The sequence below is a fragment of the Copidosoma floridanum genome, unplaced genomic scaffold, assembly GCF_036245765.1.
Source record: "Copidosoma floridanum isolate Cflo_tuat_1 unplaced genomic scaffold, Cflo_Japanese_pri ptg000008l, whole genome shotgun sequence".
Classification (NCBI taxonomy): Eukaryota; Metazoa; Arthropoda; class Insecta; order Hymenoptera; family Encyrtidae; genus Copidosoma; species Copidosoma floridanum.
Genome location: NW_028321885.1, coordinates 12,273,130 through 12,561,487, shown reverse-complemented (window position 1 = coordinate 12,561,487; position 288,358 = coordinate 12,273,130). Strand labels below are relative to the sequence as shown.

The 288,358-nt window shown below is 32.8% G+C and overlaps 1 protein-coding gene across 2 annotated transcripts; it reads right to left on the bottom strand.

The window, feature by feature from the left end:
- Positions 1–62,060: 62,060 nt before the first annotated feature.
- Positions 62,061–286,624, bottom strand: Rpn13 (regulatory particle non-ATPase 13). Of its 2 annotated transcripts, XM_089589198.1 has the most exons (5): positions 286,183–286,622; positions 199,260–199,376; positions 136,983–137,325; positions 136,776–136,900; positions 62,061–62,884 (listed from the first exon to the last, which is right to left on the bottom strand). In XM_089589198.1, the coding sequence occupies exons 1-5, from the start codon at positions 286,381–286,383 to the stop codon at positions 62,456–62,458; spliced, it is 1,215 nt and encodes a 404-aa protein (XP_089445324.1). In that variant the 5' UTR covers positions 286,384–286,622; the 3' UTR covers positions 62,061–62,455. The 2 variants fall into 2 exon arrangements, with proteins under 2 accessions (XP_089445324.1, XP_089445325.1); XM_089589199.1 differs by lacking the exon at positions 199,260–199,376 and having other exon boundaries at positions 286,183–286,624.
- Positions 286,625–288,358: the final 1,734 nt, after the last annotated feature.

Sequence of the window (288,358 nt, the reverse complement as noted above, 5' to 3'; positions counted from 1 at the left end):
TTATGGAATATCGCAGTTTTTGTGGAATGATCCAACTATGAAAAAATTCACTATTACTAAAAAATTACATAAGTGTTTTTCTTTTATCATAATAAGATTAAACTATAAAAAAAATATTTTTATATTAAAATCACTAAAGAGAACAGAGATCTGACTGATTGTACACATACTCACACAGACAGATGAACGATTTTGTCGAGTAATCTAATTCGATTCTTAATTTCAGAAAACATATCTATAACATGGTATCTTGGAACCCAATTTTCACACTAATAAAGCTTTAATTATCGGACAACAATACCTGTTTGTACATAATACAGCATCTTACCTTGGTGTTATTATTTTTTAGACTTAATATATTTGCAAATAGATATTTATATAAAAAAAGTAAGCTATTAATATCGCGTACAGTGTTGCTATCCAAACCAAAGGTGAATACTTATTTTAAATATCTTTTAATTATAATCAGTGATGTATTGTTTAATAATGTTCTGAAAAAAGAAGCTTTTATAGGATGTATACGGTTCATATACATATACTTGAAATTTGAGACGAGTATGATCAAAATAAAACTGTACAGTATAGACTTCCTACTACATAGTTTAAAAAAAATTTTATTAAAAGTTCATACACTATAAGATAAGAGATATAGGGATAACTTTATGAAGTCTTATACTAACGTCCAATTTTTTTAGATACAGAAGTACGCAGCATATGCCTTATAAGAAGGGTTACCCACGCTTTCATGGACTGTGGGGACTTTGCTTGTTGTAAGGACGACGCAATGAAATGATTCAATGCCCACCCACAATCCGCTAAAAAGTGTCCAATTTGTGAAGCTTTTGTACATCAGGAACCAAAAAGAATATATATGAATTAATTAAGAACATTAAGTGTACAAATTTTTATACTTTTCTTTTATGATGAATAAATTGAAAAATATCAATGATTTCTTATTGTATTAATTTTAATTTTATCATTTGTAAAATATTCTATATACAAAACTATATTCGACATACTATATTAAACTTGACTGGTTCTGAAAGCATAGGGTGATACTTCCACAGTTTATATTATTGCATAACTAATTGTAACTTGAATTTATGCATGTATTAGTGTCATGTCTTACAAAGCATGTAAAACTTTTTTTTATAGTTTATCAATAATATTAACAAAAAAAATCTCACAGCTTTTAGAACTTTACACTTACATGTGTATTAAAATAAAACTGACATAAATTGATTTATGATCTTACTATTAGTAATATAAATGCAATAAAAATTATTTTTTTGTGCGTATAAACTCTATTTATTTGCCTCCTAGGCAGTGTGAAAAAAATGAAAATATATATTTGAGTAAGTAAATATACAAGTATATATAAAGTCGGTGCTAGGTGGTCGAGCGTCATCATAAACAATAATATAAGTGAAAATATCGGAAACGACGTCTGCATACGCTCACCATGTTATTAATATATATGTCACCAAAAAGTAATTTCCACTAACATATATACATATATGTATTAATTTATTTTTCAAGCTTATGTCTTACCCTAGTTTGCTAATAAAATAAATCTTAAAATAAAATAATATTTGTGTGTAAGTATGTGTCAGGGTTCATGATGGTTAGTAGGGTGTCAGTAAAGTTCCACAAAAATAATAGGAGCTGGTAAAAAAATCGTGTGGGAATGCTATGGTGGAAAAATACTAAGCCATGAGTGCCCGTACATGGAGTCTTCAACTTGTCAGACTCGCCATAAGCCTGTGTGAGTGCGAGAGAGAAGCAAGAGTCTAAGTTCTCTCTTTTGCACTTACACGAGTTTATAGTGAGTCTGATATTGAGACTCCATGTACAGGCACCCTTAGCCAAAATAAGGAAAGAAAAAAACATAATTTCACCATATTTTGTGAGGGATATCTGTGGGGATTTTTTCTAGAATGCCCAACACACAAACAACTATATAGTTTATAAGTATATATATATATATATATATATATATACATATACATATATATATATATATATATATATATATATATATATATATATATTAGTCGGGCTCCGCCCCCCCGCGCGCTCCGAGCGCCACCCCCCCTTTTCTTGTGATATAAATGTAATTTTTTCAAAATAAGGTTTGTATTGATATTTTTTAAAGCCTTAAAAAATAATAAAACTAATTGTTAGTATAAAAATAACATGTTAAAGTATATTTTACAGAATTTGGAAGACTATAGCATTTTTTCAAAATACTCGAGAATAAATTTTCTTCGCTGGGGAATGATTACTGGTCTGCTTTTAATATCAATAACAACTATTTCTATGGGATTAGTAGAACACAATTTTCAAAACGATGTAGTTTTAAAGAAGCATGTAACGTTATGCTGCCTTTTCAACTACGAAAATTTTTTGCATGGTTTATTATGTCTGAAAATTTTTTTGGTAATGCTATTTGGAACAAATACAAAAAATTTTTCATTAAAGATTGTAAAGCTCTTTTACATTCAAACGGAATTTTTAATTTTTAAAAAAAAGTCTTGTACAGATTTTAGTTTACCAAAACCGATAAAAAAAAATATTGATACTGACAATGATGATAGAATATTTTGTAAACATAAATTCCATGAAAGGTTTTCACAACTCAGTCATGGTCAACGTCAAATTTTCCAAGAAATAATAAAATTTAAAAAAAAAATTTTTTTCATCGATAGTCCTGGTAGATCTGGAAAAATTTTTCTATACAAAACATTAATTTATTATTTCATATCAATTAAAAAAAAAATTCTTACAATGGCTTGGACAGGTATTGCTACTATTCTGCTTCCAAAGGGAAGCCACTTACATAACTTTCAGACTTCCTTTAGGCTTAAGCACTATAGAAAGTGCATTCTTCCAGTTTGAGCCAGATAAACAAAAATTACGTAATGTAGATGTGATTATTTGGGATAAAGCTTCTATGATACAGAAAGAAGCGTAAGAAATCGTTGATAGGACTTTAAAAGATTTGTCTAGTAGTAGTAAACCTTTTGGAAATAAAATAATAATTTTAGGTGAAGACTTTCGTCCAATTCTCCCAGTAGTAAAAAACGGAAGCAAAATTACTACTGTTCAAGAAACCATAAAATTTTCCAATTTTTGGCCTTTATTTAATATTTTCTATTTACAAAATAATAAACGTTCAATTGATACGAAATTTTCTTCATTGCTACTGGATATAGGAAAGGCAAAATTAAAACTTTTATAATTCCTCAGACATTGAAAACAAATGATGTATGTTCTAAAATTTTTAATAATGATAAATCTTTTATAAGTAAAGCTATATTAACATCTCACAATGAATACACTCATTTTTTGAACAAAAAAATTTTAAATAAAATGGTAGGAACATTAGTAACGTACTATAGTATTGATAAAGCAACTCACAAAGAAGTAGATAAAGCAGTCAATAATATTTATATTAATTTTCTACAGAATATTTAAATAGTATTGAAGAAAGTCTTCCTCCACAGGAATTGAATTTGAAAGTTAACGCTATTGTTATGTTAATATGAAACTAAAACATATCTGAAGGAATTTGCAATGGTACAAAATTACGAATTACAAAATTATTTAAATACAACATCGAAGCTGAAATAATCACAGGTAAAAAAAAAGGAAATAAAGTCTTTATTCCAAGCATAACACTACAAATAAACAATTCTTCTTCGCTACCATTTATATTGTACAGAAAACAATTTCCATTTACCTTAGCTTTTCTTATGACTATCAATAAATTTCAAGGTCAAAGTTCTAATGCCTTAGGAGTATACCTTCGAAAACCATTATTCTCTCATGGGCCATTATGTGTTGCATTGTCTAGATGTAGAAACTCAAAAAAAATTTTCATCCAAATTGATTGAGAAAACAAATTTAAAATTAAAAATACTGTTTGGAATGAAATTTTAGAGTAACAAAAAAACTATTCTATAGTTCATTACTATTTTTATACTCTCTTACAAATTTTATCTTTCATCAAAACAGCAAATTTCAGTACCGTCTAGTACCCAGATTTATGTAATCATAAACAATCCGTTTTTTGTAATATGTTTTTAGATACACCATCATGGATGCACAATTTTATCAGTGTGTTAAATGTCACTCAAAATTTTCAAATCAAGAGTGTCTATCATCGCACGAAAAAATTCACAAAAAAAAATTTTTGTATGTGATCTCTGTGTAGCATAATAATAATAGACAAGAAAAACTATTTGCGTCACACAAAGGAATGCCAAAACATTGAAAAAAATTTTAAGTCTATTAAATGCCAAAAAAGTTTCAAGAGAAATTATCACTTACAGAGATATTTGAAAAGTCATGAAAAAAACGTTTAAAAAAATATTCGTCAAAATTGTGGGAAAGGTTATGTAAGAGCAGAGCACCTGAAAAAACATTCTAGAGTCTGTAATCAAAATAAACATCGTAAGTAAGATAATTGTAACAAAATTTCTTATTATGGTCAAATAAAATTATATGTGAAAATTAGACCACTTGTAACAGTTAATATATAAGGCTTTACGAATATATTTACATTATATATGGGGAAGCTGGGAGGAAGCTGGAGGGCGGGAGCTAGCAAAAAAGTAGGTTTACTCAAAAAATGCAAGAAAATGAAAGAATGACCGTCTTATTTGGGGGGGAGCGGGGGGGGGGAGCAGAACCTCGCCTATACCCTTACGACTATATAAAATAGGAAGATATATATATATATATATGTAAAATCGTTACTTAAAGTAGCGTTCTGACATTAAATTGACATTTTACATTATGATAAAGTACGGTTACCAACGCTTAGCAACAATTATTTGGAAAATGTAATTCTTGTAAAAACGTTTAAAAATTTATCATGGCGTATGTTTTACATACAGACATCTTGCTTGTATGATTCAACATCACATAGTTCAACATGTTGCAGGTATGGCTAGTTCTACACAACGAAAAATTTAAAACATCCATCACAAAATTATTTTGCATGCACAATTCAACGTCATGCAAAATTTCACTAAAAAAAAATTATTCTACACAATCATGGTTACGCGTAATATTTTCTACATAGACGAATAATTATTCAACATAATTTTATTCGACGCAAATGTATTTTGCATAATATAATAAGCCTGACAGAAGTTTAACACAAGTACTTAAAACATGCAGTACAAATATTATGAAGAAAAAGATTATGTTTAATAATATGATGAATGATGAATAAGTGTATGTAGAAATGTGAAAAGCGGGGTATAAAAGATGAAACACATGTTGAATAAGTATCATTAAATGAAGTACTATGTATGAAAAAAACGTGCTGAAAGAGTATATGTTGAATTGAATGATAACATTCAACATTTTTGTAAATTTACTAAGATATTTAAAAAAATAATGTTGAATTGTTTATATGTGTAATCAAAATATGTAGAAAACAATTTGGATCAAAATGAAGATATCCAAGTAGCATGTAGAACAGCTGATAAGTTAAATATACGATTGTTTGGCTGACTTCCTAAATCGCTGGGTTCTCCATAAGTAAAAATTTTTTCTTACCTATTATTCATGTCCATATGTAGATACTTTTGATATATCTATTGTTCTACATCGCACTTTTAATTGTGTAGAATCATCAAATATTCAATAACGGAATGTTTAAATCGCTCGTGTAGAATATGCATGCTCGTGTAGGATTTGCGGATGTAGGATTTACTCCCTCTCGAATTTCTTCTCCCACTAACTATGTGAAGAATGTCCTTAAGTCAAAAATTAAATTTAGGCACGAGTGAAAAAACTGTCAAATAATAAAATACAATAAAAATCAATTATTGTATTTGTACAGTACAAAAAATTTTTTTTTTATTTTTTTATTTTTAAAAAAAATACTAAATATTGTATAAGCAATTATTTATTTGTTGTAAAAGTAACCAATTAATTGTATAAGAATAAATGTTTATCAATCAAAAGAAAATCCGCACTGCTAAAATAAACTAATTCATAAGTTTTCGAAAAAAACATGTAGCTAAAAAAAGTTAGTTTATTACATGTGTATAATATATATATATATATATATATATATATATATATATATATATATATATATATATACTAGTAAGGTTCCGCCCCCCTGCACGCTCCGCGCGCCAACCGCCCCTTTTATTGTGTTATAAGTGTAATTTTTTCAAAATAAGGTTTGTATTAATATTTTTTAAGGCCTTAAAAAATGATAAAATTAATTGTTAGTATAAAAATAATATGTTGAAGTATATTTTACAGAATTCGGAAGACTATGGCATTTTTCGAAAATACTCGGGAATAAATTTTCTACGCTGGAGTATGATTACTGGTCTGTTTTTAAAGAAATATGAAGAACAAGCTGGTAATTTCAAATAAAAGTGGTAAAGTTTATTTAGACAGAGAGATGTACCCTTGAATTTTTGTTGGTGAGCTTTATTATTTCTTCTTGTGGCTCCCTTTTTTAAATGAGCTGTCTATCCTGTGTGTGTCAATAAATATTTCTAAGCTCTTATAACTATATACGCCCCCTGCGCGCTCTGCGCACCAACCCCCGTAATTGCAAGTGAGATTTATGAAGTATGGAAAAATACCCGAATTATATCAATTGTTACTTAGAATTTATATATGTAATAAATGTATATTAATCATAATTAATTACACGAATTTTTATTCATCACTTTTTATTTTCCCTCACTAATATCAGCTATTACTATAGGATTAGTAGAACACGATTTTCAAAACAATATAATTTTTAAAGAAGCATGTAACGTTATGCTGCCTTTTCAACTACGAAAATTTTTCGCATGGTTTGTTATGTCTAAAAATTATTTTGGTAAAATTATTTGGAACAAATTCAAAAAATTTTTCATTAAAAATTGTAAAGATAATCAAAATAAAGCTCTTTTTCATTCAAACGAAATTTTTAATTCTAAAAATATGTCTTGTAAAGATTTCAGTTTACCAGAACCAACAAAAACGATGAAAAAAAATATTGATACTGACAATGATGAAAGAATATTTTGTAAACATAAATTCCATGAAATGTTTTTACAACTCAATCATAATAAATGTCGAATTTTTCAAGAAATAATAAAATTAAAAAAAAAATTTTTTATATCGATGGTCCTGGTGGATCTGGAAAAACTTTTCTATACAAAAGACTAATTTATTATTTCATATCAATTGAAAAACAATTCTTACAATGGCTTGGACAGGTATTGCTTCTATTCTGCTTCCAAAGAGAATGACCACTTACAGAACTTTCAGACTTCCTTTGGAATTAAGCACTATAGAAAGTGCATTCTTCCAGTTTGAGCCAGATAAACAAAAATAACGTAATGTAAAAGTAATTATTTTGGATAAAGCTTCTATGGTACCAAAAAAAGCGTTAGAAATTGCTGATAGAACTTAAAAAGATTTATCTAGTAGTAATAAACCTTTTGGAAATAAAATAATAATTTCAGGTGGAGACTTTCGTCAAATTCTCCCAGTAGTAAAAAACGGAAGCAAAATCACTATTGTTCAAGAAACCATAAAATTTTCCAATTTTTGGCCTTTATTTAATATTTTCTATTTACAAAATAATATACGTTCAATTGATAAAAAATCATCTTCATTGCTACTGGATATAGGAGAAGGCAAAATTAAAACTTTTATAATTCCTCAGACATTGAAAACAAATGATATGTGTTCTTAAATTTTTAATAATGATGATTCTTTTATGAGTAAAGCTATATTTACATCTCACAATAAATACACTCACTTTTTGAACAAAAAAATTTAAAATAATATGGTAGGAATATTAGTAACGAACTATAGTATTGATAAAGCAAATTACAAAGGAGTAGATAAATTACACAATAATATTTATACTAATTTCTCTACAGAATATTTAAATAGCAGTAAAGAAAGTCTTTTTTTACACGAATTACATTTGAAAATCAACGCTATTGTTATGTTAATACGAAACTTAATCATATCTGAAGGACTTTGCAATGGTACAAGATTATGAATTCCAAAATTATTTACATACAACATTGAAGCTCGAATGATCTCAGGTAAAAAAAAAGGAAATAAAGTCTTTAGTCTAAGTATAAAACTTAATACAAACAATTCTTCTTTACTACCATTTATACTGTACAGAAAACGATTTCCTATTATCTTAACTCTTCCTATGGCTATCAATAATTCTTAAGGTTAGAGTTTAAATGCCTAAGGGTTGTACTTTAGAAAGCCATTATTTTTTAATGGGCAATAATATGTTGCACTGTCTAGATGTTGAACCCAAAAAAAAATTTTTATTCCAATTGAATCAGAAAACAAATTTGAAATTAAAAATATTGTTTGGAATGAAATTTTAGAGTAACAAAAAAACTATTCTATAGTTCATTACTATTTTTATACTCTCTTACAAATTTTATCTTTCATCAAAACAGCAAATTTCAGTACCGTCTAGTACCCAGATTTATGTAATCCTAAACAATCCGTTTTTTGTTACATGTTTCCAGATACACCATCATGGATGCAAAATTTTATTACTGTGATAAATGTAACTCAAAATTTTGAATTTAAGAGTGTCTATCATCGCACGAAAAAATTCACAAAAATAATTTTTTGTATGTGATCTGTGTATCATTATAATATTTAACAAGAAAAACTATTTGCGTCACACAACGGAATGCCAAAACATTGAAAAAATTTTTAAGAGTATTAAATGCGAAAATAGTTTAAAAAGAAATCATCACTTACAGAGACATCCGAAAAGTCATGAAAAAAACGTTTAAAAAAACTATTTGTCAAAATTGTGGAAAAGGTTATGTAGGGTTAACTTAATTTTTTATTTTTATTATAAAATTATTTCAACAAGCTCTAACACCTCATAAAAATTTTGGTGCTCTCTTGAGATCCTAAACAACAATTTAAAATTTACTGAGTCAATATTTAGTATCAAACTGTCTTACAATCATGGTAACAAAATAAAGTTAATTTACGGGTGTACGGTTGATGGTGCGTTTACCCCTAAAAGCAGTGCACCTAAAAAGACATTTTAGAGTATGTCATTAAAATAAACATCGTAAGTAAGATAATTGTAACAAAATTTGTTGTTATGGTCAATTAAAATTATATGTGAAAATTAGACCACTTGTAACGGTTAATTTACACGGCTTTACTAATTTATTTACATTATATATGGGGAAAATGGGGGGAGCTGGGGGGAGCTGAGGGGGAGCGGGGGGAGGTGGGGGAGCGGGGGGGAGCTATCAAAAAAGTAGGATTACTTGAAAAATGCAAGAAAATGAAAGAGTAACTACCTTATTTGGGCGGGAGCGGGGGGGAGGTGGGGGAGCGGGGGGAAGAAAAACCTCGCTCTAACTCTTACGACCATATAATATAGGAAGATATATATATTTATATTACATATAATGTGTTATTTAGCTAGGAATTCAGATGAATAAGCCAATTGAGTTTCTCTGTAAACGAGTTTTATTTTATTTATAAATATAAGTATTTTATACAATGAGTTTTATTAGAACTAAATTTTTTATTTAAAAAACCTGTAAAAGAGAAACGACATTTAAGCCTATTATTTCCACTGATCTTTCCTATTAACAGAATTTATACTTTTTATGTGTATACGACGAGAGTTAGTTTCAAACTAAACTTTCTACATGATTCATTTCAAATCTCAGCTTACTGCTATTACAAGATACTTACACTGTCACACATGTGGTTCACAAACTAATATCTTACGTATAACATCTAAAGGTAATATATTATCTTTACATCTCCCCCCCCCCACAGTGTAAGTTTTGAGATGTGAAAAAAATTGGATTCCGATTTTTCATGTTGTCATGATTGTTTGCTGTTATGTAATGCGATTTTCCTATTTTCTTGTAGTTCTTGTTGTGATGTTTCATTTCATGTATTAATTCCTTAGGTAAAACTTTAATTTTTTTACCTTCTAAAAAATATATTGGTGTGAAGCCGGTGACTGTATGTTCTGTTTCGTTGTATCTTTTTGTACAGTCGTATGCTATAGTTGTCTATGCTAATCTTCCTTGTCTTTCATTAATTTTACATCTCATTTTATTTACTAGAGTTTGGTTAAATCGTTCGTTCAACCCGTTAGAAAAAGGGGTATTTGTTGCTGTAAAAATCATTTGAATATTTTCACTTTGTAAGAATTCCTTGAAATCTGTAGAATTTATTGCTGGATACTGATCTGATAGGATTATTTTTATTTTGTTATTTTTTGTAACTTGTTTCACTAATTCTATAAAATCAATTGCACTTTGTGGTTTTGATGTTCGTATGTATGCGTATCTAGTGAAGTGATCCACTAGTAGATGTAAATATTTTTTTGTCGAACGGGAACCTCCGAAACCGCGGATAGTATCTATCGACACAATTTCATAAGGTTTTGTGGCAGGTCCTAATTGGGACATCAGTCCTAGTTTACTTGAGCCTCTTGATTTATTTTTTATACATATCTCACATGATTTACAAATACATTGTATATTTTTTATTAAGTTTTCACTTACATAGAACGGTGTGATTTTGTTTATCATTTGCTTTATTCCTATGTGACAATAGTAATCATGTACCATCTTTGTAAATTCTTTACTAAAATTTTCCGATAATATATTTTTTCCTTCTTTTTTACTTTTGTGTAGTATACGTTATATTTTAGAATTAATTTGTCTTTTTTGTTTTTTATTTCCATATTTTTTTCTTGATTCAACATAATATCTTTCCATTTTATTAAATTAACAGTTTTTAATTGTTCGAAATTGTTCATATGCTTGTAAAACTGGATTTCTACTCAGACTGTCAGCTTCTAAATTTTGTTTTTCTGGCGAATATTTGATTTCAAAATTATATTGTGATAAATAGTTTGTCAATTCTCCTAATTCTTCATCTGTTCTTGATTTTATGTTCATACCCTCTAAGGGTTAGTGGTTTGAGAAAACTATGAAAGTTCTGCCAATAAGCCAGTATTGCCAGTATCTGATTGCCTCTTTTATTGCTAGACATTCTATATATATAGCTTTTTTCTTTTTTTGGCAATCGTTAAGCTTTTCTGAAAAATATGCCACTGGTTTTTTTCTTTATTAGGTTGTACTTGTTTTAAAACAGGCTCCTATATCTTGTATACTTGCATCTGTATAAATATGTATTGGTAATTTTCGATCGTATATCTCCAATATGGGTTTTGTACATAGCAATTCTTTCATTTTATCAAATGATTTTTGACAATTTTCTGTCCAAATAAATTTTTGTCCTTTTCTTAGTAAATTATGTAGTGGATCAAGTAATATTGCTGTATTTGGTATATATTTTCTATAAAAGTTAACTTTTCCTAAGAATTTTCTGATATTTTTCTGTGTTGTGGGGTTTGGAAAGTTTTTTATTGCTATCAAATTATTTTTTAACGGACTGACTAAATTATTTTTTATTATATGACCTAGGTATTTTACTGAGTCTGATGCAAAAATACACTTAAAGAATTTTAATCGGAAACCTTCTTGTTTAATTGCTTCTAATAATTGCGTTAAATGCACAAGATGTTCTGTGTAAGTCGTCGAAAATATTAGAATATCATCTATATAATTTGCTACACTATGACTCAAGTTATGTTTTCTTATTATATTACTCAATATCCTTTGAAAGATTGCTGGTGAAGTTTTCAAACCAAAGTGCAAACAAGTCCATTGAAAATGCCCTTCTTGTGTTACAAATGCTGTTTTATATCTATCTACCACTCTTAGAGGAATCGACCAGAACGCTGAACTTATGTCTAGCGTAGAAAAGAATCGGCAGTTTCTTGTTTTTATCATGATATCCTCAATTAATGAAAACGGTTGCGATTGTGGTATAACTATTTTATTCAGGTCTCTAAAATCCACGCACAATCTTGTTTTTTTATTTTCCTCTCTTTTATAGGCCAGAGTCACTGGAGCTGCAAATGGACTATAAGATTCTTCTATTAAATTTTTATTCAATAAAATTGCTATTTGTTGATCTATTTCTCTCTTATCTTCTAATGTACATCTGTATGGTCGCTTATTACAATATTTATCTACTATAATATCTATAAGAGCCTCATAATCTTTCACCGTACCCACATCATATTTATCTTTTGCGAAAAGGGATTTGTATTTTTCAATTCATTCATCAATTTTTTTTTTGCGTACAATCTAGAGTATTAAGTAGAATTTGAGATTTATTTGTATTTATATTTTCGTTAAAATTCACTTTGTTATCGTGTTCTAAATTATTTTATTTTTCGTTAATTTATTATTATTTTCATTATTATTTAATTTTTGATGTATTTCTAAATTTTCATTGTGGATTAATTTAAACTCTCTTATCATGTTTAATCCAATCAAGAAATCATATTTAAATTCCTTATTGTCAACTACAAATACATCAACTAATTTTTCTATGTTGAAAACTTTGCATGTTACAGTAATCATTCCATATGTATTTGACACACCATTAATTGTCATCAAACTTGCTTTTTTATTTTTTTTATTGGGTCCATTATTTTGATTTTTTAATCTGATTAATTTTGCATATATCAAGGACACATTTGATCCTGAATCATAGATCCCAACTACTTCAATTGAGTTGTTAAACACTAAGTTGACTTTAATTAATGGTGGCACTACTAGTTTTTTTGATCTGTATCACTTAATTCTACTTCCAATTCAGAATTGTTTATTAAATTTATTTTGTTCTTATTATAATTTTTACCCTCAGCTCCCCCTGTCTTAAACCAACACATAGACTCAGAGTGAAATCGAGTACCTTTTTTCAAATTTTCGCATATTTTGCACGGTAAAGCTTTCTCGGATTTTTCTTTTCTAAATGGATTTCCTATTTTCTCTATAGGTTTATTTTTTATCAAATATTCGCTCTTTTTTATTTCTTGATAAAGGTCTTCGACTTCTTTCAAGTTTTCTCTATCAATTCGATTTAAAACAAAAGTGGGTAAGCCTATCGCTATAAGATCAATGAGTGTTTTCGTATAAAAATTTCTTATATCCAATAAAAGTTTCTCTTTTCGTAAAGCATAGTCTAGTAACGTACCTTCACGATATTTAAACGAATGTGCGTATGTTATTTGATTCCATCCTTTTTTTACAAAAGTCTCACAGAATTTCTCTCTCCATTGTGCCCAGTCCGCTTGTAAGGTCAACTTTATCAGCATTGAACTATACCAATTTAAACAGGCTTTATCTAAAAATAATCTGAGGATTTCTATTCTCTTTTCATCATCTTTTACATCAAAACGTTCACACTCTTTTTCAAACATCTTAATCCATTGTTGTGCATGAGCATTTTTACTAGTGAATTTTTCCAATATAAATTTTTGTGAAATGTTCTCCAAGTTCTCAGATATTTGTTTATTTACATTTATAGCTTGGAGCAGTTGACCTAATCTACTTGAGTCATATTCACTATTATTAATCCGTTGTGTATCTGTAATATCTTCTAGAAAGTTATCAGCGAATTGCATATTGCCTGCTTCATTAAAATATGCATTCTTTAATTCTTCCGTTAATTTTATCCACACTTTTCTTGATTGATTCCTTTTCTTCAATGTATTTTTTATTTGTTTAAAATTTGTCGTATTTGTGATATGTTGGTGCAAACTCACTGGTTGTAAATGATCTGGCATCTTGAAGAGTCTCTGGTCTTCTGTTGTGATAGAGTTTATAGCATATATAATTGTTTTCCGTCATCTGCGCCTTTCATGATAATTCGAATTGTAATTTCTCCATTGTAGTCAAAAATTTTATTTTATAATGTGTTATTTAGCTAGGAATTCAGATGAATAAGCCAATTGAGTTTCTCTGTAAAAGAGTTTTATTTTATTTATAAATATAAGTATATTATACAATGAGTTTTATTAGATTTAGATTGCTTATTTAACAAACCTGTAAAAGAGAAACGACATTCCAGCCTATTATTTCCACTGATCTTCCCTATTTACAGAATTTATACTTTTCATGTGTATACGACGAGAGTTAGTTTCAAACTAAACTTTCGAAATGATTCATTTCAAATCTCAGCTTATTGCTGTTACAAGATACTTACACTGTCACACATGTGTTTCACAAACTAATATCTTACATATAACATCTAAAGGTAATACATTATCTTTACATACATATATGTAGTTTAGATTGTTTTTTATTTAAAAAACGATTGTCTTCATAATTTGTTTACTTTAGCAGCTCTCTTCCTCTGACAGATTAACTCTATTTTTGTCCCTCGCTTTTATTAAATTCATACATATATTGACTGGAAAAATGCTTTAAGTTTGGTTATGTATACCCGGTTATTTAGGACACCTAAAGAAAAACTGTACGCCGCGTTACTTTGCCTCAGTAAGTCCGCTATAGGATACCTATAGAGGTCCTCACACACTAAGGAGAGATCCTCAATAGATTTCTGTTCGGGTTATCTCTTTTTCAACATCAGACTTGACAGTCTCGATTTAGTCTTCAATTCAAAGATTTTCATTTGATTTTTTATTTGAGTTATTTGATCCTGGTTCAAGGCATTTACGCTGTTTGGTGTCCTTGAGACAGGAAACAAGATCCTTCTCTATTACTGTTGCTATTCTCTTACGTGCTCAATATGTTTTATATAACAATGACATATATTTAAATCATATGTTGTTAAAACTAATAAGACACTTCTTTAACCTTATTTGATTGGCCTTTCGTGTCCATTTTCCGTGACCTTACAATATCGTCCATTGCATCCAGCAGTATATTTTCATCATCTACATAATAGAAATATTAGTTAGAGCAATTATTTGTCTATTGATTGTTGCAGATACATGGGTGGTTCTACTGTAACTTGGTCAGATTGTGTCCAGTACTCATACTTACGTGCCATCATGAAATCCAAAACTTTAAAAACGTCAAATTGTTTTAAATGTTGTCGACTTTACTTGACATATTTTATTATACCAATATATTGATCCCTTCATTGAGAGAATCGATCATGTAGAATCAAATTTTCCATTCCGACCCATTTTCGCAACTCAATTTCACTCATGGAAACTTTAACCGGTAAACAATAAGGCTTGTATGCCAGTTGGGCGTGTAAGCATTATATACTCTTGCTATTGGTGATTACATTTGTACCATAGTGACACCAAAAATTGACAAAGATGAGTAAGTTCTCCTTACGTACATTTTGACGGCATACTTGTACCATAATCGCGGTTTAAAAAAAAATCAGTTGAATCTAGTAACTTTTTGGATTGAAAATGCTAGCTAATGGTCACTTTTCAAAGTATAGGACTAAAATGAACAAATTCTTACGACAGCAGTACCTGAGGTTGTTACCTCTCGAATAGCCAAGCTCTTTTTTTTGCATCTTTCGCGCGTACAAACATATCATTCCATTCCGACCCTCATGCAATAACCACTCGGTGTGCGTGTGCAGGTACGCAAATTACAGTTTGTTATTGCATTTGAGGCTAGTAAATAAATTATGGGTGGACAAGTCATTGTAATACGTCTATGAGTCGTACGAGCACTACCAACTTTGAAAATTCCAGTCCAAACTTTTCCATTCCAACCCAACCTCACCTCAAAGTTCCATTTTTTTTTTTCGTTTTAGAGCAATCAATCCCAGCTCAACTTTTTTCATCACTGTTTGGCTAAAAGACGAGACTTATGTCTTGGGGTTTTGTCCAATTAGCTCTTTTTCGCTACATAAACGCAAAAACTGTGGTGGTGCTTCCAACGTTGGTAACCTAGTGGTGCACTCCATGAGGTGGTTTTATCTGGGCTCAAATATAAGCAAAAACATAGTCGTAATTATTAAAACAAAAATCTTTGAATTTTAAGCCCCGAATGAAAAGTTGTAGTGATTTTATGGAAAATACTAAGGTTTAGCCAAAATCACATTATTAGCGATATTTACGCTCTAATTAAAACACCTGTAACCCTGTAACTTCTGAATGGAGGCACAAAATCGAACAAAATTTTTTTTAATCCTTAGCTACACGTGCTAGAAAGTGATACAATTTTTTGAAAATCAATGATAACTGACTTTTATAAAATTTCGTATAATTTTTGACCAGAAAATTTTATAATTGCATCGCTTTAGGTGTTACTTATGTTGTGTACAGTAGAAATACCATGAAAAAAAAATTTTTTACTCAACTTCTTTTAAAAAAATTTTTCAAGTCGATCTGAGCAAGTTACGGCAGAATCACTCACATACATGTACACTGAACATTTTTTCGGACATTAATACGTGTTATTTATGGCCTACTTATTCTAGATGAAGTACCTTTCTAATGAATAGAGCAAGCTAATAAAGTTAAGGTTAGAGATTGTTAAGATAAGATGTAACTAAATAATATGCAAATGTATTTCAATGATAATAAAAAATTGTTTATACATATATTTGTAGATTAAAAAAATACAAGAATTTTTCATAGTTCTAACAAGGACCAATAATGAATTTTTTTTTTAATTATCATATAAATCTTTTTTTGGATAAAAGCGAATATTTTTAGAGTAATAATTTCCCTTGACTTTTGGTCGAAATGCCTCAACGTGCTTTTTCACAAGAGGTTTTTGGCTATTTTTATCCTCGGCTCTCGTATTTTGGTTGGCTAAAGTACGGACCCATTTTTTTTTAATGTTGTCTTAATCGTCACAGAATAACTGAAGCTGTACGCAAATATTCATTAGCTTATAAGACGGCACTAATTTCTTTGTACTGAGCTGCAAGATGTACTTTAATATTTTAAATCTCAAACCTTATACCTTTTTTTTCTTCTTTGTCTACACACAGTCATCGTTTCTCGCATCAATATCATTATCAGTTTCAAATTCTCTATCAGTATTAGCAGTATTAGGTCCATCAACGATATCCCAACTAAGAAGCATTTTAGAAATTTTCTTCTTATATCTATTGAGAGCATCTGTAAAACATTCCATGTCTTGTTCAATGCTACTTTCCACCAGAGAGCACAGAAATAATTTAATCTGATGACCTTTGCTAAGTACGCAAAATTTTTTTCTACGTAGACTTTTTGTGCCTTATGAGTACCACACATTAATGCCTGTGTTGAATATCCTATACTAAGAGTATAACGTGATGGCATCATACACTACTAAATGTTAATCACAGTACATTCTATGGTAGATTTCTAATACGCGGCTGTATTAACTTGATGAACGTAAATTCGGTGAGCACTTTTTGCTACAGCGTAAGAGTGCTGCTGGAATTTTCTCATATACCCTAGAACAATCACCCTAGAACCAGCGAATTTCATGCACTTTCTTTGACTAATGATCGTTATTTTGGCACACATCCATAGGTTAGGTAGAAAAATTGCATGGGGGCCATACAATCCCATAACTGAAATTTGACGTCATAGAAGACACAACAGCCACTTCTTCTGGTAAAAACTGTCGAGAAGCGTTGAGAAAGCATCAAATCTTCATAACACAATTCGTAATCCATTTGTTATTTTGTAGCTTAAAACGTCGTATTAACTATAATATAAACGTATATCCGCCACGTTTGATGCTGCGTAATAAACTAAGCAGCACTCTGCGCTGAGATTTGTTTATATACCTCCTCCGTGATAGTGTGTTTATATTTAATAAAAATTAATCATTGGTTCTAAATATTTTAATCTCATGCTAATTTTAGGGAAAGGTTAAATATAGTATAACAATAATATAAACTGAATACATTTATTTAAGATCTTAATTAAAAACAAGTGGGCAGTCATGGGACTGCCGACAGAAGTGAAAACTTAAACTATCAGTTAAATTCTTACTTGAGTTTTGAAATGAATTAGTAGCTATCCAAATTATATACCATTTTTAAAATTAGTGATCTAAAATTATGGCACTTATATAATTATGTGGGTCGAGATAATACATATGATAACATGCATATCTCTTCATTATACACTGAAATAAAAATTACTAAGCTTAAATCGTAATCTGGTGTCATTCCGCCGTCTAGGGACTTTTAACGTTGGCCAACCTAATTTTTACCATTCGGGACAGTAATTTTTATTGTACAAACAGTAAAAATCACTATAATTACAATAAAAATTATTGTTCCAATAGTAAAAAGTCTCTAGACGACTAGAACAGTAATTTTTATTATATATTTTTCTCTGTGTACATATTTTGAATATAACATGCAATTTGTAAATAACTGAATTGATTTTCCAATAGAAACCCTAAATACTTACGTTAAGGAAAGTGGTATTTCAATTTTTTTTTTTTTTTATAGATAATTGAGTTTTCTGAGAAGGCTGTTAAATAATTTGTAGAATAATTGTTAATCACTACTTATTAATTTTTTTTAAGAAGAGAGTAAGGTAATTAAACTTGCAATTAAGTATTTAATTATACCTTCATAAGTTAAAATAATTTTAGTATAATGTAAGATTACATAGCACAATTTATTTAAAAATTGTTAACAGTAGTCTTGTCGACACATTCGTCAGTGTTACACAAAAATTCAAATACGCACTATGCGCAGTGCGCAGCGACTTCCGTTTAACAAGGAGAGAGTACTTAGCTTTTGTCGGCGTGGCGAAGTGCGGCGGGGTATGGTAGTATGGATATGCATACAGCCATACCCCGCTGCACTCTGCCACGCCACCAAGCTATACTCTCTCCTTCTCTACCACCGGCCAATACAAAGTGGGCCCCCATCTCCTTCCGCCCCCCTCACCACCATTTCATTCTCTCGCGCTCATACTCGTTCTCTGCAGGGATCGCCTTGCTGTTAAGTGAGAGGGATCTGACGCAAAACCAAGAGTTTTTCCCCATCCAAAATCGTCCAACGCGCCTAAAGAAGTTTTTACTTTAAAAGAATACAGTTCTATTAAGTTTTGATCATACATCATCTTCAGAATCAGCAACATCTCCCCACTCCATAGCAAAATAGAATTTTTTATTTGTTTGACATTGTGGGTGGCATATATGGATCTATACGCACCGTCATGATGAGAACATGTAGCTGCTAATGTTGGAAGTTCAAGCTCTGGATAATCAACCATGTCATTAACGTAAAAATTAAACCTTTTGAACCACTTTTTCTATAATTCTCCAACTGCAAAAATCTTCTTAGTATCTTTGAGATTTTCTCGTAGTACATTCCCAACTTTTTTATAGTTAATATTATCAGATCTCCAATCCAGTTCATGATAGTAATGCTTAAGCCATAAATTTTTACGTTTACACTTTTGACTTGACTGACGCAAAGGAAGGTGGATTAAAAAGAAGCACATGTGGTTTAACGCTCTCACTCAACGCAAGAATTGCTGATTCTTTTGACACATAATCATTGACAGGCCTTTTTAAAACCTTGCATGCCTACTACGTACTTTATCATAGCATAGAATAGACCGAGTTAAATGACTAATGCTGCTTTATTTTTTATGAGCAAGTTTGGATAAGTTTTCTCACGTCCCTACTCACGGGATAATACTCGACTCTGTGTTCATGTAGAATCGGACAATAAGCAGCTGTTCCTTGCCAAAAATTATCTCTTGATTAGAATCCCAAACGCACATCAACTGGGGCACTTTTTAAAGCTGCATTTTGTTTTGAACAGTCAAGAATGATAAGTGGCATATATGTAATAAAATTGTTTTTATTAATTATAGGCTCTCTTTCTTTTCCATCATAGACATTTTAAAAATTAGTATACATGTTGTAAAGTAAAGAAAATTATCTATGATTGATATTGAGATTGAGATTGCCATAGAGGTAGTTCTGAGAGTTACGAAAAAACTTGAACATTACTTATATTACAAAGATCAAAGTGACTAGCATAAGCAGCTTTCTGATCTTTACGATTTGTTTGAAAGCCTAATACAACAAAGTGCAGCTTTTCCTCTTGATTTGATGTTTTGACGGTCCAAACATTTTTCATAATTGTTTGAAAAAAAGGATATTAGTTACAATTCCTAATTGCAAAAGCTCATGGAAATTGGTTTATTTTTTGCAATGACATTAAGCAGACGGATTTTGAGTTTGTCTGACACCATTACGTAAGGCATGAGCCATTCTATTTAAGTCAATGTATTTAAAGTCTTCATAAACATTACTAGCAACTGTTTGTACGACTGCATTTAAGTTATTTCTAGATCTCGTGAGGATTGATTCATGCTTTGCTTTTTTTACAACTTTATGATAGTTCTCAGAAAAGCCAAATATTTTGCTTAAAGGTGTAGAAACATGAAAAAAACCTTTATCATTCACCAATTTGTTTTTTTCTATAATAGCTAGCCATCCTGCGTTTTCTACCATTGAACTTTGACTTGGGTAGTGTGTTGTCCCATCTTTTATTAAAGTTGTTATACCAACCCTTGTCTAATTCAATGGCAAATTTCTTCAAGCATATGAGGAATAGCATTATTAACTCAGTTCGCGGTTTGCTAGTTTTATTTCACTTTTATTGCGCTGCTCACAGCAAAAGACGTAGAGTTTTTACCAATACTTGAATCTTTAGCTTCAAAGCGTAGCCAAGCTTATTCCAAAATAATTTTATCTAGTACGTTTCTAGCCGTAATGTCGTTGGGGTTTTGGGAATGCGCTATATCGTGTTGTGTACAAGCTTCATTTAATAGGTTCATGCCCGGATCTCTACGGGAAAATCTCCTAGCTTATTTAGTTCTCGAATCACAATACTGATATCCTAGTATGTTTAGTTCTACTGGCAGTTTGCTTATGACTGTATTTATAACACCACGACCTTTTCGTCGATAAATGATCCTAATTTCACGAGTGTAAAACGTTAACTAAGCTCGTAAATATCAGTAGGACGCTATTTGTCTTGAAAAAAGAAAATATGATAAAATGTTTAAAAACATGCTAATTAACTACCAAGCGGTAAACAAAGATACATTTTATAAGGAAAAATAAGTCTTTTAACAAATTGAAAAAGCGAGATAAGCTGTTAAACGTAAGCATCGATTGTTAAATTTAGGAAAAGAAAAGTTTGAAAAATAAATTAGTGAGACTTTTAAGCCTATTACTAATCCAGTTTATAAAATCATCCATAAAACAAATGAGAAAGAAAATGTACCGCAAAGCTTTCAATTTCAATCTGAAGAGCCTTTCAAGCCTATTAAACAAAAAAAAAAACAAAAAACAAAAAAATCGACACATCAATGTTCCAGTCAGCTGACAGTAACAGTAATAATAAAGATACGTTTTCTTTTAATGATGCTATCAAAGACTGTAATACTTATGTTGAAAACAGTAAGCATGACGATGATTTAGCGCATGATATTAATAAAACTTCATCTATGAATTCTTATTCAAAATAACTTGATAAAAATAAACCAGAGTTGATCGAATTTATGAAATAAAAAGAAATAAATGGACGATGTACAATCGGTGTGTATGTATGGTGTGGAGTATGTATAACCATACCTTAATTTACAATTGCTCAACTAAACACGCAAATGAATTATATTAACAGGGACAACCATAACGAGCTAGTTAATCGACTAAGATTGCTAATGGCAGAAAGATAGGCAGGTAATTATAGTCATACTCACGAAATAAATTCAGTCGTTGACGAGCTTCGTAAAGCTAATATTAGATATTATTTATTAAACTTGCTTATTAAATTTGACTTTAGTATTAAAATGAGCATTGATGTATTCGGACGTGGATCAGCTAAGTTTGAAGGTGGTAGTCGAGGTCCTCCTGGAATTCGATATGAGCTCACCTCAGATGATTGATTTGACTTAGAAAATAAAAGATTGTGCAATGTTGCATTAGCTGTTCAACCTAATGATGCTATAAATCTTACTACTTAACATAAAGAAAAATTTTTAGTAAATAAAGTCATTTAAGATAAACAAGAAAAAATTAATCTACTAGTCAGCAATTTGAGCGATATATTCTCAGAAACAATGTTGAATTTTTAGCGTAAAATAAATACAATTAAGGAGGTTATGACCCAGATATCTCATAAAACTCCAGAAGACAGTTAGGAAGACGGAGCCAGTAGTGAAAGATGAGCTTCATAAACCTGCAAGATGCAACTACCTCCACCGAAAGTTTGATGTTCGGGGCTTGGATGAACATGGCAAGCGGATCTTGTGGAGATGATACCTAATGCTCATGAGAATAAGAGTTGCAGATACTTGCTCACAGTCATAGATGTATTTTCCAAGTATGCATGGGCCGTGCCCGTAAAAAATAAAACTGGTACAGATGTTACTGCAGCTATGAAAACTGCATTAACGAATAAAGAGTTCAAACAAATTTGCAAACTGATTTTGTTGCACAGAGTTTCATAAAGCAAAGTTTCAAGGTCTCATTAAAAATTATAAAATTAACTTATACTCCTCATACAGTAATCTTAAGGCACCTACATGTGAACGATTTGATCGTACCCTAAAGCATGCTGTGTGGAAAAAATTACTGTAAGAGATAATTATAAGTGGCTCAATATTTTACAACAGCTGATAACTTCTTACAATAATCGAAAACACCGAACGATTGGTGTGAAGCCAAAACATAATTTAGTAGTTGATAAAAAAAAATGTTTTACAATAATTTAGATATTCAAAAAAGAAACTAAATTAAAATTAAAAGTTGCTGATAAAATACGTGTAAGTAATACTAAACAAATCTTTGAAAAAGGTAATACGCCTAACTAGACGACAGAAATTTTAATTGTAACCTGCATAGCACCAACAAAGCCATTCACTTACCATTTCCATTTGGAGAATTATAATTCTTCAAATAGTAAGTAAGTGGCTTGTTTGATAATTATCAGCAGCAGCGAATCACTGGTGGCTTTTACGAGCAATAACTGCAGAAAATTAAGTATCCTAATACTTATCTTGTAGAGAAAAGTTTAAGCCGACAAAAAATAAAATTTTTGTTAAATGGTTGGGTTTTGACAATATCTACAACAGTTGGATTTTACAAGATCAATTGTACTTAAAAAAAAAAAAAAATTAATTGTAGAGAAGTTGATACATGGTTCTTTTTGTGTTATTTGTACAAAAACTACTTAACCTATACACTTGAACATTGAATATGACAACCATTATAAGTTATAAGGAGCTTTAATTCCTGTATGAAATCTAACAAATTATTACATAGTACTTTTTTATCAACAATATTCTTTGACACTCCACTAGGTAAACATATTCGAAACTCGTCATTGAGTTCCACAACTGCCTTCATTCGGTATTTAGTGTTAATTTTCGTTAATGTGGTAACCGTATAGCTGTGGTTTACCGTCATCTCGGTGATTTTCTTGCATGAAACGACGCGTTCAGAAGCGGTTTTATTTAAAGCTGCCAGTTTAGACATCTGTAACAAAGAATCACAAAATTTTTTATTAGTCTTAATGTTCATAAAAAAAAAAAATTGTTTACAAAATGAGTATGTATAAAACAAATTTACATTGACCTCAAAATTGTGTTTGACCCTTCTTCTTAAGGAGATTTTTACAAAATTCTTCGTCTCTTTACTCATTTTCTTGTGAGGTTGTTGTTGGTCGAAATACCTTGCTTCAAATACTTAACGGTCGATGACTTAATGTCGCTGTCTGGCAACTTTGATCGAACTGGCCTGCAGTTGTTGGTTTTTAATTAAATATTTTAAAGTGTCTGTATTAGTATACGACAGTTTACAATCATTTTTGAGTTCAGAAATCACATAATTATAATGAAAGCGGTGAACAAGCGTTTTAGACAAGTCCAATACACTAAGCCCAATACATATGGGCTTTCCCATCATTACTTACAATCGTTGTTATTGAATTACTACCAAATTTTCATCAAAAATATCACAGCTATAGAAGTTGGGCTTAGCAATACATGCGCCTACACCGTTACGCCCACCTCAGTGGTCTAAAAGCTTAACATTCATTCGTTTTCTATCATTCTCTGTTGTCTTTCCAAAAATAGCGTTGTTAAAAAGTTTGAAAAGAATTTTTTAAAACTCATTTCGAGCTTTTTTTTCTTTTATTACTATTTAGGTCTCTGTACTCCTCGAGCCATTTACTTTGCTGAAACGTTACAGCCCGATGAATTCTTGTTGCTATTAATCCATGATTTTCAATTGCTTGAGAGTTTCATAATGAAGTACATATTAATGCCTATTGCGTAATGTAGTCATTAATTTTTCTTATTTCGAATTGGGAGCTGAAATATATTCAGAAAAAAACGGTGATACGTAACTATGAAGCACCTCTGAATTTTTCAACTTTACTTCTAAACTATATTCATACTCACTTTTAGTGTCGATTTTACAAGAAACGTAAGATTGTTTGTCAACGTTTTCGACCTACTTGAATCCACCATAAGGAAGTTATAAGTCACAGCCCAACGATATTAATTGTTTAGATTTAAATAGATTATGTATTTTTCAACATCATTTTTTTGCAACCATCCATATAGTTATTATTGGATTCAGTATATCTGTTAAAGTACTGACTTATTACCCTCTCAAACCTTTTTCAATGAACAAAAACATGTCAATGTCAGTAATAAGTTCTATTAAAATCTGATAAAAAACTTATACATTTATTTTTTAATGCTCTAGTGAAACTGCTTGTGTATATATTTAATCTTACTTTGGTTTTTTTCAACATAATATTCCAAGTAAAGCCTGGTGTTGTAAGATAGTAAGCAACATTTATTATGTACACCTCTAGACAATTAGTTCTGAAGTTTTCAAAAATTTCTGCTAATGGAAGCACGTCTGACTTGAGGTATCAATCTACTTATTCGAGATTTGCTATATTAAATTTTTTCTTATTCCTTAAATACATGTATAATCCTTAGTACTTATATGCACTTCATATAATTTGCTGTAAAAAATTTAGTTTAATGATAGCACGGTTTCTTAGAATTTTTAAGTGACATTACATGATCATATGCAAATACACCCTATTTTTACGCAATTTAATTTGATCTGTGGTGTATGCATTGTCTCAACTAAAAGAAGTTTCTTAAATATTATGCTGTTCTTATAAGGATACCAACTTACTGAGCGATGAAGATAAAAATCGACTAGAGTCAGTAAAACGTAAGTTGATTCTCGTTCTCTCAATATATTTTGTAAAAGAAATATGTTATGCTTTTTTCTAAGGTATTTCTTTTACTTTTTCAGGAAAGCAAGTAATAAGTTCTTGTAAAAATAAATTCGCATTGTAGTTTAGGTTGTGAAAAACTATGCATATTGATCGTGAGGCTTGGTATTCGATATTACATGTATAATGTGCAGAGCCTCAATATCTAAAATTGTTTTGAAAAAAAAAGAATGTTTATTAGGAGAGTCTTATACGAAATATTGACTCTTAAGTAAAATAAGAATGATTATAAATTTCATCATCATTTTTGATATACTTCTTAAGTATATGACATTTGTCAGCGTTGAGAAAATCAAAATTCTCTTCTTCAAATAATCTTATTGGCACTGAATTGTTATACATAGTTTGCAATTTTACTTTGAAATCTTGCATTTCTTCAACAAACCATGTAACAGGATTTTCGCAGCTTTCAGTTTTTTTCTATAGAAAATTTATCGTGATTTAGTATAGTTAAAACTACACTTTACGTAGTATCCAACACTCAATGCTTCTTGATGTTGTATTGCTCACTCACTATTGCGTATAGGTTTTAACAAACACTCAAAGTCTGCATATACTTCAAATGGCATTTGATTTTTTTTCTTTTAAATTTGAAATCTAAATATATTATTCACGTATCGGCAAGCTAACTTAAAATTTGTTAACTTTTACGATCTTTACTGTGTGTATAATAAGTTTTTTACATTAACAAATAGTTAGAGAGCTTCTTACAATCTAAGATAAACCGTTAACCCTTACATAATGGTTATAGTATTCATGATTATCCGTACGACTAACCCTGCTATGTAAGCTGTTCTTTGACTCAGCATCATCTTTGTAGTCTGCCTTTTATTCGTATACCTCTTCTATAATTCTATCATAAGCACGGTTAAAATCATAATTTGTCTGCTTACTTTCTTCTATATTATCTTTTTCTGCATTATCTTCTTTTATCTCTCTCATCATTTTAGCATAATTAAAATTATTATAAACTTCATTGTTACATTTTATTCTTTTTTTATTTACTCTTCTCTTATAATCCATGTCTATACACTAATTTTTTGTGAGTAAAAAATTCACATGGATAACTTTTGTTTCAGCTGTAAAGTAAAGGGAAATAGTTTTAAAAGTATTCTTTCTCTTTTTTACAAAATACACATTAACCAATTTATCATTTTGTTTTTGAATCCTGCTACTTGCTTCGGTTGAATTACGAATGTTGTCCCAGGAAAATCGTAATAATTTTAATATTTTTTATAATTCGAGACTCAATACGCATTTTTACATGCAGGATGTAGTGCCAACAAAATAGTCCATTTAAAACATTGGTGATCGAAATTCTCAACATAAACGCAAGCTTTTTTGTTAAATAATAGAACTGGGTAGTTCTGTGTTAGAATTACCATTTACAGCTTGATATTTATTTTTATTCACTACTCAGTTTAAAATAAAGCGCAGAGTCTACGCAGAGTCTTGTTCTTGGGATTGATCAATGTCGGTAGCAATGGGTTTCTGAACATTACTTTTGAACCATTTAAGCAAGTCAGTTGTAAGAAAAAAACATTCTGGTTTAGTAGTAAAATACTTAACTCTAGTAGTCTCCGTATCATTTTTAACTCAGACAAATTCTGCTTCTCAAAATATAATAATTTTTAAAGCACGCTGCTGATTTAGAATTTCTGGAACTTTTAAAACAAATTTTTTTTTAGTGGAGTTTAGAAATTGTACTACATTTAAGTGCTTGCAATAATAAAAGTACTTATACGATTCGAAACGCACTATCAATTTTGTTTTTACACTACAGCATCATCGTCATTATGACTTAATGCAGTATTAATATATCCTTGAATTCACAATTTTAAAAAAAATGTTTCTAAAAAAGTTGTCACGAGATACTGAATACTTACAATTTTTACAAAAAAATCACACAAATTATAAGAAAGTCGCTCCATGATGCAGACACTGATTGTTAACGTCCTCTAATGATTCCTTCAGTGTTTTGACATATGTTTTACGCTATTTGGTTTCGTAGATAAAAGTGCAACTTAGTTGCGATGCAATAAAAAATTATAATACATGTATCGCGTATGAGAAGAGGTTGTAAGTAAACATTAATGTTAGTTGGCTCATAGTTGTATTAGCTTGAAGATGGCTAAATACGTGATTAATATTTAAGGCTTTGATACCATATTTAACGAGTTCATTTAAAAAAAAGAAGCAATTCTATCTTTAGAGACAGAAGACTCTATATAGGTAGTATTTCTTTTCGAGCTCCTATCCCCTCCGCCGCTGGAATCAGCTGAAGCCTTGAAATGGACATAAAAATCAATGGTTAGAACGTGATTACCATGGTCTCGTTTGGGACTCTAGAGAAGTGCCGTATAAAAATTTAATCGTTAGTTTCAGTTTATTATATAAGAAGATGATGTAATTTATGTTATAGGACTTGAAAAACCGAAATGCCGTCGTCAAGTGCTCTTCAATAGGTATAAGATTTATAAAATTCAATGTATACTAAATAAAAGATAATAAATAAAAAACCAAAGAACTATTTTTTCCCTCTTAGGTTCACTTATAACTTTGAAAAATGTTTGTCCCTAAAACAATTTAACATGATTCGTGTGACATGTACACATTATACGTTTAAATCAGCTTGATATAAATTTGATGTATAAAAATAAAAAAAAATAATAATAATAAAAAAACTCATTCGCAGAAGCGGCAGCCAGACTTAGTTCAGGCCTGGCAAAATTTGTTGGGAGAACCGATTCTTATGAAATTGAATAAATGCTTATCAATAAAATGATCAAAAAAATTATTTATATGTGTTGATTTTTTATTTCCATCGTCTTATATCGCTTTGCTCATCTTCTTTAGGCAAGATACTGATGTCTGAGCACGATGAGCTGCTCCCAGGAACGCGTGTGCAGGCACGATTGTTACCTTAAGTATGAATTGCTCTGGTTATCCAAGTTTAATCTGGCTACTAGAACGCTACCGCGCGACGTCGTAGATGACGTCTTTTGTAACGTCATGAACTATTTCTTTTACGATGTCATATTGACGCCAATTCGAAGTAAAAAATGACGTCTTCCACGACGTTGCAAATGACGTCGTAACTTCGAGTAGGGCTCTAAATGCCAGAACGTCGTCACTGTGGCGTGATTGTATTGGTTATCTCTAGTTTCTCCCTCTCTCTCTCTCTCTCTCTCTCTTTCTGAAAAACTAGTGTGCACGCGCATGTGTTGTGTTTACATACGTGCGTGCATGCATGGAGAACTGTTGTACCATCCATCCTTTCAATTACGAGTCCCAGCACACCGGACAGCATGTGTCCTGTGGTCTCGATGTTTGCCGAGGGCGACTCGATCTGGCTATTGTTTGCACGCATGTTTATTACATATACAGTGTACTGAAACAACTGAGTCACGTTGTATGCACACGCTTGTTTGTTTTCTTTTTTTTCTTGGAAGCTGACAGGGATACTTAAGTATCGACGTGCAATGGAGGCAAATCCGAAACATATGGCCATATGTAAAACATTTAAGTATTTGACTTAAAATTTAACACTCATGGTATTAGAGATCGCTAAACACAAAAATCTTACGACAAAAACCTCTTCTGAGGTACCTGGTGCCCAGAGTAGACTAATTCTACTCATTTTCTTAGAGTTTGATGGAAATTCGTAACAAAGACAGTCGAGACTCGTTACTTGCGAATTTTGTAGGTCACTACTCATGAACATCGTGATAGTAACTGCCTCTAAGGCACCTCAAGTATAGGGTGGACAGTATCAGATAAAATTGTGAAGCCAGAATGAAAATAAAAATAAAATTTTTCGTGATACAATTTTTTTTATTTTGAAACTTGTATGTTAAAAATTTACAGAATATTAAGAAACACGATTCAAAAAGAAAATTTTTTTCATAATCTGAATTAGTGACTGACGTCTTTAACTTATCGGTACTGTTATCTTCTACCTGCTCTAAAATACTTTCCAATAAAGTTACGGTTGAAGCTTTCAGTAACTCTACAACATTGTTGGACAAAGATTTAAATGGTTTCTATGGTATAGGTCGACTAGAAGAAACAAGTAGATCACTTACTTCTAATCTATTTCTTGGGACCTCCAGAAAAAGTGAAACTTTCAACTCGGTAAAATAAAAAATGAGAAAACTAGAGCTCGAATTATGTACTAGTACATCTAATTTCAATAGGTTTGTAAGAATCAGATACTAAAATTTTAAAAATATTAATATTATTACGTATTCGAGCATGCACGAGCATAGAACATATATATACTTTTTTTTAAAAACATTTTACAGCCATTTTTTGAGAACTATGCCTTACAGGCTCTGCAATGCTGTGTTACTATGCATTTACATGCTATCGTCATTGGCATAGTAAAAAACCGCCTCAGATTTAATGGTGACATCAATTACTCACACAGCAAAGGGGACCTTATTTTACATGGCTTCCGAACCATTTGGCCACAGTTGGTAGTATGCACTTAAGAAATAAGTTTCTCAGAGGTGCGAGCCAAGTGAGTGAAGGCCGAGTCTCGAACTCGTGAGCATGTGTTACCAAGCCCCCGAGCTACAAGAACTACAGCCTTTACTACTGTGCAACCGTGGCTGCTCATATATATACTTTAACATACGTTATTTATATTCAACGTGATTCGCGCATTTTAAGTACTTCCATGTTGACTATGATATATGAATTAATATACATCTGAACTGTTGGTCATGTAAAGCAAAAAAAAAAAAGTGTTCACCATACTGCGCTGAAAAAAGGTACTTTCGTCCTCTTACATGGGATAAAAATCCCTTCCAACAGTGCAGCATTGGTAAAAAATCGTATGTACTCTATATAATTACGTAAAGAAGTTTCAGATCTCACGGTAATTGTCATCCTTGGCTGCACTTCAAGCGACTGTATACGTTAAATCTGAGACTTATTTTATTTTCGCTTCCTATAGACATGTAATGTACTATTTGTGAATTTGATATAACATCAAGTATGTGCACTTAATGTACTTTGTATATGTAGGAATGATTAAAAATATTATGCCTATAGTTATCAAGTGCCACAAGTATACAATCAATTCTTCTTGGGATCTTTGTATCACATAAATTAAAATTTTTTCAAATTTTGGATAGCGTAAAAGTAAAATAATCCACTCTATCTGATTGAAAAAAAGAAAAACAATAAACATAGCCATTTTCCACTGAAAATTTGTAATTCATCGATCAATTTTTTTGTACAATCATTTATAACTCAATTTTAAAATTTACCCGCACTTTACTAGTTTCTACTAATTTCAAAATTAATAATAAGAATTCAGGTTTTGGTTCCATGACAATGAGTCTCATAATACATAATAGAGAATAAAAAATAAATCAATTTATAGGTAGGATAGGTAGGACGTAGCATTCCCTTTGGGATACAACTTTTATCATTTTTAAAATTATTACGATTGTTTGTAGAAATTCCTGTAACACAAATTTTTGCACCTCAATACTTATTTTCTATACAGGGGATTATTTTTGGCCTATCGGGCTTCTTTTTCGAGTTACGACTGTTTGTCTAATTTTAAGACGTTATGATGTAACAAAAATATTTGACGATTTTGTAAGCGTCTGTACTTATTTTCCAAATATTTCGTGTTAAATAAAAATTTTTTTGGACTCGCTCTTTTTAAGATACAGTTGAAAAACGAGATCATTGAGGCTTTGTTTGTGCATAGTCCAACCCCTCTCTATTTGCGCATGTCGATCATGTAGTTCCTTTTTAGTAAGCTCGTCAAAATTTTTGTTTTTAGCTAATTTTGCTTCCTTTTCGAGATACAACGCTTTTTTTTGTTTTCGAAGGTTAGGTTATCATATTAAACATATTTTATATTTTAAGTACGTGTATTCACGTACATGTTAACATACAAAAGAATAGATAGGAACTATAAACGATTTTAATAATGTTTTTTTGAAAATTTTAAAGAGATCAAAAGCGGCGTTTTGTGTCAAGCATTATTTATTTGATAGTACTTTACCTGTAACAGACGACCAGCTTTGCCTCTATTACAGCCACGTTACCATGTTTACCATGCAGCAGTAGGTATTTGCTTTGTACAGCAATTTAAAATAGCACCACCTTCAAGGGAAAATGTGTCAATACTAACTAACGATAATCCACAGCTTATTATAGACAGTAATCTATTACAATAGTTCATTTCAACAATAATGTTTTTTTAACAACTAAAATAAGTTTCTTCCTGCCTTTTTTGCCTTTGCCTTTTTTAAATGCCTTCATTAAATAGTTTATCAAAAAAAAAGTAAATTTCTCAAATAAAATGCATATAATAGATAAGTGCATAATAAATATGACTTTTTGATGTACTATTATTTAAGATTTTTTCAGAAAATTTATTGATAGTCAAGGAAAACTTCAATACGCACTCGCAAAATACAAACATGTGAGAAGAAAAAAAAGTTTTTTTATTAATGCACCATTAAAAAGTTATTGTTAAACTCAGAAATATACACAACACCAAAACAAATTATGTCAGTTGTTATAGATATATTATTGTTGAAATAAACGCTTGTAACAGATCATCATTGTCCATAAGAGGCTGTGTACTCTTGTTAGTTAGCGTCAACATATTTTCTCCTAAAGGTAGAGCTATTTCAAATTGCTACACAAAACGAATACTACACGAAGCTAAATTATAACAAAAGATGGTAAACAGGACAGTAAAACTATTAAAAATGTCGAGCAAGTGGAAGCTACTAAAAATTTAAACATGTCAAAACCCATAGTCTTGCTTCGAAATCTCAATGAATGACCGTAAGCTACTAAATCCTGATGAAGTAAGTGTGGAAAATTCACCCCTACATGACAGTTATAAGACTCTTAAAAGGCAGAACATATCAACAAAGCTATCTTATGAATGAAAATGTATGATTAGAACATGCTTCTTCCACTTATTTTAAAGAGCTTTAGAAGAAATTTTCCAGTAACAAAGATATGAAGGATGTTACATTTGAAGACAGTGTATCTAATTGTGACGTATTTTCAGTGATAAAATTAAAAAAACTCCCAGCTATGCAATAAGAATGAGAGCTACTGCTCCTCTTCAAATTATTCATTCGGATACCATGGGCCCTATAAGCCCGATTTCACATTCCAAACGTTACAGGTATGTGTCTATATCTATGGACGATTACTCCAAAATGGCCAGGTCATATCCAATGACAGCTAAAAGCAGTACGGAAACTTGCTTAGAAAATTTTGTCTGAAGCTCCAAAAACAACTTAAGCTATTATGCCAAGGTTTGCTACCTCTGGTCTGACCACAAGGCACTAAGTTTATAGGTGGATACACTCGAGAAGTTTTAAATGGACTGGGAGCTGAACTGCAGCTAGCAAGTTCTAATACACTAGAGCACAACGGGACGGCTAAATGGTTCAACCAAATGATTGTAAAGAAAATGAGAATTTACATGTTTAAATGCGGTCTCCCAGATAATGTGTGACTTGACTCTCAGCGCAGCAGTTTATGACTAGAACTAAACACCTCATAGGTTAAGTGAAATGAAAATCTCGTTGGTAAAGTTCGCACTGCATAAAAATGTCAACAATGAGCAGCTCAAACGCTGGGATGCTTAGGCTACATAAAAACACAAAGGTGTACGGGTCCAAAACTTGGTTCGTTGGCTCAACGAATTGTTCTGGTGGAATACACTGTTACAACATTTATCGTGATGAAATGTAAAGATAGCAAATTTTATAAAAGCAAAGATGTAAGATTCAGCGAACAACTGGAGTACAAAAATATATATCTGAAAAACGATATATTACGTCGAGAATCAGTCACAAAAAAATTATGAACGACAACTGACTCCTGAAGTTCGACAAAGAGGCAGGAGAGAGTTAAAAAACGGAAGAGACTGTTATACGTAAAAGAGGACAACCGAAAAAAATACCTAATATAGGAAAGACAGTAAGAATTTTTCCAACAAAACGACAGAAGTTGATATGTGACACTAACTTTGCAGGACTGTAGGTATCATATAATTCTAATAATTATATCACCTTTGGACAAGAAAATTTAGACAAATAATACTGCGGTAGCATTTTAGTATACCAATCAACTAATGATTCAAAAAATCGCCATCTGAAATTAACGAGCGGGTTGCGCGTAACGATTTTTTTAAAACGAAAAAAAAAATCGCGATGAAACTAGTCGAAACTTGATGGAAAATTCTTTTTTTTTTTTTTTCCGTAGATAATACAAAAAATATTGTCATCCAAATGTAGTTCTTTAATTATTTATAGATATGCGCTAAGTGACACTTCTTAAAATAATAGGGCTATGTAGTGTTTGCACCAATTGCTCTAATGATGAAAAAGTAATTTTTTAACGAGGATATTTCAATAAGGACGCAGCAAACCGCTCTCAAATTTTTTACACATTTCTCGGTGATTATATTAGTTTTTCTGACAATTTCATACCTTTTTAGATACTTTTAATTTAGGAAACAACTATCTTAATATTTTTTCAAGAAACAAGACTGGATTAAGGAAAATATCGTATGTCAGATGCCTCATGTAATACATGGAGTATTATTATTATTAAATTCATGCCTATTATACATATTATAAGGTATTTATTTTCCCAGGCTCATTCATTTTTATTAAAGTAGCAGATCGTGATTTAACTTGCCTGTTTCGTTCGTGTTTTTTGACTTTTCACGTGTCTCTTCGGAGACACTTGACAATCACTTGTAAGTGAGAGTGTAAAGTTAAAAAATGGATAAAAAATATGTGAAGCATTTAAAAGATTAGTATAAAGCGTGTGCAGTGATATGTTGCACACGTGTTTTAGTGGAAAATTTATTGAGATGCAAAAGGAATAAAAAGCTCTATGTGAGAGGAAGTTCAGCACGTGTTTAGTAGAAAAAAGTGTAAATGCGATGTTCGAATATAGGTAAATAGAAAATATTCAAGGAAAAGAAAGAACTGAACAGGTTGACAACGAAAAAATCATAAAAAAGATAAACAGAGCAAATTTTGATTTAAATAAGGAAGACGAAGACTACGTGAGAAGGAGTTTTTTAAAAATTTAAAAAAACGTGCTGAGTATATTAAAAGTAATCGAAAGCGAAAAAGAAGAAGACAAGATGGCGGACGATATTAAATTTATGTTACCAACTTTTGATGGTAGTAATTATAGTTTGTATAAAAAGAGAATATCAATGTATTCAAGGATGGGAAAATGTGAAGATCTAATTAATCAAGAAATAAGAAATCAAAACGAAAGAAAATAAGCTTGAAAAAAAAAGGATTTAAAAGCGATAAATTACATATGTAGTGCATTAACTGTAGATCAATGTGAATCGATACATGAGGAAACAAACTCGTATAAGATTATTGAAAAATTAAACAAATTATACAAAAGAGAATCAACAGCATTACAGGTATGTGTGAGAAATAAATGAGATAAATAAGATAAAATAAAATTGAGTGATTTAAAAAAATCTAGTAACTTTAAAGTGAATTTAAAAAGACAATAATTAAAGTAAAAAGTGCTAGAGAAACGATTATTGAAAAGAAAAAGGTTAATTATTTACTAAGAACATTACCTCCCGCATTGGAACATATTAATGATTTAATAGACATTTTAAAAGAAGAGGAACAAACCGTTGAATATGTTAAAAATAAAATTAAAATGTACGAGATAAATGATAAAACATACAAAAATAAATATAATAGTGAAAATTCAAGTGTATCAAAAGTGGAAAAAAAATAAATAAAAACTGTTATAAGTGTGGTAAACCAGGAAATTTTCAAGATTATAGTTATAATAACCACTATAACCAACGACTAAACACATCAAGAGGATCGTGGGATGGTATTTCAAATATAAACAGAGGAAGAAGTAATCAACAGCAAGGAAGCGGACGAAGTCAGTTCGGCAACCAGCAGCAACAAAACTTTCACAACAATAACAGAGGCCATAGTAAAGCATAGTGTGGTTGTGGTGGATATCAACAGTGGCAGAATCTACATTAGCAACAACAATATTATCAAGATAACAGTGCCAATCATGGTAGAAGCGATAGCAAAAATCAAAGTGCTAACAAAGACTTATTTTGTACGATTTTAGATAACAATGTAAGTATTAATAAGAATGAAAATCTTGCCAATTGCGAAGCGAATAACTGTAGTAATGAAATTGAATGGATTTTGGATAGTAGTTGTACTAATCATATTGTTGATAACTTATAGTATTTTTCTGAATATATAAATCTAAAAAATCCAGTCGATGTTAAAATAGGCGATGGAAAACTTTGTAAGCTACTAAAATAGGAAATATAAATCTGTTATTCAAACTAAATGATAAGATTAAAGAAGTCAATATAAAAAACGTTAAGTATGTTGAAAAAATGGATAAAAATCTAATGAGTGTTGGCAAAATAACAAATTATGATAAAATTATTATGGAAAATAATACTCCAAAAATATTTAATAAAAAGAAGAAATTGCTTACAACAGCATACAAAATGAGTGATATACACAATATTTCCAGCATAGTACATAAAAAACTGGCATACGATATAACATGTAATATAAGTCAAAAAGAAAAATATCATGGAATGTTAGGGCATGTTAATTTTAATTACTTAAATATTATGTAAAAAGATGTTAGTTCAAGGTCTGCCTTATAATTTAGAGAATGATTATTTGAAATGTGGCACTTGTATTTAAAGTAAAAAGCATAGTATTAAATTTCATAACGATAGACGTAGAGCACATGATGTCTTAGAAATCTTACATGTGGATTTGAATGGGCCTCATAGAGATAGTTATAATGGAGATAAATATTTATTAATTATTGTTGACGATTACAGTGAAATTGCTGAAGTAAATATAATGAAGTTTCAAAATGAAACTTATGATTATTTAGTAGATTATATAAATAAACTAGAAAACTTGACAGGGACAAGAGCAAAAAAAATGAGATGTGATAATGGGAAAGAAATCCTAAGCAAAAGTATTTATGAATTTGTAAGGCATAAATGTATTCAATAGATCTATGCCCTTCATGTGTGCATGAGTTAAATGGAACTGCAGAAAGATACAATCGATCAGTAATGGATACATCAAAGTGTCTGTTATTTGACTCATAATTAGATAAAAAATTTTGGCCAGAAGTAGTAAAAACGGCAGTTTACTTAAAAAACAGAACCTTAGCAAATACTTTTGAAAGGAGAACTTCATATGAAATTATGATGGGAGTTAAGCCAAACTTAAATAATATAAAATTGTATGGAAGTAAAATGTTCGTATTAGTGCCAGAGGTTAACCGAAATAATAAATGGGATAAAAAGGCAGAAGTAGGAATATTAGTAGAATATGAAAGTGTTGGTTATAGAGTACTCATTAATAATAAAATTATAATTGCTGGACATGTTAATATTCTAGAGGATCTTAAATTTGTAGGTTTTAATGAGACAAAAGTACCGTAGAAATTATCATAATCAAGGAAAAGATCGGAATTTTTAAAATCTGTCAAGAAACTTCAATTATCATCAGAATAATTTTGGACAATATAGTAACGAAAATCTTAACAATTATTACACTCAAATAAATGCTAATTTTAACTCTAGAAATAATCAAGGATACTGAGGCATATAGGTCAGAATTATAATAGATGCCCCCAAAATAACAATTATAATTGTCATAACCAACGAAGTTTCAATCCTAATTATCAGAATCAGAATTTTAAAAACAAGTACCAACCAGGAGATGACCGTTCAACGCATCATTTAAACATCGTCAAGGACAAGTATGTTTTCCGAGAACGATCAAAGTGACACTGAAGAATCGTCAGAGGAAGATGCACAACAACCAGTATATGACCCTACCCTAGACGAAGTGAATAACAGCAAGAATTGACTGAATCGGAAGCAGACTTAAATACAGATACTGACTTAGACTCAGACGTGACAAATACTGAAATCTCCATTGCACCCGTCAGTGAGGGTTCAAACGACGATGTCTTTGACGACCAATCTTAAACTACGATCAGTAATACTGATAAGGTTACCAATTAAGAACTATAAAAGTCAACAAAGAAATTTAACCAAAGTCTTGAAGAATATTCAGACAAGTCTAATAACGATGATGAAACCGAACAAGCTGATACGGATTTTTTGTCAGTAACTAGATTTTCTGATGGAGACAAGCCGGATCCTGAAATTCAGGACATATTAATCGAAATAGACATCTATGATCCCGATAATTTGGATGATTCTGTATTAAATATAAAAATTGCAGATCCATCAAGGCGTACAGCACGAATGACTTTGAACCCCTATTTAATGAAGATGAAATTTTAAGAAAAAATATTATGAGTGAAAATTGCAACGAGTACTATTATTGCCAAAAACAGGCGGTCTAAAGCACCGAATTTGGAACGAATGACAAAAAAAACCCCAAATAACTTAAATAAGAACAACAAACAAATAAATTTCAATGCCGAAAAATCCATAAATCAAAGTATTGAACCTGATTTCGTGCTACTATCGGATTTATACCCTTTCTTATCAATCAATCGATGAAAACAACAGTACGGAAAGATGTATGTGAATCTTAGTGATAGTAGCAGTAGTACTGACAATTATAAGAACGTAAATAGAGCCAAGCTAATAAACAACGTTATTACCACCAGTTATCGTCTTACGTACAAAAGGGACAATATAGTTCATTTTATTGGTAAAGATTGTCAACCAGTCCCATCTGTCTCAAGACTGTTGAGATTGATAGGTGCACTGGACTTTAGTTATTTGAAATTGAAGAAACTAAAAGTTGGCTAAATATTAATAACACCTTATAGAGGACATAATATACTGTCAATCGCTATTAATAAGACATCTACCGATTTAGTAACTTTAGAAAGTCTTAAAAAAGCTTCTAATACGGTAAAGTTGATTGTCCAAAAATTCAAGAACGTAATGAAATAATACAAACCCTACATGACAGCCCTGTTGGAAGACATAAGGGAATAAACCAAACTTATCGGAAAATAAGAGAACGATTTTATTGGCCTGAAATAAGAAATTATATTTTAAATTATGTTCGTTAATGCAGCAAATGTCAAGAGAAAAAATGAACAAACAAAAACAAGAGAACCCTTGGTGCTTACAGATATACCTATTGAAGCTTTTGATAAAGTAATTCCATTGATGCCGTCAGTAAATTAAGAATAACACAACATGGTAATTGCCAGTTGCTAACCATACAGTGTAATTTGACTAAGTACATCATATTAGTTCCTGTACCAGACCTAAGATCAAGCACGCTTGCCGATGCACGCGTACGAAATCTAATATTAGTTTACGGTGAGCCTAGAGCAATTCTATCAGACAGATATTTTACATTTATGTCTGATTTATTGAAACAAATCATGAGAACCCTAAAGACCAATCATCTAACTACATCAGCATATCATCCTCAAGCGAAAGAATCACTAAATCGAAGTTATGCTGCCCTAGCTGACTTTATAAGAACTTACGGTGAAACTTATGTTGACTGGAACAGTTTAGCCAAATTTGCAGCCTTTACGTATAACACGAGTGTACATGCAGCAACAAATTCTACTTCCTATAAATTAGTATTTGGGAGACTAGCCAGGTTGCCCTTGAAAATACCTAAAGATACAAAGTTACGAACCTATCCATTGTACTCACAAGATCTTATTAAGCGACTTCAAGAAATGCAAATTGCGGCAGAAAATCAACAAATTAAAATGAAGATGCAAGCAAAGACAAGATACGATAAAAAATTAAAGCCTCTAAAGGTTAAGCCTGGGGATAACGTTTGGGTAAAGGAAGAAGTACGTTCCCATAAACTTGATCGCTATTATAACGAACCCCTAAAGGTTAAAACAGTTTTAGAAGGAAATAATGTGTTACTTGAAAAAACCAATGATGAAATGATACGAAAACATACAGATAAATTGAAACTAGTTCCCCAACAAAAGTATACTTGTAAGAAGTTTACATATCTTCTAGAAAAGAAAGAACACAACGGTGCAGATTATATTAGCCATCTTAATGACAATAGTGCTTGAAGGTTGTGCAGACTTAAATAGTGCTTGAAGGTCGCATAGATGACTATGCTAGTCATGGCAACTATAGCATAGAACCATTTAAAACAAACCCTGGAATATACTATGAACGAATTGGTATTACAAAAATTAAAAGAACTAATTGGAAGATAGTAATATGGCTTGATATAAATAAATTTAAATTGGAACACACACCTACTCAAGGATTAAATGAAACCTTTCGATATTGTATTGTACAGTTTCGTTATCCTATTTGCACTTATTACATGAAAATGGACATCTTGAATATAAAGATAAAGCGATTGGCAAATCTTTAAGCAACATTAATGAACATAATAAATACTGTGGGAACTTATGCAGGAGATAACATTCTACCATTCAGCATACGAACAAAAAGACTGACACCTTTTGGAATTATTGGAAGCATTGCTAAAGGACTTCTCGGCTTAGCCACAGAACACGATATCAAAGTTATGAACACTAACATCAACAATTTGCATACCGATCAAAAGGAATATATTAAATTGTATGAAAAAAATAGCCATAGTTTCGCGGCTGCATTCAAAGGACTATATAACACTACGAAACGCCATGCACATATTCTAAAACAAGTTGCTGATATATTGAATTCAGGACAAGATTCTACTCTTGACAGATATCTGATACATTTATCAGCTTACCTTAGAAGAACTGAGGCTACCTTGAATAACATTGTTCGTTCCCATGAGGATCTGATCAACATCTTGCATAATCTACACATAATCTTGCACAAAGACTTGGAGAAGTGCTCGCATGTATTTAAAAGAGTGGACAGTATTAAAAAGCCGTTTGAACTGCCATACACAAGTCCACACCGAGTCATCAAGCGTACACAAAACAGGCCATATGTAATCGAAATTAATGGAGCGGAGAAGGTAGTGTCGGTCGACCAGCTAAAGCCTGCATATATGGAACCCACGGAGCCTGGCCATGCGAACCCGACTACCCAACAGCAGCTTCCAGCAACAGAATCACCTCAACAAAACCAACATCAACAACATGCACAACAACAGCCTTCAGCTTCGGATCCACCACCAGAAGCCACCAGTCCGGAGTCTTCAGTGCACATAAAAGACGCACATAAACATGTTACATTCCTAGATAACTGGAGGGGGAGTGTTTGGAGGACTTTGACTAGTTCAGTCAAGCTCTTTCTCTCTCGCACGCGCTGGCGTATGGCAAGCGATGCCGCGCTTGATCACCATGGTACTGCGACCGTCCTGCTTGCTTTTAGGCGCTCTCTTACCACCACAGCTAAGGCGAGGGAAAAAGCCGGAAAAGGAGTCGAAAAGAAAAGGGACCAAGGTCTGTCTGCGCGCGGGACGCCGCCAAGCCCGACGGCCTGTACGTACTCTCTGGCCAAGAGTGCGTGCTCAAGAAAAGCCATGTATAATTATTAACATTAATACAAGTAACATTTACATTAAGTTTCTCTTTATTAAGTTATGTACAATCAGCTCAACTTTGTAGCATTGAAGTAATATTAAACATTGTGCGTGCACACCCTTATTACTCGAATCCTCGCCCACGTGCTTGCGTGAAACTTTCAAATTATTGAGTCTCAACCCAAGACTCCCAAAGATAGTCCAACTATTTGTTCGTTTGTTTATCGGAGAAAGGAAAAACAAAAAAATGCAGAGAGAGAGAGTATTAAGCTTCGTAAAATATAAATGTCCACATACCTTTTCTTCCTTTTTTATTTAATTTATATGATTCTCAAAGGACTATATAACACTACGAAACGCCATGCACATATTCTAAAACAAGTTGCTGATATATTGAATTCAGGACAAGATTCTACTCTTGACAGATATCTGATACATTTATCAGCTTACCTTAGAAGAACTGAGGCTACCTTAAATAACATTGTTCGTTCCCATGAGGATCTGATCAACATCTTGCATAATCTACAAAAAGGTCAAGCACATCCAAAGCTATTTTTTCCGAATATTTTTAGAACTGTAGCCCAGGATGTAAAGAACCATCTAGAATTTATAGTACCAATAGAAAATCTTTATGCTGGTGAAGTAAGCACTCTAAGCAAATTAGATGTTGTGCATCAAGAAAATAGAACCATGGTAATATTACATTTGCCACTTGTAGATCGAGCCCCTTACAATTTTTATAGACTACATCCAGTCATGATACCTCAACCTGGACAAAATGGATCTGCCTATATAAAACCATCATACCCTTACTTAGCAGTAGCAGCAGACCATAATTCGTATTAACGATTAAACGAAGTTACATTTAATTAATGTGATAAAACAGTATGCGGTTATATATGCTTGGCTATGGAACCGTTGAAAACCCCCTATTCTATGAACAATTGTGAAATTCTTATGTTATTATAACCTGAAATAGAAGTGTTTAAAGACTGTGAATTTATGTTTACACCGAAAACCAAAAGCCAATGGATTTACTTACCGGCTGATAGTTCATGGTAATCCTCGACACCTAATAAAACACAATTAACCACTACGGTGGAAAGTGGTATTTAAAGTCATCATGAAACCGGATGAGTACACCCGATTGCTAATGACTTTTGGCCCCCTAAGCCATTTGAACTATTATCCACTAGATGTCATGCTCGATCACGGGATACAGCTCTACTTAAGCTTCGCTACATACTGTAACGAAGAATTAACTAAAAGAGCATTTGAAGGACTTAAGATGTATGGGGTGAGATATTCCCTCAGAGAATGTCAAAAAAAACCGCGAAAAAATTGTACATTCACCGTGTGGGAATTCAATAAATAAAAGTGATCTGGAGGTGCAATATCTTTTGTGCAAAACACAAATGAACTTACAAAGAAATTGTCCGTCATGCCAGAAAGATATCAATCTAGTGAAATATGATTGGCACTACAAGCTATGCCTTGAGACGGGTGTTTCGGTACCATTCCATTTTTCCATTCTCCTGAATCCTCGGGCTTTTGTCGTTTATTATAAATCTATTGAGGGCATCAAGATCTACCGATAATATAAATATTAATTTGTTATTAATCATGGATTCTGTTTTCATTCATGTTAATTATTATAATTTATATATATATATATATATATATATATATATACAGCATGATATGTAACGGTGGCATTTCCCGAGAACCGCGTGTAGAGCGATTTTTTCTGACGCGAACCCCGTTAGAATTAATTTTTTAGGGCAAATAGCTTTTAAATGGGAGCCGATTTAAAATACGTTCCAAACTACCCCTAAATAGGGTTGGAAAGCTATAGCGTGCCCGCATGAACTCGCGACGTTGCCACATTGTTATTGGAGCTTAGTCGGTAAGCAGTGAGAACTATATCTATGTGTGCACGCAAGAGCATCAACTACTGCTGGTAACTTGAAGGTTGGATATAATAATTTTTACCTTAAGGTAAATATTGTCTGCTCCTTATGTTGTCAGTTGTTTATCCACGCGCTTACTGTCTTTCTCACTTTCATGTTGGACAAAAACATCTTTAAATTTTTATACTTAAGTAATGTTACCTCGAATAAAAGTAAAATACCATATCAGTAGGGATTTTTTCACTCTACATGATAGTATTATTGCAAAAAAAGTCGACCTCTCGGTCAAAAATATTCTTGTTAGATATGTCTTGCTTACGTTCCCGGGTATGTCATCTGTACACGATTTAGAACGAGTCCATTCATAAATTGCAATAATCAAGTACCCGGGAAGTGCCTGGAAAGTACCCGCCAAGTACCCGGAAAGTACCCGAGCAAGTGCCCGGGAAGTACCCGCCAAGTGCCCGGGAAGTACCCGCCAAGTACCCGGGAAGTGCGTAGGAAGTACCTGCCAAGTGCCCTGGAAGTCCCCGCCAAGTACAATACAGTCGGGTACTTCCCAGGTACTTGCCGGGCACTTCCCTGGGTACCTCCTCGGGTACTTTCCGGGCACTTGGCGGGTACTTTCCAGGCACTTCCCGGGTACTTGATTATTGCAATTTATGAATGGACTCGTTCTAAATCGTGTACAGATGACATACCCGGGAACGTAAGCAAGACATATCTAACAAGAATATTTTTGACCGAGAGGTCGACTTTTTTTGCAATAATACTATCATGTAGAGTGAAAAAATCCCTACTGATATGGTATTTTACTTTTATTCGAGGTAACATTACTTAAGTATAAAAATTTAAAGATGTTTTTGTCCAACATGAAAGTGAGAAAGACAGTAAGCGCGTGGATAAACAACTGACAACATAAGGAGCAGACAATATTTACCTTAAGGTAAAAATTATTATATCCAACCTTCAAGTTACCAGCAGTAGTTGATGCTCTTGCGTGCACACATAGATATAGTTCTCACTGCTTACCGACTAAGCTCCAATAACAATGTGGCAACGTCGCGAGTTCATGCGGGCACGCTATAGCTTTCCAACCCTATTTAGGGGTAGTTTGGAACGTATTTTAAATCGGCTCCCATTTAAAAGCTATTTGCCCTAAAAAATTAATTCTAACGGGGTTCGCGTCAGAAAAAATCGCTCTACACGCGGTTCTCGGGAAATGCCACCGTTACATATCATGCTGTATATATATATATATATATATATATATATATATAAATTATAATAATTAACATGAATGAAAACAGAATCCATGATTAATAACAAATTAATATTTATATTATCGGTAGATCTTGATGCCCTCAATAGATTTATAATAAACGACAAAAGCCCGAGGATTCAGGAGAATGGAAAAATGGAATGGTACCGAAACACCCGTCTCAAGGCATAGCTTGTAGTGCCAATCATATTTCACTAGATTGATATCTTTCTGGCATGACGGACAATTTCTTTGTAAGTTCATTTGTGTTTTGCACAAAAGATATTGCACCTCCAGATCACTTTTATTTATTGAATTCCCACACGGTGAATGTACAATTTTTTCGCGGTTTTTTTTGACATTCTCTGAGGGAATATCTCACCCCATACATCTTAAGTCCTTCAAATGCTCTTTTAGTTAATTCTTCGTTACAGTATGTAGCGAAGCTTAAGTAGAGCTGTATCCCGTGATCGAGCATGACATCTAGTGGATAATAGTTCAAATGGCTTAGGGGGCCAAAAGTCATTAGCAATCGGGTGTACTCATCCGGTTTCATGATGACTTTAAATACCACTTTCCACCGTAGTGGTTAATTGTGTTTTATTAGGTGTCGAGGATTACCATGAACTATCAGCCGGTAAGTAAATCCATTGGCTTTTGGTTTTCGGTGTAAACATAAATTCACAGTCTTTAAACACTTCTATTTCAGGTTATAATAACATAAGAATTTCACAATTGTTCATAGAATAGGGGGTTTTCAACGGTTCCATAGCCAAGCATATATAACCGCATACTGTTTTATCACATTAATTAAATGTAACTTCGTTTAATCGTTAATACGAATTATGGTCTGCTGCTACTGCTAAGTAAGGGTATGATGGTTTTATATAGGCAGATCCATTTTGTCCAGGTTGAGGTATCATGACTGGATGTAGTCTATAAAAATTGTAAGGGGCTCGATCTACAAGTGGCAAATGTAATATTACCATGGTTCTATTTTCTTGATGCACAACATCTAATTTGCTTAGAGTGCTTACTTCACCAGCATAAAGATTTTCTATTGGTACTATAAATTCTAGATGGTTCTTTACATCCTGGGCTACAGTTCTAAAAATATTCGGAAAAAATAGCTTTGGATGTGCTTGACCTTTTTGTAGATTATGCAAGATGTTGATCAGATCCTCATGGGAACGAACAATGTTATTTAAGGTAGCCTCAGTTCTTCTAAGGTAAGCTGATAAATGTATCAGATATCTGTCAAGAGTAGAATCTTGTCCTGAATTCAATATATCAGCAACTTGTTTTAGAATATGTGCATGGCGTTTCGTAGTGTTATATAGTCCTTTGAGAATCATATAAATTAAATAAAAAAGGAAGAAAAGGTATGTGGACATTTATATTTTACGAAGCTTAATACTCTCTCTCTCTGCATTTTTTTGTTTTTCCTTTCTCCGATAAACAAACGAACAAATAGTTGGACTATCTTTGGGAGTCTTGGGTTGAGACTCAATAATTTGAAAGTTTCACGCAAGCACGTGGGCGAGGATTCGAGTAATAAGGGTGTGCACGCACAATGTTTAATATTACTTCAATGCTACAAAGTTAAGCTGATTGTACATAACTTAATAAAGAGAAACTTAATGTAAATGTTACTTGTATTAATGTTAATAATTATACATGGCTTTTCTTGAGCACGCACTCTTGGCCAGAGAGTACGTACAGGCCGTCGGGCTTGGCGGCGTCCCGCGCGCAGACAGACCTTGGTCCCTTTTCTTTTCGACTCCTTTTCCGGCTTTTTCCCTCGCCTTAGCTGTGGTGGTAAGAGAGCGCCTAAAAGCAAGCAGGACGGTCGCAGTACCATGGTGATCAAGCGCGGCATCGCTTGCCATACGCCAGCGCGTGCGAGAGAGAAAGAGCTTGACTGAACTAGTCAAAGTCCTCCAAACACTCCCCCTCCAGTTATCTAGGAATGTAACATGTTTATGTGCGTCTTTTATGTGCACTGAAGACTCCGGACTGGTGGCTTCTGGTGGTGGATCCGAAGCTGAAGGCTGTTGTTGTGCATGTTGTTGATGTTGGTTTTGTTGAGGTGATTCTGTTGCTGGAAGCTGCTGTTGGGTAGTCGGGTTCGCATGGCCAGGCTCCGTGGGTTCCATATATGCAGGCTTTAGCTGGTCGACCGACACTACCTTCCATTAATTTCGATTACATATGGCCTGTTTTGTGTACGCTTGATGACTCGGTGTGGACCTGTGTATGGCAGTTCAAACGGCTTTTTAATACTGTCCACTCTTTTAAATACATGCGAGCACTTCTCCAAGTCTTTGTGCACGAAAGGGTGCACTCTTAAGTGTCTTGACGCTGGTACAGGACGGATAGCCCTGAAAAGTCTGCGAAGGCTAGAGACGAGGCTGAACTTGTCCGCCTGGATTGATTCAGACACGAAAAACTAACCTGGTATGCGCAGAGTGGTACCGTAAAGTATTTCTGCTGGTGAGGCCTCAAGGTCCTCCTTGAAAGCCGTTCTTAATGCCAGCATGACTGTGGGAAGGCAATCCAACCAGAACTGTGGGCAGCACCTGAGGGCAGCCTTTAAGGTGCGATGGAGCCTCTCCACCATGCCGTTCGACTGTGGGTGGTACGAGGTCATGCGTATGAGTTGTGCGCCTATGGCTTTGGCGAGTCCAACGAAGAGCTCTGACTCAAATTGCGCTCCCCGGTCGGACGTGATGTAGAGTGGAGTGCCGTACAAACTGACCCAGTTGTCCAGAAATGCCTTTGCCACTGTAGTTGCTTGCACGTTTGGCAGAGGGACTGCCACGGGCTATCTCGTGAATCTGTCGATGACTGTTAAACAGTACTGCATTCCTGCGACGAGAGGCAGTTTGATTAAATCTACATGGACATGCTGGAACCGATTATCAGGCTCTGTAAATCGTCCGAGTGCTGCTCGATTGTGACGGCCAACTTTGGAGCGTTGGCAGGCTTCGCAGGAGCGAGCCCAAGCGATGACGTTCTTGCGTAGGCCAGGCCAGACAAACTTGCGTGCCAGAGTCCTTGCCGTCGCTCTGCCACCTGGGTGTGCGAGGCCGTGGACAACATCGAAAGCCTGTCGGCATAAAGGGGCTGGAAGGTCCGGCCGAACGACGCTATCCTTAACGTCACAGAAAATATCTTGTCCATCCATCCTGAGCTGTATCAGCTGCAGCACTGAATTTTTGAGCGTTTCCAACTTTGCGTCGGCGGCCTGGGCCTCGGCAATGGTGGTTGCGTCCAGGGAGCTCGGCATAGAAATTGTTGCCGCCTCTTCTTTCTTGCTGCTTGTTGTGTCCGGGCTGGCTGGAAGTGCGGTGGCGCACATTCTGGAGAGAACATCGGCGACGACATTGTCCCTACCCCAGGCGTGACGCAGAGTGGCGTTGAATCTGAGTATATACTCTAGATGTCGAGCCTGCCGAGGTGATGCCTTGTCGGAGCGCTGCTGTGGGGCATGGATCAACGGTCGGTGATCTGTGTAGATGGTGAAGGGGTGGCCCTCCAAGATTCTCTCGAAGTACTTGACAGCCTCGTAGATTGCCAACAGTTCCCTGTCATACGTGCTGTATCGGCGTTGTGTGTCCATCAACTTCTGAGAGAAAAATCCCAGAGGACGCCAGACGCATTCCGCTGTTGCTGCTCCAGTGCTGCCCCAACTGCAGTATCCGACGCGTCCGTTCTGAGCGTCAGCGGCGCTTTTGGGCGATAAAACGTTGTACACGCGGCATTTGCTATGCTGTCCTTGCATTTTTGAAAGGCCGCATCAGCTTCCTGTATCCAAGATAGCTTGGCCTTCTTAGGAAGACCTTTGAGAAAGTCGTGGAGCGGCACTTGTAACTCGGCAGCATGTGGCGTACAACGCCTGTATTAATTGATGGCGCCGAGGAAACAGCGCAACTCGGATGTCGTGTCCGGCTTGGAAAAAGCTTCAACGGCTTCTACTTTTACAGCCGGCGGCTGGAAACCTTCCCTGGAGACTTCATAGCCGAGGTAGACGACCTGCGGTCGCTATTTGGAGCATTTTTTTGGATTCACATGTAGATTAGCTACCCGCAGAATTTCCATCAGCTGTCGCAAGTGGTCCAGGTGTTGCTTGTGGTCCTTGGATACAATAAGAATATCGTCGATGTACCCTTTTGCGAAGGGCAGCTTGCGCAAAACGTGGTCCATCGTTCTCTGCATAGATTGTGCGGCATTTCTGAGGCCCAGAGAAGTACATAAAAATTCGAACAAGCCAAATGGTGTGGTCACTGCTTTTTTCTCAAAATCCTCTGTAGCTATTGGAATTTGATAAAATGCTTTGCGCAAATCGATCGTGAAAAAAATTTTGCCTTCACTTTCTTGCAGCAAATCTTCAATTACTGGCAGCGGGTACCGATCCGGAATGGTGATATTGTTCAGACGGCGATAGTTGCCGGTAACGCGCCACGTGCCATCCTTCTTGGGCACCATGTGAAGCGGGCTGGCCCACTGGTCTGAAGACGGCTGAACTATGCCCTTATCCAGCAGCTCGGAAAATGTCTTTTTAGCCGCGGCCAGTCTATCGCCGATCAACCTGTGGGGGCGCTCGAAGACGGGTAGCCCGGTGGTAGAGATGGTGTGTTTGACTGGCAAACCGGGTACTTGTATTGGGCTGGTGTTGGGGCTGAAAACGTCGGCGAATTCCTTAAACAGAGCGGCATACTCACGTGCCAACACGCTGTCGTTGGTTGGTAGAATGGGCGCTATGGTCGACATGGAGTGCAGCTGTGCCGGTGCGAATGTTCCATGAGTCGTCAGTCCAGTTGTTGGATCTATGAGACCACGGCTCTTTAAGTCCACCAAGAGGCCGTACTTTAAAAGAAAGTCCACGCCTAGAATGGCATGCTGAACATCTGCAATGATGGTGACGCAGATGTAGTCTCGCCTCATGCCAAGGTTCAGCGACAGCTGTTTGCGGCCGAAGATGCTGATGGGCGTTGTGTTGGCTGCATGCAAAACAAAACTCTGCTGTTGGAGGCTCTCCTTGACTGAGTGTAGTGGCAGGAGTGAAACAACAGAGTCGGTGTCCACGAGAAAGGTTATGTTGCTTCGCCTATCGCGGATGTGCAGACGTTTGTCTAGATGAGGCCCTGCCTCCGACACCTGCGGTGGAGGGGGGCCTATTGGTTTCCCTGCTGTCCCGAGTCGTCCGAGTACGTCAAGACTGCTCGCAGTTACGCGCCTTGGCTTCAAACTTCCTGTGATACCAACACCATCCCTGGTTTGGAGCGGCTGACCAGCTGCGTCTGGAGTTCTTGGGCTGTGATTGTGCACGCGAGCGGCTACGCCCCTGACGTCCGGCTTGTTGGATGTTGCTTGGGCGGACTCTAAGGGCCAGCTGAGACAAGGCGGCCTCCACCGCTCTTAGGCGCTCGACAAGCCCACTCTCGGAGGGCGGTCTGCTCACTGCCATGACGCCTCCGATGCTGTTGGCCACGATTTCACCGCTTTCATAGTTTGCCGCTGAAAGAAACTCGTCCGTGTTATTTGTCCTGAAAATCTTTAACAGGTTTTAAGCATTTAACGGGAGCAGTGATTTCCATTTGACCAGCAGGGCGTCGTCCTGCATGCGAGAGCCGGCAAGGGACTTCATTTTGCGCGTGAGCTGTGACGGCCAGCTCTAAGTTTGTAAGAAGGTTGTGTAGCTTTGTTTTGTCGGAGTCTGTGGTCCGTTTCAGGATTTGCTCCTTCAACGACTTGTATCTATCCGCATCCAGTGGGTGCTCTAGCAGGTCAGCCACCTCGCTCACTGTCTGGTTCTCCAACACGCCAAGCACCTGGTAGAACTTTTGGGCATCGTCTGTTACGCCGTTGGCAGCGAAAATGCCTTCTATTTGAATAAACTAGATGTGTGGCTGGTCGCGCCAGAATGGCAGCATGCTGAGCTTGTTGCTCATCTTGGCTTCATTTTGTGGGTCTGCTGGATCGGAAATTATCGGATTACCTTGTATATGCGGGGGGGGGGCGCGGTATTTTCGGCCTCTTCCCCCTCGTGCGTGTTGTTCTCTAGCACCTTCTGCGGCGTGCCGAAGTTGTACGGGACAGCCTGAGTTCCAAAGCCGTGGAGGGGCCCTCCGGGCGCCGGAGGAAGCGGTAGCAGGTCGAAACCGGCAAGGTCTTCTTCATCCCGATAATTGTCGGGGTGCCGCACTGTGATGTTAGTTGGCAGTGGAGGCACTCGGGACGTATGGCGGACCTGAGAAGGCAATGCCACCATGAGTGCGTTGTCCGACTCGACCGGAGGGGACTGCTCACTTCCAGGCTGAGTTGACCCGCGGCTGCGTGAACGCCCTAACCCTAGACTTCGGGTTTCCACTGGCATGTGCCGGCTCCAACTCACACACGGAAAAGAGAGCATTTCATTTGAGGTTATATCACTCACCACGCTACGCACTGTCTCACTCTCAAGGGAAATTCGCGCTCGAAGAGGATAAAGTCACATCCACACGAGAAAAAGTCACTGTCCGGGTCTGTATGGTGCATCACTAATCACGACGGGGTCACCACCTTGGGAGTCTTGGGTTAAGACTCAATAATTTGAAAGTTTCACGCGAGCACGTGGGCGAGGATTCGAGTAATAAGGGTGTGTACGCATAAGTATGTTTAATATCACTTTAATGCTACAACGTTGAGCAAATTGTACATAACTTAATAAAGAGAAACTTAATGTAAATGTGACTTGGATTAATGTTAATAATAATACATGGCTTTTCTTGAGTACGCACTCTTGGCCAGAGTACGTACAGGCGGTCGGGCTTGGCGGCGTCCCGCGCGCAGACAGACCTTGGTCCCTTTTCTTCTCGACTTCTTTTTCGGCTTTTTCCCTCGCCTCAGCTGTGGTGGTAAGAGAGCGCCTAAAAGCAAGCAGGACGGTCGCGGTACCATGGTGATCAAGCGCGGCATCGCTTGCCATACGCCAGCGCGTGCGAGAGAGAAAGAGCTTGACTGAACTAGTCAAAGTCCTCCCTCGGCACCGGCGCTTGCTTGCGACAATGGCATGTCGTCGGCGGGCTGGGCTGAAACGCTACATATCTACTGTCCCACAGCCTGTGAAGGAGCGTGAGACTGTAATCCACAATCTTTGGATTCAAACCAAACGCAAAATTAAATAATATTAATTATCATTTAACAATACATATTTTTAAGGGGAGGTGGAGAGGGAGCTGAAGAGGAGCTGAGGATGAGCAGGGGGGCTTGCTTGAAGAGAACTGGATTATAAAACACGTGTAAACAAGCAAATATTTATGTTAATTGAGAAGGAGCCGAGGGGAAAGCGGGTGGAGCTGGGACTCACTTTTGTCACTACATCTGTATTATGCGTATATACATTTTTTTTTATATTCTCTCCATCAGGAGTATGTATATGTGTGTATATACATGATATAGATTTATGGCTTTTAATGATATTAAGACGTACTAAGTGGCCTAGGGACAACTTCTATTCACTGATCAGGCTTTTCTATTACAAACCAGATAGTTATTCGCGCTCGTCGCAACAAGGCGGGCAACATTTTTACTTAAGAGTAAAAATTCAGGCTGGCTTCTCTGTATAGCCAGTCCTGTAGCGTGAAAAGGGCTAGCTATACTCTCTGTACGTGAGTTCCCTTCCTTTGTACATATACTTTGTATCATTTCGCCACTCGATGGCCCCGCACAAAAGCTGTCTTATAGCTCTCTTGCCTTTCGAACGTCGAAGCGATCTGACGCTTCCACGAATCAGTCCCTCCTTCGTCAAAATTTCATTGGCAACGTCTTTTAGTCCCCAGCTGATTGTCGTTAAGTATAATTATCAACAATTAGCAATTCTTTTGGTATCAAGTCCAACAATCAAGGAACATTTGATTTTATCTTACTCTCCTCTGAAGAGCGATTTTCCCAATCGTCACGCTTGCGTCGTCTAAGACATCGCTGTTATATTATTTTGAATTCTCCTTGAATAATACTTTCTCACGCATTTTCCAAGACAAATATCTTTGTATATGACATGCGGAGTTTCTTTGGTTAGTAAAACTTTCTCTTGAAAAGAAATTCTTCATTGACAGGCGAGTCCTTTATTTTTTGTCACTGCATGCGAAATTATTTATTGTCTTGGCGTCAATAATCCTTCGACGCGAGGTTGCAAGAACTTACACATCGCAATTTAATTCGACCATCAAGGACGAAAATTTTCACCTGGACTTTTCAATTCAAGGCTTTCGAGTTCAAGTCACGAGAAAAGCCCAGTACATATGAACATTTTTAAACCAACTTCTGTTCCTAAGATGAAATTTCCAATAGATATAATTAATGGATACATTCCGTATCCATGCTTGGTGTATCATATATATGATGGATCCAGTGCACAAATCAACACAGATATTTAAGCAATATTATCTCATCTTTCATAACAAAATATAATGGTTCATATAGTACACTGTAATACGAAATATTGATATGCAATAAACGTTACTTTTCAAAGTTTACAATTACTAGTAAGCGCCCCGGCTTGTGTGGGGATCGCATTTGTGTTATCATATTAATCATAAATAATTTAAGTGACCAGTCGTGTGTTAATATGAAATGTGAAACGTTTTTAGTTAAAAATTTTACTTCTATTCCTGACACTTCTCAGAACAAAAATATTCTTATTTAAAACGTATTTTTTCGGAATCTGTACAGTTTATTTGGTCAAGTAATAAGCTGTAAGAAATAAAATAAAAATATGATTATGCTTAAAAGTACTGTGCATTCCTTTTGCCATTAAATAATCGTTGGCCTTAAAGGGCCGTTGATTTACAGTTTTTCCCGTATAATCTACGAAAAGGACTATTTTTGAAAGCTGTTAAAGACTTAAAACTCCCAAAAAGTATACATTACAAAAAAAATTATTTTCTCTTCTCTCACAACATTATTATCAGAGCAACAACGTCCTGGAGCTTCATCTCTACATTTTTTTATCACCACAAAAATACAAATACATATTTTACCTATTTAAAAATCTGGAAGATTTAAGAGACTACTATGAGGGTACTGATTAAAAAGGTGATCTCTTACGCAACGGATTCTTCATTATTCAATTTTGACGCTCCTGTTTCAATATCAACAAATGTTGTGTGTCAGTTTTTTGACTTGTTAAACTGTATTCATTAGATGCAGAAAACTTTATTCTTTGAATTCGCCCACTTGCGACTTTTGGTATGGTTAAGACTTTTGTGAGCCATAAAGGTTGTTTTTTGTCAACTTCGATAAGTTTTAACATAATTTTTGGCAAGGTAGTTCGACGTCCGATGGCGATAAAAAGGACAAGTGAGTTTCTTAAGTAAACTATTCTGTCAGAAGTTTCCAGCAATTGTGACTGCCTGGATACCTCAGGGTGATCTTCTCTGGTCTTCTGTTGAAGCCCCAGACTGATCGGAAGAAGAATTACAAAGTCCGAAGCTTTGAAGCTAGTTGTAGAGATCTTTTCCAACGGCTCCTGGTATAACTTCGAAGACGTTAGTGTCTAAAGCACCTTCTCTTTTGGCAGACTCAGTTGTTTTGGTGACTAAGGTGAAGAAATTGGTTCCAGATGCTTGCTAACAATAACAGGAGACTGTCCCGTTGGCTCAAGTTTTTTTTTCCTTTCATAGCTATTAGGTTCTTCCAGCGAAGATCTTGAAGAGGATCGGTGATTCCTGGTTGAATGCTTACAGTCAAGAGGGTAATATAGGGTTGTCGGTAACCGGGGTTCCCGGCATTGCGACGAACAACTCCACTCGTGATGACTGCCAGTGAATGACTGACTTGGTTTAATAGTGGCCGTCTTCAGTTGACAGTCTTTTAGTCGACGAATCGTTTTCGGAAATGGTAGCAAAAATGTATTTGTTGGCAAGGTAGTTTAAACTTAGGTGACTCTTAAAAAAACCGATGAATTTGATGGTGAAGTAGGGAACTTAAGTACTTATAATAGCCCTGAAAACGGCCAGTGGTGAAACTTCCAGCTACTCCTTATTATTATTCTTGATGATGAAGAGCTGGCTACAGGTAGCTCGACTCTTACCCTTGAAGTCTCTGTGTACGGAGACTGTGTTGGAGGGAGGTACACAGCTGACCAAAGAATATCTCATCTTCAGGTCGTTTCCTGGATAACCAATTGCTCATCGTTAGTCGGGTAAGAGGGCCTAAGGAATACCTTCTCTGTGGGTATGCCGTTGGGACGACTACTGAGAAGGAAGCCGTTGTGGCTGCCCATGCTCCTCAGGGCTGTCTTTCATGGCTTGCATTTGTAGTAAAAAATTCTGACGGGACTAGGCCAGATGGTGGAACGGCCACATAATTCTGAAGTGTTGGAGCAGGTTGTGCTCTAGCTAGATACGTCTCCTGGTATTCCACCAGAGGCGATATTGGTTAGAATTTTTTTTATTCGTGGCACTCACCAATGTAGGAGGTTCAGGATGGAAGTACACCTGGGTCTCTTGCCCATTAGAGAAGTGTGTTGTTGGTAACCGGGATATCCAGCTGCATGACTTACATCAACCTTCTGGATGCAGCTCGATGTACTGCCGGTAGTCAACTGAGAAAGTTTCCGGGACGCTCCGTCATATTATAACCACACTTATTCAATTATGTTGCAGGAAGCTTCGATTTCATGTCAAAGCCACCTAGCGGATCCTACTGAACTAACGTGAAAAGCTGGCGCATTTTTCAAAACTTTGAGCTTAATTATTTCTACTGTTATTAACTTTTTCAAGATAAAAACTATACTCAAACCATCTAGGAAGTGTCAAGAATCAATATGCAAAATTTCAGCAAGATCGGTTGAGTAGTTTTCGTGGTTAGCGATTACAACGGTTTTAGCGACTTTGCTGCATATATTAGAACGATATGACTTATGATTTGAGACTAAAAATAAGTTATTTTCTTTAAATTGCCCATTTTTTTTTGTTCGAGACAGAGTATAGGGGAGTTTGCCTCTCCGTCATTTTTAGGATTATCTGGCTTTTTGTCATACTATAAAAAGGTGCTTTATCACAAAAATAAAAAAATATTTACTATAAAAAAATTTCTATTAATTTAACGTTATATGTGAATCTTTCAACTAAAACGGGAAAATTTTAAGGGTTGAAAAGGACATTTACTTGAAATGGGTTTTCAATTGTTAAACTATTTTTTTCGTATTGTCCGTGACCATAATGATCTAAAATTTTTTGGGCCCTGCTCAATCTGCACGAAAAAAGTTTTTACGACTTTTTATTTATTTTCAATAAATAGGTAAGTTACCAGCTCTTATAAAATTTTATTGTTATCAAAATAACGGCGCTCTCCGTGAAAATTTGACTTTATCCTTACACGGAGAAATTCAGTCACAGCTAAAGACGGTGCAGTGCTGCTGGTGAAAACAGCGTGCGTGGTGGGAGCGCAAAACAACGTGCGCAAACAGCAAAAAAAACGGTGCAAACGCGCACGTGATTTTGAGTTACAGATGCACGCTCTTTTTCCGTGCAAGCCACTGAAACTTAGACTGAGCAGCTCCGGTATAGTTCGACACTTATTTATTAATGCTTTTTTATTATAAATGCAAATTTATCTATGCAACTAATACGCATACATGCATGTAAGTTACATAGTTAGGCATTAATAAAAAAGTGTCAAACTATACCGGAGCCACTCAGTCGAAATTCCAGTGGCTTGCACGGGAAAAGAGCGTGCATCTGCAGCTTGAAATCATGTGCGCGCTCGTACCGTTTTTTTGCTGTCTGCGCACGTTGTTTTGCGCTCCCACCACGCACGCTGTCTTCGCTAGCAGCACTGCACCACCTTTAGCTGTGACCGAATTTCTCCGTGTACATCAATATCATTGACTCACCGTTAACATTTGTACAAGTCACTATCCGAGTTGATAATCGAACATTAAACAAAGATACAATGCTTTGATAAATTTGTTAAATAATTGATATTGTGACGCACTAAACGAAAATAAAGCTTCACCACTACACTTGTATTAATATAAAACAGCTATGTTTCAATATATATGATGTTATAATATTGAGTTCCTACAATTTAGAATATTTCTCTAAACTTATTATCTTTCTTCTGTTTGTTATCAATAAAGTTAGTCATTAACTATAATAATGAATCTTAACAATAAGTAATTTTTTATTTAGTCATTTATTGTCTTGTTAATTTGAATCAAGTGTAGACTTCTGTGTCATTAGGTTGATTAAATGGGCTTGGAGTTACTGGTCATGCTTCACCTTTGAACTTATCTTTTAATTATCATTTTTAACATTAAAATTTTTTTAATATGACTATCTCTTGCCCCGTGGGTTACTTAACTAAAGTTTACTTGGTTATGTGGTTAAAGATGCTTGAGATTAATATTCAAAATTTTTTCTATTATTATGAACGATAAATAACCTTTTAGTAAATTGCTCGTCATCCCCTGAAATGTAAGGTTAAAGTCAGTTGGGTTACAGTGGTGAGCTTCAAGGGTGTGAGCAGCATAACAAAGAACAGTAGCTAATTAGCTGTGACGACCCATAAGATTAACACAGAATTTCACACGTTGTTTGTTACAAAGTATACGTATAAATATACACGTCTTGTAGATTTAGCAACAAATGGCGGCAGTTCTGCTGCTCACTCTCTTGAAGCTTACTACCTTACAGAAATTTGAGAAATATTTCTGTGACTTAACTGAACTGTGTAGTGACCCTAATCTTTTTTTATTAGGCCCTGGTTTTACCAACTAATCAGCGCGTTCTTGGCTCTCAGCGAATCACATCAGCGAGGCAGACCCAATGCTCCCCCATGCATATTGTCTGTTGTTATTTTTGTGCAAGAATTAAGAGGTTTCTACAAATCCTAACTTATCGTAAAATATGTGGGTTGAAAAAACTGCGTTGGACCTAAACAGTAAGAAAATAACCTAATAAAATCTTAGTAAACTATTCGTTGTCCCCTGGGATATTAGGTTAAAGTCAATTGAGTTATAGACAGGGTCGGGTAAGTGACATACAATAGAGGTTTTTGACACACATGTCAGACATGGTCGGAAACGTAAGAAGCGTGTCATATGTGTCATAAATGGCATCAACTATACACTGAAAAAAGTTTTGAGGAGCTGCCTCTCTGAAGTTTAGGAACAGTGCCCCCATTACCGTTGAGCAGCGACTACCCGAAATTCGAGTAGCTGGCACTCGATGCAACTGAGTAGCAGGTACACTTTCTCATCGAGTGACATTCTGAGCTTTGGAGTACTATTGCGGCTCGTAGATTAAATATAAATGATTTTCCGCTTACAAAACATCTGTCACCTATGAATAGTACCAGAAATAAAATTTTACTTATATGCGTGAGTAAGAGAGTGCTGAGGCCAGGAGTCGACAGAAGTGACCAAAATTTTTGTAGGTACAAAAATTGAAAATTAAAATACGTATCAATTAAAGCTATTAAAATTTTTGACAGCTTTGGCTTGTGCGATTATTTTGTTATGATGTAAAATTAGAAAAGTGCCCGTTAAAAGGTATTACCAAAAACAAAAGTGTGTTTAAATCGTGAGACATTTGGTATTTCATTAAAACTCTTGCTCATAGATTTAAAATTAAAGTTATTAGGGCATAAATGTATACGACGTCCACACATGATAATGTATATGCGAGGACATGGCAGAAAAGCTCATTTTTTAACCTAGTAGGAGCTTTTAGGTGCGAAATTGAGATTGGGGCAGGGTAAGGAAGTAACATATGGACTGTATTTTTTTAATTATCTCATTGAGGAGTGAATGTATTAGCTTGAAAGCTTTTTTCAAGATAGTTTAATATTTTTAACATAATTTTACTTAATTTGAATATTGAATTTTAGTTTCTTGGAGTAAAATTAGCTCTGGACACGAAATTTGCCACTTACGGTACGACAGAAATCATGTACGATGCTACAGTAGGTTAGTTCGTTAAGGCTGGTCGGATCTGTTCACACATTATAGTTCAAAGTATATCCAAAGTATGTTCTTCAAGACATTTCATAGAAATCTTCTAGAAAATCTTTAAAAATGTAAATTTATTGGATGTCATAAATGTTATAATAGGGAAAAATGAGGTAACCTACCAGTAGACAGATAGTGTATATCGTATTATACGTATACAAATACGTATTTTTCTATTTATTTAAATATCTAGAAGATTTAAGTGCTTACTGTTAGGGTTATAATGGAAAGCTGATATTTAACGTAATAAATTCTTTATCTGTCGATTTTAACACTGCTGTTTTAAACTTAATAAATATTCTGCGTCAGTTTCTTGACGCCTTAAGTTGTATACATTTAAAGCATTTGAAAATATTTTTCCAATTTGCCCTCTCGTAACATATTGGCATAATTAAAACTTTTGTGAGCCCTAGAGGCTGTTTTTTGTCAACTTTATTGAGTTGTAATATATTTGCTGGCAAGGTAGTTCGACTTCTGATAGCCCTAAGAAGGACCGGTGAGCTAAGCTCTGGACTGAAGTTTCTAGCAAACGTGACTACCTAAATACCTCCGGGTGATCTTGTCTGGCCTGCTGTTGTAGCACTAGCCTGATACGGAGGAAAACTACAAAGTCTTGGTTGTAGAGCTCTTTGTCAATGTCTCCTGGTGTTACTCCGGAAATGTTGGTGTCCAAAGCACCTTTTTTTGCAGAGCTAAGTCATTTTGGTGATCTAAGGTAGGGAGATTGGTTCGTAATGCTTGCCTGTGAAAGACTGTCCCGTTTGCTCAACTTTATTTTTCCTTTATAGCTCCACTGTTAGGTTCAACCAGCGCAGACTTTGGAGGGGATTGGTGATTCCTGGTTGAATACTTCGTAGAGAGGGTAATGTAGGGTCGTTGGTCGCCGGGATTGCTAGCTTTGCAACCAACAACTCCGCTCGTGACGTCTGACAGTGAATAACTGTCTTGGTTTAATAGTGGCCGACTTTATACAGTCTTTAAGTCGATAAATCGTTGCCAGAAATGGTAGTAAAAATGTATTTGTTGGTAAGGTAGTTCAACGTTAAATGGCCTTGGAAAGAACCGACGAGATAGATGGTTAATTAGGGAACGTAAATATGTATGATGGCCCTGAAAAGGGCCGGTGGTGGTAGTTCCAGTCATTATTTATAATTGATATTATTCTCTATGATGGAGAGCCAGCTCACCCACTGTGGGTAGCTTGATTTCTACCCTCAGAGTCTATGCGTACAGAGACCTTGCTGCAGGGAGGTACACGGCTGGCTGAAGAATATCTTGTCTTCGGGTCGTGTTCCGAATAACCAACCGTTTACTGTTTGTCGGGAAAGTGGGGCTGGAGAATACCTCTTTTGTGGGTATATATCTCCTAATATGTCTTACCGCTTATCTGTTAAGGAGGAATAAATGTAATAATAATTGTTGACCATGCACATAACTACTTATAAAAATAAAAGACAGATCAATCAGTAGTACTTTACACTGTAGAATGCCTTGTTTCTTGTGTGGTATTAGCTTTTTCATTTCCTTTTCTTTCCTTTAAAGCCAGTTAAAATTCAGTTATGTCACTTAATAGCAGTTGAGGAGAAAAATGATCTCTATTAACTGTAATGGTTAACTTTATGCCTGGCTTTACTTCGAGCAAATACAACGCTTATAGTTTTTCAACTTGTTTTCATGGAATCCGTGGTTTCAATATATTTTTGGCTTATTATGATATAGTAACAGGCAATTGACTAACATCTTCTCTATAGACCTTACTTGGATTCTACTATTCATTTGTTACTTTTCATGTAACTTTAATCTCTTAAGCACTCTTACTATAAATGAATCATGAAGCTGTTTTTTTTACTTTCATTCTCTTTTATTTGTTATATTTTCTAAATTTCAGTTTTGTCTCATTCACTAGTAAAGTAGTTTGATTAGAAGTTCTCTTAATGAGCCAAGTAGAGTCATTGGAGCCTGTGATCATATTTTGAAATAATAATAATTAATCCACCAAAAAGTTTTTGTAGATACTAACGAAATAAATTAAAAATAATACATCAGTTACACATTCATGGTTGACTCCTGTGCTGTAGGGAAACTTAAAGGAAAAAAATATATTGTAGAAAATGAAACATTTAGTGCAGTTACTAGAGTTTAAAGACTTTCCTCCCCAAGTGTAGTATTCGCGCAAAAATCGTATATTTATGGCTTTCATAACAAAATATTTTTTGGTAATAGATAAGTATATTAACCAAAACAACAATCAGCTGTGTAAATCGAGGAGAACGAGCAAAAAGCAGTTGTCTGAGTTACTTGTATACTATATTAGTATGTGGTGCCGTCTCGGGCAAGATAATGATGATACTTAAGTTGACTTCAAGTTCTGATGCATTTACTGGTAGAGCAGTTTGATTAGACATTATTTAAATGAGCCTAGTGCAGTCATTGGAAGTTACGATAATCAAATCTTGAAATAAAAAATATTAATCAACAAGAAAATTTTTGTAATTAACAAAGAAGTAAATTAAAAATAATACATTAACTACATTTTAATTATTTAATTCTATGCAAAGTTAAAAAAAAGTAGCCTTGGATTTAAGAAAACTGTTCACAATGTTTTTTAATCATCACACCTTTATTTTCACTAGTGCAAGTCACAATAAAATATGCTGTACGAAAAGCCCGAAAAGTGGGCGGTCTTCACGTATCACGTATAATATTTTCCAGAAAAAGTAGGCAGTCTTTGCGTATTATGTACTGTTTCGCATACGCTTTATCAGGCGTATACACAAACGTATGCATTTTGCTCAATTTATTGAAAGATTAGGATTCTTAAATATGATTACTTAGCTATAGTGAAAAAAGTTTTATTTTATTGTTTATCGTTTTTACGAAACGTTCAAACCTTGTCCACCGACTATGTAAGGATTGAATTTGATTAATCGTATGGTTATAAAAGTAATATCTAATTTTGTATAGTAAAGTATGACATTTAATTACCATCTATACTACGTAAAATCAATAGTTTCAACACAACAACAAGCCCCGAAGTTAGGTTATCCTTTTGACATTATTTAAGGTTTTGCTCAATTAAGAAAATGCTTTATCCGAATAGACTATTCATTGGGAGGTTTTTGAATAACAACAATGCGAAACTCAGTTTCATCACCCGATTTTTTTTACCTTCTTATGCGTACATTTATGCATTGTACCAACTTTTTGACAGCTGAAAACTGGTTCATTATTGTTTAAATATGCAATGAATTAAAAATAAAGAAGGATTTTTTCTTCATCTTTTAATTCTATGATTTTGACCCCAGATTTAATAGCCAGCAATTCTCTAATGGATCAAACTTCAGGTACTTAAAATAAAATATCTACCAAAGGAGCACCGTTCGATGTTAATCGATTTGTTGTTTATAAAAATCGAAATAACTGTAAAATAACGAGGTTTTCAAATGAATTATTAATTGAAGACATAATAACTCTAGAACCTCATCAGTTCCACTGAATATTAGTTTTGCAGCAAAGATTAAGTGGTTTGTTTTGCATTCCAAATATTTATACGTTTCGCAACAATGTAATTATTCTTTAAAAAGACACTTTTTTGATAATTGCAATACTTTTTTTTACACGTCGCAACAACATATGCTTTGGCTTATTCTATTCCTAAAGATTCCTACTTTCAATCGCTAATCTACGGCATATCGATTTGAGACACATGGGAACCACAAAAAATATTACAAAAAAACGCTTAGTTGCAAAATGAAGTTTTTAAACAATTTTAACGATATTAATTCGGGACTTTTTATCGGATGGGTGCAATTTAGAGCGTCAGGAATGTTTGAAAAAAAAGTTATTTTAGCTTCTACAGGTTGTACAGTAAACTTTTTGAAGCCAAGCTCCTTATGAAGGGCCCTTGCTAGACGAAAGTAGGGGAAAGCATCATTTTTGAAATAGTACAAATATTCATAATGTGAAAAAAAAGCTTTTTGCGTGTGCAAATAGCGTTGATATTTATAACTCCAAACAAAAAAGACAACATTTTCATTATGTGTTTACCACTACTTTTTCAACAGCCCTATTATTTTACGTAAGCATGTATTTAATTCCATACACTTACCAGAAAATTTTATGTCTAAAACACGTACGTAATAAAAAATTGACAATGTGAAATAAATAGTACTAGAGTGTGAGGTACTTAAAAATTTATTACATTATCAACACTTTTAAAAATAGTCAAAAAAATGTGATATTTGGGATGTATGCTAAAGAGAAAATTTGTTAGGCATTGCAATTTTTGGTTTTTAAGAGGTGACCTATCCGCAATGATTAAACTTAAAAATTCAATATATATTTTTAGACAATTAATTGACACAAAGTCACTTGACGTATGAATTTTCAAAGAACATATAATAGGATCCAATAGATAGCAAGAATATTAAACTTATCATTAAAAAATGTGAATCAAAAATTTAATGACTGTAGTATTATAGTGTAAAAAAATATTTTTACTTATGAAAATAAGTTAGTTTAAATATTGAGAAATCCAGAAATATTATTATTTGCAAAAAGTATACATTTAAATTCAATCAAGATTCATTCCTTCATCATCATCAGTTTTTTTATCTTCATTAGTATCTCTAGATGATTCATTTGGTTTTACATCTTTGTCCGTGACAACTTTATGTAGGTTAGTATTATTTCTCTCAATATTCAATACAGATGGCTGATTTTTCACTTCTTCTTCTAGTGAACAAACAAATTCTTCAATGTTACCTTTGTTCGCAGCCTCTACACTTGCTGTTCCCAGGCCAAACTGTTTAATGACTGGGGCTACGAGACCAGACTGAAAAGCTGCCCAAAACATCGATAATGCTTGAGAAAACTGAGGCGATGATAAAGTTATAGAAAGGTTGTCTCCACCAGGTAAAAAAGGATTCATGGAAGCTTCCAGATTATCAGTTGCAGAAATTGCTGCTGGAATTACTGCACTAAGCTCGTTTGCAACTACTCGCTAAAAAATTTTATTAGATTAGAGAAAATAGATATTATATATTATTATGTAATTACTAATATGCTTTTTTATAACTTAAAATAACAAATTATATAATGATAAACTGAACTATTCTTTAGAAATGTTGTTGTATAAAAATATAGTTTGACAAGTACATGTGATTGGGTCAAACAATTTATCTTTATAAGTAATTACATTTGAAGGGACTTGAAAATTGTTCCAGCACTGCATAGCCGTAATTAAAAAGTGTAAGGTTTGGTGTACAAGGTAAGGGTAAAATCAGAGGTATAATGAACTAATGAAGGGACTTGGTATAGAAGGTCACGAGTCAGTTAGGTAGTGAAAAATAAGATAAGAGATTACCAGATAGGGCTACGATAAACACTCTCTTGACTTTATAGGGATGTCTATATTGCAGCTGCAAAAGTAGATTTACAGAATCAGATATCAACAGGTACCATTCTGTACTTTAAATTACGAAGAAAGATCGAAACTTTTGGCATAAAATTAATTTCGGAATGTAGTGGGAATTCCTTGTTTAGAAAAATAACCCACATGTATCATTCCATATAGCACAGTTGTAATAAGAATTTTCGCCACTTACCACCCAGAGATCCGTCACTCCAACCATCACAGTTTTATCTCAGTTTACCCCAAAATCACGCGTAAACTCTTTAGCATTCTGTGATTTTTAATTCAGTAAAATTTGAGCCTGCCTCTCCCTACGTAATAAACCCCCTCACCCCTGCTTTCCTGTCCATTATTAAGGCACTGTACTATTTTGTGCTCAGTCTTTGATCCACGGACTTTCATTTCATGACCAAATATATTTTATAAATTTTAAGAATTAAAAACTTAATTAATTCATCGTTTTTATTTGTATTACAACGTTTTTACGTTCACGTAAGTGTTACAATTTCACAAAATTCTTACCGCATGCACTAAAAATCTGAGTCGTAAGACAAATTTTTATACATCTTGTCAAATGCGACAGTTTTTAAAATAATTTCTAAACAAAGTAGTAGTAATAATAACAATAATAATAATAATAATTATTATTATTATTATAATAGTAATAAAAAAGTTAACACCCCCCAGCTGGTGTAGTCAGCCTTGGGGCACGTCCTCCAGGTGGCGAATAGAGGGAAGCTTTCCGCGGGTGTGTGGTTCCGAGACACTGCAGCAGTCAGAGCTTGTGCCCACGGGTGGTTAAAACGAAATAAAATAGTTTCCGTGGACCAAAATGTCGAGGAGAACATCTCGTAAAATAATCTAGGCATCCAGATCGAAAGCGAGGAGACAACCTCTGATAAAAAACACTCACAGGAGGGCTTCATATCCTTGCCCAGCCATGGACGAGACAGGCTGCTAAGCACTGAAAGCGGAGCGAGTGACGTCTGTGCTGCCAGCTTTTTTAGCAGTAACAATAAGATGAATCTGAAATGTACCAGTAACTTAAAATCAGAACTTACTATGGAACAGATAGAGGAGGATATTATAAACGATAATAAACATTAAGTTTATGACATGGGATTTCACACTAAAATAACGTAAAAAACAATCTAATTTTTCCTTACATTGTGGGGAGGTTTTAGAGATAATTGTTGTAAGCCCTACCTAAACCGCTATATAATATAGTTAGATATGTATCTTTCTATATTCTACATTCATTCAGGCGGTGATGTCCACACCCTCCCCTCACTGAATATTTTACCCCTTCTCAACCCCTCTCCAAAACAAGGAAAAATTGTTTTATTAAATGAAGAAATTAACCCAATAAACTTTTGATTTAGCCCCTCAATAACATCATTCAACTCCTTCTCTACCCCCTATCAGCCCTCCTGAAAACAAGGCAAAATAGTTCTTATTTAAATGTAAGATAATCGCAATAAAATTTTAAAATACTTCCTTAGCCCCCTCGCCACCCCTTAGATAGTTTTTACAACTGCTCCTCCTCTCTCTCATTATTTTTCCACGCTTTTCTTGATCCCTGCAGCCCTCTTAAAAATAAGGTAAAATTGTTCTTATTTTGATGTAAAATTAACCGAATAAAGTTCTTGATTACCCCCCCTCAGCACCCCCTTAATTTGTTTTCGCGCCGGCTCCCCCCCTTTCATACTCTCTTTACGTTTTCTTGGCCCCCTCAGCTCCCTCTTCATTCCTTTAGTTTTTTTTTGCGCCTGCCTTCTCCCCTCATTATTTTTTCACGCTTTACTAGCCTACCCCTTTAGCCCCTTCTTATACGTAATCAAAGTTTTCTTTATTTCTGCGCAAGATTTATTTAATCCAATCGTCATCAATGGTTCGTCATAATATTAATGTACTTTGGTGTGTTATTATCTATTTTTTCCACACCACCGATAGCACAAATAGAAAGACGCGTTGCTCTTTTTTTTTGTTATTACGTTTATGTGTGTATGACGTAAGAGTAATTATAATATTTCATATAATGATAAAATAATAAAACAGTGAAGATTATCGGCAACACGTCATTTTGTTAAACCATAAAAATGTGCTCTAATGGAAAATGACATTCATAATATAATATATAAATCAAAAATACTCCATGAACAATATTGTTATGTAAAACAACGTAGCAATTTGTTAGAATTTTGCCGGTAGAATATGATGAAATTCATAAAAAATAATTTTTGTAAGCGGCACGCTTTTGAAAAATTGCATTACATAATGTTACGTGTCTTTTTATTTTCTCATACATATGATAATAATAATAATGTATTTATAAAAAATAAAAAATATACATCATATACATGCATGTATATATTACCATAGGGCACTATTCTGTAGTTACGTACAAAATCAATCAGCCGTATAAACCACAAAGACACAGAGCTGCAGAGAATTGAAACAAACAATGACTAAGTCAATTTATGTATGACTAGCGGCCCTCCATCTCGGCTTCGCCCGAGACTCACTAAATGGAGCACCATAGTGTGTTGACATGTAATGTGAAACGTTAGCAGTTCAAAAGTCTACATCTATTTCTGACACTCTTTAGAGTAAAAATTTTCCTTTTAAAAACATATTTGTTCGGAATCCGTACAGTTTATTTAGATAAATATGCCATAAAATAATCATTGAGCCTACAGGGCCGTTAATTTGCAGTTTCTCCCATGTAATCTACAAAAAGGGCTATTTTTTAAAGCTGTAAGGATTTAATACTCATAAAAAGTATATAATCAATAAAATTTTTTTCTCTCATCTCACAACTTTATTACCACATTAACAAAGTCCTAGAGCTTAATCTCTACATTTTTTATCGACACAAAAAAAAAACAACATATTCTACCTAATTAAAAATCTGGAAGATTCAAGAGATTACTATAAGGGTTATAGTAAAAAGCTAATCTCTCACTTAATTCTTTTTCTCTTTTCTCGATTTCGATGCTCCTTAAATCTCGATAAATGTTCAGCGTCATTTTCTTGACGCCTAAAACTGTATTAGTTCAATGCATTTAAAGTTTTCCTTCCCATTGACTTTTTTTGGCATAGTTAAGACATTTGTGAGCCCTACAGGCTATTTTTTTCAATTTTATTATGTTGTAATATATTTGTTGGCAAGGTAGTTTCACGTCCTAGGATCCTGAGAATGGCCGGTGAGATTTTTAAGTAAACTATTTCTTAACTAAAGTTTCGAGCAAACGTGATTGCCTCTATACCTCACGGCGAAAACCATCTCAAAATCATGAAGAATCAGTAAGCAAAATTTCAGCGAAATCGGTTCAGTAGTTTTCGCGGTTGGAAATGATATTACGATTATTTTTTCAGAAAATACAGATAAATGTATCTTCAAAATATAACTGCCGAATTTGTTGCTATCGTCCTATCAAAGAATACAATATATATCCGATATTTGATAAAATGGAATGCATGACTTTGTAATTACTCGAAGTCAGAGGAGGAAAGAAAACTAACATGTTAAATGACTGATACCCGGAATGAATTTACTTTTCTTGATTATATTTGTGTAACCCCTACTTAATCGTTTTCAAATCAACATGGTCTGACGTAATTAAAAATAATAAGATGTAAGTAGTGAGCTTAAAAATTGTTTTATGATACCTATAACTACCGTAACATAGAGCATGAGTTACAATACATATATATTTTAGTAAATTTTACTGTGAGATTGTCAGAAAAAAATCGGAATAGAACTGAGACTCTCTTAGTCTATAGCCGGAGAAGGACAGTGAGAGCTAAGGTATGAGCCCAACTTCTCACTATAAACCATCAACTGAGACTGCTACGAGGTGCCGACATTCTCTGGCTTGCATCCTTGCTTCGCTCTTTTGAGTCACCTATCCCATAGTGGTCACGTGATATTACATAAACATTAAAAGTAATTTTGCATATGTATGGCAATGATACAATTATAGTTTTTATGTAACGCTTTAATAGAATACAAACAAAAAAATTTATTACATAAGTATAATTAATATAAGTTTTTGGTTTGAGCGATAACTATTTTCACTGTTAAGTATATAAGTACAAGTATGAAAATAACTTTAAGGTAAAACAGAAAATTCCGTTATAAGTAAATATTTATTATCTTCATAAAAACCCTTATTTAATTTTCATCTCTTGACACAGTGATAACTTTTTGACTTAACCGTGAAACTAACAGGAAATATTCTATTTTTAACATTTGAGCTACCATCTTATAGCTGCCTATGCGGCTCGCTATGACCTAGGGAAGTGGCGCTAGTGCTATAAAGCTGATCCCAATATGATTTTACATCAATTTTTGGTGCTCAGTAAGTAAAAAATTCTGCCCACGTAGCAGGCGGTAAGTGTCAGTTACAGTGCACTAGTGACTTACAAAAGACATAATAGGGCTTCCATAGACCTTTTCTGTTAAGTCATTACGATGTAAGAATTCTAAAAGATAAAGTTAAAATATGGAAAATTTTGCAAAGCATAAAGTAAAATGAATCTCATATAAGAGTTAAAAATAGTACTCTGCGTACAACGAAAGAGATAAAAACGATGTCAAAATATATTATACAGTGTCTTCATTGATCATAGAGTATAAATTACTAAAGAATATGTTAGTGTAAGATGTATATTTGGCGCTCGTAACTGAATTTTCGCGCATGCGCAATAGCAAGAAGACGAGACGCCGTGACGCTGCACTCCAGTGTCTAATACCTGTAGTTTTCTCATTCTCGCACGGTCAGTCTGTCGATACGCACTTCCTGCTTTTGTATTTCCTTCTTTGATTTGATCTTGCTTTATTTCAGTTCAGCTCATAATTGTATATTTGATTGTAAAGACTAAAGATAGCCTATACTCAAGGTAGTGAGAATAAACGTGTTCGTATTTTGCAATAAAAGCGATAGTGTTTTACATTTTATTGCCCGATCACATACCCATACATCCATACTGCTAACAAGTTATGAGCCTTAAAATAGTGTAGTGTAGTTGTGCATTTAAGACCTCTCTAGTCGCCATTTTTTTTCTCTGTGATCGAGCTCATCTCGAGTTTACTCGCATTATTTTTGCCCTCCACGTTTTCTTGCCCCTTTTTCTTTCAGGTTTTTTACAGGCCATCGACGAGGCGGCGTTGAGGTTGACATCAGCCACCAGTGAGACCGAGCAGATCGGGGAGGTGACAGCTGGCAGGATAAGAAAGATTGTGAGAAATTCACAGAAGAAAGAAAGTAAGTAACTGATAATGATACTTACAGTGTCTTTATCGGTCATTATGTTGACATAATGTGTTTTGTTTTACGTTGTTTCACAACCAAAATTGTATAAGAGTGGTGATAATAGATGTTACACATATGATAAATATGATAGTAGATAGGATTTGTGAAGCGTTTTACAAAGCTAGTACTTGGTAATTCTCAAAGATCAAGAGTCGGCACGTGCTTTTTCGCGTGAGGCAGGCTTGCATTGGGGTACGAGGATTTTTATTTAGCTGCTACAGCTATAGAGACCGCTGAGGGGAACGCCTGAAAGCGGGGAAAGAGACTTTCGTTTCAGCCATGACTTGGGTTCAGTCATACCCGGCGTATGTATTCCTTTAAGCAGGCTGATGACGTGCACAGAGCAGCCATCTTAGATAGACTTATTTATTATTTCAAGTCCACGTACAGTGCGGCCTCGATCCTCTCCATGGATTTTCACGCTCAGACTAGAGGTAAATGACGACTTAAACTAAAATTCAGAAATTTTTGATTTCTAATTTTAGTATAATGCGCGTCAGCACATCGCTATAACAGGCAGAATATGTTTTTGATTTGAACTCACTGAATACGCTATCGGAAGTATATAAAAGAATGGAGGGGAACATAGAAAAATTTAAAGAAGTGATGGTGACAAGTAGTGAAAACTTAGCACTGTTTTCGTCTAACGATAAAGTGTCATATTTAAAAAACATTATTATTCTGCACTGGTTATGCATACGAATGTGCTCGATCACGTTAGAATTGTGCTGCTATTGTGTATGACTTTAGACATGTTGCGTTTGCATGCTTAAGTCATCTGCTGTATCTCATCCCATGGATAGTGTGCATGCATTGCGTTTGTGTGTGCGTGCTTGCTCATGTTTCCCGGTGACTTAGTATGTGTTCGACTGGTTACTGAGAAATAATATGTATAACTTGATCTGAGTTATTATAGGAGATACGAGTGATGATAACTATGCGGAAGATCAGTATAATTCAATGGAAAAACGTGGAGGTATAGTTTACACTATTCCCAAACGCAGCTGCTTGCTCATTCCAGTTAAAGGTTTTTTAGATAGATTAAAGATAAAAGATTTGAATAGTCACGTCACTTATTAGTCACATGCAAACAAAAATTCAAGATAGACATAAACAAAGGAAACCTTTAACAAGAGAGCAAATAAAAAATTTGGGAGATAGAAAAATAAATTTGATTAATACCTAATCTAAAGACAAGAATAAAGATTTAAGCAATAGAAAAATAAATTTGATTGACACTTTATCTAAAGACAAGAATAAAGATTGCAAAAATAGAGAAATAAATTTGATTGATACCTCATCTGAAGACAAAAATTAAGATTTGAGAGATAGAAAAATAAATTTAATTCAGACCTTATCAAGATAGCAAATTAATGATATTAAAATGGAAAGGAAGTTTTGATGATACCTTAACTAAAAATAGCAAAGATTTGAAAGTAGAAAGATAGACTTGATTGATACAAAATTATTTTAACAAGAAAGCAAATCAGAGCTTTGAAAAATAGAAAGATAAATTAAATTGATACAAGCTTATTTTAACAACATACCCCATTAAATATTTTTACAAAGAGAAAGTGAGATTTGATTTTGATTAACAAACCTCAAAAATTGAAAGCAATTTAAATAAAAAGTGTGATAAATGCATGAACTACAGATAGCATATTAAGGGATCTGAAAGATAGAAAAGATAGTGTAAAAAAACAGATAGATAATTTGCATAAAAAAATGGCAGGCAAAAATAACGATCTTAAGATGAAACTGACTAAAAAAGCCTTCAAGAAAGCTATTTAGGAGATTCAAAAGTTAATTGAAGATAAAGAGCAGACTTTAAATTTAATACTAGGTAAATTATCCATAGTTTATTAAAACAGATTGCACTTCATTACGTATCCCACGATAATAGTGCAAAAATTAATCATCTGAAAAAAGTGACATACAAATGAAGACGTAACAGATACACAACAAAATTCACACTGTTAGATTTAATCCCGCAAAGCAAAGTGATACTAAATTTTGCTAATTCTTCGATAGACTAACATGGATTTTGAATGGATTTTGATGGATTTCGAACTTGTTAGTAAAACTTAGAGTTTTTTTTTTTTTTTTTTTTTAAGATGAGAAAAGAGATGACTTTTACCATAAGATTGTCAATATAGTACCAGATGTGAAAATTGCAGATTCTAATAGACAGTTTGAAAGCGAGAATGGCTTATCCTATAAATATTTACGTCAAGGATAAAGAAGGTGAAAGTTATATAGAATTGTTTAGATCTAATGCATGGAGTAGTATGTTTATTGTTGAACCCGAAACTTTTTCCTCTACACCCACGGAGAAAATTAAAATTCATGAATGAAAATTAATTCAATGCGCTAATAAAAGTTTCTCTGTGAACTTGAGAGCGGAGGGAGAAAGGTGGGTTTTGGGTAGTTATAAAAAAAAAAATGATAAATAGATCCTAGATAGAGTGATATACGCCAATATGCTTGCTGAAAACTTGCTGTCACTCCGTTAGCTTGTTAATAGAGGCATGTGTGTCTATTAAGACAACCCTAAGATAGATATATTTGACCCACGCTCTAATGAGACGTTAATTTCCGATGCCTATAGAGTCTTTATTGGGTAGTGGAACTAGTGCAAGATGGTCAGAGTACAAGCAACAACAAGAAATGTAGAGAAATTATAGATTGCTTAATGATAGAAAGTGCCCCTGTGGCAATGGCTGAGAAGGTTCAGCAAGTCAGTACCAATTATAGTAAGAGCTGACTCATAATCCCAAACAATAGATCTGAAAACGATTGTTTAGATACTGCTTAGCAAAATAAGTTTGAGAAAACCATTAAATAAAAAAAAATTAATAATAGTGAAGAACTAATGATTGGTGAGATTTCAGAGGCTCAAAGTCCCTTTATATAAAGGTAAAAATATATAAATAAATAACGATGCTATGCTCTGACACGCAAGATTCGGGCAGTCATCGGAGAAATATCTTGAGGCATTGCAAAATAAGTTTTTGGACAATAAAGATTTTAATAAGCCTGTGTTCGATAACTTCATTGCATTATACAAGGTATGTCACATTGCTAAAATTTAAAGATTGCCCTTTAACACTAGAAAAAAGAGGGCATCGAAACTACTTGAAATAGTTTGCGCCGACACAATGGGACCAATTAGTCCGACAACTCATCTTAACAGATACAAATTTATGATAGTATACACAGATGACTACTTAATGTTGATGATGGCATACTCTGTGAAAGTGAAAAGTTAATCAAGAAGTTGTATGGACAAATTTGCGACCAGCGCACGAAATCTACTGGGCTTTGATGCAAAGATATGCTATTAAAGAACTGACCAAGGCACAGAGTTTGCAGGAGGTCGAACAGTGGAAATTCTCCAGAGATTGGGAGCTGAGTCTCAACTGGCTTGTCCAAAAAATTTCAACACAATGATGTTTCAGAACGAACAAATCGCACATTGCAGGACAAAGTGTGAACCTACATATATGACTCCGGGTTTAGGGAAAACATGTTGGATCTAACCTTGGGTGCTGCATATCATTGCACACCACACCTGTCCAATAAGATAACAGCTCCCTTAAGAAATTTTACCCCCAATCTAAAGATAAAAATAAATCAAATAAGTTTGGTTGTGTGGCCTTTATTAAGATACAAGGGAACACTGGAACCAAATACAGCCCACAAGGTATACAAGTAGTACTGGTTGGCTATACTACTACCAGCTACATTTTTCTAAGACCAGAGGATGAAAAAATTTATGAGATTTCGGGTGTAAGATTTCATGAAAGACTTGTATTTAGAAATATCTGGAGAAGTGACAAAATAGCAAACTGAAATAATCATAAGATAGACATTAAACAAGATAAACGGTTCATCAATTTTTGTAAAGATAGTCTTGAAGTATTATTAGAAACGGACGGAGAATATGGAATCAAGAGAAAATGAGGACAACCAAGGAAGAATAAAGAGCTTGTTCAAGAAAACTTCAGAGCAATTGACGAAGAATTAGAATCGATAAAATCAAGTATGGAAAATTGTAGATAGACCAACTATGAATGTTGAAGGAAACAAGCCGAACATCATAGATTCCAGACGAGTTCTGAAGTAGAAGATAGACGAAGATGGAAACCACAAAGTTTAAAGCGAGGTTGGTAATTCGTGGATTTAAAGATAGGAATAAGTACGACTTGCAAGAGACTTATGCTCCTGTATCTAGGTTGGCTCTTGTGAGATCGGTAACATCAGCTTTTAATAAATTTAATCTAGAAACTTGTCAACTGGATGTCAAGACAGCATTCATGAATTTTTCAATCAAGGAAGAAATTTATATGGAGTTTCCTGAAGGTCTGATAGATAAAGATGAACTTAAGAACAATAAAGTATGTAATTTAGAAAAAGCCCTTTACAGACTCAATATCAGCTTGAAGAAATAGAACAAGTGTTTTCGTGTGGCTGCACTGAAACTAGTATTACGAACGCACACCAGTGAACCTTGCCTTTACGCATAGAGAGAAAAAGTTAACCTTTTAATCTTGATTCCATATGTAGATAATATTATGATAGTAAGCAATTGTGCAAGCAAAATAAATGAAATTAAGACTGGTCTGCAATCTGAGTTTGAGATGTCAGACCTTGGCGAAGTTGGCACTCTTCTAGGAATCAAGGTGGAAAGGAATAGAAAACATAATACAATTTCACTTACACCAACACATACATCGACAAAGTTCTGGAAAGGTTCGGATTTAACGACTCAAAACCACAAAGGACACCAATGGTGACAAATCAAGTCCTGAATTGGCAAAGAAAAGACAGAGAAGAATCGGAAGAAACTGGAGAACTGAACAAAACTTAAACTGAAGAAAATGTACCTTACAGAGAAGCAGTTGGAAGCCTGCTGTATCTGGCTAACACAGTCAGACCAGACATCTTGTACTCTGTGAATGTATTAAGCAGACACCAAATCTGCCCAACTGAAGATGACTGGAGAATGGTCAAACGAGTCTTTCGATATCTGCAACACACCAGAACTCTGGGATTAACCTACAGAGGCCAGAAAAATAGATTGGAAGCTTTTCTAGATGCGAGTTTGGCAGACTGTAAAGGCTCAATTACGACAGATGAATACGTCATAAGATTGTATGACGATGCAGTTGCTTGGAAGATGAGAAAATAGAATTACGTTGCAATCTCAACCTTCGAGATGTGTGCTGCAAGTCAGGAGCTGATGGGATTGGAACACTCAATAAGCTTAATACTGTCATATACTCTGTTGCCTGCGGATCTTTGATGTGACAACAAAGTCACCGGAGTAAGTGCTAAGATACATGGCGGCAAAAAACTGAGACACATGACCGAGATCAAAGCTCACTACGTTAAGGAATGTGTAGCCAGAGGAAAAATAATCGTTAAATGGATTCCATCCATTGAACAACTAGCAGATATTTTGCAGAACCCCTGCCGTTTAAACTGCATGAAAGACTAACAAAAGAAATTTTGAATGTTAATCATTGTAAACTGCATGATAGTTAAGTTTGAACTTGAGCTAGTGCAATTAATAAATTGATAATAGATCGATAATGATAATAGACATGCCGATTAATGTATCACTCTGTGTATGTTTCAGTTCATCGCAACCAACCCCAATGAGTGATCAAGAAGCCGACGTGTTCCACATCTTCATCTGATTACTTATTTTTATAAATATATATAATTACTCAGTGTTAATAATCAAACATGTCTTTCCTTTTTCATTTTATATTGTTTTGTTGAATTTAGATACGAACGGGAGGGAGTGTAAGATGTATATTTGGCGCTTGTAACTGAATTTTTGCGCATGCGCAATAGCAAGAAGACGGAACGCCGTGACGCTGCACTTCAGCGTCTAATACCTATAGTTTTCTCATTCTCGCACGGTCAGTCTGTCGATACGCACTTCCTGCATTCGTATTTTCTTATTTGATTTAATCTTGCTTTATTTCAGTTCAGCTTACGATTGTATATTTGATTGTAAAGACTAAAGATAGCCTATACTCAAGGTAGTGAGAATAAACGTGTTCGTATTTTGCAATGAAAGCGATAGTGTTCTACATTTTATTGCCCGATCTCATACCCATACGTCCATACTGCTAACAGTCAGCTAACAGTTAAAAAATTGTCTAGAATGGAATTAAAATTAAATCAAAATGTAAGTCAAGCAGCATTTAAAAAAAATTTAATTATCAGGAATCATAGGCTGGCGCTGAATAATATAATAATACATAAATAGTTACAAGAACCAGAATATATGTAATATTATTAGATTTTCAAACAGAGTTTAATAGGGCGCACGGCAAAATTTCATAAGAGAAAAAAAAATCAGGATCAATAAAACTATTTGAGAACAAAATACTAGAAAAAAATGCTATAGGAGCCTAAACTTATTTAATACTTATCGAAAAGCCTTATAACCGTAGAAAAAGAGAAATAACTGAGACACAGTTTTAAAGAGAGTAAAGCTCGTTGACCTAAAGTTTTTTATGATATAGTAGTAGTATTAGATACAAGTCAAGGGCTTTTATATATGTTCAATAATTCAGAAACAGAAGTAATAACAACAAGCTAGAGGTGAATACTAAACAAAAAAGAGACATTCTAGGCTACGAGTTCTCTTTCTTGGAGTATAACCTCGGTTAATTAGTGGTGGTAACAATCGGCTAAGAATATTATCTGTACCGAGGAAACTCTGAGATTAGGAACCAACACACAAACAATGTTAGTGTTTATATGTCGGATGGCGGGTTTGTTGCCCTGTGTAAAAGAGCGAAGTTGCTCAGATTGCCGATTATATAAAATATTTAAAATAATTATTATCAAGTTTCAAAATTTATCTGTTGAATAATTGACTAATTCCTGCACGATATACAACAATTGTTTTTAATTGTTGCTTTATTTATTTTTATCGTTCCCTGAATATTCGCTTAAGTTAATGTCTTTATCTTTTTTAATTCATTTCTGCCTTTTTTTGGGTACAGACAGTATTCTTAGTTTATTTAAAACAATTTCATAAATATCTTAACAGCTATTATTCTAGTTTTTATTCTTAAACTCTAAAAAGGAAACTCGCAATCATACGTGGAGGGTAAGGTTTATTTAAATAAGTACAATCAATTTCTTTTTATTTTTAACTATCTTATATTTATTTAATCATATAACTCTAAGGAAATCGTATCTTCAATTTCTACATGTATTAAGTAATCGCGATTCTTTAAGTTAATAATGCAAAAAGACAATATATAATATACTCGAGAATTTAGAATTTACTTAAAATTTATCCGCATTTATTACACAGAAATTCTTACATAAGTGACAATTCAAATTTTCATGTTCTCTCTAGAATATCTCCACTTAAACACATTGGGTTAGACTAGAACGAATTTTGAGTACAACCACGGAAGATTAATGCTAGGTAACCACCTACCCTACCAAGTCACGTACGGTTAGGTCGTTCTCAGGACCCTTGGGTGTCTTGAGCACTGCTCAAGTCGTCGACCCAGAAACTTCACCTCAGAACGTGTTCGCTAACCCTAGTGCCTTGACTACTTGGGGATGCGTCGTATCCACGCTTAAAGCGGTCGAGCACCGAAAGTCCAAGTAGGAACCGGTTAGTGGAAGGGTTACCTATAGGTAGTGTGCAAACTTACTTTTCAGCTCTTGGCCTTCGTACTTGATCTCCTTCTTTCACTTTGTGCTCGTCGCGGTAATGTACTGGTGCACGAGAGAGCTCCAGGTCTGGGTGACCGCGGATCTTCGCGTCCCAGGTTCGCTAGAAAAGGACTCCTTTACATTGCGCGCCAGCGCCTTTTATGCCTGCGTTGTTTCCTTTTTAGTAGCAGGTTTTCCTTTCTTTAGGTGAAAGCGCTCTAGCGTTTTCTTAACGCACTAGATGCACATTCCCCGCATGTGGCGTTCAAATTTGAATTTTCGTGTTTCAAAGAGGAATTTTTTATAAAATGAAATATACGTATATATATATAAAAAAATGTGTACCCTTGAATTGTTTATTGGACGGATTCTTTATAACAAGAAAGTATAATAAATTGAAGAATATAAATGTAAATGTAAAGCGTATATTATAAATTCTAGGTGATAGAAGTGCCCCCTTGCAAGGCTTTTGAAAAAAAGGTAGGCTGAAAAAAATGAAAAACCAAGCTGGTTCAACGGAAAAATCATTTAGTAGTTAATATAAAAATATGGAAAAAATAGAAGCAGCAATAAAGCCAGTAAAGACTTGATAGTGAACAGTCACGCTGGTACCCTAGCTCTCACTGTCCTTCTTTTGTGACTTTGACAGACCAAAGTAAACCTGATTGTAAATAATAATACTAACTTTGAATATTCTATAGAAAGGACTAATAATAATCTTTGCTGTTTCTATTCATTCTGTATCTAAATATTATACACTACGTGACCATCTGGCTACGTTTTCTTAACCATATTTTTTATATTAACTACTGAATGATTTTTCCGTTAAACCAGCTTGGTTTTTCATTTTTTTCAGCCTACCTTTTTTTCAAAAGCCTTGCAAGGGGGCACTTCTATCACCTAGAATTTATAATATACGCTTTACATTTACATTTATATTCTTCTATTTATTATATTTTCTTGTTATAAAGAATCCGTCCAATAAACAATTCAAGGGTACACATTTTTTTATATATATATACGTATATTTCATTTTATAAAAAATTCCTCTTTGAAACACGAAAATTCAAATTTGAACGCCACATGCGGGGAATGTGCGTCTAGTGCGTTAAGAAAACGCTAGAGCGCGTTCACCTAAAGAAAGGAAAACCTGCTACTAAAAAGGAAACAACGCAGGCATAAAAGGCGCTGGCGCGCAATGTAAAGGAGTCCTTTTCTAGCGAACCTGGGACGCGAAGATCCGCGGTCACCCAGACCTGGAGCTCTCTCGTGCACCAGTACATTACCGCGACGAGCACAAAGTGAAAGAAGGAGATCAAGTACGAAGGCCAAGAGCTGAAAAGTAAGTTTGCACACTACCTATAGGTAACCCTTCCACTAACCGGTTCCTACTTGGACTTTCGGTGCTCGACCGCTTTAAGCGTGGATACGACGCATCCCCAAGTAGTCAAGGCACTAGGGTTAGCGAACACGTTCTGAGGTGAAGTTTCTGGGTCGACGACTTGAGCAGTGCTCAAGACACCCAAGGGTCCTGAGAACGACCTAACCGTACGTGACTTGGTAGGGTAGGTGGTTACCTAGCATTAATCTTCCGTGGTTGTACTCAAAATTCGTTCTAGTCTAACCCAATGTGTTTAAGTGGAGATATTCTAGAGAGAACATGAAAATTTGAATTGTCACTTATGTAAGAATTTCTGTGTAATAAATGCGGATAAATTTTAAGTAAATTCTAAATTCTCGAGTATATTATATATTGTCTTTTTGCATTATTAACTTAAAGAATCGCGATTACTTAATACATGTAGAAATTGAAGATACGATTTCCTTAGAGTTATATGATTAAATAAATATAAGATAGTTAAAAATAAAAAGAAATTGATTGTACTTATTTAAATAAACCTTACCCTCCACGTATGATTGCGAGTTTCCTTTTTAGAGTTTAAGAATAAAAACTAGAATAATAGCTGTTAAGATATTTATGAAATTGTTTTAAATAAACTAAGAATACTGTCTGTACCCAAAAAAAGGCAGAAATGAATTAAAAAAGATAAAGACATTAACTTAAGCGAATATTCAGGGAACGATAAAAATAAATAAAGCAACAATTAAAAACAATTGTTGTATATCGTGCAGGAATTAGTCAATTATTCAACAGATAAATTTTGAAACTTGATAATAATTATTTTAAATATTTTATATAATCGGCAATCTGAGCAACTTCGCTCTTTTACACAGGGCAACAAACCCGCCATCCGACATATAAACACTAACATTGTTTGTGTGTTGGTTCCTAATCTCAGAGTTTCCTCGGTACAGATAATATTCTTAGCCGATTGTTACCACCACTAATTAACCGAGGTTATACTCCAAGAAAGAGAACTCGTAGCCTAGAATGTCTCTTTTTTGTTTAGTATTCACCTCTAGCTTGTTGTTATTACTTCTGTTTCTGAATTATTGAACATATATAAAAGCCCTTGACTTGTATCTAATACTACTACTATATCATAAAAAACTTTAGGTCAACGAGCTTTACTCTCTTTAAAACTGTGTCTCAGTTATTTCTCTTTTTCTACGGTTATAAGGCTTTTCGATAAGTATTAAATAAGTTTAGGCTCCTATAGCATTTTTTTCTAGTATTTTGTTCTCAAATAGTTTTATTGATCCTGATTTTTTTTTCTCTTATGAAATTTTGCCGTGCGCCCTATTAAACTCTGTTTGAAAATCTAATAATATTACATATATTCTGGTTCTTGTAACTATTTATGTATTATTATATTATTCAGCGCCAGCCTATGATTCCTGATAATTAAATTTTTTTTAAATGCTGCTTGACTTACATTTTGATTTAATTTTAATTCCATTCTAGACAATTTTTTAACTGTTAGCTGACTGTTAGCAGTATGGACGTATGGGTATGAGATCGGGCAATAAAATGTAGAACACTATCGCTTTCATTGCAAAATACGAACACGTTTATTCTCACTACCTTGAGTATAGGCTATCTTTAGTCTTTACAATCAAATATACAATCGTAAGCTGAACTGAAATAAAGCAAGATTAAATCAAATAAGAAAATACGAATGCAGGAAGTGCGTATCGACAGACTGACCGTGCGAGAATGAGAAAACTATAGGTATTAGACGCTGAAGTGCAGCGTCACGGCGTTCCGTCTTCTTGCTATTGCGCATGCGCAAAAATTCAGTTACAAGCGCCAAATATACATCTTACACTCCCTCCCGTTCGTATCTAAATTCAACAAAACAATATAAAATGAAAAAGGAAAGACATGTTTGATTATTAACACTGAGTAATTATATATATTTATAAAAATAAGTAATCAGATGAAGATGTGGAACACGTCGGCTTCTTGATCACTCATTGGGGTTGGTTGCGATGAACTGAAACATACACAGAGTGATACATTAATCGGCATGTCTATTATCATTATCGATCTATTATCAATTTATTAATTGCACTAGCTCAAGTTCAAACTTAACTATCATGCAGTTTACAATGATTAACATTCAAAATTTCTTTTGTTAGTCTTTCATGCAGTTTAAACGGCAGGGGTTCTGCAAAATATCTGCTAGTTGTTCAATGGATGGAATCCATTTAACGATTATTTTTCCTCTGGCTACACATTCCTTAACGTAGTGAGCTTTGATCTCGGTCATGTGTCTCAGTTTTTTGCCGCCATGTATCTTAGCACTTACTCCGGTGACTTTGTTGTCACATCAAAGATCCGCAGGCAACAGAGTATATGACAGTATTAAGCTTATTGAGTGTTCCAATCCCATCAGCTCCTGACTTGCAGCACACATCTCGAAGGTTGAGATTGCAACGTAATTCTATTTTCTCATCTTCCAAGCAACTGCATCGTCATACAATCTTATGACGTATTCATCTGTCGTAATTGAGCCTTTACAGTCTGCCAAACTCGCATCTAGAAAAGCTTCCAATCTATTTTTCTGGCCTCTGTAGGTTAATCCCAGAGTTCTGGTGTGTTGCAGATATCGAAAGACTCGTTTGACCATTCTCCAGTCATCTTCAGTTGGGCAGATTTGGTGTCTGCTTAATACATTCACAGAGTACAAGATGTCTGGTCTGACTGTGTTAGCCAGATACAGCAGGCTTCCAACTGCTTCTCTGTAAGGTACATTTTCTTCAGTTTAAGTTTTGTTCAGTTCTCCAGTTTCTTCCGATTCTTCTCTGTCTTTTCTTTGCCAATTCAGGACTTGATTTGTCACCATTGGTGTCCTTTGTGGTTTTGAGTCGTTAAATCCGAACCTTTCCAGAACTTTGTCGATGTATGTGTTGGTGTAAGTGAAATTGTATTATGTTTTCTATTCCTTTCCACCTTGATTCCTAGAAGAGTGCCAACTTCGCCAAGGTCTGACATCTCAAACTCAGATTGCAGACCAGTCTTAATTTCATTTATTTTGCTTGCACAATTGCTTACTATCATAATATTATCTACATATGGAATCAAGATTAAAAGGTTAACTTTTTCTCTCTATGCGTAAAGGCAAGGTTCACTGGTGTGCGTTCGTAATACTAGTTTCAGTGCAGCCACACGAAAACACTTGTTCTATTTCTTCAAGCTGATATTGAGTCTGTAAAGGGCTTTTTCTAAATTACATACTTTATTGTTCTTAAGTTCATCTTTATCTATCAGACCTTCAGGAAACTCCATATAAATTTCTTCCTTGATTGAAAAATTCATGAATGCTGTCTTGACATCCAGTTGACAAGTTTCTAGATTAAATTTATTAAAAGCTGATGTTACCGATCTCACAAGAGCCAACCTAGATACAGGAGCATAAGTCTCTTGCAAGTCGTACTTATTCCTATCTTTAAATCCACGAATTACCAACCTCGCTTTAAACTTTGTGGTTTCCATCTTCGTCTATCTTCTACTTCAGAACTCGTCTGGAATCTATGATGTTCGGCTTGTTTCCTTCAACATTCATAGTTGGTCTATCTACAATTTTCCATACTTGATTTTATCGATTCTAATTCTTCGTCAATTGCTCTGAAGTTTTCTTGAACAAGCTCTTTATTCTTCCTTGGTTGTCCTCATTTTCTCTTGATTCCATATTCTCCGTCCGTTTCTAATAATACTTCAAGACTATCTTTACAAAAATTGATGAACCGTTTATCTTGTTTAATGTCTATCTTATGATTATTTCAGTTTGCTATTTTGTCACTTCTCCAGATATTTCTAAATACAAGTCTTTCATGAAATCTTACACCCGAAATCTCATAAATTTTTTCATCCTCTGGTCTTAGAAAAATGTAGCTGGTAGTAGTATAGCCAACCAGTACTACTTGTATACCTTGTGGGCTGTATTTGGTTCCAGTGTTCCCTTGTATCTTAATAAAGGCCACACAACCAAACTTATTTGATTTATTTTTATCTTTAGATTGGGGGTAAAATTTCTTAAGGGAGCTGTTATCTTATTGGACAGGTGTGGTGTGCAATGATATGCAGCACCCAAGGTTAGATCCAACATGTTTTCCCTAAACCCGGAGTCATATATGTAGGTTCACACTTTGTCCTGCAATGTGCGATTTGTTCGTTCTGAAACATCATTGTGTTGAAATTTTTTGGACAAGCCAGTTGAGACTCAGCTCCCAATCTCTGGAGAATTTCCACTGTTCGACCTCCTGCAAACTCTGTGCCTTGGTCAGTTCTTTAATAGCATATCTTTGCATCAAAGCCCAGTAGATTTCGTGCGCTGGTCGCAAATTTGTCCATACAACTTCTTGATTAACTTTTCACTTTCACAGAGTATGCCATCATCAACATTAAGTAGTCATCTGTGTATACTATCATAAATTTGTATCTGTTAAGATGAGTTGTCGGACTAATTGGTCCCATTGTGTCGGCGCAAACTATTTCAAGTAGTTTCGATGCCCTCTTTTTTCTAGTGTTAAAGGGCAATCTTTAAATTTTAGCAATGTGACATACCTTGTATAATGCAATGAAGTTATCGAACACAGGCTTATTAAAATCTTTATTGTCCAAAAACTTATTTTGCAATGCCTCAAGATATTTCTCCGATGACTGCCCGAATCTTGCGTGTCAGAGCATAGCATCGTTATTTATTTATATATTTTTACCTTTATGTAAAGGGACTTTGAGCCTCTGAAATCTCACCAATCATTAGTTCTTCACTATTATTAATTTTTTTTTATTTAATGGTTTTCTCAAACTTATTTTGCTAAGCAGTATCTAAACAATCGTTTTCAGATCTATTGTTTGGGATTATGAGTCAGCTCTTACTATAATTGGTACTGACTTGCTGAACCTTCTCAGCCATTGCCACAGGGGCACTTTCTATCATTAAGCAATCTATAATTTCTCTACATTTCTTGTTGTTGCTTGTACTCTGACCATCTTGCACTAGTTCCACTACCCAATAAAGACTCTATAGGCATCGGAAATTAACGTCTCATTAGAGCGTGGGTCAAATATATCTATCTTAGGGTTGTCTTAATAGACACACATGCCTCTATTAACAAGCTAACGGAGTGACAGCAAGTTTTCAGCAAGCATATTGGCGTATATCACTCTATCTAGGATCTATTTATCATTTTTTTTTTTATAACTACCCAAAACCCACCTTTCTCCCTCCGCTCTCAAGTTCACAGAGAAACTTTTATTAGCGCATTGAATTAATTTTCATTCATGAATTTTAATTTTCTCCGTGGGTGTAGAGGAAAAAGTTTCGGGTTCAACAATAAACATACTACTCCATGCATTAGATCTAAACAATTCTATATAACTTTCACCTTCTTTATCCTTGACGTAAATATTTATAGGATAAGCCATTCTCGCTTTCAAACTGTCTATTAGAATCTGCAATTTTCACATCTGGTACTATATTGACAATCTTATGGTAAAAGTCATCTCTTTTCTCATCTTAAAAAAAAAAAAAAAAAAAAACTCTAAGTTTTACTAACAAGTTCGAAATCCATCAAAATCCATTCAAAATCCATGTTAGTCTATCGAAGAATTAGCAAAATTTAGTATCACTTTGCTTTGCGGGATTAAATCTAACAGTGTGAATTTTGTTGTGTATCTGTTACGTCTTCATTTGTATGTCACTTTTTTCAGATGATTAATTTTTGCACTATTATCGTGGGATACGTAATGAAGTGCAATCTGTTTTAATAAACTATGGATAATTTACCTAGTATTAAATTTAAAGTCTGCTCTTTATCTTCAATTAACTTTTGAATCTCCTAAATAGCTTTCTTGTAGGCTTTTTTAGTCAGTTTCATCTCAAGATCGTTATTTTTGCCTGCCATTTTTTTATGCAAATTATCTATCTGTTTTTTTACACTATCTTTTCTATTTTTTAGATCCCTTAATATTCAAGCCATTCATATTAGAATATGGATTATATTACATATTGTATTTTTGGAGGGAGGGAAATATTCCATTTAATTAGTTCAGAATACGCATCTTATAAACTACTTTATATTCTATTGAAGTATATATATATGTACGTGAGGATAGATAGTTTATACATGTGTGGGTGAGTATACTGTATATTATTATGTGATATTGTATAATATATTTTAGGAACGTTAAATTAATTAAGTATTTAATATATTTTTTTATAAGAAGACTGAAAATTTGATGAAAAACTCGGTACACTCACCAGGGATCGAACTTTTTTTTTTTTTTTAGAAAATTTTTTATTTGCTATTGAATGTACATATTGTTGATACATGTATGGCACAAAGAAAAATACAAAATAAAAGCCAGTCGTTATGCGTTACAAATTCGGTTGGATACATGACTTGTGTACAGGTGATTTTGCATTAAAACAGTAGTTTTACATGTTTAGGTTATAAGCAGTTACAAAAGGTGTAGACGTAGACAATTCCGTCGAGTGTCAGCTATAACAGATTTTATTTGTGGAAAAAATTGAGCAAAACCCAAAAGCATTACTAAAAAATGAGAGTTATATAAAAAAAGAAATTTAAATTCAATTTTTTTTTTTTTTTTTTTTTTTTTTTTTTACATTTATTTACAAGTATACAAGAGGAATTCAGCTTTGTGGATGAATAATATAAGTGTTAATCAAAAGATCAAACCGTTATGAGTATGTTTTGAATAGAATGCAAAATTACATTAATGTGCGCGTAAATTTTAGAATTATTTTTCTAAAAATTATATATGTGGAGTAGTAAATACTACAAGTTTGCCCGAGATAAGAATCGACAGATCGATGGCATGTACGGTGGCGGACTAATAGTTAGTTAGTTTGATTAATTAATCTGATTTTCCTCCTTCGTACTTGATCAATGAAAACTGCATCCTCAGCGAGCCATCAGTATTTTTCGTTGAGTCTGTGGAAGTCCTTAGAATCGACTTCAGGGATGGTTCGGGAGTATTTAAGTTGGTAAGTATTAGGGTTTTTAGGATCAAACAGTAGGAAGCGGTTAGATTGATGTCTGGAAATATGATATATTATTGGTATATTGTTACAATCTTGGAGGTAGCCTTTTTTATCAAAGTATGTAAAAGCATGGGGTGGTAAATATCCAGATAATGCTTCATAAGAGAAGTCAGAGTTACTATTAGTTGCGAAAAGTTGGCAGTATTTGTTGTTTATGTTTTTTAAGTTAGCGAAATAATCCCGATTAATTTTTAAAAGGTAATTATCTATCCTAGGGATTTTAGCGATATCGTAAATGGTTTTCGAACTGATAAATTGATCTGAGTCCTGTTTTCTGAAAAGATGGAGGCAGACGCATAAGCAGTGACGTTCAAATTTTCGTAACTTTTCCATGGTGGAAGCGCTAATATTCCACGAAATTGGGGAGGCATAGGTGATAATTGGGCGTATAAGAAGAAGATAACAGATAACTTTAGCTCGCTTAGACAGCGATTTGTTGAAGAATAGCCTGGAGTGGGCTTTGAAAGCTGTTTTTGCTTTGTCAAGTTGTGACAATACGTGGGGGGAGAGTTTTAGAAGATAGTCAAGATGTACACCGAGATATTTCACCGATTTTTTCTTAGAGATTTTGAATTTTTGATTGTTATTATTTATTGTAATTTTGAATTCGTGAATCTCATTTCTGATTTTTTTGCCAAGAAATCTTAGTGGCTTGTGGAAAAGACCGAGTTCGGTCTTGGGCGGCATTATCATTAGATTCCATTGAAAGTACCAGTTTTTGGTATTATTGACTAGTGATTCCATCTTCGATCGGACTACGGAAGGATATTTGTCCGCTACCAGAATTATGTAGTCATCTGCGAAGCATGCAGAATACGTGTTGTTGTCAGTGTTGAGGCTGAACAACATTGGAAGAGAGTATGTGAAGATGTTGAACAATTCAGGTGAATTTACCATACCTTGCATTAGCCCTTCTTCAATAGAGAAAGATAATTGCGAAGATATAGAGCCATTCCATGTGACGAACTGTCTATTTTGTGTCATGTTCCATATCAAATGAATGAAGTCAGATGGGAATTTGAGCTTCTGTAGTATGTAGAGCAAGCCGGTTATCCAGACGGTGTCGAATGCTTTTTCCAGATCAATCAGACAGGCGCCTACCGTTTCACTGGCTAGGAGATGTTTGTTTATTTCACTGGTCACCTTGTGGATTGCATGAGGAGTAGAAAGGCTGTGGCGGAAGCCAAATTGATTGTCGTGAATGACATTGAAGGTATTAGAGTAATGTTTGAGAGAGAAGTTGATAACTATTTCGAACACCTTGCTTATAGCTGGGGTTAGACTGATTGGTCGTCGGCTCGAAATATTTCCTGACGGTTTACCTTTTTTAAGGAGAGGTAGAACTTTGGCCTTTTTCCAGTACTCAGGATAGTATCTGTTGTTAAGGCTATTGTTAAATAGAATAGTTAATGCCTTAATGACGTTAAGTGGTAGATGCTTAAGGACGATTGGTGGAATGTTATCTAACCCAGATGACGCTTTATTTGGCAGGGTGTGGAGAATGGCAGCTATTTCGGCCGTATTGCAAAAGAACAATGAATTGTTAATAATTCAAGGATTGTAAGCTGAGTTTGAGTCATCAAAAATGGTAATGGAGGAGGAGTTAGCCTCGTATTGTTGAAACTCTGCAAGCATGTGGTTAACTATAAGTATGCGCCAATAACACTTAAGGTGTCCTGAGGAGAGTGGATAAAGTATTTTCCATCAATTTTTGGGATTTCATCCTCGCTCAGATACCAACGCTCTAGGAGATTGGCTCTTTCAGGTTCTAGTAAAATATTATCAACCTGAGGAGGTCCTTTGGGTCTGAAGTAACGATTAATTTTAGGGAAGAAGAAATGAGATTTAGTGTGATCGATGTTTTTTATGAGTGAATCCCAATATTTATTATAGATAGTCTGATATTCGCTTTTTAATGCAGCGTTGATTTTGTAAATAAGGTATTTAAGATTTGTGATGGTAGTGGTACTTTGCGAAGAGAACGATTTGTATTCCTTATTTAAAGTGGTGATGAGATATTATTTCAATTTATGTAGTTTCTGAATCTTAGCTGTAACGTAATTTAGATTATTGTCAGTTGGTTTATATTTAGGAACGGTAGATTCAATAGTATCAGTGAACAATGTGTTTAAATTTGTAATGTGGTAATCAATTTCACTATTCGTTAGGTTAACATCATGGGGAATATTAAGATTGTAGTTTTTTTTTAATCTTTTCAGAAACACAGACCATTTGATTTTTTTAAACATACAACGAAAATTTTTAACCGGATCTTGTAATTTAATTTTGTGAACTAAGTCTAAGTTAATGTAGATCCCTCTGTGGTTACTATTATAGTCTACGGTAATAATTTTGTTTGCTAGTAGGTTGGATATATTGAGTCCACCGTCAATAATGAAGTAGTCAAGGTATGAACCGGAACTGGGAAAAGTAGGATTAGATGGTGGAACAATTTTTGCTCTGAAACGTAATCCCTCTGAGGTCTCCCACTTTCTCAGGAGAGAGCCTTTTAGATTGGTGGAGTGATCACCCCAGTAGGAATTACGGACATTTAAATCTCCAGCCATAATATAATAGTTATTATTACGATGCAGTTTGAAAGAGTTAAGAATCTCTGAAAATTCTTTCGTGAATATTTTCTTGTGTTCGTTATTTGCATGAAGCGCTATAATGAATAAATTAAAGTTATTACCAAACGGAATTTTCAGGATGGTATACTTGAGGATCAAGTTATTTGACGAATACGGGTATGTGATAGTTTCGAACGGTATGATATTTTTAATGCAAATGACGGTACCGCCACCTTTGATGCTGTTCGGTCTGTCGGTTCTTATTATATTGTAATTCTCGTACTGGATTTTGTGTTTTTCATTCAATTTAGTTTCACTGACAAGCACTACATTATAATTATTATTATTAATACAGTTGAAAAGATCGAATCTTTTTCTGTTCAAAACAATTGAGTTTACATTGATTGCGAAAATTTTTAACGAAGTAATATCATTTGTTACGTTAGAAATATTTGTGGCTTGATTTATGAAATTATAAGACGCCATTTTTGTAATTGTAGGTTAGCTGTAGCTTATTATATAGGTATTCGATTCACTGAGAATTCTGGTCTATGGATAATTGAATTTGGCTTAGCTTGTTAATAATTGACTTGTCAATTTGTTGTTCAACGCGAGATATAAGAAATTCCATATTAAAACTATTTACATTCTGACTAGAGCGCATAGGATCACTTGAGTTCTGAGGATTGAATGAAAAAGAGTTGACTGGATTTCCAGCATCGTTCCATGCAATTTTTGTAATGTTTAATTCAGGAAAATTACTAGGGTTATGTAAATAACGTGGAACCTCGTTGCTGCCGTATTTTTTAGTCACTCAATGAAGAAAAGGTTCAATTTCATTTAATCGCGCAGATTGTGCATCTCGGTTCGCAGTGTGTTGGTTTGTCTTTATATTTTTTACAAATTTAAAAAATGGGCAACCTCTGTATGAGGCTGGGTGTCCGGTGTTTTTACAATTAACGCAATAAAGTAAGTTTTTATCGGTAGCATCTTTTGGGACTAGGCAATTGCCTGGCTCATGATTTTTTCCACACTTGACACACCCAAGCCAGAGTTCGCAATTAGCACTGGAGTGTCCTCTGCGCTGACAATTGGTGCATTGGAAAAGCACCTTCTTTTTGAGAGGCTCCCAACGAACTCTCTGATAAGCTAGAAGTTTTATTTTAGTAAGGTATTGCGGGAGACTGTCATTGGACAACTGGATTAGAAAAAATTCCGTTGTATTTGTATTTTTGTTAAAAGCGATTTTCGACACTTTTAGAATTTTTATTTGCGAAATATTTAAATCATGTATTTCGTTTTCGATATCAGTGGTAGTGAATTCTATTTTGTTTTCTTTTAAAATATTGACGATTTTTTTGAAAATATCGATTTTTGTAGTAAATATTGTGCAATCATTTTGCTCAGTTTGCTTAAGTGAGAATAAATTTTTATCAAAATTTGCCTGTTTCAGCAGGCTTACAAGACTTTTAATATTATAATTACTTACAAAAATCGGCGAGGGGCGACCTTTTAGGTGATCAGCATTTGTTGTTTCTGTGTTGGGCTGCGCATCTTGAACGTTGAATGACGAGGCGGCTGATGCGGATGTGCTTTCTTGGAACTCAGTGTTATGACACTGAGATGTAGAGCGACGCTGCTGTTGGCTGCGGGGAGGGAGCTGTTTGTTTACCTTTGTAAGCTGCGTAATGGCTGCCGTTGCTGTATGAGTTGAGTAGCGTTTCCCTTGTGCAGGCAAAGATTTATGCAACTATTTGAGCGACGGGGGCTGTTCGTAATCTTCATCGTCCGTATCTTTGTCTAGCAAATCCAAAAAATGGTTGGATGTTTGTATGCTGAATGATTGTTGTGTGTTATTTTTTGGGGGAGAGCGAGTGAACTTTCTCGGCTCTTGCCAATCTGTATTAGGGGGGAACCCGACACTTTCCGCTTTCCGCTTTGTTGGCGTGTTAAGCAGTTCAGTAGAAGAGACTTCCAATATTCTTTTTCTTGCTCCTGTTGTATTGGGAGCGATGGTGTATGGTGTATGGGGCCGAATATTAAAATCTTTGCAAGCTTCTTTAAACAGCTTTTCTAGAGACTTTGAGTTCGGCATTTTTTTCAGCGGCTGCTGAAAGTTGAACGTGAGTCGGCCATCTTGAGAGCAGGGCGAGGATGATCTTTGCGACTGCGTGGCGTCGGTATCGAATTCCTGGTTGTTGCGGGCAGTGTTTATAGCTGCCGCATTATTCGCCGAATTCTGTAAAACAGCCGAAGCTGCGTTTTCTTGTTCGGAAGACATGGTCCCGTAGCTGGCAAACACTCAGAGAGACGCGAGTATTAGGCACATAGTTTGCCTGGAATGAAGCACATACACTTGCACTGAAACACTAGTGGTACTGCGTACACACACACTTGCGGAAACTGTTATGGATCAACCTTATTTTTCGATTGAACGAAAGAGAAAGTGATGGGGCGGCCTAGCTCTTCCAGTATTATGGAAGGTTCTCGAACCAGCAGAGTGCTGTGGTGATGCACTCTGGGTTATGATATCAGCAACGTAAGCGCTCCGCTATACGTCCGCTCGCTACGAGCGCTCGGCTGCTACTACCAGGGATCGAACGCGTGTCTCCAGTGTGATACGCTCATACGTAGACCGCTGACCTAAAACCTGTTATGCACAGCTCAAAAAAAATAAGTAATACAATAGCTATGCAAGTACGAGCGACAAAAGAAATCATATCATCCTTTAAATTAAATAAATTTTTTACTTGACTTTAATATGTTTCACTCAAATGAACGAAATTATCCTAATCAGTGCTGTTTACATGATAAAATAAGTATTTATTAATTTTTGATAAATATTTATTTTCCCGCAAACGTGAGGTCCCTGAAATACCAAACATTTATTGGATTCAAATAAATATTATTCTCTTTCTAGAGCGTTTCTTACTTGAAACAAAAAAATCGTTTTTTTGAACGTATTCTTATAAACGATTAACATGTTTCGAAGAAATCATATAATCCTTTGAATTGAAATAAATTTTTTACTTGACTTCAATATGTTTCACTCAAATGAACAAAATTATCTTAATAAGTGCCATTTACATGATGAAATAAATATTTATTAATTTTTGATAAATATTTATTTTCCCGCAAACGTGAGGTCCCTGAAATACCAAACATTCATTGGATTCAAATGAATATTATTCTCTTTCTATAGCGTTTCTTACTTGAAACAAAAAAATCGTTTTTTTTAACATATTCTAATAAACGATTTACATGTTTCGAAGAAATCGTATCATCCTTTGAATTGAAATAAATTTTTTATTTGACTTTAATATGTTTCACTCAAATGAACAAAATTATCTTAATGAGTGCCGTTTACATGATGAAATAAATGTTTATTAATTTTTGATAAATATTTATTTTCCCGCAAATCTGAGGTCCCTGAAATACCAAACATTTATTGGATTCAAATAAATATTATTCTCTTTCTGAAGCGTTTCTTACTTGAAACAAAAAAATCGTTTTTTTGAACATATTCTAATAAACGATTTACATGTTTCGAAGAAATCGTATCATCCTTTGAATTGAAATAAATTTTTTACTTGACTTTAACATGTTTCACTCAAATGAACAAAATTATCTTAATAAGTGCCGTTGACATGATGAAATAAATATTTATTAATTTTTGATAAATATTTAGTAATTTTTACAAATATTTATTTTCCCGCAAATATTTGATCCCCTTAAAATATTTAGAATTTATTGAATTTAAATAAATATTACTTTCATTCTAGAACGTCTCTTACTCAAAAAGAAAAAATAGTTTTGAACGTATTCTTATAAATAATTTATTTGTCGCGAATAAATCGTGTATGTCTTGTATATTGATAAATATTTTTCATTTTTAATTCAATTCTTTTTTGATTAAAATATATCTGTGACTTAATATATAATTTTACTGGTTTAAGTAAATATTTGATTGAATTAGCAAACGATTTAGTTAATCCAAATAATCAAACTCAAATAAATTCATGTATTTGAATTGAGGAAACTATTTTTTCAGTGTACGATCTCGAATATCGGTTGTGTGTTGGTTCCTCATCTTAGAGTTTCCACGGTAAAGAAAAACAAAACTCTGAGCCGATTTTAATAACACTGTTTAATCAGAGTTAGACTCAAAGAAAGGGAGATCGTAGTATATTGTGTTTATCTATTTTACCAATTTTAACTTTAATTTAAAACAGACGAAAAATAGACCTAAGTCTTCGTGGTTTGAAAGAGCTTTATAAATTAACTTATAAACGACTTATCTTAATGACAAGCTTTCACGGTTTGTATTAATGATAAAATTAATGTAGTTTAAATTGATGTATTTATCGATATTAGTAACTTACGTACAAAATAATATAATACATACACATAAAAATTTTACACAAAGTTTATAATAAATGCTAATAAAAAAAAGCTTAGCGCACCAAAAACTTTATGATTACAAATAAATTAAAATACAATTGATATAAATTGGTTTCTGATCGTACTTAATTTTATAAATGGAATGGGTACTACTTATTCGAATGTATAGAGTCTATCTATTTGCCTCTTGGGCAGTGTAGAAAAATAGATGAACAAAAATTTATTTTAGAAAAAAAGCATGTTCTTATTATTTAATATTTTATTCCAAATAAAGATTTTTTATAGTACAAAAATATATATGACATATTATTTTTATGATATATTGAATTATATTTTCATTGGAAGACTTTGAGTAAAAAATCAATGAATGAATAATCTTTTAACTACCAATATAAATGGTTTTATATGGTAGAACGTTGCTTGAAATGCCCTTACAGTTAACTATATAATATAACAGTCAACTTTATTATTTATTATATAATAATGATGAGGCTTTACGCAACGACCCCCTATAAATCAATTATGACCTTAAATTTCTTCTTGACGACGAGATAAATCATGGTTATAAGACTATTTTGTCTTAAAGTAACTTAATAAAAAAGCAGATTAAAAATAATTGATTAATCCATACACGACATGTACACGACTGTATAAACATCAAGGTCAAAGAAAGACGGTATGATCCCTGTCAGGTTCCCCAAAAGTAGTGTAGACGGTGGTCAGGGGGTGGTGTCCCGACCAGAAAGCTTAAGAGGGCTTTATGTTGGGTCTACATTGGTTACCCAGTTACCTATGTAGGTCCAACCACGGAAAATACATAGAGGCAGATGGTGCAGTGTAATGGGAAATTAGGTGAGGCCAATATTAGCATTCCAATTATCCTATAAAGGACAGGGTGAGAAAATAGAAAGATTTAAAAATAAAATTTAAAAATTAATGTAGGTGACGCATACAAGTCTAATTCATAATGACATTCATTAGCGCAATTTATTTGCAAATTACTCTTATTATTAAATACTCTCACTTCTTTTATTATTCCACGCTTCAAAATACACTTACAAACTCTTTTCAAGTATAACAACAATAAAAGCTATTCTTTGTCACCCGTCGTAATTTATTAAAATAATGAAACTTGAGTAAACCTTCGTATTAAATTCTTTATGTAAGTAATTACTGCTTTACTTTTTAACACACATATACAAGCTGCAATATACACAGTTATACCGCTGTCCACAGAGATATATATATATATATATATATGTTTATATTTATATATATGTATTCCTATGTTATATAGTCGTAAGAGTTAGAGCAAGGTTTTGCTCCCCCCCGCTACCCCTCAGCTCCGCCCAAATAAGGTAGTTATTCTTTCATTTTCTTGCATTATTCAAGTAATCCTACTTTATTTCTAGCTCCCCCCCGCTCCCCCCCCCGCCCCACTCGACCCACCCTCCCAGCTTCCCGAAATATAATGTAGATATATTCGTAAAGCCTTCAATATTAACTGTTACAAGTGGTCTAATTTTCACGCATGATTTTATTTGACCATAACAAAAAATTTTGTTACAATTATCTTACTTACGATGTTTATTTTAATTACATACTCTAAAATGACTTTTTAGGTGCTCTGCTCTTACATAACCTTTTCCATAATTTTGACGAATATTTTTTTGAACGTATTTTTCATGACTTTTCAAATGTCTCTGTAGGTGATAATTTCTTTTTAAACTTTTTTCGCATTGAATACACTTAAAATTTTTTTCAATGTTTTGGAATTCCTTTGTGTGACGCAAATAGTTTTTCTTGTCTAATATTATAATGCTACACAGATCACATACAGAAATTTTTTTTTTGTGAATTTTTTCGTGCGATGATGGACACTCTTGATTTAAAAATTTTAAGTTACATTTGTCACACTGATAAAATTTTGCATCCATGATGGTGTATCTGAAAGCATATTACAAAGAACGGATTGTTTATGATTACATAAATCTGGGTACAAGACGGCACTGAAATTTGCTTTTTTGATGAAAGATAAAATTTGCAAGAAAGTATATGAATAGTAATGAACTATAGAATAGTTTTTTGGTTACTCCAAAATTTCATTCCAAACAATATTTTTAATTTTAAATTTGTTTTTTGATTCAATTGGGATAAAAATTTTTTTTTGGTTTTAACATCTAGAGAGTAAAACATATAATTGCCCATTAGAAAATAATGGTTTTCTAAAGTACAACCCTAAGGCATCAAAACTTTGACCTTAAGATTTATTGATAGCCATAGAAAGAGTTAAGATAAATGGAAATCGATTTCTGTACAATAAAGATGGTAGTGAAGTAGAATTGTTTATAATGAGTGTTATTCTTAGACTAAAGACTTTATTTCCTTTTTTTTTACCTGAGATTATTCCGGCTTTGATGTTGTATTTAAATAATTTTGTAATTCGTAATCTTGTACCATTGCAAAGTCCTTTAGATATGTTTAAGTTTCGTATTAACATAACAATAGCGTTGATGTTTAAATCTAATTCGTGTGAAAAAAGACCTTTTTTACTACTATTTAAATGTTCTGTAGAGAAATTAGCATAAATATTATCGTCTAATTCATTTACTCCTTTGTGAGTTGCTTTATCGATACTGTAGTACGTTACTAATGTTACTACCATATTATTTAAAATTTTTTGGTTCAAAAAGTAATTGTATTAATGTTAATATAGCTTTACTTATAAAAGAATCATCATCATTATTAAAAATTGGAGAACATATATCATTTGTTTTCCATGTCTGAGGAATTATAAAAGTTTTAATTTGGCCTTTTCCTATATCTAGTAGCAATAAAAAAAAATTTTTATCAATGAAACGTATATTATTTTTGAAATAAAAAATATTAAATAAAAGACAAAAATTGGAAAATTTTCTGATTTCTAAAACGATAGTTATTATGCTTCCATTTTTTACTACTGGGAGAATTTGACGAAAGTCTTCACCTAAAATTATTATTTTATTTCCAAAAGGTTTATCACTACTAGATAAATCTTTGAAAGTCCTATCAACGATTTCTGACGCTTTTTTGGTACCACAGAAGCTTCATCCCAAATAATTACTTTTACATTACATAATTTTTGTTCATCTGGCTCAAACTGGAAGAATGCACTTTCTATAGTACTTAAGTCTAAAGGAAGTCTGAAAGTTCTGTAAGTTGTCATTCCCTTTGAAAGAATAATAGAAGCATTACTTGTCCAAGCCATCGTAAGTTTTTTTTTTAATTGATATGAAATAATAAATTAATTTTTTGTATAGAAAAGTTTCTTCAGATCCACCAGGACCATCGATGAAAAAATTTTTTCTTTTTAATTTTATTATTTCTTGCAAAATTCGACGTCGATCATGACTAAGTTGTGGAAAAATTATATGGAATTTATGTTTACAAAATATTCTTTCATCATTGTCAGTATCAATATTTTTTTTCATCGTTTCTGTTGGTTCTGATCAACTGAAATCTTTACAAGACATATTTTAAAAATTAAAACTTTAGTTTATGTGTAAAAGAGCTTTATTTTGATTATCTTAACAATTTTCAATGAGAAATTTTTTGTATTTCCAAATACTATTACCAAAAAAATTTTTAGACATAGTAAACCACGCGATAAATTTTCGTAGATGAAAAGGCAGCATAACGTTACACGCTTCTTCAAAAAATATATCGTTTTGAAAATCGTGTTCTACTAATTCCATAGAAATAGCTGTTATTAGTCAGGGAAAATAAAAAGTAATTGTTAAAAATTTATGTAATTAATTATGATCAATATACATTTGTTACATATATAAATTTTAAGTAACAATTAATATAATTTGGGTTTTTTTCTATACTTTTTAAATCTTATTTTCAACTACCGGGGTATGTGCGCAGAGCGCGCAGCGGGCATATATAGTTATAAAATCTTCGGAATATCTATTGACACATACAGGATAGACAGCTTATTTAAAAAAGGGAGCCACTAGAAGAAATAATAAAGCTCACCAACAAAAAGTCAAGGGCACATCTCTCTGTCTATATAAACTTTACCAGTTTTATTAGAAATTAGCAGCTTGTTCTTTATATTCCCTCAAAAACAGACCAGTAATCATTTCCCAGCGTAGAAAATTTATTCCTGAGTATTTACGAAAAATGCCATAGTCTTCCGAATTCTGTAAAATATACTTTAACATATTATTTTCATACCAACAATTAATTTTATTATCTTTTAAGGCTTGAAAAAATATCAATCTAAACCTTATTTAGAAAAAATTACACTTATAACTCAATAAAAGGAGGGGTTGGCGCGCGGAGCGCGCAGGGGGGCGGAGCCGCACTAGTATATATATATATATATATATATATATATATATATATATATATATATATACTAGTCTGGCTTCGCTCCCCTGCGCGCTCTGCGGGCTAACCCCCTTCTGTTGTAACTTAAAAGGAGAGTCCTTCAATTTTATCTGTTAGTGGAAAAAAATTGGTGCCCAGAATTTTGTAAGGAAGAAGAATTTTTAATTTATATCGTTCAGCATTTGTCGTATATTTATCAGTAAATTTCCACACTACCCAGAAGGTGCTATTGTGGTAAGTTTAGAGTTTTTTTTTGAATTCTCCGATATGTTTGGAAAAAAAAGGTATACATAAGCTTTGCTAGTTTTGACAACTTTTATTTCATTCGAATATGATTTAAAAAAAAAACAGTATTTCAACTTTCATGTTAAATGTTAATACTACCGTAAAATAATAAGTAATTTCATCAATGGAAAATATTATCATACCTTACAATATTTTTTGATTGTATAAAAAACACTTATAACGCAATAAAGCTTTTGATAAATTAGATCATCTAAACAATAACTGTTGGTTTTTTTTGTAATAGTCAGAAAAAATAATTTTTTTTCTAAAATAGCCATATAAATTTTCATGAATACTTGAAATTCTTAAAAAACTCATCGAATCTTTGACAAACATTGTGAAAGAAAATCCAATAGCAAAAAAAATACTAACATTTAAACCAAATCACGAATGTAGAAAAACTACCAAATTTTAAAATAATTTTTTAAGAAAAACCGGCAAGCAAAAACATACATACAATAAACCATTGACAGCAGAAAGCGGTGCTATCATAGTTTCTGACACTGGACTACCACAAAGTCTTGGCCTTTGTTTATACCCAAAAGAGTTACTTGATAATTATCCTAAAGGAACATTTTTAAATAAACTGTATAATTTTATCGTTCCCGTAATATTCTCATTATTTTTTTCCATAGGAAATTCAGGATGGAGTACCGGTTATTTTAAAAATGAATTTAATAAGAGCGAAAAACTATCTATGTTACAACATTATTTCTACAGACTGTCTTACAGACCAAATGAAAAAAATTATAATCTATTATTATACAGAGGACGGCTCACACAACAATTTTTCATTCATTCTTATATTATGATTGAATATAACCGTTTAAGTTATTTAAGATATAATCAAATAATTTAAGAATAGAATGATATCCAGGTTTAGTAGATGCAATTGTTAATAGTGCATTCAACATTTCTAAAAATTTTGAGACAAAGAAAAAATTGGAAATCTTTTTATACTTCCATCTATATACATTGGAAGTCCAAGATATATGCAGAAATATTATTAAGATGCAATGTCTATAATGAGAAAATGTGGCAGACCAGATATATTTATAACAGTAGCATGCAATCCTAAATGGCAAGAATTAAAGCTAATTTTATCGAAATTTCCTAAAAATAGAACACCAAATGATGTTTCAAACTTAACTGTTAGACTGTTCCACTTGAAATTAATGACAGTTTTGGATGACATCATTAAGAATAATATATTCGGTTAAGTATAAGCATACGACTATACCATAGAATTTCCAAAACGTGGTCTACCTCATGCACATATTTTGAATCCTGATGAAAAAACTGTTACACCTGAACAAATTCATGCAATTATTTCAGCTGAAATTGTTTCTGGTAATACGAAGCTCACAAAGTTGGTGATTAAACACATGCTTCATGGACCTCATACAGAACAAAGTCCTTGTATAATTGATAAAAAATTTCTCCCAATCTTTTACAAACGTAGCTTTATTTCGAACAAATAGTTATCCTGAATATAGAAGAAGAAATAATACTTCCAAACATTTTCATGAAATTTGGAGAAAAGATGAAATTTTAGTAGATAATTCAATGGTCGTATTGTGTAATAAATTTTAAATGAAAAAATATAAATGTCATATAAACGTCAAATTTTGTGCATCCATTCAAAGCATAAAATATATTTGACTATATACATAAAGGTAGTAACAGGGCATACATCGAAATTCAAAAATTAAAAGACCAAGAAAAAGAAATATTTGATAAAATTAATAGTTACGTTAATGCTAGATATGAAGGTCCAATGGAAGCAGCTTGGAGATTACAAAAATTCCCAATTTGCGGTACAAGTCATACAGTTGTAAGTTTAGCTGTTCTTAAAAACAAACAAAAACTGGTATTTAAAGAAAATGATATTAAAACTGTTATAGATAACTACGAGACACAGTTAACATCTTGGTTCAAATTAAATAAACGTAATGACTTTGCAAAATCCATAAAGTATGTGAACATTCAAGAATACTATACGTTTATAAATAAATTAAAAATTTGGCAAAGAAGGAAACATATAATGAATAATATTGCAATCGGTTGATTTAATATTGTATCTCCGAAAAATCGTGAAAGATTTTTTTTTAAATTGTATTAATTAAAGTAACTGGTTCAACATCGTTCCAAGATGTAAGAACATGTAGGGGAATTACTTATGAAACTGTAAAAGATACTGCAATTGCAATGGGTTTAATAGACAATGATGAAAAAATCGATGATATTTTTAGAGAAGCAATTAGTGTTAAGTTTCCATTTCAATTCAGACAATTTTTTGCTGGATTTTTAATTTCAGAAAACGTTTAAGGTGATGAATTATGAAATACATAAAAAGAATTTTTTGGGTTTGCCTAATAATAAAGATAATTTAGCTCTTTTACATATATACCGAACTTTAGAATCAGAAGATAAATCATGTAAATGCTCTTATTTACATACACCAAAAAAAAAATGGAGAGTAAAAAAGAAGATATAGATAATGAAATACGTTTCAGTAAATAAATCTTTAACTCGATGTATAAGAGTTTGAATAATGACAAAAAAAATGTATTTCATAATATTTACAAACAAAAAAATAACATTTTCTTTATAGATGGTCCCGGAGGGTCAGGGAAAACTTATTTATATAAAACGTTAATTTATTTTTTTATTTCTCAAAATAAAAGAATCATGTCGATGGCACGGACTGGCATAGCATCAATTTGGCTTACAAAAGGGGTAACCAGTCATAAAACTTTTAGACTTTCTTTAGATCTTAATAATATAGAGAGTGCATTTTTAGAATTCGAGTCAGATAAGAAAAAGGTTAAAACAAGTTGATTTAATTATTTGGGATGAGGCTTTAATAATTCCAAAAAAAAACATTGGAAATAGTAGACAGAAGGTTAAGAGATTTATGTAATACTGAAAAATGTATTGGAAATAAATTAATTATTTAAGGAGGTGATTTTCGTCAGATTCTCTCAGTGATAAGAAAAAACGGTAATAGAAAAATTGTACTTAAAAAAACTATTAAATCTTTATTCTTATGAAACTCATTCCAAATTTTAAAATAAGAAATCAATATTCGATTAAATGAAAAAGTAGACTTATTATGTACTGTCGATCTTCACTTTATTCGTCAAAAAAATCGTTTTATAACGACAGTGCATAATAAGTCTTCTTTTTCATTTAATCTGGTATGGATCTTCATCAAGTGACGACCGATAATATAGGTCCCCATCGCTCAAAAATTAAATTAAAATTTATGTAACTATTAAAATTATTTTATCGGTCTTTTTTTTCTCTCGAGGGTTGGCACGCGGAGCACGCAGAAGAGCAAAGCCCCACTAACATACATACATACATAAGCTGACTTATGAGAACTTTACGTACGTTTAGATTATATACTAATAACATTGAAAAGTTATGAGGACAGTCCGAATAAGTAAGATTTTGTCCTCGTAATAACCTTTTTTTACATAATAATGTCCGCATAAATCATCATTTATAAAGATGTATATGTATAAATATCTTCCTATATTATATAGTCGTAAGAGTTAGAGCAAGATTTTGCTCCCCCACGCTCCCCCCGGCCTCCCCAAACCCCCCCAGCTCCCCACCAAATACGGTAGTTATTCTTACATTTTCTTGCATTTTTCGAGTAATCCTACTTTTTTGCTAGCTCCCGCCCGCTCCCCCCTCCCTTCCCACAGCTTCCCCATATATAATGTGAATATTTTCGTAAAGCCTTATATATTAACTCTTACAAGTGGTCTCATTTGCACATATAATTTTATTTGACAATAACAAAAAATTTTGTTACAATTATCTTACTTACGATATTTATTTTAATTACATACTCTTAAATGTCTTTTTAAGTGCTCTGCTCTTACATAACCTTTTCCACAATTTTGACGAATATTTTTTTTAACATTTTTTTTCATGACTTTTCAAATGTCTCTATAAGTAATGATTTCTTTTGAAACTTTTTTCGCATTTAATACACTTAAAATTTTTTTCAATGTTTCGGCATTCCTTAGTAGGACGCAAATAGTTTTTCTTGTCTAATATTATAATGCTACACAGATCACATACAAAAAATTTTTTTTTGTGAATTTTTTCGTGCGATGTTAAACACTTGATTTAAAAATTTTAAGTTACATTTGTCACACTGATAAAATTTTCCATGTATTTGAAAACATATTACAAAAAACGGATTGTTTATGATAACATAAATCTGGATACTAGACAGTACTGAAATTTGCTTTTTTAATGAAAGATAAAATTTGCAAGAAAATATAAAAATAGTATAAACTATGAAATAGTATTTTTGCTACTCTAACATTCCATTCTAAACAATATTTTTAATTTTAAATTTGTTTAAATTAGTTGTTTTCTGATTCAATTGGGATAAAAATTTTTTTTTGGTTTTAACATCTAGATAGTAAAACATATAATTGCCCATTAGAAAATAATGGTTTTCTAAAGTATAACCCTAAGGCATCAAAACTTTGACCTTAAGATTTATAAATAGCCATAGAAAGAGTTAAGATACATGGAAATCGTTTTCTGTACAATAAAAATGGTAGTGAAGTAGAATTGTTTGTAATGAGTGTTATTCTTAGACTAAAGACTTTATTTCCTTTTTTTTTTTACCTCAGATTATTCCAGCTTCGATGTTGTATTTAAATAATTTTGTAATTCGTAATCTTGTACCATTGCAAAGTCTTTCAGATATGTTCAAGTTTCGTATTAACATAACAATAGCGTTGATGTTTAAATCTAATTCGTCTAAAAAAAGACCTTCTTTACTACTATTTGAATATTCTGTAGATAAATAAGCATAAATATTATCGTCTAATTTACCTACTCCTTTGTGAGTTGCTTTATCAATACTGTAGTACAATACTAATGTTACTACCATATTATTTCAAATTTTTTTGGATCAAAAAGTGATTGTATTCATTAAGAGCTGTTAATATAGCTTAACTTATAAAAAAATCATCATCATTCTTAAAAAATTTAAGAACATATATCATTTGTTTACCATGCCTGAGGAATTATAAAAGTTTTAATTTTGCCTTTTTCTATATCTAGTAGCAATGAAGAAAATTTTTTATCAATTAAACGTATATTATTTTTCAAATAAAAAATATTAAATAAAGGCCGAAAATTAGAAAATTATCTGATTTCTCGATCGATCGTAATTTTGCTTCCGTTGTTTACTACTGGGAGAATTTGACGAAAGTCTTAACCCAAAATTATTATTTTATTTCCAAAAGGTTTATCACTACTAGATAAATCTTTGAAAGTCCTATCAACGATTTCTGACGCTTTTTTGGTACCACAGAAGCTTCATCCCAAATAATTACTTTTACATTGCATAATTTTTGTTCATCTGGCTCAAACTGGAAGAATGCACTTTCTATAGTACTTAAGTCTAAAGGAAGTCTGAAAGTTCTGTAAGTTGTCATTCCCTTTGGAAGAATAATAGAAGCATTACTTGTCCAAGCCATCGTAAGTTTTTTTTTTAATTGATATGAAATAATAAATTAATTTTTTGTATAGAAAAGTTTCTTTAGATCCACCAGGACCATCGATGAAAAAATTTTTTTTCTTTAATTTTATTATTTCTTGCAAAATTCGACGTCGATCATGACTAAGTTGTGGAAAAATTTTATGGAATTTATGTTTACAAAATATTCTTTTATCATTGTCAGTATCAATATTTTTTTTTATTGTTTTTGTTAGTTCTGATTAACTGAAATCTTTACAAAACATATTTTAAAAATTAAAAATTTGGTTTATATGTAAAAGAGCTTTATTTTGATCATCTTAACAATTTTCAATGAAAAATTTTTTGTATTTCCAAATACTATTACCAAAAAAATTTTTAGACATAGTAAACCACGCGAAAAATTTTCGTAGATGAAAAGGCAGCATAACGTTACACGCTTCTTTAAAAAATATATCGTTTTGAAAATCGTGTTCTACTAATCCCATATAAATAGCTGTTATTAGTCAGGGAAAATAAAAAGTAATTGTTAAAAATTCATGTAATTAATTATGATCAATATACATTTGTTACATATATAAATTTTAAGTAACAATTAATATAATTCGGGTTTTTTTCTATACTTTGTAAATCTAATTTGCAACTACGGGGGTATGTGCGCAGAGCGCACAGGGGGAGTATATAGTTATAAAAGCATAGAAATATCTATTGACAAATACAGGATAGACAGCTTATTTAAAAAAGGGAGCCACTAGAAGAAATAATAAAGCTCGCTAACAAAAAGTCAAGAGCACATCTCTCTGTCTATATAAACTTTACCACTTTTATTAGAAATTAGCAGCTTGTTCTTCAGATTTCCTTAAAAGCAGAACATTAATCATTCCTCAGCGTAGAAAATTTATTCCCGAGTATTTACGAAAAATGCCATAGTCTTCCGAATTCTGTAAAATATACTTCAACATATTATTTCTATACTAACAATCAATTTTATTATTTTTTAAGGCCTTAAAAAATATTAATCAAAACCTTATTTTGAAAAAATTACACTTTTAATTCAATAAAAGGGGGGGTTGGCGCGCGGAGCGCGCAGGGGGGCGGAGCCCCACTAGTATATGTATTGACGTTAGATGATTTATGCAGCTACTGTTAAAAAAAATCATCAGAATTATTACGAGAACAAAATCAGTGGAAAGTGCATGTGTCACCTATCACATATGTAATAGTAGAACTTTTTTCCTTTTGCACGCTTCGCGTGTCATCTCCAAAATACTCATAAAAAAATTGTGTGAGTTAAAGTAACTACTTTATTTTAAGTCTTGAGTTATGAGTCATATGATTTTATACTTTAAAAGTTACATGTATTGTACATGAATATTGGGTATTATAATACATTATTTCAAGCATTAAATTCATGGTAAAAGACAAAATGATATTGCTTCAATATCAATGTGATTATCCGCATACTAGATGTATTTTATATCGGAACAAAACAAATAAAAATAAAAATGCTATACACAAAAAATAAAACTCATACGAACAAGCTATTTTCACGAAATAAATAATGAATATAAATGTTGTTAAAGAAAATTGTAGAAAAATAAAAGACAAAAATTTAATTGTTGTAAACGTGGTAGAATATTTTTACTTGCTCCAAGTCTGTATGGTCATAAATTAATGCAGTTATTGCTAAACGGTGATGATTTTACATACTTAATTCGATATAACAAGAATGTTTTTTCTTTTGCATAATTAACTGCAAAAAAACTATGAATAATTTGAAAAATCAAGGTCAAGTTTGTCCCATGGCACTTGAATCTTTTCTGAACAATTTCGATGATTATTCCTAAAGTTAATTATATAAATGTTGCTGCCTTCACTTCTGTAGAAAAACGTTTAAAACTGAACCCAATGTTATTGAAGCAACATATTAAAATACAACCACAAATAATGAAATTAACTCTATCTGCAGAAAAACGCAAACACTTAAATCAAATTGTAAATATATGATTTCTTTAAAACTATAAAATTTACTTTTTAAGAAAATATAATAATAATAGTAATCAGTACAATAAACCTATAACAGTAAAATATGGAGCTATAATCGTTCTAAAATCAGAAAATAGTAGAGATTATGGCTTACAAAACGTATCTAAATGATTTATTAAATAATAAACTAAGTCACACACATTTAAATAAATTATCACAGGATGTCAATCGAATGGTTTTTTTTTCACTTTTCTATCAGGAGACGTAGAATGGAGCACTTGCTATAGGCAAGAAGATATATAGATCTATAGATAGAAGCTCAAAATCTTAAGTTCTTTAAATAATATTTGTATATAACTTCTTATCGACTGAGCTGTAAAATATTTAGTCCCATACTTAGTGTTGTAAGATTAACGTCACAACTTTTTGCATGCATACATTACGATATAAAGCAAAAAGATAAACTTTTTCCATAATAATCGAAAAACATTAAGAATTAACCGTTTCTAAGGTCTAATAGATCAGATAATGCGTAGTACATCCAGGAACCTAAAAATTTTTTAAATACTTATGTAGGTAACACTTTCATTTAACCATCAACATTCATCGGTGGTGCTAGGTATATGAAAATCAATCAAGTATAAAAACTGGTGCTTCGGAAAAATGCTTGCCAATCTGCAAAAACTGGTCGTAAGATGTATACGCAGGTATTTATGTGTTAAGGAAGACTTACTCTACAAACTTACTGCTAAGTCGTTTGAAAAATCATCCAATAAAGCCCTTAACAAAGCATCTGAAACGTCGTTAATTTTGCGTCCGTGGCAGCTCGACGAGCGAGCGTCAGGGAAGGGCAATGTGGTGGGAGGACAGCAGAAAACTGCTGTGCTCTCTTGTCGCCGCTCTCTCTCCTGCAATGTCGCAGGAAAGCGAACGCTCGTTCAAGTTGTTGGTGTTGCATATAATAAGCTAAAACGTGCTTTTGCTTAACAAAAATTTATAATTTCCTGGTTGCTGAAATAACAAGTAATTATATATTACAATACGCATACGAATCGTACATGTGTTTACGTTAATTGTATGCGTTGAAAAACGTATTTTGTAGTGCTCGGTAATAAATATTAATTATTTTATTTCGTGGCTATTATTAGAGATAGATATTGAATAAATGTAGAGTTAGAGATGTAAAATCAGTTTTGATCCTCTATTACACACGTGTAATGAACATAGACCTTGTAACATGTAAAAAATTAATATAAGTTATATACACATTTGCTTGAACATTAATTGTCACACACCATACGTTCTTCCTCGTCTGCTCTATCTTCTTCTTCTTCTTCTTCTTCATTATCTGCACTGTTGACTGTGTCTGCAATCTTATTTGGATTTTCAAATTCATCGTTTCCATCTATTATAGATTATACAATGACTTCTAAGCCATAGCTGTCACATTTGTTATCGTCAAACATGCAAGGCTTATCGTCAAGATTATAACATCACAAAACGGAAGCAGCACTATTTTCTCAGGGGCTGCGATTACGTACTTTATTAATTGTTTATATATATCTCTAGTAATAGTTGTGAAATAAAAGAATCAATTTTTTTGATACTTACCAAGCACTACAAGATACGTTTTTAAACGCATAGAATTAACGTAAACACATGTACAATTCGTATACGTATTGTAATATGTAATTACTTGTTATTTCAGCAACCAGCAAATTAAAATAAATAAATTATACATTTTTGTCAAGCGAAAGCACGATTTATTATAAGATTATTATATGCATCACCAACAACTTGAATGAGCGTTCGCTTTTCTGCGACTACGCAGGAGAGAGAGCGGCAACGAGAGAGCACAGCAGTTTTCTGCTGTCCCCCCACCACATTGCCCTTCCCTGACGCTCGCTCGTCGAGCTGCCACGGACGCAAAATTAACGACGTTTCAGATGCTTCGTTGAGGGCTTTATTGGATGATTTTTCAAACGACTTAGAAGTAAGTTGGTAGAGTAAGTCTTCCTTAACACATAAATACCTGCGTATTCATCTTACAACCAGTTTTTGCAGATTGGCAAGCACTTTTCCGAAGCACCTGTTTTTATACCTTATCGATTTTCTCGAAAAGTTTTCATAATTTGTTTGTTTAAAAAAAACCACAGATAAAGGACACAAGAACCAACAAGCTTTGGAGGAAACATCTAGGATGAATGGAAGCCGAGGAATTAATTATTGAAAAATCGCGATTTTTCGCTGTTTTTAATTTTTCACGTAAAAAGTTGTTCGATTTTGATTGTTAGAAAATCATTTATTTCCGTCTTGTCAAGTTCTACATGACAATATATTTTGTTTTTGGTTTAAACATTTTTTAAAGCCCTTTTAGTGCAAAAAAAATGGTTTTTGGCACCTTTCCGATCGAATTTCAACAGGTTCCTCAACACACCGATTTTTTTCAAATTATTTTTCCTGAAATCTTACTATTTTTCTTTTATTTATTAAGGTGAGAAACCTCTCTGAAATAAAATAAAAAAAAAATAAAAAAAACCCCGGGCCCTGTACTAAATGGCACTAATGCAAAAATTTAAAAAACCTAATTTGTTAATTATAGTTACATATAACCCAAATTGGAAAGAAATGATGAAAGGTTTGAAAAATTTTTCTAAAGGTACCACTCCTAATAATATACCGAATATTTTTGTCCCATAGTGTCATATACAACCAAAATTCATATTGGATGATATGATCAAGCAAAATATTTTCGGAAAAGTTATTTCGTACATTTATACAATTAAATTTTCAAAAAAGAGGCCTACTAGGCTCACATTAGTGTCAAATTGCATCCTCACGATAAATTATTTACTACGACAGACATTGACAGCTATATTTCGGCAGAGATATTACTTGATTTATTCATGAACATTGATTCAAGAGTATCCATCACAAATTATACTTTGGTACTAAATATGTCATAATTTACAAAAATATTAAAAAAGTTATCAACACCAATATAAATTTCTAAAGCTGACACACATGTATTATGTTAATGAAGTGATGACATAAATGATAATTTTATGGTGTATTATTTGGTATTTTTATCAAGTAGTCATAAATTATGATTAATAATTTGATTTTGACAAGTACTACGAAGGATATCAAGGGAAAGCTGGGAAGGAACAAGGGGTCATTATTTTTATGAGATATTTATTATTGGGTCGATTTAAAAAAGAAATGTCCAGTTCTTTTCCTTATTTTGAAGGGGGGGGGGCTCAAGGAAAAATTTAAAATTTAGGGAGAAGGCATGGTAGGGAGATTGATGACTGCATCCAGTCTTACAACTATAAAATAAATATAAGGAGGCTGTGAGGGGTCGGGCCAAAAAAATTTTGTACTATAAAATAATGAAGAAAAAAATTAATTTACTGTTATTTCTAAGGGGTGCCTGATTGTGTTGAATGCTTGAGATTAAGAACTGTATTATAAAAGGAGATATATTAACGAAAATGATCGTGTGATATACTGCCACCATACCTCCTAGAATAGTAGGCTTAAATATAATAGAATAACAGATAGCTGGAAGATTTAAGTGATATTACTGTTAGGGTTACAATGAAATGCTGATCTGATACGCCGATTTTCACACTATTGTTCCAATCTCGATGAATGTTCTGCGGCAGTTTATCAACGCCTAAATAATTGTATACGTTTAAAGCGTTTAAAGTATTCGTTTATATTAGCTTTTTGCAACTCATGATATTGTGAATAACTTTTGTAAGGCCGATAATAGCTGTTTTTTGCCACGTGATTGTTGAAATGTATTTGTTAGTATTGTTGATAAAGCAAATCAACTTTAGATGGGTCTAAAAAGAACCAGTGAATAAAACTTTTTCAACTGAAGTTTTCAGCAAATGTGATAGCCTGAAAAGGTCTAGTGGTCATTTTTCAGTCATTCCTTATTATTTTTTATGACGTAAAGCCGGTTAACTAGCATAGCTCTTACCCTCAGAGTCTTTGCATTCACAGCTCATGCTGGAAGGAGATACGCTGCTGGCTGAAAAATATCTCGCCTTTGGGTTTCGGGTTCTTTCCCACATAACCAACCACTCACCGTTGTTGGTAAGGTAAGAGGGCATGGAGAATACCTCCTCAATTGGTATGCTATTGATACGAATCACGGAGGGAAAAGCTAATAAATTTTCAACCAATGTGGCTACCCAAACTCATCAGGAATGTTTTTCCTGGCTTGCAGTTGTAGCAAATTCTGCTCTAGTAGAATCAGATCCACTGGATAAGTGGACACAAAACCTTAAATTGTTAGAGAAGATTGTGCTCTGGCTAGACGTCTTCTGGTAGTACGCCAGAGAAGTTAACGTTCAGAACGTCATTTATTCGTGGCACTCGTTAATTATGGTGGTTCAGGATGGAATGTCACGTAAGTCACTTACCTATTGGAGGAAAATCTCGTCGGTAGCCGGAATACCCAGCTGCACGACTCACAAGTCTATTCTATATGCACTGATAGTGAACAACTATGCGTATTTGGCAACTTGCTCGGGGATATTGTAACTAGACCCACTTATTTCTATTAAAGGCAGCTTTTTATCTTACTTCTACGCCACCTAGCAAAGTATACTTAACGAAAATAAGAAGCTATTGTATGTTTCCAAGGTTTGGAGCTTATTTGATGCTATTGTTATTAGTTTTTTGAAAATAAAAACTCTACGAAAAACGTTTAGAACGTTTCATGAATCAGTATGCAAAATTTCAGCAAAATCTATAGAATAGTTTTTGCGGTTAGCGATTACAACGGTTTTCGGGACTTTGATTTATATATTAGCGAGATAAGTACCAAGCGGTTCAGTGACCTCCGAGCGCAACTTGCTCGTTATGATGTACAAAAAATACCTCAAATTGCGAAATCGTTGGCAATGTTAGTAATCTTTTTAAAAGAATTGTCAAACCCTCTGGTTAATTATGATGAAAAATAGAAGCTGCGTAGTCCAGCAAGAGGCTGAATAAGTGCGTTGTATGTTTTCAGTGAATGGTATCAAGTTGATTACAATAATAACAATTTGCAATAAAATTGTTAAGAACGGAAAACAACTGGAACATTGTAATAGTCGCAGCAAAATCGAGAAAAAATTTATTTTTGCAGCGATATAGTGAAATAGAGCATGTTGTTAAGAATGGACCAACGAACTCTAAAAATTTTGATCAAGGAGTCTGAAAACCTAGAGCTATTGTATAGCATAGTCAAAGAATAATGATAATAATAATTAAAAATGTAATAATAATCAGAACTATGTAGAATCATAATAACAGTAAGAGTGATTATAATAATATAAATACAACATCAGAGTTCTCCACAAGTATAGAAGTCTTTAATGAAATAAGTCGACTAACAGTCTCAAATTTTAGATTAACCTTCTAGAGCACATTCAAGTACTTTACAAATAACCACAGTCAAGGCATATAAAAGGATATTTTGTGCACAACTCATAAACAACATACAAATTATTCAACATGTTACGAACAACTTATAAACAACATACAAATCATCTCATTTATATATGAAGAAAGTTTTAAAAACCATTGTTATCGCCAACCGCGAAAACTGGTTGACCGATTTTAATAAAATTTTGCATACTGATCCTCGACACTTCTTAGATGGTTATCGTATAGTTTTTATCTTGAAAAAATTAATAAGCATAGCAATAAGTAAGCTCAAACAATTGCAAACATACGCTAGCTCTACACTTTACTTCAGTAGAATTCGCATGGTGATGTTGAAATGCAGTCGAAGTAAGTGGGTCTCCTGATAAGATTTCTGAGCAAATTGTAGATTACCATAGTCGTTTATCAGCAGCATTTCCAGAACAGAGTTGTTAGTTGTGCAGTTGGGTATCCTGGCTACCGACGACACTCTGCTCCAATGAACAAGTGATACAAGTTTAATTCAATCCTGTACTGCCCAAAATTACTGAGTTCTACGGAAAAATAGGTGTTCTAAACACCAACGTCTTTGGCGTAATACCAGGAGATATCCAGCCATGGGACAATCTGCACGAACACTTCAAGGATCGGTGGCTTTTCTCCTAATTGACCTGGTGCTACTAGAGCATCTTTTGCTACAACAGTAAACCAGGAAAAATAACCCTAAAACATAGAGGCAGCTACATCGGCTAAAAATTTTATCAGCCTCCTCCTCAATGGTTTGTCTAAACAGCGTTCCCACAGAGAAGGTATTCTCTAGGTCCACTTCTCATCTACAATATATATATATATCTTCCTATATTATACAGTCGTAAGAGTTAGAGCAAGGTTTTGCTCCACTCCCAACTCCCCCCCAAATAAGGTAGTTATTCTTACATTTTTCGAGTAATCCTACTTTTTTGATGGCTCCCCCCCACCGCCCCCTCCGCTCCCCCGCAGCTCCATCCCAGCTCCCCCCCATTTTCCCCATATTTAATGTTAATATATTAGTAAAGCCAGTTCATTTTCTTGCATTTTTCGAGCAATCCTACTTTTTCGGTAGCTCACCCCCGCTCCCCCCAACCACCCTCCTGCCCCCTGCTCCCTCCCGACTTCCCCCCAGCTTCCCCATATATAATGTAAATATATTCGTGAAGCCTTGTATATTAACCGTTACAAGTGGTCAAATTTTCACATATAATTTTATTTGACCATTACAACAAATTTTGTTACAATTATCTTACTTACGATGTTTATTTGGATTACATACTCTAAAATGTATTTTTAGGTGCTCTGCTTTTAGGGGTAAACGCACCATCTACCGTACACCCGTAAATTCACTTTATTTTGTTACCATGATTGTAAGACAGTTTGATACTAAATATTGACTCAGTAAATTTTAGATTGTTGTTTAGGATCTCAAGAGAGCACCAAAATTTTTTTGAGGTGTTAGAGCTTGTTAAAATAATTTTATAATAAGAATAAAAAATTAAGTTAACCCTACATAACCTTTTCCAAAATTTTGACAAATATTTTTTTGAACGTTTTTTTCATGACTTTTCAAATGTCTCTGTAAGTGATAATTTCTTTTAAAACGTTTCCCACATTTATATACACTTCGAATTTTTCTCAATGTTTTGGCATTCCGTTGTGTGACGTAAATAGTTTTCCTTCTCTAATGTTATAATGCTACGTATGTCACATACGAAAAAATTTTTTTTTGTGAATTTTTTCGTGCAATAATAGACACTCTTGATTTAAAAATTTTGAGTTACATTTATCACACTGATAAAATTTTGCATCCATGATGAAGTATCTGAAAACATGTAACAAAAAACGGATTGTTTATGATTATATAAATCTGGGTACTAGACGGTACTGAAATTTGCTTTTTTAATGAAAGATAAAATTTGCAAGAGAGTATAAAAATAGTAATGAACTATAGTATAGTTTTTTTGTTACTCTTAAATTTTATTCCAAACAATATTTTTAATTTTGAATTTGTTTTCTGATTCAATTGGAATAAAAATTTTTTTTGGTTCCAACATCTAGACAGTGCAACATATAATTGCTTATTAGAAAATAATGGTTTTCTAAAGTACAACCCTAAAGCATTAAAACTTTGACCTTAAAATTTATTGATAGCCATAGGAAAAGTTAAGATAAATGGAAATCGTTTTCTGTACAATATAAATAGTAGTGAAGAAGAATTGTTTGTATTGAGTGTTATACTTAGACTGAAGACTTTATTTTCTTTTTTTCTACCTGAGATTATTCCAGCTTCGATGTTGTATGTAAATAATTTTGAAATTCATAATCTTGTACCATTGCAAAGTCTTTCAGATATGTTCAAGTTTCGTATTAACATAACAATAGATTTGATTTTTAAATCTAATTCGTGTGAAAAAAGACTTTCTTTACTACTATTTAAATTTTCTGTAGAGAAATTAGTATAAACATTATCGTCTACTTTATCTACTCCTTTGTGATTTGCTTTATCAATACTGTAGTACGTTACTAATATTCCTACCATATTATTTTCAATTTTATTGTTTAAAAAGTGAAAGTATTTATTGTGAGATGTTAATATAGCTATACTTATAAAAGAATCTTCATTATTATTAAAAATTTAAGAACATATATCATTTGTTTTCAATGTCTGAGGAATTATACAAGTTTTAATTTTGCCTTCTCCTATATCTAGTAGCAATGAAGACAATTCTTTATCAATTGAACGTATAGCATTTTTAAATAGAAAATATTAAATAAAGGCCAAAAATTAGAAAATTTTATGGTTTCTGTCAAAATAGTAATTTTGCTTCCGTTTTTTACTACTAGGAGAATTTGACGAAAGTCTCCCCCTAAAATTATTATATTATTTCCAAAAGGTTTATTACCACTAGATAAATCTTTTTAAGTCCTATTAGCGATTTCCAACGACTTTTTCGGTACCATAGAAGCTTTACCCTAAATAATTACTTTTACATTACGTAATTTTTGTTTATCTGGCTCAAACTAGAAGAATGCACTTTCTATAGTGCTTAATTCCAAAGAAAGTCTGAAAGTTCTGTAAGTGGTAATTTCCATTGGAAGCAGAATATAAGCAATACTTGTCCAAGCCATTTTAAGAATTTTTTTTTAATTAATATGAAATAATAAATTAATCTTTTGTATAGAAAAGTTTTTCCAGATCCACCAGGACCATCGATAAAAAAAATTTTTTTTTTTAATTTTAATATTTCTTGAAAAATTCGACATTGATCATGATTGAGTTGTAAAAACATTTCATGGAATTTATTTTTACAAAATATTCTTTTATCATTGTCAGTATCAATATTTTTTTTATCGTTTTTGTTGGTTCTGGTAAACTGAAATCTTTACAAGACATATTTTTAGAATTAAAACTTTCGTTTCAATGTAAAATAGCTTTATTTTGATCATTTTTACAATTTTCAATAAAGAAATTTTTGTATTTATTCCAAATAATATTACAAAAAAATTTTCAGACATAATAAACTATGTGAAAAATTTTCGTAGTTGAAAAGGCAGCATAACGTTACAAGCTTCTTCAAAAATTATATTGTTTTGAAAATCGTGTTCTACTAATCCCATAGAAATAGCTGTTATTAGTAAGGGAACATAAAAAGTGTTGGTTAAAAATTTATGTTATTAATTATGATCAATATACATTTATTACATATATAAATTTTAAGTAACAATTAATATAATTCGGATATTTTTTCATACTTCATAAATCTAATTTGCAATTACGGGGGTTGGTGCGCAGAGGGCGCAGGGAGCATATATAGTTATAAGAGTTTAGAAATATTTATCGACACATACAGGATAGACAGCTTATTTAAAAAAGGGAGCCACTAGAAGAAATAATAAAGCTCACCAACAAAAATTCAAGGGCACATCTCTCTGTCTAGGTAAACTTTACCACTTTATTCGAAATTAGCAGCTTGTTCTTTATATTTCTCTAAAAACAGACCAGTAATCATACACCAGCGTAGAAAATTTATTCTTGAGTATTTTCGAAAAATGCCATAGTCTTCCAAATTCTGTAAAATATACTTCAACGTATTATTTTTATACTAACAATTAATTTTATCATTTTTTAAGGCCTTAAAAAATATTAATACAAACCTTATTTAAAAAAAATTACACTTATAATACAATGAAAGGGGGGGTTGGCGCGCGGAGCGCGCAGGGGGGCGGAGCCCCACAATTTTATATATATATATATTTATTTATATATATAAAACAATCTACATATAGCTAGCTCTGCATTTTTGAAAATAGTAATAAAGAATGACTAGAAGTATCACCACTGGCCTACTTTAAGGTCACTACAAGTCTTTATGTTACCAAAATCATTATTAATCTCATTGGTTCTTTTCAGAGTCATCTAACGTTAAACTACCTTGCCAACACATATATATTTTTACAACATTCACTGGTAGACGTCACGAGAGAAGTTGTTCGTCACAAGGCTGGCAATCGCGATTACCAACTATTACCTTTTTGACTTCAAAAATTTAAGCAGGAATCGCCAATCCTCTTTAACGACTGCGCTGGGCGTACGTAAAAGTGAAGCTTGAAAAGAGAAATAAGCTTGTGCAAACGAGAGAGTCTTTAACATTTAAGTATCACGATATAATCTGCCTACTTTAGATGACTAAAATGACTAAGCTCTACGGAAAAATAAGGATCTTTGAAAACCAACTTCTTCAACGTAACACTGAGAGACGTTGGGAAGGAGCACTACAACTAGCACCATTGCTTCAGAGCATTATTGTTTTTCTCTTAAATAGTATGATGCTATAGCAGCAGGACAAAAAAGACCACCTTGTGGGATCCAGACAGTCACGTTTGCTGGAAATTTCAGTCAAGAAGAAGTTAGCTTACCAGTCCTTTTTAAGGTCATCAAACGTCGAACTACCTTGCCAACAAATATAGTACAACTGAAAAAAGTTGACAAAAAACAGCTTTTAGGGTTGACAGAAGTTTCAACAATACCTATAATCATAAGAGGGCGAATTGGAAAAATAGTTTTAAACGCATACAATTTTAGGCGTGAAGAAACTGACACAGAACATTTATCGAGATTGAAACAGCAGCTTCAAAATCGACGAATAAAGAATCTTCTGAGTAAGAGATCAGCTTTCTATTGTAACTAGGGCATTAATTACTTTTATCTTTCAGCTGTTTGAAATAATGAAATACTATGTATATGTATTTATAGTGGCGAGACATGCAGCTATAGAACTTTGTTGCTCTGGTAGTAAAGTTTTGAGATTTAAAAAAAAAAGTTTCTCATTCTATGTTTTCCGTCAGTTTTATATTAGTTTTAACAAATAGCCTTTTTTATTTATTAAAACGTGAGAAACTACAAATAAACGGCCTTTTGTATAGTGAACAACTATTTTATGGTGTAAGGATCACACGGTACTTTTCAGCATCACTGTATTTTTTTAATTTTTTCATGGCTTATTATTCAACCAAAACTACATGGATTCAAAAAAAAATTCCTTTAACTAGAATGACGTGGTACCTTACACACTCAGGTGCTTTACTTAGTGAATCTTGGGCGAAGCCGAGGCGGGGAGCCGCTAGTACAACAATATGCCTTGCGTGACTTGCACCCTACAAAAAAGAATATTAATGCTGGAATTGTGTTAAATTATATCGTTGATTTTATGCTGATTTAATATTGTACCTATTGTTGCTGAATCAGGATTAGTTCAATTTAGAACCAATGTTAAATCAACGATGTATAATTTGTTTCAGCGTTAATCAAGCATTGAAAATTTTTAAAGGGTATAATAACTCATCATACAACAACCACGCCTTACGTATTCCGCATGAAGACTCTTTGCACAACCTAAATGCGTAACGCGCGTAATGACTTATGGCACAGCAACTCGCCTTGCGTATTCCAAATGACTCATACTTACACATACGGAATGGCTATTAAGAGAGTCAACTTCACACGCACGCACATTATCAGTTGTGAAGAACAATGGCTACATAATCCATAGCTCCTCATAGAAGCAAAAGTCAATAGAAAGGTACAAAAACCAAAGCAAGAAGTTCATTAGGATTCTGGTCTCAAAGCGTGGCGGAGTTTGTGACGCTTAGTCTGGCGTTCCAACACGAAATCAATTCAAAAATTCAGTCATTATCTTCACAGCTTCTGGGCAAGGAACGAAGAGACTCCTTCAATGACTCTTTGGTACGGTTTTTTCTCAACAAAGGCTTTAAGGGATTGGAAAGGCTCCCTAGAGCTACTGAAGAATTTCAACGAACTTTCCGGATATTAAAGCTTTCTTCACGCAAATGTGATGAGAGCGAAGAATAAAAAATAATAAGAATAAAATCAAAGAATAAGAAAACAACAGAAATAAGGAGAATAACAACATATTGATGTACGCTAAATTTTCAAAAACATCAGTTGGAGCTGTCAGTGAAGTGTTTTTAAAACAGTGTAGTACATCTATACGTCATTCTGCTTATTGTCACTGTCAACTTACTCATTCTCATCATTTCCTTATTCCTAGCTTTTATTCCCGTTATTTACTTACTTTTAACTCTGTGGAGCCTCACCAGAAAATGGTATTACAATTTACAACAATGAAGCGCTATTTACAACAAAGGGCTGTATGATCGACAACCAGGTCATAAAAATGTATGCATACATATTATGCATTGTTATGATCTGGCTGTCGATAATAAATCGTGCAGATCTAGATGGTGCACTCTATCTAGTGGGGCCAGTCCGTTGGCTGGTAAGCTTCTAAAGGGCCAAATAATGTATGAAGCAAGGAGACTATAAGGGTTTTGAATAAATTTAAAAATTATGATATACCTAAGAATAAAAAATGCAATAAGTTGTTATTCTGTCTTACCCATCACGCATGAGCAAAAAAACTTGCGGAAACAAGGTTAATAAGAATATTTGCTTTTTACTTTTTTAACTTTTCATTAAAATTAACCTACAGATTTTCAACACTTTTTATGTTATTATTTTTTTTTTACCAAACAACCTTTAACTTCCGAGATTTCATTAGAAAGGCTATTATTTTAACTGTATAATTACATTCTTTGTTGTTTATGACGCAGAATAAACTGAAAAAAGCTACAACTTTCGGCACAAAAATCAACGTACACCAAAAGACTATGTCTTTTGGGGCACATTGTTAGGTCTTCTTAGCAGACTAGACGACGAAGAAAAATTGAATATCGAAACGTTTACTATTAGGATCAATGTTCAGGTGTTACGTAATATTTTTTTTTTTTTAAACAGAATTATTTTTTTTTATCGATACGAGGTAGTAATCTGGGAAGAAAGTATAACATGAAACATAATACCAATACTTACTTTTTACATCAACACGCGATAGTACTTTTTTTTGTCATGTATATGAAATCAACAGGTCACATACTTAACTCCCAAATCTCATCAAGCTAGAGTTTTGTAGCTTAATTGTAGTAAATTTCTAGTAGAAAAATTTATTATTCAGGGATTACCGATCGCTAGAAGTCATGTAATCTGTTAGCCTGATCTCAAATTCGCAAATCATATGCACTTTTTCGTTGATCGCAGGATCAAAAATATTCAAAGTGATAGCTTATTTTGTAGCTCTTTTGTTGTGAGTAAGTAGTTTAAAAAGTAATTTTCTTGGTCAGACTAATCTCGAAAAAATCGATGGTCCGGCCGACCTGAGTGCGAGCGATTACTAAAAATCTTTATTTCCTGCCAATTTGAAGCTTAAATCTGCAAGGTGTATCGTACGTTTTATATACAGGTCCATGGGCACGTACATAGGCTTCAGAAAAAATTAAAATAAGTAGTTAACTTTTTAGCTAATTCAGAGTCTCTAAGTAGAGAAAAAAGTAGTTTTGTAAAACATACGGTTTTTCAGAAATTCTATAAATTGGTTGACAAGAGTGCAAGCAACCACTTATATCTTAATTGTCTTTTGATTTAGAGCCAAATCCTGTACAATATACCGTGGGAAACATTATTTATACAGACATGTGCTACTAGGTTTGAATATTTTAACTCATACCATTTATACTTGTTACACACAATTAAAAATTTTTTGCAAACATCTTCCTATTTATTGTGTCAGTACATTTAAGAAATACAGTTTAGGAACAAAATAAGGTACTATTGTTTATACAAAATCATGAAAAGTAAACAAACAATGAATTCTAACTTTGTACACACTGCATATTGGAAAAATTCCTATATTCACTGTATTTTAAATGGTTTTTAGTAAGAATTCAAGCTTTAAACTAAAGTACTGTGAGACTTTTACTTTTGGTTTGGTTTTTTTTTTTTTTTTTCGTTATCAGCATATTAATTTATTCAAACATCCAACGTTTACTCTTAATATACAACAGAACTTGGTTGTTGTTAACGTGTACTATTTACTAATTACACAAAAAGTGTTGCTGTATCATGTAGGCAAAACTTTCCCTTAAGTCGTAAGAGATGTTTGACTTTACCGAGGGTGAATAGAAAAGGGTACAAGAGCTCATATTAGAGGCTTTGTAGAAGTTATCTGTACGAGCCAGTTGTAAAATGGTTCATTATCTCAATTACGAAAAATGCTAATGTATTCAACTGTACAGTACCCATTGGCATGTATAATATGTGCTTCGAAAAAGTTATAGAACGTTATTGAAGGCATGTCGTTTTTTTTTATAGTCTAAGTCAAATAAAACAATTTCAATTTTTTTTTTTTTTTTTCTTCTTGATGAGGAAAAAACTAAAAGTGAATTAAGTAGTTAATACGGTCTTTTGAAAAAAGTGTGTGATGACTCTGAAAAATTTAAGTTCCAATTTCTTATAGTATGGAATTATAGCACAAAGTCTTATTAAATATTTAGCCAAATTTCAGATCTCAGTTTGGAGTAGATCATCGTTTGCATTTGGCAAGAACGTTAAATGAGAGTTTATTTGTAACGAACATTTTTTTCAGATAAGGTAACTAGTTAACTTAATTGCATACCAATACTTTTGTAGTGCGATTGTATTTTACCTGTCATTTTATTATATATTTTTTTTTTTTTTTTTATATCGGGTTACCGCGACAGCCTATTGGCCCAGTCGCCGGGGCCACCCACTCACCACCTATGTGTGGGGGTGTATTGCCACACCCATTTACCCCAAATCTTCTCTTTAACTGATACGTTACAAATCATACCATGGGCACAGTGGAAGTATCTCCGGTGTAACACACCTTGTCAGTTAAGCTGACACTCTCTGCACCGGGGGGAAGTGCATCGGGTCTACTCGCCACTGTGTAGCCTGGGTCCGAAGCATCGGATCCAGGCTAATTAGCATCCCCGGAGAAGCCCCATGTTTCAGGGGCCACTCCTCGCCGGTAAGGCCGGCGATCCCTGCCTGGCATCGGGCCCACTAATCCCTACCTATTAGGCCCTAACACTGTTTCGCATTCACCCAGGCCCAAAGACCTGTGGAGCAAGGAAAAAACCCTGGAATTACTCTGAAGAAAAATTCCACGGAAAAACCCGCCCCGAAACAGTTAGGGTTACATAGGAACTTTTTCCGAGGAAAACAGTTTTTGAAAAAATCTGCACTCACCGGGAATCGAACCAACGACCCCTTGAACAGCGTTGTATCAGTAGCAAGCACGCTTACCACTGAACGAACGCCGTTCCTTTACCTGTCATTTTATATCCATGCTTACTATTTTCTTCATTATTGTCAATAAACACAAGCTTTTAATCTGACGATAGAAATAAATTTTCTAACCAATCTTGACTCAATCTACATAGGAAAAAGAATTGATAATTATAGCGATTGAGGAGTAATATTATTAGCTCTAATATAGTAATTGTACAAGTAAGAACGGCTATATAAAAGGACTTCCACGTGCTTTTAGTATCAACTTTAATTTCGTACAATAAATCTATGAATTGGTGCAAAAAATTAAATTTTCTATGGTGTTCAGTTTTATTAGGCTCGCTGAGTACTAAAGAAATATTTCTGCTGTCAAAATAGCAAACCAACGAGATACCACACTGATAAACCATGCAGTTGTGAGTTTTTTTTTTTGGGGGGGGAAGAAACTAAAAGTAAATAAAGTAGATAATACGGTCTTTTGAAAAAAACGTGTGATGACTTTCTGAAAATATAAGTTACAATTTCATATAGTATATAATTATAGGACAAATTCTTATAAAATATTCGGGCCAAATTTCAGTCTTGCTGTACACGCGTCTGAAGAAGGTACTGTGATACCGAAACGGCCACAACGTTTTTATTTATGAATAAAGTAAAGATCGACTTATTTATTAACAGTCCTTTTTATTTATTAAACTTGACAAGTTACTGTATAAACGGAAATTGGATGCTGCTAGGGAGAAAAACATAAGGATGGAAGTACGTGTGAGTCGAGTATATTTGGAAGAACCTGTTTCGACCATTATCAATGACGATCAACTGCAGTATTTAAGTAAATTTTTACAGAGAGTACCATGCCAGTGTGTTAAAATAATTTTTACGGCGCGCTGCGTAGCGATTGCGATTTGCATGTGAAACTGTCAGGTGTCAAGAATTGCTATAATAAAATCTGCTTCTTACGTGCGTACGGACTTTAACCAGGAAACTTAAAAATTTTAAATTTGTTTGCGGAATTCTGCAAGGCATTTTCACGTTTCTCAGAGTAAAAGTTTCTTATTTTCTGAAAGACATGGATCAGGATTGCATGCTTGTCATGGATAAAATGAGTAATTAAGTCTTAGCTTATTTCTAAGGATTTTCTTTACTTAATTCTCCTGTTCGGGCGGTTGTATAAACGAAAATAGGCCGCGATGCGAGGCAGTAAGGTACGTAAAGGAGGTGCAATCCCATGCCAGCCACTCTCGCGAGACCGTGCAAAGGTGCTGGTGAGCAGATAAACTCGCTTGCTCCTTCGCACGAACACAAGCAGCCTGAGTGGTTCAAGAGGGCTGCTCGTGAGGATGGGTGCGTGGGTAGACATTTAAAAGGTAGGTTTACGTTAAAATTTTTTTACTTTTTATTGGTTGCAAATACTTGTGGCAACCCGAATCAACCGATAATTTTGACGGCGGAAACTAGGATGAATTGGAAGAGTGCCACCAATTGAGAGCAGCAATACATGGAACTTGACCAAGATGAGTTAAGCAGAGGATCTCGACCAAAGAAGAGTCGAGGATGGTAGGACTGATTGATCGAGACTGGTCAGTGTAGGAGTTTTCGGGCCTTGTGTACGGGTTCGCATGGGTCGATTCGGGGGTGCCATTCTTTCGTACACGCATAGTTGGGGTATTGGGAAGAGATCCTGAGTGCGAATCGGGAAAGCGATCATTGAATGAGAAATCTTGGTTTCTAGGTCACGCCCTTGCATAATTCGGGGCCGCCACTCAGGTTTGAGAGCGTGATGGTTTGCAATTTAAAAAAATCCTTTTCCCAATCCAACACACTAGAGAGAGGGGAGACAATATTCCTCCTTCTCTCGCCTCTTCTCACATCTGGCGTTTCTTAAAACTGATGTTGTTACTCAAGTAGCTTTAATTATTAAAAGAGCGAGCGCTGAACACAGTAATAGTTAGCAGTAGCAGTTATAAAAAAAAATAAAAATAATAGCAAATATTGTAGTAATAATTCCAGCAGTGGCAATAGTATTAATAATCGCAAAGTGATGATACAAATAATAATGATTATAACAACATTAAACGTAACAGTAATAGTAATTTAAGTATAAATGTTGCCAATAATTATTATATTGTTTTATTTACATTTTTAGCAGTGGCAATATTATTAAGAGTGGGAAGGAAAGAGGAAAAGGGGCTGTTTGGTTGTACACGGTAGTGGTGGCATGGGGTTGCTTGTTACAGTGCGGGAGTAAGGAGGGTCCAATAGCGAACAAAGTGTGTGGCTTCATTTTACTTGAGTAAAAACAACATTTGTTGTTTGTCACCTCTTGGAATTTTCCACAAGTTGGCGTGTTTATAGCGTCTGAGTTTTCACGGAAAATTTTATTTGGAGTAATAAACGAGCGCTGCATGCAGTTGTGTTTTCTTTAAAACGGTTTTTTCTCGAAGGTGATAAGAAGCGTTGAATGCCTCCCCCTTTCGATACTGTTTATGCAGATGGATAGGAGTAGTAGAGAGCGAGGACAAAGCATAAGAGTGGATGTGTCTGGTTATTTAAAATTTTTAAGAATTCGGCTGCAGACGTTACAATGCATTGACTCAGATATTTATAGGACACGCTTCCATTCTGGAACACGATCGGGAAGAACTTGCATCACACGCTGTTGTATTTATGTTAGCAGGGCTAGCTTTACGATAGAAACAAGCTGTCACACTTTATTTAACTGGTGATTCAGTAAAGGATGAAAGTTTAAAACGAATTTGCTAAGAAATTATGGTCAAAGCTGAAAGTGTGGGCTCACGAATTCATGTAATAACATCTGATATGAGTTGTAGTAATCAATATAACTGGCAAGCATTTTGTGTAAACGTTTTTCGTTAAAGCACAGTAGTCAATTATATTTCTCATCCTGTTGTAAGAGAGATAAAACTAATTTGAAACGCTGATGCTCCAGATAATTTTAAAAATATTAAAGCTGAATTTGTAAACCACCATATTTTTGGATTCCCGAGAGTTTTAAGCATAAATATTGTAAACAAAACAAGCTAAAATTAGCACTTAAAATGCAAGAAGAATTTTTAGACGGTATAAATCATTTTTTTAAATGCGAGTAAATGCTTCTATTCAATCTTTGTTAGATGATGTCAGTATTGCCCTGGAAATTTTTACAAACAGCAACCCTAGCGATGAAAAACTTAAAACTGCATGGTTTATCAGTGTGGTATCTCGTTGGTTTGCTATTTTGACTAGCAGAAATATTTCTTTAGTACTCAGCGAGCCTAATAAAACTGAACACCATAAAATAGTTAATTTTTTGCACCAATTCATAGATTTCTTGTACGAAATTAAAGTTGATACTAAAAGCACGCGAAACTCCTTTTATATATCCGTTTTTACTTGTACAAATACTTTATTTGAGCTAACAATATTACTCCTTAATCGCTATAATTATCAATAATTCTTTTTCCTATGTAGATTGAGTCAAGATTAGTTAGAAAATATAATGGCAGGTAAAATATAATCGCACTATAAAAGTATTGGTGTGCAATTAAGTTTACTAGTAACATTATCTAAAAAAAAATGTTAGTTACAGATAAATTCTCAATTTAACTAAACTGAAAATTATTACCATAAATCATAGACTTATAGACAATAATGAAGCGAGTGCGTTACCAGGAGCAGGAGAGTCGTTATTCAAGTCACAATGTTGATTGGGTCAATCTGCATAAAAGTGTTCAACTTTTGTTTATAGATATTGAAGTTCAACTTTTTTAACATATTTGTTAATTGTTTCTTCCTTTTCTGACTCTAATATGACGTTATTACTGCTATGTGTCTCCTAATTTTAGAAATTCCGTTACAAAATCAATCTAATTTTTTTTCCAGGGCTCTTTAAGCACAAAGACTGTCATGCCAACTTTCAAGTTTTGTGGTTGTGACTGAGTGTCACAACGTGATTTTGTCATTTATTTTGATATATTAAGTTTATCACGAGCCTTTTTTTGAATTGTACATAAACAGCAGAAAAAGTCACTAGCATATGAGCTGTAGGTTTCTAGTTGGACTTCATCAGGAAATAGATTTGGAGAAAGTGCCTGTCTACGAAAGATGTGGTCGAAAGGGATAAAGCCTGTTGCAGAATAAATTAAAATGGTAGGTTCATGTATTGTGGAAGGACTTATTTTATTTTTAATTTATGTTTAGCATTAATTTTTAAGTAATAATTCAACGTAGCGTGACTTTTTAATAAACCATTCGACTGTGAATGGTACGTACTAATGAGAGCTAACCAATATCCGAAAATTTTTGGTACTTTAGTTATTACTTAGTTTATAAAACTTTTTGATCTATTACTGAGAATAATTCTGTATTAGTATATTAGGAACAGGTACTGCAATAAAAACTTTAATAGCCAGCACTGCATTGTTCAGATGTGCTTATTTCAATATGTAGTTAGAGGAAAAGGGCCTACTGTATGTATTACGAATTTGTAAGATGTCTCTGATAATGTGTCTGTTATTACCATAGGTTCTCTAATTTTTGTAAGGACTAATTTTTGTTTTTTGCAAATTTTAGATTTTTGTATGAATTTAGCAATGTCACACCACATTTCTATCTAATATTATTTTTCCCTTATTTATTTTCTACTGCAATGTAACACGGGGCAAACGCGGCTTTTGTGTTTTTGGCTTGGAGCTTAAACTTTTTGGCCCTGCACGTAACTTTTCTAAAGCAATGTGCACATATTCTACAAATTGTCGCAATTTCAAATACATTTCACTGAATTATCAACATGTAAAAATGGACTTAGTTTAATAAAGTTAAACAATTGAACACTTGTATTAATTGGCCTCAGTCCTTGGAGATATCCCATTCCAAACTGAATAAATAAAAAAAGTCTTCAAAGGAAAAAATTATACTGATACTTACAATTCATATCATCAGAGATAAGTAAAATACAAAAGGATGTATGCGATTAGTTATTAGACTTTGATGGAACCTGACCATTCAGATCGATTGATAATAACAAAAGTTTAGATATAGGACGCATATATATGAAAAGCACTCAACAATAGGAGTTAAACTCCACCGTGAAAGAGGCTCATTAGGCTGTCTTAGAAAGACCATCTGACTAACACGAAGATTAACATCAGGAAGTCGTTACTTTGTGCAATGCTGTAGCAGTTGCAAATAATCAAGCAATCACTAACCCTCAAAATGCTTAAAGATTACACTACATCTAACTCCAGCGATTTAACTTATTTGGCTTAATTTCTAAGATCGAGCATTGTGGCAAATCTTACAAAGGTCGTCCTGTGAGAAAGGGTTATTGAATTGTTGGGATATAACCATATATCATGCATGAAAATTTTCTCTTTTACCACAAGAGACAAACATAATCCATTAGGTCAAATAATTGAGCTACATGTAACATTAATTATTTTAATGCACATCCAGCATCTTTATTCCACCACAATTACTTAATAGGACTGTAAGTTACACTATAATTATTATTATCAATGTCGAAAACAAGAGATCAATCTTTGCAGACCCATTTATGCCATTTTCAACCCAGCCCCCGCTAGCAAATTAACAACCTGATTTCAAACTTTTAAAGCACTAGCGAAGTCATTAGTACAAAGAAGCAAATCGGAATGGTTGAAAGGAATCTTTAAATATCAATTATTACGAGTAGCTTTATCACAAACAGAGTCAAAAACGGTGACCTTCTAGGGCCAGAAATGTTCCGTCATTGTCCGATGAGTGACTATCCACCTTCTCCGGATGAGATCTACGCTAGATACTGTTCATTATCGGTCGTTAAATATCGTTTGGGTGGTAAACTTTCAATTCTCCAAAACTTACGCGGGGTTAATTATAATTCATTACATACCGTGGAGTGCTAAATATTTAGAAATCTGAGCCTATGTGCATCTGAATTTTGGCGATTTTACCCAATATCATCAGCAAAGTTGAAATGTGCAAACTTATCCAACTTAATTCTTGGATATGCAGGATAAGCAGTAATCTTTGAGAGAGCAAGCCCCTAAATTCAAGAAACATCATTATTTGAATTAATCAATAGTTTCACATTTGCTACACCTGAAGCCTTACCAGGTAATATGTCACCCAACACCATCATTAAGGCTGACACCTTGACCAAAGGACATCACAGAGCAGCAGCAACCATTTCTGGAATAAATAACTAAATTAAATATAAATCAAGCAATGCTTGAAATTTAATTTTCCAAATTTAATAAGATACACAAACCCGAGCGATAGCCAACATAACGGGTGCTGGAAAAACAGGAAAGAGCCCAGACAGATACGCCTGAACAAACTCACGGTCTGCCAAATAAGCCTTTAAAGACTTCTACCATTATGTAGAATGAAGAACGACAAAAAATATGACCATTGACTCTTTGAGGGTAGTCATAAATTTTTACGTTTACTTTACTACCATTTATTTCACCAACCCTTTTTAGTGCCATTGAAAGTCGAACCATCTCGCTAACAAATATATTTTTGCAACTACTTTTGGAATGTAGCATTGCATATGTTTTAAATGAAATTCTAACAACGATTCGTCTACCAACATACAATATAAAGCTAACTATTTTTAAACTAAGTTCATCCTTCACTGATACACGTGAGCAGATTTGCTCGAAGCTGGGAACCCTAGCCGCTATTGGCCACCAATAGACATTCCTTTAAACATCAAAACGCATTTTAATTATATACTTAAATTACTCCACTTGTCATTTAATTTTCGTAATAATTCATAATGAATTTCATACTTAGAATCTCTATAACTCAACTGCTTGTCTTTTATACTTAATCTTAGAGCACTCACATGTTTTACTACTTATAAGTACTGTGAAACTGTTTTACCACTAAATATTATTTCAACTTGCCCTATTACTCATTAGACTGACACACTTATGACTTCTTTTAATTTTTCTACGAAGTAATGTGGTTTCTTTACCAGCATTTCTAGGATACCCCGACCACTCGACCTATCTTTGTCGTCTGTTTCTGCTTCTTATCTATTAGCTCTGGTGACGTAAAATCACTTTATTTGTAGCTCCACTTTCAGCAGTGACCTTTCACAAAGATTTTATTGTATTCTATTTTTATGTTTTGCACCTTTCTTCCGTTATGTCTTAGCACGATAGACTGCCTCTCTTTAAATTTCTCTCTTCTGCCAAATCGTGTCGTATTCTGTTAATAATCCTCTTTTCAGTCCACTTTTTTTTCATCACCTCTTTTTTTTTAGCTTTGGTAGCAGCTTTACAACTACCACATTGCCATATCCGTTTTTCTTTGGACCAACCCCCTTCAATGAAACGACTTCTACGTAAACTGCAAAACTGTTCTTTAGATACCCTTCATCCTTTTTTTTTACCTTTTTTGACTAAATTGCTAACCTTTAATGGCATCATTGTTTTTTCTTTTTCCTTTTTCTTATTTTTTGGGCCATTTTTTCGAATTGGTCTTTTAAATCTTTATACTCTTACTTACATGTTATCTAATATTATAGAAGCTATTGCTTTGAAATTCTTTTCATGCTTCTTTCGATCTTTAGATAGTCCAATCAGTTCTTCTTTCAGCTTGTTCATTTGTTTATCAACTTTTTACCTCTTGTTAAAGCTTTATAAGACTTACTTATTATGAGTGTTACTATAAACTCTTTTTCGTGACTTCTTAGTTTTTTATTTATGCCTTGATTTTTAAGAGTCAGTAACCTCAGTTTTATGTTTTTGCTATTGAATTGGAGGTACTAAACTAAAAGGATTATTTATTATTGGATTCATTTTATTTAAATTACTCGACTATTACTTTTTTATTACAAAACATTTTTGAACTGTATTATCAAAGTAACTTCTTGACTGTAAAATAATTTTTTCACTTAGCCTAAAGGCTGTTATCTAGAAGAGCTTGATAAGAGTAATCTCTAGTTAGCTTGGCCGTCATTTTTAATATAATTATAGATAAATATGAACTACTTTAATTTGAGCTTATTAGCCCAACATATGATTTTTCCCTTCTCACTTTGTACTCTCAATGAATCTTGCCAAGTTTGGGCCTAACATATTTTTTAAGTGTCAAGAATCTTCGTAAGCACCTTACATTTTAGATGAAATAGCTCGGTATTCATTAAATATTGTTGTGTCGTTATAACAATACATTAACATAATCGATAAGAAAGGAAACTTCAATTCTCTCGGACTGCCTTTAAGAATGCCAAAAAGGCAAAGGTATCAAAAGAAGATTTTAAACCGAAGAACATCAAAACATTTACTTTTAGATTTTACAGAAAGGATAGACGACGCGAATGGAAATTTTAATCATAACAGTTAAACAATTGTTAGACTCGTAAAATAATAATATTTTTAATACCGAAGGTCACCACAACAATACAAATACAAACAGTAATTCAAATGATGGTACGGTACAAGTAAAGCCTGCAAGCCTGACACAGAAATCACCAGTTTAGGCCAAAATAATTAGTTTTTATCTTATATTATAACAAAAAAATATATGTGTTCTCACTTATACAACATTGTTAACTAATATTGTAGAATAAAAGAGATTTCATAAAAAAAGGTCACGATTGTAGATAAAAGCTTCGAATACGAAACGTCAGGCTTCATTTCTCAATGTGTAATGATACGAGCATGAGTGTTAAAGGCAACCATTCAGACATAAAAGTGACAAGCTCGTCGTTTTCTAATGCTAGTACATGATGTACAATTAAATTAATTGCTTTATTTAATAAAAAGGTATCTGGTATTAACAACTTGCTGCAAATATTTCATTTTTTACTTTAAACATTTAGATCAACGGTTTTCTATATATATCTTCCTATATTACATGGTCGTAAGAGTGAGAGCAAGGTTTTGCTCCCCCACACCTCCCGCCCAGCTCCCCCTCATCTACCCCCAAATAAGTTAGTTATTCTTTTATTTTCTTGCATTTTTCGAGTAATCCTGCTTTTTTGCTAGCTCCCCCCGCTCCCCCCCCCGCTCAACCATGTATAATGTAAATATATTCGTAAAGCCTTATATATCAACTGTTACAAGTGGTCTGATTTTCACATATAATTTTATTTGACCATAACAAAAATTTTTGTTACAATTATCTTACTTACGATGTTTGTTTTTATAACATACTCTAAAATGTCTTTTTAGGTGCTCTGCTCTTACACAACCTTTCTCACAATTTTGACAAATATTTTTTGAACGTTTTTTTGATGACTTTTAAAATGTCTCTGTAAGTGATGATTTCTTTTTAAACTTTTTTCGCAATTAATACTTTTAAAATTTTTTTCAATGTTTTGGCATTCCTTTGTCTGACGCAAATAGTTTTTCTTGTTTAATATTATAATGCCACACAAATCACATACAAAAAATTTTTTTTTGTGAATTTTTTCGTGCGATGATAGACACTCTTAATTTGAAAAGTTTGAGTTACATATATCTCACTGATAAAATTTTGCATCCATGATGGTGTATCTAAAAACAAATTCCAAAAAACGAATTGTTTATGATTACATAAATCTGGGTACTAGACGGTACTGAAATTTACTTTTTTGATGAGAGATAAAATTTGCAAGAGAGTATAAAAATAGTAATGAACTATAGTATAGTTTTTTTGTTACTTTAAAATTTTATTCCAAGCAATATTTTTAATTTCAAATTTGTTTTCTGATTCAATTGGTATAAAAATTTTTTTTTGGTTTTATTATTTAGACAGTGCAACATATAATTGCCCATTAGAAAATAATGGTTTTCTAAAGTATAACCCTAAGGCATCAAAACATTGACCTTAAGATTTATTAATAGCCAAAGGAAGAGTTAAGATAAATGGAAATCGTTTTCTGTACAATATAAATGGTAGTCAAAACGAATTGTTTGTGTTAAGTGTTATACTTAGACTGAAGACTTAATTTCCTTTTTTTTTACCTGAGATTATTCCAGCTTCGATGTTGTATTTAAATAATTTTGTAATTCGTAATCTTGTACCATTGCAGAGTCCTTTAGATATGTTTAAGTTTTGTATTAACATAACAATAGCGTTGATTTTTAAATCTTATTCATGTGAAAAAAGACCATCTTAACTACTATTTAATTATTCTGTAGAGAAATTAGTATAAATATTATCGTCTTATTTATCTACTCCTTCGTGAGTTGCTTTATTAATACTATAGTACAAAACTATTGTTCCTACCATATTATTAAAAATTTTTTTGTTTAAAAAGTGAGTGTATTCATTGTGAGATGTTAATATACCTCAACTTATAAAAGAATTAACATTATTATTGAAAATTAAAAAACATATATCATTTGTTGTCTATGTCTGAGGAATTATAAAAGTTTTAATTTTGCCTTCTCCTATATCCAGTAGCAATGAAGAAAATTTTTTATCAATTGAACGTATATTATTTTTTAGATAAAAAATATTAAATAAAGGCAAAAATTGAAAAATTTCATGGTTTCTTAAACAGTAGTAATTTTGCTTCCGTTTTTAACTACCGATAGAATTTAACGCAATCTCCACCGAAAATAATTATTTTATTTCCAAAAGGTTTATCACTACTAGATAAATCTTTTAAAGTCCTATTGTTCGAAATCGAACTCAGTAAGTTAGTGGACTTTATATTTTTCTATATCGCACGCCGGATTTGAGGGAGCGTGAAAAAGGATGTAATAAAAGGACACTATGATAAATGCACAACACACTTTAAACACTTTAGCCATTTATTATAAAAAACAATCTCTCTATTTAATTCTACTTTAACAAGTCATAATACTTGCTTACATGCAAAATAAAAAAAGGCAGAACTGAATTTTGAGTCAAACTGAGAAATTACGTGTCAACCTTAATTGTGAATTGTTTTCGTTACAATAATATAACATAAAACGATACACGTGAAAATTATAACATGAGCGCAAAGTGACTTAAAGAAAAGGGCGTTTAAGGCTGACTAATGATAACCGCAGCAGCAGCAAGCTGCTGGACAAAGGTAAGTATAAACAGAGTCTATTGGTATATTAATAGACGCGCGCACGCTTACGATTGGCCCTTATAGGTAAGAGAATATCCTAAAGCGCGAGATTTCAAATCTCATAAACTAAATCTTCTATTTACATCAGTGTAATTTTACTGATGTTGCACACCTATCATCGATTTGTAACGCTTTTTTCGGTATCATAGAAGTTTCATCCCAAATAATTACTTCTACGTTACGTAATTTTTGTTTATCTGGCTTAAACTAAAAGAATGCACTTTCTATAGTGCTTAAGTCTGAAGGAAATCTGAAAATTCTGTAAGTAGTCATTCTCTTTACAAGCAGAATACAAGCAATACCTGTCGAAGCCATTGTAAGAACTTTCCATTCAATTGATATGACATAATGAATTAATGTTTTGTATAGAAAAGTTTTTTCAGATTCACCAGGACCATCGATAAAAAAAAATTTTTTTTTTCAATTTTATTATTTTTTGAAAAATTCGACGTTGATCATGATTGAGTTGTGAAAATATTTCATGGAGTTTATGTTTACAAAATATTCTTTCATCATTGTCTGAATCAATATTTTTTTTCATCGTTTCTGTTAGTTCTAGTAAAGCGAAATCATTACAAGACATATTCTCAGAATTAAAAATTTTGTTTAAATGTAAAAGAGCTTTATTTTAATTATCTTAACAATCTTTAATGAAAAAATCCTTGTATTTGTTCCAAATAATATTACCAAAAAAATTTTCAGACATAATAAATCATGTGAAAAATTTTCGTAGTTAAAAAGGCAGCATAACGATGTATGCTTCTTCAAAAATTATATCGTTTTGGAAATCATGTTCTACTTACCCCATAAAAATAGCTGTTATTAGTCGGGGAAAATAAAAAGTGATTGTTAAAAATTCATGTTATTAATTATGATCAGTATACATTTGTTACTTTTATAAATTTTAAGTAACAATTGATATAATTCGGATTTTTTTCTATACTTTGTAAATCTTAATTGCAACTACGGGGATTAGTGCGTAGAGCACACAGGGGGCATACATAGTTATAAGAGCTTAGAAATATCTATTGACACATACAGGATTGACAGCTTATTTGAAAAAGGGAGCCACTAGAAGAAATAATAAAGCTCACAAACAAAAAGTCAAGGGCACATCTCTGTCTATATAAACTTAACCACTTTTATTTGAAATAAGCAGCTTGTTCTTTATATTTCGTTAAAAGCAGACCAGTAATAATTTCCCAGCGTAGAAAATTTATTATTAAGTATTTACTAGATAAAATTAATTGTTAGTATAAATAATATATTGAAGTATATTTTACAGAATTTGGAAGGCTATGGCATTTTACGAAAATTCTCGGAAATAAATTTTTTATGGTGGGGAATGATTACTGATCTGCTTTTCAGACAATATAAAGAACAAGCTGCTAATTTCGAATAAAAGTGGTAAAGTTTACCTAGACAGAGAGATGTGCCCTTGAATTTTTGTTGGTGAGCTTTATTATTTCTTCTAGTGGCTCCCTTTTTTAAATGAGCTGTCTATCCTGTATGTGTCGATAAATATTTCTAAACTCTTATAACTATATATGCCCCCTGCGCCCTCTGCGCACCAACCCCCGTAATTGCAAATTAGATTTATGAAGTATAGAAAAAAACCCGAATTATATTAATTGTTACTCAAAATTTATAAGTGTAAAAAATGTATATTGATCATAGTTCATTACATGAATTTTTAACAATCACTTTATATTTCTCCTGACTAAAAACAGCTATTTCTTTGGGATTAGTAGAACACGATTTTTAAAACGATATAATTTTTGAAGAAGCATGTAAAGTTATGCTGCCTTTTCAACTACGAAATTTTTTTGCATAGTTTATTATGTCTGAAAATTTTTTTGGTAATACTATTCAGAAAAAATACAAAAAAATTTTTTTTAAAGATTGTAGAGATGATCAATATAAAGCTCTTTTACAATCGAACGAAGTATTTAATATGTCTTGTAAAGATTTCAGTTTACCAGAACCAACAGAAACGACAAAAAAATAATCGATCCTGACAATGATAAAAGGATAATTTTTATGAAATGTTTTCACAACGTAGTCATGGTCAACATGTAATTTTTTAAAAAATAATAAAATTTGGGAGACATATTTTATTTTTTTGGTGGTCCTAGTGGATCTGGAAAAACATTTCTATACAAAACATTAATTTATTATTTTATATCAATTGAAAAAAAATTCTTAAAATGGCTTGGACAGGTATTGCTTCTATTCTGCTTCCAAAGGGAATGACCAGTTACAGAACTTTCAGACTTCCTTTAGACTTAAGCACTATTTGTGAACTAAGAAAGTGCATTCTTTCAGTTTAAGCCAGATAAACAAAAATTACGTAATGTAGAAGTTATTATTCGGGATGAAGCTTCTATGATACCGAAAAAAGCGTTACAAATCGTTGATAGGACTCTAAAAGATTCATCTAGTAGTGATAAACCTTTTGGAAATAAAATAATAATTTTCGGTGGAGATTGCGTTAAATTCTCCCGGTTGTAAAAAATGGAAGCAAAATTGCTTTTGTTTAAGATACCATAAAATTTTCTAATTTTTGGCCTTTGTTTAATATTTTTTATTTAAAAAATAATGTACGTCTGATTGATCAAAAAATTTTTTCATTGCTACTGGATATAGGAGAAGGCGAAGTTGAATCTTTTAGAATTACTTAGACATGGAAAACAAATGACATGTGTTCTAAAATTTTCAACAATAATGATGATCTTTTCATAAGTAAAGCTATATTAACATCTTACAATGATTACATATAGTTTGAACGAAAAAATTTTGAATAATATGGTAGAAAAATTTGTACTGTATAAAAATATTGATAGATTAACTCACAAAGGAGTAAATAAATCAGACGATAGTTTTTATATTCATTTTCATACAGAATATTCAAAGAGAATTAAAAAAGATCTTTCTCCATACAAATTGGATTTAAAAAGTAACGCTATTGTTATGTTAGTATCAAACTTAATCGTATCTGAAGGACTTTGCAATGGTACAAGATTACGAATCACAAAATTATTCAAATATAATATCGAAGCTGAAATAATCACAGGTGAAAGAAAAGGAAATAAAGTCTTTATTCCAGAAATGACACTAAATACAAGCAATTCTTCTTCACTACCATTTATGTTGTACAAAAAACAATTTTCATTTACCTTAGCTTTTTCTATGACTATCGATAAATCTCAAGGTCAGTTTCTGTGCTTTAGGACTTTACCTTCGAAAGCCTTTATTTTCTTATACGCAATTATATGTTGCATTGTCTAGATGTAGAAACCCAAAAAAAGTTTTCATCTAAATTGAATTAGTAAACAAATTTAAAATTTAAAATATTATTTAGAATGAAACTTTAGAGTAACAGAAATACTATTTTATAATTTATTACTATTTTTATAGTCTCTTGCAAATTTTTTCTTTCATCGAAAAAGCAAATTTCAGTAGCTTCTAGTACCCAGATTTATGTAATCACTTACAGAGACATTTGAAAAGTCCTGAAAAAAATGTTAAAAAAAATATTTGTCAAAATTGTGGAAAAGGTTGTGTAAGAGCAGAGCACCTAAAAAGAAAGACATTTTAGAGTATGTAATTAAAATAAATGTCGTAAGTAAGATAATTGTAACAAAATTTTTTGTTATGGTCCAATGAAATTATATGTGAAAATTAGACCACTTGCAACAGGTAATATATAAGGCTTCACGAATATATTTACATTATATATGGGGAAGCTGGGGGGGAGTCGGGAGGGAGCAGGGGGCAGGAGGGAGGTTGGGGGAGCGGGGGTGAGCTACCGAAAAAGTAGGATTGCTCGAAAAATGCAAGAAAATGAAAGAATAACTACCTTATTTGGGGGGAGCTAAGGGGGGCGGGGGGAGGTGGGTGGGAGCAAAACCGCGCTTTAACTTTTACGACTACATTACATAGGAAGATAGATATTGTGACGTGGCGAATCAAAGGTGTGTATAAGCACGTCACAGAGCCCTTATCATCGCGAATAAACGGCAAGCGTCTCAAAGATAGCTCTCTCTTTCCCTCGTGTATGTGGCTTACTAAGTATACCACGCGAAATTTTGATACAAGGGCCCGGAGGCCGTAATAATACAAACAATCTAAGAGCTCGGCTTGACTCTCCCTCCCATGGTCCTACAAAAGCACCTTAGTAATGTGTATATGAGAAATATCATGGAAGTAGGCTGTAGGTCCGTGAGCGATAGCTGTCAGTGTATTGGGAGATAGCTTGGTAGCGGTGGTCGACCGGTGAGGCAGTGTCGGGTGGTGTGTGTGGCAGACCGTAGAGAGTACGTTGCGCCTGCGCGGCGAGACAAGGATGGACATTTGGGCTTGCTGCGAGACTGGTACTAGTGCTGCACGACGTGGCAACGTTAGAATCTCGCCTGCCGAGCCACCAAGTAGCCACAACACTGCAAGCTAGTGCCAACACACAACCTCGACGACGTTAACCAGGTCGCCCAAGCTCTCCGCTGCCCGTGACGTACGCAGCAACCCCGGGAACAAGACAATTAGTCGGGCCGAATTATTGAACTGGTAGGTGACACCAGGTTACTTAGTGCTGTGCATGCAGTGAGTGAAAGTGGTCCTCCCATAACTACCCATCCCTAAATGTTTAAATAGAGTCAACCCGAAGCACCCCTACGGAAGTTATTAACGTATAGCAACACATAGATTAGTAAGCCACATCATAGGGAGCGTCCTCGTGATGTGCCACTAGAATCTTATATTTCAGTAATTAGGTGGATTTTAATAAACACACAGTTGACAACTAGACGCAAAGTGTTATTTTTAATTGGAAATGCGCCGTGCTGATTGTAGTGGCAGCAGACTTGTGCCGTTGCATAGGTCATAAAAAGCTAGTCCACGATACTTGCTATATTGCACTACATGCTGCTGCAGTCAGCACTGTACACTGCCAGCTGAATCCCGGTCCCTTCCCCTAGTAGAATCTAAATATAATATTATACTTAGTGTTGCTATAAATAACTAAAAAGATTAAGGTAAAAACCCACACACATACGCTAGTCGTAATCCCCGGCTAGCGTATCACAATATATATAAAAAATAAAAAATAGTAACGAGAACACTTCGAAAAAGAATAAGGAAGTATTGTCATTTCAAAGGTACTATTGTAAATTTCGTACACATATTAGGAGTCCAAATAAGTTTTACAACAATATTTAGACAATATGTAACTATTGTTAAGCTTTACAGTCTTAGTAGTTAGCGTGCTAGCTTCTGAATTGAAGACAGTCAAGGGGTTATTGGTTCGAACCCCGTCGAGAAATATTGAACAGCAGATTTTTGGTGATATCTGAACTTCTAGGGGTTTTCTTTTTTGAGCAAAGCCAACACCTGGCTAGCTCAAAGTCATCATCGGTTTAAAAAAAGTTGGTACAGCGAGTTTCATGGTTTATTAGAGGAGATCCTTTTATTAAAACTTGCTAATAGCTAGAGTTTGCTTGAGACGATCGCTGTGCCTAGTACATAAGCCCAGTAAAATTAATGATCGAATCATCTAAAACGAACTTTGCAAGGGACCCATATGACAAAATCGCATACTTTAGGAAAAGAAAAAATATAATGAGGGGAGAAAAAAAACAAGTACGGTAAAGTTAGGGATATGGAACACGTAAAAACTTTGCAAATAAATGTGCATGGGATCCTTATACTATACTGTCAATCTTGTAGCATGTTGTAAAATTAGTCGAAGCGATAACCAGTTATCGTAGGTATATGAAAAAATGGTGTTAACTACTTTGAGTCAAAAATCAGAAACACAATCTTACAATTTTTTAAATAATGAATGCAGACTGATCGATCGCCTTGAGACGTTATATTATGCTGTACTGTATTAGACGCGTCTTATCTCATTCAAGTTTTATATTTATCTCACTCTTACACACTTCCTTTTTTTTCTTATTCCTCTCTTTGATTCTGTGTGTCTAAGGATGGCTCTTAGTGAAAAATTTTGGACTTCTTCCAAAAGAATACCATGGAGGTCCTAGAGAATATCATACAAAAAAATTTACCAATCGTTTTAAAAAATTAGACAACTAGTTTTCGGTAACCGGGGTTCTATAATAATCCTACCCAAAAAAGACAGAAGAAAAGTCTTAATATTTTTCACTAATATTTCAACCCACGATTTCTTTAATTTCTTAAACTAGAGGGGTAGTATACCAACCACGGTACCATAAAAGATCTTAATTTTATCTCTGTATATACTACAAATAAAAAAAAAGATGTTTAGTGAGGCTATGAACATTAATTTAATATATTTCACAAAAAACTAATTGCCTGATAAAAAATTAACATGTTTGGACAAAATGCAATACTAAATTAAAACTTTTTAGCCATTTAAAACTAGATTTTTTCTGTGAAAAACACTATCAGTTTACTTTTACATAACATAAATTTTAAGATAACTAATATTTTACCAATCACTAAGAATCCTAATATTTTTAAATAAATTCCTAATTCTTTGAAGAATGCTTTTGGAAATTTTCTGTACCCAGTATTACAAGAAAATATTTTACTACGAAAAAAAAAAAAAAATTCATTACAAGCAAAAAATTTGACACATCAGCTATAAGATGAAATACGAAAGTTATTTATTAAAAAGACGTATTACTTGTTGAGGTGAATCTGAACATGATGTCGTTGAAAACTCTGATAAATAGTTTTGCAAATCACTAAGATGAATCGGATTATCATTCGGCATAACTATTGATAGATCTTGTGAAGGTTCAGAAGCACCTTTAAATTAAAAAAAATTCAAATGAAGTATAATTACTAATATGATTTTTATAAAGTATTAATTCTTTACCAAACTAGTTACCAATTAATTTGGATGTTTCAGTAACAACGGTAGGTGGGCTGGGTGTTAAAGATGAAGTTGATCGTACTACTGTATTTGTGGTTGGATTTGAGCTAGTTACATTAGGTACCCGGTTGGTAGCAAAAGGTCGATTCATACTTCCTAATAAATTTCCAAGACCTCCAATTTGTCCTACTCCACCAAATAGTTGCATTAACTGTTGTTGAGACATATTGTTCAATAAATTTTGTAAATTTCCTTCCGGGTTTCCTCCATTACTTCTTTGTAAGCCGGGTGAGGGGGGATTATTGAGAACTTCATTAATTTTTCTGCAATACTCTTCATCTTTGTCTGTCTTTATATCCTACAATCAAAATAATACATTTATGAGCTTTTTCTACATTTACTTTGCACGAATAAATAAAAAATGGTAAAATGGTTAAAAAAAAAAAGCTTAAACTATAAATTAAAATTCTTACAAAGTTTGTAAAATCTTCGGACGCTGCTGAAAAAGTAATCTTGGAAGGTAAGAACGAATTTTAATTCAGGTATTAACAGTAAAAGCTTACAACAACTATGAACAGTTAATCATTTTCAAAATCTGGCTTGGTAAAGGTAAAAGTGACTCACTATCCTATTTATCATGGCTTGGACAGTTAGTGTTGTACATAGGGTAGGATGTCATCGGGCTCCTTATTGAATGAACGCTATTTTACGATAAATTTTTTAATAAATATACTTATTTTAAAAAACTGCATACGAATTAAAAAATAACTAAAAAGACAAAAAATTATAATTGTTAAAATAAGTTGATTTTCTCAAGCATCCAGTATAAAAGGTACGATCCCGGCACGAGTGCACCTCTTGAACCACTTTAAGCAGTAAGGAGAAAGTTTAACATTTCATACTTTTTTTTTAATTTTCTCATTAGAAGTGATTAACCATGTGTTTTTAAAAAATCAATCAATTCTCTATAAATAAATACAAAAGTTTTAGAATACTTTTAAATTCCTAAGGTTTATTATTATTTACTTTCGAAGATTACAGTGATTTTATGACAACTCTTATAAAACTACACATTTAAGTAGCAAAGTATTCAGGAGCAATAATGTAATTTGTTTGGCGGAGTTTTGTAAAACTAGGTTATAATACTTTTAATTGGGATTAAGATATATCTTAATATAACTTATTTTTGTACTGAAACATTTTTTTTAATTACTGCTTATTTACTTATTATTATATCTTTTAAGTTAGGAGTTATCAACTGTATGAATTTCGTCTATAAAGATTAAGAGTAAATAAGTATGAGCAAAATTTTCGTTTTTTTTTTAGATTCTGTAATCTATAAGTTATGTTCTGAATTTTACAAAGATAAAAAGAATATATTTCTTGGATCCCAGCTATAAAAATTAAATTTTTGTAATTTGTCTTTAGCAGTATTTCAATTACTATGTGTGCGATTCCCTTGGGGTGCAAACAATGGATGTAATTATAATGCTTACATTATTTATTCAATAATAAATGATGAAACCGTTATCTAAGCTATAGTTTAATTGTTTATTAGTTTATTAACTCATTGTAGTTAGACTCTTCAAACTACTTACACAATATAAAAAACTATAAATACTGCTACAACTTACTCAGCTTTACCGACTAATTGTATAAGACTTTATTTAACATACTAAAAACACGATGTAATTGAACAAATACTTAGGGTCGTACAATATTTTGCTATTATTGCAGTCTATCGCCAAATATGGTCTGTATTATTTAGTGTCTAAGAGTTCGTTTGTTACACCACGTACCGATGAGAGAATAATATTTGATGTTAAAAACTGTAATGACGATAAAAAAGCTTTACTTAAATAAATTTTACAAAACCTACTTAATTAGGTCTTACATTGCAAATTACAGATTTAGGCTCAATAAACATACTAAATAATGTGACAGCACACTGAAGTTTAAAATTTACAGAAAAGGAAAGTGAAGGAAAAAAATTTTTTTTTTAATAAAAACTAACTAGCATTAGGTATAGTTATTATTTGGATATTATTGAAGCCTATTAAAAAATTTGATTGATAACAAATAGCCAGAGACATTATTGTTGATTTACAGAATTGGATACAAAATTATCAAAGTCGTAAATTTTTTTTTTTTTTTTGTAATACTCTTGAGAATTTCGATAATTTCGTTGAAGTAAATATATCTTTACCTTAAATCTTTATCAGCTAAGAAATCCATGACGACGTGTTTTTGCGACTCATTTGTGGTGAGATTATATACAGCACATAAGTCAGCTTTGGCAGTTTTACATAATATTTTGTTGTAGTGATAGTAAATAGCACACCTGTATGCCATTCTACATTTGACAAGAATCTCAAGTGTCAGAGTTATCTAAAGCGCAAGATGTTTGTAACGTGTCGTAATAGAGTAGCCTACTAATCTTACACGTACTTTTAAGAGTATGAGTTCCAAGCCTAACTAAGCTAGAAATAGTTTAACAGCAATATCTTCCATGTTCCTACAGTATTTATGGTCTGTATTATCTAATGTCTTGTAGTTCGTTTGTTACACAGTCGAGAAAATAATATTTGATATTGGAAACTGTAATGACGATTCAAAAAAGTTGTTACGAAATACATTTAAAAAAGACTACTGAATTACATAAAAACAATAAAAAGATATTGCTTTTTGGAGTTCTTAATTTTGACATCACTTACTGTTTGGGAGTGAAAACCCAATGATTGTGGACTGTATGAATTTGATTAACCGGTTGCGAGGGAAAAAAGTGGGAGCCAATTGCTTGGGTTTATTTAAAGATTAATACTCACACTTTTTTATAAATAACAAGAAAATAAAGTATATTAACAGCAGAAATTACAACATTTGATGAGAAAAATTGAAAAACTGTGGTAAATAATAAAATTACGTTTTATGTGCGCTAGTTTAAGGATATTGAACGAAGTTAAAGAACAGTTACTTTAGTAATATAATTTAACTGAAAATGATGTTGGTTGAGTCACGCGAGTGAATTACACAAGACATTTTCTCTTTCTATTTAAAATTATATATTCGAAAAAATGTCTACTTGGTAGGTGTACACAGTGACCACACTATGGTTCACTGGACGAGCGATCGGTGCGGACTGACAGGCGAGCAGTCGTGAGCAGTCAAAGTAACTTAAACGTGGAGCGCTATGATTGGTGGTCACGCAGGACCATCGTACACACGCTATTGGTTACAAAATACTAAAGTTAATTGCTAGCGCGCGAGTAAATAAATTCTATATAATTAATGTTTGTAATACTAATTTTATGTTAAACACTTACGGAACAACATATAGTAACGAGCCAGGTGAAGTAATAGGTTATGCACTTCATATTTTTACTGTTAAGGTTAAGGAGAATACATGGATGGTAATGATAATAAATCATCGCCCACTTGTAAAAAAAAAAACAAATAACATGTTCCAACAAAAAATTCATAAAAGAGGGTTATCAAAAAGTCAAGAAGTAAAAAAATTTATTTTTATAAATTAAATGTTTAACAGCCATATTTCTAACATTCCAAAAAAAATTTATGATGGATATTTTCCTGTATTCAAAAAACGTTTCCAAAATCAATTTAAACTTTAAAAGTTTATGATACTTTTAGCTGAAAAATTCCAAAAACAGCAGAGTTGAAAAGAAAAAAATATTTCTGGCAAACTTAAGTTAGTACGAACGTTTTACAGATAATTCGAGACTTATCTAGAAAAAGTGTACTCATCTTCAACTTACGGAAAATTTGAAAAGTTTTATCTTTAAAAAAAAATTTTAAATGCCCTCTATTTGTCTTTTTTATTTTTAAAATAAATAAAGGTAGGTATATGACTCTAATGCTTGTAGGTAAACTAGGAATTTAATACGATTAATAGGTATACAAGCGAATATTGATACATCTCAATCATTGTATTAAGAGGCGCATATGTATAGATGGCAGCACTTTTAATACAAGCACTCTATATCCTCCATACATGCCCTTTTCTCAATATCCAATATACTTTAGATTCATAATACTAGATAAATTATATAATAAATTCATAAACTAAATAATTTCTTTTTCGAGATATTTTCTTAATAAACAAGAATGAGAAAAATACCCCTTCCAGGAGCGGATCAAACACACAACCTCCAGTTTACTAGACAGTTGCTCTACCACTTGATATACCGAGGAACCGTACATTTACTCACACTGTAAGTTCCTTGGTAGCTTAAGTGGTAAAGCAACTGTCTAATTTTTTATTTATACTGTTCGCAAAACTAGGTTTACATCAATTTTGATACTAGTCTTTAATTATCAAAAGCAAATATGAAACAAAACTACTTGTGTAACTACAATCTTACAACTGGGCAGCCATGCAACAGCTCCATTGGAAAATACATTTTATCCATCTACATTCCTTGTTTATCTATTCTAAGATATGGTGCGTTTTTTTGACTGCATATTTGCTTGAAGCCGCTGTTACTCTGCACTCCTGTACCTGTAAACAGGAAAAAAGAAAAGGGGGGAGGGGGGTATCGAAGCCGCGGATGTTACACGTCCCGTCCATCCCCTTGGTGTCCCTCGTCCTCTGGATTTTTGCAGCTGTAATAAAGAAGGGGGGGTCTGCACGGGATTTGTCTCTTTCTAAGGAGAGAGATAATAAAGGGGACACAATAACTTTTAGGTTTAAGGAAATCGTTTAATTAAACTTTTCGCTCTGTGGTACAAATTAACTCTTCGACGGCGCTACACCGGTTCTACCTCGCTGCGCGAACCGCGAGCGCACGTTCGGGGTCATGAGACCAGGAGGGGCCGCTGTCTTAACGCGTTCCTGGCCACGTCACACACACACACACACACACACACACTCACGCACACCCTCACCCGCACCCTCTCGCCGTCTCTCAGTCCTGTCCCTTCCCTGCCCTGCTGTCCACACAATCTTACTTTCTTCTACTCCCAGTGGTTCTTTCCTACTCATGCTGTTGGGTTTTATTCGCAATCACTCTCTTTCTCTCGTGCTCTCTCTGTCACCCGGTAACCTTACCCTTGCCCCCTTCTGTCCCTAGTCGCGATCCTCTCTCACTCTCTCACTTTCTCTCGCGCTCTCTCACCTTCCGTACCCTGGACGGAAACGCGCGAACCCCTTCAGCGGCACTCCCGAGCATGCACCCGCGATGGTTTCGTGCCCTGGTACGCGCGCTCTCTCTCTCTCTCGCTCCTTCACACGTGCTCACCCTCTCTCTCTCTCGCTCCTTCACACACGCTCACCCTCTCTCTCTCTCGCTCTTGTTCACCCTATTGACTACTTCTGGACCACGTCCAAGCGTTCTACCAGCGCTCGCGAGCCCTAGCACAACGCATGAAAACGGGGGAGAAAAGACAAGCTACCTCTCAGTTCCTCGAACTCATGCCGGTAGCGTGTTGGCGTCTCACTGGTGCTTGAGCTGCCTGGTGGTCTTCGGGCTATGGCTAGTCCTTCGAGTCTCTTTCTTTTCCTCTCGTCCAGATCCTTGCTTTCTCTCTCTCTCTCTCTCTCTCTTTCTCTCCCAGTAAGGCCGGTGTCCTGGGGCGAGGGCACAGCAGCGACGTCTCTATCCCGATCTCTCTCCTTTTCTTCTCGTGACTTCTGATTCGCACATCGAAAGGAAGAATGGCGACGTACATGATCTTCTTCTCTTCCCTAAAACGATTCAGTCACACACTTTCTCTCTCTCGCTCAAGAACACAAAAAGACCTGCGCTAGCACTCTCCACTCACGATGGCTCCTTACTCGAGACTGCATCAACCCGTCCCGCTGCAGCCGCAGCGCATACCTCTCGACCCTCTTTCTCTCTCTCTCTCTCTCTCTCATACCCGAGAGACACCGCCACGGCCCGAACAATGTTGCACGTACTCGTTTCTCACTATTGTTGCTGTGCCCCGCGTCGCGTCGTCCTTTTTTCCTTTTTCCGGGAGCCAAAACAAAAAAATTATTTCGGGAAGGTAAGCCTTTGCCAGTGTGACGTCATATGCGTTGCGTCAGCAAGAGCAGCACGAGCCTGGAGGCCAGATTTATCTCGTTACACCGCTCCCACGTGTAGATGCGATCAAAGTACAGCTAGTTTGATATCTTCAAAAACGTTTACTAAACAGCTGGACGCTAGGCTTGCAACGAAATATGAAATAATGCTAACGTTCAGCGACAAATAAGTCACCAATTTCAATGCACATATATTTGTTTTACACTGCTCCTACGTGGCAGTACGAACAGTGTAGCGGTTGTAAATTACAACGCCAGTTTGAAAGACTTACCGGTACGGTAACGTCTCTCTTTTCAGTTTTCAAAGCCGATCTCACACCCTTGAAGAAGAATGAAGTTTTTCTTCGCTCCCTCACTACGGTTGAAGCCACTCACCCTAAGAAAATTCATCAACAATTGCTAGATTGGGTAATCTGACTAGATATATCTAAAAGAAGGTTATAAATTAAATTAGACTAAAAAAACGAAGTGGATTACGACGGAATCGATAAATCAAACTACTATTACAAACATAGAAAAAAGGACGAAGGACTTTATGGTAATAAAAAGCTGGAAGGAAATGTCAAACAACAGTTGGCAACAATGAGATGTGGGAGCGTAGGGAGGGTTAACAACAAAGGGTCCTTAATCAGGAAGTGTAGCATTTGTTGTAGAAAACAAGAGACACTAGAACATATTTTCGTACGATCGAAACAAGAAAAAAAATAAGAAGCTAGCGAGAAAGGTTAAAAACTAAGGGCTCAGAAATTAAAAAGAAATACTTAGGCCAAGTCTCAGGCTATTAAGAGGAAATCTGAATAAGAAGATGTGTAAATACTGCATGGAATTGAAAAACCGTCAAAATCAAAAACAAAAGAATGGAAAAAATTTGAATGAAAAAAAAGAAGGCATGAAGGTAGTGTAAGTCAAAATAAAAAAATTCATAATTTTGCGAGTATGTAAGTAGTTTTAATTAATTAAATGCGAGCTTCACAGAGACCCGGATTAAAGAAAAGACCTGGGAGAAGCTTAAAGGGAATAAATTAATGTGAAATTGCTGTGCTGCCAAAAGAGAAAGCGTAGAAGGTAGAGCAGTAGGAGGTATTATTACAAGTCTGAAAAGAATGAAAAATGTGAAGAGTGCGACTTTTGATAGTTTTTTTATTAAAATTAATTACAATGAAAAAAGTTAAAATATTCTTCGATATACAGTAAAATTAAAAATACGGGCGTAGAGCAGAAAATTTTCTATGAATTTGGTCTCTTTTGATCGTTTGGGCAAGCACAAAATTTTGAGGAAAAAAATTGTAAAGAAGATTTTATACTCAACTTGTGAGAGAAAGTGAGACACAGACAGCGACTGAGTCTCCTGCACACAGCAGTGTCCCCCACTATTACATCAACATTAGTAGCAAAGGAGAGAGAAAACCAAAAATATGGAAGTGTGGTTGCTGCATACACGGCAATATGGCTTCTCTAACACGGTGATGCACTCACTCACTTTATGAACTAAAATATTGTTCTGAGCTTGTTGCACTCCTGTACAGATTTTTTAGATGACTGACTTTAACGTTTTGAAAGTACCAACAAAATATTTATAGTTAAAATATTTGTTGTTCTTTAAAGTCCCAACGAAACTTTAATAATGATACCTTTTTTTTCTTTACAGATGCATTTTTTGTACGTTTTCGATGATTTGATATCTATTAAGCATAAGATTGCTTTTTAATGGATTTTTAATGAAAGTCCAATTTTCTTATCATTTACTGTTAATATTGACTTCATATTATTGTAAAAATTGTTTATAAGATAAGGTTCAAACAGATACAATTTTATTTAATGACAAAAGCTTATTAAATAACGAAGAAACAAGCCATTCATATAGGTTCAATAATCATTAGTTGGGATACTAATGTAGGTTTTCAAAAAATGCAAAGAAAATTGAGAGTCGCAATCAATTTTTTTTTCTTGCGCCTTTTAACCAAAATTAGTTGTAACGTAACCAACATTTTTAATTATTTTGAATAGATTTGAAGTTTTTTAGTTTACGTAAATTTTGCGAAGAAAAATGTTTTAAACAGTTTTTTTACCAAAATGTAAGTTGATTTTCTTATGATAATAGTGAAAATGCTTCGTATTGTATAATTATGGTGTTAGGGATTATCTTTTATTCAAAATTTTTTTTGAGTAAAAATGTTATAAGATAATTATTTAGTGCAATGCTCTTAAATGTTGTGGGAATCTTTTTTCACAACAGTTTCATTAGCTCATTTTCTTCAACTATGTTGCAGACTCGCAAGGATCGTACATATTAACTTTACCGATGAGTTGATACAATTAGGAACACGGTCGACTGATCTTCTTCAAAGTTGCTTGAGGAATTTATGATTTAAGAAAAACTGAGGTAAACAAATAGTAGATATTTTGTAGAAATTAGGTATAAGTGCCACTTACCATCCAGTTCAGTTGGAAGAATATTTAGTAGTACTGCATCCGCAAAAAAAATTAATTTCAGAAGACACTTTTGTTCAGTTAGTATTTGATAATACGGATCACACCGTCACTGTCCTTGATAGTCACGAAAATTTTCATTGCTTATGAGATACAGCTGCCTATACACCTGACTTATCAATGCACTTTAAAGATGGATCAAAGAAATAGAACAAAAGGTTCAAGACTAAAACTATTTTAATAAAAAATCAAATTCCAATCACGCCATTAGAAAATTACAAATCAGAAATATCAAGTTATTTTTGTTTTCGAGCTGTAGGGAGTATAAAATTCGGAAAATTTTCGGTAGTAAAATCATCCTACGATGCTCATATTTGGAGTCAGACATTTAAAATTCCAAGTGTATCCAGGTGAAAAGGACTTATAGAATAATAATGATTTAATATGAATTACCAAAAGTCTCGTAGTATATGCCAACCTTCCATAAATCCACCTGCATCTCATTTGAAAAGTATAAATACAGCGCTTCATTTCACAGTGGAAGAATGTAAAACATTGAACCTTGCAACTTGCTACGTTACTTTTGATCAATCACTTTACATAAAGCCATTGTACAGTAATTAAAAAACAAGACTACAAATTAAAAAATGTTTAAGTACATTAGGGCTCATACCATTTACTTATGACTTTTTTTGGATCTATTGGTATTACGATGAATGGTTCTAGGTTAAGTGAATTATGGTCTGCCATACATGCTACTCGGTCTGTTCAACAACTAATGTCCAGATATGCTTTTTCCGTGCACTTAGGGTCCACATTTTAACTATTACAGCAATTGGTATTCATTTATGTAAAATTTTACCACAGCTGATGGTTATAAATAATATTTCTTTGCCCTGTTTGAAGCAATCTGGAATTAAAATCCCGCCTGAGATTTCACCGCACCTCGTGAACCTAATTCAATAATGGAAGACTCGCGCCCTACGACAGAAAAATGCAATGCTGACCCCATTGTACGTAAGCTAACTACAGCTTTGCCTAAGAAATATTGGTTTTGGAACAATCTGGTCCAACAGCAAAATTATGTATTTAATATTTTAAATGCGTAATAACGTTTTTAAAATTCCTCGTTGTAGAGCGTTAAGGCAACTTTTATATACATTCACAAAGTGTACAAGAAATATTGTCACTGTTTCACGCCACAGGACACTTTGCATACGCATCAAAATATATTTGCAAGATATAAAGAAACTCAAAGAAAAAATGCTGGATCATAAATTTCACGTTTACACACAAGGTGGCTACTTTACTATTAAGAGATCGGACAAGCACTGATCAGAAGTAGAAACTGATATGATAATAAAAGCGACACTCAATAAATTTTTTGGTAGTGATCCTAAGCATCGAAGAGGTGTAACGACAAGTGTCGTAAAGTGCTACTTATCAGCTATGTCATTTGCATTTTTAATCATGTACTCGGAAAGTATGGCCGAATAAAATCAACAATGAACGAATAACATGTAGATTTAAATACCAGAGAAAAAACATGTGATTCCGCTCACAGAAGTAAATTATTTCAGTGGCTTAATGACCATGCGCTATTCACACCATGTGATGATTTATAATTTCTCAGCATTGGTTTCATTGGCGATAGCAGTATAAATTGTCATCTGAAGGTTGAAAGAGGCGTACAAAGTATTAAAAAAATAATCAGTAACAAAATTACGAAGTTGTGATTATCACGTACATATAATGTAAAACCGTTGTCCGCCATGATATATTCATATCATCTAAATGATGAATAAACTATTAATGTAAATTAGAAATTAATACGACAAATGGTATACAAGCGAATTTCAAATTTATCGACAAGCATAAGAGTCAATTAACTACTTTATCAGGCTTTGGTGAAAGGCAGCTCTGAAAGTTGAGAATGAGAAACTTATTTAAACTTACGGTGCGAGTGAATGCACGGCTCCACGATAGCTCAAGTGGTAGAGCAACTGTCTAGTAAACAGGAGGTTGTGTGTTCGATCCGCACCCGGGGAGGATCTTTTTCTCATTCTTATTTATTTCTTAGGAAAATTTTCTTAAAGAAGATTTAATGTGGTTTGATATGAGTCTTAAATATATTTGATATTGAGAAAAAAGGCATGTATGGAGGATATAGAGTGCTTGTCTTGAAAGTGCCGCAATCTATGCATATGCACCTCTTAATACAATGATTTAGATGTATCAACATTTGCCTGTATACCATTGGTCCTATGAATTTCTAATTTACCGACAAGCATTAGAGTCACATAACTATTAATGTAAATACTAATTCTGTGTTTCAAAGGATATCAGCTGTTTTCAATACTCAGTAGGACATTTGATTAACATTTTCATATATAATGTCACCTTTTTCATTTAGTTTATTCAACGGAAAGGGATTAATGCGAAAAACGACGCAAACTAATTTGTATGAAGTAATGTCATCAACAGTATGGTCACCATCACTTTTAAAAAAGTTCATATATGTGGTGGATGAATGATGGCTTTTACAATAAGTTTTTTGGTCTTACAGGGTAGATTACATCAAATTTTTCAATCGTCTTTTAAATATGTCTACAAAAATTGTAGTGCTGAATGTGTAGCAGTATTTAACGGTTATAGTCCAGTAAACAACGGCACAAAATCATAGGAAAGATTTGCACACATTTTTGGTATATTACTGTTTCACATATTAACTTTGTAATACATACATTATTGTAATTTAGATATCGGCAAAAAGAAAAACTTACGGGTCACGGGATCCATGAAAAAATTGAAGTTTTAATGACGTTTTTTATAAATAGTTTATAAATTGTATAATTTTATGGTGATTGTTTAGTAACTTAGTTTTACTTAAAAAATACAAAATTTATAAATGCTTATTTATCATTACATTTTGTTATTGACACTAAAGATATATTTTGGCTTTTAACAGTAGTAATTTTGGGCTTGTGGTGCAAAAAATATGAAATATAAATCAATCATTCTACTTTATTTGAAAAACAAGTAAAGACGGCATCAAAGATTGTTCCGTATTAAGTGGTCGACTGCAATGGGTTATTAATCATTTTGAAGTTATATTTTTCTAACAAAAATTGAATTAATGGTACAGCAGCTTCGAAAAAAAAAGTTATCATTAAAATCTCTGCTTACCCCCATCGAAATCTCATTATAATCTTTTTTCGAGTATTGCAGAACCCTAGTCAGTATGCATTAATAGTTGTTCGTGATTAAATTCAATTATTTTGTGAGCAGAAAAACTAGGTGACATATAAATAGCTACAGCAATGATCTCTTTATCTCTTTGAAAGACAGAGAGATGGAGAAATGGAGAGAGAGAGAAGGGTAATGAGAGATCGTGCGTGCGCCACTGCATGCATGTATTACACGTTATACTTTGCTACTCGCTGTCAAGAGAGCATGCGGTGGTGGGAAATGAACAGAAACAAAGATGGCAAGAAAAAATGTGACACTTTGTCCTAATTTTTTTTAGCGAGGGCCCTACGTAAAAAACTTCGCTTCAAAAATCATACCAAACGTTGAAATTATGGAATCATCATTACTTTTTATGAGTCAACAAAAGTCTCTATTAAATTTGACAAACTAATGACAGTTTGTACAGCTATTATCAAAATTTTTTAGAAATAACGGTGTAACAGTTAAAATCACAACAGAAGATGCAGATTTATTAATAGTTAATAGAGCATATGAATAAGCAAGCCATTTAGATCAGCGGATCGCCGTAGTAGGCAATGACGTCGATTTGTTGATTTTGCTAATACCTTTCAATAGTTATGCACTTTTTCAAAGTTGTTGCTGGAGCAAAAGAAAATGTTGTATACTTTGTCAGAGATAATATTCATAATAATCTTATTATTTCTTGTTTATGCATTTTGTGGATCAGACATGACGAGTTTATTTTTTCATAAGGGAATAAATCATTTTAATATTTGGAAAGTATTTAGTTTCAATTAATGACAGCAAGATTTTTTACAAGTCGTTAAAAGACTGTATTTCAGAAAAATTGATGGAGCAGCAATGTGACGAAGACGAAATGTTAAAACAAAAATTACTAAATGATTTGTATACAGCAGCAGAAAAAGTAATTTTTTATCTATGCAACTTACAACAAGAAGTTGACTTAAGATTTACAATACTTTGCAAATTCGGAAGAGATTGTTAAAATAAAAAATACGTTGGCCATAATTCCTCCAATAAAGGATGCTTTACTAGAACATGTAAAACAAGTATACTTTAAAATACAAACATGAGTGGGCAAATTTTCAACGCTGTGCCTATTCGCATTTTATGTCCATGTATACGCATGCGCTTTGCTCGTTTCGCTCGCTCGGAAAAGAAAAATAAACTTGGACCCTATAAGTACCGGACAGTAGAATTGCCCACTGCGGATGCGTATTCTCTATATTCCAGTAATTACGTGGATATATGGTGCGAATAGACACTACGAATTTTTAATTGCTACAGATTGGGGCTAAAAAAACAAAATTAATACTGTTTATCATAATAATGATGAAGCAACCTGCACCTGAAAAATTGTTACGCTCGGTGTAATATTTTGCATTAAATTTTTTCAAATTCTATGAGCATCGGTACATTTAATGTTGTTGTATAACAGTATAGATAATTACGGTATGGAACGTTATTATGATAAAAAATTTACAGCTTTTAAACTTTACAACAATTTTATAGTGTATTAGCCAGTACAATTATGGAAAAATTATTAGTACTTTAACATTTATTGAAACGTTCATCAATTTTCTTAACCAAAAATTTACAAATAATTCGCAAGGGTAAGTATCTTCTTTTTTGCTACAGGATATTGAAAAACATTGAATCTAGCTAGTTTTAAAATCACTATCGTGCATCCAGCCAATGACGAAAAAAATACTGTTGGTTTAATAAATATGTACACATTTAACTAAATCATGCTGAAATATACAGTTTCTATGGTTGAAACAAAATAAACGTTCTTAAATATATAATAACTTGTTGTACTGTGGCGTTTTTGTATTTCTATAAGATTAAGCATATAGTATTAAAGCCTCCAAAATACACCAAGTGTTTTTTTTCACTGATGCCAGTCCATTAAGATTATATTATTAACAAAACTGATACGAATGTCTTGTTTTTTAATTACTTTATAGGCTTTTATCATTAAAAAAAAAATGTATCCGTTACAACCTTATTTTATGTAAAATTTTTACAATAATATGAAGTTAATATTAACATTAAATAATAAAAAAAATGTACTTTCATAAAAAAAAGAAAAAAAAGATAAAAAAGAAAAAAAAGATAATTTACATAGTAAATGTTAGGTTAGGACTTTAAAAACGTTTGAGTCAGTCGTCTAAAAAATTTTTAAAGGCATGCAACAAGCTTAAAATACAAGTTCAGTTGATTCAGTCAGTGCATCACCGTGGTAGTTGTGTTACCGTGTGTGCAGCAGCCATGCACACAAACACTCACATATCACTGGTTTTCTCTATCTCTCGCAACTAATGTCAGTGAAATACTGCGGGACACCACTGCAGGCACAGGACTCGGTCGCTGTCTCTGTCTCACTTACTCTTGTGAGTTAAGTACAAAACTTTCTTTACAATTTCATCAGATTCACAATTCAAAATTTTTAAAACTATTTTTATTATTATCAGCAGGCCAGATTAGAAAAATATCATAAATACTTTCTTCTAACTCAAAAATTTCTCGGTTAGTTAAGCAGCAAAAACTTAAATAATATGATAATAAATATAGAAGGTAGTATTTCAATAAATGGCCTCGACAAAAAAAAAGTTTACTTCAAATGGCAGCTTAAGAGAGAAAGGGAGCTTCACGCATGTTGATGAAACGCGGGAGTCTGTTATCGACTACATTATAGCAAATCAGGAAGCTTTCGACAGAATTAGAGCCATAAAATTAGGAGAGAGCTTAGACTTTGAACACATGCCGTTGGAAACAGGAATAAGGGCTGATTTAAGAGATGGTGTTTGAGAGCAGAAGGAAATAAGTGAAAAAGTATCAAAATACAAAGTGGTAAAGTCTTGGACTAAAAAAGCAAAACAAGACTTTGTAGGAAAATGCAAAGGCTGGAAAGACAAAGAAAGGAACATGGAGGAAAGGTACAACGATTTAAAAGAAAAAATTAAAGCAGAGACAATAAAGATCAGGATTAAAAAGTATACACGCAAGATTAGTTACAGACTTTGGAAGGATAAAACGCGCGTATGCAAGAAAAAAGAGACTAAGAGAGGAGTCAAAAGTTGGAAGAAGAAGATCACTAGATATGAATATTTTGCAGCAAGGAGTAATTACAAGAAATGGTCAAAATTAGAAAAAAAAAAAAAAAAAAAAAAAAAAACACTACGTAGAAAAAGTAACGTAAATTTAGAACATAAAAACCGAATTGGAGGTATGGAAGTTTATCAATGAGTTCAGAAAAAAAGTAAGTGGACAAAAGTATCACAATGAGAGATTGGGAGAAGCATTTTAGGAGTTAATTGGATGCAGTGCAAGAGAAAACAGTAGCCCAACTTAACACACAGAAGATTTTTTAAATTCAGAAACCAGAAGAAATAACAAAGGAAGAGCTAATCAAGCAGTTAATTTACCTGAAGCTTAGAAAAGCTACAAGGTAGGATCGTAAAGGAAAAAAAGTGTAGGTAATCATGCCGATGGAGTTGGGCTTAGCGTTGTGGAGTTCATTCAGCCGAATTTGGAAGGGTAAAGGCATTCCAGAGAGCTGGAATAAAGATATGATACACAACTACAGAGGGATTGCGCTAATGGACACAGCGTACAAAATTCATGCAAGTATTCTGAACGAGATGTCGCGTCGGTTAAAGAACTCAGCAGAAAACTAGGAGAAAATCTGTTTAGTTTTAGGAGTAGCAGGAGTGCAATGGATACAGTATTTATTTTGAACCATATAATTGACGTAAGGCTGGACAGAAAAGGAGGCTTACTACTTTGCAGACCCAAAAGATGTATTTGCGAGAGTAGATAGAGAAATATTGAACATGGGTCTGACGAAAGCCGGAGCAAGTACCAACTGAAGTGAAAATATCATTGAAACGTACAAAGAAAAAAGGGACAGGATCCCAATAGAGAAAAAGAGATCTTAGCCATTCTAGACTACGGAAGAACTCTAGTAGAGTTGCCCGCTGAGTTTAACTCTTTTAAATGTTATACTAAGAAAGCAGAAAGACTTTTTGTACGAAAATATAAAAGTTTAAGCAAAGATAAGATGAGAAAAGATCTGGTAGATAAAATATTCAGACGGTATTGTTTTAACAGGAAAACATAAAGAAGATATGAAAAATCTACTGATGAGTTTACTAAAATTTTTGGAAAAAAAAGGATGTTCTTGAGTACTGAAAAAACAAAAATCCTGATGTTTGAAAAAAGCAGAAAAGAATCTTAGAAGAAGAGGTAGCATTGGGGCAGCAAGCAGATTTAAGAGGTACAAGAAATTAAATACTTAGGATTCACACTGCAAAAAAAAGAAAAGCAGAAACGCACATTAGGGATAGGAGAATAAAAGCAACCATAGCGATAAAGAGTACTTGGAGCATTAGTAAGAGGTTATCCAAACACCACTACAAAAAAAGTCTTAAGTAAAGTACTAGGAGGGATTTAAGGTATGAATGGAAGGTAGAGTGGCATCGGAAAAAACTCAGGTGAAAGAATGCATGCAGGAGGAAACTAGAACATCTGCAGTGGGTCAGATGGAGTATTAGGAGATTAGAAAAAACGATGTCATAGACGTGTCTGGAAAAAAAGACATGGAAGTGGATTGCAAGAGTAACAAAAATATGCTAGAAAAGACTTTGGAAAGGTTGAGGTCGAGGAAGAGAGACCATGGGTTACTGAAAATTAGAAAATCAAGAAAGAATATTGGTAGCGAAATACAGATACAGGAACATGACAAGAAGCAGAAAAAACTGGAGAGAGGACGATAAAAGATCTGTAATCTATGCAATACTGAGCAGGAAACTTTGAAACACGTTATTACAGATTTTATGTATACAGGTACAGGAAACTCGTTATGTAACATTATGTGAGAAGAAGAAAAAGGCATAAAAAGGCTCAATGAAATAAAAAGTAATAGAATAGAATTGATCCAACTGAGATAAACTTTTCATAGACAGCGAGACAAAGGAGACTAGATAGAAAAACAAAGAGACGGAGCCAGCAAGAAGAGAAAATACTAAGGAGGAGCTTTAGGTAAGTAACTATACTAAAGATCGAAGATTCGAGAGCCGATCGACAATTAAATGAAGCACAATACAGTTAAAAAGAATATAGAAGCCAAATCACATGTGCATTAGATCAGGTAACAAAGAAGTTTTAAAAGCTTACCAGAAACCTGAAATAAGCTAACAGGAAAACAAAAGAAAAAAGACATGGAAAGAGGAAGGTACAAGGATAAATGGCTGAAAGAAGTATGACAAAAGAAAACGGAGAATAAAAAAGGTATATATATTACATGAGCAAATCATTGACCTTAGTAATGCGTGATGCTCAAGAATGTAAGCTTATAGCTATGGAAAAAGAGGTAAAAAAGTGAAAGAGGGCAACAAGAAGGAATCCGTCATAGGAAAGCAGGCCGAAAGTCTGGAGAGAATAAAGGACAAATGCACTGGTATGGTGAGAGAAAAGAAAAATAATGCGAAGAGCAGAATACTAAAAACTAATGGCAGGACAGAAGAGCATGAAAAAGCATTTAAAACATGGATATTAAAATGAAGAAATGGTACGATGATGGCACAAAAGTCTCATCGGTATTTAAATAGGCAATATACGAGAGTATAGTACATAATAGTTATCCTAAATAAAGGTGCAGTTAAGTGCAAAATGAATCTGGCGTGAAAGTGCATAAGATCTCAAGTATGTAAATGTTAGAAGTATTGATCAAATAAGTAGGTTAGTTAAGATTTTTATGTGGTAAATTAAATTTTAAGTTTTTTTTATGAATGTAGAACACTGCTTATTAAAATTAAAATTTAAAACTGTTTTATTGTGCTTATTCCTTATTACTTTCTTTGACTTTGCTGATTAAAATATTAACTAGTACTTTCATCTTAGTAGTCTATATAATAAAGAAGCCATGATGCTAGTAACATGTAGGAAGACCAAAAAGATTTGAGAGCTTTTTAATCAGTAAGTATACGAACAAAACAAATTATAAGTTATAATTGTGTTTACATAAATAAGAATTTTAATTAATGATTAAAATATAGAATTAAGTACAATACACACAGCGTTTGTGAAGCTCAACTTTTAGCTATAGCAAGTACAGCAAAATTATTTCAATGAATAATGAACAATATTAATAGTTCATTAAAAAACCAAAATCAACAAAGACGCAATAAAGTAAGAAACATTCTTTTTATTTAGGACGTTGACAAGGTCATACAATTAGTGGAGACTGATCTTTAGGATGAAAAATTTCACCCCATTCAATACTTTCTATCACTGAAAAATTATAACTCCCTTTCTATAAAAATGTTTTCAGAGTTTTTGAACCTTCACAACGGAAAATATTAGTAAACATATGAGAAAAATGGTATTAGTCAAAACAAACCTGAATAAATGAGACTTTAACCTTGTAACTTATTAATAGTTGTATGGAAGGCTGTTACTAAAGAAGATTCTTTTTCGTACAATACAAAAGGTAAAGAGAATGAAATACCGACATTAAAAGTTATTCCTCAAATGAAAACTTTGTTGTTAATCTTTTTTCTAATTATTATTTCAGCCTCAATGTTATACTTAGTTAAGAGTGTTATTTTAAGTCATATATCATCACATAATTTGTCTAAAATATTTACATTCCCTATCAATATAACAAAGGTATTTATTTTAAGCTTGAAATACTTAAGTAGAATACTTTACCAAATCGAACTTGGATATTCAGTTGAAAAATTGATATACATGAACAAACATAAGATGATAGGTCCAACATCTTTGGAAATCTAATCTACGCAAAATAAAACCGAAGCTGAGTAATTAGGATGATTTTCTTTCATGGAAAATCGCAACTATGTTCGCATGTATTATTTTTGTCTTATATTTTGGTGACTTTTTAATGGCGTGGACAACGTTGTTCCGTTAGTTCTTTGTGGAGAACAAAACAAAACTTTTTGTCTCACCAAAAAATTAACTTTTCTTGCTTGTTTGTCATGATGGGTCTTAATCTTGCTAGATGTTACAACAACGGTAGTTTTTATCAAGTAATGAATTTCTGCCATCTTCTTCCTCAGCTTTTGTACATAATTCTCCGGTGACAAAGCTTCAACACGATTATCCGGAGAAAGTACTCTCATCAGATCCAGTGAAAGTCAAAGATCATGACCAGTGCACATCTCAGCTGCAGAGAACCTGGTCGTCGTATGTTTGGAAGATCTGTAAGCTAACAAAAATATTGAGATCCAAGAATCGCAATCTTTTTGATTTGCGCTTACGAATTCGGATAAATAATTAAGAATCGTCAAACTTTACCTATCTTCTTTTTGGAACGACTAATTGTGAAGTCTTGGTCTTAAAGTTTGGTAAAATCCATTCGACGTATGACACTCTATCCTTAATAACGACAGAATCCCATTGATTTTACTATACTTTTTTGAATTCATCTATTGATTCAATTTGCTGACAATCTGGTTAAGTGTTAGTTCTCTTATTGTCAATAATTATTTTTACTGCCTCGTATTCCAGGTGATGTTTTTGCCAGTCTGATACTGATTGTTCAACAAAAACGATTTGACCAATTGTTTTATCCTCTGCTTAAAACTTTTCTTTAAGCTGACAGCAGTACTTGCAGGATTTTTCTTCACACAGTCATCTGGATGATCCATTAGCATTTTCGTTAATTCTTTCTCTCCTATAAAAAATCATGAACTTGTACTGGCATGATAATTCAACCCATCTAGCTATCTGGCCATCTAACTACTTGAATGATAACAACCAAGTCAAGGCAGAATAATATATTCTGATGACAAATTCCTCTCCATATAAGTAACACCAAAAATATTTTACTGACTTAACAATCGCTAATAACTCCTTACGAGTCACACAATACTTTTTTCCAACGGACTGTACACTTAACTATAATGAGATATAACTCTTAACCAACAACCTTTTCCTCACCTTCTTGATTGTCAGACGAAACTTCAACAATAACATAATCTGATGCGTCGGTATCTAAGGAAAATGTACAATCTATCCTAGAAAAAACCAAAATATAAGAAGATTTAAGAACGCTCTTTAATGTTTTAAATGCTTCCTAACTTTTTGAAGACTATTGAAACCGCTCGATTTGTAATGTCGAACCATGGAAAGCTCTAGCAATACTTAAAAAGTCTTAGATGAATCGTCTATAATACGAAAAAAATCCTAAAAACTGATGTACGTTTCTTTTTTTTCTTGGAATCGGCCATTCCAAAACATCTTCTCTCGATCTGTCTTCTTTTCTTCTTTTAATACAATGTGACTAAGAAGTTAAATTTCTCTTTTAAAAAAAATTATACTTGTTTTGTTTATTCGAAAATCAGCTTTTTGAAATCAAAGAAACACCATCTCTATATCAACTAACGTTTCGTCGAATGAGTCTGCTATTACTAATCTGGTATTTAAATAAACTAAGCAGATTTCATACAACAATCCTTTAAGTACTTTTTCTATAAGTCACTCGAAATCCACTGGTGCATTACATAGTCCAAATGGCATGACTTTGAATTGCCACAACCCTTGTCTTACACAAAAAGGTGTGACTTCTTTATCTCCAATCTTGATTCTCACTTGCTAGTACGTTCACTTTACGGAAGTCAACACAGAATCTTTTAGAGACATCTTTTTTTTCTTGAGGACGACTGGAGAACACCAGAAATTTAATGATTTTTCAATAACTTCTTGTTTCTCTATTTCTGGTATTAGAGTTTTCTTTAATACCAGAGTCCTTCTTGTTTGTAAATAGGGACTCTTTATAGTGGCGGTTTAATTGGTCTTGTTCTCTTCTCTAAGTGTATCTCATGCTCGACCAAATCACATTTTTCCACAAGATTGTCATTTTCACAAATATCTGTATATTTAATTGGCAAATCCACTAACTTCAAGTCCTGGTGATAATCAAATTCTGCAGAATTTTCCTTGAAAATACCTTGTAAATTAACTAGAGGAATGTCCTGTAGCGTCATGATCCGTCGAACACGGGTATAATCTGATATTTTCTCGAGTTGAGGACAACTGTACTTTACATGGCTATTTTCCGTAACTCTAGCACTAAACATTGGCGACATTCGAGGACTTCCTTTTCTGACTTATTCCTGGATTCAAATTCGACTGCTCTGTATGATTGCAACAACATTTGTCCCTTGGAGTCTCCTACTTTCTTCAAAAATCGCCTTAACCTCAACTGCCCGTTAAAGAGCAACTCTTAAATATTCAATCCTCTGTAATGAAGCACTTTCCTATCAAAATTATCAGAAATCCCAATAATGAACTCTGAAGAAGCTATTTTATTTTGAATAAAGAACGGACACTTAAGACGAACTACTGAAACTAGCTTTTGTAAAACAACTGCTAAACTTGAAAAATCTTCATCGAACTTCTGTTTCCTATTTTGTAATTGAGAATAACACATCACTGCCAAATGTTTTTCCACAAAACAAACCTTAAGTTTGAGAGTCGAACCCAACAGTCCCTCTGACTCTGAAAAATTATCAAGGGCAGATCTCGCCTATCTACGTAAATAAGGAATTAAAGCAACCATTTTTCTGCTATAATTCCAACCATTGAACTCAGCGATCAGACTTAACTGGCTTTAGCAATCTCTAAACGAATAACTACTACATAATTGTCCACCTGCACATTAAAATGTCGGAATGAACTTGTCACTAAACGTGCCTGAAAAATGCATGTTGAGTCGGTAGAGGTTGTGTTGACTGGGATGTCTGTAGTGGTTGTTACAATTGTTATGGTTGGGGCAAAAGATTTTTAGCAACACTTATCTAGTTTATACCACAGAGGAAGTTAAATTTGGCTAAAAGTGTATCCCGCTCGGTCTATAGACTCACAACCATCTCGCGAGCATCTGAAAGATTTGACCTTCATCACTGAAGTGTCCTCTTATGAAACTCCTGTTGCTTGCGTAGAGTGTCGTTCATTTTCTGCCGTACGTCATCGAACTGAATCTGCAAATCATCACGACTCTTCTACAGCTCAACCAGTTCACTTTTGAATTTCATTATCATTTCATACTGAGTTCTCACTACTCACCTTGTATTTTCCAGCTGATTGTTTAATTCCAAACACCACTGCTTAAATTCTTCCAGCTGTCGCTTCATTGCGAAACCAAACTTTATTAGCAGAAGTGAGCAGACGTAATTAGCTTGAGGTTATAATCTCGACTAAGCTACTATTTTCTTTTGTCAACAATAATACCTAGCAACGTATAGCAACATTTTTTATCGCGAGGCAACTCATACATTCCGCGTCTTTATAACTGCATACTTAACAATACTACAAGTTTTCGCGGACGAAAATTGGCAATGGTTTGGGAGTAGTCATGAAAATTCAGGCTAAGTCGCACCCTGACCAGCGCGCCGTTTCGCTGCCAAGCTTGAGACACAAGACACAATGTTTTTATAAAAGGTGAAAATATTTTTAAAAAAATGCAGAAAAAAATGTAAAAGAATTAGTGAAGCAAAGAATTGAAGTGAAAGCCAGGGTAGAGAAAGCGAGAGAGATAAAAGCCCAAGCAGAACAAAGTGAGAGAAAGTTAGTTGTGAAATTAGGGATAGAGAAGTAAAAGAAAATGTTATGAAGAATAACAAGAATTTAGAAAAAGGAGTTTATATAAAAAGTGATCTGACAGAGACGGAAAGATAAATTTAGAAAATAACTTTTAGTCAATCAAAAGAGCAGAAAAGTAAAGGAAAAAACACTCAAATTGGATACATGAAGGTGTTGTAAGAGGGCATGTGGCTCAGATATGATGAATGGAAGGGAAAGTTCATTGAAGAGAGAAAAATGATTTGAGAAGGAGTTTCACGGGAGTTTTCAATGTAGACAATGAAATGTGGAAATATTTGATTCAGTTTGATGTGATAATGTTAATAGAAATGTGGATAGACAAGGACAAGTGGCCAGAGATAGAAAGTCATTTGTCAAAGAGTTGTGAGTGGAAATATATAACGGCAATAAGAGACCGTAAAAATGGTAGAGCGAAGGGAGAAATTATAATAGGAATTCATAAAAAACTTAAGAGTAGGAATTTTTAAGCTTGCACCGAAAATATAGTAAGTCAAGAGATTAAAGAAGTAGATCAGTAGTGGAGTATAATACGAGCATACAATCAAAATGTTATAAGAACGATGAAAAGTATAAAAGAAAGAATAAAAACGAAGGAAAGGAGGAAGGTACCAATAATTGGTGATTGGAACCCAAGAACCGAAAGATAAGGAGGTTAAATTAATGAAATGGAGTGAGGAAGCAAAGAAGTCATGCAAAGAAAGGCAAAAGATGATAAAATAAATGAGAAAGGAAGAAGGCTAATAAACAAAATATTAAAAGAAGGATGGTGCATAGTGAATGGACAAAAAGGAGAAGAAGGAAGGTTAACATGTATTTGTAGCAGATACGAACCGGTTATAGATTATGCGATAGCAAACTAAGACACTAAACATAATAAAGGAATTAAAGATAGGACAGAAAACAGTATCAGATTAGATATATGTTTTTAGAGGTATATCTAGAAATGAAGTAAAGATATAAGCAACAGAAAAGCAGGAGAAGAGGATCAGATCAAGAAGAGAGTGGTCACAGGAGTTGACAAAGTAGTACAAAGTAAGATGCGAGGATTAGGTAGGAACAGAAGAGAGAGTAGAAAGAAGGTGGAAAGAAATAAAAGAAGTGATAGAAACTGCAGGACCTATGATTGACAAACAGGTCAAAGCATGGCAACTGGGAGAAAGAATATGGTACGACCAAGAATAGAAAGAGGAGAAAAAGGAGTTAGGTCGGACAATGAAACAATAAAGAAAAAAAAAGGGAAGTTATCATATTGACAAAAAAAAAAGAAAAGAAACTGGTGTGAGGCAAAAAGTAAAAGGTTTGAGAAGGTAGAAGAGGAAAAGATAAGAAACGGGGCTTCGGAAGGTAAGGTATAGAAGTATATAAACAGATTCAGAGAACAACAGAAGGTAGAAATTAGTAGGGTAGAAAATAGAAGAGCGCAGAAAGTATTTTGTGGAAAATTTAGATGGAAAAAATAAAAATGGAGTCACACTAGAAGACATATGAAAGGAAGAAACAAGTCAGAATGCAGAAGAGCAGGAAGAATTGAGCAGTGAAGAATTTAACAGACAGATTGTTTGTAAGGTTAAAAACAAGGAAGGCTCTAAGAAATGACAAGATAAAGAATAAAGTATGGAAGTACATGCCGTACAAAGTGTACACAGCTTTTTGGGAACTGTTGAAGATAGTTTGAACAAAAGGAAAAATACTGGAGTAGTGGAGACAAGGAGTGATATGTGTGATTCATAAGCAAGGTGACAAAGAGAAGCTGGAAAACTAAAGGGAAGTGGCATTAACATGTGCGGCATGTAAAATTTACTTGAAGAAAAATTAGCAGGAAGTTAGTTTAAATTTAGAGAAAGGAGAGCAGCCATCAAAGCAGTTTACACACTAAAACATATAGTAAATGAGAAGTTTAGCAAAGCAATAGGAGAGGTACGTACATATTTTATAAACTTAAATAAAGCATTTAATCCAGAAGATAGAAAAGTGTTCAGAAAAAGGTTAATAGAGATGGAGGGAAACGAAAAATTAGGAGATAGGATTATGGATATTTACAAGGAAACCAGAAATATAGTAAAGTTGACAAAGAAATATCAGGTGACTTCTGGACAGAGAGAGGGGTGAGACAAGGATGACCATTAAGCCCCACGTTGTTAAATATATAACTGGCAGATCTGGAGGAGTTGAGGAAATGACAAGTTGGAGAATACAGTGCAAAGTGAGTACTGCTAATAAATAGAGCTTGTCATACGCGGATGACATAATTTTTATAGCCAATAGAGAAGAAGAAATAAAAAAATGTTTAAAAGGTAAAAAAAGTACCTAAAAAAAAAAAAATGATATAAAGTGATACAAAACAAAAATTCTCGTATTTAAAAAAAAGAAGGAAAAATGTAGAACATAAATGCAAGCCAGTAAGGAATTAGGAGAAGAAAAGAAAAGAAGGTATTAAAGATGAATATTGCAGAAAAATAGGAGAAATGATACGGATATAACGGAAAGGAAGAGGAGAGCAGTGAATGCTATGTATACTTTAAAAAAGGGGGAAATTATTTACGGCATTAAAAAAGAATATATAATTATTCACAGCAGAACTATGGAGTAGAGAAGAAGATGAGAAGCTAGAAAGTGTTCGAAGAAGATATATGATGTGTATATTAGTGTTTGATAGAAATAGACCAAGTTTTGTGGCGGAAGAAGAATGTAGAATAGAATAGGAAAAAATAAAAGAACTGAGAAGAGCGTTAAAATTTAAAGAAAAAATTATTGACTGAGATGTAAAAGTAGTTAGGTAATGCATAAGAGAGGAAGACAAAAATAAAGAAAAAGACAGAATAGAAAAAAAATCAAGGAAGAGAGCAGATATTTTTCTGGAAAAGAATGTAAAAGAAACAAGATACATTAAAGGAAAGCATTCAAGAAAGTAAGAGAAAAGATTTTAAGGAACAATGAGCAAAAAGGAAGAGAAAAGTGAATCTAAAAGATAAAAATAAAAGATACAACAAGGTAAATGATTATATAAAAGCAGAGAAAGAGCCAGACTAAATGAAGATAGGTTTACCACAGAAAAAAAGAAAGTTAATAGCAAGGTTTGGATGAAGAGAAAAATGTGAAGGGTATTGTAAAGAAGAGCAAAACGAAAAGTGTAGAGCGTGCAAGGAAGAAGAGGAGAATTATGGGCATGTATTGCAAATATGCGGAGAAACGAGAAGCGAGATAGAAATTTAAAAAATATTAGGTTCTGAGCCATAAGAGATAAAAATATTGAGAAGAGTAAAAAAAAAGGAGAAAAGGACTAGAAAAGAAAGTAATTATTAGGATAAATATTATTAGGTACAAAAAGAAAAAAATTAAAGATGAACACTGAAAAAAAATTATATTAATACAGAAAGAAAAACGAAGCAATGAGTAAAGACAGAGAGACAAGAAGAAATAATAGGAGTGAATAAGAAAGGTCAGGAAAGAAGAAGAAAGACTCAGAAGGAAAGAAAGTAAAAGTAAAAGGACAATTTAAAGGCAATTGAAAATATGATGAAATAATGTAATTTAATAAGATAAAATAAGTTCAAAGTTGTAGAGTTTAAGAATTATCTGTGAAGTTTGTATATTTTGTTTATATTTTATTTTGGTTTGTTTTTAGAATAAATTGTTAATTTATAAATTTTGAAGTAATTCAAGTATTTCAAGTAATTGCGATAGTAAAATCATAAAATAAGTTTGTATAGAGTAATGTACGAAATGTAACGGAAGCCCTCCAAACTCGTAAGGAGTACAGTATAAAATAAACACATAAATGAAAATAAATGTAAGATTCGCATTATTGTCTTATATGGTCTATCAATATCCTTCAGTATAAGAAAGCGCGAATAGTGATTAACAGCTAGATACGTAAAATTTTTTCTTTCAATATAAGTATCAGTCAAAGAATACTTAATAAGGCTCAATGATATGAGTTGTCACAAATATTCTCATACAAATAGATATTCTTAGCTAAGCTGATCTTACTTTCTTTCATATCACTTCGGTCACAATTATTAACAATGTGGCATTCCATGTCATATACTTAATACTTCTTCCTTTGAAATATCCAGCTTTGTTTTAAAATTATATAAAGCAATTGTTTATCAATTTTTTTATTTGCTACTGCGATCGCGCAATATATAATTTACTTCTTTTGAAAAGAGCTGCCACCGCAAGACTCGAACTATGCGTGCAATCTCTAAATGATATCATGTAGCACGTAACTTACAACATCAGTTTGCACTACTACACCCAAGAATGTGAACAATAATCAGAAATTTATTAATGTGTATACCAATATCGTACACGATTTCGATAGAAACTTGTACCTAGCTTGAAATTCGAAAGATCAGAAATTTGAACCATCAATCACTGTATGATTATTGCACTGCGATTGTGCTTGTGTCGATTAAGAGTAATGAGGTTAAGTTCTGATTGTTAGATCAGATGCCCAGCCAGACGTGTCCTCCTTCAATGCCAGAGTATAAAGACTCCATGCACATAGCAATATTCACCTTTTCCTTCTCATAAAGTACTCTTAAGTACCTATAAAAGCTAGAGAGTGAGTTCAGTAGCATTTTTTAACAGAATGAAAGACTGAATTGAGTGATAAGGCTGCAAGTTAAAAGAGTGCGTTTATAGCGAATGTGAGACTCAGTTCAGAAACTAAGCTGTGTGAGAAAATCTCGAGCAAATGAGGCCACTGTAGAATCACTAAGAAAATAGGTCAAAAAGATACAAAAAAGGAAGGACCATCGACTTCTTAGTAGAAGGAAATAAGACCTTCGAGCCGACAACTTGTTCCTGACGAACAAAAATGAAATTTGCTTGTTAGTAGAACGAATCTACGACTTCCACCCTTGACGTCAAAGTTAAGAGGTAACAGCAACATAATCATAACCAAAATCTATTTTGTAAATAATTATTATTAGAAAATACTTTTACTTAAAATATCTAGTTTTCTTACTTTGTGTTCCAACTATTTTATTTGCACTATTGCTTACAGGTACAGTAAGCTTTAATCTCGGTTTCACCACCACTTCCTCGTTCAGTTTTTAAACCTACTACATAAAGATCTTGCGTTATTCTCAACTTTTTTTGTGGCAATGATTACTGACTCTAGACGCAAGATCAAGTTTTCCTCAAATAAATAACCATATTTTGTGGCACATAATAATTTGGTCCGTACAACCTTCAGTTTACAAAATGATAGAAACATATTTCAGGCAATTGAAAGCGATATATGGAGCCAGATTTGAAAGACAGACATATTGAGCCAGACATTACGTCATACTTAAAGCCATATTTTCAACCAAACATGAACCTTGAGCGAGATACAAATCCAGACATTCTGCGAGATATTTGAATAGACATGAGGCAAGACAATTAGCCATACATTCTGCTGGACATTTAGGTAGACTCTCAGTCATACTTTTAACCACATATAAGGCCAGACTTTTATCCAGACCCTAGCAGCTCCCCTATCTCGGCTCTGCCTGATACTCACTGAATGGAGCACCACAGTGCGTCAACACGTAATGTAAAACTTTTTCAGTTGAAATGTTTACATCTTATCTTATCGATTCTTGGAACAAAAGACTTCTTGGTAAAAAACATTTTTCTTCTAAATCTATGCAGCTTATTCGGTCAAGTAAAAAGCTACAAAAAGTAAATAAAATATAATGATGCTAAAAACTACTGTGCGTTCCTAACACTTCTAAATAATTGTTGGCCCTAAAGGGCCGTCAATTTGCACTTCATCATGTTATAGAAAATAAAAAGAGATATTTGTTAAGACTGTAATTGTTTGAAACTGACAAAAAATATGTACATATAAAATTTTTTCTATCTTAGAATTGTGTTACTAGAGCAACGAATCCCCGGAGCCTAATCTCTTTATTTTTCAGAGTCGCAAATAATACAAATACGTACTATTCTATCTATCTATTTAAAACGGTAAAAGGCTCAAGTGATTACTGTCAGGGTTATAATAAAAATCTGATCTCTCACTTAATGGATTTTTCATTCGTCAATTTTGACGACTAAATTTGTATTCATTAAAAGCATTTGAAGTTTTTCTTCCAATTAGCCCTCTTGCAACTATGAAAATGGTTAAAACTATTGTGAGTCCAACAGACTACTTTTTTCCAGTTTTGTTGAGTTGTAATACATATGTTGACAAAGTACTTCGACTTTTCATTTCCCTAAAAAAGACCAGTGAGCTCAACTTTTTCTTGACTAAAGTTTCCAGCAAAAGTGACTGCCTAGATACCTCAGGGTGATCTTTTCTGGCCTGCTATTGTAGCACCAGACTGATTAGGAGAAAAATTACAAAGTTTGAAGCAATGGAGCTAGCTGTAGAGCTCTTTCTCAACGTTTACTGGTGTTCCAACGGAACGTTGATGTCTCAAGCAACTTTTTTTTTTCAAGAGCTCAGTCGTTTTTGTGATCCAAGATAAAGAGATTGGTTTGTTCTGCTAGTCTGTTGGAGACTGTTTGCTTAAGTTTATTTTTCCTTCATAGCTTCACTGTTAGGTTCACCCAGTGCAAATCGAGGAAAGGGTCGGTAATTCCTGGTTAAATACTTCGTAGAGACGGTAATGTAGGGTCGTTGGTCGCCGGGTTTGCTAGCTTTGCAAAGAACAACACCGCTCGTGACACCTGCCAGTAAATGACTGACTTAGTTAAATAGTGGCCAGCTTTTTACAGTCTTTTAGTGGACACATCGTTGCTAAAAATGGTTGTAAGATTGTATTTGTTGGCAAAGTAGTTTAACGTTAGATGGCTCTCAAAAGAATCGATGACAATGATGATTGATAAGGAAACGTAAATACTTATGATGGCTCTGAAAAAGGCCAGCGGTGATACTTCTAGTTATTTTTTATTATAATTTTCGATTATGAAGAGCCAGCTGCGGGTAGCTTGATTTTTATCCTCAGAGTCACTGCGCACAGGGACCAAATTGAAGGAAGGTACGCCACTGGCTGAAGAATATCTTATCTACGGGTCATTCTGCGGATCACTAACCATTTACTGTTAGTCATGAAAGTGGACCTAGAGAATACCTCCTCCGTAGGTATGGCGTTGGGATGAACTACTGTGGAAGAGGCTGATGTAATTTTCCATTCCTAAGGGTCGTTCTTCCCGGCTCGCTTTGGCTCTGGTAGTAAAATTTGCTCTGGTAGCACTAGGTTGGTTAGAAGAACGACCACGAAACCTTAAATTGTTAGAGCAGATAGTGCTTTAGCTAGACGACTCTAAAAATTACGCCGGAGACGTTGGCGTTCAGAATGCCTTTAATTCGTAACACTCGTTGACCTTGGTAGTTCATGATGGAATTTGAGGGAAGTCGCTAGTCTATTGAAGAACAGTATCGTTGGTAGCCAGGATACCCAGCTGCACAACTCACAACTCTATTCTTAATGCAATGCCGGTTACTGACAATAATAGTAGGCTGATTTTTTGGGGGTATTATAACCAGACCCACTTACTTTTGTTGCAGGTAGCTCCGATTTTATTTCTATGACACCTAGCAGATCTTACTAAACTTAATTGAGAAGCTAGCTTATTTCTGCAAAACTATAAGATTATTTACTGCTATTGTTATTAATTTTTTTTAAATAAAAATTTTACGAAAACTATTTAGGAAATAACAAGAATCAGTATACAAAATTTCAGCAAGATTTGTTGAGTAGCTTTCGCGGATAGCGACTACAACAGTTTTTGCGAATTTGCTTTATGTGTGAGTAAGATAAGATAAGATAACCTAGTTGCTAAGCGTCACATTATAATTTAATAATCACCTGACATTTACACGTGATATTCACAACATATGTATCCAATCCTCCCATGATTATCACCTGATTTTTAGCTAATGATTACCCAATATTCCACAGATTATCACTTATTTTTAGCTGATTATTACTAATTACGTGTTAGGTACAAATCGGCTAAATATAATTTAATGGTCATCATGATTCTAAGTAAACATAATGAACATTTCCGCCCATTTTTAACTATTCTACGTATATCTAATATCCACGTCCCTAATCTTTGCCTTCATTGTTTCTAATTTTCTGCAATTCTCAATCTAATTATCACATAAACCATCTCACTTGATGTACTGACCTTATTAAAATTAATAGAGACTTTATCCGATGACCAGTCCAGGTGTTGGCTTTCCTTCGAAAAATAAGTCTATATAAGTCCGAAAATCACTATAAAATAAACGCACCATTAAAAAAAAAAAAAAAATGGGTCGTGGGATCCACGATAGAAATGAAACTTTAAGTATCAAATATTGAACTCATTTTATACAGAAAAATATAAAAGAAGCAATCATATGTGTTATTGCTACGAGTTAAATAGGTAAATTTCTTTCAATAACATTAAACAAGTAAAAAAAATTTCGTATTTAAAATGGCTAAAAATCATGTTTTCATCAAACCGAATTGTACGAGTCAGTTGTTCTTTCCCCTTTAGTAAGCTCATCAAAATTGGTATTTTCAACTTATGTTGCTTCATCTTCGAGATATGGTGTTTTTTCTAATTTTTTGAGGTTATGTTGTCATGAAAATACTTTAAATTTCTTCGCGAACATCTGCATTATTGTTTAAAGTATACTGCAATTTTTTCAAAATTTATAACTCCAATTTCGTAAGGGTAGACCGCAAATACGAATTTGAGGTTATGTAATCATAACCAATGACACCTTAATTTGTGCATCTCAATATTTCATTTCCCCTTTAGGATACCCGGAAGAAATCAGTATTTTTGGACTATTTTACTTCTCCGTCGAGATATGACGATTTTTCTTATTTTATGAGGTTATGGTGTCATAAAAACACTTTAAATTGCTTCATGCACATCTGTGTTATCAATGTTTAAAGTATACTGTAATTTATTTGCAATTTATAACTCCAATTTCATAAAGATAGAGCAAAAATACTAATTTGAGATTATGTAATCACAACAAATAACACCTCTATTTGTGCGTTTCGATATTTTATTTCCCCTTTAGAATACCCGTAAGAAATCAGTATTTTTGGCCTATTTTACTTCTCCGTCGAGATATGACGATTTTTCTTATTTTATAAGGTTATGGTGTCATAAAAACACTTTAAATTGCTTCATGCACATCTGTGTTATCTATGTTTAAAGTATACTGTAATTCATTCGCAATTTATAACTCCGATTTCATAAAGATGGAGCAAAAATACTAATTTGAGATTATGTAATCACAACAAATAACACCTCTATTTGTGCGTTTCGATATTTTATTTCCCCTTTAGAATACCCGTAAAAAATTAGTATTTTTGACGTATTTTGCTTCTCCGTCGAAATATAGAATATTTTTATTTTATGGAGTTATGTTGTTATAAAAACACTTTAAATTAATTTGTAGACATCTATATTAATTTTCAAGTTATACTATAAATTTATTCGCAATTTAATACTCATATGTTAGAAAAAAAAACTAAAATACGAATTTGAGGTTATTTAATAACAAATAATACCTCAATACGCACACACACACGCAAACACACACATATACACATATATATACTAGTGGGGCTCCGCCACCCTGCGCGCTCCGCGCGCCAACCCCCCCTTTTATTGAGTTTTTAAGTGTAATTTTTTCAAAATAAGGTTTGTATTAATATTTTTTAAAGCCTTAAAAAATGAAAAAATTAATTGTTAGTATAAAAATAATATGTTTAGGTAAATTTTACAGAATTCAGAAGACTATGGCATTTTTCGTAAATACTTAGGAATAAATTTTCTACGCTAGAGATTAATTACTGGTCTGCTTTTAAGGAAATATGAAGAACAAGCTGCTAATTTCAAATAGAAGTGGTAAAGTTTATATAGACAGAGAGATGTGCCCTTGACTTTTTGTTGGTGAGCTTTATTATTTCTTCTAGTGGCTCCCTTTTTCAAATAAGCTGTCTATCCTGTATGTGTCAACAGATATTACCGCGCACCAACCTCCATAGTTGCAAATTAGATTTACAAAGTATAGAAAAAAACCCGAATTATATAAATTGTTTCATAAATTGATATATGTAACAAATGTATATTAATCATAATTAATTACATGAATTTTTAACAATCACTTGCTATTTTTCCTGACTAATAACAGCTATTTCTATGAGATTAGTAGAACACGATTCTCAAAACGATGTAATTTTTGAAGAAGCATTTAACGTTATGCTGCCTTTTTAACTACGAAAACTTTTTGCGTGGTTTATTATGTCTGAAAATTTTTTTGGTAATATTATTTGGAACAAAAACAAAAAATTTTTTATTGAAGATTGTAAAGCTGATCGAAACAAAGGTCTTTTACATTCAAACGAAATTCTTAATTTTGAAAATATGTCTTGTAAAGATTTCAGTTTACCAGAACCAACAGAAACGATGAAAAAAAAAATTTTGATACTGACAATGATTAAAGAATATTTTGTAAACATAAATTCCATGAAATGTTTTATATTTTTATATCATTTTTATGATAAAGCTACTATGGTACCAAAAAAAGCGTTAGAAATCGTTGATAGGACTTTAAAAGATTTATCTAGTAGTGATAAACCTTTTGGAAATAAAATAATAATTTTAGGTGGAGACTTTTGTCAAATTCTTGCAGTAGTTAAAAACGGAAGCAAAATTACTATCGTTTAAGAAATCATAAAATTTTTCAAGTTTTGGCCTTTATTCAATGTTTTTAATTAAAAAAATAATATACGTTCAATTAATAAAAAATTTTTTTTATCCCTACTGGATGTAGGAGAAGACAAAATTAAAACTTTTATAATTCCTCAGACATGGAAAACAAATGATATATAATCTTAAATTTTTAATAATGATGATGATTCTTTTATAAGTAAAGCTATATTAACATTGCAATGGGGCACTTCTATCACCTAGAATTTATAATACACGCTCTAAATTTATATTTATATTCATCTATTGACTATATTTTCTTGTAATAAAAAATCCGTCTAATAGACAATTTAACAGTACGTGTATTTTTACATATATTTCATTTCTATTTGAAACACGAAAATTCAAATTTGAACACCACGCGCGGGGAATGTGCGTCTAGTACGTTAAGAAAATGCTAGAGCACGTGCACCCAAAGAAGGGAAAACCTGCTACTCAAAAGAAAACGACGTTAGCATAAAAGGCACCAGCGCGCAATGTAAGAGTAGTCCTCTTCCAGCGAGCCTGGGAAGCGGTAAATCCGTTGGTCACCCAGACCTGGAACTCTCGTGCACCAGTTTATTACCGCGTCGAGCACAAGGTGAGAGAAAGAGACTGAGTACGAAGGCCAAGAGCTGAAAAGTAAGTTTGCACTCCACCTATAGGTAACCCTCCCACTAACCGGTTCCTACTTGGACTTTCGGTGCTCAACCGCTTTAAGCGTGGAGACGACGCATCCCCAAGTAGTCAAGGCACTAGGGTGAGGGATCACGTTCTTAAGCGAAGTTCCTGGGTCGACGACTTGAGCAGTGCTCAAGGCACCCAAGGGCCCTGAGAACGACCTAACCCTACGTGACTTGGTAGGATAGGTAGTTACCTAACATTAACCTTCCGTGGTCGTACTAAAAATTCGTGCTAGTCTATCCTAACGTGTTTAAGCAGAGATATAAATGAGGGAAAGTTCAAATTGTCATTTATGCAAAATTTTCTATTACAAAGGCGGATAAATTTTAAGTAAATTCTAAACTATGAAATATATTATATCTTGCCTTTTTTCATTATTAACGTAAAAAATCGCGATTACTTTAATATAATTAATACATGTAGAAATTGAAGATACAATTTCCTTAAAATCAAATGATTGAATAAATATAAGATAATTAAAAATAAATTGATTGTACTTATTTAAGCAAACCTTCCCCTCTACGTATAATTGCGAGTTCCTTTTATAGTTTAAGATAAAAACTAGAAAAATAGCTGTTAAGATTTGAAATCGTTTATATAAACTGAGAATATTCTCTGTACCCCAAAAAGGGGCAGAGATAAATTAAAAAAAGATATTAGATTAGAAAAATATTGACTAAGTTGAAAAAGATATAAACTTATTAAATCAATTAAATTAATGGAATATTCAGGAGGATTTAATAAAGTAATAATCAATAAACAATTGCTGTGTAAGGTGCAGGAATTAATTGATTATTTAACAGATAAATTTTGAAACTTAATAATAATTATTTTTAAATATTGTATATAATCGGCAATCTAAGCAATTTCGCTCTTTTACACAGGGCAACGAGCCCACCTTCCGACATATATTCCGACATGTGTTGGTTCCTAATCTTAAAGTTTCCTCGGTACAGATAATATTCTTAGCCGATTGTTACCACCACCAATTAACCAGGGTTATACTCAAAGAAAGGGAAGTCGTAACATCTCACAATGAATACAATCACTTTTTAAACAAAAAAATTTTAAATAATATGGTAGGATCATTAGTAACGTACTATAGTATTGATAAAGCAACTCACAAAGGAGTAGATAAATTAGACGGTAATATTTATACTTATTCCTCTACATAATATTTAAATAGTTGTAAAAAAGGTCTTTTTTCAAACGAATTAGATTTAAACATCAACGCTATTGTGATGTTCATACGAAACTTAAACATATCTGAAGGACTTTGCAATGGTACAAGATTACAAATTACAAAATTATTTAAATACAACATCGAAGCTGGAATAATCTCAGGTAAAAAAAAAAGAAATCAAGTCTTTTGTCTAAGAATAACACTTAATACAAACAATTCTTTTTCACTACTATTTATATTGTACAGAAAACGATTTCCGTCAGAAATGAATCAGAAAACAAATTTAAAATTAAACATATTGTTTGGAATGAAATTTTAGAGTAACAAAAAAACTATACTATAGTTCATTACTATTATTATACTTTCCTGCAAATTTTATCTTTTATCATAAAAGCAAATTTCAGTACCGTCTAGTACCCAGATGTATGTAATCATAAACAATCCGTTTTTTGTAATATGTTTTTAGATACACCATTATGGATGCAAAATTTTATCAGTGTGACAAATGTAACTCAAAATTTTCAAATCAAGAGTGTCTATCATCGCACGAAAAAATTCACAAAAAAAATTTTTTTGTATGTGATCTGTGTAGTATTAAAATATTAGACAAGAAAAACTATTTGCGTTACACAAAGGAATTTCAAAACATTGAAAAAAATTTTAAGTGTATTCAATACGAAAAAAGTTTAAAAAGAAATTATCACTTACAGAGAAATTTTGAAAGTCATGAAAAAAACGTTCAAAAAAATATTTGTCAAAATTGTGGAAAAGGTTATGTAAGAGCAGAGCACCTAAAAAGACATTTTTGAGTATGTAATCAAAATAAACATTGTTAGTAAGATAATTGTAACAAAATTTTTTGTTATGGTCAAATAAAATTATGTGTGAATATGAGACCACTTGTAACAGTTAATATATAAGGCTTTACGAATATATTAACATTATGTATACGGAAGCTGGGGGGAGTTGGGTGGGGAGCTAGCAAAAAAGTAATATAACTTGAAAAATGCAAGAAAATGAATGAATAACTACCATATTTGGGGGGAGCGGGGGGGAGGTGGGGGGGAGAAAAACTTCGCTTTAACTCTAACGACTATATAATACAGGAAGATATATATATATACATATGTATATACGTAAAAATTAGAGCATGTAGTAGCAAGGGGAGCGGGACAGAGAGAAAGGCCATCCCACGTCCCACTTTACGCGTATATGCACTGCTCTGGTGGCAAGGGGGACGAGGCAGAGAGAGAGAGAGAGAGAGAAAGCGGCTGGAGTGGTGGGGGGCTCAGAAATTTCGTGTCACTCGAAAAAATTCACAACGTGCTATAAGAAGTTTCACTTCAAAAACCAAATTGAGGTAGTGTTTCGGTATCCTGAGTACCCATCCTACCGCAGAAGTCCGAGAAGAAAATTTTGATAGTCTCCGACGGGATTTGAAACTACGACCCCTTGAGCTTTTACTAGGAGTTATGGAAGCTAGCACGCTAACGATTAAACCATAAATACTCTTAATATAAGTAAATTTTATAGGAATGAACTCTGTTCAGTAAGCTTTAAGAAAAGCTAACCTAATTTTAATATAATATTTGCATTCTATTGAGCTTCCTTTTATCTGATAATCAGCGTATTATAACAAATTACATTTTAGGTAAAAATCAGGTGATGATCATGAAAAAATCGTGTGATTATCAAGGGCAAATTTTTTTAAAGTGTCAGTTGATTATCAGCTAATAATTATTTAACATTTGGCAACTGGCAAGACCAGACATTTAGCTTAACATTGAGCCGTACTTTCAACCGAGCTCTAAGTCAAACATTCAGTCAATTAGGCACAGCCAATCGATCCCTTGCATACTATAGTTTAATAACCTAAGGTCATATACAGTGCCATTAATCCACCCAGCCTTGTTTGAGAAGTGTGACACTAGTTTTTAACTAGACTTGACCTTAAAGTGTATGCACACTTTTAAGATTTTAATCTGGAAACTAGGTAGCAATATTAGTGAACAAAGATCGACAATACGGTCAAGTTTCCGACGTGTATTCAAAGTTAGGGTGTTTGAATTTAGTGATCGCAGAGTAAGTCTAAATGGTAAAAAAATTGAAAGGTAACACTAGATAAATTTGATTTTCAACTCTAGCTTTTATCATGGAAGAAAAAAGAATGCCTATTATAACGTAAATACGGATCTTGTAGTTACTGCATTTAGACTACACACGAGTATCTATGAATATTCGAGGCATCATCTAAATCTGTAATGTCAGAATCGTTGGTATGCATAAGTACATACTTACTTAACTAACTCCAACTGTCCTTAAACTGGGTTCAAAGCTCGTTTAACATCAACAATACACTACTATCAGAGTTGAAAACGCATTGTGATATTCAGGAAAAACTTTTCTTATGTAAAAAAATTATTGTACCTAAGAAGAAAATGTTTTAACGAATTAAGAATGATTAGTAATAATAATAGATTTTAAAAGTTAAGATTCAAGACGAGTACTTAAATTTAATAAGTAGTATTATTTTTCAATATCCGTTTTTTTTTTATTTTTTTTTTTTACATCGTTTCAAATGTCATTTAACATAATGTAGGCACAAAAAGTAAATAGTAACTACTTTGACTATTGTTTTGCACGATATGATACTTTTAAAATTTTCAGAAAATAAAATACTTAATATATGCTTAGAATGAAATTTTTATTAATGTACTATATTGAATAATACATAAAAAAAAAAAGAACTATTAATCTTGCAGGCTATTTGTCGTAACAATTTATCTCACTAAAAAATGAAATGATAACTAATGATAAGCATAAATAAGTTTCAATGACGGCTTGTGACAGATAATTGTTAACAATAAAATGTATTAGCTGTCTTAAATTAAGCCTTTATAAGCTGCTATTATTTTTATTCCAATTTTAAATTCATCATTCAGAACAGTTATCACAAATCAATTTAATAATTCTCTTACTAGGGTATACAATCAATAAAAGAAAAAAACTAACACTCCCGATGCTGGACCTCAGACTTTAAGCTTAGTCATCTATTTTTTCCGTACAGGTTACAAACTTAGTAAAATTGTATATTATGATACAATTCTTTTTCGAAACCCAAAAAAGTTTTCTCTGTTCATAAACATAAGTTTTTTAATCCTTAAAGTTGTGTATTGTTAATGTTAAACAAGCTTCTAACTTAGTACAAAAATAATCAGAGTTGGTTGCACACGTATGTACTGTTACGGACATGGCTTGGTTCAGCCAGCCAAGCCACCAAGCGTGTGTTGGCAAGCCGACGTACAACTGACGACGCAATAGTGCACTCAAGAGGGCAATCAACATAGCCGCTTTTGGTGGCGGTCGTCACTAAGCGGTTAGCTTAAGGTTTTACAAATTCTTAGTTGATTGGTTCGAGTCCCAGCTTCACCTTTTTGGCGGAGCGGCTAACAAAAATATTTCAGCCACTTTAATATATTCATGTAATACACCAGAATAACCTGCTCCTCATTCACACGAGAATCTCCAAAGCTTGTTCTGTAAAAAGCGTAAATTGATGACAGCAATGGGATGTAGCATGGGATACTGACTCAGTTGGTGGAGTGGGTAATACGCGCAAAAAATTGACTCGGATGTGCGCTGTACACATCTATCACCAAATTGGAAGGAATCTGCATTATTTCCAGTGGCCAACAAAAACCTACGTCTCCTGGTCAGTCAATACTAATGAAGCAACTTTATCAAGAAACGATATTGAGGTAAGAAGACAGGGTGAAATAGTTCTAGAGAGAGAAAAAAGAATACAAAACTCTGTCAAAGGATAATAAAACATATATGCAAGAAGCCTATTAAGAGTGAGTGCTTGGATACCTAAGTACATAGTAATAATTCTATAAAATTATATGGCAGACAATATAATTATGATTATAAATATACCTTGTGTGATACGATATTAGGTTTGTTCGAGGACCATGATGTGCACGCCCTGTGCACTCACGGCGATCTGATCGTACTGTTAACATTGTAAAGAACGCGTGTTCCTAACGTTTTCGACAATTAATTCACGGCGCACACAAGTCAATCGATAGAAGTATACAACAACCCACTTCGTGCCAAGTCCATGCTCTCCCAAATGAATGAATAAATATGATCATTAATTAAATTATACGTACTGATTTGCTCATCTTTCACTCGTACAATCTGCGTACAAAACCATCAACACAAGCACGGGAGAGCATGGATTTTGTGCGGAGAGGGTTATTGTATACCTATGTCGATTGACTTGTGTACGCCGAGCAATAATTGTCAAAAAAGTTAAGATAACTCCTTCTTTACCATCATAATAGTACGCTCAGAGCACCGTGAGTGCATGGGGCGCGCACATCGCGGTCCTCGAACAAACCTATTGAGTACAATGGTAGTGCAATTATCGTTGGAATAATAATACCTACGTTAATTAGATGTAGTTCTAATTGTTCAATAAGTGAACGATTATAAACAACGTATTACAGTACAATATATTATTAACATTATGTAGGCTGCCCTACATTTCTAACGTCACGTTTACATCTCTAAAAGGTTGAGAAAAAACCATCTTGTAGTACCACTTTCTTTAATAGGGTAGTATTACATGCCAGTGACAGTCCTCTCATGACATTTATAATACACATTTTTGTAACAGATAGTATTTAAACGCCAAACTTATGTTTCAAATTGCATAAAAAAAATCTGAAAAAAAATGCAGATCGTTTAACTGTACCTTTTTTTATATGTTTAATTTTAGAAAACCGCAATTTAACATGAAACCTTATGAAAAAATCAGGCAATATTGCATTCATACGATCTGTAGAGATCTCCCAATTTCTGTTCGTATGAAAGATTGCTTCTGGATAAACCTATTAAATTTTTAGATAGATCAATAAGTTGTTGTTGTTTTTTTTAACAACGTAAGAAATAAGTGATTAGATATGCGTAAAAGCGTGTATGTTAATACATTCAATTGAGAAAAAATAATTGCCAGCATTGCTGCATATATTTTTGCTCCTCTCACTTTTCCAAACTTTTTCCTCACTTAATATGTCATAAACGTTCTTAAGCCAAAAGATCACCTTGATGAAAAATGGAAAAATAGTGAAAGAATAAAACTCAATAAAAATCAATCATTGTTAATATGCAAGTCCAAAATTATTTTTTGATTTTCAAAATTTTGAAGACAAAAAAGAAAATTGTATGAACAATTATTTATTCCTTGAAAAGGTTATAAATTAATGATAATTATTTATTAATTTACAAGAGAGCTTTTTGGAAACTGTTTTCTTTTCTCTAGAATTGATTTAAGAAAAATTGCGTTGGGTGGTCTGGTGTGGCGGGGCAGTACGTAAGGTGAATGAGTCATCGCAGACGATGACACATAAACCTAGGAGGTGTCACTAGCCAGCCAAGCCAGTGACCGCGTGTTGGCACACACAACACAATAGTGCACATAAGAGTGCAATTATAACAGCCAATTTTGGCAGCAGTCGTTGCTAAGTAGTTATCGTAAAGTCTTACAAATCCATAGTTTAATGGTTTGAGTCCAAGCTCCACCTTTTTCGTGGAGCTACTTACTACAATATTTTAGCCACTTTAACCTATTTATTTTATATACCAGAATAACCTACTCCCCATCTACACAAGAACCCTCAAAGCTTGTTCTGTAACAGTACATATACATACGGCTAATTCCGAAGTTTCTGACTCAGACGATGCTTCGAGTACGAATAGGTAAGGGAGACTATGGCGGGATGGGAAAAAAAAGGAAAATGACCATTACAGTGAAATAATGTATTATGTTAGCAATTTAAAGGCGTTAACATAAAGCAAAAAGCTTTGTCATCATGATTGATTGTCACTTCATGAAAAACAGTCTTCGCTTTCAAAATTATTCCGATTTAGCATTGTAGAGTTAGCTGTTCGAGTAAATCTCATTGTGTAATCAGATGTTAAAATTGGATTTTCTGTAACTAAATTATTATGTCAGACATTAAGATCACTTGTGTGAGTTTCACTCGTATCAAAGTATATTTAAACTCTGTTACTGTGGTACTGGTTCTTGGGACGGCAGTAGTCGTGAAACTGGTACTTGGTGATGGTCTTGTAACTCCGCATTATAAACTACCTAAATTAATATTGAATTTAGACACCATAATTATATCTTAAGCAATCTGTTGAGAGAGAGAGAAGTATAAGTAGGTTGTCGTAATGGCTGAGATGCAAGATTTGCATTAGATGCATCCTGTGCATCAGATGTTCTAGGTTGCTGCTAAGAAACGCTGCCTGTAAATCATGGATTTTAATTTCACATGACATAGTAATCGATCAATAAAAAAAAAAAAAAAAAAAAAAAATTACCTATATTAAATAACTGAGCTGAGAAATGTACATTTGAGGCAGTTCAATTGCTTTTTCCGGGGGAGAGAGCAGGTGTATGCGGGGGCTTCTGTAACACTGTGTTAAAATGAGTTGTACTAACCGTGCATGAAAACGTCCGCTTACTGCATTTCTATTAATTTAACTCTGTTCAACTCGTCAGTGTTCAACAATAAAAAAATTAAATGTTATGAACAAATTACGGTACATACTTTAAAGCTGCTTGTTTCCGATATTTCCAGTAAAAAACTTGGAAACATGTTGTTTGCATGATAAAAAATACGCTTAAAAAAGTAAGAAGAGACTCAACGTTCGTCAACAAAAGTGTGTTATGAATTTTTGAAAAATAAATTTTTTTTTGCACAGCATTATAGTTTTAAGTCTTAAGAATTGCTGAACCAAGTTACAGATCATAATTTCCAGTTCACTAAGTTCTAGAAGCAATTTTGTAAAGACGTCTCACTGCGTATGAAAAGACCAGCTGACAGCCAACGATGCTCGGTTCTCTCCCATACTCTTAGCATAAGACTTGCTGGCGACTTTTTTTACGTTTGCACAGATATTTTTTTCAAATGCCTGATAAGGTACACATTTTTTGATACGAGGATCTTCCTTAGGAGGTAAGATATCCATTTGAACTTTTTTTTTAGTATGAATAAATCCTAGCCTCGAAATTTGTGCAAGAAAGGCTGAATAATCGTTCTTGCTCATAAGAGCAATGTTAAATCATGCAGTTGCGGAAATTTTTTTCTTGAAAATTCGTCAGATAAAAAATATTGAAAAAATTCATATGTACTTCTAGAATGGTAAAGTACAACATTAATTTTTTTTAGCGACTGAATAAACATTATCAAAAACGGCCGAACATCCGTAAAAACTAGGCTGGTTTTAATGGAAGAATTTCAGTTGCCTCAAAGCTTTTGACAGCTGTTTCCATGGTTCAAGCTGTAATAAAAGCAAAACCAAATATTTAATAAATGTCTTTTAGAGATATAGTACTGTAAGGATAATATCTCATCCATACACGCGCTGCTGATTCATAGGCAGTACTCAGTGATTTCATTTAAGCAACGTCAAACGGCTGCATTCGATAAGGAGAGTGTAGTGGAAGGCAAACTATTATGACCCCATTATTTTGAGCAAGCTTTATTACTTTGATGTTCTTCACATGTGAGGTGTGTCCGTCAACTATCAGTATAATAGGTTTATCCTTAGATGCATGAGAAAATCTAATAAATTTATCTATTTATTTGCAAAATAACTGGCTCATTCATCCAACCAAAACGGTTGAACTCTGCCCAACCTCCAGGGGGTGCTTTCTCTAAATATGCGACGTTTTTTTTCTTCCTTGAAAAAATAAGAACCAAAGGCATATATGCTCCAAACGCTGACAAACGAAGGCATGCTTTTACGGTCGTTCCTCGTTTAGCAGACACTTTCGTTCTAATTTGCTTTTGTCCAGTCCACACAACAACTCTAGAGTACGACTTGGGATTGCAGAAAACTCTCCTTTTATCAACATTAAATGTCTGTGTTACTGAATTCATACTTTTCATACAAATCATCTAAATCATCGAAGAAGCTCTGAACCATACTTCTGTTAGAAGCGTAATCTCTTGCAGCAGACATGGGTTCCGGTTTCCGAAGGAATAACTAAGCGTTACTCTTCATAAGACTAGAAAACCATTCTTTCCAAGCCATACACAAATCTTGGTCAAACTTATTTTTGATGTTGAGTTTTTCTGCTATTTGAACGCTAACATCATCACTTCTTGAGATATATAGCAATAAAGTCAATCTTTAGTAATTGAAGTAATATAACTTATCATTTTTTCTTGATCCTAGGTAGAAACTATGCTAAATTGTAGTTTTAAGATTAAAAAGAATACATATCTATATCCATATAAAAATACGAATCTATTTAGTATGTGTTTCGATCTTAACAGGCTTTATTTGGGGAGAACCCGGTAACCGACGACCCTATATTACCCTCTCGACTCCAAGCATTCAACCAGGAATCACTGATCCTCTCCAAGGTCTGCACTGGGCAAACCTATAACAACTATGAAGGAAAAAAAACTTGAGCCAACGGGACAGCCTCCACTGGACAAGTATCACTAACCAATCTCCTCATCTAAGATCATCAAAACAACTGAATCTGCAAATAAAAAAGGTGCTTTAGACACCAACGTCTTCGACATTACACCGGAATGCGTTGGGAAAGAGCACTACAACTAGCCCCAAAGCTTCGGACTTAGTAATTTTTCTCCTGATCAGTCTGGGTTTTCAACAGCAGGCCATAGAACATCTCCCTGAGGTATCCAGGCAGTCACAATTGCTGTTAACTGAAGTGAAGAAAGAGTTTACTTAAGAAGCTCACCGGTCATTTTTAGGTCCATCGGACGTCGAACTATCTTGCCAACAGATATATTAGAACTTAACAAAGTTGACAGAAAACAGCGTTTAGGGGTCACAAAAATTTTAAGCATGCCAAAAGTCGCAAGAGGGTTAATTTGGAGGAAAAACTTCAAATGTATCATATAAATACAATTTTACTTAGGCGTCAAGAAACTGACGCAGAAAATTTATCGAGATTGAAACAGCAGCGTCAAAATCGACAAATAAAGAATCCATTACGTGAGAGATCAGCTTTTCATTGTACCCTCACAGCAATCTCTGAAATCTTTGAAGATCCTACTTCAGATTTTTAAATAATTAGAAAATGTATTAGTGTTTTTGTATCAATAAAAATGTAGGGTTTAAGGTCCAGGTTTGTTGTTCTGGTAGTAAATTTGTAAGATATGAGAAAAAAAATTTTTTTTTAATATAAATTTTTTGGGGGTTTAAAATCTTAACAGCTTTAAAAAATAGCCCTTTTCGTGAATTACACGGGAGAAACTGTAAATCAACGGCTATGGCCACCGATTATTTTATGGCATAAAGAACGCACGGTACTTTTCAGCATGATTATTTTTTTGAATTTTTACAGCTTATTATTTGACCAAATAAACTATATGGATTCCGAAAAAATATGTTTTTAATAAGAAGATTTTTGTTCTGAGATGTGTCAGGAATATGTGTAAAATTTCTAACTGAAAACGTTTCACATTACATGTCAACACACTACGGTGTTTTATTTAGTAAGTCTCGGGCGAAGCCGAGACGGGGGGCTGCTAGTACTTAAAACAAAGATCATAAGCCCATACCTCTCCGTTTGACATATCTATACCGCCCCAAAGACATTTTTTTCTGAATGTATATAGGTTTTGCCTAGGAGCCCTGATAACACAAAAATAGGATACCAAATTAAAGAAAAACCTTTTAACTTTCATCTGCTGTCCATGAAAAGACTATTTATATTATTTTAATATGTTTATGTACATGCTGAAAAAGTGCTGCGGTAGATCTCCTGACAGCATAAAACAAAGCTTATTTTTTATTTTTACTTCATGTTTGATACATTGAGAATAACTTTTTTGCAAATTATTTTATAGAATTGTAACGAGAATCGAGTAATTTTTTTTCAAATATCAGCTGATAATATAGCGAGATGCGGCAAAAATTCATTTTACCCCAGAACCCATCTTGCCCCGGTCTTTCCTACTCGTACATCGACAAAATGCACTAATAAAAAGGTCTGTCTTTAAGTAAAAAATCGCATTCTTTTTCTTTGAATCATAAAAACCAGAGTTTAAAATCGTTTTCGTCCAGTGCCGCTTTTCAACTTTTTCACGGTTTAGCCATATTGTGCGAATACTTAGTTTTAATACCGTAACTGCGGAAACACGTCAAATACTGGAGCATATTGTCGATTTTTTCTTTTAACGAACATCGCAACCTAATTTGCATATAAAAATCTGAGAAGTGTGTATACACAATTTTTTTACTCGTTGGCCCTCGCTGTACAAATACTAAGTTTGTGCATCCCAATTGCTAATTCACGTCAAGAACTTGAGCATATCTTTGGTTTTTAATCATTTGTTTTGCAACCAAATTACCACATGAAATCTTAGAAGTGCGCAGACATTTTTGACTTCAAGTATAGTCGAAAAGTGGCGTCATACTCAAAAAAAAAGACTGGGTAGATTAATGGCACTGAATTTACTTTTAGGTTGTTAAACTATTGTATGCAAGGAATCGATTGGCTGCGCTTGTGTGACTGAATGTTTGGCTTAAGGTCTATCTAAAAGTATGGCACAATGTCTGACTGAATGTCTGGCTTAAAGTAAAGCTCAAAGTCTGGCTCAATGTCTTGCTTAAAGTCTGTCTTAATATCTGATTTAAAGTCTAACTAAAAGTGAGGCTTAGTGTCAGGCTAAATGACCAGCTGAATGTCTGGCTTAAAATCTGGCTTGATCACTGGCTTAACGTCCGGATTAAGGAAGTTGAGGCGCAGTTCGCTTAACAATGAAAATAATTTTTTTTGAATATGTATTTATTTATTAATTAATTTAATTAAAAACTTAACAGGCCACAAGCGTAATTACTTGATCATAATTTTTATTTAACTTCAAAACTGTGCACTATTCCATTATGTATTTTATTATTTTTCATTGTTTTTTATTGTAAGAAAAATTAGATACTTTTCTTTACCTTTGCAGTTTTCCTGGAAATAGATTTTTTAATTTTCAGATTTAAATTCAGTTCACTGTTTTGTGTGTTTACTTAAATTTAAAGAATTGGTGCATTGTGACTTGAAAACTGTATCTATCTTAATAGATTATAATGTGAACGAACGAACAAACTAACCTACAAAATGAATATGTACATATATTAAAAAGAAAATTTTTAAACCTTGAGTTATACTTACTCAATTGTTTTTTAAAATTCAGCAAACTGCAGAAAAAATAGCAGGTTCATCATTCGAACACATAAAACTTAGCATTACAGATTGCCGTTACTTTTATCATAATTAATAGAAAAATAATAAAATATTGCGGCTGTAAATAAGCACAGAGGAGAAAAACCAAGCCTGACATAAACACTTATGTAGAATATGATAAAATAATCATTGTAGATAATAATATTTTATTTACATCAAGTATTAATATTAGGCTAAAGAATCAGACAGCCAGGCAGTCCGTCACGACAGCACGAGAGTATAGACTTTGGTGATATGGCTGAAAAGTGGTCTCGTGCGATGCCTGTAAGAAATTCCTCATATGTAAATGGGTTATTACATCGTGATTAATTAAGACGATGCCTCTAGTACATATAGGTACTTGAATATCATCAAAATGTTGTAATAAAAAAATCCCTACTTATGTGAAAAATGGCATTTTTTCTCCTTAAGTTCAATGTCTGGCTAAATATTTATCGTCTCGTCTGGCTTAAGAACTAGCTTTAAGTATAGCCTAATTTCTGACTTATGCCTGTTTCAATGTCTTGCTGAATGTTTGCCTCAACATCTGGTAGACAAGGTTTTTTATTTTTAATTTCCAGGTGAAATAAAGTTGATCGTAAGAGTTACGTAATTGTAATGATCTATTGTACTATGTAGTACTGATTACGCTTACAATAATATTTTTAACAATATTTAACTAATCGATATGTAAGAAAAGAGGGCTAATACATCTATTTCGATAACAATAATTGTGATCACTAGTATAAATAAATCTAATTTAGTATTTTTGGCTGATGTTTACAGTAAGAAAAGAAAATAGAACTACTTATCGTTGATTAATCACGGTCAGTGCAAATGAGTTACGATACTATTGACTGATCTAGGGAAACTTGTGTAATATTGTGTTTATTGTTAGTCATGTTAGTCAACAATAGTAGATGCACTCGACATAACTCTTTGCAATCATATTTTGTACATCGAACGAGTTACACCTATTGACTGAATTGCGTCACCTGTCAAACTAACCTTTAGAGAATCGGTGATTAATAATTATTTATTTACTTAAAAACTGTCTATTTTTGGTATTTACGTCAATGAAGACGTTTGTTAACAAGTTTATAATTTTAAAAAAATATGGATTACAGCCAACTGCACCGGGAACCAAACGTCCATTGAGTTGCTGTGGCGCCCTTTAATGTATATGTTATTGATATTCTCGAAACTTCAGCAAATATTTTTTGTTGGTATAATTATTAAGTTCTTTTTAAAATTAACATTAAAGAATTTCATTATAAATTTTGAATATTATTTTAATAATCATAATAGATTTTAATGACGAGCAATTAATAATATACTAAGAACGTGAACGTTTCAAGGTATCTGCATTGCTACCGCATCATTTCATTTTGAGTTCCTGTATTTTGAAAGTGAAAAACTGACTACCAAATTTTAAACTGTCATAGTATTAATCAGGATTATTACTCAAATGTTTAAATTCAACTTGTATAAGCCAAAATAAAAATGTACCCCAAGAAATCAAGACACGTTATGAAATTGATAAAACATGAAAGTACTTGTGATAGTGTAGAAACGTAGCAGATAGAAGGAAATTTTCATTTCCCATATTTAGTGGCTTGTGTTTGTGCACAATTTGTATATTGCATTATAACTAAAAATCTGAACGGTACTCATAGGAAATGCATGTGTGTTGCCAAATTCGATACGTTTAGTTTATTTTTTTATTAGCCATATGTGACTTTTTAGTTTGACTTATAAAAGGAATGTATCACATTTTTATTTAAATCTTTGTGAAATGAAGATTTAATATGGAGAACTAATTTTTAACATTTAATAAAGAGATTTAATAATACACTTAAACACTATGTATAAGTACAATGAGAAGTGTACAGTTTTCTCTCTATTCACTCAATAATTCTATTCATATGTTACTTACTTGCTATAAGGTCGTGTTATGTATTTGCTTGGAAATAAAATAAGGGGAAAAACATACTTCTCATTACGTATGTAAGCTAGTTGGCAGTTATACACGGACTTTACACGTCTAGGCTATGCAATACACAGACCCATACGCACATACTCTTACACGTCCACTCATGCAGGTGCAAGCATCGACTCTCACCTAACAGATCGAAGTATATTATACTGCTATAAATAAATTTTAAGTTAGCATGAGTAACTGTTCCACATTAGAAAAATATATTCAACTATTTAGTGCGATTCGTTACGTGCATGACTATGCACTCAGAATTTTATGATTTTAATATCTTTGAATCGCATAAAGCATGTTGTGAGCATGATTTGCTCGCGGTGTCTTGATCATTGTACAGTTTCTTATGTTTAAAACATATTCTATTAACTTTATATGAAAGCAAAAACCATATTATACTGTTTCAAATCAATTTAATGTTAGCCTCAGAGACTGTAACACGTTTTATATATCCGCTTATTTATCTAGTGGGATTCGTTGTGTGCATAGCCATGCAGTTAGAATTCTACGGTTTTGATATCTTTGAATTGCACGATGCATTTTCAGCTCACGGTGTCTTTATGGTTGCACAGTTCATTCAATTTGTAACTTGAAGCTTTTTAGGCCATATAAAACTAAATACCGAAATGTATAGGTAGAAAACTCATCAATACTATTCAACTACTGTCGAACACATTACATGCTACTTTTAATCCTGAAAACGATTCTAAGTCTTCTTTGAGACTGCATCAAAGAGTTGACAATTTGAAAGTAAATGATAAAATGTGGTCAATAACCTTGGCTTGTTTAAAAAACTTGTTTAACTATTACATTTACTGTATTGTGTCACAGTTTATCACAGAAATTTTTCAATATAATTTGCAGTAAATGAGTTTGTCTGACTCTAATGATAATATTCTGCTGTTTTACCGAAAATGCGACTTATACAACTAGAATACAATTTTATGCAAGCAAAAATAATACTGTGTAGAGTTAAACATATTATGTAAGTATAATACTAAATATTTGTAGAAAATGAGTTATATTTTAAGTCAAACGTATCCGTAAGAAGAACACTGTAAGCTTTTGGGTACGTTGTACTTTAAAGAATGATTGTCTTCAGATTTCAATGAATATTATATATGTGTGCATGGAGTAATTTTCTGTCTTACACTAATTAAGCAATACTTATATTGAAAATAAATGGGTTTTTTATGACTTAGAAGCTCTTTCCATCAGTGATCAATAATTATTTCCAAACTTTGTGTATAACTTTAGTAATCAAACAAACCAATGATCGTAAATCTATTTGTAAAAATTAGGATGAAATGAATTGTGTGCTAAAGATAAAAATTAAGCATTTATTCTGTACAAATTGTACGACATAGTTTTAACCGAGGAGCTTGACTACCTTGTATTTGGGGGTATACATATGTCCATCAAACTTCGCTTGTCACATTGTTGCATAGTCTATCTAATCTCTTAATCTTTGTTATTGTTAATCGTAATTAAAATAGTTAGAAAATTAATATTGTAGAATAGTACTGTAACGAAAGTATTCTTACTACTGAACGAGTAGAAAAAAAAAAAGAAAATTTGTTAAAAAAAAATTTTATGTCATTATTTGTATAGAATTATTAAGAGATTCAGAAATAATTATTGATATAAGTTTTGCAGTCATTAGCCTATGACTTCAGCAAGCATTATAAACATGAAATGATTTTACTAACTAACTTATTGATATACTTATCATATCGCTTATAAACTTACCATAACAGAAAGTGCATCATGTGAAATTAGCGTGCACATGCCGAGTGTCTGCTCATTTACACGACAGACATCTCATTCAAGCCAATCGCAAAGTTAATACTTTTATAATTAAATATCATATAACATTTCCGTTTTAAGTCCTAATTTTCTATGGTTATTTTTACACTAACGTGGAAAATATTTTCAATGGTCATTGATGTACAGATACTATGTGTGTGTGTAAAAAAATTGTGTCCTCAAGCATCATTGCTACTTACCGTGCAAAACAGCTATTTCTAAATATTTAAATTATTATAATTTTGTACAAAAATTGAGTGTGTCGTTAAAATAGTATGTAAAATATATGATTACAATGATAGTGATGCCTATTTTTTTTATAAGGTTACTGAGACAGTCTACTAGCCTAGTCACCCGGACAACCCTCTCACCATCCATGGGTTGAGTGTATTGTGGCACAGATTTAACAATCCTCTTACTAATACCATTCCTATCATATCATGGGGACAGTGGGAATATCTTCGATGAAACACCTTGCCAATTAAGCTGGAACTCTCTGCATCAATAGTGCATCAGATCCACTCGCCACAAGGTAGCCGTTCCGCATAGAAGACTGCAGATTTCAGGAGGTCAAGTCATCGATAGTTAAGCAGGCTCACTGTCAAAGCATCAGATTAATAGTGAGATGAAACCCGCTAAAATCTCGGTAATTTTTCATAAAGGTCTGAATAGCTTGAAAAAATTTGTTTAAAAGAATTAAATACTGCTAATCAATTGTGATAAAATCAAACAAAAAATATTTTCTTTTCAAATTCGTATACACGCATGTGTGTGTATATATATATAAACTAGTAGGGCTCCACCCCCCTGCGCACTCCGCACACCAACCCCCTCTTTTATTGTGTTATAAGTGTAATTTTTTTGAAATAAGGTTTGCATTGATATTTTTTAAAGCCTTACAAAATGATAAAATTAATTGTTAGTATGATAATAATATGTTGAAGTATATTTTACAGAATTTGGAAGACTATGGCATTTTTCGAAAATACTCAGGAATAAATTTTCTACGCTAGGGATTAATTATTGGTCTGCTTTTCAGACAATATAAAGAACAAGCTGATAATTTCAAATAAAAGTGGTAAAGTTAATATAGACAGAGAGATGTGCCCTTGCCTTTTTGTTGGTGAGCTTCATTATTTCTTATCGTGGCTCCCTTTTTTAAATAAGCTGTCTATCCTGTATGAGTCAAAAGATATTTGTAAACTCTCATAACTATATATGACCCTGCGCGCTGTGCGCACCAACCCCCGTAATTGCAAATGAGATTTACGAAGTTAAAAAAAAACCCCAATTATAATAATTGTTACTTAAAATTTATGTATGTGAGAAATGTTTATTGATCATTATTAATTACATAAATTATTAACAATCACTTTTTATTTTCCCTGACTAATGCCTAATTTTTATATATTTAAAACGACAACGTATTAAAAGATTTCAAATATCATTGAAAATTACAAAATTACGATATTGTTAGAATCACAAATTAATTTTGTTTTAACAGTATCATTAATTATTTGTTTTTTTTCTTTTAATTTTTTAAAACCAGAATTTTGGTCCCATTGGAAAATTTTTACAACCGAAATTTTGGCTAATGGGTATTTTTTTCTTCGTTTACTTTTACTTCGTAAAATCATTTTAAAAAGTTACAAAATGACTAAACGAAGATTTGACAGCAAATTGGACTCTCAAATGGCAACTAAAAAAAAATTAATCCTTTCACATCTACAGAGAAGTTGAAGTCTAAATTTAAAGTTGGAGATAGATCTGTGTAAAAAAATTATTGTTGAATAATTTACATTATTGAAAAGCATTGTCTAGATGTAGGAACCTAAAAAAAATTTTTATCCGAATTGAAGTAGAAAACAAATTTCAAATTAAAAATATTGTTAGAAGTGAAATTTTGGAGTAACCAAAAAACTATTCTATAGTTCGTTTTTTTTATACTTTCTTGCAAATTTTCTCTTTTATCAAAAAAGCAAATTTCAGTACCGTCTAGTACCCAGAATATATATATATATATATATCTTTCTATATTATATGGTTAACTCAGTGGGGCAATCCACACAAACCCCCCATCCGCCCCCTCACCGCTCATTATTTGCCCCCCTACCGCTCCCCCACCAGCCCCCACAAAATAAGGTAAAAATCCGTTATTTTCTTGCATATTTTGACATATCGTCGTTTTTCTCAAAACACCCCACAGCCCCCCACCGACCCCCCGCACAATTTTTCATGGCCCCACCGCCCCCCCACCGACCCCCACAAAATATTAAATGAATAGTATAGAAGTATGGTATAAGTCTTTATTTAAGCCAGGGGGTTCAACCACGTATGGCTTCATGGGATAATATCAATGTATTACGGTGTTTGTTGAACGTGCCATTCTGTTCCCAATTGTTCCCATGATTTCTTGAGGTTTTGTGCATAAGCACACGATCAGTAAGAGCTAATTTAGGAGTGAGAATAAAAACTCCAAAGTCAGGTGTTAGTTTGAGCAACGTTTCGTTGGTCTTAACGCCAACCTCATCAGGCTCAGTCTATATCTTTAAGACGATCGTTACAGACGTTACAGTCTGTAACGATCGTCTTAACGATATAGACTGAGCCTAATGAGGTTGGCGTTAAGACCAACGAAACGTTGCTCAAACTAACACCTGACTTTGGAGTTTTTATTCTCACTCCTAAATTAGCTCTTACTGATCGTGTGCTTATGCACAAAACCTCAAGAAATCAAAATAACAATGTATGTTTTAATATTTAATCAAATAGTTACAGATTACTGCACAATACTATAATCAGCTAAACTTAAATACAATCAATTGTATTTCGATTTTCTGGATCCCTTGGTTTCTTTGGAAGCATAAAGTTTTTATTGAGCTGACTTTTTTTGTTAGCATTTTGTAACGTTGCATTTTGCCAGCCCTGTCAATGTGTTAAAGTCTATTACCACATTCCTACCAAATCACATGGAAATATTGTATAGTATTTTTTCTCAAAACATCTCACATTCCCCCAGCTACCCCCTATGGCCCTCCCACTGACCCCCACGAATTTTTTCATGGCCCCCATTGCCTCCCCACTCCTCTTCTTTAAAACCTGACCTTAATCTTACCGTCTTTCCCCATCTTTAGACAAAACTGTCTTATTGCCATGATTTATTTCATCGTCAAGAAGAAATTTAAAGTCATAAATTAATTTATAGGGGGTTATTGCGCAAAACATCATTATTTATACAACTAAGTACGTTAAAAACCAATTTATATGGAGTTAACAATATTTTGAAACAAAATAATATATACACATATATTGGTGCGCATAATTATTACATCATCATCACTTATATAGTCCTTAATTACACAATTCTTCTATTTACGTACATAAACTTAAGTTAAATATAGAGTATCATTAATATAAACAATAAAAGTTTCGCATCACTTTATGAGTCATCTTATAAAGCCTGATGAAACCACGAAGACTTACGTTCATTTCTATTTTGTTTTAAATTAATGCTAAAATTGGTACAATAGATGAACACGATATACATTCATGATATGTATTATTAATTAATAAATCTAACCTATACATAAAAAAATAATAATTAAATCATGTTATGAATATTAGATACATTATTATATTCAAAAATTTCTTTCCAAACTATATTTTCAATCTCTAAACTGTTTTCACTATCGATTTGAACAAAAATTCCATTTTTATTTTTGCATCTTGATAAAGCCACGTATAATAGATCATAAGAAAATAAAGGTTTCGTTAGGTATAATCTCACATTATCAAAATTTTGACTTTGAGACTTATTTATAGTCATAGCAAATGCTAAAACTAATGGGAATTGTTTTCTATATGAAATAAAAGGTAATGATGAAGAATTTCCAGTATTTAATGTAATTCTTGGAATGAAAACTTTATTACCAATTTTTTCTCTCGTTACTATTTCGCCTTTTACGTTATACTTCAGTAATTTAGTAATTCGCAATCGAGTACCGTTACATAATCCGTCTGATATACTCAAATTTCGAATTAACATTACTATTGTACCTATTTTTAATTTAAGTTCATGAGGTGGCAAGCCTTCACAAATGTTGTTTAACATTTCTACGGGAAAATTTATATGAATATTATCATCTGATGTATCAACACCTTTATATGTTGCAGTATCGATGCTGTAATGAGTTTTTGTTTCCCCATGTAATTTACTTAAAATCTTATTGTTTAAAAAAAAAGTATATTCATTATGTGAAGTTAGTATGACGTTATTGTCAAAACAGTTGCTGTAATTACCAAATATGTTGGTACAGACATTATCTGTTATCCAGGATTTAGGAATATTAAATGTTTCTATGTCCCCTTCTCCAATTCTTAACATAATTTTGAAAATTCCTTATTACTAGAACGGATATTATTTTGTAATCCTACAATTTTAAAGAAGTTCCATAAAAATGATGATTTAATAGTTTCTTTTATTATGATAGTTCTATTACCGTTTTTTATAACTGGAAGGATTTGTCGAAAATCTCCTCCTAATACCATTAATTTATCACCAAAGCAAAGTTTTGTATTACACAAGTCTCTCAACGTTCTATTTACGATTTCCAAAGCTTTTTTCGGAATCATAAAAGCCTCGTCCCATATTATTCAATCAACTTTCCTTAATTTTTTTTTTAGTTTCAAATTCTAAAAATACACTTTTAATATTATCCAAGTCTAGAGGTAAACGAAAAGTTCTATGACTGGTCATACCTTCTGGTAGCAATACAGATGCAATTCCTGTCCAAGCCATTGACAAAATATTTTTACCTCTAGAAATAAAGTAATAAATGAGTGTCTTATATAAGTAGGTTTTTCCGGATCCACCAGGACCATCTATGAAATGTACTTTTTTATCTTGTTCACAAATAGTTTTAAAAATTTTTCTTTAATCTTAATTTGACTTTGTGTACATTATATCAAACATTTTTTTACTGAAAGATATTTCCTAAATATTGCAATTATTTATAGCGTTTCTAATGATTGGTGTCGGTAAACTAAAAGACTCACATGATTTGCCTTCCGATACCAAAATTTGATTAATATGTAGAAGAGCACAATCATTATTATCATTATCAAAGTCTTCCGTAAAGTATTTCTTATATTCATTTCATATTTTATCTCCTTAAATGTTTTCTGAAATCAAAAACCAAGCAAAAAATTGTCTTAACTGGTATGGAAACATAATTGTTATGGCTTCTTTAAAAATATTGTCGATTTTAGAATCATGTTCTATTAAACCTATTGCAAATTCAGTTTTCCTGAAAGTTTTATATATTATTCTATTATGTTTTTTAACGTCTTCAAACGATGTAGCCCCATGTAATTTATTTAAAATAAGTTTTAAAAAAAGCGTTCTTAATCTTTTAAAGATACTATGTTTAATCTACCTATAGCAATATTTTTCAGTGTAAGTTTCCTTTTTTCCCAGATTCTAAGTTTATTGTCAGAAATGTAATGTTCTGGAATGTTAACATAATTTAGTGATTTTGCAAAATCATCTACTTTATTTAATTCAAACCAAGCTGTAAGGGGTGTTTGATAATTTTTTATTACATTTTTGATATTATTTTCTTCAAATATGAGTTTTTGTTTATTTTTAAGATGAACAGCTAGATTTACAACTTTATGACTTCTACCACAAATTGGATATTCTTGAAGTCTCCAAGCTGCTTCCATTGGACTTACATATCTAGCATCTATATAAATACTAATTTCATCTACTATTTCTTTATTTAGTTCGTTTGATTTTCCTATTTTAATGTATGTTTAATATCATTAATAAACATGAATAGAATATTGGATTTGATTAAACAGTTTACGTATTTTTTTATTTCAGATAATAACTTGAATGTTTCAAAATAACTTAATGTATTAGAAATCACAAATTCCTACTAAAAATTTGACGTGGAGACGTCAAATTTATCGTATTTCAATATATATCATTTTCCAACAATTACTTTACCGTGTAACTGAAAAAGTTAAGAATAAATAAGAATAAATACACAAAATTGTAAAAATGTATTTTTATAAAATATTCGGAAGGTAGGGGGTTGGCACGCAGGGGGGCGTTAGCCCCACTAGTGTATAGATATATGTATATTTCTTCCTATATTATATGGTCGTAAGAGTTAGAGAGAGGTTTTGCTCCCCTCCACTTCCTCCTGCCTCAACCCCAGCTCCCCCCCAAATAAGGTAATTATTCTTTCACTTTTTTGCATTTTTTGAGTAATCCTACTTTTTTGCTAGCTTCGCCCCGCTCCCCCCAGCTCCCCCCCCCCCGACTCCCACCAGCTCTGCCGCAGCTTTTCCATATAACTTGTAAATATATTCGTAAAGCCTTATTTATTAACTGTTACAAGTGGTCTAATTTTCACATATAATTTTATTTGACCATAACAAAAAATTTTGTTACAATTATCTTACTTACGATGTTTGTTTTGATTACATACTCTAAAATGTCTTTTTAGGTGCTCTGCTCTTACATAACCTATCCTACGATTATTACAAATATTTTATGGAATGTTTTTTTCGTGATTTTTTAAATATCTCTGTGAGTGATAATTTCCCTTGAAACTTTTTTCGCATTTAAAACACTTAAAATTTTTTTCAATGTTTTGGAATTCCTTTGTGTGACGCAAAGTTTTTCTTGTCTAATATTATAATGCTACACAGATCACATTAGAAAATTTTTTTTGTGTGAATTTTTTCGTGCAATAATAGACACTCTTGATTTAAAAGTTTTAAGTTACATTAGTCCCAATAATAAAATTTTGCATTAATGATAGTGTATCTGAAAACATGTTACAAAAAACGGATTGTTTATGATTACATAAATCTGGGTACTAGACGGTACTGAAATTTGCTTTTTTGATGAAAGATAAAATTTGCAAAAAAGTATAAAAATAGTAATAAACTATGGAATAGTTTTTTTGTTACTCTAAAATCTCATTTCAAACAATATTTTTAATTTCAAATTTGCTTTTTGATTCAATTTGGATGAAAGTTTTTTCTGAGTTTCTACATCTGGACAATGCAACACATAATGGCCCATGAGAAAATAATGGTTTTTGAAGGTATACTCCTAAGGCATCAAAACTTTGACCTTAAAATCTATTGATAGTCATAAGAAAAGCTAAGGTAAATGGAAATTGTTTTCTGTACAATATAAACGGTAGCGAAGAAAAATTGTTTATTTGTAATGTTATGTTTGAAATAAAGACTTTATTTCTTTTTTTTTCACTTGTGATTACTTCAGCTTCGATGTTGTATTTAAATAATTTTCTAATTCGTAATCATGTCCCATTGCAAATTCCTTCAGATATGTTTAAGTTTCGTACCAACATAACAATAGCGTTAATTTTAAAATTCAATTAATGTGGAGCAAGACCTTCTATAATACTGTTTAAATGTTCTGCAGGAAAATTACTATAAATATTATCGTCTAATTTATCTACTCCTTTGTAGGTTGCTCTATCAATACTATAGTACATTACTTATGTTCCTACCATATTATTTAAAATTTTTTTGTTAAAAAAATGAGTGTATTTATCGTAAGATGTTAATATAGCTTTACTTATAAAAGAATCATCATTATTATTAAAAGTTTTAGAACCTACATCATTTGTTTTCCATGTCTGAGGAATTGTAGTTTCAATTTTGCCGTCTTCTATATCCAGTAGCAATGAAGAAAATTTTTCATCAGTTGAACGTATATTTTTTTTCAAATAAAAAATATTTAGTAAAGGCCTAAAATTAAAAAATTTTGTGGTTTCTTGAACAATAGTAATTTTACTTCCATTTTTTACTACTAGGAGAATTTGACGAAAGTCTCCACCTAAAATTATTATTTGATTTCCAAAAGGTTTATTACTACAAGATAAAACTTTTTAAGTCCTATCAACGATTTCTAACGCTTTTTCCGGTATTATGGAAGCTTTATCCCAAATAATTACTTCTACATTAGGTAATTTTTATTGATCTGGCTCAAACTGGAACAGTGCACTTTCTATAGTGCTTCAGTCTAAAGAAAGGCTAAAAGTTCTTCAAGTGGTCATTCCCTTTGGGAGCAGAATAGAAGCAATACCTGGACAAGCCATTGTAAGAATTTTTTTTCTTTATTAAAATGAAATAATAAATTAATGTTTTGTATAGAAAAGTTTTCTTAGATCCACCAGGACCATCGATGAAAAAGTTTTTTTTTCAAATTTCATAATTTTTCGGAAAATTCGACGTTGATCATGACTGAGTTCTGAAAACATTTCATGAAATTTATGTTTACAAAATATTCTTACATCATTGTCAATATCAATATCTTTTTTTATCGTTTCTGTTGGTTCTGGTAAACTGAAATTTTTACAAGTCATATTTTTAGAATTAAAAATTTCCGCTAAAATGAAAAAGAGCTTGATTTTGATCATCTTTACAATTTTTAATGAAAAATTTTTTGTATTTGTTTCAAATAATTTTACCAAAATAATTTTCAGACATGACAAACCATGCGAAAAATTTTCGTAGTTGAAAAGGCAGCATAACGTTACATGCTTCTTAAAAAATTATATCGTTTTGAAAATCGTGTTCTACTAATCCTACAGAAATAACTTTTATTAGTCAGGGAGAATAAAAAGTGATTGTTAAAAATTCATGTAATTAATTATGATTACTAAACAATTTTTTTATAAATAAATTTTAAGTAACAATTATTAGTATTCAGGGTTTTTGCCATATTTCGTAAATCGAACTTGCAATTACGGGGATTGGTGCGTAGAGCTCGCAGGGGGCATGTATAGTTATGAGAGCTTAGAAATATCTATTGACACATACAGGATAAACAGCCCATTTAAAAAAGGAGGCCACTAGTAGAAATAATGAAGCTCACCAACAAAAAGTCAAGAGCACATCTCTCTGTCTATATAGACTTTACCACTTTCATTTAAAATTGGCAGCACGTTCTTCATATTTCCTTGAAAGCAGACTAGTAATCAATCTCCAGCGTAGAAAATTTATTCTTAAGTATTTTCGAAAAATGCCATAGTCTTCCGAATTTTGTAAAATATACTTTAACATGTTATTTACATACTAACAATTAATTTTATTATTTTTTAAGGCTAAAAAAAATATTAATACAAACCTTATTTTGAAAAAATTACATTTATAACACAATAAAAGGGGGGGTTGGCGCGTGGAGTGAGCAGGGGGGCAGAGCCATTCATATATATATATATAAGCACGGGGGCGGTTACTTAAATATATTTTTCGCAATAGTGTACGGGAAATGGGTGTTTTTCGCACTGGTATTAGTGTGGAAAATCGATTTTTTCACATAGTGTGCGACAAAGGTGTGCGGCAAAGGTTTTTGCCGCACAGTGTGCGGAAAAGGTTCTGCCACACACCGAAAAAAATTTTGCTACACACTGGAAATCAAAATTCATACTTATTTTGTACCTATTTTCCTCACACATTGCGAAAAAAACTTGTACGCAACTCGTGCGGGACGATTTTCCGCACTTGTGTGATGGACTCGCACTCGTGGCCGGTGACGGTAACTCGTAACCTTGCGATCACACTCGTGCTACGCACTTGTATTCTCAACTGGTACTTGTTCCCGTCAACTCCAGCCACTCGTGTGAGTTAATTACTACTCGTGCGGGAAATCGTCTTTTCCGCACTTTTTACGTAAATAACTATTGATCACGTATGACATGAAAACAAGCAAATAACTATGAGAATCGACGGAGAGCTAAAAGGAAGCGGAGGGGGTGCGACTCACTTTCGTCAATACAATTATGTAATATAGGGGTATGTACTCATATATATATATATATATATATATATATCAATCTATATCCATAGATAATGGGATGTATATGTGTGTGTGTGTGTGTTTGATCGTTTTTCCGCAAAACGCATTAAGAGCTAAAATTTGGCAGAGTTGTAGCCTTGGGAATCTTCAATAACCACACTTAAATTCGGCGAAATCGGATGGACAGTTTTTAAAAACGCAGCTTAATGCAAAAAAAGGTACTTAAACAAAACGGCCTAAAAAAACTTAATTATGTTAGATGCAATTTTTTTGAGGAATCATATTTATTGATAGTTACTCGACAGCTCACTCAAGTATTAAATTATTTTGAAACGCGGAAATTGGTCATTCGTTTCAAAAATATCGTATATTTTTTTTAAGAGAGTTTGCAGTTTAAACGTAATCCTTGATAACACCGGAGCCAAGCTTCGGAAAGTAAACGTAGCCTTTGCATCGGCAACTACGGCGGCTCATCGCCTATCATGCGCCTTACTAACGTGCGCAGAAAATACCTATGCTGTTTATTATTTTGTAAGCTATATATATTGGTGTTCATTGCCGACACTAAAAACCGTATTTTACCATTTTTACCATTTTTTTTGAAGCCCTAAAGGAAAATATTATTTGTTCGATTTAATTACAATCGATTGGCATGGTTTAATTTTCTACAACGTGTTTTTTTCAACTAGTCTGAGGTTTTTATTGCTGAAAACTTAATTCAATCACACTATAAGGCTTATGAGCATCTCCGGAGAAGCCCTATTCTTCAGGAAGCACTTTTTACCGGTAAGGACAGCAACTTCTGGCACCTGGCATCGGATAAGCTAATCCGTACCTTAGCCCTAATAGTGTTATACATTTACCCAGGCCTGAAAACCTGTAGAGCGAGAAAAAGATCCTGGAATCCCTTTGAAGGGAAATTCTACGGAAAAACCTACCCCGAAACAGCCAGGAATTCGTAGAAACTTTTCCAATAAAAACAGCCCTTCGAAAAAATCTGCACTCACCAGAAATTAAACTTACTAACTCCAGAAAAGTGTTGTATCAGTACTAAGTATGCTTACCACTGAACCAACGACACTCCTGTTAGTGATGCTTATTATTAAATGTGTAAGATATTTAATGTAAAGTTTTAATAATTTTTTTCCTTGTGTAGAAATGAAATGTATTCAATTACTACGTGATCAATCTAGATGATGGAAATTTACTGAATGTACAATTATGATGTGATGTGTAGAAAATTTATTGCTTCTGATTTTACGTACAACTATTACGTGTACAATTCTAACGTGTCAAATGCTTACCCTGTCAAAAAAAAAGTACCATACATTAGAAGTAACAATAAGAGAGAGCCAGAAATGTTCTAACTTTAGGATTTGAGTAATGCAGCTACTGCAGTAGAAAAAATAGTTTCAAAGATAACAATGTAAATCAAAGTGGAAAAATAACTACTTAAAGATAGTTTTGAAGATAAAATATAAGAAACATAAGATGCAGACTTAAAATAAAGGGGGTATGCTAGTAGATGTACAGTTACAAAAATCAAAAACTAAAAAATAGAGACGTAGAGAATACGAAAACACGACCAAAGATATTTAAATCTACAATGGAAGCCTATGCTAAAAAAATTTATGTTGCATGTTCCCTCTAGTGATAATAAAAATTGAGTTTGTAAATTTTACCTTTAAATTTACCTTAATAATCTCATAAAATGTTAAGCAATAATAATTTAACACTACGTAATAAAACCATGCATTCTATTTCAAGTACCAAGTTTTTACAAAACTGGTAAGGTAAAGAAACGTATCTTAAGTAAAAGTATTTTCAAACCGTTTAAAGTCTAACAGGACGATAAAAAAAAAACGTTTTTGTTCGCAAGGGTAAAAATACCGAGTGTGCAAAAATGCTAAGTCTCATTGGTATGCAACAATATAAACGTATGTAAATGAATCATTAAGTCAACAAAATCATTTTAAAAAGAAATCGCATCGTAAGTAAAAATAAACCAGTTTTTTAAGCCTAAGGCTGGTATTCATTTATAAAAATAATTTACGAATAACGAAAGACCGTAGCAATATGTATAACATTAAAATAAATATATGTTTATGCCTCCGTTAACTAGGTCATTGGGAGAAGCTTCTTATAACATTACCAAAAAACAGTGATACATGACTCACAGCAAAACTGAACGAGATTTAAAGCAAAAGGCTGATTTCCAACAAACGAAAACTATATCTCTTTAGTCATACAAATAATGTAAAAATGAAAAAAAAAACGTAGCAAAATTTTTGACAGATCAATGTCATTAACAATGTTAACAGCATAATTACGATAACTTTTAACAAAGTTATGAAAATACGTTGATACCAAACTGAAAATTATTTCAGCCAAGTTTTTTTATTTTGGATTTAATATGATTTTTATTTGGTTGATAAACGAATTTTAATTTATTTACAATGAAAATAAAAATGAAACATACCTGTAACCAAAAAAATATTTTTCTGCTTGAAGATTTAAATTTTAGTAAGTAAACTCTTCCCGTCTTACACTGTGATACACGCTTAAATTCACAATCATCTGGAAATATGATCAAATCCTAGACAAAAGAATTCTATTAGTACAAAAATTTATTTGAGCAAAGAAATATGTAAACATAACAATGCATTATAAAATGATTAATCAACTGCAGCTTACGAAACTTTTATTATCTTGATGCTTTTACCTTTGTTTTCTTCTCTACTTTTACAAATATACAAGGTTTCGAGACAAGCTTTACCCATCTTAGAGACTAATAGTTACAGGGCTCAGCGATCATTTCAAGCACAAGCGAGACTTAATTCGGTTTAACAAAAGAATTGTTTCAATGAACGATCTAACTTATCAAAACGACTTATTTTAAACTGATAGTGACGTTATTAAAAAGCTAGCAAGAAAGGAAGCCTAGAAAGGTTGAAGATGTATCCGAAAGAATTACCTTTTCAATTAAAAATCAGATAATAAGTTCTTTGGCAACCTGAATCAAAATACTAATGAAGGAGACCATAATTAATACACTTCTCGTAAAATCTTACAACACGGATTGCTTTAACTGGAAAATGAAAGATACTTGACATTGTGTGAGGAAGACAGTAAAAACGTTTGAAAATAATAGTATTTACATGATTTTTAAGGACAGTACAGTAATAATTTAATTTTTCCTGGAATTTTAATATAGTTAAGTTAATATTTATCTTTACGACGGCAATTATTCAATAACTAGCTGTCCCATAAAAAACAATGTGAGTGATGACTCTTAATATTAATAAAAAACAAATTTAGCTCAAACTCGGCGAGATGTATTAAAAATTCAAGCAGTAAAATTGAAAACCAGATGTCAAATTAATGAGGTATAACAACATTTCTTGCTTTTTTTCTGAAATTTGCAATGATTTTCGACAAAACCTAGCTTAATTTTTTTGTTGAACTAAGAATATGCGACTACTTTTTTCTTTCCAAAAATTTTTATTGAAAATAATTCCTGACCTTACATAATGGAAATGCTGCACAAGATTTTACTTTTAATAAGCTTGTTGCATATCCTATCGATTAATAAATGCTTGTTTTAGTCTAAAATAATAAGGTAATGATCGATGTTTAAATGTAAGAAAAAGAGTTTTTGCATATTTTTTACTTTTCCAATTAGACATGGCTATTAGTTATGGACCGAGCTCTACCACTTTTGAGTCTAATTTTTTATGTGTCCCCTTTGATTTTTAATTAATATCTCTAAGTCTAAGGTTGATTTATTCATTAAAATATCAAAAATATGAGTGAACGCTTCCATTTTTATAAAATAAATAGTTATTAAATAATTAATGATTTACGGAAAAAAAATTGAATTGACCCCATCGATAACGTAGGACAAATCAATAATCTCGGAACAACTTTTAAGAACACATATCCAAGGCGATAGAAAAAAAACATCAATTTAATGTTAGCCAAGAATTTGTTTGGAAAAAGACTTACTTGGCGAAAAAACAAGATCGAAAAAGTATTTACATGAGTTTGGACAATACACTGTAGTACAAAAATATTGTACACTACATTTTTTTAGCACTTTCTTTCTAAAAGAAAAAAGTTATTAACATACACATCATTTAAGTCATACTCTATTCACTTATTTAGCGTTATAAAACACAGTACCACAAAAAAAGATCCCCGACAAATGTGGTTTCATTTTGCTTAAAGTTTATATTTTTTTCGCTGATTTTAAGCAAGTTAAAATTCATTTATTTAATAACTTTATAAATTATACTATTTCATGTCTACTCAAACAAACTGCACAGAAATAAATTTTGTCTTTGATAAGGACAAGAACTATATTTTTTCTATACTCAGTCCACTTATCATGAAAATGCTGTAAAAAAGACTATTTGAAAATCAATTTTTGAGAAAATTAAAAAAAAAAAAAAAAAAAAAGTCAAACTTAGCTTAAGGTCACTTTAGAAAACTCAGCTTCAAGAAAAATATGATTAGTACTAAGCCATCTAACACTTTAACTTTTTTACATTTTTTTTGGTAAGGCACGGGAACGCTTTAAAAATAAAAGATTTACAAAACGTAAGTTGTAATTATTACGTATCAAAACCATTTAAACGCTCCACTGTAGACCCAAATCCACAATACACCTCTCATATTTTGTCAATAGTAGTAACTGCATATTAGTTTTTACGTCAGAGTTGTCAAAAAATGAGCCTTTACTCTGGAAAAAAAGTTCCTACAGCTTTCTCTCATGTCAAAGCAAAATTTTTGCAAGTTCTCTAAACAATACTTACTGGATATACGAAAATTAAAAGATACTCTTACCTATTTCCAATGAAATTTTCATACTCCTGTCACTAGCATTTTTATCAAGAATATAGTAAAAGAGAAGATAAAAACCAATTTTTTCTTTGTTTTCTGGTTGTACAATTTTTGCTAACGGTATTAGATCAATACTTAAGTAGAATAAGTTAGCGGTTTTGAAAATATCTACTATATAAGTCTTAAAAAAATTTTAACCGATCACTTTGTTGTTTATAAAAATCAAAAAAACAGCCAAATATGCGTTTTCTGAATGAATTATTAATATCAAAAATAAAATCCCTAAAGATTCCTTAATCACACTGATTATAAATTTTAAAGCGATGAATAAATATTGACAGCGAATCAATTCAAGCAACGTCGGCCGTAGGTATACTGGAAGTGTTCTGGCCCACCTACCCCTTTTTCCCTGGGACCTGTAGAGCAAGGATATGAGGCTTCCTTTCTAACTAGGTGGCTGTCACCACTCCGAGTGAAGGAAAGTGCCGCGAGTAGTGCACATATGTATGCGCATGTGTGTGAGAGCTCAGTGGTCAGCAATGCTTTGCACGAGCTTGTCTGCACTCCCCCTTTCGAGTGTCAGATTGTTTACCAGACTAGCTTTGGGATTTGCACCTTTGACCACTTACCTAAGCGCATGCATGAAAAATGTACACATGTGTACAAGCATGTATGTCTTTATGCGCGTGATAATGATGTGCTGGATCAGTCGTGCTATTGCACAAGCTTTTTCGTGCTTTTTGCAATAGTGCCGGATGTTGGACAAACTTTCCCCAGACAGATTTGTGCATGAAATATTGTTTCTCACTGCGATAGCATTCTAGTAGCCAGATTGAACTTGGATAACCAGAGCAATTAACAGTTAAGCTAAGAATCGTGCCTGCACACGCAGTCCTTGGAGCAGCTTATCGTGCTCAGACATCAGTATCTTGCCTAAGGAAGATGACCAAAGCAATATAAGACGATAGAGAAAAAAATCAACACATATAAATAATTTTCATGATCATTTTATTGATAAGCATTAATTCAATTTTATAAGAATCGGTTCTCTCAACAAATTTTGCCAGCCCTGCCCTAAGTCTGGCTAACGCTTCTGCGAATGAGTTTTTTTATCATTATTTTTTTTTTTCATTCTTATACATCAACTTTATATCAAAGATAGTTGATCGGTAAGCGTATTTCTTTTTTAATACACATTTTTTTATAGCTGCAGCATTCTTAAAAACACAATAGGCTGATTTAAATGTATAATGTGTACATGTCACATAAATCATGTTAAATTGTTTTAGGGACAAACGTTTTTCAAAGTTATAAGTGAATCTAAGAGGGAAAAAAAAGATCTTTGGTTTTTTTGTTTATTATCTTTTATTTAGTGAACATTGAATTTTATGAATCATATACCTACTGAAGAGCACTTGACGACGGCATTTCGGTTTTTCAAGTCCTATAACATAAATTACGTCATCCTCTTATATAATAAACTGAAACTAACGATTAAATTTTTATAGGGCACTTCTCTAGAGTCCCAAACGAGACCATGGCAATCACGTTCTAACCATCGATTTTCATGTCCATTTCAAGGCTTCAGCTGATCCCAGCGGTGGAGGGGGTAGGGGCTCGAAAAGAAATACTGTCGGTATAAAATCTTCTTCCTCTAAAGGTAGAATTGCTTTTTTTTTAAAAATGAACTCGTAAAATATAGTATCAAAGCATTAAATACTAATCACGTATGTAGCCATCTTCAAGCTAATACAACTATGAGCCAACTAACATTAATGTTTACTTACAACATCTTTTTATACACAATACGTGTATTATAATTTTTTATCGTATCGCAACGACTACTGAATAGTGAAAATACAAAAAAAATTCAAGATATAATTGATAATAGTGTAATAGTGCATGAAAGCTTTAAAAACTATAAGCAATGTGTAAAATTATAGTCGCACATAAGGCAAAAATTGTAAATATTAAATGTCTCGAGACAACTTTTTTAGAAACATTTTTTTTTAATTGTGAATTCACGAATATATTAATACTACATTAAGCCATGATGACGATGATGCTGCTGTGGTGTAAAAAAACCTGATAGTGCGTTTTAGGGTCGTTTAAGTACTTTTATTATTGTGAACAGCAAGCACTTACATGTAGTACAATTTCTAAACTCCACTAAAAAAAATTTGTTTTTAAAGTGCCAGAAATTCTGAATCAGCAGCGTGCTTTAAAAAATATTACATTTTGAGAAGCAGAATTTGTCTGAGTTAAAAATGATACGAAGACTACTAAAGTTAAGTATTTTACTACTGAACCAAAATGTATTTTTCTTACAACTGACTTGCTTGAATGGTTCAAAAGTAATGTTCAGAAACCTATTGCTACCGACATTGATCAATCCCAAGAACAAAATTCTGCGTAGACTCTACGCTTCATTTTAAACTAAGTAGTAAACGAAAATAAATATCAAGTTATGAATAGAAGCTCTAACACAAGAACTACTCAGTTCTATTATTTAAAAAAAAAGGTTGCGTTTATGTTGAGAATTTCAATCACCAATGTTTTAAATAGACCATTTTGTTGGCACTACATCCTGCAAGTAAAAATGCGTATTGAGTCTCGAATTATAAAAAATATGAAAATTATTACGATTTTCCTGGGACAACATTTGTAATTCAACCTAAGCAAGTAGAAGGATTTAAAAACAAAACGATAAATTGATTGATGTATATTTTTTAAAAAAGAGAAAAAATACTTTTAAAACTAATTTCCATTATTTTACAGCTGAAACAAAAGCTATCCATGTGAATTTGTTACTCATAAAAAATTAGTATATAGACATGGATTATAAGAGAAAAGTAAATAAAAAAAGAATAAAATGTAACAATGAAGTTTATAATAATTTCAATTATGCTAAAATGATGAGAGAGATTAAAGAAGATAATGCAGAAAAAGATAATATAGAAGAAAGTAAGCAGACAAATTATGATTTTAACCGTGCTTATGATAGAATTATAGAAGAGGTATACGAATAAAAGGCAGACTACAAAGATGATGCTGAGTCAAAGAACAGCTTACATAGCAGGGTTAGTCGTACGGATAATCATGAATACTATAACCATTATGTAAGGGTTAACGATTTATCTTGGATTGTAAGAAGCTCTCTAACTAATTGTTAACGTAAAATACACATTTGCAATTGTTGTCTGCTTTACTTCAAAACTCATAAAAAACTTATAATACACACAGTAAAGATCGTAAAAGTCAAAAAATGTTAAGTTAGCTTGCCAAAATGTGGTAATAATATATTTAAATTTCAAATTTATAAGAAAAAAAATCAAATGCTATTTGAAGTATATGCTGACTTTGAGTGTTTATCGAAACCTATACGCAATAGTGAATGAACAATACAACATCAAGAAGCGTTGAGTGTTGGATACAACATAAAGTGTAGTTTTAACTTTACTAAATCACGATAAATTTTCCATAGAAAAGAAACTAAAAGCAGCGAAAATTCTGTTACATGGTTTGTTAAAGAAATGTAATATCTCAAAATAAATTTGCAAACTATGTATAACAATTCAGTTCCAATAAGATTATTAACTGAAAAAGAAAATTTTTATTTTCTTAACACTGACAAATATTACATATGTGAAAAGTATGTTAAAAATGATGATGAAATTTATAATCATTATTATTTTACTTAAGAGTCAATATTTCGTATTAGATTTTCTTGATAAATATTGTTTCTTTTCAAAATTTATTTACGAATTTTGTTTTTAATTTTAGATATCGAGGCTCTGAACATTATAAATGTAAGATCGAATACCAAGACTCACAAACAATACGCATAGTTTTCCATAACCTAAATTACGACGCGAATTTATTTGTACAAGAACTTATTAATTGCTTTCCTAAAAGAGTAAAAGAAGTATCTCAGACGAAAGCATAACATATTTCTTTTACAAAATATGTTGAGAGAACGAGAATCAACTTACATTTTACTGACTCTAGTCGAGTTTTATCTTTATCGCTCAAAAAGTTGGCATCCTCATAAGAACAGCATAATATTTAAGAAACTTCTTGTAGTTAAGACGATTCATACACCACAGATCAAATTAAATTGCTTAAAAATAGGGTGTATTTGCATATAATCATGTAATGTCACTTAAAAATTCTAAGAAACCGTGGTTTCATTAAAATAAATTTTTTATAGCAAATTATATGAAGCACATATAAGTACTAAGGATTATACATGTATTTAAGGAATAAGAAAAAATTTAATATAGCAAATCTCCAATAAGTAGATTTATACCTCAAGTCAAACGTGCTTCCATTAGCAGAAATTTTTGAAAACTTTAGAACTAATTGTCTAGAGGTATACATATCAAATGTTGCTTACTATCTTACAACACCAGGCTTCAGTTGGAATATTATGTTGAAAAAACCCAAGTAAGATTAAATATATACACAAAGAGTTCTACTAGAACATTAAAAAATAAATGAATAACTTTTCTATTATATTTCAGTAGAACTCATTACTGGCATTGACATGTTTTTGTTCATTGACAAAGGTTTAAGAGGAGAAATAACGCAGTCTTTTAACAGATATACTGAATCCAATAACAACTATATGGATGGTTGCAAAAAAATTGATGTTGAAAAATACATAATCTATCTAGATCTGAACAATTAATATCGTTGGTCTATGATTCAACAACTTCCTTATGGTGAATTCCAGTGGGTCAAAAACGTTGACAAACAATCTCACGATTTTTTAAAAATCGGCACTGAAAATGATTATGAATATAGTTTAGAAGTAGATTTGAAAAATTCAGAGGTGCTTCATAATTTTGTATCACCTTTTTGTTCTAAATATGTTTCAGCTCCCAATTCGAAATAAAAAAATTAATGACTACATTACGCAATAGGCATTAATATGTATTTCATTATGAAACGCTCAAGCAATTGAAAATCATGGATTAATAGTAACAAGAATTCATCGGGCTGTAACATTTCAGCAAAGTAAAAGGCTCGAGGAGTAAAGAGACCTAAATAGTAATTAAAGAAAAAAAAGTTAAAAATGAGTTAAAAAAAATTCTTTTCAAACTTTTTAATAACGCTATTTTCGAAAAGAAAACAGAGAATGATAGAAAACGAATTAATGTTAAGCTTTTAGACCACTGAGGTGGGCGTAACGGTGTAGGCGCACGTATTGCTAAGCCCAACTTTTATAGCTGTGATATTTTTGATGCAAATTCTGTAGTAATTCAATAACAACGATTGAAAGTAATGATGGGAAAGCTCATATTTATTGGGCTTAGTGTATTGGACTTGTCTAAAACGCTTGTTTACCGCTTTTATAATAATAATATGATTTCTAAACTTAAAAATGATTGTAAACTGTTGTATGCTGATACAGACACTTTAAAATATTTAATTAAAAACCATGATATTTACGAAATTCTAAAATTTGACACTCAGGAACTCGATACATCAAAATATCCCGAAATTAAAAAATGTAAAATACTGTTTAAGATTTAAAAAATCATAGGACTCATTAATGGTGAGTATAATGGCCATTTTATTACGGAATTTATCGATCTCAGAAGTAAAATGTACGGCATGATCGTTCAGAATTAAAACATAATAAAAGAAGCAAAGGGTGTAAAGTCCAATGTTGTTAAAACCACCATTGATTTTAATGATTACATCGATTACCTACAAAATCAAAACATAAACATAAATCGAGAGCAAGTTAATATTAGATCTCGTCTGCACAAGCTCCATACTGAAAAAACAATAAAAATAGCTCTTAGCTCTTGTGATGATAAGCGATGCAATTTTCTTAATGTCACTGACACTTTACCCTCAGGCCACTGTTAAGTAAATCAAAAAAAGCGAGATAGATTTTAAAAAAAAGAGAAAGTTAAGCAGAATGGAGAAAAGGTTTCAAGTCCAAGAAATGAGAGTCATGCTGATTTATCACTGAGATACCATAAAATAGTAAATAGAGAACCGAGAATCACAACACCTGGAGACGAAGATAAAAAAAAGAGAATGATAACATGGCCAGACGGAAAACAGCTTGTATAGGAAAGAAGTTTCAAGAAGAAATTAACTTAGTGACATCACAAAAAGAAATAGAGGAACCTTCACTTTAAGAACAGTTGCAAAATAAGCATACACATGATCAAATGCAAAACAATAAGCGAAATATGATAACTTTTAGTTTTAATAATAGCGAGCAATGTAATGTTACCTTCATGACTGACTCATCGTCTAGTGAGAATGATGTAATAAATAAAGTACGTAACAGAGAAAAACAAAAGGGTGAAGATGACAGATGAAAAGTGACTTATCAAAAAAACGAATGGGAGAGAGATTGCTACAGTAGAGCTACTTCATGTAGTAGCAGAAACCTTATTTAAAAAACCACGCAAACAACTGCAGGCCAGTTTTATCAGAATTGCCAGACAGCAACATTCGGTCATCGACTGTTTAGTATTTGAAGCAAGAAAAGGCAGTGTGAAACTTAATGTTCAAGTTCCAAATATTTTTACCTAGTACGGTGCCAAAGAATGTTGTTGATAATAAAGTGCTGTATAATAATTTATTAGATTTTAGAAAAAAAATGTAGCCCTTTCTAACTTATAATAGTTGTAATACATAATTTTTAGACTTCCGTTGTGGACACGTAGGAGAGTGGACGTGTAAAAGTGAGCTCCTGAATAAAGCAATAAATAGAAGAAAAAGCAAGGGTAGATAGCTGTAATAAAGTCGTAGAAAAGTGGTGAAATACATGAGGACATAATAAACAATGACAAAAAGTAAAAAAGAAAGTGAAACAGAAGGATCATAAAAGATTGCAAAACAGGGACAGAGAACGTGAGAGATGAACAAGACGTCGATGCAAGTCGCAAAAGAATAGTGCAATCGGATGAACAAAGGAAAAAGTGGTTTACGAAGGAAAAGGGAGAAAGAAAGAAGTGATAATAATTAAAGAAAAGTGAACAGTAAATTGTGAAAAAGTGGACAAACAGGGGTGTAGGAAAAAGTGAGATTAGGAAACCTAGTAAGTGGAAAGGGCACGGGCAGGGAAAGGTGATTTTTTATCGGTTACCGACAGAGAAAGTAGATAAGGAAGATACTAAATTTTCCGACGGTAGTTACGTGGTCAATAAAGAAGGAATCCTACATTTTTTAAAGGAAAAAGAATAATATTTTTATATCGACAGTAGATAAAGAAGTTTTTGACAACCTGGTTACTGGCAGTAGATAAAAAGAATTCCTCAATTACCAGAATTGACAGAGTCAGTAAAGAAGATATCTGTAGAATCGGTAAAATTTAAAAAATGACAGGAAAAAACGCAAATATAAACACGAGAAGTAATACAAACACAAATCCAAAAATTAAAGAACAATCCACTCTGAATTTCCAGAGAGAAAAAGAGAAAAAGGATAAAAGTCAGGATGTTAAAGAACAAAATAGTAATATGAGTAGGATAGAAAAGAGATTAGATAGCATGTTTGAGTTGATGGAAAGATTAGAAAAAAGAAGAAGAATAGAGAGAGGACAGAAGCAGGTTGTTGAAAAAGAGACTAGAGTGGATAGAAGAGAAGAAAGCTATTGAAGAAAGGATCAACAGATTGGAATGGGAATTAGAAAAAAATGAAAGGGAGAAGAGAAGACAGAACATTGTCATTAAAGGTGCAATTATATAAAAAGAAGATATAAAAAAGAAGGTGGAAGAGTTTGTGGAACAGAAAATCAATGTCAATGTAAAGGTGAAAAATGCTACTGAAATAGTAGTAAAGAAAGGAAAAAGTGATATGTAAATCGTATTTGTAGAATTAGAAAGCAAGGAAATGAAAGACAGTATTATGATGAACAAGAAGAAGATTGAAAAAGGAAAAAATTGGCTATATGAAATTGATGATTGATGATAAGTGGTATAGATACAACGAATGGAAGGGAAATTTCCTGGAAGAAAGAAGAAGGATACAGGGGAAGATAACAGGAAGATCGCAAGAATGAAGAGGACAAGAAGAGAAGGAGGAGAGGAAGTTGGAGGAGGAGAAGAAAAAAAGTGTCAATATGTGCGTTTGGAACATTGCAGGAGTGTTAAATAAGGACATGGAAGTATGGAAATATTTAAATAATTTTTATATTATAACGTTAGTAGAAACATGGTTAGAGAAAAATAAATGGGAAGATATAAAAAGTAAGATGTCGAGAAATTATGAATGGAAATTTGTTGCAGCAAAAATAGAGTATAAAAAAGATAGAGCGAAAGGAGGAATAATAAGAAGTTAGAAATTAAAAATTACGAAGAATTGAGTGATAACATAGTAAAACAAGAGATTGAATATGACAAACAAGAGTGGACATTCGTAGGAGTATACTGCCAAGACGTGGCAAATACAATGGAAATTATAAAAGAAAAAATAGGAACGCAGGAAAAAGGTGGTATTATACTGGCAGGAGATTGGAATGCGAGGACTGGCAGGGAAGGTGGATGGGTCAGTGAGATGGAGATTGGAAGCAAGGAAGTTAGTAGCAGGAAATCAAAAGATGAAACAATTAACGAGGAAGGAAGAAGATTAATTAAAGAAATAACAAAAGAAGGATGGGGTATAGTTAACGGAGAAAAAGGAGAAGAAGGAAACTACACGTACGTTGGCAGCAGAGGTGAGTCAGTAATAGATTATGTTATAAGTAATCAAGAAGCGTTAGATCAGATAAAAGAATTAAAAATAGGACAAAGAACAGAGTCAGATCACATGCCACTAGAAATATACTTAAAAAATGAAATAGAAGTGGTAGAAGATAGGGGAATGGAAGAAAAGGAAATTTCAAGAAGAGAATGGACGCAAGAATTGATAGACCAATACCAGGAGAGGTGCTAAGGATGTAATTAGAAAGAGATACAAGTAGAAAGAAGATGGGAAAAGATAAAAGAAGCAATAGAAGCAGCAGTACCAAAAACTAAAAAACAGTCTAAGGTATGGAGGTTGGGAGAAAGAAAGTGGTATGACAAAGAATGGAAAGCAAAAAAGAAGGAGCTGAGAAAAATACTGAAGCTATGGAGGAAAAAAAAGTGGATAAAGACTATCTCATTAACAAAAAGAGAGAGTATAGAAATTGGTGCGAGGTAAAAAGAAAAAGGTATGAAATAACGGAGGAAAAAAATGTAAGGGTCGCAAAATCAGAAAGGGAAATTTGGAATTATATTAATAGATATAGAAAGAAGTAAGCAGGCGTTAATAATAAAACAGAAATTGAAGAATGGAGAAGGCATTTTATGAGGAAACTAGGCGGTAAGGATGAAAAAGCTATGATGATAGAAGAGTTGAAAGAAGAGAATGCAAGAATAGAGAAAAGTAAACAGGATCAAGAAGAATTAAGCAAAGAAGAGTTCAAGAGGTTAATAAATAGGTTAAAACTGAGGAAGGCACCAGGAGATGACAAACTAGAAAACGAAATATGGAAATATATGCCAAAAGAGGTTGATGCAGCGCTATGGGAATTGATGAAGAAAGTATGGAAAGAAGGAAGGATTATAGGACAATGGAGAAAACGAGTGATCTGCACAATTTATAAAGGAGGTGATAAGGAGGAGCTGGATTATTTTTAGAGGGGTAACTTTGACATGCACAGCATATAAAATCTACGCGAGTATGTTAAATGAATTATTGAAAAAAGAGATTGAACAAAAATTAGCAGAAAGTCAATTTGGATTCAGAGAAGGAAGAGGAGTGATGGACGCAATTTATACGCTGAAGCACATAGTGGACGACAAGTTAAGTAAACCAAAAGGAAAAATATTCGCATGCTTCATTGATCTAAAAGAGGCATTTGACAGAGTAGACAGAACGGTTTTAAACGAAAGATTGCAAGATATGGAGGTGAGTAAAATATTGATAAGTAGAATTATGGATATATACAAAGAAACTATAAATATAGTGAAGGTAGGAGATGAAATATCAGATGAATTTTGGACAGAGAGAGGAGTAAGGCAAGGGTGTCTATTGAGCCCGACATTATTTTATGTGTACCTAGTGGATCTAGAAGAGGAAATGAGAAAAGGGCAAATAGGAGGATGCAGAATAGGAAATGAAAAAATATGGAGTTTATCCTACACTGATGACATAGTTTTAATAGCAGACAGAGAAGAAGAGCTAAATGATATGTTATAAAGGTTCGAAAAGTACATTGAGAAAAAGAAAATGATTTTGAGCGAAAGAAAAACAAAAATTTTAGTATTCGAAAAAAGAGCAAGGAAAGATAGAGTATGGAAATGGGGAGAAAATGAACTAGAAGAAGTGACAGAAATTAGATATCTGGGAAATGTTTTACAAAAAAATGGTAGTAATGAAAGGCATTTGGAAGAAAGGAAGAGAAAGGCTATAATGGCGATGAAAAGCGTTTGGAGTATAGGTGAGAGGATATTTAAGTATAGTTATCAAAGAAGAAAAAAGTTATTTGTGGCATTAGTGGAGAGTATAGCGTTATTCTGAGCAGAAATATGGGGCTGGGAAGAAGATAAGAGATTGGAAAGTAAACAAAGAAAGTATATTAAGTGGTTATTGGGATTAAACAGGAATACACCAAATTATTTAGTGGAAGAAGAATGAACATTGAAAAGCATGAAAATGAAGGTGCTAAGAAGAGCAATAAAATTTGAAGAAAAGATTAGGGACTCAAAAATTAAATTAGCAAAAGAAGGCATAAGAGAAAAAGATAAAGATAAAGAAAGAGAAAACATAGGAAGAGTAGCAAAAAAAAGAATGGAAATATTAAAGCAAGAGGAAGTAACAGAAACAAGATACATGAGAGGGACAGAATTCAAAGAGCAAGTAAGATTTAAGATAATAGAGAGTATAAGAAGAAAGGAAAAAGAAAAAGATTAGAAAAGATAAAAAACTCAAGATATAATAAGATAAACAAGAACATAATAACAGAGGATGAACCAGAATATCTGAAGATGGAAATGCCAATAAAAGATAGAAAATTAATGGCAAGATTTAGATGTGGTAATGAAGAAAGGAAATGTAGATTATGCAAGGAAGAGGAGGAAAATCATACACACATACTGAAGAGATGCGAAAAAACAAGGAGCGAAAAAGTAATAGAAGATATACTTGATAAGAGAGGAAAAGAAATAGAAATATTGATAAGAGTAGTTAGTAAAAGAAAAGAAGGGGAAAGTTCCTAACAGTGCCAAGAAAAATAGGATGAAGAAATCAAGAAGGAAAAAGGGAAGGATATGAGAAGAGAGAAGAAAGAAGAGAAAGGATCAAGAAAAACAGTGTAAAGTGTAAAGTGAAGTGTAAATATACTTTCAAAAAGACTGTAGTATTTAAGATTTAATTTATTTCATTGCAGTGGTTATATGGACAGTATTTTTTCAAGTTTCTTATATTATATAAAAGAAAAAGTGACTAATTGTTTCAGTATTATTAATAGATTTCATTTTATTTCATTTATAGTTAAATTTGAATATAAATATTAATATGAATTTTAATTTAGAAGCAAATTATCTTTGAAAAGTTTTTTTTTATTTATTATATGTTTTTGTTTACTTACTCATAAGTGTAGGTTATGTAACTTGAAAATCATAAATGAAAATGTAAAACATATGTAAAAGTAATGTGCAAAGATAACGATAAGAAATGTAACGGAAGCCCTCCAAACCTGAAAGGGATGGAGTATGAAATAAATAAGTAAATAAATAAATAACATAATTTTTAAGTGTATAGGTTAAATAGTTTTTGTGGAAATAATAAAAAAAAGACCATGTATTGCATTTTTCTGAAGTGAAACTTTTTTAGGTTTTATAATAACAGTACTACTATTGGTTTATGTGTAGGTATCATCTATTTAAACTTACTTATCAGAAATTCATCTTCAGCTAAAGTGTACCAGAAAAAACTTGACTATTTTTTTAAAATGATTGTCAGTCGTGTCAGCTGTTAACAAAAATTCATCATCATACCAAAGAAGAAAAACCTAAAAGAATAAAAAATTTACTAACACACTTATCTGACTAGGTCTGAAAGAGAATTACAAAACTAACTTTTGAAGTTTGCAGCAGAAAAAAGGAACAAAGGAAGAATTGCCACGATGGTCTTTAAGAAAATTATAACTGATAGTATCTCTTATATTTAAAAGAAAGGAACTCGCCTTGTTATTCAAACGACTCATGCAAGTCGTTCTCCTATTACCTTTTGAGGTAGCTCTTAGTACATGATCAATGTGCTACCATCTGTTCTATTATCTGAAACTTTCATGACTTCGACAATCTACAAAGCTAACTATCTAAAGAACTAGGCACTAATTTTAAAAACTATGCTACTTCAGAAATTTCTGAAACTTGGCTAACTGAGAAATAAACAGAGTTGCGTCCCTTTTTCTTGAATTTTATTGTCTTTGATAGTCCTTTTGTCATTTCCAGATTGCAAGAGCAAGTGCAGGCATAACCCTTTTATTAACAAAAATTTGGTCAGATCAACACAGCTCATTGTAGATAATAAATCTTCCATCGCAATGTGTGGCTCAATGATCCACATTAGGTTTTCAATCATTTTTGTTTATTTAAAGCCTGATCATCTTGCTAACTAAAAAAAAAATCTTAAAATTTTACTTTCATTTTTTAAGTCGAAACCAAACAATTTTTAAGTATTTTCTTGGTAAGCGGTAAGTCCAACGCCCACATTAAAACAAGAAATAAAATGTCTGAAGAATTGGTTTTTCTTTAACGATTCATCAGCTCTTCACGACTAAATATTAACAACTCCTCCAAAAAGGAATGTCAGATTTCAGACTTCATGAATTAAATAGAAGCAGTTTGTCTAATCCCTAGAGAGATTATACATTCATAATTAACACAGGCACAAGTACTTTATTAAAAAATTTTGTCTTCTCAGAAAAACTAAACTACGTGTTTTTCTGATTGCAGATATCCCACTTTAGACGCTGAAGTCACTCTACATAAAGTCATTTAAACAATTTAAAGCATGAACATTGGTAAAACTTCTGACCCTAATGGGATCGCTATATTTTTATAGCCCTTCCAACCAACTAATTGGTTACAGTACATTGTTAATATTTTAAACAAGATTTTAGATACTGGCTTAGTTTCAGAGAGCTGGTGTTTATCTAATAACTTGCTTTTGCTCAAGAAAGGTGACTTATTAGTCTGGTAGAATTAGTTTTTCAGCCCAGAAAACTCGGACTAGCTCAAAAAAAAAAATATTGTAGTAGTTTCCATGTATTATAACAAATTAAAACAGAATTTAATAAGTTGAAATGTTAGCAAGAGCCCCTCAAAAATGGCAAGAGCGGCCAAAGCATGTTTTTCGCCTTTAGAAAAAAGCTTAAGGATTGTACATGAAAAAAAGTATAGTAAAAAAAAGCGCAATTCTAAGACAAACAAAATGAGCCACTTTGGGTTCAGATTGGCTCGGTCATTTTTTCGCAAATCGCAAAAACTGCCATTTTCAGCCATTTTTTCGAAATTCAATGACTTGCACTCTATACAATAATTAGAGCTAAACTTTTAAAGCGAAAAAAGTTACTCTCGAAAAATGGCTGTAAAAAAGTTGATAAGCTGTTAGCCAACATAGGTACATTTTTCTAACGTATTTCGCTTTGTCAACATTTACTCTACAAGTACCTGAAATTCCATTCATTTTCACAAATTTTAAGTATCTTAAAAATTGATTGCAAAAAATGGCTTTTTGCTCTCTTGTCAGTGGAATCGGCGGCTCGACTAGCCACCGCTGGAGGCCTTACCCACTTTTCGCCTGCGTGTTTTCCTCAAGCGTGTTCACAACGAAATGTGCTTTTTTTGCAATTAATTTTTAAGATACTTTTGATTGGTAAAAATAAATTGCATTATAGGTCCTTGTAGAGTAAATTGAGACGAAACGAAATGCGTTAAAAAAATGCACCTATACTGGCTAACAACTTTTTTATGGCCATTTTTTAGAAGGACCTTTTTTCGGATTTTGCTACGGTTCGCAAAAAGTTTAGAACCGATAAAGCAGAAATTTTGTGTAAATAATGCGGGCTTTGATATATGTCTTGTGTTAAAATTGCAGCTACAATTATTTTATATAATGCGAGTCATTAAATTCAAAAATGGCTCAAAATAACAGTTTTTTACGATTTGCGAAAAAACGGCTGAATCGATCTAAAACCAACGCGGCTCATTTTTTTTGTCTTCAAATCTTTTTTACTAAACACTTTTTTATGTACGATATTTCGGTTTTCTTTCAGACGTGAAAAACAGGTTTTGGCCATTTTTGCCATTTTTTGGGGATCTATTTATAACTGTAAACTTTTTATAACTTTATCGAAAATATTTATAACTGTTATCACGAATCGTTTAAGCAGTTGGTGCGAGGGGATTATGATTTTTCCTGACAGTTCAGCCAGATTCAGACAAGGACGATCTTGTAAGGATAACATCTCTTTAACAGCTCGGATTTCTGTGAAGCTCTTTGAGCCAAAAGACAAAAAGTTCTTTGGCACCTACTCTATAAAGCTGTAATTAAAAAAAAAAACCTAATTGTGTGAGAGCTTTAAATGTCTGCCCTAACTACTTAGAAGAAACCAGAACTGAACCATACTGCAAGATACCATTACCTTGGCCATTTATATAGCTTATAGCCAACCTGCTAATTGACTCGTACTTTTTAATATGTATAAATATTAAAAAATCAACTCATGAGGTAATGCCATCAGAGATATGCTTTCGCGCAATATGATTACACTGGAAGCATTTAAGTAGTCATACTAGAGTGTCCTGCCTATAAAAACGCAAGACTAAAATATGTAAAATTTGACTCCATAAAACTTGTTCTGCCGTGTGTCAACAAAGACGAAGTTCATGAAATGTTTTGATATTTTACTACAAATCTGAATCTTATGTCGCTTATATCAGACTGTAGTCAGGATGCTAGAGGCTCAAACCTGTGGAAATATGGTAATTTATTTTAATGAAGCGTATTTGGACTTGGAATTAAGAAAAAAATATGATGAACAATACTTAAAAGTCTCTACATTAACTAACAAATGCATCATAGGTTTTTTTTAATGCAAAATGAATGGATTTTTTTTTTCTTCCTTCATATGTTGAAAACTATTGATTATTAAGGAAAATGATGAATGCAAAAGTTGTTTCAGAGATAATTTAGCATTAGAATTCGGTATTTTGAAAAAGCCAAAAAACTATTTTCATTGTTTTAACAAGCAAAAAAGTTAACAAATCTAAAAATCAGAGGTGCGTCAAAATACATGTCAAGCAAGTTCAAATTTGCTAAAAATTAAATATAATATAAATATAAGTGTGCGGCACATAAACCATTGAGTCTGTAAGTTCCCACTCCGTAGAAAGTTTTTTTTTTTTTTTTTTTATATTAAAATGAAAAACTTACTCGAGTCACTTTTTTTTTTTTTTTTTTTTTTTTTTTTTTTTTTTTTTTTGTTAGTTAGTTCGAAAAAAAATTTTTTTTTTGTCACATTTTCGTTATCAAACAGAAAGTTAAAATCATCTAGATTTTTTGGACTTTCACTTATAACATTTTTTGGGGGCACCATATTGTAAAAATAACTAAAAATAATGTTCAGACTGATTAACGATCTTTAGAGGAGGTTTTGAATTTTAAATTTAAAGGCATTTTTATGGTTAAGTGCAAAAGTCAATACTGTTGCAAAATTGAAATTATAAATAACAATTTTCGTACTTTTTTGCACTTATTTGCCGAAAATAGGTTGAAGATAATTTAACTTTAACTGAAAAATTCATAACTGAATAACTAACAAATCTTATAAATACTAAATAATTTAATGAATTGACAAATTTTGTTCATCAGTCTACACATTATCTTTACCTATTTTAACAATACGGCACCCCCAAAAAATTTTATAAGCGAAAGTCGAAAAAAATCTTGACAATATGTAGTTTCTGTTCAACAACAAAAAAAGCCAGTATAATTATTCCCTAACACCATCATTCCATATATTTTGATCATAGTGAGGATTCACTTAAACATTTTGAATCCTAGTCACAGAAAATTCTTTATCAACTGTCTTTGTTAAACTATCGAAGTTATTCTATGGATGCATTATGTACGGAAAGTAACCCACGGTTTTGCAGTTTTTACTCTCAGAAAATTGTGACAAAAGTTAATTCTTATTTAAACTGACGTGTTCATGAGCATGAGCCAAGATCCGTAACAGCTTAGTTACAAGCGATTAGCAATCTTTAGAAGAAGATTACCTTTAAATTGTTGTAGGTGACTTCTTTTTTTTTTTTTTTTTTACTGAAGAAAAATTTTTTTGCAGCAACTTTTAATTTATTTATTTCTCAACAGAAGTAACTAATCGTTAATTCTTATTTTTATTTTTTTAAAAATTGATTTATTCATACAAAGTGCTATGGATACATTTTTTAACTTTCATTGCACCTTAGTAATAGATAATTTTTTCATCAATGAATAAGAAGATTTTTTGAGTTAAGGTACATTCATTGGCATAAAATACTATCTTATATAAAGTAAATCGGTACTATACAAGGTTTTTTCTTAACCATATTTTACTTATACGTTGGCGTTCCTGTGTATGCAACTATAATACATGAGTAACAATAAGTGTTTATCGAAACCAAGCCACTGTCTTCTGCATGCCGACCCGCGACCTAACCGACTAAGTCACTACGGACTCTTATCAAAATACTAATTTAAACAACACTCAATTATCAAATATTCTTATTTCAACAAGAATATCATAACTTGCAATATATAGCAGTAGGTAATTTATAATGTTGTTTTATAAAAAGATGCACCTTTATGTAAAAATTGTCTGATGAACAAGTATAACTGAATACTGAAGAATACAAGCACCCAATGACTTCTGGTTCTTTACTATTCTCTGAGACTTCATCCATCAATCTGTAACCAGAACAGTACGACTCATTTGGTTCTATCAAGATCTAGCTCAGGGAAACTCGGAGGAATGACCTCCAAGTTTCTCTCAGGTTCACCCTGAAACCTGCTTTTTTCACAGGAGGACCTGCAATCTCCTTCAAGCTAGGCCTACGCTTCAAACAAATCTACTACTGCCTTCCTCCAGAACACGTATACCCCCCCCCCTTTTTTAATTTTACAGCTATTCTGACGAGCAGTGCGTATAACGGCTCTGAATAACTGTTTTATTCTGCATATATATACAATAATCATTGGCATACTAATAAATCACCTCAGATTCTATTGTAATATCAATTACTTACCTAGCAACCGGATCATCACTTTTTACGTGACTTCTGAACCATTGCACCACAATTGATATTATGATTAAGCAAAAGTGCTTGCCGACCGCGAAGATCTTTTTATACTAATTGTTTGGAAATAACCGAGGATCAATAAGACTTTTAATTGTTCTTAGTTGTTCAAATAGTGTATGTATGGGTTACAATAGCAGTTAGTGGAGCTCAGAGCGTAATTTATGTTGGCTCTTTGCTAGGTGAGACGTGTCTGATTTGTTACATTGATAGCGAAGAGACTAACTTAAGTTAACTATATAAAAATACACACAAGTGGTAACTATCAATATCACAATTACTAACATTGTATTGGCTAACATTCATACTAGATTGAACGTTAACAGTCACAGGACAAGAAAGAGATAAGACAAGACGATATAAGTTCAAAAGTTAAAGTACGTATGAATATAAAGTGAAAGTTACAAAGTTGATAAGTGATAATTTTAGATACTCAAGCAAAGTTACAGCTATTACCATTCTAAGAAATCTAACTATTACATTAAACAAATTATGTGAAGGAAAATAAGAAATAAAGAAAGAAAATTAAAAATACACGATTGGCATGAACATACCACGCACCGTTTTATTAATAAAAATAAAACTATGAAGCATCAATGTTCTGACGAAATTCGATGGCAAAGTTGATGACAGCTAAGATGGCTCGACCGGCCCCCAGAATCCAACCGAATGTATTCTCCTGAGCGACGGGTGTATCAGGATGCTGAAGTTGACGGAGACTTGGTCGTAGTATTTGAGTGTACACTGCAGTGCCGAGTAGCAGTTTAATTGATTCACTACATGGTGAATCCGGACGGTTAGCTAGCTACAGCTTGCGTAGATGAGGCCAGTCGTCGGTAGGCCGATGCACTCAAGGTCGATGTGACGTAACTGCCTTGAGCAGGAGCACATCCACGTCAAGAGAGTAGGAAGTACATCGAGACTTGGTGGTAATCTTGCTTAAACCAAGGCGAGCTGTAGGATAAACACCAGCAGGGATGCGTGGAAGCTGTTGTGTGTTGACTAAGAATTGCAAGGGGAACGAGCACTGAGACTCTTGATCGATAAGCGCTCGTACACAATGTTCCTGGCCATCCACTCCCACCAAACTGACCCATGCTGTGGGTAGCAATGTTGATGCAGAAGATGTTGTTTCATTAACCAAAACTTTGATAGTCTCGGCGCATCAAATCGGCACAGAAGAATTCGTAGAGACTACAGCTACGTGGGTGTTTGTTGAGGCATCAACATGTATAGACGTGTAGTGCTTAGCCCCACAAACAAAAAAGATCTCCCAGAGCAACAGGTTAAAACATCGTGAAAGCCCAAGCAGTTCTCACATAACTGCTTTTCGATAAGGAATTCCCTTCTTTGCGTTAGATTTCTGGCTTTAAAGGCTTTGCAAGTCTACAGCTGATGACGCAAGCAGTAGAGAGAACATACCGGTACCTTTGTACAACATGTCGTCTGAAACTGTTGGCCATTTAAGACTTTTAAGGCCTTCGATAAAATTTTTGGCGGTTGAAAGGATCCGACGGAGCTCTGCCACATTTTCACCACTAACACTCATTATCAAGAACAAGCTTTTTAATAGTGCATCAACTTGCACACGTGGCACCTCATATGTATCCTTTAGCGCGTCCCAAGTCCGTTGAAAATTGTCATCCTCGAGAGAGATGCCACGGAAAAGCTCAGCTACGTCTTCGGCCAGACACAATTTTACTCAAAACCACTTCTCAACATTGTTTCATAACGAGTTGGACGAAACGCCAGAAATAAACAAGTCATGAAACTCTGACCACAGTTTGTGGGTACCCGTGAAGGTTGACAACTTAATCTCGGCCAGTTTGCGCAAAGATGACGTAGGTGCGAAAGAAGCTTGAGCAGACGACGCAGCAGTCAGAAGTATCGGCGCAGGATATAGGTCTCGAGAAGCGCCAACATGGTGGCAAGAGCTGTCAAATAAAACTCCTCAGTTTTTGCGTAGTCATCGTTTTTTATATAGGCCTGCTCACTTAAACCGACTTCTAGACTAAGGAGAGTAAGACGATTGGTCTCGAATTCCCTCAAATCTGTATTCAGGTTATTCATACGAACTTTGATGATGATATACTGTGACGAATAATTTGCTGTGTCCAACTTAGTAGGGTTTGTCAAAGCATTTTTTAAAGCAGCTTCAAAGTTTTCCTGGCGTGCCATTAATGCCTCAGCCGAACATGCCATGCCACCTGCCATGCTACAACGTTGCGCAAAATCAAAGTTGACGGCACTGACTAACTCAAAAACACAAAGGTCACTACACTGAGCGTTTTTTTTTCTTTTTCGAAGTAAAACATCTTTAGGCACACCTTATATAAGGAGTTAACCCATGAAACGAGCGAGCGAATAAGCGAACGCTGCCGTGTACATATGAATCTACATGTATTATCTATAAAAATACCAGTAAATATAAATACTAGTAAATATCGTTCTATTTTCCTATTTATCTTTACGTATCTATATAATTATGTATGTAAAAACGTACGTAAAATATAAAATACGTATAAAACAACTTAACTTTTAAGAACATTAAAAAACGCTATATCTCGAAAGAAAAGCAAAATTGGCTAAGAATATCGATTTCTATAGGTTTTCTACAGAGGATCTACGTAATCGAGTTCAGAAATATAGAGGGGTTGGACTATGCACAAACATAACTTTAATTATTTCTTTTTTTGACAGTATCTTGAAAAGAACGAGTGATAAAAGTTTATATTTTGTATACCGTATATGAAAAATTAATATCGACATTTACAAAATCTTTGAAAAATTTTCGTCACAATATAACCACTCAAAATTTGAAAAACAATCATATTTCGAAAAGGAAGGTATATAGACCCAAAATAACTATTTTTACGGGTTTTCTAAAGAGGTACTACGTAATCGACGGGCACGAATAGAGAAGGGTTAGACTATGAACAAACATAACTTCAATTTTTTGATTTTTTGATTTTTCGACTGTATCTTGAAAATTACAAGTCAAAAAAGTTTTTTTATTTAGTATGGCATGTTTAGAAAATTAATACGGACGATGACGAAATCTTCAAAAGATTTTTCCTACAACATAACCTCCCAAAATTAGAAAAACAATCATATCTCAAAAAGGAAGCCAGATAGGCCAAAAATAATTCTACGGATAAAAAATAGTTATTGAGGTACAAAAATGTGTTACATAGATTCATACAAATAATCGTAATAATTCTGAAAATAATAAGTCATACCTCAAAGGCAAAGCTATAACCTTCGAATCCTACCTATAAATTCATTGATTTTCTGTTCTCTATAATGTATTATAAGAAAAATTGTTATGTGACCAAAACCTATATTCTTCATATTAATTTTGAGATCAGTAAAAATCAGTTGAGCCCGGGTAAGTTTTAATATTAAATTATAAGTCATCATAGAAAACGAATGAAATAAAAAAACCAGTGGGCAGTCACGGAACTGCCAACAGAAGTAAAAACCTAAAACAAAGAATTATATTTTTACTAAAATTCTAAAATGAATTAGTAGCTATTCAAATTATTTACTGTTTTTCAAATAAGTTATCTAAAATTATGACATTTATATAATTATATGAATCATGATAATAAATATAACATGCATATCTCTTCATCATACATATTTTGAATAATGAATTATATCGTTTATAACACGATAATACAGGTATTCTTTAAGCTGGAAATTCTGAAAATTGTGCAATTTATCATGAAAATATACGTTTTAAATTTTACTGCAACAGATACTGAGGAGTAAGAAAAAATTCATTAAAGAACTTCGACAATTGACGTCTTATTATCATTTTTTAGTGAATTCATTTGGATTCCTTGACATGCAATTTGTAAAGAATCGAATTAATTTTCTAGCAGGAACCCTATTACTTACGTAAAAGAAAATGTTATTTCGATTTTTTTTTTTTTAAATAATCAAGTTTTCTGAAAAGGCTATTACATGATTTGTAGAATAATTGTTAACCACTGCTAATAAATTTGTTCAAGAAAGAGAGCGAAGTAATTAAACTCGTATTCAAATATTAAATGATATCTTTAAAAGTTAAAATTATTTTGGTATCATGTAAGATATGATAAAGCATAATTTAATTAATAACCTAGAGTGACGACGTGACGACATTTAATTGCAAATCTTTATGTGTGTGCATATATGTACGGTAAAACAGCTTATAACGACTTTCTAGTCACGTATGTACACCACAAATCGCCACGCACGTGCGCAACTATACGCAGTTGAACTTGCATGGGTAATTGATACTTTTGGATATACACTATACAGTGATATGTTGTAACATTAACTGTATACAATTTACAGTATACACATTGACACATGGCAAAAAGTTATACACTTATGACCAATGTAGTACGTAGTTACACATAGTTAAAAGTTACTTCGGTAGCTTGGTACCTTAGTACCTGACTCGATAGTTACGTACACCATCAACCCATACATATGCAGTGTGATTCGAAATTCAAATATGCACTATGCGCACTACGCAGTGGCTGCTGTTAGATAAGGAGAGAGTACTTAAACCATATGCAATTATGCATACTCGTACTACCAAACCCCACTGCACTCCACCGCACCACCAAGCTACTCTCTCCTTCTCTACTGCCAGCCAATAATACAGAGCAGGCTCCCTCTCTCCTCCCGCCGCCTCGCTAACACTTTATTCTCTAGCGCTCAGACACAACTCTTTGCAGGGATCGCCTTGCTTTTAAATGAGAGCGATCTGACGCAAAATCAAGAGTTTTTCCCCAACCAAAATCCTCTAACGCGCCTAAGGAAATAGTCACTTAAAAAATTACAATTTTACAATGGAAAGTAGCTAAATGTCTATTGACTTCTTCAATCTCATTAAGATATAGTGGATTATTTTACTATTATGTTAGTCAAAATTTGAAAAAAATTTGTATTTGTCGGATACAAAGATTCTAACAAGAATTTGTTGTATGTATATGATGCCATATCGAATACACAAATATTGATTTTAAATTAAAGGAATTTTCGTCCTACGTAATGGGACAAAAGTACCCTCTTTCGGCGCAATATAGTAAAAATTTCTATTGTATTTTGCATGACATGACCAACAATTCGTACATGTATTACACATATCATATCAAACATGGAAGAACTTAAAATGCACGAATCATAATATAAGTAGTATATGAAGGTACATGCACGCGCGAGTTTAAATATGTAATAATAATAAAATTTTCATTATTTTAGTAAGGGATTCTTAAAAATGTGTTGAAATGAGGTGTACTCTAATTTTCTCAGTTTTTGTTATACTTAGTACAATTCAATTTAAATTGGAAGTTTTATTTCTGCCGAAGGTCCACAGACCCACACCTGGTTTTTTTTTCATAAAAAGTTTCTTCAATAAATCAACTACTTTACATGAAAATTCAAAGTGATCAGTGATCCGTTGGGGGCGAAATGTGAGGAAATAAATAAATACAAGTAAAGTGTATTTTAATTTTCTTGCGTTGATTTATTGATGCGCAACGTTTCGCTGACAATATGCGTCAGCCTCATCAGGCGCAGGTACGCGAGAATTCGTAAGTTTGGTTGACTTACTCGTCTCCTGTCGTGCTGTCGACTGACAATGTCTCACAGTGTCTACAAGTGGATGGCTTTGTTGGTCCTCCTCAAGTGACAGTAAAAATTTCTGTCGACTAGTTAGGCGTGTAACCTTTTTCGCAGACTTGTTTAGTATTTCTCACACGTACTTTATCACCAAATTTTAATTTTAATTTTATTCTGTTTTAAATATATAAATTATAATAAAAGATTCTTTTCATTAACTACTGAAACATCTTTTACCTTCACACCAATCGTTCGGTGTTTCCGAATATTGTAAGAAGTTATCAAGTGTTGTAAAAATATTGAGGCAATTGTAATTACCTCTTACACTAAACTTTTACAACATAGCATGCTTCAGGGTACGACTAAATCGTTTACATATAGACGAATTCAGATTACTGCACGTGGAGTATAAGTTAATTTTGTAATTTTTTATGAGACCTTGGAAATTTATGTTGTAAAACTCTTCACCATGATCGGCTTGCAAATTTACTGGAACTCTTTCTTCTGTTAATATAGTTTTTATAGCTACAGTAACATCTGTTCTAGTTTTATTTTTTACAGGCACGGTCTATGCATACTTGGAAAATAAATCTACGACTGTCAGCAAGCAACTGTAACCTTAGTTTTCTCAAGCATAAGGTATTATCTCCACAAGATCCGCTTGCCATGTTTCATCCAAGCCTCGAACATCAAAATTTCGGCAGAGGTTGTTGCATCTCGCAGATTTATAAAGCTCTTTAACCACTGCTTTCATTTTTTAACTGTCTTATAGAGTAATATTAGATATCTCAGACAGAATCTCCTTAATTGTAGTTGATTTCACGCAACAAAAATATAATATTGTTTTTGAAAATACATTATTAAAATTACACACTAGTAGACTTTGTTTTGTTTTTCATTCTTAATAAAACTTTTTTCTTTCTGTATAATCGTAAGATTTGTAACATCATTAGGTTGAATAGCTGATGTAACATTGCACAATCTTTTATTTTTAAAGTTAAGTTGACCATATGAGGTTTGTTTATATCAATTCCCAGAAGACTTTGACAACCACCTTGAGACATAGCTGATTCACGTCCGAATACATCAATGCTCATTTTAATACTGAAGTTAAATGATCTTGATAAGAAAGATGAATATGTATTATTAGCTTCACGAAGCCTCTAAACGACTGAATTTATTTCATTACTATGACTAGGATTACCTGCTGATCTTTTTGCGCAATCTTAGTCAATTAACTAGTACATTAGGATTGTCCCAGTAAACATAGTCTATTTGCGTGTTTAGTTTAACAATTTTAAATGATGGTATGGATCTACCTTTTTTCTCTTCATGTGTAAGTTTATAAAATAAAGCAATAACATCATTAAACTTTTTACTATTGTACGGACGAGTAGTCTCATTTTTATCAAATTTTCTCTTAAGCGCACTTCAAGTTTTCAGGATATGATTGTATCCAGCTAAATTATTAGATGTCATGTATGCTCTATCAGGATGCTTTTTAATAAGTAACTCCGTCAATCCATCAATCATTGGACATCTGAAATTCTTTATTTGAATTTGACTATTTTTGAAATAAATGGATGAATTACCGAGTTCATATTGTCCGTTTTTTTTCACCTTATCCCATAAATTCGATCTGATTCTGGCTCAATTCCATCAAGGTTTTTTCAAGTAAAAATTTATCAATGAATTTTTATTAGAGTCATGCGCTGAATCATTGCCATGATTACTTTTTTCAACATCAGTTTGATAGTCTTTAATAATCAGTAAATGACAACGTATCTATTAGCTGATTGAAACATTAATGTGTCAATATTTTTTTTTAATTGCGTTTTAAGGCTTAAAGGGCTTGTAAGGCTCTTTGGACTGGGATTCAAAGCTTTGCGGTACATTTTTTTCCTTATTTGTTTAATAGACGATTTTATAAAGCAAATCTACTTGATAGTTAATAAAAGACTAATGCATATTTAATGTAAATGAGTAATATTTATTGCGTAGGAGTCAAATCTTCTCCTATATCTACCATTATTTACATCTCTTTTTTTGTCTATTATGATAAATCCATGGTTTTTAACTCCCCAATTTTCAACACATAATTTTTCGAAGTCGTCACACGTCATATCGTAGTAATATGATCTTTATAGATGTGTTTCAAATTCATATTATCTTGTCAAAATATGACTAAGAGGTTTAAATTTTGGTGTGAATAATAAGAGATAGTAAGATATTTATTTTTCTAGAGTTTGATGGATCGCAAAAAACAGCTCTTATAGTCTCGGGTAGCAAATCACTGTTGCGTTTCATTTTCTCATCTTGTTTAACAATATCATCTAAATTTACAACAGAAAAATTTAAATTCTGTTCCACGAAGCTCATACTAATTGTATGCTGACTCACCTGAGACTAAAAGTGATAGTGTAATCAGAATGTTTTTAAACATTTAATCCTATTTTTTTTAACATAAATAGCGTGCTTCTGATCTTAACAAGCTTAGTTAACGTTTCACGCTCAAGAAGTGTTGATCATTCATCGACGCAAATTGCCAGGAGAACTGCACGTATCAAGATATCAGTATTGCGTACCAGGTACTAAACTAGCTAAACGATTAGCCCGTGGAGATCCGGGCCTAAACTTATTGGATAAAGCTTGTAAGAAACACGACATAGCATATTCTTAAAACTCTGACCACATAATAGCTAGAAATGTAGCAGATAAAATAGATTCGAAAAAGGCTTGGATACGCTTTAAAGCTAAAAATTCAAGTATTGGTGAAAAAGTTACTGCTTTCGCTGTGAGCAGCACAATGAAAGTGAGATCAAAATTAGAAATGAGTTCAACGAAGAATAAAGATACAAAACAGCAAGAAATAAAAACGTAGGAAATATAGTGACTTTGAAAAACCTTGTTTAAAGTGCTAAAAAGTCTATGGTTACAAGTAAATGTGCTCGCAAAGTTGTAAGTTTGAAAAAAGCTCGAGCAGCCACGAAAAAAGCTGGTATTAAGAATAATATAAAATACCGTGCCTATTACACATACCTTAAAATATTGGAGGTTTTTTACCACACATAGTACCCACATTTACAGGTCCATCAATAAATCGTGCAAACGAAGCCAAGAAATAGCTTAAAGTGAGTGCGATACACGATAAACGAATGGGAGCTATTTTACTGACTAAAGGCCTATTCCTAAGTATAAAAAAGGTTTAGGTCGATACTTAAAACCACAAAGGGGATTTTAAAAAAAAGTTCGAAATAAAACTGCCTAATCGGGCTCTCATAAATAGAAGTATTATGAAATATGCAAAAACGTTAAAGATACCACAATTTCAACGAGTATTAAGTTATTAATCTACATAATAAAGAAGGTCCTGGTACTCGTTTGATCGCATACAATAAATAAGGTAATGACCTAACATATATCAATAGTTTTAGCGGTCTACAATCATCGCTAAATTTTATGTTATACCTTGGTGTTAGTATTATCAAGTACAATTACAAAAATAATCAAGAATTCAATAATTATAACTGTGTTTATTTGTGTCTAAGATTTTTAAGTAATAACCTTAACCGTGAGCTTTTATAAGCAAGTAATAGAAAAAAATTTATCATTCTTTGATGAACCGTCATGGAAGCCACCTTCACTTTGAGTTTAATTAGCACATCATCCGTTCACGAAGCACTAAATTTTTCTCCGATTAAGTTCTCACCGAAAAAGAATTACGTTCTTGGTTAAGTGTAATTACTTACATTTGATACCTAATATTGATGAGAGTAATAATAAATTTTATGTGGATAAAATGGTGGCAACTGTACCAGCGGTCAGCTATGAAATTTAAGATGAAGAAACTTTTTTTACCTACGTGTCAACACCTGAAGATATTTCGACAAGTGTAAAGCCAAAAAATGATAAGCTCCGTAGCGTAATTCCGTGTATCCACCCCATTGACTTTTGACCAGGAAACTCGTTGGGATCAGTTTTAGGTTTTACAAAACGCATACTTGCAACAAATAGAACTCATAAGTCAGATAAACCTGTATCGATTCTTAAGCTAAATGCGCTTCAAGTTGAGTGTAACATTACAACTGGAGAATATATAAATGAACGTTAAGTTCACACAATTCATGAATTTTTTCTTGCAGTTCCTCCTGGGTATAAGATTATTAAAGTTCCAACACAAATAATTCATCTACCCATTGCAGTCAAGTCGTAGATCATCTTTAAGTTTGGATCGTTGATCAGGAGGGAAAATTAATAAATTTCCAAAAAGAAGTCATAACAATAAGACTACACGTAAAACAACTAAATTAAAGAAATGGGTATTTTATAGGTCGTGAAGAAAAAAAAAAAAAATTTATTGAGGATATATAAGTGAACCAACATAGGAAAGACAGATCAGTTATCAACGAATAACTGAAACATGAACACGTCAAAACGTACAGTTTTAAAAAAGCCTAGGCTTAAAAGTGATCGTTGGCTTAAATTTATTTGTACATTTTGCTGCGGTTTTAAAGATGGAAGAAATTCTAAGCATTCAGTCAGGTGTCACATTTGACGAATCAATTGCGCAGTATGAAATTCATGTACATCGACTTTATATTTCATCAGCATTCGACAATAGTGATGAGATTTGCATCTTAATTCAACATCCGGATTTACGTCTCTTAGCCTCCTAAAGCGCTCTACCATATTTGCGGACGTATTACATTAAACAATAATACTACAGTAACACGAACTAAGTTAGTTAATAATGCAATATGTCATTTGTTTGAAAAAATTCGCTACGACCTTGATGCCATCGGAATAGAAGAGTGCAAAAATTGTGGTATAACAACTTTAATATGAGATTGGATATAGTACTATCCGGTTAAAAGTTCATTGCCAGAAGACGCAGGATAGCAAAATATTACAAAAACAAATAAATTGGTAGATCATAAAGGTTATTTCGATGTTTCTACACCTTTAAGCTAGATACATGATTTTGCTGAGGACTATCGGGAAGTTGTAGTCAATGCAAAGCAGGAATTAATCCTTACAAGAACGATGAATAACTTAAATGCAGTCATACAAACAGTTTCTAATAATATTAACGAAGACTTTTAAATTAAATTGACACGAATACTTTGGTTCATGTCTTAGGTTAGTACGTTACATAGACTTAAAATTCGTCTGCTTGATGTCATGACAAAAGATAAGCCGATTTCCAGTATAAAATGTATATATAGTATTCTTTAAACCACTAACTTACTTTACTTAAGTATTACTTTAGTACCATATGTAAAAATTGTATAACTAGAAAACAAAGAAGAATCAGTTATTTTTTTATTTTATTGCACTTCTAAACAATAATGCCCCACTTTTTAGCTGTTGGACAGTTGATACAATAAATGTACATACAAATAGGTGAAAAATGGGATGATTCAACTGACTTTTGCATTTTTTTTATAAAACCTAGATCAAACCTGCTCCACGAACTAGTCCAAATTATAGTGTTTGTTTTAAAAAACTTGAATGGCTATACTTTACTCTCAAAAGTGTCTTCGAAATTTTATAGATTTTGGATGTTCATAAGTGTTTGTGTTATGTTAACCATATCATAATTTTTTATGACATGATAAAATTAACAAGGCATTACATGTACCATTATAAAGAACATGAAAATGAAATATGGAATGTATTACTCGTCAAAAAAAATTTTTATAGAGACATTTACGACGCCTCTAAAGGTACATATTTTAGATAACAATAAAGTGCATTTTTACCATGCGCATTTAAAAAATATGAATTTATTAGAGGATGCACATATTATGTCAGTATTCGGGACGCAATATTTTACAGGTGTATGGAATTTCTCAGGTTCGTCTGAAAAGTAACCACTTTTCTACCATGAATATTTGTACACATTTACGAATCGGGATGATAAAAACTGATTATGTGTAAGTAACTGTAATTTTCCAATACTGTTTCATAAATGTCAATTTATGTTTTAATAGTATAAAAGAACCACATATCAAAAAGCTTTGATAAAATTTTTTCACGGCCTAAATCTATATACGTCTAACGGTTTTCTTGTTCCAGTTGTACCAGCGAGTATAGTTTTGAATTTAACAATTTTATTGGCTTTATGGGTGTCATCAAATACTTTTAAAGTTTATCCTGACCAAGAATCTAAAAACAGTGACAAGTTTTTACTAGCCACAGGTATAATGTTACTTTCAAACTATCTACTAACAATCCAAGATGTTAGATTACTAGAATTAGACTAATAAACAATAATGTTTTTTGCTTTGTGTCTTTTGTTGTACAAGTGGCCCACATTCTACTTTTCCTGTTTCCTTAGATGTTAAAGTACGGACAAAATTCGTTTCTTAATTAAAACCTTATCATGGATTGGTAAACATGTCAGAAGTATTATTAAACTGTTTTAAAACCAACTTCTAAATGTGAAGTAGCTTTTCTAATCTCAACCATCCTTGTTTAATTTGTTTTTTCTAAATGTACAATTTATTTTGGTATTTTATATTAATACATTTAGTTGTTACAGATTCAGAACTTCTTCATTTTCATTGCCCTAAACGCTAAAAGGCAACTGATATTTGCTTATACTTAAACTCAACAACATCTTCTTACAGTGACTTTCTATCTTCCATAGAATCATTAAAATTTTCATCTATCTCTATATCAATTACTTCTGCTTCAGCTATTTCACTTTCCTCATTATAACGTAAGGTATCATAACATTCGCTAACTAAAATACCATCAGATGATTTATTTATAAGATCTGCTAGATCAGAAGCAACTGATCATTCTTCATTAATTATTGCAGATTCAATATTGTATTCAGGGCCTTTAAAAGTAGTATACAACAAATTTAAAATATTTTTCGGGTATGATAAAGGTATGGAATAGCAACGAATAAAAAAAAATAGTATGTATAAGTCTGACTGATAAATAACTCAAATAAAATGAAATAAAAAAATTTAAAACGAAGAAAAGTGCCAAAAAAAGCCCACAGAAATATCGACATAGATTAAAAGTATGTGGTCAAATTATAAATCGAGTGAACACAATTTTAAGTTTCAATAAGGCCGTTTATTTAGTTAAAGTTACATTTAAAAAATATCGCTAATTGATATTATTATATGACCTCAAAAAATATTAAAGATAAAGAAAATTTCATGTCTTACGTAAAAAATACGCAAGATTTCCATTTTAGTTTCAATTTATCTTTATTTGATAAATATTAAGTTAAAGTAATACAAAAGGACAATTTAACAATTAAAAAGTACTGTTGAACTAATATATTAAGCTTCCACGCCACAAACAACGATGAAAGTATACATAGAATTTTTATCGATCCATCCAGTATAGCTAATACAAAATCAGTAAAAGTTACAATTTATTTTAAATGCGATAAATATTTTTCATTCGAGTTGTCTTTTAGTAATTAATTCAGGTTAACTCCTTGAATAAGGGTGAGGATGTATTTCCAGGGTCCATTACTGCAAAAATATTAGCTGAAGGCTATTAAAATATAATAGCAATTTGATATTTGAAGCCTGACTAGACACTATAAATATTTAGACATAAAAAAATAAGTTGAGTTAATTTATTTAAATATGTATCCCCTTAACAAACATAAGGGTGAATTTAAGGCTTTGTTATTTGGAGAACATTCGTTTTCAACTAAAAAATCGAAATTGCAAAATAGTATTTGATTCATTATTAAAACTGTAAGAATTTGATAACACTAAAATCTTTTTTAAAATAATTTATTTAACTTATCATCCCCTAAATAAGTATTGGAGCTACCCTTACCTGAAATTTTAATAACGTTTAATTCTTACATAATTAGACGTCAGTATGAACTACAACTATTTTTAAACAACACGAGTTTTTATCAAGATGCAAGTATGTTTCATTCAATTTTGTTGGATTTCCACTCCGTAAACAAATGAAAGGGTGGTTTTAGGTAACTGTCAAGTAGAAAAGTATTAATTTTACCCACCTTTTTGTAGTAGTACTAAAGCAATGCCAGTCCATGACATTAACAAAATTTTTTTCTTTGTGATATAAAATAATAAATTAATGTTTCATATGGGAAGGTTTTTCCTGATCCTTCAGGACCATCTATAATATAATTCTTGTTAACGTTTTTACATACAATTTTGAAAATATTTTTTTGTTTATTGTTTAGCTGAGCGTACATTAAATCGAACTTATGTTTACAGAATGCAATTTTCTTCGAGTCATCATTGATTTGTACGTTTATTTTTATCAGTACAAGTAAATTAAATGAATTACATGATTTATTTTCAAGTTCAAAAATTTTATTGATGTGCGGAAGAGCACAATTTTTTTCTATGACAAAATCTTAAAATCTTAAAATCAAAAAATAATTAAAATCTTTACAAAAATAGTTTTTATACTTATTTCAAATTTTATCACCTTGAATATTCTATGATATTACAAACCATGCAACAAATTTTCTTGATTGATGAGGAAGGATAACAATACTAGCTTCTTGGAAAATACCATCAATCTGTAAATCATAATCGATAAAACCCATTGAAATTGTAGTAACTATAAATGTATTTTTTATCTTAATATGTTTTTGAATCTTCAAATAAAGTTGCTCCATTATTTCTATTTAATGTTAATTTCAAAATGAATAGTCAATGATCATTTGGTGATCCTGTATTTACTTAACCTATTGCAGTATTTTTCATTTTTTTTGTTTTTTTACCCAAATATTTTGTTAAATATTAAAAAAATATTTTTCCGCCCTCGGGTGGTTTTGGCAGGCTGGTACTTCCTCGGGCAAAAAAGCAGTTTTCCGACACTCGTTCGAAAAGTCTCCTTTACGAACCTCATTACGGACCTCGCCTTCGGCTCGGGCCGCAAACCTCTCGGTTCGCAAACAAAGACTTTTCAAACTCGTAGGAAAACTACTATTTTTGAGATATTTAATACTCAAGTTGTTTTTTTTTTTATTTGGATAAAACTAATTTTATTTCTTTTCATATTGGATTGCATGTAGTTGTTTAAGATAAAAAAATTGCCAATTTTCTAATCTATATAAAAATTGTTGGACATGCTCGAAGCACTATTAACAATTGCATCTAATAATTCTTCATAGCACTCAATTCTTAATTGTTTTTGGTTATTTCTAAAATAATTCAAACGGTTGGGTTAAATTAGTATGTAAGATGTATGAAAAATTGTTGCGTCAATCTTCCCGCATACAGCAAGGGACTAAAATTTAGTTCTTCAGGTCTATATGAATAATATTAAAGAAAAGTGAGCTTTTTATTTTTGTTTAAGAAATTCTTTGGATAATTAGTGCTCCACCCTAAATCGTCTAAAGGAAACGTTGAAGAAAATACCATTGGATTAACGAAATGCGACAATTCATTTAAATGTGTTTTTATAGATAATTGTCTGAAAACTCTATAGGATATATCCATAAATAATAATTATTTTTACAGAGCAGCGTTGGCTCAGTGTTAAGCGTGCTTGTTACTGACACAACGCAGTTGTAGGGGTCGTGGGTTCGATTCCCGGTAACTGCAGATTTTTTCAAAAACTGTTTTCATCGGGAAAAGTTCCTATGTAACCCCGGCTGTTTCGGGGCGGGTTTTTCCGTGGAATTTTCCTTCAGAGTAACTCCAGGGTTTTTTTTCCTTGCCCCACAAGTTTTCGGGCCTGGGTGGATACGAAACAGTGTTAGAGCTATAGGTAGGGATTAGCAGACCCGATGCAAGGCGTCGGGCAGGGATCGCCAGCCTTACCGGCGAGGAGTGGCCCCTGAAACACGGGGCTTCTCCGGGGATGCTAATTAGCCTAGATCCGATTCTTCGGCAGAGAGCGCCAGCTTAATCGACGAGGAGTGGACGTCCTGGAATAATGGAGTCTTCTCCGGGGACAGGCTATACAGTGGTGAGGGGACCCGATGCACCATCTGTGCAGAGAGTGTCAGCTTAACTGGCAAGGTGTTCCACCTGTTACGTCGGCGCAACGTATTATTTGAGCCTAAGCTTTCGCTTAATAGCTCGGGATTCACACTGGGCGCGTAGGTGGGACGCGGGGTTAAAAGGGTAATTCAGATTAAAGACGCGTTACTCAAAAAGGGGTACAATTGCTTTCACGCGACTAAGACTGACTGCTGTGCAATATTCCGATGCACTTGCTCGCGGTTTTCTTTTGTCAAGAGCAGTGTATACCTCGTTCACGATCTAAAAACAGTTAACACCGTCACGAGTAAGGATATCGTATGTAATTTGACCTTGACACATTAATATCACGGTAGGCATTTGCCTTAACTCGATCGTTCGTTGTTATTTTAATAGTATTATTACCACGGAGGGCAACGGATTGTCCTTGGCTAATTTGATATTACCGATGACCGAAGGATGCCAATACTGTGGCGAGTAATGGCGTTCGCGAAGAACACTTTATACTGGAGATTAATTTGTTATTACCGGTGACCGAAGGATGCCAATACTGTGGCGAGTAATAGCGTTCGCGAAGAACACTTTATACTGAAGATTAATTTGTTATTACCGGTGACCGAAGGGTGCCAATACTGTGGCGAGTAGTGGCGTTCGCGGAAAACACTTTATACTTCCCGGTGATCCACGGGTGTTAATATGGCATTCGCGCAAACAAACACTTTATACTTCCCGGTGATCCACGGGTATTAATATGGTATTCGCGCAAACAAAACACTTTATACTTCCCGGTGATCCACGGGTATTAATATGGCATTCGCGCAAACAGAACACTTTATACTTCCCGGTGATCCACGGGTGCCAATACTATAACGAGTAATGGCGTTCGCGCAATTAAAACACTTTATAATTCCCAGTGTTCCACGGGTACGAATACGGCATTCGCGCAAACAAAAACACTTTACACTTCCCGGTGATCCACGGGTACCAATACTATGGCGAGTAATGGTATTCGCGCAAAAGGAAACACTTGATCAAAAGAAAGAATATGATATTTGGTCACTTACTTTTATTTAAACGTGAAAGTTGCTACAGACGTTGAACCAGCGTGGATGTAAGTCGCTCTCGAAGAAGATCAAGTGGCAGTAGAGACTGACTCTGGCAACCAGTTGATCGTTCAAGGGTGGTAGCGAAATAAGACTGTGTCCTCGCTTCGTAGAAGACTGGGTTGTAGCAGAGTCGGGCTCTCACTACTCAGTCTACTTCGAAGGGTATCGTCGAATTTCACGTGCCAAGCTGAATTGAATTTTTCTCTGGGCCTACGGGCCTTTTTATTGCGAGAAGCGGACCTCGGTCACGCGCTGGCTCGAAAAACGCAGGAAAACTTGCCGGGGGAAAATTTTGGAGAAAAGACAATAGCCGAAAATCTAATTGGCTAGAACTGCTCTAGTTTAGCCACTCAGAAATTGGCACATCCCACATCTTGCTTGTTCTCCTCTGTGCGTCGAGAGAAGGGAAGGTGATTCACTTACTTATGCCCTTCCTTTCTGTTTTACATCAAAAGTTGACAGAATTTTATCATTACTTAATATTAATGTTAAGATGTAATATTAATAAGTATTAGACAATAGTAGCCGTTGTTCGCCCATTTAATCGAACCCAATGCAAAAAGAGCGGTGAAAATCGCTTAATATTCAGGTATGATTGAATAAGTTTTCGGTACTTTATAATATAAATAATAGTCTTAGTAGTAGTAAATAATTGTAATGATTGCTAGCTTTTCCGCTGTACACATGAGCATTGATCGGACTGATAAATTATCATGAATGATTATTTAACAGCAGCGGTTTCTTTGGTTAAAACACGGACATCGATAGAAACAGTAGTAGGTGCTCGTTGCGAACTATTACATTGTTAATTTACTTGAATTTACCAATAGTTTTCATTCATTGTTAGTTGTAAATGTATTTCAAAATGTAAGTAACATTTCGTCAACTATGGGTTTTTTTGCTCATCGTAGGAGAGGAAGTCGGCTCAGGGTGCCCTGTGGAATCGGGAATTCCGTTACCCGTCTTGGGGGAAAGAGTGCGGACTCTCTTGACATCTCTGCGTCAGAAAAAGGGGGAAGTGCCATGACTTTTCCGTTGTCCTTTACATTTGAAAGAGTGACAGTTTTTAACAAGATTACAGTATGTTTATGAAATAGTTGACGTGATACAAAAGGGTTGTACAGTAAACCATGAGCCTGCGGACATGAATGGCAAAAATTGGATAATTCTTTGAAAGTCGATAAGATTGCTTTCGTAGGTTTATGTATTATTGTTGCTGGCTAATGGTGTGCAGGTTTAATGTTGCAGCGTGTACAGGTTATATTAGCAATATATAATAATTTTACCATCTGCTACTATCTTTGCTCAGCCTATGGGTCTTAACTCTAAGTTATTCTAGTTTTTAACATTATACTTATATCTAATATTAAACTTCAGCGCAGCTGTTTCCAGTTGGATTATTGCATCAATTGATTTTCATAATTATTTCGTTTTTACTTTGCTCGTTGTTTCCGGTCAGCATAGGCCAGCATGCATGTATGTGAGTCATGCATGGTCGTAGTACCTTAGCTAGGAGCATTCTTGCAGGTGATTCACCTCTTTGCAGATGCACATTGGCTTCTGCATTTAGTACTCTAAAATCGGTGCGGAAAGTTTTGAAGCAAGAGGGAAAAAAAAATTAATGTGGATACACCGATGTTACACACCGAAGACACTCACACTGTGCCCATGGATTCAGGTAGGATGCGAGGAAAAAAAGGTTTAGAGATGGGTATGGCAATACACCCCCCCCCCACATAGGTGGTGAGTGGGTGGCCCCCGCGACTAAGCCAAGAAGGCTGTCGTGGTAACCCGGTATAAAAAAAAAATAAAAAAAATAAAAAAAAAAAATTATTATTTAATTTTTTTAAACCCTAATCTGAAACGATAATTGCACCACATTCTGCCGCTATTATATAGGTATTATTAATGATCATTTTGTCGTAAAAAAACATTTTATAATAAGGAAGCTTTTCAAGGTTTGTAACCTGATGTAAATGCTTATAACTTTTAGCGATAGGACTTTTTAAAAATTAAACTCAAAGTATTTATATGTTCCCTTAATAACTTATTTGTTTTACTAAAAATTGTTATTGTTCAATTGCTGATTGATCGTCATAGCTGTACGACTGACTATACTTAGGAGCTTTGCCATGATCTGATTTTAAAGTACTAGGAGTCACGTGGCAAATTTGGCCTTGAATGTTAAAATTATAAATAGACTTTCCTTTTTGTTCTAGCTTGTTACTCATAAAAGGTGCAAAACTAAAATGATTGTTATGGTATCTTTTAAGAATTCCAAGATTTTCATGATCAAATAAAAGTGTTTGTAATTTTTATCATATTTTCTTGAAGGACTCAAACGAATTTGTCCAGAATATAAACAAGTCGACCTTTTTTTTCTTCTTTCCAAAACACTACTAAACAGTTGAGACATTTAAAACTTATTTTATCACAGAAAGTAGGTTCTAGAACTAGTTTTTTAGTCTCTGTGCTTTCAAAACAAAATTTTTTTTTTCATGTCATTTGCATGTTTTAAAAATTTTTTTTGAACATTTTTTTTTGTCTTTTTTGATAATTTGTATGTTAAATTAAAAAATTTTTTTCAAATATCAGGATTTTTGAAAGAAATCATATCGTACAATCCTGAATCTATGTATCCAGGAAAAGTGCAGATATTTTTAAATTACTGGAAAAATTTCCAAAACTTGAAATTTCATTTGATTTTTCATACACAATTTTTACACGTCAATTTAATATTTTAACAAAACTTTAAATTTCAATGTGATGCCCATAAGTTTCTTCTTTTAACATTAGACTTAAATATATAAAGATCGAAATAAAAATTAAAACATATTTTCATCAATACATTGAAAAATCCTGCAACACTTTGTATCTTAAAACCTACTCCGTATGTTCCATTTTTCGGTGTTAAATTAGAGTAATCTTCACGACTCTCAATATTTTTGAAATAATCGTTTTCTATAATGTAATTTTTATAATTTTCCCAATAAACAATCACGTTTTTAATTATAAAAAAACGAATCATAAAATGACAATCTTGATTCCCATATCAAAAAAAAAAAAAAAAGAAAAATCCGAAAATAGACAGTTACCACCTTTTTTGTGTTAACTAAAACGTACATACTTAAAAGTGATAATAAATTAATTTCGTACCTTAAATATGAAATAAATTTGAGATCTATGACGTATATAAAAGATTCAAAGGTGTGTGTGTGTGTGTGTGTGTGTGTTTCAAGAATTTCCAATTTGTGGTCCAGAAGTCATACAGTTGTACATTTAGCTGCTCACCTTGTAAACAAACAAAAACTGGTATTCGAAGAAAACGATATTAAATCTGTTATAGAAAACTACAGTTAACAACTTGGTTTAAATAAATATAATGACTTTCCAAACCATAAAATATTTGAACAATCCAGAATACTACATTTTTAATAATAAATTAAAAAATTGTCAAAGAAGGAAAAATGTAAGAAAAACTGTGCAATACGTAGATGAAACAATGTATCTCCAACAGATCAAGGAAGTTTTTTTATTAAACTAGTATTAAATAAAGAAGCTGGTTCGACATCGTTCAAAGATATAAGAAAATATGAAGGAATAACGTATAAAACTTATAAAGATCCTGTAAATGGGTATAATAGACAATGGTGAAAAAATAGATGACATTTTTAAAGAAGTCGTTGCTGTTATGATTACATATTAATTGAGACAATTGTTTGCTTGGTTTCTAATTTCATAACATGTTTAAGGTGATGAAATATGGAATAAATACAAAGAATTTTTTACGAAGGATTTGCCTGATAAAAAAAATAATTTAGCTCTTCTACATATGGAATAAATTTTAGAATCAGAAGATAAATCATGCAAATACTTTAGTTAACCTACACCAAAAAAATAGAAAATAAAAGAGAAGGTACAGATGTAGAAATACGTTTCAGTAAATAAATGTTTAACTCGATGTATAAAAATTTAAATAATTACCAGAAAAAGATGTTTTAAATTATTTCTGGACAAAAGAATAAACTTTTCTTTATAGATAGTCCAGAGGGTCAGAAAAAACTTATTTATATAAAATATTAATGTATTTTTTCATTTCTCAAATAAAAAAATTAAATCAATGCCAGGAACTGGCCTAGAACTTTGAGACTTCTTTCAGATCTCAATAATTTAGGGAGTCCCTTTTTAGATTAAGTCGGATAAAAAAAAATTAAGAGAAGTTGATTTAATTATTTAGGATGAGGTTTCTACGATTCCAAAATAAGCATTGGAAATAGTTGACAGAACATTAAGAGATATATGTAGTACTGAAAAACGTTTTTAAAAATAAATTGATTATTTGAAGAGGTTATTTGCGTCAGATTCTCCCAGTGATAAATAACGGTAATAAAAAGATTATTAAACAAACTATTAAATCTTCAATTTTATGAAACTCATTAAAAATTTTAAAACTAGAAATAAAAATTTGTTCTAACGATAAAGAATTTTTAAAATAATTTTTGGAGATTGTCAAAAAGAAAAAAAAAACTTTTGACATTACTAAAAATTGGAAATCAAATGATGTATGTTCTCAAATATTTTTTAATATATGTAATTGTTCGATGAATAGATTGATACTAACAGTACATAACGAGTACACCTGTTGTTTGAATAATAAAATTCTTCAAAAATTAACTGGAGAAATTAAAACTTACTACAGTATAGACAACGCAACTTATAAAGGAGTTGATAAATCAGACAATAATGTTTATTTCAATTTTCCGGTAGAAATGTTGAAAATTATTTTTCCACCCTCGCGTGGTTTTGGAAGGCTGGTACTTCCTCGGGCAAAAAAGCAGTTTTTCGGAACTCGTTTGAAAAGTCTCCTTTACGAACCTCGTTACGTCCCTCACCTTCGGCTCGGGCCGCAAACCTCTCAATTTGCAAACAAAGACTTTCAAACTCGTGGGAAAACTACTATTTCGCAATAAAGTGCGGAAAATGGGTGTTTTCCACACTGGTATTAGTGTGGAAAATCGATTTTCCCACATAGTGTGCGACAAAGGGGTGCGAAAAAGGTGTGTGGCAAAGGTTTTTGTCGCACAGTGTGTGGAAAAAGTGTGCGACGAAGGTTTTTGCCGCACAGTGTGCAGAAAAGGTGTGCGGAAAAGGTTTTGTTACACACCAGAAAAAATTTTGCTAAACACTGGAAATCAAAATTCATACCTATTTTATACCTATTTTCCTCACACATTGCGAAAAAACTTGTACGCAACTCGTGCGGGACATTTTCCAGCACTCGTGTGATAGACTCGCACTCGTGGCCGGTGACGGTAACTCGTACCTTGCGATCACACTCGTGCTACGCACTCGTGTGCTCAACTGGTACTCGTTCCCGTCAACTCCGGCCACTCGTGCGAGTCAATCACGACTCGTGCGGGAAATCGTCTTTTCCGCACTTGATACGTAACTATTGCTCATGAGCGAAATCTAAAAATTAGTGCAATAATCAAGTTACTTAGAAATTTAAGTACATCAGATGGACTGTGTAACGAAACACGTTTACGCATTACGAAATTATGACAGTATAATATAGAATGAAAAATAATAATTGGAGAAAAAATTTAAAATAAAATCGGAATTCCAAGAATAACTTCAGACGCAGGAAACACCTAAACATTACATTTTATCTTGTATCGTAAACAATTTTCAATTGTTCTGGCATTTGCTAAGACAATAAACAAATCTCAAGGTCAAAGTTTCGATAGTGTAGATTTGTATTAAATAATACCATTATTTTCTTATGATCAATTATATGGGGCTACATCATAACGCAGAAAAGAAGATAATTTACTTATTTAAGTAGAAAAAAAGAAAAATACAGAAATAGAAGACGTTGTTTGGAAACAGATTTTTACATAACTAATTGACTTTACTTGACAATTTTTAATAGATAACTCGGCAATATCAAAGGCAATAAATCAAAATTTATTTTCTTTATAAATACTTCATTAATCAACAAATATACATGACATGATGTTTTTCTTTTTATGATGATACTTTTTTTGTTAAAAGTATTTCATTTTTAATGAACCAACATTAAAAAATTCTAATTTTTTAATAAAATAACACAGTACGCAGGTTATAAGAAAATTATAAGAGCTGTGATTAAAAGATTTGGTTAATTTTATTTTTAATAATACTATGGATTGCAGATGTGAAATTGAATATTGATTTATTGATGTAGAAGATTAAAATACAATGATAATTATTTTATAACACGTATAAGTCGAAGAAATAAGTAACAGACAGACGAGCGATTAAAATTGGAAAAATTAATGTGAGTATACATATAAATTATTAATATATGTAAAAACTGTATCAATTAAAAATGTACATGAGACTAATATACACACACACATATATGTATATATCTTGCTATATTATAGAGTCGTAGGAGTTAGAGCGAGGTTTTGTTCCACCCCACTCTCCCCCCCAGCTCACCACCAAATAAGGTAGTTATTCTTTCATTTTCTTGCATTTTTTGAGTAAACCTACTTTTTTGCTAGCTCCCCCCGCCTCCAACCCCTCCCCAACAGCTCCCCTCCCGACTCCCCCCAGCTCCCCCCAGCATCCCCATACATAATGTAAATATATTCGTAGAGCCTTCTATATTAACTGTTACAAGTGGTCTAATTTTCACATATAATTTTATTTGACCATAACAAAAAATTTTGTTACAATTATCTTGCTTACGATGTTTATTTTAATTACATATTCTAAAATGTATTTTTAGGTGCTCTGCTCTTACATAACCTTTCCCACAATTTTGACAAATATTTTTTTAATGTTTTTTTCATGACTTTTCAAATATCTTTGTAAGTGATAGTTTCTCTTGAAACTTTTTTCGCATTTAATACACTTAAAATTTTTTTTAATGATTTGACATTCCTTTGTGTGACGCAAAAAGTTTTTCTTGTCTAATATAATAATGCTACACAGATCACATACAAAAAATTTTTTTTTGTGAATTTTTTCATGCGATGATAAACACTTGATTTAAAAATTTTAAGTTACATTTGTCACACTGATAAAATTTTGCATGTATTTGAAAACATATTACAAAAAACGGATTGTTTATGATTACATAAATCTGAGTATTAGACGGTACTGAAATTTGCTTTTTTGATGAAAAATGAATTTTGCAAGAAAGTATAAAATTAGTAATGAACTATAGTATAGTTTTTTTGTTACTCTAAAATTTGATTCCAAACATTGTTTTTAATTTCAAATTTGTTTTCTGATTCAATTTGGATGAAAATTTTTTTTGGGTTTCAACATCTAGCTAATGCAACATATATTTGCCCATGAGAAAATAATGTTTTCGAAGGTATACTCCTAAGGGATTAGAGCACGGAACTTTGACCTTAAAATTTATTAATAGTCATAGAAAAAGCTAAGGTTAATGGAAATTGATTTCTGTACAATATAAATGGTAGCGAAGAAGAATTGTTTGTTTGTAGTGTTATACTTGGAATAAAGACTTTATTTCCTTTTTTTTTCACCTGTGATTATTTCAGCTTCGATGTTGTATTTGAATAATTTTGTAATTCGTAATCATGTACCATTGCAAATTCCTTCAGATATGTTTAAGTTTCGTATCAACATAACAATAGCGTTAATTTTTAAATTCAATTCATGTGGAGGAAGACCTTCTTTACTACTATTTAAATATTCTGTAGGGAAATTCATATAAATATTATTATCTGCTTTATCTACTCCTTTGTAAGTTGCTTTATCAATACTATAGTACGTTACTAATGTTTCTACCATATTATTTAAAATTTTTTTGGTCAAAAAATGAGTGTATTCATTGTGAGATGTTAATGTAGCTTTACTTATGAAAAAATCATCATCATTAGTAAAAATTTTAGAACATACATCATTTGTTTTTCATGTCTGAGGAATTATAAAAGTTTTAATGTTGCCTTCTCCTATATCCAGTAGCAATGAAGAAAATTTTCCATCAATTAAACATATATCATTTTTTAAATAAAAATTATTAAATAAAGGCCAAAAATCGAAAAATTTTATGGTTTCTCAAAAAATAGTAATTTTGCTTCCATTTTTTACTACTGGGAGAATTTGACGAAAGTCCCCACCAAAAATTATTGTTTTATTCCCAAAAGGTTTATTACTACTGGACAAATCTTTTAAAGTCCTATCAACGATTTTTTACGCTTCTTTTTGTATCATAGAATTTCATCTCAAATAATTACTTCTACATTACGTTATTTTTGTTTATCTGGCTCAAACTGGAAGAATGCACTTTCTATAGTGCTCAAGTCTAAAAGAAGTCTGAAAGTGGTCATTCCCTTTGGGAGCAGAATAGAAGCAATACCTGTCCAAGCCATTGTAAGAATTTTTTTTTTAAGGATATGAAATAATTAATTAATATTTTGAACAGAAAAAATTTTTCAGATCCACCAGGACCATCGATGAAAAAGTTATTTTTTCAAATTTCATTATTTCTTGAAAAATTACACGTTGATCATGATTGAGTTGTGAAAACATTTCATGAAATTTATGTTTACAAAATATTCTTTTATCATTGTCAGTATCAATATTTTTTTTATCGTTTCTGTTGGTTCTGGTAAACTGAAATTTTTACAAGACATATTTTCAGAATTAAAAATTTCGTTTAAATGTAAAAGAGCCTTATTTTTATTATCTTTATGATCTTTAATGAAAAATTTTTTTTATTTGTTCCAAATAATATTACCAAAAAAATTTTCAGACATAATAAATTATGCGTAAAATTTTCGTAGTTGAAAAGGCAGCATAACGTTACATGCTTCTTTAAAAATTATATCGTTTTGAAAATCGTGTTCTACTAATCACATAGAAATAGCTGTTATTAGTCAGGGAAAATAAAAAGTGATTGTTAAAAATTCATGTAATTAATTATGATTAATATACATTTGTTACATATATAAATTTTAAGTAACAATTAATGTAATTTGGGTTATTTTTCATACTTCGTAAATCTAATTTGCAATTACAGGGATTGGTGCGCAGAGCGCGCAGGGGGCATATATAAAAATAAGAGCTTAGAAATATCTATTGACACATACACGATAGACAGCTCAATTAAAAATGGGGGCCACTAGTAGAAATAATGAAGCTCACCAACAAAAAGTCAAGGGCACATCTTTCTGTCCATACAAACTTCACCACTTTCATTTGAAATTAGAAGCTTGTTCATATTTCCTTAAAAACAGACCAGTAATTACACCTCAGCGTAGAATATTTAATCCCGAGTATTTTCGAAAAATACCATAGTCTTCCAAATTCTGTAAAATATACTTTAACATGTTATTTTCATACTAACAATTAATTGTATTATTTTTTAAGGCTTTACAAAATATCAATAGAAACCTTATTTGGAAAAAATTACATTTATAACACAATAAAAGGGGGGGTTGGCGCGCGGAGCGTGCAGGGGAGCGGAGCCCCACTAGTATATATATAATTATGTTATATATGTAATATACATATATATATGTGTGTGTGTGTCTTACTATATTATATAGTTATCTCGGTGGGGCATTTTACACTACCCCCCTACAACCCTCCATTCATCCCGCACTACCCCTACCGCATCCACAAAATAAGGTAAAAACTTGTCATTTTTCCACTTATTTTGACATATCGCAGTTTTTTTCCAAAACCCCTTAGAGCCCCCACGCATTTTTTGTGACCCCCCACCGTCTGCCATACTTTTTTTGGAGACCGTGGATCACATCGTATTTATCGTATTTCTTGGACCTTGATGTGTCTACAGACGTGTACGTGTCGTATATGGTCTATTACTTTTAATTTGCTTCAATGTTAAATTACTTTAAGACAAAACTGTCGTATCGCCACGATTTATCTCACCGTCGAGATAAACGTAAAGTCATAATTGCGTTATAGGGGGTCGTTGCGCAAAGCATCATTATTATTATATTTAAAATTATAAAATTAACTGTTATATTATATAGTTGACTGTGTTGGGCATTCCAAGCAACGTTTCACCGTATAAAACCATTTATGTTGGGAGTTTTAAGATTATTTAGTCATTCATGTTTTACTCAGAGTCTTTTAAAAAAAATATAATTCAACATATCATAAAAATAATGTCATATACATTTTTGTACCGTAATTATGCTTATTTGTGAAGAATGTTAACTAATAAAAACATGTTTTGTTTCTTACAATTTTTTTGTTTTTATCAATTTTTCCTCACCACCCAGAAGGTAAATAGATGGACTTTAGATATACGAATAATTCATAAAATAATTTTAAAATTTTGAAATACTTTCATAGAAATGATGATTTAATAGTTATATTTTATCAGTGATGTTCACTCTACAAAGAAACTCAATAATATTATAAGACTAAGACTGATGTGTTGAATACAGTAATACTTCCATTCATGGCTTCAAATCGTTTTGATAATCGGGTTCCAAGACAAAGCTGTTAGTGGAAAATTCTTTCTTCCCAAACCTTAAAATTAAGGAATTTTGAGGTACTGATTTTAATTATAAGTTTATACATAATAAAGTTTTTGTTGACAATGTTCCCTTACCTTTAGTCTTAGGTAGATCTCTATATACCTCTTAAGTCTAATATCAATCGCAGCTTGATACAAAAATATTTACATTATAATAATGTTTATAAGAGTACCCCGTAAACTGCAAATTTTAGGCTACGGTTATATACATCGAAAGTAGCCAGAACCACAGTAGAAAAAGAAAAAAATCCCTTCACCTTCATTATAATAAAATACAAGTTCATGCTGATGACCGTTACCAAGCGGAAAAGTAGTGTTGAGTAGTGTTGAGGTGTAATCTACATTACTGGTTGTGTAAGTGATAGATGTCACAATTAAATCTGACGAGGTTTTCTACTATGCCAATGATAATCTCATATACCTGCATAGTAACACAGCAATGCAGAGCCGTTATACGTACCGTTCGTCAGAATGGTTGTAAGATAAAAAAAAAATTCTTTATTTTCATTTTGTTTTTACCAAGCTTTAGCCATCCTTAGCCTTTCTGCTACTCCTAAGCTCCACGACATCATTTATTTATAAAAGGAAAGTATTTAACCGATTTCAAAGTTTGGGGGGTTGGCACGCGGAGCACGTAGGGGGGCATCAGCCCTACTAGTATATAAGTATGTATATATATATTTATATGATGTTTCGTTCGACGATATACTGTCGGTCGGGCCCCCCTCCTGATCGTCTCGGCGCTTCGTTACGCCACTGCCGCTGGCATCGACAGCCTGTGCCGGGACCAGTTCAGTTCATCTCCTGATACACAGGTTCACGCATCAGCTGGCCAGCTACACGCCTCTGCCAACCAAGCCACACCGTCAGCAGCCAGCAAGCCGCTCGAGACAGCTAGTCTACCAACAATATCAGCAGAGCATAGTATGCAGAAAGTGCGCTATTCATTGTCGCCGGGTCCGCTTTCCTTGTACTTAATAAATAAAGAGTTTCTCAAATATTGATATATATATATATATCGTTATAAATATTATCCTAATTTAAAATTAGGTACGGGAAGTTCTGAAAAGAATGTAAGACAATTTTTAGGAAAAATACATTTCTACCATGAATATATACCAATAAGTGCAATTATATTGAAACCACAACATAACCTTCTACAGAAAAATGAAAAGTTTGTATGGTCTTAACAATGTGAGAACGCCTTCAAAAAGATTAAGAAAATGTTATGTTCTCAACCATTCTTGCAAATGTTTGACCAAAACCTCCCAATAATAATATACACAGACGTATCGATAGAGGGTATTGGAGCAATATTTAAACAAACACAACCAGATAAAAAGGGTAAACCGGTGGCATAATTTTCAAAAAAAATAAATGAAGTTCAAAAAAGAAAAAAAGCCATATATCTAGAGTACTTAGCCATAGAGAAAGCATTGAAAAACTGGCAACACTGGCTTAGGAAGGCAGTTTGTGGTTTAAATAGATCCTAAGCCATTAAAAAACCTAAATATCAAAGCAAGGACCGACAAAGAACTAGGTGAGTTGACATACTACTTATCGCAATACGATTTTAAAATAAAATATGCACCAGGCAAAGAAAGCATTGAAGCTGATTGCTTAAGCCAAAATCCGGTATTGAAGTCCAAAGAATATAATAAAGAATTACTTAAGATAATAAATTACATAAGATTTAAGGACATAATATGAGACGAAGACACAAATGAGAACATAAAGAAAAATAACCAAATTTTAGAGAAAGAATGTAATATCTATTTTAAAAATGTGAAGAAAAAAAATAAAATCATACTGTTAGAAGTATTTCGCGAAAACCTTATAAAACAAGTGCACGAAAATTGGTGCCACGTAGGCATCACACAGATGTACGAGAAAACTGGCTCGCAATATACTGCAAGAAACTTAACGAAAAATATTTAAAAAATATTTAAAGAATGCGAAACATGCGTAAAAAATAAAACCAGAGGAAAAGGAAAGTTTTGATTGCTGTCATACCTTAGACTAGCAACGAGACCATTCGAGATAGCATCAACAGACACCACAGAAGGCTCTATAAGATACAGATCAACAAAAAAATATTTACACCTTCTGGTGAACCATTTTACGAGATATGCTTTTAATGTAACGCCAAATACGCAGAGCGCAAGTGATTTTATTAAGCTGACTCAAAAAATACTTGAAAATAATCATATCAAAGTGATTCTTACATATCACTACTTAGGAATAAATTCTAAAGAATTTAAAGAACTCATAATAGACACAAATACACAACTCATCTTTACAGCAGTCAATGCATTCTTGTCAAATGGACTTAATGAAAGATTGAACCAGACGATAGTAAATAAATTGAGATGCACTATAAAAAACACTATGAAATCACACACATAAAATAAACTCTTCTTCGATAAAAAACCGCAAAGATCACACATTTATTGCACAAGATAAATTATTAAATTTAGTACCTTCTTTTTTTTTGGGAAGGTTAATTAAAGCATTTACAAGATTTATCTCCTGATTCTAAAATTTGTTTTATAAGTAAAAGAGCTAAATTATCCTTATTATAAGGCAAATCCTCCGTAAAAAATTCTTTTAAATTATTTTATGTGTTATCACTTTAGACGTTTTCTGACATTAAAAACCAAGCAAAAAATTGTCTTAATTGATATAGAAACATGACAGCAATGGCTTCTTTAAAAATGTCATTCAGTTTTTCATCATTGTCTATCAAACTCATTGCAACTGCAGTGTCTTTGGAAGTTTTATATGTTTTAAACTATGATAGCACTGCATTCTAGAGTCAATGGTTTATTGTATGTAAGTTTTTGCTCACCAGTTTTTCTTAAAAAAATTATTTCATAATTTGGTAGTTTTTCTACATTTATGATTTGATGTGAATGTTTGTACTTTTTTGCTATTGGATTTTCCTGCTCAATTTTTGTCAAAGTTTTGATATGTTTTTTCATCATCGTCGTCGTCGTCGTCGTCGTCGTCGTCGTCGTCATCATATATATATATAGTTGACTGTTTTTTGGTTTTTCATTAAGATCAGAATTAAATGTGTTTTGCACAACATGAAAAATTTGTCCTTAAATTTTAATGTTATATATATACATTTTCCTTTTACTTCTATTTCTCTTCTTATCAAAGATCAAAAACTGAACAAATTATTGTAGTACCTGATAAGTATTCTAAAATTTTTATTGTTAAGTAAAAGTTCATTCAATTCTAAATTATATTTATTCAACGGACAAAGACTTTTTTTTCTTCTAGCCGAAATACTGCTGGACAATACATACACGTACAACTTATTTTACCATAAAACGCAGGATTTACTAATAAATCATTATTCTTAGTTAGAGTACTCTTTAAAAATTGATTTAAATTTTTATTGTTGAATGTATTATTGAATTTTTTATATTTAGTTTTTTTTTTTTTTTTTTTTTTGATTCAATATATGAGGAAATCCATTTTTAATTTTGATTTACACATTCCAAAAAAAAAATTTTTTTCGAGGCACACACTTGAACCAATTTTTTCCCATTCTACATACTCTCAGAAATGAGGAAAAAAATGTGTGCGAGCAGTTAAGGGCTTGAGACACTGTTTTCCACCCCACTAAATATTTTAAATACTGATTTTCTAAAGTGAAAAAGCCGGACTAAACTGGAAAGTGACAAAAAATTAATACTTAAAAAAATAAAATTGAAAACACAATAAAAGAATGGTAGACACTATTAACCGCTTAGTTTGAGTTTAAGAGGATCAACGATTTCGCAAAATCCTTGAAGTACGTAAGCATTTCAAAAAAAAACTATATTTTTAACAATAATCGTAAGATTCTAGTTAGAAGAAAAAGTTACTACGGAACAAAAAGCATTAAGCATCATCATTTGAAGGTAGAAAATCACATGACAACATGAAATACAATACGTTTAAGGATAGTGCAAACGATGGGTTTAGTTAATCATGATATTTATGTTGATAAATTTTTGAAGAAGATAGCAAAATCATGCTAATTTTTCAATAGTGATAATTAATTTTTGCGTGGTTTTTAATTCCAATTACGTTTAAGGCGATGACATATGGCAAAAATATAAAATATATTTTACAGGAGATTTTATTGATAATAACAAAAACAGTTCTCTTCTACACATAAATCAAGTCCTAGAATCAAAAAATAAATTATACTTATTGTTCAATTTACCGATTCCAAACATTATCTTAAACCCAAATGAAGACACTGAAAAAATCGTATTTTGGAAACACGCATTAATTCACTTTATCTTTAGTTAAATAAGGACTAAAAAATATTTTTAAAATTGTATGTAAGCAAACTGATAAAATTTTTTTCATTGAAGGTCCTAGAAGTTTAGGAAAAACTTTTTTGTACAAAACCTTGATTTAATACTTTCATTCTCAAGGTATACAAATTTTACGAACACCTAATTATAAATCACAATAATGGAGTAGAATCTTATGAAATGTTAAAAAACAGTTAAAAAAATAGTTTATAGTGATTTAAAGATGCTGCTATTGCTGCAGGTTTAGCAGAACAGAATACCTAAATTCATAATATTTTTAAAGAAGCATGCAGCGCTCCACTGCCATACTAATTGATAAAATTTTTTGCATGGCTTTTAATGTCTCAAGATATTTGTGACAAAAATTTATCAAAAGTTTAAACAATTTTTTATTGAAGATTTTTAAAAATATTAAGAAAATACTGCTTTATTGTAGCTAAATTCAATTTGAAATTTGAAAAAAATCATGCAAAGATAATGGATTACCAGAACAAACTTTATCCATAATGTCTAGAGATAATAAAAAAAACGAAGCAGTTATAAATTTAAAAACACATTTCAACGTTTTTTTATTGTTAAGCTCGATAGTGATAAAAAAAAATTTTCTATAAAATAATTTAAAGCAGAACAAAATCATGTTTTATTGATGGTCCAGAAGGTTCAGAAAAAACATTTTTGTACACAACATTAATTTATTATTTTCGGTTAGTAAGAAATGGAATATTTCTTACTAAGGAAAAAAATCATAACTTACGCACCCGAACGGCGCTTCTCGGCCTCTGGCTATGATCAAAGTGGACTTACCTGGGAGTCGAGGCAAAAGTCTGACGGTGGGCCATCCACCGCCTTAAACATCTCTCTCCCTCTACACCATATGGTGCACCGAGGTGTCACTGGCTTCATACTGTATCACTGTTAGGTTAGGTTAGCAAATGGAGAGGGGGTGGTGGATGGCCTATCGTCGAGCAAAAAACTTAATAATCTGTTATTATCAGCTTAATATCTGATACATATCAGTATTAAAAAGTGTCAGTTTTAACGTAAAGAACTATTCAAACTAAATTCATTTTGTAATCAGGTAAATTTAATAAATTTATTCAAAATTCTTACTATGAACGGAAGATGAATTCAATATAAATTCATAAACTGAGCAAGTTATGTCCTAGTGATAAAGTTCTTATACGTTCATCAAGTATTTTTTGATTTAAAGAGAAATAATTATATATTTAGAAAAAAAAGCAGCTATCAAACCTTGAACTCGAGCCCTTCAGGTGATACCTTGCAGCTTTACCACCGAGCTGCACAGGGGTATGATCCAGGTCTTTCGATATCTCGCAAATTGCTACGAGTTGCACGATTAATTAGAAACATAATAACCTAACCTGTGGAATTAACAGTGGGGTTTGCTACATACATATGACGTATAATCTGCCAAATCACAGCGAGATATCGAAAGACCTGGATCAGACCCTTGCAGTGCGAGTATCCATGCAATTCTTTTCTATTTAACATAAGTGTTGAACTTATTTTAGCTTACTTCGCAAAACATTTTCTAAAAATTTATATTTCCTTCATCATAACATAGATTTTTTATAGTAATGATTTGTTGTGATCCAGTATTGTTATAGTACATACTTTACCTCTTGTAATGAAAAAAAAAAAAAATATGACACAACACATACACTCAAAGTGTTCTTAAAGTGTTTATTAGGAATTAATTTTATTCCAGTGTTGCTAGATTGCCACTTGCAAAAATTTTCACTTTACTGAATGAAATTTCACGTGTAAATGATTCAGTACATGTAATAAAAAATAATATTGCTAATACAAATAATTGATTTTAGATTTAAAACAAATAATAATATAAGATTTGTTTATCCATGGATTAAAAAATTTATTTAAAAAAAATTTTCTTTTTACTGCTCGCAGTCAACAAAATTTGTGATAGATGCATGCATTTAATTACATACACAAAAAATAATGCGATTTAGATTTTTCAATCATAACATTTAATATAACATCAATATACAAAAATTAGATGAAGTACTATAAAAGTTTTATAGAAAATATGATAATTCAATATGCACCGAGTAATCATGTAAACAAGCTTCGATGCCTTAGTGGTTAGCATGCTAGCTTCCTAGACGGAGATACTCGAGGGGTCGTAGGTTCGAATTCCATCAAAAGTTATCGAGATATTTTCTCCAGATTTTTCGATTGAATTAGTATCCACTATGCCGAAAAACCACTTATCCAATTTTTATAACAAATAGTCGATTTTTTTACTGATGTCTGGACCTCCAGGGGCTTTCTTTTCGAAGAAAAGCCAACACCTGGCCAGCTCATCGGGTAAATGTCACTGTCGGTTGTAGAAAGGTCAGTACAGTGAGTTTAGATGGTTTATTGGAAAATGTCTTTCCAATAAACTTTATAATAGCTGGGGTGTGCTAGAGACAATCGCTGCGCCCTGTAAATAGTATCCAGTAGGATGGATGACCAAGTCATATAAATGGAACTTCTAAAGAGGCCCACACGAAAGACTCGCACCAGTGAGGTTAGGGCAAAAAATTGAAAACATCAAGGTCTCTGATATAGCGAAAGCCAAAAAGAGTCTTAGAAATCGAAATACCATACCATACCATACCAAGTAATACCAGAGATGCATGAGCCAAGTCTTTTAATTTTGTGTAACATTTAAATAAATTTTTTGGTAGGCAAGTGCTAATAATAGATAATATAATCAAACGACTTCTCAAATTAGTATGATAAGTAAATCAATTGTTACATTAGTAAACTTTCGCAATAATAAGATCACCTGTTTCTTTAGATTTGCGTAATGATTAAATAAATAAATACACTAGTAAGCGCAGACGGTAAGTAGCCCTACTGTTCCTAACACTTATATAATAGTTTAATTAGTTTTTTAGACTCCTAGCGGCAAATAATTTAACTATTTCTTACTTTTGTACGATGGTTCAATGAATTTTAGGTAAGCAAGCGTCGACAATACAAAAAATTAATGTTTTATTTTTTCGTTTCATAATTAAAGTAATTCTTAATCAAGCAACTGCCAGTGATAAGGAGCTGAAAAGTTATTTATTACGTACAAGAAGTAAAATAGTTTTTCTTGGATTTAAACAATAATTAAATAAATTCTTAAGCAATAAGTAATCAGTAAAGATGAGTTTCCCAACTAGTTCCTTAGAGAATATATACATGAAGGAAGCATTGTATGCTCCGGCCGCGAGACGAGATGAGAGAGACAAAAGACAAATAGCAGTACAACCTTTCTCTCTCTTACACGCCTCTGATTGGTTGGCCCCCTTCCGTATATATAGGTATAGTCTTATCCACGAGTGGCGGTCGTGGGGGAACAGAGCAGATATATGTAACCTAAGCTTTGATGAAAAAGAACTTATACATTACCAGAGAATATAGAATATATTCTCTTTAAGTATAGAAGGCCAAAGCGGAATTCCGAGCAATACACACTAAAACAATAATCTTCCATTACAACATAATTAAAACAACAAAATTTGAATAAAAATTTCCAATTTTAATTAAAGCCCTCAAACCTGGTTAAACAGTTCATGTATGGCTAATGACTCAGTTGGAATGTTTGTCTTCTATAGCTGAGCGGTCAAGAATGCTCGATTAGCTTTTGCGCTCTGGGCTTCGAATCTGACCTATGGTTTTTTTTTTTTTTTTCAGGTATACATTTTCATAATACTTGTTTTATTACGTTTCGTTTGTTTATAATTTTTATGTATTTTTATAAATAAATTTATTTTATAAGATTTCACACTTTAATAATAAGATTTAAAAAACTACTCTTGGCTAATGCCAGTAAAATACTAATGCAAAAATGTGTAAATACTTTTTGTATATTATTATTATTACAAGCGTAAATATTATTTGTTTAATTATTTACTGCATTGATTGATACGGATTTATTGGGGTTCTAATATCTAATATGCCCTTTATCCTGCATGTATCCTATCCTAATGGAAAATACTACCACCTTCCCGTCGGTTTCCATTGAGTAATGCCAATAAAAAATAAATTATACGACGTATTGTAATAGTATAATATTGAATTTATGCTCGCATTAGTATTTTGTTGGCATAAGCCAAGAGTAGTTTTTTAAATCTTATTATTTAAGTGTGAAATCTTATAAAATAAATTTATTTATAAAAATACATAAAAATTATAAACAAACGAAATGTAATAAAACAAGTATTATGAAAATGTAAGCATAGGTCAGATTCGAAGCCCAGAGCGCAGAAGCTAATCGAGCATTCTTGACCGCTCAGCTATCGAAGACAAACATTCCAATTGAGTCATTAGCCATACATGAACTGTTTAACCAGGTATGAGGGCTTTAATTAAAATTGGAAATTTTTATTCAAATTTTGTTGTTTTAATTATGTTGTAATGGAAGATTATTGTTTTAGTGTGTATTGCTCGGAATTCCGCTTTGGCCTTCTATACTTAAAGAGGATATATTCTATATTCTCTGGTAATGTATAAGTTCTTTTTCATCAAAGCTTAGGTTACATATATCTGCTCTGTTCCCCCACGACCGCCACTCGTGGATACGACTACACCTATATATACGGAAGGGGGCCAACCAATCAGAGGCGTGTAAGAGAGAGAAAGGTTGTACTGCTATTTGTCTTTTGTCTCTCTCATCTCGTCTCGCGGTCAGAGCATACAATGCTTCCTCCATGTATATATTCTCTAAGACTAGTTCTTACTCTTGTACAATCATTTCAGTAATTTATGAGTAAGCAAGCGTCAGCAATAAGAAGCCTACATGTTTTTTTAATTTTTATAAGTAGCCGAACTGATTTTTTACCATTTGATAGTAACTAAATTTCTTCTAAAATCAGTAACAACTATTGGTAAATATAGCTCGACTATATTTTAATTTTGTACAGTAATTTTATATATTCTTTGGCGAGTAAGCACTCGTATGAGTAGCCTAATTAGTTTGTACTCTTTTAAACTAACTAAATGAATTCTTAAGTAAATAAACGTTAAACGTTAGTAGCATATCTATTTTTTACTTTTGTACGATGATTGCATTAATTTCTAGATAAGTAAGTGCCAGTAATAAGTGGCCATACTTTTTTTAGTTACGTCTAGTATTTTATTACCATTCTCTGGCGAGCAAGTGCCGGAGGTAATTAACCTAACTATTGTGACTTTTCATGATGAGTAAACTAATTTTTAGGCTAATAAGCGCCAGCGATGAATAGTCTAACATTTTCAAGTTTAATATGATAGCTAAATTATATGTTACGCAAGTAAGTGTAAGAGATGAGTAGCCCAGCAGTTTTTTTTATTTTACTAGGGGCTCCACCCCTGCGCGCTTCGAGCGCCAACCCGTACTTTCATCAAAGCTTCATATTTTTTCATATTTTTTTATAGCATATTTTTCATCTGTTCGTAAACTTCTAGCTCTCTAGATTATTATCGTTTAATCATTATTTTTTTTTACTTATACAAAATTTTGTTTTTAAAAGTTTCCAACTTTGAAAACAACATTATTAGCCTCGACCAATACCATCATAAACAAAAGGCGTTAGTCACGTGACATTCTGCTTTTTAAGATAAAAAGTCATATTTATCAAATTCAGAGATATTATTTAAATAGTACACTTAACTATTTTTAAATTCATAAATGTCAGAGTAAAAATAAATTGTCGAATCCTATGGAAATAATTGAATTAAATTTGAAAATATAATTCGAGAATATCGCTCTTTCAAAGTAAATAAATAAATTCTAATTTTACGACTTTGCAAATGTATTCTTTATTTCATTGTTTAGAATTGTTTAGAATATAGTTCCTTATAAACGTAATTTTTAACTGTGTAATGATGTCATGTGTGATTTCCGAGAAAAATTTTGAGCGAATCCCAAACAGCAACATATAGTTGACCATAATTAAAAACAGGAAATTCAAGATGTTCAGTGATCCGTTGGGGCGAGATGTGAGAAATAAATAAACACAAGCAAAGTGCATTAAAATTTTTTTATGTTGGTTTGTTTATGCGCAACGTTTCGCTGACAATATGTGTCAGCCTCATCAGGCTACAAAATTAAAAATTGAAAACACAATAAGCGATTTGGCACGCTCACACACAAAAATAAAATAAATTTACAATATAAATTATTACCACAGGTACGCAAGAATTCGTAAGTGTATTGACTTACTCATCACCTGTCGGACTATCAACTGACAATAAATTGTACAAGCCAGCGCTTATATATACAAAGCATCAAAAGTGGTAAAGGGCGATTAACTGGATCGGAACATTTAAACTTTCGTAGTAAATAAAATTAAAAATTTGATGTGCGCAAACAACAGAATCAGAATTTTTGTTTTTAATGGATTCACTAATGCGGACTTCAGCAGCTCGCTTTGTCTCACCCACATATGACGCAGGACAATTTTTACAATAAAATTTATATACTACATTTAACTGCTCATGTTTACACACACTGAGAGAACGTTGGTGACGCTGCAATCCCAAACGGAACGGCTACCATACTTTGCTTTGGTTCCACAGCGCCTTCACAGCTTGAGAGCACTGCTTTCCCGTTTGGGACCGCAGCGTTACCAAAAGTCGGACAGCAACATTACCAGTACGTTAGGTTAGATACCTTACCAACTAAAGTACAGCTGACACACTTCTTGTTTCGTGTGAGGGAACAACCACTGACCACCTGTTTAATGAATCTATAATATATATCACCACCTGCTGTTTGTTTGGCTTTTTATTGTATACATTATTGATAGGTTAAAAACTGCTTTAAAAGTTTTGGCATACATGTTCCTCTATTCACATAAGTTATAATTCCTTGATATGTAAATATAACACATATTTTAATCATACTAAAATATCATAAATTTATGATTTGATTTTTTTTCTAAGAATACTTATTTTATTATTTTATAATTTCCTAAATTACGCATCTAAAAACACTTAGGGGATCTCCCAACCACTAAATAGAACAAATTTTTAAATTGTTAATGTAGCTGTTGTAATACAATGAAAAATGTACAGAATAATACGAGAGAAGAGTAATTTATAGGATTGCAAAAAATTACTTTTAAAATTTACTATTTTGCATTTGTGTACAGACTTAAATTTTACCATGGCATTTAAAAAACACAGGAATGTTTTTAATTTTGTATTCAGTTGTAATTTTTAAAAGCTTTTTAGTGCTGTTTGGAACACTACCACCGGATTAGCTGAGGTGTCTATGAAGATTTTTTCCCCCTCCCCGCTCCATCAAACAAAAAAAAAAAAAAAAAAAAAAAAAAAAAAAAATTTAATATAATATCATGAAAATTTTTTTAAAATATTTAACGCGTAATGACATAGATGCAATTGTTTGTAGCACCTTATGTGAGGAGTAGAACAAGCTTAATAAAAATTGAAATCAGATGAAAAATGAAAACGGTTCCTGTTTTTAGTGAGTATAATTCTAAAATTACTGATTTTACTTAAATTAAATATTGTTAATTTTATAAAATAATTCTTCTTTATCTTCACAAGTACCCCTATTCCATATTATACTATCTCTTTATTACTGTAATTAATCAGGCATTTCGATAAATCCATATACATTGTGTGCTATGTAGCGGTAGGGAGCCACCTTTCGATCTAAAAAATTTATAAAAAAAAAAAGATAAAAATTTTTTTGCTTCTGCAGTTATGAGCTTGTGATTAAAAAGAAAAAGCCATTTTTAATCAAAATCAATCGATGGAACCCTGTGTTCTTACTTACAAATCATACAAAGTTATATAGCCCATCATATATATGCTTCTACATGTACAATATCATTAGAGACGCACCCCAAATACTTTACCTAAATAAGACTGTCATTGTGTAAAAAATCAGAAAGTAAAAGCACTAAGACGTAAGTACGAGTCCTTTATCTTAATTGGCGTTAGTTTTGTGGGAACAAAAAGGTATAGGTCTTGACCAACGTGTTGGTGCACATGCCCTACTGTTTGGAAGCGGAGCGCTCCCAAAATTGGTGAAGCGTGCGTACCACGACGTTGGTATGCTATTGTAACTACAGTTGGCGCTTCAGCGTCACCAACGTTCTCTCAGTGCATGAATAAACCAACGTAGGAAAATTTAAATACACTTTGATTGTGTTTGTTTATTTCTAACATCTCACCCCCAACAGATCACTGATCACCTTAAATTTCCAAATACTTCGGAGGGCATTGACATAATCTAAATAAACCATGATTGAAAACATCTCTCCGTAAATCAATGACAATTTTATGAAACGTTTGACCTTGAGATTTGCTAATTGTCATTGCGAAAGCTAACTTAACAGGAAATGGCCTTCTTTTATAGTAAAAAGATGCTTGTTTTCACAATGTAACGAAATGCGACTTAAAAATACAATTTTATTAGCTTTATCCTCTGTCAAAATTAGACATTTGAATAAATGATTAGAAAAATCTATCACTCTTAACCGTGTACCATAGCATGAGCCTTCCTTAATACTGATATTTCTTATTAACATTACTATACAGTTTTTTCTTAAACGTAACTGGTATAAAGGCAAACTGGATGAATTCAGAGAATTTAAACATTTTGGTAACAGAATTTCTTCTAATTTATTGTTCTTAGAATTATCGGTTGTGTCAATCCCTGTATAAATATATTCTGTATTTTTTTTAAAAGATTAGTTACTTCTTTATTAATATCATCAACATCCACGTTTCTCACTGATAAAATCGGACATTTACTCGTATCTTCAAAATTTCCTTCATTTATCAACGAATTAGATACGTTAACTGTATTAGTATTTGTTTGAAGAATAATGTTCAGGCAGAGGTAAGTTATCTTGGGAATCATTAATTGCTCCATCACCAACTGACAGCAAAAATTTGGCAGAATTAACTTCATGTGGAATTGACTTATTACTGACGCTAACTCGCCTAAGAGATAATTTAATCATTATAAAAAACTAAAAATCAATTGAGATAGATATAGCTTTTGTGTACTTGCTTAAGAATTAATTTACTTATTAAAAAAATGTAAAAAACAGTTTAGTTAGTTATCGCCTGTACTTGTTGCTCAAGAATTGATTTGATTATTATACGAAATAGAAGAACTATTAGGCTACACATTGCTGGCTCTTGTTCACCTACAATTAAGATAAAGAATATTTTGTTTATTTTTTTGGTGAAGAAATGTAATAATTTTATCATGAAAGACAATTGAGATCTGAGATAAGAACTGACTCAATAAAAAATTTTTATACATCTTGTACAACTTTTATAATACTTACTTCAGATACATGCGTCTACCCAATTCAATTGACTATAATTAGTGAAAAAAATGGTTTTTTTAAATAAATTTTTTAGTTTGTCATTGAATCACTCCTGCTGTTTCATTTATTTGTTGATTGGCTTGTTTTAAAACATTTGGCGTTATTTTGTAGGGTTTAAGAGTAATTATTTTTGATGTGAAACATTTTATGGTGGGCAGTAAACAGCCGTGTTAACCCCCGACTCACTCGGTGAGATCCCGAGGCTGGTGGCAATTTTTATAAAAGTTGTACGGCAATTTGGGCCCGTGCGATAATTTGACCTCCAGAAGAAAACCAAATCACCTAGTAATAATAAGTGTCACATTGTTCGTGAGGGGAAATATGCAACGAAAAGTATGGTCCACTCCTCCGTTGCTGTTTACCCCACCACTGAGCACTCCTCTATCTCTCTCTCTAAATATGTACATGCGGTACAACGTGTGTATATATATTACACGGTAACTATATAACTATTGACGTATATATATAGCCTTTTTCATATTAAAGTGTACTATTTCGTACTAACCGTGTATCACTTATATATAGCTGTATAGAAGCGTACATATATATGTATTTCAATATCATATATTTTATGCATATAGCGTATACATACATTTATATATAAGAATACGAGTGAGCATATATTATATAAATATATTTGTGTTGAAAAAAATTTCAAATTTTTTTGACTCCGAGAATCGAACCCCTAAACTTCGGATAGGTAGTGAGGGGCTTTATCCATTATACTACGCATACGCATCACGCAGACCTAATTTCAGTTCTTATTACTTGTGGATACCAACCGAGAAACTTCCGAACTAGAAAATTGATCGATAATTCAGCGTTTTTTTATATAATGTCTTATTAAGCCCACTAATGGCACATGAAATAGTTATAATTATTTTTAAGTGGTCAAATAAAGTTAAAATCGTGTTTAAAAGTTCGTTTTGCTTATATCTGAAGACAGTATGAGATGCAAAAAAAATAAAAATACCAGCGTGTAGGGTGAAAAATTTTTAATAAGCACTTTTTTTGCTTCGACAAGCGCAAAATGTTGAGAAAAAGAATGAAAAATGCGTTTTGGCAGCACCTGTAAGAGTGAGATAGAAAGAGCCATTTATCGTCTCCTGTCACGCTCTCTCTCTCTTTCTTTTTTTTTCTCTCTCTCTCGCACTCTCTTTCTCTCTCTCTCTCTCTCTCTCTCTATCTTTCTCTCATCATTATCTCTATTGTACTCATACAGGTATACCTATAGGCTTTTGTCAGTATTTTGCACTTGTAGAAAACGATGAATTAATTTTAAAATTAGTATTATTTCTTCATCATTTCCTAAAAATTGCTTCTTGATGAACATAATTATTTTAAATAATGAAAATTTTACCATAATTCAAAGTTTTACCGGGATTTTACAATTCTGTTCACTCAATTTCTGTATGCTAACCCGTTTTCAGTAAAGAGCCAACGAAGCTCGCACACATGAACAATTACATACAGGTATCCGTTAAGAGAAAGAGACGAGAGAGATAGAGAAAGTAATACACATGAATGTACTGTTAAACATGTATGTACCTGTGTGTCTCGGTATGACGTTTAGATACCCTTTGCCGGGTATTGTTGTTCTTTTTCGTTTTCTTTATTCATGGGTTCATAAATGAAAAAAATTTTAATGTAATTTTCTATTTCCTTCTTCCTAACATATAACATTCACTGATAAAAACGTATATTCGTAAATAAACTGTCTTTTGATTATGAAATTAAAATTATTTAGGGTAAAAAAAAATACTTTTTCATCATAGACAGTTAAATATTATCGATATTAATCACGTATATTCTTTGATGTTTCACATTTGTCGGGGTCCAGAGACCCACACCTGGTTTTTATTTTTCAGTTTCATAATATTACAGGTGATTGAAATTACAGCAAAAAAGAAAGCCCTCAGCAAGAATAGATTTTTATTTATATTAAAAAAAGAAAATACATTTTCCTACCTCGGGCGTTTTTGAGAGGCTGGTGTGCCCTCGGTAGGAAAAATAGCATTCGCCACATAAGCGCTATCGCTCCGTGGCTACCTTACATCCCTCGGGCCACAAAATAGCCCCAGAGACGATGGCACTTATCCGACGAAAACTACTATTTTATCCTTAAAAAATATGTCAAAAAAATGACTTTTTGCATACGCGGAGAGAGTATTCGGTAGTTTAAGAGAAGTTGCGTGTGCTATCTAACTGCATACATGGGTCTAATATTCATTACCTTAGAGATCCTGGGAATGCAATCTACTTGCTTACAGCAGCAAAATAGTTGTAAATGCATTGGTAGCACATTCTTTCAGCTGCTTGATATTTGCGTTTACATTTTTGGTGTATAGTTTTTTTTATGCTCACGCATTCTCAATTTTATCTAGAGCCAACCTGACGGCAAAAAAAACACTAGTCAACTTTTTGGCACAATGTCACTAACCTAAACAAAATATAAGTTCATAAAAGAGATTGTACGTACCCAACTTGTTGCATACGTGGAGCAAACAAATTACATAAATTAGACGCTGCGTACGCAAAGTTAGCACGAACTAGTGCAAGAGACTCTGCGTACGCTATTTAACTGTGTGTCCGGGTCCAATATTAATTACCTCAGAGATTCTGCGATTGCAACTAAGTAGTTCACAGCAGCAAAATTATTATCAACGCTATAGTGGCGCAATTTTTCGGCTGCTAAATACTTCTCTTTACATTTTTGGTGTATTCTTTTATTTTCTGATTACGCATTTTTTAAGTCATCTAGAGCTAACCTGACGGAAAAAAATACCAGTCTAATTTTGGGCACAGTGTCACCGACACCTTTGCTTCACGTACGCAGAGTCTCTTGTACATACTCACTTTTCTCCACGGACGCAGAAAGTTCGCGTACGCAGGGTCTCACTTAAAATTCCTTAGTTTTGCACACACAGTAAATTCACGTATTGATAGTACATAATAAAATATATCTTCGGGTGAGCAAGCATTGGCGAAAAGCAAGCCAAATGTTTTTTAATATTATTGATGAGAACATCGGTGGTTAGCAGCACAAAGGTTTTTTAGTATAGCTGCTTAACAAAATGTACCCTTGGACAAGCGAGGTGATGAAAAACTCAACATTTTTTATTATTACTTATAAATAAAAAAATTTCCCAGACGAGCAAGCATCAGTGATTAGCAATCCAACGATTGTTCAGTATAGTTAGTTAATAAAATGTACCCTTGAGCGAGCAAGCATTAGTAATAAACAACCAACCTTGGTATTATTTATGAATTTATAACTCTTTTATGTGAGAAAGCATCAGCAAATAGATATCTAATAATTTTGCAGTAGAGTTAGTTTCAAAAACTGTACCCTTAAAGTAACAAGCATTCTCGATCATCAACTAAATAATTAACTGTTATTTATTTATATTAAGGGCTTACAGGGAAGCAAGTATCAGTGATGAGCCTGGAGTTTGTGGCTAGAGTTAGCAGCCACCTAAGGGCGAATAAGTGGTGTCAAGGGGCCCCGTGACTTAACAAAATATTAACGAATATGAAGGCCAGCCACAGCTCAAAACAACTATAAACAATATTAAATAAGTATTCAAACTTTACTCAGTATATGGTAAATAAAAAAGTTATAAATAAATTAAACAAAAAAAATCACTTTACTATGTAACATAGTTTATAACTTGGCCCAGCATAATCCCAGATAATTGAAATTAAAATTATTTGATAATTTGTTGGTATATTAAAAAAACATATTAATTTTAACATGAGTAAAAAGTTATTAAAAAATTTAATAAGTAAAATATCGACGTCTGGTGAAAAATCGGCTCTAACTTGAGCCAGCATATCCTAGACACTCGAAACTAAACCCACTTACTCTGTTAATGGTATATTATTAGCACATAATATCGAAAAATTATTTAAAAAGTTATAAATAAATTAAATACGCAAAATATCGATTTTTGGTAGAAAATCAGATCTAGCTTGACCCAGCACAATCCCAGATACTTTAAAATAAACACATATACTCTTTCAATGGTATATTATTAGCACATAATATCGCTAACACAGGTAAAAAGTTATTTATACCTTTATAAATAAATTAAATAGTTGAAATATCGATTTCCCGTAATAAATCGACTATAACTTACCCCAGCATAATCCTAGACGCTTGAAATTTAACATACGTAATTTTAAATGGTACGTTATTAGTACATATTCTTGCCAATATGGGTGTAAAGTTATTTTAAAAGTTATATACAAATTTAATAGGCAAAATATCGATTTTGAGTAAAAAATTACCCTTATAACTTGGCCCAGCATGATCCTAGATACTAAAAAATGAACATACGTACTCTTACATTGGTATACTATCAGCACATATTCTTGCCTACACGGGTGAAAAAATATTTAAAAAGTTATGAACAAATTTAATAGGCAAAATATCGATTTTGAGTATGAAATCACCTATAACATGGCCCAGCATGATCCTAGACTTTTAAATTGACACACGTACTCTGACATTGGTATATTATTAATACATATTATCCTTAACATGAGTAAAAACTTATTAAAAAGTTATAAACAATTCAAACATGCAAAGTGTCTATTTTAAGTGAAAGATCGCCTATAACTTGGCCCAGCATGATCCCAGACACTTGAAATTGAACAAAAGTACTTCTCAAATGGTAGGTTATTAGCGAATATTCTTGCTAACATGAATAAAAAGTTATTTAAAAAGGTATAAACAAATTTAATAGGCAAAATATCGATTTTGAGTAAAAAACTGCCCTTAACTTGGCCCAGCAGTATCTTAAACACTTGAAATTGAACAAATGTGCTTTTATAGTAGAATACTATTAGAACATATTGATGCCAACATGGGTGGAAAGTTATTCAAGAAGTTTTACATAAACTTAGTGGCGAAATATCGATTTTTAGTGAAAAACCGGCCATAACTCTGCCTAAACATGACACAAAACATGTGTACTTTTTTATTAGCACATTATTAGCACATTATTAGGACATATTGTTGCAACACGGGTAAAAAAATATCTAAGAAATTATTAACAAATTAAATAGGCAAAACATCGATAAAACAGTAACTTTGTATATTTTAAAGTGTCTTGGATCATACTGGGCCAAGTTATGGGCGATTTTTCACTTAAAATTAATATTTTGCCTATTCAATTTGTTTACAACTTCTGAAATAACTTTTTACCTATGTTGGCAAAAATATGTCCTGATAACGTACCTTTTTAAAGTACGTATGTTAAATTTCATGTGTCTGGGATCATGCTGGGCTAAGTTATAGTCAATTTATCACAGAAAATTAACAATTCAGCTATTTTATTTATTTGTAACTTTTTAAATAACTTTTTATTTTTGTTAGCATTAATATGTTTTTTTAATATACCAATAAATTATAATGCATTCTTAATTTCAAGTGTCTGGGATCAATCTGGGCTAAGTCATAAACGATGTTACATAGTAAGGTGATTTTTTTTGTTTAATTTGTTTATGACTTTTTTATTTACCATATTCTGGCACGTAGTGGAGTTTAAATACTTATTTAATATTGTTAATAGTTGTTTTGAGCTGTGGCTGGCCTTCATATTCGTTATTTTTTTAAAGTCACGGGGCCCCTTGACACCATCTATTCGCTTCTGGCTGACCGCTAACTCTGACCGCCAATTTCAGGTTTATGTATCGGTGATAAGCAACCCATCTGTTATTTGAGATAGTGAGCTCTTCAAACGTACTGTTGGGCGATAAAGTCTTGGTGATTAGAAACCCAACTGTTTTTTCGTAATGCTTATTTTCAAAATATACCTCTGGTAAGCAAGCATCAATAATTAAACATCCAACGATTTTTCAATATAGTAAGTTAACAAAGTATACCGTGGGTGAGTAGCATTAGTTGATAAGCAACCCAACTGTTTTCCAGTATTTTTTATAAATAAAATCTGCCCTTAGGTGAGCAAGTATCAGCAATTAACAGGTCAACTGCTTTTTAGTATTATTCATTTAAAAATGTAATCTTCAGTAAGCTATCATTAATGATACGTAACTTAACTGTTATTTAAAATAGTTAGTTAATAAAAAGTACTTTTGGGCTAGCAAGTACTGGTGGTTAAGGAAATCCAGCTGTTTTCAAAGTATTACTCATTAACAAAATGTGCCCATGTGTGAGCAAGCATTGGCCATGAGCAGGTTAACTGCTTTTTAGTATTACTTATTAATAATAAAAACTTTTACGTGAACAAGCATTAGCCATAAGAATTACAACAGTTTTCCAGTATGGCTGGTTAAAAAAATGCACGCTCAGGCGAGTAAGGCGATAAGAAACTCAACTTTCCTTCGGTATTATTTGTAAATAGAAACGATTCTAAGACGAGCAAGCATCGGCAATTAGCAACCCAACTGTAGTTTCATTTATAATAAAAGAGCCATTAGAGCAATCATCAATGATTAGCAACCTAACTGTTGTTTAGTAGAAAATTAGCCGAGAAATTAGTCACGTTGTACATGTTATATACTGCAATTTTATGTTAATTTGGGTAATTAATTTGTTTTTTTTTTACGACAGAAAATTACCAAGTGTTATGCAATGATTAAAGTAAGTGTACCGATGTGCTATTTATCAACTGTGACTTTAAAGTGATAAGACTGTTATGGAAATGAATCTTATTCACAAAATAGAGTAATTTTTTAATTTCATTTCAATCAACATTTTTCGTTTGTCTAGTCAAAGGCTTCACTTTTTTAACTACGTTGCATGAGTAGAAAAAATACGTTGATAAGTATTTTCAAGCATATAGTTTGGATGCATCAAGAAAATTTTACATTTTGTTTCCTGTTTCTATGTACAACTGAGCCCTGCTAGAAAGTCACTGATTTTGTTCAGTATTTATTGTTTTAATTTCAATTGAATTTTTAAACTTTGCAATTTATTCTTAAGACTTTTAACGAAACGATCGATGTTTGTAAATTGTTACGTACGTAATAGTTATTCCATAATCATTAAAAACAGAATGAGTGACGGTAGTGCCCCACTCTCCTACATATAATTTTGCAAACTCCAATTACATAATGAAACAAATTATTGAGCAAGCAAGGATTGTGAACAAATAACCAAGCTTTTAATAAGCCTTGTAACGTAATAAAACTATCATTAGGTGAGCACGCATTGGTAGTAAGTAATCGCTTTTTAAAGTAAATTTAATACAACAAATTAATTAAAAATAGTATTAAAAAAAATTAATAGCCGATAAGCAACTTATCTGTTTATTATTATTAATTAACAGAAAAAATCAATTGTTTGGAAAACAAGCATGGGCAATAATAAACTAAACTATTTTGCCGTATTGTTTGGTAAAAAAAAAAATTTTGCACGAGCAAGCATGGACAATGAGTAACAGAAATATAGCATGATGTGCTTAAATTAAAATAAATTTTGTCAAAAAAGCGCCATTACCCTCAGGGATATTTTTCAGCCAGGGGAAGTAACATAGACACTTTGTCCATTCGTAGTACTGAATACTTAATTAGAATTTTTTTCTATTCAATGCGGGAAAAAAGATTGCTTACTTTTTTTACCTTTATTTCATGATTAACTTTTTTATCAAACAACACTTAAGTACAGTTTGAATTCTAATTGCAGATACTTACTTGTACATTTTTTTATTTGTATTGATACCATACTGATCAATAGAGTAGTTACTTATTGTCAATGCTTGCTCACACAATAATTATTTTTTTTATATATTAGGAGTTTAAAACATTGTAATGTATAGATTTACTAAGAAAGCGATTAAAAAAAAAATCTATGATGATAGTCCTAACAGGACTAAATGGGACTAAATAGGCCTAATAGGACTGCAAATGTTTTTTCATCTAAAAGTACATGATTTGATGTAAAATTTGAGTCCGAGTGAGTTAAAAAAAATGTATTAGCAACTGAATAAGAAATAGTCGAAAAACGTAAAAAACGCATTTTTTCAAGCTTGAGGAAGTTTTAACTCAAAATCTATGAGGTTTAAGTATATACATCCTAATTGATTTTTGTTTGAGCTGTGCCAAAAAATATTACCATATTTTTTTTAAGCTAAAAACCAGGTTTTTAAATTTGTTATTAACAATTGAATTCTAGTGATCTACCGATGCTTATCGTGTTCAGGTAAAAATGCATAGCATAAAAAAGGTGGATCCGTGGACCTCGGTCGGCCACGTATACATATGGCTGGACCCAGACTATGAGGAATTACAGTAAATGTGTAAGATTTTTTTCACAACTGCTTCTTGTAACTTTTAACCTTGTGTACTACATTTGTGTTAAAATACAGCCCTCGAAACTCAATATCGTAAAAATAGGAGCACGACTACATGAGAAAGATTGGTTTTAGTTGAAAAAAAAAAACCGTAATAGTGCAAAACTCAAGATTGAAGGCATAGAAATCTTAAAACAATGTAGTTCAATTTGATTGAAGTGAAAATAGAACTTCGTTTTTATGGCGATATACGCAACAGGTGTTAAAAGATGAAGATTTTAAGATAAAGAGTAACCTATTTGATGAATGAGAAATGTCTTTTTAAAGTTCTACTAATGGTGTGAAAAATTAAGAACCTTGAAAAGTACACTCTTATGTAAAATAACCTTGTTAAAGATCCCTAAAATCCATTGGGGACGGTAACATGCACACATTTATATATAAATAATTAGGAGCTAATTTACTTATTACATATAGGGTAGAGCGACAAATATTCAGATTTTGCAACAAATAAAATAATTAGCAACAAATTACAATGCTTATTCAGAACAGGAAATATGACTTTGTAGTACTAGCTTCATACTACTAAATTTAGGTTTTTTTAGTATTCTAAATACGTAGAGTAAAATAAGGTTTGCGAACGTCTTAAATAATTCTGAGAATTTATTTTTCATTAACTAGATAATGTGTTATACATGAGATTTAGTGGCCAATAAAACACTTTGTGCAAAAAACTTCGAAATTTTTATCCTTTGTTAGACTTAAATTGAACACAACTGAAAACAATTATATTAGCAGATACTTGTATCTGTGATATCGGAATATTTTTCGATCTATCATCTATCGTGATACCTATGGTCGCTATTGTCGTGGCTATAAAGTTGTACCTGATGAGGGCCTTGTAACGTAAGTTACTGTACGGGCCGAAATGTTGTTCACAGCAATAAACGATTTTGATAGCATCACCAAGAGTCATTATTTCTTTAAAATATAAGTTAGTGTCTGTACCTTTTTTTAGAAGCAATTTTCTTGATATTATTGTTTTGCTATTCTCATTTATTTTGGTAAATAAATGAAATACTACAAAAACACTAATTGCTACTGTTTACTGTTCCTGATTTAATAAAAAATTATATAAACGCAAACTACAGGGTTAGTAATTTTATCATACACAAATAACCTAATCTATTATTTTCAAAAATATTACCACTTGCTCAAGCGAATAAACCATACGTACGTATTTTTCAGTGCATTTGCAGACAAGCTATGAAAAAAATTGCATTAAAAAGGGCAAAAAACCAACAAATCCTGAAAAAATAAATTTTTGTATAAGATTATTTCGTTGGCACTGTTGCCAGCTGATCAATTAACCGATGTACAATAAAATTAAAAAAGAGATTAAAGAGAATTCATCACCCTCCTCCACAAATCAATTTCTGCTGATTATAGAGAAACGTAGATATATAAACAAGATAGAAAATTATTTCATGTACGGTACAAGTATCAGAATAAATAATAGCATAGAGCCGTACTATCTCGAAATAAACAAATGCGTTGAAAGAAAGGTCACTAGAGATTCATTTATAAGTAAGTTTTAGAAAAAAAAGACTATTACAAAAGTTTTTGTTGTAAAACATAAATAAAATGTTGTGACCACGAAAATGAAACTCTCCTCGAACTAACAGTGAATGTATACCATGCAGCTGGTATATAGGAGGGGTGAAAAGATTTGTTCTACAGGAAGCAATTTTTACTACTTTGTAGAAGCAAACTAACGTAAGCTCGAGAACTACCAGTAAAAACATACCATGCAGTTTGTGTTTCAGATGGGGAAAATAATTTGTTCTCCATTTAAAAACCTTTTCCATACCGCAAAAGTAAGCTGACACGAGCATAAAACTGGTGTATAGGCCAGAATGCTTTCATGAGATAATATGCTTAGAGCTGAAGCAATTTCCTCTTCAGAGAGTAGTTATTTTGATGGCTGTACGTATCTTTTACGAATGCCAATAATCAAGTTTAAATTTCAATTATTTTGATGGAGAAGTTGCTTTCGCTTGAAATCTTTGGTGAATGAGCGATATTTGCTCTCCCGGAAGAGTTTTAGTAAACGCATAATTAATGTTTGTTTGAAAAAAAATTGAAAGTTTTCCTGTTGAGACTTTTTCTTTTTACAAGTCGTTTGTTATGAAACCGTACTAAGTTGAATTTCAAAACTAGCGTGATTTAGTTGACACTTCTGTGACTTCTGTTAAGGCGACATTATCTTTGGGCCGGAGCACTGAGTAACGGAAACTTTAGACAAATAAGGCTGTTGTTGCTGACTCTTTTACAAACAGTGATGGAGTGCTAATTGATAGTTAACAGTAAACCAATTCTAAAAGGATACAGTCAAATAAATAATACGCTTTACAGAATAAATATTTTACCATTTCACCATCAAGTCCTGAAAAGATACAATAACTTAGTGGCTAGTGATAAATTATCGCTGCTACACTTCTGTCATAAAAGATGATGTCATTAGGACAAAAGACACGTAAAAGATTTGCTTAAGCGTGAGGTGAATATTAAGATTGAACTAAACAAAAAACTCTTAAAGTTATGTATACACGGAAAAGCTCATCATCTACTCTTTGGAACTAAAACACTAAAGAATTCACCAGACGTACTCATCTCAGGTGACATAGTAAGGAAAGGTAGGGCAGACGAGGTTTAGTGGCAAAGCGTGGCACCTTAATTATATTAATAATTTAAGACTTAAAAAACCAAATTTTGGTATAAATACAATAAAAAATACTTATGTTTTAATCCTCCAAATGAAAGTTGGCTTCATTTGTCATTAGCTTCAAACAACTTGCAAATAGTAGATTTTGGTAACGAAAACAGATGCATTCGATAGCTGAAGTATCATACTGCAGGTGAGCTGTTCAAAAAGCGGTGTAAGAATAAGCTTTCAAAAGAGCAATTTATTATGTACATGCACTTATAGAACTAATAGTTACCAAGTAATAAGGCTGAACCAAAATTATTATGATATACATTATGCCTTTTTTATTATTATTAACAGACTATAAAACTATGAGCAGCCAAGCAGTAATTATCTTCAATAATTATCAACAGCACTATGGAAGAATTATTCATATACATGATAAAGTAAAATATGTACGTGATAGTGTGAGCAGTCGACGATGGATTGAGTATCGTTGAGAAGTTGATTAATACTATCAGCAAAAAACGAGTTTATGGGTTTAGGTGGATTTATTATTAAGGAGCGTATCTGATTTATTGATGGTGGAGTATTACTAGTAGAATATCGTAATATTAATTCCATCCAGTCATGCCCAGCCGCAAATAATGAATCAGATTTACTATACCTGACAAGGTTAGATGTATTTGGATGATTTAAGGGAGTTTCAGAGGCATCAAAGACTGTGTTCTGACTATCTAAGAGTTTAGTTTTAAGCAGCGGGAGATTTATTTTTCGCATATAGATGTTAGTATGACCTGATTTTATGTTGGAAGAACAGACTGTTGATACTAAACGGCGTAGTATATCTCATTGCGTTTTTGTTGAAGCTATGTAGACAGGAAGTTTAGCTACACGAGCTTCAGTTTGTACATAAATATGAGCCGATATCTTAGTCTGGCACAGGAAGACTTTATAGTCACAAGCTGGGTTGAGGTTTTTTACAGCTGCGATTGCCTTGGACAGTAGTTAGTGCAAAGGCTTTTACCATGAGGCACGCAAAATTAGTTTACCCACACCACCAGATCCAAATACAGAAGTGTTATTTGCCTCAGCAAGATAATAAGCCTGATACAATCGACGAGTTCTAATAACCAGGGAAAATAACTCGAGAACAACAGCCTTGAAGGGGATGTGGTTACTGGAGTAGAGAATCTATACTGTCTCACCTATTACAAGTAAAAGTAACTAATGGTGCCACATGTTGTAAATCAAGAGCTTTTAATAAACATTTGACAATATTTTGGTGTGATAACGTTAAAGTCTGTGAAATGCCTGAAAGTAAAACCTTACAACAATCAGTAGATATCCTATACTAATTCTGTGATGTGACAGGGGCAGTATTATAAGCAGAAGCCTTTTCTATAACTCCTAAACGATGAGTGACCTCTGTTAGACCCACTTTAGTTGCCGTGATTCGTTTATCCTAAGATTTTTGCATCTCCTTAATTACCTACATATCAGAAGCATAGATCACTATATATTGCTGGAACCATGACGCTGAATCAGCCATATTTTCAGAAAAAGACTCTGAGTTAGGACAGACGCCCAAGACAAAAATGGAGCTGTGTCAACACATGCTGCTTTGGTTGCCTGTTCTGAAGACAGTAAAGGCGGAGTTTTAAGTCGCTTTTGAGACACTGATGAGGGAGTTGAAGAAGAATAATCTAAGTTACTCAGCTCAAGATCAGCTGACGCGTTTGGTAAAAGACAGTACTTAGAACAACCAAGAAAAAAATAATCAGTGGGGTTATACGTATTCAGACAACTCGTATGGAATCTCTTGTGACATACTAAGCACATTACATCAGGTTCGCAATTGCATTGTCAAACTGATTTATAACGTAAACAACTGCTTGACATACTCACGAACTATTTTTCATACTACACTCCATCTATAGACGACGTCAGAAGTTACATTATTATAGAAAGCAGACAATCAATAGGTACAATACTCAGAGAGAGAGAGAGAGAGAGAGAGAGAGAGAGAGAGAGAGAAAGAGAGAGAGAAAGAGAGAGAGAGAGAAAGAGAGAGAACAAGAGAATAGTATGATCGACTGATACAAGACCTAACGAAGGTAGGTCATCGTGACTTTATAGGGCGGGAAAGCCATTTTACAACTGAATTCGGGTACATGCAGCCATGGCAGAGTCGTGACGAAAAGCAAGTAAAGGGAGTTGAGAGCACGGGTAGTGTGTTTACGGGCGGTAGTTCTCCTTCGATTCTCGTTTTCCCATCGTGATATTAGCTCGAGGCTTAAATGTTGAAGCGTACTGAACGCAGTATTAGGACGACGGTCAATCGAGATGTCGGTAAAATTTTGAGTTCCACTCTACTAAGATAAATTTATTGCGTGTGAAGTAGTAGCTAGCCACAATTATAAGCGCATTCAATTTTTCTGGTGTGTTGTGACGCGGGCCCGTTAGAACAATCGTAACGTATCGGAAACGTATTTTACTCAAGTATTATTTGGTATTTTACTTTCGACATGGAAAGTAATAAGAATCTGAGAAATCATCCTTTTTTAATTTCATTTAGGTGTTCTTTCAGATATGTACTATATATTTAGTACGGTTGGTCATATGACTCTCCAAAACAAAGTTTAACAAGCTGCAATGGACCACAATTATGGGGAAAAGTATAAAAAAATTTTCAGCCAGAATTTTGCCACATAAGTGTTGAACCAATATATATATATATATTGAGAGTACAAATGTAGGGGCACCTTGTGTGTGTGTGTGCACTAGAGCGTTGGGGGGTAAAATTAGAATGGGACTGCGCGAGAATGGGATTTGTAAGGGACGCGCACCGGGACGGCGGCGCTTGACGGGGTCCGAGAGTAGGGTTTCGCTGGAGAGGAGTTCGAAAAAGAGAGCTCGTGAGGACCTGTGGAATCCAGTCGAGCGTCTAGTTATCACTGGGAATCGTTTAGCTACTTTGACATTATTATAGATTGCTGCACCGTAAAAGAAGTAAGTGTTCCCTTTGATTTCCGATATCGTTTTCTCATCAACTCTAGTTGATGAGTTCAGACTAAACAAGGCGGAAATCCCTGGTTGCTTAATTGATCAACCAAGTGGTGGCCTTAGATCAGCGATCGGATACGAAGGAGATTTTTTTGTGCATGTTGAGTCTTCCGGTGAGCGTGATTTAGTTTGGAGGAGTTTTCTCCAGAGTTTCCTTTGCCTTGGAAGCCATAGTTTTCTTTTAACGGAGTGTTTATTGTGTTTGGGGAAGAATCCAATTGGTTGGTTTTTTTTAAGCTTGATGACAAGCGTTGATCTCACTTCGTGGGATCATTTAGTTGGTCGGTAGAAATCCCCGGTTGTTCAGTCAACCAAGAGGTGACCTTCTGACCGCTTTTTGTGTCATCCTCAAGGGTTTTTATTTATTTTTTATTATAAGTTTTTGATTGAATCGGCGACGCTCTCGTGTAACGATCCGCACAGTAGTATTGACTGTATGTGTGCTCGAATTCTGTGCCCTTCTCTTGGTTAATTTTTAATTTTTGATTTTTGCATATTACATTCATAAATTTGAGGTATTCAACCGTGGTACGTTTTGATCTTACTCGCGATGCTTTTCTTCTAATATATATAGCGATCTTATACATATGCGTCTTACTATTATTGTTCGAACTTTGAAACTCTCCCGTTGAAGAGTCGTATTTTGAGTTATCATAACCTAGTTTTTACGCCTAGACTTAAGGTAAACAAATCTGATGTACAAAGGTGAAATATTTGTGACGGGGAGATATAAGGAGGATTCTACAAAAACGAGTCTTCTGCGATGATGTAATTTTTTTTTATGTTATCAGGTGATTTGATAGAATCTCGTCGATATTTTGTTATTTAATTTCTCTTAATTTTGTAAAAAATTACGTTCTGTAATTAAGTCAGATTTCGCAGAAACAAAAATAATTATATACAAAATTCTTTTTTTTTTTTTGTTTTTAATCATAAAAAATGATTCATTGTGTAAGATAATCGATTTCAGTTCTTTAATTTCTTATGATTTTATTTGATTGATATTAAAGGCCCTTTTTTCTGTCAATTGAGAACTTTGGATAAATACCAAGAATTAAATAAGATTAATTTTTGAGTTCGTTTCTTTTTGGTTGCGTGTCTCCTCAGCTCCTCTGTCTGCCATTGTACCACGATCCACTTTCCTTCACGAATTACCCTTCACAAAGTGGACCGTTTCAATATATATACATATATACAGTCTGGGTAGCCGCATGTGCACATGGCTGATCAAGATTCCTAAATCTACCCTTTTTCATTGCATGCATTTTAAAACCCCCTGTATATAGGTATGCTACATTCAAAATTCAAAAATTGTTAAGTGAGAATAGAAAACTTGTATGCAATTAAATAAGTTTACTTCATAACGAATAAATATGCATTAAAAATTGTGCTCAACTTACAATATTAAATAACAGTAGGGTTAGAAATATAAAAAAAAATTATCAATGTATAGTATTGGATTAGATCAAGAAGTTGGTAGAAATAATAGGATGTGGTAGGAAAGCCTATAATAAAAAAACTGCGTATTTTCAGGGCTTTTGCTGGCACTACACAAGGTTGACACCACAATTTTTAGTGTTTCATTATGTTTGGGTTGTCAAACTTAAATGTGATTGGATTTATAGTATGAGTGTTACTCCCAATTACTTTATTTAAAATAAATCGAAGTTTCTAGTTTAATACTTTACCGACAGTAAATAAAATAATGTGAGCAACATGATCACATGACTCGACGGAACTGTGACTAATAGTCACTCACGTCATACTAGCATCCATTTACAAACTAAATTAGTACTTTCTGTTTTGACAAAGTTATTTGACTGGCTTTAAAGTCGTGTTAATTTCTTTATTATAAATATTAGTGTAACCTTTTGCTTCCAAATTTTTTACCACTGACAACTACGATGTTCACAGGTATTCTAATTTTTATAAATTTCAACTTAACTATCCTTATGTTACTATTCAGGGTATTATTTTATTAATTATTAATTATTAAAATAATTATTATTCTTTAAATTCAAACGTTTTACATAAATTTAATTTTTAAATGTCGCACGCAGCTCCAATTTCAAAACTTTGCGCCTGATAAAGTAAGCGAATATTGGTAAAATTATAATACATCTGCATTGAATATCCAAGTATTAAGTATCTATTAACTGTCAGATGTCATCTTACGCGTCAGCTGCCAAGTCATACCGAAATCAAAAAATTTAGAATACATCACATGTCACAGGCAGCTTGCAACAAATTGAAAACAATACTTCTTAAAATTTCGCAGTTTATGTTAAAAGATATGTTATGTATTCTCTGTTCAAGCTGAATCGTAGTGATTTTTATTTCGGCAATACGTATATTGTTGCATTACAGTTTTACGCAGGATTAAAGTTAATTAGCTTCGGATAAAAATTTAGACAGCCACAATGAACCATGACGGTTCATATACATTTACGTACCTTATAATTCACGTCAGATACAATTGTTAATATAAATAAATCACGAGAATGTAATATATGTATACATATGTATGCGTACGACGCGAAGAGTAGAAAAGAAATAATTTTGACGAATTTTGATCTGTATCAACAAGCAGTGTTAAAAAGTTGAATAGACATAAAATACATTCAAAATTGAAGATTGTCTGAGTAGGAACAGGAAACTTGCATGCAGCAAGAATGAATCAAATACCCCTTTCCATTACCAAAGGAAATTCTAAAGAACCCATTGCAATAGTAAAATCATTTATTATAGAATGCTGTATTTGGTGTAAAATATTGCTGACGTAAGTTGATTGATCTCCCGTTTGAATCCATGTCACAAAATCGTGATTCAACTTTTAAATATTTAAGGTTTAGTCGGCTTAAGATTGATGATGTCAAGTTTGCTGTTAGATGCCATTTAACTATATTTATGTACGCCTTGTCTGAAACGGACAGCATATTTGTTTACTAAGTTGTTACTCTGGAGTAACATTATTTAAAAACTTTAAATCAAGGATTTATCCAAGCACGTCCGACAATTCACCAAAAGATTTAGACATGATATAAGCTCACATTTTTTCTGGTGATTGCTATGAAAGCATACAAATTCGAGGCATATAGACAGAAAGGTTCATTTAACATCTGTGTGTGATAGATTATGTGGATACAAATCTTTCAACATAATTTCAAATTACTACTTAATAGATCAATTAACCATGCCATTACGGTTTTAGCTTGGGTGTGCAGGAAATACGAGCAACCAGCTTGCACCAGCATTGAATGATATTCGAAAAAACAGTATTATCTGGGGTTGTATCCACGATTAAGTATCAAAAGATGAGAGAAATGTTTCCAAAAGTATCAAGTTATGTCAAAGTAATTGATGGTAATCAGTTTCTTAAGTCAATTTTAGATCATCTCAATCCATGCAAGTATTGTCCCTACATTACCAAGCAGTCTATTACAAAGAAGCCAAGGATAATGTTGACGATTTGATCGAGATTTTTGTATCCACCCTTTTTTCATTTTATGCATTTAAAACCCTTGAATATAAAAAACAACGGTAGATCACTCAATCGTTGCCGTATTATTGTCACTAATAAATTTAAATGTAAATTAAAAAAAGCAGTTTTTTTCTCCAAAGAAAATTTGTCAACAATCTTTGGCTTGTATTAAAAAAAAAACTATTGGATGTACATATACCGAAACTTCTTAGCTTTTGAGTAAGAAATTTTCGAAATTTGAAGAAAAAGCGTTTTGATGACTTTTAACTATGTATTGCTCAGCTGTCACTACATTATTTTACACTCACCTGGGCTTAAGGTGTGTACTTAGAAATAAAAAAAAGATTTATAATAATACGTAATTTTGCAACTACAATATTGTATTTTGACATGCGTTATTTTTTGACTCTTGTGTACTATCAATCATTAGTTCCGGCAAACCCAGTCAAAAAAGTACCATGTAATAATTTTCGATGTTTTGATTAAAAAACATTTTTTTATCATATTTGCGTTATTTTAAGCAGTAAAGTTTTTCTAAAAACTTTTCGGCTTTAAATAACGGAAATGTAATAAAAAAAATTCGAGTACATGTGAGTTAAGAATAATGTAGTGACAGCTGAGTAATACATAGTTGAAAACCTTTAAGACATTTTTTCGAACATCAAGAATTTGTTTTTCGAAAAGTAAGAGGTGTAAGTATATACATCCTAATTAGTTTTTGTATTAAATGGTACTTGATTATTATACAAATGCGTGCGTATCAGTTTCAAACATGTGCAAAATACTTGTAAAACGCGTGAAGTTTTTAATTATATTTACAAGGCCCTTTAAGTTGAAAGCTTATCACCCTCGTACATGCTATTTTTTGTTTTGGGATTAAATTACGTTTGGTCCATGCGTAATATGTGCAAAAAAAACAGTAAGTAACTTACTATATTGTGCTTTCAACAATTATAGTTAGTAATTGTTGAGCATTCACTAACTTCTTGTCGTACATCGTACAATGATGAGATTGAGATGAAGATTTTACGAGGTGCGCTTCTTAAGCAACTTCTGTACTGCCAGTTGCTGTTAAGAGACATGGATATTTGTTGACATGCTTACAAAATGCCTCAAGAAATCTTTATTTTCTTAAAACTCTAAGGTTACCCTGATTTTTAGATAGATAGATAGATTGTAACTTTAAGTTGAAAATTTTTTCAAAAAGTTTCTTTTTTGATTTTTGATTATCTTACCAATTATTAAATTATTTTAATTATGATTATTATAAATAACAAATTACAAAAATTTCGATAGAACAGTATTTATCATTTCCTTTGGTATTTCTTTGGTGGAACCAAAAAATTCTAGCTACATTATTGTACACGACAAGCATTATCAAGTAATAAGTATTAAAAGAGTACTGAAGTACTCTACAGTACTAGTACTGAAGTTCGACAGGAACTTGTTAACTATGCCGTCAAATACTGGGATAAGTGTGAAAATAGACTCGAGTCCACAACGTGCCTGCATACGTACGAAAATTCTGGGATGTACAAAACGATTATGAATCGGAATTCAGAATTTAGCACGATGTTTGAAGTAGTGCGTTTTGTTTTATTGAAGAGCAAGTCCGTAAATATTGTTAGATAAGTAAATGGTAACTGGTCAGTTTGCCCTATAAGATATGACGGTGATAATCATATTTTAACGTGTCACATGCTATTCACTGGAAACGAGCTGAATGGTCATGTGACATTTTAAGCGAGATAAGTATGGATAATGATAATCGATGTGATATAAGTTGTACTATTCTAGTCAACGGTAAAAGTAATGTTTTGAGTAATGGTGAATGTAATGATGCAGAAGTTAGTTAGCAAAATCTTACGAAATTTAGTAAATCTAGTCGAGGCCAAAGTAATGATAGTATTAATGATTATGATGCAGCTAATTATTTGCTTCGTGATGTTGACTTAGATGCTGCAGATATTGACTGTGTTAGCGACGTTGAAGCTAATAGTTGTACCAGTAGTATTAAAACCGTTGAAGAGAAGGATGATGATCTAGATATCAACATTGACGACGAAGATGATGTTAATGAAAGTATGGAGAGTGTTGATGACATTGACGTTGATGTAGAAAACGATTTTGCAGAGGTCTCATCCGAAGAGAAATCTGTAAAGAAAAATATCAAGTACAAATTTGATATTGCTCGCGTCAGGTGCCCATCAGCATATTTTAAATTTTTTGAAGGAGAGTGTGCACCTTACACGGTAAAATTTGCGGTGAAAAATATTATGTCATTATCTTTGCACTGTACCTGCGCGTTGGGATTCCGAGGTAAAGTTCGGTATAACGAAGACGATATCGTTTGTTACGCTGAATGTAGATCTGCCGAACATAATCAGTGGTTCCGATTCCGAATTAACGACGTCAACTCAAATACTGCGACTATGCTAATTTCCAGTGATAAAGAGGGCTTACAGTACGATCACAGTACTATTGAAGATCAGATCTAGTATTTGAACAAGTTCGTGGTCAACGAAGGATAACTTTGGCAGAAAAATTACGATATGGAAGTACTGCCAACGTTTTAGCTGAATTAGAAAAAGACATTTGCGTCGAATTAGTTCAAGATGGACATATACAAGACCTAGTGAGACAAGATACATTACATAAGATAAAATCGGAAGATGCTAAAAAGAATCGCTGATCTTTAAAATCAATAGACTTGGCTGACCTGATGCAATTGTATTCCAATCAACAACTTATGACCGATCCGTTTATTAGGTATGTAAGTTTACCTATATGCGTACTTATGTTTACAGAAGAAGATCTCAGACTAGTATGTAGAGAAAATAAAGTTATTTTACACATGGATGCGACCGGCTCTATTGTGAGAACACCACAAGGTTTACAAGAAAAACAAATTTATTATTATACCATCTTCACTAAGTACAAATATGACATATTGGAAGTTGTTCGATGGTTTACATCTGATCATACAGTATGTAGCGTAAAAACTGTATTAAATATCTATAAAGCATTTGTTATACAAAAAGTTAATCGTTAGCCAATTGTGTCAGCTGTAACTATAGATTGGTCGTGGCCGTCAATTCATGGGATTAGAATGGAGTGGAATGGCTGAAGTATCAACCAATATCTGCAGATATTATTTGACTATTGTGAATATTCACTACGAAAACCTCCCAAAAATCTCATATTTATTAAATTATGCTATTCACATTTCATGCATATTGTTGCAAGAGCTATCGATGGAAAATTTCCAGAATTGAAAGGTGTAAAATCTTTTTTTTTAGAATGTACGTCTATAATGTGCCTAACTAGAAATTTGAAATCGTCAGAGGAAATTTTTAAACATTTTTGTACCATTTTATTAACCTCCAAGTTAGAAAAGGCGCATGATAGTATTTCTGTCATGACCAATAACATTGCAAAGAGTCGGAAGCACATGTGCGATGTGCAAGACTATGAAAATTTAGAAGAAGAAACAGACGCGGAAAGGTTATTGCATGTTGAAGAAACAAGTGATGCAATTTATAAACAATCACCTTTTTTTAGACTATTTAATAAAATTGCCGTATCAATACAAATTGACGTAGAGACTAGAGAACCATCACATATTCTTAGCTCCAAGTATGCAACAAACATATATCATTCCCCAGAACTTTTAGAGCATTTTTTAACCTACTGGATGCCCTACGTTCCTTTATGGAGTGGTCTTGACTTAGACCTCATCGATCATAATGCAAGTAGAATAAGCAATGCTTTTGTAGAAAGTAAACATAAAGTAAACAAAGAGCAAGTTTTTCAAGGAAACAGGAATTCGTCGCTGGCTGATAGAGTGAGACAATTAGAAAATAATCGCAAACAGATTATGTCTAAATTGGAATTAAAAGTAAGCTTAAAAGGCAGTAAAAAGCAGCATACGTCAAATTATCCAGAAGCACACCCTGATTCACACACTGAAGAAAAGTGGGGTAAAGGTAAAGGAGAATATAATAGAAAAAAAGATCATGATAAATTAACGGAAATCAACAAGATTATAAATAAAATGAGTAATAATCAAGATAAGATCTCAAAGTGCGAGAATAAAGAAATAAACAAATCGACGAAAAAGACTCCGGAAAACTTGCCCTCAAATAAATACCAAAAAAGCATCAGCAATAACACAATAGCGAAAACAATTTTTTAAGAATACAAAAAAAAAAGTAGTCGTAAAAGTGGCCTATCTATAAATGACTTAAAAAATTTAAAAAAAATAGTTGAGTTACATAAAATTGTTGATGTACCAAACAGTGATAATCGTAGTGATAAAATGGAAAAATACTTTGATGGAGTAGTGAAAAACCTAAATTATTATTGGATATCTAAATCTAGGCACTTAGCAGTAAGTTGCTCTAGTTCGAAAAAATCTTTGAGTCAAGAAAAATTTTATCTCGCCGCTCGCGAATTCAGTAGTTTAAAAGATCCTAAATGGGCAGATAGACTGGTAATTGATGCCTATATATGTTCAAATATAGACGAATGGGAACAGTGCACATTTATGTGTACCGATGATGCACGAAAATTTATTCGTGATTTTTCCGAACAACGACTGATAAACGCTGAAACAAAATCAATATTAAGAACCGAAAAAAATTTAGAAAAAATTATCTTTATGCCGTATTTATATTTTTCTCATTGGTATTTGTTAATGGTACATCTGAAAAATACAACATTAACTGTATTTGATCCATATGGACGTAATAGTGACGAAAAAAGAGTAAAAGAAGCGTTAACTGCTTTTGTAAAAAAAGCTACAAAAACATCAAGCTTCGACAAATATCGTAGAAGTCAGTGGAAAATTGAAAATATGAATAAATGTTTACCCCTGCAACCACCACGTGACGTGCACAGTTGCGGAATGTATGTAATGTACTATGCACAATGTATTGGCTCAAACACAGAATTTAAAGAAGACTTCGATCCTGCAGCATTTCCTCAAACTGTGGCCCAAAATTTGTTATTTAAATCAGAAAATCTAGAAAATTATTGTCTACACTGCTTTCATGCACTTGAAAGTAATAAAGTGAAATGCTTGGAGTGTAACAGATACAGTCATACATCGTGCACTGAAAACAGTAATAAAGACAGCAAAGTTGAAACAATTGATTCGTACATTTAAGACCTCGAGAATTTTATTTTCAGGCTGTGCAAGAAATATAAACAATCTAATTTGTAAAGTTTAACTTATTTATAAAGATAATAGAGTCATCTTACTTTGTTATATTTATATGCATGATAAAATTTTTTTTCCTGTATTTGTCAAGAAAAACTCATTTCTACGCAATTTGTATTTTTCGCACTAAGCTCATCGGAATAATGTATAAAATGTGATTTAATTGATTCATTTATTAATAATCCTGCAAAGAATTACAAATTTTTCTTAACTCCCAACATTACCAATCATCGAAAACGTACGATGTATACACCGAAAGCTAAACAAATGGCAAATTAGTGGGCCAGGCCAATCAATGCATACTGGATGTCGCGATATTCGTTCGCAAGCATCACAGCGTCGCAAAACCCAACAAATGTTTTTACGCACAGCTTCGAAAATATCGACTAATTTTTGCAGATCTACCGTGCATTTCTTGAGTGCCAAAATTTTTCCTCAACTCGGATCATTTCCAAACTTCAGGAGCATATTCTGTGCTTCAAAATTAAAGAGTATGGAAAATATTGGTGGGGGAAAATCAAAGAATAGCGATTTGCTATCAGAAGTTCATAAAAAATTTCGATTTTTTTATGACGAACGCTGGTGTTTCTGCTGTTATTTGTAATATTTCCGCAATTATAAAATTTTGAAAAATTATACTGTTAGATCGCTACTGAAAATTTTACTAGATAATTAAAAAACTACTGGGGTAAAGCTCGTATGTTTCGGTCACTGAGCGTATTTTACTGAAAACCTGTTCTTTACTTCTGGAGTCCCGGTAAAATTGGTTATAATGGTATTTCCTTTTTATTCTTCGTAAAAATTCATTATTTTAGTTATAGTTAATATTATGAAGTCATTTCTAGTCATTAGCAAAGCTTAGTTTCTGGTTAGTAGGGTATTCTTACATTTTCGAAAATAACTTGAGCGAGCGCTCGAAATTTCAGACTCATTGGTATTCCCATAGAGATATGAAAGTAGAGTGCGCTAAACCCCCACAACCCTGTACTAAGCTGTGTCCTACCGTGTGAGAGAGAACGCTGCAAAAATTCCTTGCGTGCCAATCTAACCCCTGTAATTAGAAAGAGACACACAGAGAATCTGTACACTGGTCTCTCTAGCACCCATGAAAACATCGATACCGGACAGGGTTATGTGGGTTTAGCGCACTCTATTCTTATATCTGTATGGGTGTACCTTAGCTTTGCCCGGCAAACTACTATCGAATAGACAATTCATATTATAAAAATTTCTAGAGAATTGGTCATGGTCATTGGTCATCGTCTTGGGATGAAGCACATGCGATCTCGGTCACCACCTGGACTCCACCAAAACAACCAAGAATGGCATGCCAACGTAGCTCGTGTAAACTCCGAATATGGCACGCATGTAACATGAAAGTTTTGGGCGATGCCTTACTTAACTTGCGTATACACTTGAAAGCGACCCAATTCCTTGTTAGAAGAGTAAAATCTGGCAACATTAAGCCTATCACTACGCTACCGTAGCTTCCTGGAATTCAAATCTCAAAACTAGGCATACATCAGGTGTGTTTTGGTGCCATCTAACGTGCCCTTATATATTATAGGCTACGCGTACCGAGACTATCGAGCACATCTTGTCTAAGCGCCACCAATCAGTTGTATATGACCAGTGATTCTAGCTCCTCCTAGTCACATTTGGTAATTATGCACTTGTCAGACATTCTCCAGTGGCATCCAACATGCCCCACGCGTGGCCCAGCGAATCAGACGTACCTCAGCACAGCCGAAAATACTCTCTAATTATTCCGCACGTCTGCAATGTTCGAGGGAGTACCGACTGATCTTTTTTTTTTTACATGCGACTGTGTTTAAGTGCATATGTACAAAGTTCGTAATACACTTGTATTATTTAATCAGTATTGCAAATCATTATTTCAAAGGCATCATTATAAGATATTTTAGTTTTGGATATAATAAATACTGTAGGGGCTTTGAGTTAAGACCGAATTGAGACAGTAAAAATGGTAAAATCAAGTGTACATATGTTTGTACATTCATATACATAACCATGAATATATATCAACTATAAATTAAGTTAACTTAGAAAAATACATTCACCATAGTTAAGAAACTTTTTGATTTAAAAAAAATCCTTAATAAATACAATATGAAAAGTTTATTTTTACTTGCAAAATAAAGTTTACAGAAATGACTTGTGTAAAATTGATTTTGAAAAAGTACATCATTGATTAAGAATAAGTCCTGTTTAGGAAATTTTAATTATTCAAGTGACTTCAACATCGTTTGTACTGATTTGGGGATACTGAAGATAATTATAAGGAACATTTCAACCATTATAATTATTGTGTTTATTTTAACAGTACAAAAAATATCTTAAAAATGAGTGAGAAGTACTCATATAATCATGTAAATTTGTCATATAATATACTATAGTTACAGTGATATTATGCATCATTCGTACATGATGCAGTTCGTTTTTCATTAGTGTGAAAAATAAATACTTTAAAATTTTTCCAGAGTAGGGAAAGGGTATATAGTTAACTCCGTAAGTAGTAAACCAATATATATTATGTCGACAAAAGCAAAGCGTTTTAATGTGCGTTAGTACATTTCTCAGTACACTACTAGAGAAGTATTGGGTCGTGTTTTTATCCTTGTCTAGTATTTTTCGTTATATATGAATTATAATGAGCAAGATTATTGCTATAACTTTCAAGTGCCTAAAGCATCTATTATATCCAAAACTTAAGTACCTCATAATAATGCCTTAACAATGATATTATGTGATATTGATTGAATAATAAAGTGTATTACGAACTTTGTACAAATATGCGCCTAAAAGAAAATTCAGAGAACCAGAGAGAAGACTTGAGATAAGTAAAGATAACAAGGGAGAGTACCGGAGCACAGGGATAGTAAAGTGAGAGCAACTGTAGTTTCTGTTTACCCCCACCACTCGACCCTTTTACTCTATGATCACGCTTAATTTCATAAATACTCTCAGGTTCTCTCTAGTTCTCTTATGAATGTTCTTCCAAGTTTTTTGTCTGTCTTGTTAAAGCTCCAGGCAACTCCTCAAGTTCTTTAATAGCTCTATATTTTTACTCCGGTGTGCGGAGCTAATGAGAGCGAAATTTTACAGGATGTTGGAAGTGAGCAGCCCCTCGACTTACACGAAGTGAATACTGTACATCGATATATTTACTTAATTTGCTTAACCCTATTGTTATTTGTTATTAAAGTTGATCACAATTTGTAGTACGTATGTATTTTTAAAAGTTTAGAAATAAATTTATGACATTTTACGAGGCTTATGAAGATTCATAGAAATGGACTGAATTTGCTATAAGAGAATATACAATACACCTAAAGCCACATTTGGTTACTGCATACAAGCAGTTGATTGATTCATTTCACCGATGAATTATTTTATTGTCATGGTTAAGAACGGCCAGTTTTATGATGGCCAATAACATAGATTCTAGTATATCTAATTCACAGAATGAATTATAACAGGTAAAAAAGACGTTACGACATGTCGTGCTGAAAAAAATTTTTTTCACGAAAAGAATATACATGGTAAAGTTAAAGTCACTTACATCTTCTACAATACCAGTAGAGCGATCTTTCCAACAAAAATGCATTAGAGAATCATCTGATTGATAAACATATAATTGACCTTTTCTTGTGTCTGGATGCACCATTTTTCCTTTTAACGTCATTTTTCCAGCTTTGACTTCAACCAGATTTTTAGAAGAACCACGCGATGTATTATTACTAAATAAAGCAGTAACAGACATTTTTTAATACAAGTTGACTCTACTTCATTCAAAATCTTATAACTGTTTTTAATTTTTCTATGTTTTCAAAACAGCAAAACAGCTAATGATTTGTTATAAATCTCTTGGCTACAAAATTCGCGAGAAAGTACTTATCTTGAAAAGTCTCACGACCTACTTCAGGGCCGTTACACGCAAATGGAAAAAGACCACGGATGTTGGGATCGGCTACGCCATTCGGCGATTCGGCCCTCCCTAGTTAACTTAATTAGTTTCTTACATGTAAGGTGTCTGTCAATTACCTGGGTCGGTTCTGACATTGAATGTCGTTTAGACTTGTAAAGTTGGCGCCCGTAAATATTAAATATTAATATTTTGCACTCATTTAGGGCTTAAATGATTTCTCCTTACTTGCGGATTTATCCTCCACTTGAATTTTTATTTGCGGATCAATGGTTTGCGAGATATTTGCAAAATAAAAAGTCGAAATTGGGCGCGGCGCTGAAGTAAAAAAACTTTGTTTTGAGTGATAAAGTGGGTTAAAATCCAAATCTACATGTACGATTCGATTCCTCCTCATTTGCGGATTACGGAGGTTTGTAAATTAATGTAATTAAATGTCACAAAGTTTGTAAATAATGAATTTACTTACTGAAGGAGAGAATCTAGTAACTTTTGTCTAGTGACTTTTGGTCCAGTGCTCCATTCCTATTGTTCGGTACACGTCGTTTCCTCCGTACAGCGGGTTCTACAAAATATTTATCAGAATAGAAAACTTAAGTAGGTAAGTATTAATCTATTAATTATTAGTTATAAGTTATTCAGCTTTTGGGTCAATACACACACACATACATACATTACATACTTTAAGCTCAAGAAAAAATTTATTTGTCAATAGGTACCGATTTTTCATCTTAAGAATCTAATATCTTGAATCTATTGTGGCAAACACTGTTGACTGATATTTATTCACTACGCGCGAGATTTTAATATTTGTTGTTATTCAAGAAACAAATAAAAACACAACTAAAAAGTAGCAGTAGAGCTATAATCATTACAAGACACAGCTAAGCACACAAGTAATAATTTTGTTTGAACAAGTTTTAGAATACAGCTCAAGCATTCAAATTTCGCGCGTAAACGATTAATCAGGTGAATTGAAGATCAAGTTACCGACCAGTGGAAATGGATAAAAGTGACACAGGCTGTGTTCGCCTGAGGCTCTGTTTGTTATTAAGTTTGTTAAGGTCACGTGATCATTTATCATAAGTGCGAGGAAGACAGCATGATGTCACCATCTCAGTGTCTCACTCGCACTTATCATAAATGATCACGTGACCTTAACAGACTACAAACGGAGCCTATGCAAACAAAGCGCTAGTAATACATTGACAAGTACTTAATTTAAAAAAACGTTTATTAAATGGGTTTACACTAGATTGCATAGTCATCGAAAAATATGTGTGTGTATGTGTATTGCCCCGAAGGCTGAATAACTTATAACTAATAATTAATAGAATAATGAAACGACATGTACCAAACAACAGGAACGGATCACTGTACCAAAATTCACTAGACAAAAGTTACTAGATTCTCTTACTTAATAATTAAATTCATTATTTACAAACTTTGTAACATTCAATTACATTAATTTATATTTCTCCGTAATCCGCAAATGAGGAGGAATCGAATCATATAGGTAGAATTGGATTTTAACCCACTTTAGCACTTAAAACAAAGTTTTTTATACTTCAGCGCCGTGCCCATTTTCGACATTTTATTTTGCAAATATCTCGCAAACTATTGATCCGCAAATAAAAATTCAAGTGGAGGATCAATCCGCAAGTAAGGAGGAATCGTTCAAGCCCTGAATGGGTGCAAAATATTAATATTTAATATTTACGGGCGCCAAATTCACAAGTCTATGTCGTTTTGTAACAAAACAGCTCTGCCCATATAGTATAGTGCCCATGCTGTGCATTGGAAAAGTAACCTA

Excerpts from the sequence above, each read along its gene's own strand:
- Rpn13 (XM_089589198.1), bottom strand. The coding sequence starts at position 286,383 with ATGTCTGTTACTGCTTTATTTAGTAATAATACATCGCGTGGTTCTTCT. Across the intron at positions 137,326-199,259 it reads AAATATTTTTTTGGTTACAG|GATATAAAGACAGACAAAGA; the intron begins GTATGTTTCATT and ends TTTTGATTGTAG. Across the intron at positions 62,885-136,775 it reads GTTCAGATTCACCTCAACAA|CGAGTAGTTGCAAACGAGCT; the intron begins GTAATACGTCTT and ends AAAATTTTTTAG.